The sequence below is a fragment of the Lipophrys pholis genome, assembly GCF_963383615.2.
Source record: "Lipophrys pholis genome assembly, chromosome: 13".
Taxonomy (NCBI): Eukaryota; Metazoa; Chordata; class Actinopteri; order Blenniiformes; family Blenniidae; genus Lipophrys; species Lipophrys pholis.
This window is the reverse complement of record NC_137632.1, coordinates 24,576,580-24,845,317: the sequence shown is the minus strand read 5'-3', so window position 1 is coordinate 24,845,317 and position 268,738 is coordinate 24,576,580. Positions and strand designations below refer to the sequence as shown.

Sequence of the window (268,738 nt, the reverse complement as noted above, 5' to 3'; positions counted from 1 at the left end):
TTTCTTTTAAATTCTCAGAACTTCCGTGGTGGTTTGGGCGGATTGGCCCCTGTTCTAGACGCTGTGGGCTGCAGGCCAAAGGGACCTTTCGAGGAACCTACTGTATAACCGGGCCCTGCCACCCCCCCCTCCAGAGCTCAACATCCATCCCCACCCGTGCTGTGAAACCGAGTCTTGCGGTTGTGAGGAGAGATGTGAGTCACGGTCATGACCGAACCTGAACTCTGTAATGACTTTAACACATCCGTGTCAAACTCTGGCTTGAATATTGGCCCGCAGTGTGATTTAGATTTGGTTCGCGAAGCAATACCGGTAATATACAGTGTATGTACGTACCACTAATATTTCAAATCCCAGATGCACGTTCATTGAAGGATATTATTATTAGTAGTAGTAAATTGGTTTGGTATTTTTAAATTTCTTATTTGCCCGTGGAAAAAGGTTACTATTGAAATTTAAATCAGAAGGCTTCAATATTTTAAAATCCATTTTTCCCCCTGTGTACCATATTAAGTTATATATTGTCAAACTGTGTTTGTCCCATATTCAATGTTTAAGGAAAACTTGTTTGGGTTCATCTGAAAAGCTTCATTGTTCGATCTGGAGGAAGGTTTTTTCAATAAATATCAATGTTGGCTCACGAATTTTGTCCAAGTTTATAAATTTTGGCCCACTGTGTAATTGAGTTTGAAACCCCTGCTTTAACATATCAGGATGCTCACAGCGTTGATCATTTTATCCTGTGCGTCTCCCTTTACAAGCCTGATGGATTATATAGGCCTTGAAGTTTGCTCAATTCAGCAAATATTTAAAAAAGCAGCTTCAGATTTAATTTGTCATAAGGCTACAAATAGAAACACGTTACTGCACAAATAATTAAATAGTTTTTATTACTAACTGGTTTATCAAACTATGAAGCACTGTTTAGTTTGAGCTCTTTATATCTAAATCTTAAGACTTGGTGAGTCTGCATTTAAAAAGCCCAGCCTATGTTTCTACACTCACCCCAAGACTTGCATCAGCGGCGACTTTGCATCTGAAATAGGTTCTTCTTACGCCCGTGATTTAGATTTTTAGGATGCAAACTTGTTCTCCAGAGCAAATAACATTTAGTGTGAATGTTGGATATTAACTGTCTTGAGAATTATTGTCTTAGACCCCATTTTCAATTCAAATGAGACAGACTGGTGGCGAAGTGGTTCGCACTCACCTTTCAGCGGGCTTTCTGTATGGAGGTTGCATAACCCATTAACTGCTGCTGATTAAATGGAAAATAATCCTCTCTGCTCTTAATATATTTTTGTAAATCTGATTCAGTCACTGGTGTGTGAATTGTCTTCAGGTTCCTTGGCGTCATGTCCAAAATGTTCCCGTGCCTACTGACTGACTTCTCTAAAGCTGATAAGAGAATATTTCTAACATCTTCCTGGCAATACTGGGAGTATGCAGTATAACAAAAAAATAAACCCACACAGCTTTGTTCATCACCTTAGCTCTGCTGCCCTCTGCTGGCCGTCATGAGCGAACACAGCTGAGAATTTGTATAAATCTTTATTTCATCAATCAAAATCACATCATCCCTTAAACATGTAAAAAGTGGCCAAATAGTTCACATTTAAGGCCACGACACTCATAAAACCTGGGGGGGGGGGGGAGACAGGCAGGCAGCACTGCGGTCAGAGGAGAGAAAATCCCAGAAACCGCAGGGATCGATCGTCCCTCTTAGCGGTCTGAAGTCCTGTGAGTGGCAGCTGAGGGCCGGAGAGTGTCACAAGTGCTTGAGAAAGGGGAAAAAAAAAAAATCTTCCACCGCACGGCTCCAAAGGAAGGAAAACAAACAAACCGTCCACTGTTTAATTTAAGAGGTCAACTCTTATCACAGTGAGCATGAGGGGCAGGTGTGAGAGAGACAACATAAATTAACAAACACAACTAACAAATGAGCTTTGTTCTTCCCTATGTACAAAGAATCACTCTGCAGGAGTTCCTCAGGAGCCATTACATTCAAAAAAGTAATAAGAAAAAAAAAAAAGGAGGGGGGGGGGGCAAAGAAACAAGTTTGCAGTTTGTTTTTTTAAATATATATATATGGACCCTAATATATATATATATATATATAAGTCCAGTTTGTCAGTAGGTTATCTTCGGTGGTTTGTTTGATCTTAAACACTTTACATGGATAGAAATAATTCGAAAGAAGCTCCAAGTGGCCTTGTTACAGGAGAATTTCACAAAGAAAAGACTTTATCAAAGACATTGGCATCCTTTCCGGTTTGTACACCGCAGATAAAACATCTGCAGTTGTGTTGACGAGATATTAAAAATGAGCCGAGCCGTCCTGAGAACAATCAGAAAAGAATAAATACACCCTGGCCAGAGACACGGAGCAGGCTCCTGTTGGTTGGACGTGTGTGTGTGTGTATATAGTAGAAATCAGTCCAGGCTGTGTGTGTGTTAGTATCCTTGTAGTCCGTTGTAAACCTTCTGTACGGAGTCCTGCTTCAGAAGACCCCGGATCCCTGCAGAGAGACAGAGAAACAGCTGCTGGTCACAATGGAGCATTTTCTTCACAGACATACAGAGTTCCTTATACACGATTACATTTGGTACCGGGGCACAAAGACAGAATAGTAAACTATATTTTGAACATTGACATGCATGGTGGACAGATAATCTGACCCTCGACACTTTTACATATTGCGTAAGTCAAGTACTGATGTCCTCAAATATTTATTTTTTATTGATTTCAAGATGTAGAATAGAACAACTGTCCTTATTGTTTGTTGGTTTGATTTTATATTGTAATTTCTGGACTATTGAGCGTGCCTGAATATAAGCCACACCCACCAAAAAAGGTCGGAGTTCCGTGATGCACCTGAACGCATCACCCATGTATTTCAGTATGACACTAGTTAACTGTAAAAAAAAAAAAAAAAGAAATCTATAAATTAGCCTCAACACTGTTTAAGCCGCAGGGTTCAAATGTGTGGAAAAAGTAGCGGCTTATAGTCCAGAAACTACGGTAGTTTTTAAAAAGATCTTCTGAACATATTAACTAGGCGAGTGTGACTTTTTGCATGCTTTTGCTTTTAAAAGTCTGTTGCTATAGAAACGACTCAAATAGAACCTCAATATTGGCCAAAATGCCAATTCACTGTTGCTCCTTGACGCTCACCGTCTTTCTGCTGGTCGTCCAGCTGCGTCTGAGGGAAGTCCACGTCGAAGGTGATGATGAGGGAGCCTCGGATGTTGATGTTGTCGAAGTTGGGCAGGCCTTCTCCTTTCTTCCACACCCGGGCGCCGGGCTTGGTGATCTTATCTCTCACTATATGGACCTGGGAGGCGGAGACAGATGCAGCAGGTCAGTGCAGTTGTTTGTCAAACTAGATTAACGCGTTATGTGTGAATATTGACTAAAGATAGATTTATTCTCTGTATATGCATTATCGTAAGATATAATTTTTATATATGCTGAAAGCCTTAAACTCCTTGTGAAAAATACCCTATAATCCATCATTTAAAATCTGAATGCATCATGTGCTGAAAATGAAAATTTTATGGAGTTTGTGCTAATTTCAGACTTTTTAATAACTTGAGTGCAGAGTACTTTTATAGGTCAATAAGTAATGCGTCTAGAGGAACCTTGTGTCCGTCCAGATGTACGATGTCCATCTCAAAGCCGATCAGCGCCTCCACCAGGGAGATGGTGACGTTTGTGTACAGGTCGTCTCCTCTCCTCTCAAACACCGGATGTCTACAAAAAGGAAAAGTCAGCATGGCGTCAGTGCGTGTCCACAGTCCTGCAGCCAGCGGCGATCAGCGTTTGTCTTACTTCAACACTTTGATGCGGAACCGGAGGTCTCCGGGTTCACCGTCGATGTGCGGTTCGCCTGGCGACAGAGGCGGAACGTTAACTTTCTTTTAAAAACACAGAACGATTAAGCTGAAAGTTAAGAAGGCTCACCTTCTCCAATGAAAGGATACTCCATCTCATCCCTCACTCCCTGTTCAATCTCCACCTCCAGGGTTTTCTCCTCATTCACCAGCCTGCGGCAGAGAAACAAGGTGGAGCTTTATTAGTGACGATCTAATAGGACGAAGACTTTTGAGTTGGACAATGGACATAATCGTTCACAGCCGAACAGAAGAGTTTCATGCCGGCGCCTTTCCCATTAAGACTTACTTGACATTGGGACACTCGTCACACACCATCTCCTGAGTCATCTGGAAGCGTCCGGGTCCGAGCTGCGTCGTCCTCATTTCCTGTCTGCAGTTACACTTCCTCTTCCCGGGAGCTTCTTTAGCTACAGGTTTGTTCCGTACAACCTGAAAGAAACAACAAGGAATCAGTTTGATGATCAAGAAGGCTGCGCTATTTAACTTTCTTTAACTAGAATCGTGCAAATTCAGACCCAGTCTGCACATTTTGTGGAATAAGAGCTCATCGAATCCGATTTGTCCGTCATCTACAACGTTTGAACTCGACTGGTTTCACTGGGATATCAGGTTGTTGGTTGACGAGCCGGTTCACACCTCCACAAAGTTCCCAGAGTACACCTCTTCTAACGTGACTTCCAGGTCCAGGATGATGTCATTTCCCCGGGGGATGTTCTTGTCCTGCTGCTGCCGGTTTCCCCCGAACATGAAACCAAAGTCACCAAAGAAGCTGCAGCGAGACAAAAAAAAAAAAAAAAAACGGGATGCGAGGGATCAGTGGAAGTCTTAAAAACACTTTGTCTCTTTCCATCCTTAAACATCTCAGTTATTTAGTCATAACTTGAACCGTTCACTCGGCTAAATATAGTCGTCACACACAAATATGCAAATGAGCAAAGCTCAGGCGTCACTTTACATAAATAACCTATATTCTGCTCCCGATTGCTCTTTTTTCTACTAATAATAATACAGAAGTAAAATAACTAAATATGAAGCAGCATTTCCCTCCAGGGTCATGCTGATAAGCATAAACCTCATATCGACTCAGAACGAGCAGAAATGATTCAGTTAGAGTTACAATACAAAATATAAAGGGTTTATTTTGAGACTTCACTAATAGGTACGATTTGAAAGTATGAATAAAGCATATTTTAGGCTGAGATTGTTCTATAAACAGGCTTGTTTTTAGGAGTTTAACAGTATCTTGTGATTATTGTAACGTAAGCAACATATCTTCAGGCCTTGAAAAAACATTGCAGCTTTTCCAAGAAAGCTACGACTGTGGGAATCTTGTCAATTGTGCATTTAACCCTTTATCTTCAGCTCTACACATTTCCTCCAATAGTAAATCATTAACAATAACAGATTGCAAGAGTAAGTAGTTGTGCTACATGTCAACAGTGTTGCTTATGTAGAATTGGTGATACTTTAAATATTCACAGGAAAAACAACAATAGAACAATCTCTTAGAAATGGTGCGATTTAAATCCAAATAATTTCATTACACATAAATGGCATTTAACAGCATGTATGCCAGTGATCCTAAAGTGGTGCAGAGGGAATTTAAAAACAATAACAGCATGGCGTTTCACAATGAGTGAAGTTCCTATTGCTAGTAATCAGTTTACATTTATGCTTGTTTAAACATTTGAACAGAATAAATAAATGAATATCTCTGGAAACGCAAGAATATAAGACCTAACCATCGTCTTGGCTCCAAATCAGACGATTTGTTGTCTTTGGAGTGAACTCAGAAAGCACACGCGGTGCAATTCCCAGGAACTGACCTGGAGAAGATGTCGTTGTGAGAGCCGTGGTGACCCTCTTTGAGCCCGTCTTCTCCGTACGCGTCGTACTGTTTCCTTTTCTCATCATCCGAGAGTACCTGCGATCACAGAACTACCGGTCAGGAAACACATCGGACAGCATTTAGTCAACCAGACTAGTCCTTTTTGAAATAAATCTGTTTCATGAATATACATGTACACAAATTATACACACACCTATCTAGACATACACACATATATCAAGTTCAACATGTCGGAATATGGGTAGGAAGAAGTTAAACTCATTGTAAACTCCTGGATTACCTTGATAAATGAAATTACTTAATAATACCATTAAATGCTTTCCCCAGAGGGAATTAACTTGCCACCATCTGATTCGAAATTTCTTTGCAAAACCCACATTTTATACCCAATCCTGCCAAATTAGTTATGTTAAGAACTCTAAATTGATTTGTGGTATACTTTAACAGTTTTAAAAGGTGCTTCTTTAATAGTTCATTTTTCACATTTCTTTCAGAAGTTCCATATTTTACAATTGCAAATTTGTTATCAATCTAGCAATACATTTTTTTTGTAAAGCCCATTTTGAAAATTGCTTTTAATACGAATAAATGGGCCAATATTACTATAATTATCATTATAATGTAAACTATTTATGACCGATCACTATAATTAAATTTGAATCGTCTGACGCCTCTCTATTAGGCCCCTCCCACTTCTCCACGTACTGCTAAGAGGCAGCCAATCAGACGCAGCCACACGGTGCAGTCGACCAATCACAAATGGCCGCAGCGTTTCCAATAACAACCGTCCGAACATACGTGTAAAAGACTAAGGCGCTTCCGTATTATTCGCTTTAAATGTCCAAAAAATAAACTCTATTCGCGTGTAAAACCGTATTTTGAGTCGTACTAAAAACTTTTGAGCAGCCTGCATTGAATGTCACGTGTTTCAGACGGAGACTCACCTCATAAGCGGCTCCTAAGTCCGCGAATTTGTCCTGAGCTTTGGGGTCGTCCGGGTTTCTGTCGGGGTGAAGCTGCATGGCCAACTTTCTGTAGGCCTTCTTAATGTCCCTGACTGAGGCGGACTTGGTTACCCCTAAGATTTTATAGAAATCTCGCCTGCGGGGAAGGAGGGGGGGGGGGGGAGAGATGAATGAGGCGGTAGCCTGCCAGCTAGCTACTGTGTAATGTCATATGGAAGCGCATTAGCTTCGTGCTAACTGAGCTAATCCAAAACATGCCCGCTCCAGTCCTAAAATCTGAGGAAAATAGTCTTAAATATCCCAACAGCCACATTTGAGCCGGTTAGCTCGGAGTATCAGGGTGCTCCACACATGGAGAGCTAGTGTTTCGGATAAAATGGTTTCCCTGTTAACTGTTACCAACTTCCTTTGGCGTCCCTTGTTGCCGTTAGTAACAGCAGGCGTTAAAACCCCGAAAGAAATTAAACAGCCAAGGATTTTGATAGCCGCAGACGTCAAAAATAAAAATCCGTAGCTATGTTATTTCTGGGTTTTAACACCTGTTGTTACTAACACCAACAAATAACACTAACGGAAAGTAGGTCACCAGTTAACAGGGAAACCAGCTCATCCGAAACACCGCTTCTGCACCAATCACAGTTCAACATGTGTACCAGCTGGAGATGCTGTTTCACCGCTGCTCGGCAGAGACACTCACCCGGCCAGCACCGCCGTGCTCACGTACAGGAGCAGGCAGCACACGTTACACAGGTTCAGTCCTTTAGCAGCCATGGATCCCGGTGGAAGTGTCGCGGAGAGAGAGAAAGAGTCGAGGAGCCGGCTTTTTGAAGCTCGGATCTCGCTGCCCGTCACCGGCCTTCTTCCTCCTCCTGTCAGAGAGAGCCCGCCCACCGGGAGGCCCCGCCCCTCCTGAAGATAAGGTCCGGCCCACATTTAAAGGGACAGCGTCCCGTTAAGGCCGCAACACGCTGTGCGGTTTTCTGCTGTTGCAGACGAAAGATAGCGATCATTGGAGAATCTTAGTAAAATCTTTGGTCTTAGCGTGCGACCAAAGACAGCCTGTGATAAATATCAGTGTCAGATATTTGGGGTGTGTAAAGCTCCTGCAGACTGTGCGATTATAACAATCTAATAATTTCACAGCCCGCCACACCACATGACATGAATCTATGTAAACTTTGGCCACGACATGAAGTTTGTTGTGTGCAGACTGTACAATGAAAATGTGAGCTGAATCACAGCCTACTACTCTGTGAGTGCGCAAGAATATGTGATTGTGTAAAAATACGCAGTCACGCAAGAAGCACACGTCCTAAACTTAAAAATTAACGCAGCTCTCGACATTGTTTTTCTTTTTGTGTGAGTGGATCTGCGGCAGCTGTTAGCTTGTCCATCTTCATGTTATTGTAGGAATCTTTTTTCTCCTGCAGCTTCTCAACACCTGTCCGCTAAGAGTTCAGCTTCAGATAAACAACTAAAGACAATGATTCATCTTTTAATCAGAGGTCCAACAAATCTCACATGTCTTGATAAAATGTAGAAAGTGAGACATGTCCGGTGTTTGTGTATGCTGCTCCTGCACAGAGATGTATTTATAGATCAATACACATGTATACAAGATGCAATATATTGGCCGAGGCTTTTGCTTTCTCGGTGACAGTTAGATATGCATAAGTCCAATGGAGACCAATTGTTTATTGTTTGTTTGTTTCAGGATCCCCAGAAGTGACAGCTAGTCTTCCTGGGGTCCAGAAAGTCATACATCCATTCATAAAGATATGTAAATGTTCCCCAATACAGAAACATTCACCACCAAAACCAGAGCAAAAACTGAAACAGAAGAATAATGAACAAAAATTCCGTCTTGCTTTGAACAAAATCACAATAAATGCAACATAATATCTGTATTGAAGAACTGTCATGTGTGGTAAAAAAAAAAAAAAAAAAAAAACGTGTGACATTTTTCATGTACGTTTTTCCTTTCAGTCATGGAAGCAAACAGAGTGAGCGTATGGCCACGCATGGATCTCTTCCTGCTGGCTGCTCTGCAGGTAAATTTGCTCCTCTTGGTTCTTTTGTATTGTCAAGGGAAATCAAACGCTGTTGGTGGTGGCTACTAATGGTGGCTACTACCTCTGGAAGATGGTGGCCTACGTGTGGACGCGGGACGGGTGCGTTGAGATGTCCAACCTCTTCATCAGTCCGGAGGAGTGTCTGTCTCGGTGCTCTACAAGGAGTGAGCTCGACCTGCAAAGGAGCAAGGAGACGGCATCGATTTACCAGAACATGATCTCGAAGTCTCTTCATTGATTTTCTATCGTTGGTTGTTTTGGTCCAAGCAGAGTTATTATTGTGTTTTTCCTCTCTCGGATTACTGACAAGCCGGCTTCCTCTCTCTTTCTTTCCAGCTTTCTGTGGACACACTGCAGTTCCTCCTCTTCCTCGACACCCAGCAGCCGAACCACCTCTCCCTGCCCTCGCTCACCCTCTTCATCAGACCGAGAGGCCAAGACCAGCATTTGGATCAAGGCCTGATTTTATTGTAGCACACAGAATAACAAAATCTGAATATTAATGTCTGTTTTTTGGATGTCTTCTCAAAATGCAACTTTTATGAAAACAATGCACGTGTGCACCGTGGCCATTGTAAACAGTTCTTCTGCACATGCTCAGTAGATGGACAATCAGAGCAATGTTTCCTCCGTGGTGTCACGACTCCCAGTCCATATTCTCCTGGGACTTGGTCGTTTTAATTTGACAGTCACCGTGATAATAATCCAACTGGGTCGTATGTTCACTAGAATGTCTCCCATTGTTAATGTTTAGAGCGGATTGTTCTCTGCTGCATGTGTGTGTGGTTTCATTTCAAAAAACAAGCAACAGCATCCACTAGTGGTGCAACATGAAAACTACATCATTCTCAGAGTTTCTGCTCTTTCCATGTTAACAGTCTTCAAAACAAAATCGCAAATACAATCCCTCTTCCGTATTTTGAGTATTTTGTTGATAGTTTTTAAACTATTACTGGTACTTTGATACTTTTTCACTATTGCCGTTATCATGCATACATATGATCGTCTCTCTCTCACATACACAATGATGGAGCTTTGAACTTACTTGGTAGTAGCAGCATGAGGATACTAGTTGGCGGCGACCGGCACTGAAAAGAATACAGATCTAATAATGAACAGTCGGAGGCCTTTTCATGCAGGATTACATTCAATAAAGTAAATTTTTTGGAATCTCTGCAAACTGACGTTATAAAAGGAGGAGTGAAGATGTTTTCATTGTGTGCTGTTGCTGTTTTTGCACACTTAACACTGCTGTCTGGATCCATCCAAAAAGCAGGGATAAGTCCTGAGTGGGCAGGTCCCGGCCAGGTGGGGGCACGCCGGCGGAGCTGGCATGTGTCACAGTGTGGGCACCGGACCCAGCCGGCACAGCGGTGGCAGGGTCAATGGACATTTGGCCACAGTCGGCCTTTATGCCGTAATCCTTCCCTCGCATTTCTGGAAAAAGTGAATAGCACTAGAATCACTGACTCAATTTTTGGATCTCATTTTCATGACAAAGCGATTGTTCCCCCGTTTGCCCCGGCCGTGGCTGTTTGTAAACGTGGGAGCGCCGGTATAAAAGGCAGCGGCTGCCAGGCCGGGGCAACATCCAGACCTCAGGGGGAAACCAGCAGCACCATCACCCAGCAGCACCGAGGCCGTGCCACGCTTCACATCCAACATGGGAAGGGTGAGTCCACACCGAGCCACCGAACACCCACCCCCCCTTTCCCTCCCCGTCTCCCGGCTCCCTGCCAGACCTCTGACCTTTCTCCCGGCCCTTCCAGATCATCTTCTACGAGGACAAGAACTTCCAGGGCCGCCGCTACGAGTGCGACAGCGACTGCTCGGATTTCCATGCCTACCTGAGCCACTGCAACTCCATCCGGGTGGAGAGCGGGGCCTGGGTGGTGTACGAGAGGCCCAACTACATGGGCTACCAGTACGTCCTGACCCGTGGGGAGTACCCAGAGTTCCAGCGCTGGATGGGTGTGAACGACCGCCTCAGCTCCTGCAAGATGATCCACTTTGTGAGTGTGACCGCGGCCGATTCACCAGCCGTCGGCTTGCATTAGAACCTGACGCCGCGGCATCGGACCGCACAGGAAGCAGACGAGGCCACGTTGTGGTGTTGATGCTGCGGGGTTTTCTCGATACCACATCCCCGTTTTCACTCTTTTTCTCTTTCATACATAATCTTATTCTTTCATTGGATTTCTTTATTGATGCTTTTTACCTATTCCTGGTACTTTACTGGTATTTTATTGACACTTCTTAACTATTACTGGTACTTTATTGATACTTTTTAGCCTTTACGGGTACTTTATTGATACTTTTCAACTATTACTGGTACTTTACTGATACTTTATTAACACTTCTTAAGTATTACTGGCACTTTATTGATACTTTTACAGTGAACTGTCCAAAGAAAACTTCTCCTACTGCTGTTGCATTCTGCATCTTTTCCCAAACTCACCCTGACATCTTGGCTTTCAGGCAAGTTTGTTATCGATGAAGTAGCGAGGTCTCATGGCAGCATCACCAAAGTCTCAGTGTTGTAGTGTGTCTGCTACTCTTCAGATTTGAAAACAAAAACAAAAAAAATCTATGTTTTGTTTGAAATTCTTACACTTTGCTGATTTGTCGGCCAGATTGGAGCCTCTTGTGGGCCAGTTTCGACCCACAGGCCTCATATTTGACACCCCTGATTTGAATAGTTAAAAAAAATTTAAATAAAAAAAGGGCACAAATCTAACATTTTGTTATTTTTCGCTGTTTAAGGGCATAATTTCTAGACTTAACATCATGGTGGGAACACACTGTGTTGGGCAGGTGGTCATAACCGTGATGCAGTGACTCCCTTCTCTTCATTTTAACATTTAAACTTGATTTGTGTCATTTAATCTTTATTTTTGATCATTGGACTTTTTCCTAGATCACCTGATTGCCCATTATAATCCATGAGTTGACGTCACAGAGTGTAAAAATTACATTTACTGTGATTTTTCTAGACAAATAACTGCTCTTTCTCACGTGTTTGTCTGGATGAGAGTGTTTCAGTGTGAGACAACACTGAGATCAAACCTGTGAGGGTGAATTTGTGAATACACGCATAGTAGGAGCTGAAAAATGTCCCACATGATTAACTTAAGTTTTTTGATACTTCATTGTATTTTGTACCAGGAGACGTCTTTAAAGATGGCACAATGCTGAAATGGAACATTTTCAAAATGACTTTCATTAAATCAAAATGTTTTCATAATGCTTTAGCTCTAATATGAGTTGAATTCCCGTTATAGATATTTCTCATTTACTGGTTTATTGTAGCTCTGAAAAATTACTGGTATTATCAGCGTTTTGTGACGTTTTATTGCTGTAAACTCTCACCTTTTGACCTTTGAACATTTCTATTTTGCGGCCTTTGTGCAGACGTACACACACCAAACCGTCGCATTAGAAATTGCTCTTTGTTTTCATGTCAATCTGGTCTCCGTCATGTTTTCATCTTTTCTTCCTGGGCTTGGGCCTGCAGACCAGCGGGACCCAGCACAAGATGCAGCTGTATGAGAAGGCCGACTTCGCGGGTCAGTCCCTGGAGGCGACCGAGGACTGCCCCTCGCTCCCGCAGAAGTTCGGCTGGAAGGAGGTCAACTCCTGCAAGGTGTTCGACGGCCGCTGGATCTTCTACGAGAACCCCAACTACCGCGGGCGCCAGTACTTCCTGGAGAAGGGCGAGTACCGCACACCGGGCGACTGGGGCGCCAACGGTCCCTTGGTGCAGTCCTTCAGGCGCTTCAATGAATGAGTTCAACTCCATCCAGACCAATCAAATCAACAACAAAGATGAGTTTCAGTACAAATTGACTATTTGGGGATTTTTGACCTGAGGTCTCAGAAATAAAACACATGCAGCAAACTAAGAAAACCTCTTTGGATCTTTCATGCTTGAGTTGTTTCATCTTTTCCATCTTTTTTTCTTGCATAATTTTACTCACCACATTCATTACCTTTGCCAAGGAAAGTTGGGCGAGAAGGTTACGCGTTCGTCTGCATGTATTCATTTATTGGCTTGTATGCATTTTACCAAGTTTTTGCAAAAACTGTTCACCCGAATTGCATGAAATTTTCATGGAGGATTTGTCATCATCCAGGGACCAACTGATAAGATTTTGTGAGGTTTACGGCTGCAATAGTGCAAGAAAGAAAAAATGTCCCATTCATCTCATCATACTAAGTTTCCTTTTAAATTTTCAAGTAAAAATAGCATTGATACATCTCCCAGAAATCCTTGAAGCTTTCTTTCTTTCTTGAGCGGTGGGAATGGTATAGACTAGCAGGAACCAGCAGATGGCGGTAGTGCAACTTCATGGATGCGAACTGTCATTGAACCCAAGTGATGAAGAAGAATGGGAAACTGTCATCAGGGATGAAAAAACTGCATGTCTAAATACAGACATTGTGATTTAATTCATCATGGATTTAAGGTAATTACAACCTATTTTTATTCCACCGTTTGATGGGACTTTTTCTAACGCATGTCACAAAAATATATACCAGTACTGCACTCCAAAGTACCGAAGGATGTTTTGCTGTGTGCTTGATCACTAATGAAGCATGCTGAAAATGCAAAATGTGCAACCTGTGCAGGGATTTTGTAATGAAACACACACACACACATTTCCATTAAAATGCAGCCATGCTAAGGCTTTTTCTGTACATTTATTTACAAAATATTGAGATAAAACAACAAAAAGGGTCGTCAGTCTGACGCTTTCCTGGTTGTAGTTCCTCCTGTTGCAGCAGTCTCACACATTTTTCCTCTTCCATGCAACGTGATTGCAAAAGAATTGTAATGCAGCCTTTTGATTGGTGCATGTGGAGCATGTATCCACTATTCAGGAATTTGCCACGTACAGGCTTTTGTTCAAAGTACTAATATCCAGAAGAACTTGGGGCGCAAAGCAGAATAGAGACTGTGATTGCACCATATGTCCATATTAAAAATGTGCTTTATTTCAGCTGAATATGGTAATTGCACTAAAGGTAAAGATGAAATCTCTTTAGATTTGAATGTGAACATAACAGTGTCATCGGTGTAAAAAACAATATCGTGTCTATAAAACCCCGGAGTGAAAACGTGCTCCTCTATTTCTGATCTAATGGAAGTGAACCAGTTTGTGTGGTTCTGGTTCAGATCAGGGCAGGTCCCAGATCCACGCAGACCGGCTGAGGGTTCAGGTGAGTCCCGAAGGAGAAGCAGTTTCCTCCCCCACCGATCAGGAGCAGCTCCGGCCCTTCGGAGTCCGTCGCCTCCGAGCAGAATGAGTGGAGCATCAGAGGCCACGGCACCGAGGTCTGAACACACACACACACACACACACACACACACACACACACACACACACACACACACACACACACACACACACACACACACACACACACACACACACACACACACACACACACACACACACACACACACACACACAGAGTATGGATCGTTTTATCGTGGCAACCAATATAATTTTCAATATTTGTTGCTATTATTCTTGATTATTTGCTAAAGAAGCTAGGCTATGTAGCCTCTGTTGACTCTCTAATAATGAGGTATTAAGTGTACACAAAGAGATTTACTGTATTTTCCAGACTGAAAGTCCCACTTAAAAAAAAAAGTTGCTTAGTCATGAAACTTGTATTATAAAGTGACTTATATATGGAAATATACTGGTAGATACCATCTGGAACCACTAGATGTCACTGGATGACGACAAAATGCTGCTACAAAACAAAGAAAAATAATCTCCATTTACATGGTAATGTTTCCATTTGTACCGTATTATACCGTATGCAACTTTTCTGTAATGAAAATGCAAAAACGTTGTTGTGCAAACGTCTGAAAAATATGGTAATGTCGACGTGATCCTTGACGCTAGCGTTGGCTTCAGATCTGGTCGGGAAGATGGTTTCCCTGTGGTGAGGTTACTCCCGGTCACTTTGCATAACAAAGCACAGAGCTAGACTTCACATTTAAATAACGACTCACTGTATCCAGGTTGAACTCCATGTTGCCCCCTGTGGCCAAGTCAATCACTGCAACGCCCGGCACGCCGTCTGCATGCAGCCAAACTCCGCCCACCACGATCAGCTTCTCACCTGTCACGTGTGCTCGGTGAGAGTACCTACAACGGAAAGCGCGTGATGAATGAATGAATGGTTTGTTCTTTGTTTGGGGCGGCTTGGTTTCACAGTGGCGGGGCTTCCAGCTGACCGGGGGACCGGAGGGGGCCGCACGTCCACTCTCTCCCAGCAGAAGCCCCTCTCGGTGGGCCTCAGCACCGTCGTGTCCCCCAGCGGGACTCCTCGTCTTCCCAGCCCTCCGAACATCACCGCCCCGCCGCGGTACGAACACGCCGAGTGGGAGTGACGAGCCTCCGGAGCAGCGCCCTCTACTGGCAGCTGGAAATACACACAAAGAGTCGTCATCGAGGAGCAGATCTGACCTGAGGGAGAAACAACCAATTTTTTATTTCCTAAATGAAATGCTTCATTAATATCATCAATATATTTTTATATTAAACCTAATTTATTTACCTTTTTGCAAATTGGGAGCTGAAATTTTTTTTTATATTTTCTTCATTTTTCACCCCCAAAAAAACTAAACAAAAAAACTAAACACTTGAGGCAAAAAACCATTCAATTTGACTCCTATTTGGTACGCACCATCCATCGCTCTCTACTCTCCCCTCACAAATTTAATTAAATACACTAAAATGAAATTTGATCAATATTTAAAAATGGAAAACAGCAAGTTTTTTTTCTTTTTTTTTTGATCCTTTGGCTGCATTTGTGTGACGACGCGGCTGAAAGTGATGCGTACAAACAACCCTAAGAGGAGGAATTTAAAGTGTTTATCCTATTAAACTTTCACCATTCAAAAAGCAGTGCTCTTTTTCAAGCCCCTTTTTCACATAAAGTATAAAGTAATTATTGCTCTCAATCCAAATTAAAAAAAAAAAATTTATCGTACAATTTCTGTTAACTAATCATGATAAATAACAGTTTTTCTATCATATTTAAAGGTGTCATTTTGATAATCCAGTGTTATTGCGCAGCGTATGGAAACTTATTAAGTTATATTATAATGTGTTTATTGCTGATATTGATGCATTTGTGGTATGTTGTGCAGCCCTATTTACATTAAATCTGATTTCTGATTGAAAGTGTGAAACGAACCTCGGTCCACTGCTGCTGATGCAGATTCAGGAAGGAGGAATCTCCCAGAGTGGCCTCGGACTGGTTCTTCCCTCCAAACACAAACAGAAAATCTCTTCCTGCAGGAAACGACAAATTAAAGGTGAGATGGAGCGATGAAATAAAAAATAGAAAGGAGAAAAAGACGAAAGAAAGAAAAAAATTTAAGCGCTTTCACAATAAAACCTACTGGAAATTTAAATGTACATCTTTATAATAAAAACACAATGAAAGATTCCCGAGAAGATGGACAGTATGTGACGTATAAACGGTTTTCATTTATTTTGTGCACTGCTAAGAAAAATGAAAGTCCTGAAACAGCCTTCTATGAAACGATGTGAAGAAAGAGAGAAAAAGCTGAAAGCCACACGGAGAACATGCAAACGCCAAAAAGAAATCCCCACATAGAAAGAGTGGAGAAATGGCCACTCACCTCGGTGTGTGATGACGGAGGCCGTGTGTCTCCACCTGGGTGACGGCGCATCACCTGTACAGACCATCCGCTCCACACACACCTTCACTGAGCTTTCAGGACCATCAGGGTCAAAGGTCAGCCTGCAGAGGTCTCCCACTGGGCTAAGCGGAGACGAGCGACCTCCAAACACCACGGCGCCTCCCCCAGGAAGACTCGTAGCAGTGTGGTAAAGTCGGACGCCTGTGAATTTCAAATCCTCTGATTCAGTTCCTCCTGGTTTCAGCCAATCGTTTTCTTTTTGCTTAGTTTTTCTTTCTAAATCACCTCCACTGACCCAGATCTGCGGGTGGCTCCACGCTCAGGGACTTCCAGCCTTCCAGACCCCTGAGGAGGACTCTGCTCGCGGACCCTCGGCCCCCTCTGCAGGAGCCCCCCGTGAGGAGGATCTGCCCCGGCGTCACTGAGACGGACGCCATCCCCAGACCCTCCAAACAAACGGGTACGGTCCGCGCGCCCAGGCCGGGGCGACTCGGAGACGGGTGGACAGACGGCACTGAAAACACGGGTCAACCTCAAACACTCAACACAAGAACAGGAACCGCTTTTAATACATTTTGTTCAAAAATTATAATATAAGTGAAACGTGACAGAATCATTAAGTACTGAAGTATAAATGCACCTAGTAATATCAAAAATCTTTCAAACTGGCTGATTTGTTGAGAATTCCTGTGATGAAACATGAAGAAAACTAGTGAAGCAGAATTTTCTTCATTTATATCAAAAATATGACATTTTCAATAAATATCTGATTTAATCATATCTGCTAACATCTGTGAGCAGCTTTAAAAGCAACTAAAAACTTTTTTGATTTACATTTTTTTTTTCCAACACCCACTGTTACTCTGTGTGCCTGCCTCTTTAAGAGGCATCTTTAAAAAAATAAATAAATTTCCGCCAGAGTTTTGGCAGGAGCGCGTACACAAACAGTACATCAAAACGTGTGAAAAATTCAGGAACGGTGTGCACTCAGACGTTTGTTGTCGACTCGGCAAACCGTTTCCACAAAAATCACAAGAAAATTGCCCCCCAAAAAACTGCATCTGAAATATTCTAGTTTTCTATTTTTACACTTTTACTATAGTTTGTGCATATTGTCTTCTGTTTATGCCACATAATCAAAGTTACAACTATGATATATATTGTTGCTGCTATAATGATCAGAATAAATCCAACCACATTTAATTCGATAGGAATGGAGCAGGAGAAACGTCAGCATCAGATCTACAGTATAAATAAGAATACGAGTACCTGGTGTGAGGGGCAGTAAGGCCTGTTCCATCAGAGACCCTCGACACGCAGTGAGGATGAAGTAGTGGGAACATTTCTGGTGCCACTCCTGGAAATAGACATGTGTTTTATATTTAATTTAATATGAGTAGAATCATCAGCAGTGTTCACCGGAGAAAAGTCGCCACTTGGTTTGCTGCAATTTGACACACAAAAAGAAAAGTGTGTATTCCACGCATTGTTTCCACAAAGTTTGTTGAATAATCGTTGTGGGATTTCCACCAGTTAAACTGAGGCAGCAATCTCTCCGTCGTGTACATACACCTTGAGGTGGAGATGCGTTGCCTCTGAAGCCTGCTACATCCACACAGTTTGTTCGGAAGTGCATCTGATTTTCCAAATCAGCCTCTACAGAGGAGCTGAGGAACCACATGTGGCTCCAGAGCGGCAGGTTGCAGACTCCCGGGTTATCCGAAAGACGGCTCACCTCGTATTCGTCGAAGGGCTCCAGGCTCTCCATCCTGCCTCGCTCCTCTTTAGAAACCAGGCCGAAGAGGAAGTCATTCATGTCCACACACTCACACCGCTCCCAGCCCTGAAGACGCAGTTCATTATTATAATTGATTTCACCTTTATTTACCCCGGGAAGGTCACTGAGACACATGTTCTCACACCACAGTACATGGAGTGACAGGCTGAGTAAAATCAGAGGTAGTATTGGAGAAGATTCCAGGTTGGCGGTGCAGAAGGAGAGAAAGATGTTTTCCCTGAATCTGGAGAAAACACAGGGAGTGACGACGTGTGTGTGTGTGTGTGTGTGTGTGCCGACCTTGTCCAGGAAGCGCCGTCTCTGTGCGGACGTGTCCGGATACTGCCGCAGCGCGTGAAGAGTCGAATTCAGCTTCTGGAAATGTTCCTGCATGACGCGGCCGAAGGGATCGTGCGGATGGATCTGCTCGTACACGACGAGGAGCGACTGGGGGAGGAGCTTAGCTGCCCAGCTGATGACGGCATCGGACCTGGAAGACGACGACCACTTTATCAGGCCCAGTATGTAGAATTGACTTTAAAACATACAATAATATCATAGAGAGAAAGCTGGACACACCTCACTACATTTTACACATTGTACCTTTAAAGGTACAATATATCGATGCATGTAATGCCACTTTTCTCCAGTAGGTGTCAGAGTTTCGTTTTTTTTATTTTTTATTTAATAAGTCATTGCTTGAATTTCTGTCGCATTTACTATTCAGTCTTAACGTTTTTCTTCAAGGACTGAAGACAAACCAGATTCTGATTTTAATAGACTGGACATGCTGGAGCGAGCTGGTTAGTGCTGGTTAGCCTGCGAGCTCTAGTACACAATGCATAACACATGAAGCACTAATGAGTTTTTCTGAAAATAACATCCAATACATATTATTTATGATATTGCCTAAAGAGAGAATGAAATGTACTATTAGAATAAATATCATCTTTTGATAATTTCATTATAAATATTAAACAAACTCTACGGTAAATTCTCATGACCAAAATGTTTCCAGATCCCAACATCTGCTTTCCGTGAACCAGTATTTTCTGCCAATATTTGTACTTATGATTTAAAATTATATTTATGGTGTTTAAGAAAACCGCGCTTTAGTGTAGTGTGATTTATTTGGCTCGTGTATTTGGCTTTCTGTACTGCGTCTCTTCAACTGAAGAATCTGAAATGGGCACGAGGTCCGTTTACCTCTCGTTTTTCACATCATGAAAAAATGTATTAAAATAGTTTGATTTGACAGCCTTTGTGACAATAAGTCACATAAAAATCAATGACATTGTGACTTAACCTATTTTATTATGCTTTAAATTGAAAATATGACACAGTGTACCTTTCAAGGTACATGAGATTTAGGTGATGCAGTATTTTCGCACTGGGTGGCAGTAGAGAGTCACTGTTTCTCTGAGTTTACGGTGTTATGTTGTTCAGGTCTTTCTTACTTTCTTACTTGTGACTTCCACCATTGGGAAGTTGGTCGCGCAATTCAGTGCACCATCTTGTGGTGCAACATGGTATTACAATACAGGTGAGAGGAGTTAGTGTGTTTGTTGGATTTCTCTGCTGCGTCATGCTTCTTCCGAGGCTGTTTCCAACTCTTCTGGACTCGAATATTAACACACCGGATGAATATTAGAGGGTGACTACGTTCCAGCTCACATTTCCTGTCGTACCATTGTGGTTCCATGTAAGTGAGCACCACTTCAGACAGGATCAGAGTCGGAGCGGCCCAGTCCAGCCCGGCTGCTCCCAGCGCCTCCTCCACCCGGGACTCCTCCCTGACGTCCACTCCCAACAGACGGTACTGACCGCTGCACACATACGCAGGTCCTGAGGATGCACGCACATGCATGCACCTATAATCTCCAGTTATCGGACAAATGCGTGAACGACAATCGCAGGAAGGTCAAACCTGTAGGAGAGGATGGTAAACCGGAGTCTAACATCGCGCTCAGTGTCACATTGGAGCTGATCAGAGCGGATTTGCGGCGCGTGACGTCCGGGAAATCCACCTCGAACACGACGGCTCCGTCTAAGGATCCGTCGGCATGCAGGCGGAAATACAAGGAGTCAAATCCTGCACCCAGAGACAAAATCTGAAACACAAGATATACGTGGAGGAAAACATAAAACACAAGTTTTTGGGAACTTTTGATTGAAGATATGGCCGTTAACTTGCCTGTCTTTTGGGGCATTCCGCTGTAACCTGAAGAAACGTCCTCACACAGTGATCCACAGCCTTCCAGCGCACATAGTAGCCCCTTAATCATATATTAGGACAAATATTATTGTTGGCATTTGAGACAAAACCCACGGCAAACATTGTGAAAATGAAATGAACATGATTACAGCCCTGCACCGTGTGTAGACACATCAACAGCCCACTGCATGCCCTCTGTATTGCATGTGTTTGCGTTAGAGGGTTGAAAACCTGCCGACCTGTTGATAAGCGGGGCTCTTCTGGCCACTTTGCACACAAAGTGTTGGAGGAAGGCGTCCTGGAAGTATCCCTGTGCCGCGGCGGACACTTTGCTCACCACGCTGCTGTCGTTGGTTCCCTGCACCTGAAGACAACAAAACAAATGTACTGTGACTCACTCAACACCTGCATTTATATCAGTTATAACTGTGGGGAAATGACAGAAGACAGATTGTGGGGCTCACAGTGAAAGTATATTCCAAACAGAACAACCACAACTTGACAGAAAACAAAGTTGCAAAAGCCAGCGTCACACAAAAACGCCACAAATTACAAAATAAACACAGAAACCTAATTTGTCAGCGTAAAGGCAGCATATGAGGACATGTGAGATGCAAACCTCTTGAAATGTGACACAAAATTATCATACAAACGACACAAGCTTATAAACAAAAATCATGCAAAACCATCAACATCAAATGTGAGATGCACTAATGTAGGTCCGCTGGATAAAGCGACGGCAACGGTGACAATGATCACTCATAAACTAAATAATAAACAACTTATAGGAGAAAACGAGAAAAACAAAGCTGAAAAATGTCACACACTAGAAAGTACGTAAAAAGTAGAGATGCAAAAAACAAACAAACGATAATAACAGTGTGACCCCACAAAACAACCACAACCATATTGATGTGGTCTTGGTAGATGACAGATGATTTAGCATGTTTGCGTTTCGAATCGTACATAATAAAGGCAGTTATACTACTAATCTAAAACAAATATTCATATTTTATACTGTAATGCCATCATCACTAAAATTAACTAGTGTCAGGTAAATTGTGGAGTTATTTTGAGGTGATTAAAGTCTTTGATTAAAATAATCAGAGCCAAAGAATTGATTTAAACCTGCAGTGTTTTCATGTGTGTTACAGTAATATTGGACATTTTATTTGTAACATCAGTGAATAAACTCTCACCGCGGTGTCTCTTCCTTTCTTCTGCTTCTTTGTGTTGGCAGTCGGCATTATGTCACATCACTCAGAGTGAAAACGCTCTCATAATCGTTTAAAAAACGTGAATAAAAGACAGAATTTTGATTTGGACACGCTGATCAAAACATTCAAACTTCCTGCATGTGGTGACAACATCCGGGTTCCTGATTCCACTGCTGCTCTCTCGCGCCCCCTGCATGTCAGACAATGCTGTTGTCTCTGTGGCTGTAGCGATGATATATGAAATCATATTGTAAATTATCTTATTATTAAAAGGAAAAATATACACGATGTTATTTTGTTGGGTATATTATTAAAGATCATTTATGGTTTATAAGATTAAAAACGACATAATATTTTTGTTTCGGTCACACTGCGACACTCAGTGCGCATGTGCCACTTTTCCCGGAAGTGTTCCCAACCAGCTGATTGTCAACAGCTCACCTGCGCCGCTCAAAACACGATAAATACGGTAAATATACTTCATTTTTACTGCTTGGCATCTACACGTTAGGTCGGGTAAGACTTCGTCGCGGCTGTGTTTTCACCCGTGCGTCGAAATATTCCGGCTTTGTTATAGTTTTTGTGTCGCACCGTCCCGTTAGCCCAGACCGTCTGAAATGATCTGCTAAGAAGCTCCACACTGCAGGGAGAGCTGTCTGCATGATTTAAGGGCAGAAAACGCTGTCCTGGTTTAATGGTTAAAATGTGCTGCAGTGGTGGAGGTTTAGAGGTGGTAGAGAGAGATAGAGCAACCCGAGCATCTCCGCCATCCTCCAGCTCCACCTCTGGATTGGCAGCTGAGAGAGAGGGGCCTGCATGCCTACATAACTCTGATTCAGCAAACAAAGCACTAATCCAGAGATGGTTAAGTTCAAACAACACAGGGACGCTTTAAAAACACTCCCATTCCTGCCCTGCATGCCAGAGCTGAACCACTGCTGGGGGAACACATTCACTGAGACCACACAGACATGTAAAAACTACAAAAATATGGGATGCAGTTATCTGAAATAGACCTTAGTCAGGCAAATGCAAACTTACCCAAATATGATGCAAAATGTTTAAAATGTGACATGTAACCATTACACAGAGACATAATCTTGTAGATAGAGATGCAAAATTATGAAAATATAGCTCGCAATCATGTCAGAAATCAAAAACAAACACGAAGGGAGTTGCACTCACCAAAATGTAAAACAAAAATACAAATCATAAGATGCTAAATATTCAATATGAGCCCCGCAGATACTTAAAATAGACAAAAAATATGAAAGGAGTTGCAAAGTAAGGCACCCAGATGCAGGTCAAAAACAATGAAAATAGACACAGTTAAGGAGATGCTACACAAGCGTCCACAATAGGCTGTCGAAGACCTCTAAAAAAACACACCACACAGGGTGACAAAGTTGCACACTAACACAGTTAACAATCAACAATTCCCCCAAAATGCAAATTGCTCCAAACGTAAGACATTAAAGAGGGATTAACAGGTACAACAATATGCAAAATGACCAAAATAGGCAATGCAATTACTTCAGAGAATTCCAGCAGACACAAAGAGACTCAGACACTCACAAAGAAAATGCAGAATGACCAAACTCAGGCCTGCCATTTACTGGAAAAGGACAAAACAGGTCAAGGAAAATGTGAAACAAACCAACCACAAAATCATACTTGGAAGAGTTCACAGAAATCCACACAATGACCTTAGTTCTAAAACAACCAAACAAGTTGGAACGTTGCATCTTATGCATTTACTGCAAACAGACTAGAAGGAGATGTCCATGTTCCAAAATGCTACACAAGACAGATTACCACATAGAACACGCACAAGGATCTATGCATTTTGTCACACTATCAATAAAGTTTTGCAAACTGACCAAAATAAGGAACACAATCACCTCAAAGAGAACTGAAACGGACGCAAAGAGACAGGCTCTTTCACCTGTAACACAAAGCAACAGCCAAAAGATGAAAATGTCCCAAAAATCAGGGATGCAATCATCTCAAAGACCTAAAAGTGCTACAGCACACACAAGTTATATGTGTGTAAGTATGAATATAAATATAACTGAAAACGACCGTCTTAAGATTTTTAATCACTGAAAACTCTGACATAAATGTAAAATGATGAAGTGGAACCCGAAATCTTGTAAAGGAGACACAGATGTAATAATATTAAGTGCAGTATTACCTCTAAGGCCCTTTAACCTGCCTTGAAAACAATCATAAAATGACTCGACAACAACAGAAATGAAGTAAAGAATAGGCCACAAACAGGACAAACTAGGGCGCAGAATGACCTCCTAACAACTGAGTTCGTAGATTAGATTATTAAAATATAACCCACATTATCACAGCAAAGGAAAAGTGACCAATATGAGACCACAAGCGGGTGAAAATTATGAAAATGACATTGGTTTGCGACACATTTTTAACCCATTTAAACAAGTGATGTGTGATATCAGGTGAACATGTGGGCTTTAACATTATGGTAGTTAACAATTTTCAAATCCTTTCTTCATTGATTATCCTGATTCCAATTACCACTAAACACCTAACAGTTGGCTCAGTGGAAACAAGGAGCGAGTAGAGGTGCCCCCACCCAGCTATCGTCTAAAGGAAATTTCAGTTTTGTCCCCTCTGGTGGTGCATCAGGTGAAGTCGTGGCCTAAGGTGTGAGAGGAATGGCCAGGAAAGGCGTCTGGTGTGGAAAATTTAGCTGCAGTAATTTAGTGACCCCTTTTAAAAAGGGAATAAATAGAGATCATCGTCTAATTAATGAGAAATAAGAGCACTTGTCAATTTCGTTTCTTTCTTTTTTTTTTTTTCTTCATTTAACCAGGAAAATAAAACCCATTGAGATCAAAATCTCTTTTACAAGGGTCACATTATTACATTTAAAACATATAAAACTGAATTGACATAATTAGCAGAATGCAATAGTTAAAGTGACACAGTGCACATTTCTATAGACAAAAGTTAAAGATTTTAAGGCAAATTAGAATAAAGTGGAATACAATTTGAAGGCGCATTCATTAAGTGTAAAAACTTTAAAAACCTGAACACTGATTTATCGATCCTCGCTCTTTGAAGAGTGATAAAGAACAGAAATGATTTAAGGACATCAGTCCGGACTCGTGCTGGAAACACACGCACACAAAGATGCGTTTGTAAAGAAATTGTTGGCGTTTATTTACACCAACACTATTGAATTGAAGTCTTTTTACTAAAACTCCTGTCACCGTTTCTCACAGATTGAACGCCGAGGTCGCCAGCGAGCCTCGACTACGCCGCGGTCCGTTTCAGGAGGCGCGTGGAGCCACTGATCCCCCTGAAGCCCCTCCTGTCTCCGCCCCACAGGGAGGAGGCCTGAGCCAGCCCCTCTGCCGTCTCCTGCGCCGGTCGGTATGAGCTCCAGAGGGAGCGGCGGCCGCTCCAACGGCACGCTACCGCAGACCAAGATCTGCCAGTTCAAGCTGGTGCTGCTGGGGGACATGGCGGTGGGCAAGTCCAGCCTGGTGCTGCGCTTCGTCAAGGGGCAGTTCGACGAGTTCCAGGAGACGACGATCGGAGGTCAGGGCCGGGAGCCAGCAACAGAATCGTGTTTTTTTTTTTTTTTTAAAGAGCACTTGGTGATGTTTGATGTCTCCTCCTCCTCCTCCTCCTAATCTCCTCCTCCTCCTCCTCCTCCTCCTCCTCCTCCAGCTGCCTTCCTGGCCCAGTCGGTGTGTTTGGACGACACCACAGTGAAGTTTGAGATCTGGGACACTGCTGGGCAGGAGCGCTACCACAGCCTGGCTCCCATGTACTACCGAGGCGCCCAGGCCGCCATCGTCGTCTTCGACATCACCAAGCCGGTACGCTGCGGCGGAGCGAGTTCCAATACTTCATCTGCACTCGGCCTCGTTTGAATTACTGAAAACTTGCACTTGGTTGCTGTTAATTTTTGTTTTTTTTAAGAAGTAGTGGAGTTATTTTCTTCCACTTGAAAAACTAACTTGTCCTTTCATAGATGTTCTCGCTCGGTGATTACAAACATCTTGGCCGTTCAGAAAATGTGATTTTATTATTCAGGATCATCCCATATTGTGATCGTCTGCACTGATTGTTCAAATTTTCTTTATTGACAATTGCACAGAACAAAACAGGCAAGATTGTTTAAGCAGCCATAATAAACAGCGGTTCTGTTGCAAAGCAATATTTCACGTCTGTCTCCCCCACCCTCCCACGCTGCGTTATTCCCACCCTCCACAAACTATCACATTACTTTTATTCATACCAACACTCGTCTCAGACAATTTGACAAATAGAAAGACCCAGATGTCATGATAAAAGGTAATAATAACAAAGTAGTATGGATAAGAAGTGAAGAGTTTTAACAACGTATGTTAAAAACGATTCCATGTCTTATGAAAGGTGTGATCATCAACACTGGTTGAACCTGCTGTTGCTTGCTGCTGATTTCTCTTCTGTGTCCCCGCAGGAGACCTTCGAGCGAGCCAAGGCCTGGGTGAAGGAGCTGCAGCGGCAGGCCAGCCCCAACATCGTCATCGCGCTGGCCGGGAACAAGGCCGACCTGTCGGAGAAGAGACTGGTGGAGTACGAGGTGCGTGCGCGGAAAGGGTGGGAGTGGAGGGAGGACGGACGGGACGAAACATAAACAGATCAGAGGTCGGAGGGGAAGTCACTGAGGTTAGGCTGAGATGGTGGAGATGACAAAGACGAGGGCGAGTTCAGATTGAGGCAGATTATTCCTGATGAATGAAAAGGTCCCCGCTCGGCTTTCACTCTCCACAGAATGTCTCCAAGTCGAGGACTGTTGTCTTCTATTCCGCAGCAACGAGCCGCAGTTAATCATTCATATGAAACTAGTAGTTTAACGAGCTCAATGCGTGTTTTACCAATCACCTCTAATGTAAACATTTTCTCATCCGCTACTTTTAAACCATCAAATCGTCACACCAGAAACGCTCAGCTGTCTGTTTACAGCCTGAGGCCTTTCAGCCAATCACGTGTCGGCATGTTTTAAATCTTTGGTTTGAAACACGACAAAGTGAAAGTACTTGTTTACGGTTTGTAGCGTTACATTGAAAGTGTGTGTGTGTGTGTGTGTGTGTGTGTGTGTGTGTGTGTGTGTGTGTGTGTGTGTGTGTGTGTGTGTGTGTGTGTGTGTGTGTGTGTGTGTGTGTGTGTGTGTGTGTGTGTGTGTGTGTGTGTGTGTGTGTGTGTGTGTGTGTGTGTGTGTGTGTGTGTGTGTGTGTGTGTGTGTGTGTTAAAGGAAGCCCAGACGTACGCCGAGGACACCGGTCTGCTCTTTATGGAGACGTCTGCTAAGACCGCCATGAACGTCAACGAGCTCTTTCTGGCCATTGGTGAGCGTCTCTCCTCACGTGTGACCAGGATGTGATTCACTGTTGGGAAATATTTGGGATTAATCTTTTTTTAATCACTTTGTGCAGTTTGGATTGACTTTAAGCTACTTTCCCTCAAACACTTTAAAACACATTATTGTGAGCAGCTGTAAAGAAGCATGGACTCCAGGAAAGATCATCCGAGGCCCTTTAAAGCTCGAAAGCCTCTCCTGGTCGTATCTTAAACTTTTTTCCTCGAACTAACTTGTTTCTAATCCTTAATTTCTCATGAAGACGATAAACTTTCATTGTGTTTATGGGGTCCGTTTACACGACAACGATGCTCGGAAACACTGAAAACTTTAAACAATAAAATTGCCCTCAAGATGGAACTTTTTTTAAATGCTCCATGGAAACGGGGAAAAATGCAACTTTTTGAAAACGCTGCTACTGGTCATGCGTACCACGGCCGTAGTAACTACCGTAATTACCGGACTATAAGCTGCTACTTTTTTCACACGCTGTTACATTGTGGACACCTGCGGCTTATAAACAAGTGCATTTATGTATTTAATGTATTTATTTTAATGTATCTATTTTTTTGTTAAATTATGTGCGTGTGGCTTTTATTCAAGTGCGCTCAATAGTCCAGAAAGTCCGGTACTTGTTGTGCACATGCTCAGTAGCTGGACAATCAGACGTTTCCTTCGTGGTGTCATGACTCCCAGTCTCTATTCTCCTGGGACTTGGTAGTTTTATTTTGACAGTCACCGTAATCCAACGATCCAACTTGGTCGTGTGTCCACTGGAATGTCTCCACCGCATGTGTGTGTGGTTTCATCACAAAAACACATTAAAATGCGCCCACTAGTGGCCCGACACGCTAACTACACTGTTTTTCAGCGTTTCTGCCGTTTCCGTTGCCGAATAAAACACAAAACAAAACCGACGTGTTTTGACATAAAACTTTGCTGTTGTGCCTGAAGGTTTGGTCCAGTGTTCACTTCTTTGTGAGGAAGATTAAAATAATATATATTTTTTTATTTTTTATTTTTTTTGCAGCAAAAAAGATGCCAAAAACGGACACCCAGAATCCGACGCACGCGGCGCGACATCGTGGAGTCAACCTGCAGGACCCGGACGCCCACTCCACCCGAGCCTGCTGTGGTGGCAACTAGACCTCCTCCATCCGCCCCTTCCTTCCTTCCCTCCACCCACCCACCGCCTGTATCCCTCCATCCACACCTCCACCTCCACCTGTCATCTCCGCCCAGCACCGTGCGGGGCTGAGGCTGCGGGTGAGGAGCCCCGGTATCGACTCACTCCACCTCCCACACACACACACACACACACACACACACACACACACACACACACACCATCCTCCAGAGGTCGAAGGGAAAAGGGACGAGGTGGAGGACAGAGACACGGAGTTTCACGCGGAAGCGATCGACGGAGGGAACTGAGGCGAGCCGGATGGAGGGATGTCGGTGAGCCCGCTGTAGTATTCGGCGCTAAATTGTGAAATCTCTCTGGGTTTTTCCGTTCCGCCTTGCGTAGTGTCCGTCGCAGCAGCCGCACAGAGCAGCACGTGTTGACAAGCAGCCGGAAAGGAAACGAAAAACCACACACTCAAAAAAAAAAAAGAAAAATGAATGGTGTTTGAGGAGGATCTTTTATTTTTTCATGGCTTCTGCTTGCTTTGTCTCCTCCTCATGGAACCCTGCTGTGATTGACGCCTCATGTTGCCCTGGAATGACTGTAACCCTCCTCTCTTTGCCCCCCCCCCCCCCCCCCCCCCCCCTCCACCCAGTCCGCTGGCTGTGATGCTCCCGAGCCTCCTGTGGTTAGGCGGCCTTGCTTATTTTTTTATTTACTAGTATTCCTAACGGACCCAGTCGGCTCAGACTAACTCGCCTGTTTCCTGTGCAGAGTGCTGACGGATAAAGGAGGCGACAGTAGAGCCCAGAGCATGTTCCTCAAACCGAGCAGCGCACAATAGGAGATGAAGGTTTTCACTCATAATATATATAATTTCACTCTTAAAGGCAACTGGAAGCACATCACCGAAAGACGAAACCTAACTCCGAGAAGTCGATTCGACAAAGTCGTGAAAACTCAGTCACATCTGTGCAATAATCCACAATGAAGTGGGAGAAATTTATTATTTAGAATTTATTTTTGACTTGACAATTTTAATGATCCTCATAAATACAAGGCGTCACAGAGCAGAGTCACACTTTAAATCCTGAGATCTGAGAGCTGTCGGCTTTCTCACCTTTTAATGCACGTTTTATATGATTCATGTTTCCATCATTCCCGAGAACGATGACATGAGGACCGACGTGCGTGAGCAGCTCACCAAACCCACGGTTCCACTTCTTTTTTCTTCTTTTTTGCTCCACGTCCACCAGAGTGTCCACCAGAGCGTCCTCTCAACGTGGCGCAGACGTCATCGCTCATGATTATTTGGGAATTCAGCAGACAGAACTTTCATGATTTCTCTCGCCGAATTGCCCACCTTTTCACATCTTCGCTGCAGCTCAACACTCGACCAGGTGAACTTCAAAACAGCCGGTTCGGTTAGAACCGACCAAACATCACAGAGAAAATTCTAGTTGCCTTTAAGACAGGAATTGGAAATGCAATAAAACTGCACTTAGGCATATAGATCGGAAAGGATGTTTTTACCTTTTTATCCCTTAAAAATGGACTTTTAGTTGGTGTAATATGGCGTATTTTGACAAGGATTTACAGAAAACCCTTTTGAAATGAAAAGGAGAGGAGATTCCCACAAAGTACAAACTTCTGTTTTAATCAGATTATTGTAAACGCGTTAATAATTTAAGATCTGTTTTGTTCCGTCCTGCCAGAATCTGGAGTCACAAAACGTATTCAGCCTATGAAATAAAGCAAATTTTGCTTATTAATTTAACTTAATTTTGCTACATATACCAATACTCTAGTTTATGTCGCAATCATGAGATAAAAAAAATGGATATTATTGGAAATGCTGATATTTTTATTATAGTTCGATGCGTTTTTCTTTTTCCACTTTATTTTCGCATTAAGATGCCATAGAATGTCAATGTTGTTTTGTTTTTGTTTTTTTTTTATTTTGTGCTTTTATAACAACTTGGACAAGTTCTCAAATACAGACGAGGAAAATTGAAATGAAAATTTTGACAATGAAATTTCCCCTAAATTATTCATTAATTTCATCTTATTTTTTATTTTATTTATTCTTCTGAAGCGTTTTTAAAGGGCATTTTAAAAAAAGACACTCGCAGTAAACTGGCTAAAAATGGTTAAAAAGCTACAGGAAATGAGAAAAACTTTAAAGGCTTTAGAAAAAAATAAAATGACGAGTTTGAAAACAGCTTAAATTAAAAAAAAAATGGTGAAACTGCTAAAATCAGGTAAAAACAGCCGAACATGTAATGAAATCTGTGCGTTTCAACTCTATATTTATGAAACTTTAAAAACCTTTTTCAAGGTTAAACATGTTTTGCGGCTCCAGGTTAATTTATTTTGGAGGAAAATTGACAAAAAAACATTTCTTTTGGTCACGAAGGCTCCAGACTCCTGGGTGAGGCAGAAGAAAGTTGTACGTTCTCGACCCGGCGGGAAAAACAAATCTCCCCGCATCTCTGCTTAATCGATGCAGCTCACTGGAAAAGAACACGTGGGTCATCTTTGCAAGAAGAGAAGGTTTATTATAAAGTTTTCTGCTGGGTAGAAAGTTTTCAGCAGCGTACAGGTAAACTAAGATTAAAACACTCCGATGTTTAAATGCACTAAAGTAACACTAATCCGAAGAAGAAAATAGACAGATGAGATAATTTACGTGTAAAAATGAGATCAAATGGAGTTTAGATGTTTAAGTACACACACTAACGTCCCGTATGAAAGGTAAACCACGCGCTGATTTGGCCGCGAGACGTCATCCTAGGGATTTCTCTTTAACTCTTTCTTACAGCATAGGAAGAAAAAAAAAAACGAGGCTTCGGAAGTGACACGCGACACCATCTTTTCTTTAACCGATGAGAAAGTGGCGGAAGATGAGATTATGCAGGCTTGTAATAATCTACCGCGAGACGAACGACGATTTTACCGATTCTTTTACCTTGATGTGACGCTCTTGAAGTGGAAAATGTGTACTTAGTGGGAGAATTTAAGGGAAAAACAGAAGTGCCTACTCCCAGCTTTCTTTCTGTGAACCATGTCGAGGTGTGTGTGTGTGTGCGTTTGTGTGTGTGTGTGTGTGTGTAGGGGGGGGCAGGAAAACCAGAAACACATTCAGCTTGAACCATAATCCTGTCATTAGGCTTCACCTGTAAAGAGATCTCGTCACACACTGTATGTTCTGTGTTGTCTTAATTTAATGGAAGTGTATGTTGATTTGAGCAAGAGCACACCGGGCGAGCCCCGAGCCGATCGTTTCCAGGACGATGTTGTAAAAAAAGAAAAATAACCTGGTTTGAAACGAACGTCTGGTGTCCTCAGGACTCGTTTTGTTCTGCTTTGTTTTTTCGGATTCACAGAGAAATACACTGAAGTAAGTCGGCTTCTGTTCCTTTTCCCTGGATGATACCGACTCCGTATGAACAACAAACTGCATTCTACTTCGTCAGTCCTCGGTGATCAGTCAGCAACATGTAAAGTGCTCAATAAAGCTGTGAACGGCACGCTGAACTTTTATTTCACCACCGGTAGAAAAGTTCAACAAAACCAGAAGAAGAAAAAAATCTGACCCAGGAATCTGCTTCTCATTATATATATATATATATATATATATATATAAATAGTCTGAGGTCCAGTTTTCTTTCCTTTTGTACTAAATTGAAAAGAAAATCTAAAATACTGTCAGAATTTCCTGGTAAAAAACCTCAGGGAGACAGAAAACACAGGAATTAAGAGCGATTTCAAAAAGTTGAAGACAAATTTTATTACATTATTCTTGCAACACGAGACAATGTCATCGTACAACCTGCGCATGATTGTCCAGGAGACGTCGGATTCAGCGCCTTCTTAAAGGCTGAATTGTTTTGAGAAAGCTCCACGTGCTTCCGGCACCGTAGACTCTGATGGTTCCAAAAAGTGGCACAGGGGTTCCAAAAGTGCCGCCACAGGACATCCTTGAAACTCAAGACTGCAAAATTACACGTAATTCTTTTTGAGACAAAAACCAGAATAAAACATAGAAAAAGCAGCTTTATTTTTCATGATTCTAAGACCGACATGCTTTCCTGAGGTGACGAAGTCCGATCGCACAAAAACACCAAGACCTTTTTAAAAGAAAAAAACAAAGAACGTTTAGCTGTACACTGCTGTCATGAATCCATTTATTTTTTTAAAAAATTCTGTAGTTTCATTATTTCTTTAATCATTGCTGGGATTGAAAAATTACACAAATACATTTGTTGAATATATTTTTTGCATTAATGTTTTGACGGAGTCGCACCCTGCATTTCAAAATAACTCGATCATCTTACAGATGAATAAATGAGTCATTTGGACCTTAAAATGATGGGAAATGTGGACCAGAGTCCTTCGCTGCCTCTTAGGAACCTAAAACATTGATGAGCAGGTGTTTCAATCTTTGGTGGCCTGTGCAGTGGTGGCCTGTGCGGTGGTCGGGGTCAGATACAGTCTGAGGTCTCCTCTTCCTCGGCTGCAGCGTAGATCACCTGGTTCCTGCGTTTGATTCTGGGCGTGGTGGTCTGGCTGCCAGAGTCTCCCGACGCACCGCTGCTCCGCTTCAGGATGCGAGCGGCCGCCTCGTCGTCTACCTCCGCCTCGTCTACCTCCGCCTCGTCTAGCTCCGCCTCGTCAAGCTCCGCCTCGTCCCGAGCGGAGGCGGCGGCGGGGGTGGAGTGAGAGGGGGGCGGCAGGTTCATGAGGGGCAGACGCGGGGAAGAGACGTCCGATTTGGGCTCGGGGAGAAGCATGCGGGGGGTCATGTGGATTTGTGAGGGTGCGTCTCCTTTCGCTCGTGCGTCCTCCTCTTCCTCCTCCCACTCGTCCTCGATGGTGATCTCATCGGGGTTGAAGGAGCTGGACTGTGCCGACGTGTCGGTGGGATACTCGCTCAGCTCGTCTCCGCTTCCACCCTCCTCTTCCTCCTTTTCCTCCTGCTCCGCCGCCCACCCGGCCCGGCCGTGCTCGCCGGCCTTGCCGTAGATGTCGGTGAGGCCCAGCTTGGCGCAGAGCTCGGTGGTCTGGGCGTTGGTGCTGCAGCTCGGGGCCGTGTGGGGGAGGGGCTTGTCGGGGTCGAAGGCCGACACCGTCTTCGTGAAGTTTTCCGGGATGGCCAGTTCGCCGCTCAGGTCCTCCACCACCTCCATCATGGCAGCCTCCGAAGCGCTGAAGTCCCACCTGAGGAGAGAGCGAGGCGAGCACACGCTGTTGTGGGATTACAGTTACTTCTTCAAAGAGTATTTAGATAGTTACTGTAACTGATGTGAAAATAACTCGTTTTACACCATACCTGGAGGGACAACCACAGACGCACGGAGAGAACATGTAAACTTCACACAGAAAAAGTCCCCCGTAACAGCATGTCCCTGTCCCTCCCATTGTTAATGTTCAGAGCGGCGTGTCCTCTGCTGCGCGTGTTTTTTCATTACAAAAACCATCAACAGCACCTACTAGTGGCCCAACATAAAACGATGCGTTTTCACTTCACACGGAGCCCAAGACGTTCCGTCTGTACCTCTCATGCAGGCCGTTGTTCTCGGGGGGGTTCCAGGGGTGGGGGGTGGTCCTCTGCAGACTGTTGGTGGCCTTCAGGATGGCCAACCACTCCGGGTCGTACTCCAGACCCTCGTATGAGTCGGATCTCTCCGGAATATCGACGATCTGGAACACAACACGGACAACTGTTAACGCGGTCCTCTCCACCCAGGCTGTTTTGTGCGAGTGTGTTTCTCACCTGCAGGAATTCCCGACGGGGCAGACATTTATCCAGAGACAGGAACTTGGTTGCACGTGGTGCTGCGTTTCCTTTAGGCTAAAGAAGAAAATGTCAGAGGTTTTTAAAGTGCAGTGAGAACGATGACATTTCAGATGAATATTGTGCTGCTTGCTGCCGACTAGTATCCCTCCATACTTCATCTACTGAGGGCGCTTTTCCACTAGTTCCTACTCATCCTTACTCCACTTGAATATACTCGCACATTGATGCTTATCTACTACGTGTTAGTCCCTACTATCAGGTACTTCCGCGGTACCTACTCGACTGAGGTTCCAAGCGAGCTGAGGCCAGTAGAATATTATTCATAAATATATACTATTTAATTTGTTATTTGAGCTGATATCCAATGCATGTTCACTCTGCATCATATTGGGGGTGAGTACTTGACGTGCATGACGGCGAAAAGCTCTGACTCCACCAATGCCACGGAGGAACTATATTTGAATGGAAAATGACAGAGGCTGAGTCGAGTTGGTACTTGTGGAAAACGGCCGTAAACAAGTTCACATAGGTCTGCCATTGTGTGTATGAATGTGTTGGAGAGAGAGAGAGGATGATGATGATGTCAGTAAAAACAGTAGTGATGATGCCCAGAAAAGAAAAGCAGCAGTACAAAACTCCAATCTACATCTGGGTTTGAAGCTCCACCCCTGCAGACGGCGTGCCGCTCTCACCGGATGCTGCATGACGGCGGCGAACTTGACGTGGAGGTGAGCGGAGAACCAGTAGCCTGGCTGCAGGTGAGCCAGCAGCTCCTCGGCCGCCGGGCTTCCCAGAGTGTTGGTCTCCACTTCGTGCCGCAGGAACTTCTTCTTCTGCAGCAGCTCCTCCGTGCTCCCGTAGTGGTAGATCCCCCGGGGCCAGTCGTGACTCATGAAGATGTCCACGGGCATCTGGAGCTGTGTGGACGCAGTCGGAATGAAATCGCGTGGCGAAAATCCAAAATCATCGGGAGGGGAAAAGATAAATCTGCATTTACCTGTTTGAGTTTGAAAACCTCGACATTTCTGATGTGGTAAACGCTTCGGAGTGTTTCGGGATTGTACGGAGGGAATTCGTGGTGACCTTCAAGAGAGCGAACACAAAGCAAGAGTGTGTTTCATCGAGTTACAGTTCTACCTTGGGAGCCCTACAAAAAGTACTGTTGTCAGAGTCCGTCAGGCGGAGCTAAAGGGCCACATATGGTCGACTCTAGACGGTGCATTCATATAGTGCATATAACAGTTGTCTTTGATATGTGGAAACAAAACAAAGCTCCACAAAAGACTCCCAGAGCCCAGGATGGGAACCTGAAGTGGAACAGATAAAGGAGGTAAGTAAAAAAAACTAAACTTACCCTTCCTGTAGTCGTGTGATTTGTAAATTCCAGATAATCCACCGATTCGAATCCCTTTGTAGCGGATGACTCCTGCGTAACCTGTGGACAGACGGAGAGATGTTCCTGATATGCAGATCTTTTAGTCAACACGTGCTTTATCCGCTCGTGCTTACCCAGATAATAAATGTTGGGGGCCACCCAGCCTCCATAAGGCAGCTCCTGCAGGTGATTGGAGGCCTCGTGGTTTCCTCCTATGAAAATGGTCAAAATGGGAGCCTTCTTCTCTCCGGAATAATATCTGAGAGCAAATCAAAACCGTCAAACCATCCCGTCTTCTAAAGTTCCCGAACAACGAAATACAGACTGAAACTGACTTGTAAAAGGTCTGCATCGTCCTGTACTTGGCTGGTACTGCCATGCACTTCATGTCGCCCTCGTTTCGCACGGCCTGAAAGTCTCCGCAGCAGAGCAGCAGGTCCACCTTCACCCCTTCCTTCTTCTCCAGGAACTCGATGGTCTCGTAGATCTTGTCCAGCTCGCCATGGCAGCAGCCTTCCACTGCGATCTTCATGCTGCGGAAACACACATATTGACAGAACCAACAGAGCACAAATGCTAAGATTACTCAGGGATCCATTTATCTTGTTACAAATACAATAATTTATATTTTTGTGACCATAATCAGGACATAAGGAAACAGTCAAGAGGGCATTCTCAAACAGGTCGGGAATATGTGGCTGCAGCCAGGGTTTTTCATGTGACGTGCACATTTTTAATCCAGGGTATATGACAGTAAGAGTAGTGTATAGTACAGTTTTGAACAGGCAAAGTCCAAAATATCCCTCCCACTTATGAACAGTTCCATAGCTTAAGTCTCATGATAAGCAGTAAAGACATTACAATAAGAGGGTTCTTTCAGGGTTTCACACAGGTTCAACACAAGTAGCGTAAAATAAGTTAAAACGACTTTATTTAGTTTCTATAAACAGACTTTATATGGTTTCTACCGCTAGCCACCGTTAGCTTGTATGCTAACACAGCTCACTTTAACGCTTAAAATGACACAGATGAGGTTTTTTCTCACACCAAAGAGTACTCACATAACTCCGTTTATAACAGCAGAGCGTGCTGCCCACTTAAGAATCCACAAAGTTACTAAATTGTTCTAAAAACCATAATTTAATCAGCAAGTTTGGGCTGAACAGAACAGTATGAATTTTCCCACCACGCGAGTTGTAGGACTGCGCATGCGCAATGGCATTTGTAACAGCGGTAGCAGATTCGAAGATTAAAAAATAGGATTGTAATCTTTCTCTTAATGCATTAATTGTTGTTAAACATGTTGCAAAACTTCTTTCAAACACTTTTGGAATTTAATTAATTAATTTTGCTGGAGTGATTGTGTCGAATCTGCTGGAAGGTGCTGACAGCCTACGTCACAGTTATAAACAACGTTTACTTGCCGGGCAGATCTACAGTGTGTTTTTAGTCTCTGCTGATCGCTGCTCAGCCCGGAAAGTAACACACCCCGTCTGTCTTCACACCCACCCCGGTGGGGGGCCGCGTGTTTCGGCTGCAGTTACTTCTTTAAACGCCGCTCACAGCTGCTCTGGGGGGCGGAGTGACCGGAGGGTGCTGCGCCGATCGGGGCGCTCGATCGGTGGAAGAGAGATGGAGTGCTTGTTGGAGGCCCCTCTCCGCATCAGCGTGCTCTCGGTAAGTGTCTCCCCGTATAATTTCCTGCAGCGGCGGCGGGCTGCATGTCACGGACTCCGGCGTGGAGTGACGAATTCAGATTGATCTACTGGTGTGAGCAGCCTGACTCTTGTTAGCCTGCTAAGCTAACACTTTAGCTCGTGTGGCGGTGTTTCAGATTGACTGGTTTCCCTGTTAACTGGTTACCGACTTCCTTTAGCGGCCGTCGTTTCTGAGAGGATCAGCAGGCTTTGTAATAAGACTCTCAAAAGGTATAACACTTCAAGACTTTATTGTAATTGGCGTTCGCCAGGGCGTCTACGGATTTCTGTTGGGGTTTTTAAAATGTTCTGTGACTCGCGGCAACAAGCGGCGGTAAAGGAAGTTGGTCACCAGTGAACAGGGAAACCAGTCCATTCGAAACAGCGGTCTGCCCGACGTAACAGGCGAGAGAATGATATGTTTCGTTTCAGCTCCCGAGCGGGCGGGGACAGTCCTAAAACACTGAAACGACATGTTCGATGCGTCCCCGCTCGTGCCGTCGGTGTGTTAAGATGATTAAATCAAACAAAGCCGCTGTCAGTGACACTCGGAATGAGTTAGCAGCTAAATGCTGTCATCACTTTTGTAAATACTAAACACGTTTAAATGATTAATTCTACTTGGTGGGAATGAATGATCTTATTCGTTGATTCCTACAATCTGGTTTCATTCAGTTCTTGCAATAGCGGCTTGCTAAATGTAATGGCAAACTTAACATTAATGATATAGCTGCAATAGCGTTAGCGAAGCAGCTAAAGCTGGTAAAGCTACCTTAGTTACTTCTCTACATTTCTCCCTCTATTTATTTTAACAGAGGCAACTCATCTCTTAAACCTACTGAAAGTCTAATGCTTTTTAAGGATTTAGAGTTTTATTTGTAGCAGATGAACAGTGAACATTTAGTCAAGTCTAGTTTGTGACAGTGAAACGCCCACAGGTAAGAAACACACAGATTCGATTTTATTCTGTCGTTTCCCAGTTCCCAATCTAACTAGGACAGACACACAGAAGGAAAGTACAAACTCTTCTGAGAGTGTGTCCTAGTTAAGACAGGCAGAAGCACAGTTACAAAGAAGTTCATTGATTTCTCAAAAGCAAACAATTAAAAATTGATTGGAAACAAGTACATTCCTTGTAGGCAAATTCATTTCTATAGCATCATTCAGACTCAAAGCAATTCAGTGCTTTACAAAGAAATACACTAAGGCAAGGCTAGCAAGAAAGGCATAAATAAGGATTATTAAGGTAATACAATAAGTAAGTAAAGTTTAATGGAAAGCCTGATTTAATGTTTTAAGGCCTGAATTAAAAGAAGTGTTTGTCAGTAGGAAGTTTGTTCCATAGGTGATGAGCGTAGAAAGCTGCTTTACTGTTTCTCTTCCGAGTAATCCTCTTCCTGAGGACCTCAGAGGTCTGGATGTTTCACATTCTACCAGTAAGTAACTGTATTTAAGCCCGAGACCACGCGAAGCTTCATTATATAGAAAAGAAGTCAGATTTTGAAGTCGATCCTTTGACCGATGTGTGCCTAGTCGTCCAAATCGTTCAATGAAATCAGCTCCACCATAAATAATACTGAAACATAAAGCAGGAGTAAGATCCTTGAAAGATGTGTGAGGAAAATTAAGCAAGAACAATATCCTTGAAATATAAAAAAAACTTTACAAGTTCAAGAATATCAATGAATGAGCCCACATGTGGTAAAAGCTGGCGGCTCAGCCCGAGCAGCAGCAGCAGCACAAACCTTGTGGTCAGTGATGGAGAAAAGGTGGTAAAATCACTGGTTCATCAGACTTGAACGTGAAAGTGATCGGAACAAGTCCTCCATCTATCTCCCATACCGCTTAATCCTGTGCAGGATCGCGGAGTACTGGAGTTGATCCCAGATAACCATGGTGGAGAGCAGGATGCACCCAGGACAGATCACCAGTCCACCACAGGACAAATAGTCCCCGGCCTATTTGAACCTTCTGGCTGTGAGACGAGAGCGCTAACCACTGCTCCACCGTGCGGCGTAACGACTCCTATCTTACTCTTACTCCTTGCAATTTGCAAGCAAATTTAGAAGCTCAGTTTTAATTCCAGCTCTCTTTCAAGTTGCTGTGTCTGATTCTTAAAAAGAGAGAAGAATCAAATACAGTTAAAAGATATTTGTAGTTTCTTACTTACCTTTTTTTTTTTTTTTTTTTTTTTAAATGACTGAATAGTGTTGCTGCTGAGATGGATAATCCTTTATTTGTCCCACAGTGGGGGAATTTGCATCATCACAGCAGCCAGTGGACAGCAAATTAATAGAGGAGCCAAAGAAAAGAATATGAACAACTAGAAAATTCCAAAGTAAAGTTTTTGTGTAGTATTTGGAAATATGTTGCTCTGACTTTTGTTAATGATTCAGCGAACTCTTTCCAAACTTTCTGCACTCTTTGATGTGCCTTTTCGTGTCCATGCATCCAGCGGTGCAGGACTAGTTACTCGCAGAAAAGGCGGCAAAAAACAAATATTAGTAACCAAATGAACCGACCACCTCGGATAGTAGTCTTTGTGCCTTTTCCACTTAGGCAGGCACGAGAATAAATACATATTTAAAACAATGAAATAACAGTAAAAATGTATAATATCCTTGATCTATTTCATGAATACTGTATCGGTCTAAGTAGAGGACAGATTGGCTCGCTCACTGTGTGAATCAACAACAACAACACATGAGTCTAGAGCTTTCAGCACTCATTGCTTTGCTAAAGTTCTGCTGTGATCGGCCACTGAGAGTTGCAGGACGCTGCATTGCCATCAGAAGCCGGCAGCGTCAGTCAGACGTTCGCCCTTTCCGGAGTCGTGCAGAAACTTCTGGTTTGAGCCGCACAGACGTATAAACAATGTGCGGCGGCGTCATACGCACCTCCTGACAAGGGAGGCTGCTGCATGTGTGAGTCGAGCAGCATCAGAGAGAAATCTGTGATTTCAATCAGCATTTAGAGGATTTTAATTTTTTATTTTTTCCTTTTTCCTGAAATGTGCACCAACAATCCACCTTGATAAAACAATATAAATTCTCCAATTTTGCATGCAGAAAGACTGGAAATTCCATTTCTAGAAGTCATTAAAAATGTATGCCATTGAATTGTTTCAGCAATGTTGTTGTTGTTGTTGTTTGTCCTCACGCAGGAAGTCACCGCCACCAGCCGCCATTATGTCGACAGACTGTTCGACCCCGACCCACAGAAAGTGCTGCAGGGAGTCATGTAAGTCCCCCGCTGCTTCGTATGCGTCGTCTTACTGAGAGGAGGCGTCGCTCAGACGCTCACGGCGGATGGTTGGTGTCCCGTCAAGGGATTTATTGTGTCTCCAATAGTTTACTCGCCTGCTGATTGAAGTTTGTGTGACTTTATTCAGTCAGTGAGCTTCACCTTTTAATACTTCACCTGTAGCCCCATTGACACGATCTGCAAAATTGCAATTGCAAGACAAAGTCCAACCCACAAAACTGCATCAAAGCGTCATTCAGACATTTCTGAGCACCTTGGGTTTATTATGTCAGTGGAAGAAGACCCCCCACTCCTCCGTCCAGTCAGCTTTACATCGCTTAGGACGGTCTCTCACATGTTGTTGATTAAAATATACAGTGTGGTATAATGCTTAGTGATGACCTGACCTCTATGCTTACAGGCCGTTTCAAAACAAACCTGGCATATCTCACTTTCTCTGTCCGTCCGCCCGCCCGCCCGACCTGGACTCTATTTAATCGTTATTTTTAACTTGTAGCTCTGGTTACGCTCGCACCTGACTGACTGCTACGGCTCTACTTTTCCACTGCCTTCACTCAGCGGGTATTCGATGTCGTCTGCAGCCTCGCAGGGAGAAACGGGGCCGAGCTTTAAGGGCCGAACATTAGACCAACGTGTGATAATGCAACCATGTGGTTCGTGATCAATCCTGAGCTGGTGATGTTTTAATGTCTTTGTTTCTTGAGATTTCGTCTTACAAATATCATTACTCTCGCTCTTTCAGTGAATTATCTTATTTTAAAGAACTTAACTGTGAGAATAAATCCGAATTATTGTACTTTTTTGTTCATATAAATATTTGATGTGTTGTGCAGCCCGACTGTGGGAACAGGAGTGTAGCACATATAAATGATCAGAGTTTGTGTTGCACAACAAAATGTTATCCCATCGACAGGATTTAAACTTTCAGAATTTTAATCTGGAAGGACGCAGGCTGGCGCCTCCGTCTCATCAGATCATTTAGCAAAGTGGTTCTTTCCTCGGTACCCCCCTCAGATTACCGCCGAGGCAAACGCATGTTTATGAACTTTCTGAAAACGACTTCCAAGGTTAACTTCTTGAAAATGCTCCAACTCTGACATCCTGTTCATGGCCAGAAACGCAACTTTTTGAAAACGCCGCTACTCCTAGAAAATGTTTATTCGGTTATTTTGTTGACGTGTGCGAATGTAGTTTTGATAGTTTGTGGTTTCTCTGCTCCTCCTCTCGACCCCGAGGCTGGATTTAATCTGGTTAAATGGATGGTCTAGTGGTGCACGTAGGAGATGTGACAAAGGACGCTGAGGAAGGACATGCAGGAGATAAAATTTGAAACGGCGAGGATTAGAGGTTGCCGCAGTTCATCCTTCTTATTCTCACGGGGAAAATCCAGAAAGAGGAACAAATCACTGAAGCCAAAGCAAATGATGCAAAGCTGAAGAGATTAGCGCGAGGTAGGCCGAGCGCTGAGCTGCAGATTCTGCAGAGAGCCTCAGGACGTGGCGGTCCGGCTCCGCGGTTTGAGAAACACTGACCCAGCTCAGACGACCCTCCTGAACCTCTGAGCTCCGTGACGACCGTGAGCAGGGTGACGCCCGTGTGCAACTCCAACCTGCCGTGAAAGACGCTGGCTGTGAACTCTCAACCTGGCATCACGGTGGTGGATTTGACACCGCCGCCTCACGCCGCTCTCTCCTCCCTGTGCGACTCCGCAGTGACATGAAGAACGCCGTCATCGGCAACAACAAGCAGAAGGCCAACCTGATCGTCCTCGGCGCCGTGCCCAGGTATGTCTCGTCGCTCGCGCCGCTTCCAGAATCGTCTGACGTCAGAACGGAGTCGGCAACCCGACGCTCGTTTTTCACCGAATCACTTTCGACCTCTGCTGCGTCTTGATCGCACATACACGACACAGAATGGAGGAAGAGTCAGGAAATCCTTTTCTTTTTACAAACATTTAGTGATTAAAGAAGTTTCACATCATTATTCATAATATTTTGACTTTATTATTGTATGTTTGTTTTTTTTTTACCTTTATTTGCACAAACTCAGACTTGTGCAGCATTATGACCGTGCAGGAGAAGAAAGGATCATATTTGAATTTACTTCCCGTCAATAGACAGAAATGAAAATTTTAAAAAAAAAGGACAAACTTCATTCATGGTCTTGAAGCTTATTGTGCTGTAATTTATTTTGGAATTTGACTTTAAACTGGATTTTTACTCTTAACTCAGTCTTGATCTTTTCAACGTTTTTACAGAGATTTTGTCAAAATTATTGATGGAAGGAAAGAAAATTCTGTCAAAATTTCAATTCTGCTCTTGATATTCTAGTTTGGCTGTATTCTTTTTTTTTTTGGGGGGGTGTAAAGAAAAAAAAAAAGCCTCTCGATGTGTTAATTAACCCGTCGTCTAAGACGACAGGAAGAGAGAGTTTTAGTAATCACTAGTAGAATTTCTGTCAATAATATATTTAGGAAAACAGATGAATGTTTCGCTGCGGCCGCTGGTGAGCAGCAGCAGTGAACCGGCTCTAATCCGACCCGTGTCTCCTCCAGGTTGCTCTACCTGCTCCAGCAGAGCTCGTCCAGCCTGGAGCTGAGGACGGAGTGCGCCGTGGTGCTGGGCAGCCTCGCCATGGGCACGGAGAACAACATCAAGTCTCTGGTGGACTGCCACATCATCCCTGCTCTGCTGCAAGGTGCGTGGCCTCGTGAAGGCAAACGCAGCCGGGGACGGCGTATTTGGCCACACACACACACACACACACACACTCACACTCACACTCAGCTTTGTGTTGGCAGGTCTTTTGTCTCCGGACCTGATCTTCATTGAAGCCTGTCTCCGCTGCCTCAGGACGGTCTTCATCAGCCCCGTCACCCCGGTGCAGCTGCTCTACACTGTACGCTCAAATGTATATTGTTGCTCCTAAAGTTTCGTATGTTTTTCTCAAAATTTGTTAAATTTTTTAAAGAATGTTTATCATCTTATTTCCCTCAACAACATTTCTAGTAATATTTTATTTTAATCAGTTAATATAGTTTTTCCTTTTTAAATTCATCGTAAATTTATTTGTGTCCTAAATTTCAATTTTATTAAAAATTATTATTTTTTTTTTTTTTTGGGGGGGAGATATTTTCCACCTTTGTCTATTCATTTGCGGTCTTAAAGATAATTTTATTCATTTATCTCTCTCTGTGAAAATGATATATATATTTTTTTTTCTGAAAAGAAGTGGTCCCAGTAGAGAGTCCTGTGGCACACCTTTTCTTTTGGATCACAAGATCTGATTTATTTCTGTGCTACTATTCTACTCTAAATCCTCAGTGAAGCGCTTTGAATTGCATTAATTCAAAAGTTGGATTCAAAGTGCTGCTCTGGATCCGTCTCTACACGTTCAGTAATGTCTGCGTGTCTGTTTTCGTTTCAGGACCCCACTGTGATCCCCCATCTAATGTCGCTCCTGAGCAGCTCGCAGAGAACGCAGGAGTACACCACACAGATCTTCTCCCACTGTTGTAAGGTATTTGTTGGTACACACAGATGCGCCGCAGTCCTTCGCACACTCGGCCTTGGGTCCACCGTTAACGTGACGCCCTGTCGCCTCTGCAGACACCGGAGCACCAGACGGTTCTTTTCAACCACGGCGCCATCCAGAACATCGCCCCGCTGCTCATTTCACCCTCTTATAAGGTGAGACGCATCGGCACGCTTGTCAGCCGGTTCGCCAGCTGATCGTTCTGACGTGGTTTCGTCTGCAGGTCCGGATGCAGGCGTTAAAGTGTTTCTCCGTCCTGGCCTACGAGAACACTCAGGTCTCCACGACACTGGTGAATGGTGAGGAAGTCTGTCCCTCCTCTCGCCTCCTCCCCTTTTTATCTGCCCGACCTCACCTTCCTCTCTTCCTCCTCAGTGCTGGTGGACGGTGAGCTGCTCTCTCAGGTATTTGTGAAAATGATGCAAAGGGATCAACCCATTGAAATGCAGCTAACGGCAGCCAAATGGTGAGTGTGAAAACTAGTGGGATTACACATTGCTGTGCTTGGACCAGGGAATATGTTTTACTCAGACTCTACAGCATTTCAGTGATGTCATCATTTAAAAAAAAAAAAAAAATCCATGAAGTGCATCATGTTTCTGTGGACTACATGACAGGAAGTTGAGAGATGCTATTACCTGATATTAGTCTGTCAGTAGGATGCTTGAAATAAATCCCAAAGGAACATGAGAAAACGGGGGGGGGGGGGGGGGGGGGGGGGGGGCAGTGAGCTGTCCCTACAGAATCCCACCGCCTCAGAAACTCTGGAATTATGAGATTGATTTCCAAAATATCGTTTAATATTCAGATTAGGATCACGGCGCGGGCTGGAATCAATCGCAGCGTTTACATGGTCACTTATTTTTTATTTTTTTACATGAACACTGAATAAAAGAACGAGACTATTGAGCCAGTTCATATGTGACACTATTAATTGCAGTGGATTAATCCCATAATGCTTTGCACTGTGACTGTGGCATGCACACAGAATCCCACAACCGACTTTAACCTGAAGCGCGACAGGATCCAAACTGGAATGAACCAGAGTTGTTATGCTTGTGGTGCTTCTTTTTTCATTAATTTTGAAACTGATATTAAAGATTCCTTCTCTCGGTCAAGTCTTCTTCAAAACACAAACGTGTGTGTGTGTGTGTGTGTGTGTGCGCGTGACGTTAGGTGAACAGACGTCACACACGCGTACAAATTTCCGACGGTAGGAAATAACTCGATGAAGCGTTCACACAGACCATGATCGGATCAAAACTACAGACGACGCCACCTCCTCCGATCTGATCAGAATTTCAATGGGATTGTGCAAATATGATCAGATTGAAGTGTTTATATGGTGCAAATTTACTCTGGTTAATTTTGGTCCATGTAAGCGGGACAATGTGATCACTGAATTGTAAAGTGAGCATGTGAAGGAAAAAGCTGAAGGAAACTCACTGATTTGGACTTTTTCTTTGATTTTCTTTCTGCCCCCGTCTCAGTTTAACTTACATGTGTCGAGCGGGCGCCATCAAGACGGACGACGGCTCCATAGTACTAAAGGTCAGGCTCCGTCGGCACGCCGCCGCCCATGTGTTCGCGGTGTCGGCCTCATCTTTAGTTTCTTTTTTGTTTTGTTCCCCCCCCCCCCCCCCCCCCCTTGCAGACTCTGCCGTGCCTCGTGCGGATGTGCAGTAAAGAGCACCTGCTGGAGGAGAGGGTGGAGGGCGCCGAGACGCTGGCCTACCTGATGGAGCCCGACGTGGAGCTGCAGAGGATCGCCAGCACCACCGACCACCTGGTGGCCATGCTGGCCGACTACTTCAAGTACCCCAGCTCTGTTTCTGCCATCACGGACATCAAGAGGGTGGGTCGGGGGGGCCTGAGTGCTCAGAGGGGTGTATATAGAAATATTCTTAAATTCAGTCGTCATCCTCCTTTTTGATTTCCTCAAAACCCTTCCAGATTCCCTCATAGCGCCCCCCTCTTCCATTTCAGACCCGTTTAAAACAGTTTCACCTGAAAACACAAAACCTTCGATGCGTTTCGGGGGTCAGTTTATTTTTGACGCTCCGACTCCGTGGGGACAGAGGACAACCAAACGTTTCTGAAACGTTGTGATGGCGCATGCTCGCCACGGCCGGAGTAAATGGTTGTTGTGCACATGCTCAGTAGCTGGACAATCGGAATAATGTTTCCTCCGTGGCGTCATGTCTCCCACTCCATATTCTCCTGGGACTTGGTAGTTTTATTTTGACAGTCACCGTAGTAACAATCCAACTTGGTCGTCTGTCCACCAGAATGTCCGTGTAGGAACATTTAACGTTTAGAGCCGAATGTTCGCTGCTACATGTGTGTGGTTTTATTATTAAAAAAAACAAAAAACAACAGCACCCACTAGTGGCTCAACGTGCTTACGACATCGTTATCAGCGTTTCTGCCTTTTCAGTGTAAATGGACATCGTTTTAGAAACGCGAAACTGTTCCGAAACTAAATACACAACGTTTCAAGTTTTTACAAACGGGGCCTGACAGTGAAGCCAAACCAGGAGGTTCATCACCATCAAATTGTTTTGTAGGTTCTCCTTTAATAGTTTTCCCCAAATCTGCTTTCTGAGGACAATTTTTTTTCTGATCTAATACACCTGGTTCTGCCTGTAAATAAGGTTCCTGCCTTAACCAACCTGATGGGAACTTGAGAGGGAGAAGCAGAATTAATTCGCCTGTGGCGATCGCCAAAAAGATGTTTTGAAATGTTCCACAGTGTATTTTATTTTTATTTTTGAAGATCTCATTCGTTTTGTGCTTTTCTCCACCTTCTCCTCCTCTGCAGCTCGATCACGACCTGAAACACGCACACGAGCTTCGGCAAGCTGCTTTCAAACTTTACGCCTCGCTGGGCTCCAACGACGAAGACATCCGCAAGAAGGTCTGCCGCTCCTCTCGTCCTTTTCCTCTTTGATCCGCCGCACGTTTTTCATAGGCCGGCCCACCCACACCTTCTCTCCCCGTTCCTCCAGATCACGGAGACGGAGAACATGATGGACAGGATCGTCAGCGGCCTGTCGGAGTCCAGCATTAAGGTCCGCTTGGCGGCCGTCAGGTACGAAGCCAAATAGGATCTTTGTCCCAGTTTACCTCGACACCCTGATGAAGACAGGAAATCAAACTAGAACATTTCAGATGAAATGTACATTTTCTGTTTTTCACCAAATCCTCATCCACTTTGACTGGCCAGGTTTTCACAGTTTATTGTGGAAGAGGTTTACAGACTCACTAACAAATGTCATAACAGACTATTGCCAAATGACTTTTTGTTGCCCATTCTCCCGTTTTCACCCAAAATGCCATCTGTGTTGACTGGCAAATGTGGTTTTTGCAGTTTTTTTTGCGATTTTTGCCTTTTGTGTTTGTGAAAATCTGACGGAAGAGAATTATTAAAAGGGTAAAAATCTTGAGTGAGCGGGACGGATAAAATAAAGGCATAATAACCTTGAAAATTTAACTTGAACTAAAAGCAGTTTTACACCACTGATCCAAACCAGTCGCATCAGTGGTTGGACAGTTCTGCTTCACACTGGCGTCGAACAGCTCGTGCTTCATTTCGTGAGGCGTTCAGGGACAGTTGGGAACAACAGTGTCAATCTGGGGCATTGTTTTTGAAGAGACATTTATAAATGTTCACTACAAGTGTTTTTGAAAAGCAGCCAAGTTAGAGAAGGAAAACAACATTAGCAGCTTAATTTAGAGGAGAAAAACAAAAAAAACCTAAATAATGTTTAATAAAAAAAAAAAGATCATTATAAAGGCCTTTCAGATGGAACATCTTTTTGAATCTGAAAAGTGCGTTGATGGAGATGATGGAGTTGATGGAGCCCGAGATCCTCTTCTAAAAGTGTCAGTGTTCCTTTTCAGGAAAAGCTGGACGTTTCATGAAAACCAGCTGATTATTGGTCAACAAAGGAGTCAAATTCATTTGTTTCCACACATTTTGATCTTGATGGACCCAAATCAGTAAAAAAAACCAACAGCTGTTGCACACATTTCCTGTTGTTTTAGTCTGATAAGAGACAAATTCAACTTTTATTTCAATATGCTATTTTTAATTATGCCCGAGTCACTTTAACTTAAACAGTGTTTGAGCTGCTTCATGTTTATAGGTCAGAAGTCTAGTAATATTTTTGGTGGTGTGTGTGTGTGTGTGTGTGTGTGTGTGTGTGTGTGTGTGTGTGTGTGTGTGTGTGTGTGTGTGTGTGTGTGTGTGTGTGTGTGTGTGTGTGTGTGTGTGTGTGTGTGTGTGTGTGTGTGTGTGTGTGTGTGTGTGTGTGTGTGTGTGTGTGTGTGTGTGTGTGTGTGTGTGTGTGTGTGTGTGTGTGTGTGTGTGTGTGTGTGTGTGTGTGTGTGTGTGTGTGTGTGTGTGTGTGTGTCCGTCCTCCAGGTGTCTTCACAGTCTCTCGCGGTCGGTGCAGCAGCTCAGAACGAGCTTCCACGATCACGCGGTGTGGAAGCCCCTCATGAAGGTCAGAGGTCGTTTCCCCGGCTGCAAACAGGCAGCGTGCGTCTTCAGAACCGTCTGCTGACGCTTCAGATCAGTCTTGTGCAACGTGCAGGAAGACCCAAGTGTTTTTTTTTTATTTTTTCTCTGTGGTTTTCTTGCCATGTGCAGCTGCTGCAGAACGCTCCAGACGAAGTCCTGGTCATGGCCTCCTCCACACTATGCAATCTGCTGCTGGAGTTCTCGCCCAGCAAGGAGGTACGAGCACGATCGCAGCGTGAGCCTCACTTCCCACTCTCTCGGCTTCGTTTTCAGCTCCGTCGGCGGCTTCGAGCGTCTCGCCACCTGTTCAGTGAAGCGCTTAGCAGTTGCAGAGACGGATGTTTCTGAAGTAAAACCAGGATTCTGCTCCCATGTGGCGGCTGAACGTGTTGTGTTGTTGTGCAGCCCATCCTGGAGTCGGGGGTGATTGAACTACTATGCAGTCTGACCCAGAGCGACAGTCCTGCACTGAGGGTCAACGGGATCTGGGCCCTGATGGTGAGCAAGAGCAGTTTGTTTTCTTCTTCTTTTTTTTTTTATTATTTTATTTTGGTAGCATAATCAATAAAACACGGGTTGCAAAAGACAAAAAAAAATAAAGAATACAAAGTAGATACTGCAAAGGAGGAGGTAGAAGTTCACTGAACTTATGGACACTTATAGACCACATTTAAACAGTCTGAAGCACAGAGTGCAGGATTGTTCATTCGGTGGCGGGGCGGCGTTTACACAACGATTTCATCATCGCTGTCGTCGTGTCGAGGGTCTGTTTACGCAACAATGGCGCTCGGAGCCACTGGAAGCACGACGTTTCGAGAACGCTCCATACGAATGTCTGCGTACTCCCGTTGTTAATAGTGTATTGTTGTCTGCCGCAAAGACACTGCCCACTAGTGGCAGAACATGTAAACTACATAATTTTTTTCTAAACGTCGGGAAGAGCATAGGAGCTCGTAGTGTTGCCTGGTCAGAAGCGTGGGTGTTTAATTCAATCGAAGCAAAGAATCCCAGCAAGTTCAGATCCGCCTGATTTGAGCGCGTCGACTCATCTGAAGCAACATTTCATCAGTTTTAACTTCGGAATAATTTTTTTATTTCTTGGTAAAGAACTGTGACGTGCCCTGTGTTTGAATGGTGCTCTATAAATACATTTGCCTTGCCTTGCCTAGTGGCATCAGCCAATTAGGCAGATTTAGCCATTTTAGGGTTTTTAGCCGTATTTTTTAGCAATCTTGGCTGTTTTGCCTTCGTTGTAGCTTTTTTTTCACTTTTCTAGCCGTTTATCTTTTTCTGTTTTTCCTTGTGGTTTTAAGCTGTTTTAGCTATTTGAGCAGTTTTGACTTTTCATTTCAAATGTAACTTTAGCTGTTCTAGCCTTTAAAAAAAATCTAAAATTTTCAGGAGATAAAAGTCCTTTTTGAAACCGAGTCTGTCTGTATACATAAGAACTTGGAAAAAGATAAAAAAAAAAAGCCAAATGTCTCTACAGACCACTGGATTGAAGTGTGTGTGTGTGTGTTCAGAACATGGCGTTCCAGGCGGATCAGAAGGTGAAGGTGGAGATCGTTCGGTGTTTGGGAACAGAACAGTTGTTCCGCCTGCTGTCAGACCCCGACACCAACGTACTGATGAAGACGCTCGGATTGCTGCGCAACCTGCTGTCAACACGCCCCGTGAGTCTCTCACACACACACACACACACACACACACACACTGCAGCCACGCATCCTTACGCTAAAATCTTTCACGTGTTTAAACTCTCTCCCTCTCATTCTATTGCTACGTGTTAATTTCCTGTGAATAAATCAGCCGCAGGTATAAAGTTGAGACACTGCGTTTTACTCGCTGCGTCCCGGTGTTGGAATAGAAAGACGTTATTGATCCCAACCTTGAAATCAAATCGGTCTCATTCTGTGAGCGCCACTTCCTCTGACGCTGCGCCGCTTCCTTCAGCACATCGACCAGATCATGAGTTCTCACGGGAAGCAGATCATGCAGGCGGTGACGCTCATCCTGGAGGCGGAGCACAGCGTCGAGGTCAAAGAGCAGGTGGGGAAACTTTGCGACGGCGCCACGGAGCAGTTCTGTAGAAGGAAGATTCAAATCGCTTCTTCTCTTCCTCCAGACTCTGTGCATCCTGGCCAACATCGCCGACGGCAACACGGCCAAGGAGCTGATCATGACCAACGACGACATGCTCCAGAAGGTCAAGTACTACATGGTAACCTGCCCAAAACACAAATGGAGCCAAACGACCTTCACTCGCTGCTCGTATTTTGCTATTTTTCCCTCTAATTGCTCGCCGGTTCTCCTCCGTCAGGGACATTCGAATGTGAAGCTGCAGCTCGCCGCCACCTTCTGCATCTCCAACCTGATCTGGAACGAGGAAGACGGTAAGAGACGCCAGCACACCAGAGGATTTTACAAATATTTGATTTTATTTATACACGCCTCTTGAGTAAAATGCAGTACATTGCCCCCCCCCCCAAAAAAAAGCCAATAAATAAGTTGATTTTGTGCTTTAATTTTGCCTCTAACATGTATTAAAAGCTAAGAAATCTTAGTTTCCCTACAAACTCATGTTGAAAAAAGCTTCAGGATGCATTGATGTGTTCTCTGCTCCTCAAACAATGCCACTACTTCGTTTGATGAATTGAAATACGTTTATTTGAGGTATTTTTGAACTTGCAAACTGGCTCTGTTGTTTAGTGCTTTAATGAATCCTCACTCTCGTTAAAAAAACTCTTCATTACTGTCTAAAGCAATACGTGAACGTATGAGATTAATGGCGGTATCTCTGATAGTTAAACTACATAAACTACAAATAGACAGGAGATGTGACGTGGCTATAAATACTGAATCCTCCACCCGCTTCACCCCGGAGGACCTGAATTTGTCTCCATTGTCTCCTCGGTCTCCAGGTTCTCAGGAGCGTCAGGACAAGCTGAGGGAGTTGGGCTTCGTGGACGTTCTGCACAAACTGACGCAGGCGTCGGACCCCAACCTCAGCGACAGGTGGGACTCGACTCCGAGGCTCCGGCCGCGCCACAGCGTGTCGAGTGAAAGCAGCCGTTTTTTTTTACGTTTCAGAAAAGTTTAGCGTTTTCACTGCAACATTTTGAAAACGATGTCGGGGAAAATGGCTGAAACCATGTCGTTTTCATGTCGGGCCACTAGCGGGCGCTGTTGTTTGTTTTTGTAGTGAGAGCGCACACGCATGCAGCAGGGAACAATAAACATTAACAATGGGAGAACACGGACGTGTGTGTGTTTTCAAAAAGTTGCATTTCCCCTGTTTTTGTGGCGACGGCGCGTTTCCGAAAAGTTGCGTTTCCAGAGTCAAAAAGTTTCCTTTTCCCCCCCGTTTCCACGGTAATGGAGCATTTCCAAAAAGTTGCATTTCACCGGATTCGTAGGAGTGTTTTCAAAAAGTTGCCTTATCCTCGGTTTCCACGGTAACGGAGTGTTTTCAGTCGCTCCGATCACCTTTGTGTAAAAACTTTTTGCGTTTTTACTTGAAAATGTTGTTTTTGAGTTTTCCGTCTCGTGAGCGTCGGCTGTGTCTCTTGTGTCTCAGGGCGAAGACGGCCATGCAGCAGTACCTGGCGTGACGACAGCTGGCGGCCATTTTGGACTGACGATCGTCGCCTCCTGGTTTGGTTTGATCTTGAAGCTCGTTTTGTTGCACAGAGGCACCTTTTTGTTTAGGTTTTTTATTTTTTTTTTTTGCGTGACTGTTTCTCCGCTCACCTCCCGGAGCCGTCGCACGCGATGCCTCAGACTCTGGCGAAACGGTTCGGAGGCGTCCGGAGGGGTCGGAGGCGTCCGGAGGGTCGGTGGCGCCGCGCCCTCTGGTCTGATCGAACCTCCTGGATGAAGTGAATTCTCACATTCTGGGTTTTGGATTTTGTTGGAGTGAAGCAGTTTTGGTGCTTTTACTTTTTCTTCTTCTTTTTTTTTTTTTTTTTTTGGACTCCTAAAGCGGAGACGAGTCTGTTGGACAGCAAAGCTTGCCAGGTTTATTTTTTTAAAATAATATTATTAATAATAATGTTTCCCGAAAGGCATCGAAAGCAAAAGGACACATTTGGAAAAGAAACCCCACAAACTGCCTATTTTGAAGAATTTGGGTGTTTTGGTTTGTTGTTTTTTTTTTTTTTTGTGGATACTTACCTCGTAAATATATAAATATATAAATATCTATATATGAATATAAACAAATATATATTTTTGGATGTTTATTTCGCCCTCCTCTCTCACCACGTTTGTTTTTTCATTCCGTCACTGAACTCCCCGCGCAGCAGACGGATTCAGATTCAGATTAAATCGGCTCTCGAACCGGTTTGGGATTAGGTTTGTGGTTTTGAAACGGGATCGAGGAGGAGAAAGGAGCTGCAGCCGGTCCCGTCTCTCCTTATGATCCCAATGGGAACCGTCGTAACTTTGGTCGCTCGCTCGCGTCGTCCCGCCGCCGCCGCCGCCACCGCCGTCTTTCACGAAGGATCAACGAGACGTGAGGAAGAGTGGAGGACGAGGAGCCGAGCTTCATCCCACTGTTGAATATCTAGTATGTTGCTCCCTGACATTTCAAACCTTCATGGAGGTTCTGAGAACAAATGTGACCGTTGAAATATATTCAGACCTGAAGAAGGATTTCCTCTTTGTCGCGTCTTCTTTTCCAGTCCGATTTAGTTTCTGATTTGAACCGAGACTTGAGCTGCAGCCCTGCGACCCTGCAGCCCTGCAGCTCTGCAGCTCAGCAGACGCTCTCAAAATGGGTTTTGATTGAAGTCTCCTTCCACATATTCCAGCTTCTTGACGGTTTTAGATTAAAAGGTTTAAAAACAAATGGTTTTTGTCATTGATTTTCTGGAATCGCTGGTTTGGGACTTAAAAACATATTTAGACTTTTGAAATGATTAACTGTTCTAGGATGAGTCAGAGAAATCGGCCAACAAGAGGCTCCAAACCAAGAAAGCCTCGGGTTTGTTTTTGTAAAACAAAACACCCAGAATCCAACAGCAAGTTTTCTGGACTTTTCACTATTTTACACCAGAAGGTTTTATTACAATTACTTTTATGTTGGAATTCTAGTCATTTTCTATAGTGATTGTTTGTTTTATGCTGAAAATATCAACATTTCCATCTGGTATACTCTTCACCACAACAAAGACAACTTTAAACTACTGGTTCTGGTCTCATTGTGACTGCTCAGGCTCCAGTTTAAAATAATCTGGTTTAAGATGTGGAATGTTTCTGGGCGGATTACTTTTGAGTTTTTCACGACTATTTTCAGATCTAATTAATTTTCGACTCGGTTTCCGTTCTGTATTCCAGCTGTAAAGCCAGTTTAGGGGTTGTTACAGAGCCGTTTTGGATTTTAATCCAAAGTGGTTTCAGAGTATAGTTAATTTGGTTTGGATTAGAGTTTTTTGGACTGGCTGGATTACAGACTCATTGTGCTTCTTGACTTGAAAACGTAACTGTTTTCGAGGCAGTGGATCACATGAGTAGATCTTGACATGATGGACGTTTTTGGATTAAATTTTAAGTGGATTCTAAAGGGAGAAAAGCAGGTTTTAACTGGAGTTTGACAAATTTGGATGATTTTAACCATTTCAATTTAATGTAAAATACTTCATTAGTGATTTTCTTTCTTTATTTTTTTAAACTAGTTGAGAAACTGGATTCGACCTGTTGGAAACCAGTTTTGGCGCTTTGTAGTTCAAACTAGTTTATATTATAAACTATTTAATCCCGAGCTCAGCAACCTTTATGACCAAAAGAGAATTAGATTATTTAGTTTTTTCTGACTTTCCACCAACTCAAATTTCAGTGACGCCACAAAACACACAGGTTAAAAGGTTTCATGTTTAGTTTTGATATGTGGAAAAGAAAACCAAAACCTTTCATGAAGTTTCAATTAACAATTTAGGATGGGAAACAATTCATGACATTTTTGGACCTGATTTTAGACGTTTGAACTTTTTAACCATTTTGGCTTTTTTTTTTTTTTTTTGAAGTTTTGCATGATTTCCCCTCGTATACATGTTTTCTTTTTACTAATTCTATTTTTTTTTTTTTTTTTATCTTTTTTTTTTTTAAGCCCTTTTAAAATTGACTTCGGTGTAAATAAGTAAAAAATTTTATTTACGTTTAAAATGGTGAAAGCTTCAGGGATCCACTAAAAGAGTCACCAAGTTTTTAGATCTTTTTTACAAACAGCCTCTAAACCAGTTTTGAATGGATTTAACTGAACTACATTGCCTCTACTCACATAAAATCGCTTCTACACCCGCATAAGAAAAACACAGGAGTCTTAATATCTTTTTTTTTTTTTTACAAAACAACACTTTTTTATTCTTGTACAGTATGTAATCCTGGTTTAGGTTTTTATGTAACAGCAGTTTTTTTTTTTTTTTCTTTTTAATAAAATACATCTGAAAGAGGCCGGGCTGTTTTCTCCTCCCAGCAGCCCTCCAGTCTGAACAGCTCAGAAAGCAGGCACCAATTACATGCAAAAGAATGAAAAAAAAAAAAAAGAGAAAGCAGTGACATGCATTTGATTTAAAACCCCCGTTTGTTTCTGACTGAGTGAAGATAAAGAGTCCTGCTGCTCCTCTTATAGAAAATAGACTAGAAATCTGACTCTATAATACAAGTGACTTTTACCAAAGAAGTCCTGAGACCTCCATCCTGATGGGGCCTGGGCGTCGTCTCGTAGTGGAGTGCGTGCGTGCGTGCGTGCGTGCATGCGTGCGTGTGTGTGTGCGTGTGTCTGTGCGCGCTACATAGGAATATTGAAGGTTAAACTCACTTCCTGTCATCGCTTGAAATAATCTCATCAGATTTCCCAGGAAGGTGCAAGTGTTGGCTGAAGGTGGCGCTGATGGCTTTCCGTGCTGGTGAACCAGCAGGTGGGGGTGAGGGTTAAGGGTGGGGGGTGGGTTAAAGGAGGGGATCTGTACATGGAGAAGGCACGAATGGCTGGATGGCTAAAGCTCGGGGCGATGGAGGAGTCTGACGTACAATCTGATTGGCTGGTGGTCAACAAACATGATGCTGGGGAGGTGGTGGTGGTGGTGGTGGTGGTGGTGGTGGTGGTGGGTGGGGGGTGAAGTTCGTTGTATTTCTCCTCTGATCTCTTTGGCATACGACCGAACGTCTCACAAATTCAAGGTTTCAGCCGGCAAAACGTCCTCAAGGGTTCCAATAACGGACTGAATGAAAATAAATAACACGTAGAATAAATAAACTCTAGTCCAACCTCATCATCATCATCATCATCATCATCGGCTAAATTTAGTCGTGAAGCAGTTTGTAAAGTGCTACATAAATAGTTGTGACTATATTGATCCCAACAGCCACTAACTAATGTATCTTGTGGAAAAGAAGAAGGTTAATGTTTAACAGTGTGTAAACGGGCCGGAGAGGCTCATCCCTCTACAGCAGCAAGGAATTATGGGAATTATGTTGGCTTCAGTGGCGGCTGGTGGAAGCAAAACGAATTTACTTAAAAAAATAAAAAATAAATGAATAAACTGTAATACTGTCGAAATTTGTTTGTGCCAACTAACTAACAATGAAAAGTGTTCGCTTCATTTTCTACAGATAATCTTCAATAAAAGAGGATTTCTACATTTCTCTCTCTAGTTGTGTGTGTGTGTGTGTGTGTGGGTGTGTGTGTGTGTGGTTTCTATCAAAACATTCTAAAACGCTATGAAAGATGAATTCATGTGTTGTTTGACAAATATACTTGATATACTTTATATTTTCCCTAAAACTCAGACCAACTGTCATTTCAAATAAACCAGCCCCTGAGACACATTCATATTTTAAAAGAAGGTGATAATGAAGCATCTGTATTTGTATGTTAATAAAAGAGTCTTAGTAAGTTTTCTCTATTCACGAGCTGTTTAAAAGGACTATAATGTTTCACCACCAGGGGGCGCTCTCAATCTAAGAAAAGGCAAGATTGTTGTAATGTGGTTCATAAACGCACTATAAATCACATTGTTTTGCTCCTACTTGGTCATAAAATGGGAATCTGTAAACTAACTAACACACTCGAGGCTGATTTATCAACTAATGAAATTAAAACAGAAGCCCCTGTAAAGAGATTAACTTTACTCCAGACTGGGATTAACACCATGTTATCAAATCAGCCCATTTGTGGCTGAAACCCTGAAAGTCGACATCAGATTGAGAAAAATTCAAACTGAAAGAACTTTCTGGTGAGCATGAGGGACGTGTGTGTGTGTGTGTGTGTGTGTGTGTGTGTGTGTGTGTGTGTGTGTGTGTGTGTGTGTGTGTGTGTGTGTGTGTGTGTGTGTGTGTGTGTGTGTGTGTGTGTGTGTGTGTGTGTGTGTGTGTGTGTGTGTGTGTGTGTGTTTTAACTCTAAAGGGATTCGCTTCAAACGTCACACAAATATTCCGCTTGTTGAACCTGTGACTGTGATTTAAACTTCCCGCTGTGGAAGAAATGAAGAAGATACCAGATCTGCTCATTGAGACAGAAAGATTTCTAGATCTTTTCTGGATCACAAAATCAGTTTTCTCGTGTTCAAACAGACCAGATGGATGAAAATATTCCCTGAATTGAATCGATTTCTCCATCGGCTTCAGTCGGAGGACGGATTGACTCGTTTATACGTCATTTAAACTTTTAATGAATTATAACCAATCTGGAATGCTTCATGTTAATCTGATGGTTTTTCTGATTCGGGCTTTACTTTCCATGGTTTTGTACATAAAGAACCAAATTATTACATTATGTCACATTTTGTTATAACGTGTTGCAATATGCAGCGTGTTTTTACAAAATATGACAGATTATTCCATTAGGAGGCGCTACAGGCCTCCTTCCATTGGCCCTCATACTATTTTTGGCAGATTGATGGAAAACTGACTGAGAATATTGGACTCATCTGGATCCAGTAAAATTCAGTTGTTTTTTTTAACGTTTCTTTCTGTTATTTCTAATCCGAGAGAGATTTTGCAGTTATTTGTACGATGCTGAAGCCGACCCGGAAAAACTGTCGCAAAGTTTTTTTTCTGATTTTATATGGAATCAAAAGATAAACCGAGTGAAGAAGAAAAAAAACTCCTGATGAGTGCGAACAATCTGAGTTCTGGCTGCGATTATATAAAGACTCCACGCTGAGATATGTGTGAGCTTTTACCTGGAGGAGGAGGGAGGAGGAGGAGGGGGAGGAGGAAGAGGAGGGAGGGAGGGGAGGGAGGAGGAGGAGGAGGGAGGGAGGAGGAGGAGGAGGAGGAGGAGGGGAGGGGAGGGAGGAGGAGGAGGAGGAAGAGGAGGGAGGGAGGGGAGGGGAGGGAGGAGGAGGAGGAGGAGGAGGAGGAGGAGGAAGAGGAGGGAGGAGGGAGGAGGAGGAGGAGGAGGAGGAGGAGGAGGAGGAGGGAGGGGAGGGAGGGGACGGAGGAGGAGGAGGAGGAGGAGGAGGAAGAGGAAGAGGAAGAGGAGGGAGGAGCTGACATCCATATTTGGAGTTAAAGCAGTGAGTCTGTGTTGCTGCATAAAGCTGCTCGAGGCTCCAGCTGCTAGAAAGTTCTGACCTGTGTGACCCGGTACCGGCTGCAGGTCGGACCGGTAACGGGACCGGTACCGGTTGGACCGGTGCTACGGGATCGTTGGTGCTGTAAGACATGTTGTGCAGCTGGAGCGCTGCGGTCGGTCTGGACGGAATCCATCGCTCTGATTGGCCCTCGGCCTGGCAGGCGTGTCTGGACCCGCCGGGTTCCACCCCGCTGCCTCATAGTGCCGCCGGCTCCTCTTCGTCGATGAAGCTGATGTGTTCCACGGACGGCCCCCGCCGCTCCTCCATCTCCAGCGCCGTCCCGGATCCCCCCCCGCCCCCCCCGTCCTCCTCGCTACGCCGCGAGCTGCACCAGAACGGCGTCCAGGCGTCCCGCCTCCTCGAGTCCAGAGCCGAGGGCAGGGACAGGGTGGGGGCGCGGGTGGAGGCTGTGGGGGGAGCGGTGGGGGCGGGGGGGGACAGCCGCATCCGGTGGTCTCCGGGGGAGGAGGTGAGCGAAGGTGGGGCCGAGCAGTGGAGCAGTGGAGCAGACAGGTGGAGACCCTGGCAGGGGGAGAGGGGGGAGGAGGAGAGGGAAGGGGACGGCGTGCGAGAGGGTGGAGGGGGCTGCTCCTGCGGGAGGATACCATTACTGGGGGGGTGGGGGAGGCTTTGGGGGGCTTGAGACCCTCCTGGAAGTCCCTCCACCATGGAGAGGTGGCTGGAAGGGGCGGGCTCTGCCTCCACGCCGCCTGGCGCCTCCGCCGGCGACCCAGCCCGCGGCTCTGCTGCTGCTGACGGAGACGGGCGAGGCCTCTGCGGTGAGTGGGGGGTGGGGACGAGGTGGGGGGTGGGGAGAAGGCAGCGGGGCAGGTCGACGCCCTCCAGGTCGCCGCCGTCCAGCAGGGAGCGAGTGTCCGTCCTCTGGAGGGGCCACGGCGAGACGGAGGGCGGCGGCACCGCCGGGCGCGCGGCGCCGCTCGGCGGCGGCTGTGTGAGGTTTGGCACGACGGGCATCAGGACGGGCGGCGGCGTCTGGAGGAGCGGCCTCAGCAGCCGGGTCATCTCCTGCAGCTCCCGGCTGAGCTGAGACACTTGTCTGGAGAGACTGTTCATCTGTCAGAATCAAAGTTTGTCATTAATTTATTATTTAGTATTTCTGCATTAACTACTTTCTACCCGGGTGTGAGTTAGGCCCCGCCCACACGAGCAAAAACCCTCTCTTTAAACTTGGCGGGTTGCAGCGGATCCAAACACGGGCGGCGTGTAAACGCACCCCCCAAAAGTTAAGGAAGCTTTGCGGATGTACTCGTATTCGCTGTGGTGTAAAGGAGGCCTCAGTGATCCTCCGCCCAGCCGGTGTGTAAACTAACAGGCCAACAAATAGTCGGTGCTCACCTCCTCCGTCAGTTTGGACACACTCTGCTTGATCTCGGTGTGCTCGCGGATCCCTGCAGGGGAAACACACACATACCTTAAGCACTGCGCTGTGTGTGTGTGTGTGTGTGTGTGTGCGCGCGGTGTTACCTGGGTACGGAGAGGGCGGGGCTGCAGGTGACACACTGGGGCTGAACTCAAACTTCTGGGAGGACGTGGAGTTGCTCTCCGTCTCGATGCCGTCGACAAATCTGGACAGAAGAATAAAATATGAAGCGAGAAATGAAAGGAAGAGGAAGATTCCTGCGTTTAAAGGGTCATATTATGCATAATTCACTTTCTAAAGGTTTTCCAACTGGAATAATCGTCCCCATTCCTGGAAAGACGCCACAGAAGTTTGTTTCAGTTTTTAAAACGTGTGTTGCTCCAACCGGCCAATCAGAGATCAAACCCTATATAGTGTCATCGGGGGTTTAGCCAATCACAATGAAGGTAGGCCCTCCCTTTGACTCCTCCCACAATTAGGCAGCTCTGCTCTGGCACATGGCACCACGAGAGGAAGTACTTCCTCCTCTTCCCAACATGGGCATCTGTGGGCGGAGCCAGTCCAACTCACACGGACACAGCAGATTCTGAATGCAGCTCCTATGATCCGATATTCAAATGGAGGAAAATCAAGGAGAAGCTGGATTTGGGGGAATAAACTCTGAATACAACGTTTATTATAAGCTGGATAATATGACCCTTTAAATGTGTTCAGTTCTGCACAATCTGGTAAATCCACTGTTGGAAATAGCAAAGATTAAAGATCAGCTGTCTTCGTAGTAAAAGTGAGTTTTCCTCTGTATTTTTCAGTCTCATCAGATACTTCTGTTGGAATATGAGCTCCTCTGTATTTCTATTCAAGTTCCAAAATGTATTTCTGAATCATCACGTGTGAATTCATTCTTAAATTCTAATCCAGGATGTTTCTCCAGTCAAACGTGCTTCAGCTGCGCTGCTTTAAATCACCAGGCGCTCAGAAACCCGCAGCTCCACTAGATATCTGGTCCAAACGGCTGCAGAGAGAAACAAACCCTCGCTGCTCTCATTAGTCCCTGTCTCATGCAAACGTGAAGAAAGAACCCGTATCAGCAGCTTTTCTTCACACACGGCTGCACAGTCGATGGACTGGAATAAATCTCTGCGCACACACACACACACACACACACACACACACACACACACACACACACACACACACACACACACACACACACACACACACACACACACACACACACACACACACACACACACACACACACACACACAATCCTGCAGCACGTCTGGAAACATGCAGCCGGTGTGATCCGCCGGCGCTCTGTCCCGGTTGCCATGGCAGCCAGATACCGATGCTGCGGCGTTTTGCCACCGACCCCCCGGTTCCAGTGTCGGTTCCAGACGTCCCGCTGCTCCGGCACGCCGGAGACGGACAGATGTGCGTCCCCGGACGTCCGTCTGGATGGAATTTGCAGGAAGCAGCGAGACGTGACGAGACGCAGGACAAGAAAACGCAACTTCTAACTTACACACACACACACACACACACACACACACACACACACACACACACACACACACACACACACACACACACACACACACACACACACACACACACACACACACACCATAATAATGGTGTGTCACTGTAGCTTTAATAATGACGCCATGCTTCCAATGATATCATAGTTTTGAGTCAGAAACTAGATAATTAGAAATAAGAATCTTTTCTCCTGTTAATAAACAAACAAACGGTGACCTTCAATTAGTTACTCGAGTAACTAGACTCTGAAACTGAGAAAGTAACTGTGTCAGACTCCCTGAAATCATAATTACATAATTGATTTTCATAATTACATTTGTTTTGTTTCAATCTTTTTTTCATTGGAAAAACTTTAAATTTGAAAAAAAACAACAAAAGTCAATGTTAACTCCAGTGAATTATATAAAAGAAGTCAGTGTATTAAACACTTTGAAATATAATCTTTGTTTGATAAAATCAGCTGGAGAGTGATCATTTGTTTTCTCCACTTCTACCGTCTGGAAATAATCCATACTTTGGCAAAACAACAATATTTCTAATATTATAAGTAATGTTTATTACAAGTTGTTTTTTTTGGTGATAAATTTAAATAAATACAGAAATTGTGCATTTAAAAGAAAATCCTTATTTCAATACTATTTAATCAAGGTTTTTCATTTTTACCTTTTACCAGGCAAGTGCACATATATTTTATTTCAGGAGCCACATTCAGCCCAATTTCATCCTGTGTGGGCCGGACAGGTAAAATAGTGTCATAATAACTTTTAAATGTAAACTTTATAGTGTTTCGTTGTTGTGGTGCAGATTACACGTGACGAAAATGTCTATATTTTCACAAAACCCAAAGAATTACTACAAAAAAAGGACAATAATCTCAACATAAAGATAATTTTAATGAAACCTTCTCGTCTCCTGCAGCTGTTGCATTATGGGTGTTATTTACAAACACCCTGACAGCTTTACCCAGTTCCTCCACATCCGTCGACTCGGGTAATTCATCTGGTAGTTCTTATTCCAAACATGAAGCATTTCCAACGTGGAGAAACTGAACCTGAGCTGTCACTTCAAAACTTTGTATAATCAATGTTCAATCTGAAACTCCTGTGAGAAACAATCATATAAATAAAGGTGAAGGTGGCAGAACTAGTCAAGTCAGCAGTTTTCTCTCTCCGAGAACCCGACACACAGATTTATGTTTCTTATCCTGCAGAAGTAGAGAATTACTCCCTCCGAACACTTTAATGATGACATTTATTTGTTTTCATTTTGCTGACTTATAGGCTGTAAATATTACAACTGAGATGCACAAAATGCTTCAGTTTGCAGGTAATATTGAACTTCATTCCTATTTTCAGAAGCAAATTCCCATTTATGATGAAATATTCCATTATTTCAAATAATTTTTATCTTAAAATGCACCGATATAATAGATCAAATTAATTTATTTGATTAATTAGATATATTATATTTTATATTATATGAATTTTTACAAGCGAGATTTTACTATGAAAGTTAAAACTCACAATTAGGGTGAGTTTGTAAAAACCCCATAATGCTACAGGAAAACTAGGATAATTTTTCTGGATATTTCACTTCAAGGTTTGATTTAAATTGGCTTGTTTCAGTTTTTAAAAAGTGTGTTGCTCCAACCAGCCAATCAGAAATAGTGTCATCGGGGGTTTAGCCAATCACAATCAAGGTAGGCCCCTCCCCTTTGACTCCTCCCACAATTAGGCAGCTCTGCTCTGGCACATGGCACCACGAGAGGAAGTACTTCCTCCTCTTCCCAAGATGGGCATGTGTGGGCGGAGCCAGTCCAGCTCACACAGACACAGCAGATTCTGATAGAAGCTGTTTAAAGGAAGGTGCACTTGTGGGATGAGCAGCACGTGAGGCCGTACTAACCTGGGGCTGAGCTCCGGCGGCGCGCTGCTGAAGCTGACCACCGGGATCTGCAGCATGGACGGCCGCAGGTGCTCGGATGGGGCGCGGAAGGGCCTGGGGGGCAGCAGGGGGGAGCGGAGCGGCGAGTTGAGGCCCCGGCTGAGGTGCAGCGGCGAGCGGGGGGCGCACGACACCGAGCGCTGCTCCTCGCCGCCGCCGCCGCCGCCGCCGCCGCCGCCACCGTCCTCGTCATCCTCCCTGATGGACGGCAGCTTCTTCACCAGGCCACCGTTACTCTCCCAGTCAGCCTGGAACACACACACACACACACACACACACACACACACACACACACACACACACACACACACACACACACACACACACACACACACACACACACACACACACACACACACACACTGAGCAGCAGGTAGTCGCAACAGTGCAGTTACACATGTTCACCAGTGGGGGGCAGACAAAGACAAGTTTCCATTGATCCTTTCTATTCAAAGAAAATTCACTCTGTTTCTTTATTATTCAGATTTACAGAATTGATTCGCACCTTTTCACAAACCTGCTAATAAAATCCAGGTAACTGCATCAGTTTGTGTTTGACTGGACTTCTTATAACATCACTGCATGAATCCACCTCATATCGACTGTTTTCTACCTCAGTGGATGTTTGAAGCCTCTCAGTGTGGAGGTGTGTGTGTGTGTGTGTGTGTGTGTGTGTGTGTGTGTGTGTGTGTGTGTGTGTGTGTGTGTGTGTGTGGATGCTATTGTGTTTCAAAAAGCTTGTAGATATGTTTGGTTGTGTTATTGAACAAGTGAAGAAAGCTTGATGACCTCGATGAAAAAACTCCTGTTGAAGGAGGGAAAAGCTACTTGATGGGAGCAGGTGAGTGATTTCATCGGACGGAACTGCGAGACAAAAATGAAGGAAACTATTGGAACTGATTGAAGAGTCAATATTTATTTTAAGGTTTTTGTTTCTGCTTCTGCAAGGCGGCAAGAAAGAAAGAAAGAAACACACACACACACACACACACACACACACACACACACACACACACACACACACACACACACACACACACACACACACACACACACACACACACACACACACACTCCCTTGGCAGACCCCCCCCCCCCCCCCCCCCCCCCTTTCCCCATCAGCAATGTCCCTGCTGCTTATGAACTGAATAATTCAGGCGGTTCCTCGTTGCTGAAACTTCTTGAAGAGACAAGCTGAACTAAACAGAAACTCCAGAATTTATCTGGAAAAAAAAGCAGGAATTAAACCTGAATGTTTAAATTTCTACTAAAAATGACACAAGTCATAGGAGAAGTTAACGCTCAAAGCTCTTCTAAAGTTAAAAATAAATGAACGTTTCCAACATGAACTTCTTGTGATAATATTTTATAGTTTTATTCTTTTTCTACTTATGTACTCTTTAAGCAGTCAGTCTTTTTTCAATAATAAAGAGATATAATCATCATTACTAACTTCAGCCAGGTGTTTTTGCAGCTTACTGAAAAGCACTGATTAGTTAAAGTTACTTTCTTAAAACTGCTGACTAGATACTGACGATAAAAAAGTATCTTATGACGTGAGCATTGTGAATACTCAGGTAAACACCACAACATCACTGACTTCAATACTTCATTTTTTTTAACTTTATGGTCTTATTTTTAAACAAGTGCTTTAACCTTTTCACTTCTACTTTGCGACACAAACTTCAAATAAATGTAGATATTTCCATCTTGACCCGCTACAACATTGTGAACATGGAAAAGTACAAATGAGAGAGTATGAGGAGCTCAGAGAGAGTTAATGTCACATATTCAGCAGGTTTGTTGACTTTGGCAAAAGAGAAAATGGAAAACTTTTATTTCTGTTTCCGTAACAACGGCGCTCGGAGCCATCGGAGACGCAACTTTTCGAAAACGCTCCAACTCAGTCCCCATGGAAGTATTGCTACTGCGCATGCGCACCACAGCCGTAGTAAAGGGTTCTTCTGCACATGCTCAGTAGCAGGTCGATAAGAACTAGAGCTACACTCGGTAGAGCGCAGACCATCGCCAACGCCACATTTGTTTGTGGAACCGAGTTCGCGTTGGTAGCATGATAGCCGCTAGCTCATATCGATGCTAACTAAGGAGGTGAAGTCGCTATATCACTGGGTGAAACGCTGAGCAGGGAGCGTCTCCATGGCAACAGACGCTGATCTCCTTTGTTCTCCTCCATGAGGCGCCCCGCTCATCCGCTTTGTATGGGAAATGTTTTTGCAGTTTTTTGGGATTTATTCGGAAACAGTTTGCCGCTAACGTCCCAAAATCTAAATGATTCGTCCTCGGCTGATGATGAATCATCCACACATTCAGGGTGGTCGTTTTTTGCGAAAAGTTGGTAAAATACATAAATACATACATACAAACCAATAGATAAATAAATACACGCAGACGAAAACATAACCTTCTCGGCCAACTTTCATTGGTGAAGGTAACAATCAACAGCACCCACTAGTGGCCTGACAGGAAAACTACATTTTTAGTGTTTCTGTGTAAACAGACATCATTTTCAAAACGTTGCTGTGTAAATGAAAACGGGAATAGGAGGTGTTTCTACTTGAAACGTTGTCGTGTAAACGGGTTCTTATAAGCCGTAGCTGCTTGTTACAAAGCAGAAAGTCTCCTGTGAAAGTAACTGTGCTGCATGTGGTGCTATAGAAAGAAAACTGAACTGAATTTCCTGCGGATGAAAGCTGTGAGGGCCGCTTTTTTCCGGAGGTCACGGGTTCAATTCCAGGTTTGCACCTGTGGCTCACTGAGCAAGGCCAAGCAGATAAGCTGGATCAAAGAAAAAACGTTTTTTTTGCGTACAAAGAAAAACAAAAAACTTGAAATGGACAAACACACTGGGTGTTATAATACGAAGTGAAGTATCTGTACATTGAAGCACAATAATACAATAACAACCTCGATCCTGAGCCGACAAACAGCGACTGGTGCAGCGAGCAATGAATATATTTCCGATCTCATCATGCAGACGAGCCAACGCCCCTCAGCTTTTCCCCTCTCCCACTCTGAGCATCTCTCTTCCACTTAATCAAGTCTGCCTCCATCCTCCATCGCTGCCTGCTCACCCCCCCCCCCCCCCCCCACGTGCCGCCGTAATCTATTTTTAGCTCTCCTGTTCTAATCTTAGCACTCGGCTCCGGAGGGAGAAACCGAAGGAGTGCTCTGCGATGCGTGGGCGCGATAATAAGCGTGCAACGGCCGCGTGTCGGTCGGCGTGTGCTCGTCTGAGCGCGTGAGCGTGCTGCAGATCGCATCATGTATGTGCGGCGGAGTCAGACATCTGACTGCGGGCAATGCATGTGAGCGGAAGTTTCTGAGGATGAGCTTCTTGTCATGGGTGTTCGAGTGACTTGTGGTTTTTAGTGATTCTCACTTCGTTGCTTCCATCTTTAACCGGTGCAAAGGTGGAAAACTTGCTGTAAAATTACTTCTTTTTTTTTTAATCCCCCCAACAGCTCCTTGCACTCCGTCCACTGGTCGCTCATACATTTATTTATTCATTTTTTTTTTCCAACCTGAAGCTCCAGGGTCATGACGGCTTCTCTGACTGAGCAGGGAGAGACTCTGGAAACAGAACCATCACCTGGATTCTCCCTTAGTAAACCTTTCCCACAGCTCCTCCGTCATAATCTTCCACGCTGCATCATCGCTTGTGTTATTTGTCTTCTGCTGGATACCTGCAGACATACATGTGCATGTGCTCTCTCCTGCACTCCTGGTACCAGAAGGCTGTTTTTTTTTTTTGCATCGACGACCAGGCCAGACAGCTGTAACCCTGGACCTGTGATACAGGCTGCAGATTGAGCATCCTCCCTCCCACTTACACACACACACACACACACACACTGCTACAGATATGTGCTCGCTCATACATGCACAGATTTGCACACTCTGCAGTAAGTGTGCCGTGCCCTGGAGAAATAAACTGGCACTGCAGTGGAAGAGCAGAGCGGAAAACGAGAGAGAGAGAGAGGCAGAGTGCCCTCACCTCTTTTTCATCCTCCTCCTCCTCCTCCTCCTGCTGCCGTTTCTCCTCGGTTGGCTGGGCTATTTATATCGAGCAGGATCCAATCTTAGCAGCAGCCGCCGGGGGACAGCCAGTGAGGGAGAGCCCGTGCTTTCCCCCTGCTCTATTTTTAGCTACAGGACAGCTTTAAACAGCATCGTGGAGCTATTCCCGTCCCCATACCTCCCTCCCTCGTGCTGCTGCCGCTGCACCAAACCAGAGGCACGTTCAGCCTGATCAGCCTGATCGTGTTTGATGGCAGCAGCTGAAACAAAACAACTCGGTTTGTCACGGCTCCGAACCACAAAATACCATTTATGAACAGACTCGTGGTGCAATGAGGGCTGACGTGTGGATATTTAACACTGCAGGTGATCACATTTCAGTTGTAAATATCACTTCTTTCTACCTGAAAATAAAAATAATAAAAAAGAAAACAACAAAAAAAGAATGTTTGAAAGTGAAAACATTCTGAGCCTGAAATGTTCTCATGAGATATTCAGCTTTTCTCGCTTTGGATCTTTAATAATCTCAAATGTAATTTCAATGTTCCTTCAACGTCTTTCCAGGAGATTTGAATGTCTGAATGGTGCTTTAAAATAACCTTATATTATCTAAAGGATCTATAAAGCAACAACGAGATTTAACAGTCAGTTTCATTACACACACACTGAAATACTCTCAAGAATCCAACCTGGGATAAAGTACAGTCTCTAAAGTGATGGACTGACGACCTGTCCAGTGAGTAACCCGCGTTTTAAAAATATCAGCTGAGATCGGGATTCCAGTTGACGAGACGCGTAAAATAACGGTCAAACACACTATTCAGCAGGTGTGGAAAACACGTTTTACTTCAGGAGCCACGAATAAGCCCAAGTACATCCTGAGTGGGCAACTCGCGGAGTTGCATTGTGGGTACTCACATCAGCCCCGTGGCCCTCCCGCAGGTTGTACGTGAGGTCGTGTTGGATCTCGCTGATGAACTTCTGGGCGTACTCGGGGTAGAGCCGCAGGACCTCGCGGAGGCCCTTCAGGCTGATGTACTGCAGGTCGCAGTAGGTGAGCGCCTTGACGTTGGCGTTGGTCTTGATCACCTGCTCCTTCGTCAGGGAGTCAGAGCCAATCAGATCTCCTTTACCTGCAGACGTGGAAGTGACAGCGAGCGCTGGGGTTAGCCTCGGAGGAGCAACACAGAGAACCTGAGCAGCACATCATCACAGACACAGGATTGAAGGAGAGGACCTGTCAAGTCATTTCAAAGTACCACTGAGATGAGTGAGAAAGAATCCTTTAACCTCGTGGTGCCATGTGCCAGAGCAGAGCTGCCTGATTGTGGGAGGAGTCAAAGGGAGGGCCTACCTCGATTGGGATTGGCTAAACCCCCGATGACACTATATAGGGTTTGATTTTTGATTGGCTGGTTGGAGCAACACACTTTTTAAAAACTGAAACAAGCCAGGGAGAGAGAGGACAGACTTTCTTTACTTCTGTTGGAAAACGATTAGAACGTGAATTTTGCATAATATGAGTCTTTTAAAATCTAAATTTAAAGGTTGTTATGGCACCACTTTACCGGTCCGGTCCACTCAAGATGAAAGTGGACTGAATGTGGTCAATGAACTGAAAAATGTTTGACACCACTGGTTGTATTGGTAAAATAGGCTAATAAAAGGCTCCTTACTTGAAGTAACCATGGCAATCATTCAAAGTCAAAATAATAAAAAAAATAAAATAAAAAAAAAACTTCAAATGTGTTCTGTGTCTTCAATCAACAGAAATAAAGCTAAATGCTTCTCGCCGTCATGTCGGCTGAAAATCCAGTCATACAGGAACACAACGTCAGGCTGATTAATGGAAGCAGAAAAGGCCAAGACAACTCGTTGACATCTCCAACATTTTAAACATTTTAAATAGTGAAAGACGACGAAGTGGCAGTCAAAATGTAATTAGAGAGAACGGCTGAAAGGTTGGCGCCGACATGCGAGTTGGAGCGCTGACAGGATCCCGAACTGTGGCGGTAATGTGAGGCGAAGGCGTCAGATTTAGAAAAAAACAAAAAAACAAAACAAGCTGAAGGCACTCGACGGGCAAATGGCATGAGAACAGTTTAATTGCTCCGAAGACGGAGTGAGTTTGTTTTCATGTAAATTAAATATAACCGCTCGTAAATTTTATCTTAAAGCAACAGCTGAGCGAGCTCACAGGACGAGTGATGGATGCAACAATCACACAAATTAGTCAATCAAGCGTAATGACGGCGTGAATAATGAAGTAAAGGAGGAAATTACCAGATCTTAATAAGTGTCTTAACTGATTTAATTGTCACTTTGTATTTTACCCGAGAGAGAGTTGACATAATGGAAACCGTATGTCTTATTAGATTTGATTCAGTTGAGCTGGTTCCCAAACTACACGTAATAACGTCAGGAAAAATTGAGTTGTAATGATTCACAATTCTGTGCTGATGGTACCAGTGGTACCAATGGTTATATTTACTTGGTTGTTCAGTGATTCCCAACCTGAGGTCGTGGACGGACGCACGGACGGCCAGCAATCACAAGGAGGCCATTTCAGAGGGTGTTTACTCCGTTTCCATGGAAACGCGAGAAAACGCACCTTCACTGAAATGCTGTTCCTGACCTGCGTTCATTTCAGATATTCAGCAGGTTTGTCAACATTGAAGATTAGTGCTTTGTTTACACACTTTCAAGAGAAAAACGTTGGGGGTCTGTTTCCATGACAACAGTGCTTGGAGCCACTTAAAACGCATGTTCTTGAAAATGGCTCCCACATTGGAACTTTTGGAAATTGCTGGTGACAATGACAATAAAGTTTCTATTCTATTCTAAAACGATGCGTTTTAACTTGAAACGTCACGTGTACTGGGCCTCATCTTTTTTAAGTTCCTACTTTTAAATCCTAATGAAACCAAGCAAATTCATTCAGAAGAAGATAAAAAGCAACACCGCTATGATCAACTTGTACAAAACTCAGATTTTATGTCTGATCCATCACAACTAAGATGTTTTAGTTCTTAAGTGTATTGACGGTGACACTGACGTCCACGGAATGAGCGAAGCTGCGTCGCTTCATGTGAAAAGACGATCCCAAAAATCCTCAGATTGATCGCTCGCCGTCTTTACAACTTGACTAACCTGTTTAAATCCCACCAAGGTTTCTCTTCCGACTAAACTGTAACTGGATGTTTATGAATCCAAATCCGATGTCAGAGACTGGTCTGCCCCCTACTGGTCATTGTAAACAAGCGCTCAGAACGCAACATCGATTAAAAATGCAGAAACTTTTTGTTTAAAGATACAGGAACGAGCACTTTGTTGGAGAGTAATTAAAAAGACGTCTTAGCGAGGGAGAAGTGTTTCGTCTGTAAACACAATGGAGAGAAGTCGCCTGTCGGCGTTTGGCGGTATAAATAACCCACTGCGAGGAACTTATTATGCACAAGACTGATTGTTCGCCGGATCAGTTCAGTGTGTAGAAGCACACAGCGTGTCTTTTCACACAGATTGTTAATGGTGCACACGGCAGTGTGATGTCAGAACAGGAAAATGTATCTGAGGCTAAAAGGAGAAACATTCATTTGTGAGATGTTTGACAGACACCCCCCCCCCCCCCCCCCCCCGCAGTGCTCAGGAGAAAAATGCTCGACAGACAGGACAGAGTGGAAAATAACGGAAAGAAGGGCTGCAGGAGAAAAACCAAGACCGAGGGAGGAGGGGAACGTCTGAGATGTGAGAGTGTGGAGGTGGAGGAGGAGGGTGACATGGGGTGGTACAGCGTGCGGGGGTGGCGGCTGCAGGGAGAGGACGATAACGGCGATGGGGGAGGTTGCAGTTATCGGACAGCACTGTCCACCTGTCTGGCCCGGTGGATCGACTCAGATCCTGGATGCATCTTGCTGATTTGAACCCTCAGGCAGAAATATGCTGCCGTTTGCAGATAATTAACTGAGAATACGATCGTTAGATAAACACTCGCAGATACAGGAGTGTTTAAAGGAGGGTTTTTGTTTGCATTTGACTGTTTGCTCGTTTTCACCATGTCGTGAATGTACGGCGGGCTGAGCCACCACCAGCACAACATCAAGGCTCCATTTGCACAACAACGTTTCAAGTGAAAACTCAAGGTTTTGAATACTATGTCTGTCTAAATGGAAATGGCAGAAATGCAGAAAACGATGTAGTTCTGCTCTTGGGGCACTAGTGGGTGCTGTTGTTACCTTCGCCAACGAAAGTAGGGGCAAGTTATGATGTATGTATGTATGTATGTATGTATGTATGTATGAATATGTTTTATCTACTTTTCGTGAAAGCTATTAACCCAAATTGCATGAAATCTTCAGGGATGGTTTGTCAACATCCAAGGACCAACCCATTAGATTTTGAGATGTCCCACTCAAGGTGGATAGGAGAGTCACCTCATGGAGAAGATCAAAGGAGAGCAGCGTCCGTTGCCATGGAAACGCTCTGGAGCTTGCAACTAATATCTCGGTTCGGGAATCATCCAGACACACTGGTGTGAGCACATACACTTGGGTAGTGATTTATCCGTGTGTCCAAATCTTGCCTCCAGATTTTGCCACGATATAATTCATTTTCTTCATTAACCAGCTTTAGATCAAACTATGCCGACTCAGTGCGCCTGGCCTTGCAGTGATGTGTAATGAAATCAAAGGTCAGTGTTAGTACTCCTGTCACTTCCTGCTAATTTGATTTTTAGCTAATAATTACAGTACCCCCATGCTTCCCTTGATTCGGTGTGATGATCAAACTGAAGGTCACTTTAAAGAAATGTGTGTTAGAATAGAGTCTCCACACCAGCCTGGTGCTTAATGGAACATGAATGAAATTAGTCTGGGTGTTGATTGGCTCAGCACGTGTCTGTAAAACCAACAAGGCTGCAAATGAAGTCATGCTGTAGAAAACATCACGGGTGGAATTGATGGATATGATTCATATTTTCTCTCTAACTGGTGAAACATTTGGTTTGATGAAGTCGAGTAATGGTGAAAAATGACACAGAGTCGTCTATTAATCTCATGTATGTTCCTGGACTGTGGGAGGAAACCTGGAGGAAACCCATGTGCACACAGGGAGATCATGCAAACTCCACAAAGACGTTAACTAGGTCATTTACAATCTGGAAAACAAGGAACACAAGGTCCCGTTTACACGTTTTCAAGTGAAGACGGAAAACTTTCGTCGCGTTTTGGGTGTCGGTGACTGCTCCCAAGGTGGAACTTTCTGAAAACACTCCGTGTGTGTGTTTTCATTACAAAAACAACCAACTGCACCAAATCGTGGCCCGACATGCTAACTTGATTGTTTTCAGTGTTTCGGCCATTTCCCAGGAAATTGAAATTTTTTTCAAAAACCTTGCCGCGTCAACGCAGAAGTTTTCTGCAACGAAAACACAAAAGCAATGAGTTTGCATGTGAAGTATTGTCATGCGAACAGGCTATCAGACGGACCGACGGCTTCCCTGACTAACAAGGAATATAAATGACATATTGAAGAAAATCTCATTTTGTTCTGTAAAACTGTTTTTTTTTTTTTTTTATGTTTATTGACTAGTTGGGGTTGGGTGTGTTTATGTGCAGTGTGAGTTATGTACTTTACTAGTAATGACAAAGACTCCAATTTTAGATTTCTGGAGGTAATAACTTTTTAAACCATTTTCAGGTTCTATAAATACGCAAAACAACAACTGTGTTATTCAATTCAATGTCATGATTTTTACATTATTAAGTACATGTTAGTGTGATGTTGAATCAACAAGTTTGAAAAAGAATAAATGACAATACTACAGTAGTTATTTCTTTCATGATATAAAAAGTGCCACTAACTCGTGGAGGAAGTGCGAAGCCTCGGTTTAGTTTGTTTTGTTTAGCTTTCTGGGCCCTGCAGGACCCGACCGCCTCCCCTCTTCAGCATTAATAATCAAGGTGTTTTAATAATGTAAATCTATCTATTATTAATACCTGCACAGCACTGCATTCTGCCCGTTGGTGTGTGTGTGTGTGTGTGTGTGTGTGTGTGTGTGTGTGTGTGTGTGTGTGTGTGTGTGTGTGTGTGTGTGTGTGTGTGTGTGTGTGTGTGTGTGTGTGTGTGTGTGTGTGTGTGTGTGTGTGTGTTGTGAATAAGATCAAATATGAGCCAGGGGCTTGGCATTTGAAGATAAATCCACTTCATTTCACACACATCGACACACACTGTGGCACCATTAATTCACTGTCTTGACCTTTTGATAAACTGACTGCAGTGTCATGCACATTTGTCCCGGCTGCATGTAGAAACGCAGAGTAGAGACCCTCCCTCTCCTCCCCGGCTCGTCTCCTTGGAGCGGCTCGGCCCGTTTTGGCGGATTAGTGTTTCCGAAGCTCTCGAAGCACAACCAGAGGAAATTAGATTTCATCCTGTGAGACGACCGAAACAATTACTTACTGTCACAGGTGCGACAATTTATCCCACCACAACATTTTTTATTTATTTATTTTTTCCTTCGGTACAATCTTGTTCTCTGACGTCCGGCTCAATGAGCTGATTCAGAATGATTTAAGTAGCTGTGAGCGGGTTTTCTAATATAACTAATTACGAGAAGCGAGAGCTTCATCTGTCAAGTGAGTTGAGGACCAGAGAGGTCCATCTGCAGGTGAGCAGATCACGACTCTGCAGACCGCCGCCGGGGGCGGTGGTGGTTAGTTTCACAACTGGTGAACACACACACACACACACACACACACACACACACACACACACACACACACACACACACACACACACACACACACACACACACACACACACACACACACACACACACACACACCTGGTTTAATGCCTTCCTGGGATCACGCTGGTAAATTCATTTCGCATATGACGCTTTGAAGCTGTCTCGAAGCGCCTCACACTGCTCGTCAAATTCCCTCGTTCAGACTTACACACACACACTTTTCTTTTCCAACACAAGAAGGAGCCAGGGATCCAACCGCTGATCTGCTGCACCAGCTGATCCACTGCTGCTTCGACTCACATTGATTTTGTGCAAATTCTCCCTTGGAATATTCCGGAGACGGCGTCAGGTTCACAAAAGGTGAGACCCAATAGAAGAGAGCGACTGCCACACGCCTACGTTCACATCTAGAGTCACCAGTGAGCCTCTAACATAGTGGTGTCAAACAACAGACTCTGAGATACTGGTGACCTTTTTTTGGACGTTTCACTGTATTTTGCACAGTGAAACTTTCCCATCCGTGAATTACGTTGGATCACATCGGCCCCGTCCCTACGATGTGCTTCTTCAACCTGCGGCGATCGGCGCGGAGCGTGTTGTGTGACGCCTGAGGTGTGAAGCTTTCCCGCTTCCATTATTCATTCCATCCGCAGCACAAACAAGAAAGCGGCGTGTACAAAGGTCCCGATTCCCTCATTCATCCATACGTGAGGTTCCATATCAAGACCTCCCGCGTCCCCGCGCACAATGGGAGGGATCTCTGCGTGCAGCGCGCAGGATCTGCTGTGTCAGGCGTGGCGATAACTCCTGAAGGCAGCGGAGCGCACACACCGGCTCTTTATCAGCTCACTTTCAGCCTCGTCTTCCCTGTAGCTGGAGTGATTTATGCACGCCACACACACACACACACACACACACACACACACACACACACACACACACACACACACACACTGCTCCTGTGTCCTCTCCTCCGTCTCCTCCATCAGCCTCATTTCCATAAAAATCCAGATCAAATTGCTCTGCAGGACTGATTGAATGAAACCCACCAGTGGAGTCACGTTAAGGTGAAATGGTGAGACCTGATCTCTCCGCAACTCTTTAAGTGCCAGGCTGAAATCCATACGAGTGTTTGTCATCAAGTGCTTCCCAGATGAACCGCTCTCGCCTCCATTAACCACGCCGCACGCCGTCCCGCCGACCTCCGTCGCCTCGCGCTCGCAGAGCTGAAGAGGCGCAGCGGGATTCTCGTCAAATTCTGTGTCACAAATTTGTGTGTGATTCACTTCAAACAGAACCACCGTCACTGCGTTTTACTCTAATCATTTAACCGGTGCGTCATTTTGTAATTAGTCGTCGAATCAAACTGTGCTCTCTGTAAAAAAAGCTTTTTACTCCCATTGTTTTCCTTTTTTTTGGATAATTTGGGTAAACAACAGGCCAGATTATATGGTTGCAGATCCAGCAGAGGATACATTTGTGATGGCAGACTTTATTTCTATCTCTTGACCCCAGCTGACCGCGTTACAGCCTGGACAAGTCAACAGGACAAACACGAAGCCCTGACCTGAGGCAGCGTTTACACGACGCAGATTTTCAAGTGAAAACGCAAAACTTTTGTTGCATTTCAGGCGTCTGTTTAGACGACGACGGTACTTGGAGCCACCGAGAACTCAACTTTTTGACAACGCTCCGACTCAGTCGCCGTGGCAACAAGGAACAGTGCACCGCGGTTCGTGACGTTCTGACTCACCCAGTATGGCCAGCACAGTGTTGTCTTTGAGGACCTCCATGGAGCCCGAGCAGACGAAGTAGATGGCCTGCAGGGCGTCCCCCTGCCGGATGAGGAACTCCCCCGGAGCGCAGAACGACGTCTTGATGATGAGGGAGAGCGAGCGCAGGCAGCCCCTGCTGGCCGACTCGAACAGCGGCAGCTGGAGCAGCTCCTTGTTCAGGTGCATGGCGATGTCGGCGCGCAGCTCGTCCGGGAAGTCCTTCAGGAGCTGCGAGAGGCCGCAGAGACACAGTCAACCAGGTTCACTGCAGACATGTTGACCTCCTAAACACTGGTAGACTGACACCGCGACTAACTAATGCTAAACTTTGATGGTGATGCTCTTTGGCCACGCAGGTCCTTAAACCACATTTGCTCCAGAGAATTGTAATGAAAGCACAATATTGCATTTAGTCCATGACCCGCTGGAGGGAGACGGATTTTATTGCCTGCGATCGTTGTCAGCTGTGTCTTGTTTCAGTTTGTGTGTCTTCAGGTTCCTTCCCCAGGTGTGTGGGGGTTTTTTCTGCCTCTTTTTTCAAAGATTTCTTGTTGAGTTGAATCTGATCTGCATTTGGGTCGTTGGTTCACACGCCCTTGCCAAACACTGATACTCCCAATTAGAGCCAATTCTGCAGGTTCATCCCAGCCTCTACTCAACTGTTTAGAGGATCTAAAATATTGGCAGGAAATTCATTTTCTGTGAATTTTCATTTTCAATGAATCAAAAACCGAGATTATTGTTTTTAGCCAGCCAGACCCACTAGTTGACTGTACCAGTGCTCTTGGCCCTCTGCAAACTTAGAATCTATCCTTTATCATTGGTCTTTAAAGCATTAAATGGGTTGGCACCTTCTTACTTATCCGATCTTAAACAAGTTCATACTCCTGTTTTATCATTGAGGTCAGCAACTCATGATGTTCCTTGATGTTTCTTTTCTGTGGCTGCAACCAGTCTGTGGAGTCTTTTGCCTCTCCACATTAGAACCACTCGGTCTCTTGAGTCCTTCAAGTGTCGACTCAAGACACAGGTGTCCTCGCTGGCTTTTAACACAAATTGAGCACTGTAAGATTGTGGCATTGTTTTTACCCTGTTATTTACTCACTGGTTGTTTTAGTATTATTTTTTAACTGTGAAGCACTTTGGTCAACCTTGGCTGTTAAATGTGCTATATAAATAAAGTTAGATTGGATTGGATTGGAGGGATACGTCCTCTCCTGGGACTTGGTACTTTTATTTTGACAGTCACCGTAATACTAATCCAATTTGGTCGTCTGTCCACTAGAATGTCCCTTGTAGGAACATTGTTAATGTTTAGTGTGTGTGTGTGTGGTTTCATTACAAAAAAAAGCAACAGCATCCACTAGTGGCCTGGCATACTAATTACACTGTTTTCAAAACATTGCCATGTAAACGTGAAAATTTTCTTAAACGAAAATCCCCAAAACGATGCCTATTCACTTGAAACATTTTCCTCTAAATGAGGCCTTAGAAAAAAAGAGTCATGGTTAATCAGAGCCTTTCTGTATTTAGGGTTTAATAGAGCGTCCATGTGTTTTCTTTGTACACTCACGTATCCTTCCACAACCAAAAGACAAAAGATGCTTATTAGTATTACTGGCGACTCTAAATTCATCATTGATGTGATTCTGTGTCTATAATAATAATAATGTTAACAATAATAATAATAATAATAATAATAATAATAATAATAATAATAATAATAATAATAATAATAATAATAATAATTGAAAAATGTATAATATTAGGATATATTTCCTTTTTAATGCTTTACTCATGATTTCTTTTGTTTTTCTTATTACGTTTAATTCATTCTATTTATATTTAAGGCACAGTTTTATTTAACTTGTGGATGTGAAATGATGATGCTGTATTGCTCTGCCTTGCCTTCTCATAAAAACATTTTGGATAAAAAAAAAAAAAGAGGAACCGTCCAGCTTCTACCCTCTATTTTGTCCAGCATCAGCTTGTCCCTATGGCGTTATTACCCTGATTCGGATCTTGGATCCATGTGTGTGCAAAGTGAGCGAGTGTCCACACCTCGCTGACGTCGATCCCGTTGTTGACCGACCACATGGTCTGGAAGCACTCCAGCATGCGCTGCTCCAGGGCCTTGGGCAGCCGGTGCACCCGGATGAAGTCCTTCAGGTCTTTGGTGCGTGTGTGGTAAAGCGAGCGGCGCGAGTACATCCTCTGGATGATGGCCGTCACGTTACCGAACACCACAGCGTGCATCAGCGCTGGAGAGAGAGAGAGAGAGAGAGAGAGAGAGAGAGAGAGAGAGAGAGAGGAAATAGAGAAAGAGAGAAAGAGAGAAATTACTGAAATACATGTAATTACAGCTGCCTTATCGGCTGAATATTGAGGGACCCACAATGCTTCTGTACAGTTGGAGGCTTCACAAGACGTCTTTATAATCCTTGGAGAAGTTAAGAAGCGTAAAGCTTAAAATGATTTAGCTGCTGTACAAAAATCTCTGAACAGCACTGCCTCAAGTGGATTACTGCTTTCACAATACGGTAGGAATGTATAATCTCCAGAAAATAAACCCAATGTTGAATAAATGTCTTATTTGTGAATTTAAAAAAACAAACACTGCTAAGAACAACAGCATCATTCCAATTGCGTTTCCCATCCAGTTCCTCTAATTCCTACATCTACCAGTGAGATTGGTAAGTATTGTTGAGTTCATGTGGAGGGGAACTTGGAAATTTACCAACTGTCAAAGAGCCAGTTACGAAAATGATGTCGTTTTCGCGGAGCTCGAGCATTTTCGAAAAAGTTGCTTTGGTTGCACCATTGTTGTGTAAACGGTACGAAACGCTACGAAAGTTTAGCGCTTTCACTTGAAAACATTGTGAAAACGAGGGCTTAGACTTTCCTCTTCCATAACTTTAAATCACTGAATATCTCCTGAGGCTGTGCTCATGAAATCCGTCCTTTTCCACTTCCAATGAAACAAGTTTGGTTTATTATAGAGTGCATAAAAACAAAAAACAAAACACAATTTCTCATGAAGATGCATACACTTCATCATGTTTAATGGCGTCACCATCATTGCTTTAGAGGTATCCCTTTCCGAGTGAGAGGTTTCATTATATTCTTACCACTTAGAAATGGGAATGTTCCCACTTCCTGTTTGCTTATGAACTCACTACATCATCTATTGAATGTCACACTCTTTCGTAGAGGCTGCACAGTCATTTCTCTCCTTTAAACAAGGTAACTGACCAAGGAGAAAAGCTGCTGAGAGCACAGGACACAGACACCAGGACTATTTTAGGATTTCTGCTCATTCAGGTCCAGAGAAACAATTCATGTTTAGGGGCAGTCGTCTTGTAAGGCTCGCTCCCGGACAGCAGCTACTTTGAGAGAGAGAGCGAGAGCTGAAAAGGTATGCTTGGTTACTTTTATGTACCAAGACAATCTTTACTTTTTTACTTCTCCAGAACCGCAATTAAAACCATTTTAAAATCTCCCATTAAAAATCCAAAGTGTTTCTCATAACGGTTTGGACTTCTCTGCTCTGTTTTCAGAATTCCGCCCCAAGCTCTCCCATGCCTAATGAAGATATGCATTTTTAATGATGGGGCAAAGTATGCACTTTCATTAATAAAAAAAAGAATATAAATTGTTAATTATTATTTTTTTTGTTATCAAAAGTTCAAAGCACAGAAATGTTATGGCACAAATAAAGTTTTCCAGGAATCCATTGTGGATTATTATCATCTGTTTGATGAAGTGTTTCTGTGTTCAGTCAGGATCTAAGGACCAAACAGAGTAACTATAACATTACAACATTAGAATTTAGTCAGTAAATTGAGCCAATTCTGTTGTTGTTGTTGCTATAACCTGAACACTGTTTGTTACGCGGATCCAAACCACCATAGCAGCATCAGCAACACCTCCTGGAACATGTCAGAGAGGTGTGGAAAGATTTTAAAGCAGAAAGGAAATGCAGTGGAACGGTCATTTGCAATCTTTCCAGCATCAGAGCTTCGCTCAATACAACCAATTTGCGATAAAAATCTAAAAAAAGCAAACAGGCAACGGAGTCCTGAGGAGTCACTACGAATGCTGTCACACTAGTGTCTTGCAGATCAAATGCTCATATTTGAGCCGTGGAGGCAATGCAGATGACTGTATGAATGGGAAAGATCGGAATGGGATCAGGAGCCAAAATATGTGATTGGGACATCCCTAGTGTTGACCAACCATGCAGGTGTCACGTATACAGTGAAAGTTGGATTAGCTCATATTTACCAGATCACAGTTCAGGCACGAAAATCAGCCTCAAGGCTTCAAAATCTACTTCAGATGAAAAGCCCGGAGCGGAAAAGCAGAAAGCTGCCACCTCTTAGTCTTGTTTTGCAAAGGTTCCGTCCCTTTAGAGCAGGGGTGGGCATTCCTGGTCCTCGAGGGCCGCAGTCCTAGGTGTTTTCCATGTTTCCCTGCTCAAACACACCTGAGTTGTCACGATGAGGCTCTGCACAAAGCTTGATAATGAGCCATTCATTGCTGTCAGCTGTCTTGATGGGAGGACACATAGAAACCGTGTAGGACTGCGGCCCTTGAGGACCAGGAATGCCCACCCCTGCTTTAGAGGGAGATTTTCCTTACACGTGCTCATGTGCATCTGTTGGATTTCTCTCTGTTAAAAAGCACCTAGAAATGACTGTATTGTAGTTGGTGCAATATGAATAAAGTGGAATTGAATTGAATTGTTGTAGTCAAGACCAGCTAACCTGAGACGGAGTCAAGACCGGAGCGTCCCAACACCAAGGCTTTTAAATCAGCACCTTCTCATGCAAAGAACTCACAAAATACAGAAATATTGCCAATAAGAATGCATGATTATCAAGAATAAAAGCATAGGGGAGCACTTCAGGACAGTCTGCTTTCTGCTACTTCACAGGTTGATGACGTGCTTCTTTCTTCTGCGCTCACACTCGGTTAAATTCTTCTCAGCAGTTCTCTTAATAACACCAGAGATTTAATTCAAAGTGGCCTTGGAAAGATAAGTATGTTTGGATCATGGAGGCTTCTCCTCTCAGCAGCTGAGATTTGGGTGTTATTTAAGGAGCGCTTTTGAATGGGCGTCAGCGGAGGCTGCAGCACCATTGACCAGCCGCAGAATGGTCCCATCATCGAGACGTGGAGCCGGCCTCCCGACGGGGGCAGCGGTCGAGCTTTTAGAAGGACAAAGCAGGAAATAAATCTGTCCATCAGGTTATATTGTGAGTATAATGCAGAAAATGTGGGTGTATTTATTTTTGGCTCTGGGTGCTGTGGTGGCTCCATGCAGGTTTAAAAATCTGTGATCAAACCTAAAAGCACTACTTGGTATTCACTGTGAGAGGATTCGCTCCTTTTTCATGCACATTTGACTCCTGACATGAAGGAAATCTTTACTAAGGATGTGTCTTCAAGGAATGAATAGAAGAATTATTCCACTGTAGCTTTTTTAATGAGCAAATTGCATAAAAGCTTTTAGTTCCAAGAAACGCTGTGTATTCGTTATGTATCACTGTATTATTGGACAATGCATTTTAAAGATTTTCTTAATTTTACTTTAACAGTGTAATAACCAGCCAACAAAATATTACTTTTATTACACTATTGGAAAATTATTGCACTATTGGCTTTATTACATTTAAAATAACCAAAAGTTTTATATTATGGGCTGCAGGACGATTTAAAGTTCTTGATATCTTAATTTATAGTTCTTTATAATGATCAAGCATGACCGTCGACCAAAAGCAAAGAGAATAAAAACATTTAAATGCGATGAAAACTGCAAATTTTGGATCTCCATTTAGAAACTGTCCTTTAGTTTCACTCAATGCACTTCACAGAACGATGCTGCTGCCTGGATTTGTTCCCAAAACAAGGTCAGAATGTGGAGAATGCAATCGTCAGTGTTTTGGTGAAAGTTTCAGCGTTTTTAAAATGCGGCGGCCAAGGTTTCACAGCTACGTGAGGTGAGATTTGTAAAGGGAAGAGATCGATGTTTTGAAGCAGCAGCTGGATTAACAACTCAGAGTCATCATAATGGTTTTATAGCAGAAGGCTATAAAACTCCACGGGTAAAAGGCTTTCTAAAAAAGTCAAAAGACACAGATTTAAAGAGTAACAAGCCTGCCTTCACCTGTAGTCACACAAACAAGGTACAGAAGATGGAGGGATGGATGTTTACAGGCTCCCAGTGATAACGCCATATCAACCATATGAAATGCAGGGTCTTTGGTGATTTTGACAGTAAATAACTGTTCCAACACTTAAGATATCCCTCATTTTATAACACAAGCAGGCAGCTGATGAACTTGCTTTTAAGCCTAAATGATCAGCAACCGTTTTAGCTCTTATAAAATGCACTTTTGTGAGTTCTTGTTTACTATTAGAAACATATCAAGCATTTCGGGCTGCCACTCATTTAATCTTCTTATTTCAAAAGTCATGGAGCTCAATACAAACAGTTTGTGGACAATCATCTTCCTCATTGGCTTCAGCCGCGACAGCGGAATGTGTGTATTCTTGTTTTTCGACTCCCGAGGTTCTCGGGTGTGTGTGTGTCACGGCGGATCTTTGGGGAGAAAGTCTGAGGCTTGGAGCTTGAAGATGAGCACGACGACGGATTAAGAAGTGGCTGCACATCTGTTTTCATCTGTCATCTCCTGTCAGGAGATCTCCAGGGTCAGTTTACTACATGCTCACACAAGCCTGTCTTTTCTTTGATTTCTTTCAGTTACGTGAGATTCCCCAGTATAGAAACTCCATAAACTAAAGACAATATTGAATTTGGACTTGTTTGGAGTTTATTTCTACTTAAATATGATGAGCTTGTGTGGCCACAAGCCGGCATGCAGCCTGTAGTCTAATGAGCCAAACGGGTCCAGGTGAAATGTAATGGTGCAGAAAACATGGCGCAGATGGTTTCTACTGTTGCCGCACAGCAGAAAACACTGGAGCGTGAAGCTTTCATCCACAACCCAAAGACGTAATTGTTATGTTACTGTGATTTTAAATAGCTGGTAGAAGTGAGTGTGCGTGGACTGATGAGCGGTCCAGGGCGAAACCCATGTTAGCGGGATTAGCTCTGTCTTTGCGCAGGATAATTATAAAACTTGATCATTAAATGGCGAAGTGGGAGGATTAAATAAGTTTGACTTCTTGCTCGCAATTTTCAGACATGTTGAACCCGATATATGTGTTATGTATTTATATATATCAGAATTTCTATTAAGTATAGAAGATGCAATCAAGAGAAAATGAGTATTTCGTTGAACTAGTTTTAGGTTAAAGATTAAAATTATACTGTAACACATCAAATATGTTCTCGTAAGTGTCTATAAAACAACGCAGCTCATTTTTAATGTTTCCTGCTTAATGAGCTGTGACTTGTTTGTATACTCATGGCCAAATGCAGCATCAGCTGTTAATGTTTGCAGTTGTTTTTATTACATCCTGAATACAAAAAGGAAATGCAGAGCCAACTATGTAATGGAGCTTTACCCAAGAGGTGTGAGCGTAATGACATGGTGAATTGGTTATTTTGCACTCAAGTGTGTGTGTGTGTGTGTGTGTGTGTGTGTGTGTGTGTGTGTGTGTGTGTGTGTGTGTGTGTGTGTGTGTGTTTGATTTATCACACACACAGCTGCCTGTTGATGAGTCGCGAACGACAGATAATGATCTGATTGAGTACTTGAGCCTGAGAGGAGAGTCAGAGAGTGATCGCCGACAGGCTTCACAAAGTGGAGGACACTTCTCTTACCCCCGATGAGCATGGTGCAGATGGAGAAGATCTTCTCCGAGTCGGTGTTGGCCGACACGTTTCCGAACCCGACGCTGGTCAGGCTGCTCAGAGCGAAGTAGAGCGAGGTCACGTAGCTGCTGCGCATCGACGGGCCGCCGCCCAGCACGCCCAGAGTCACGTCGCTGCCGCCGCTCGTTCCCGAGGCATTCCCGGAAGTCTGGCTGCCGTTCCACGACCCCTGGTTCCCGATGTCCGACGCCGAAACGTTCCACTGCGTGCCGTTGGACAAAAGGCCCACGGAGGGGACCAGCGTCGAGAAGGAGGACAGGAAGTATGGCGTGCCCAGACGCTTGGCCAGCTCGTGGAGCCAACCTGTGGGAAGGAGAGACAGAGAGAGACAGTGTGGATGAATTGTCTGTTTTCTGCCTTCATGTGGGGTCAAACAGCAAATCATTACAGGAAGCACTGGAGATGGAGGGGAGTTTTTATGCCAGATGCCAAAACTGTGAGTTTATTCACACTTATATAACTATTTTCTTTCAGAGAAGTTCGTTACTTTGGTCAGACTAAAATAGGAAACATAACCTCATTAAGGACAGTTTTACTTTATCTCGATGAAAGACCTGAAGCTAAAACCCTTAAACAATACGGCTGAAATACTTTATGGATTTTATCCTAATGACTAATATACCTTACAACACTGTTCAATACTGGAATTTTACTTTCTTATTTGATTTCTTGCAAAAAACAAAAAACTCATTAGGGTTTTTTTTTCCCTTCAACGTTCATGTCCAGTTTAACAAGCTTTTTGCAGATCCCTGATCAGACTGGTTTTTTTTACATGAAGTTTGCTGTACTTCATACATACAGAGAAAACCCGCCCGAGACAGAAAGACATGATTCCTCCACACACAGCTGGTGTGTTCAGACTTCATCCTTCACTGCACAGACTCACTGCATCGGCAGCTGGACAAAACAAAGCAGAGAGAGTTTCTCCCTCCACACGTCCGAAGCTATCTCATTAATTTCAAAAAGGCTGCGTTGTGGCTCCACAGTCCTGTGTGAGAAATAACCTCCATTCTTATTTGTCTACGTCAGTGTCTTCTCCCCGTGTGTGTGTGTGTGTGTGTGTTTCCTCCCGGAGTCAAACAACATGTATTTGAGGTTAATTTGTGAGTGTGTGTGCTTGTATGTTTGCCTTGTGATGGACTGGCGACCTGTCCAGGGTGTATCCTCGCCCATAGTTAGCTGGGATTGGCTCCAGCACCCTGCAACCCCGCGCATGATACAACCTGATGGATGGAACTATTTCCACTTCAGACCTCCACCTGCCTCGCATCGCGGAGCGTCACCACTGAGACAGTCGCTCCATTAATACCGTCACTTTTTAGTCAATCTGATTGACGGTTTTTGGGCCGATCATCCACACGATGTGCCGTTTTAGGAGCCTGAAAACGGGGTTGTTTTGAGAACGGCTTCCAGAGTGGAGGCTTTTTAAAACGCCGCCTCGGCTTTGAGGTGTGGATGGACAAGACGCACTGTAGCTGAAAATGATGATGTCACCGCCCCACCTCTCGACCCGACGACCCCATGGCCCTCTCTGCGACGTCACTTAACAACAACAATGGCAGGTCGTGCTGCAGAAGCTACTGATGCTATTTGGTTTAATAAAACAAGACGTTGGATTTGTCGATTTCTCAATTTTGTCACGATCCATGCATTTCTGTGCCAGCATTATATTGCCACCTATAGGTCTGGCATATATACTACAACATTTTTAGTAGTTTTCATCGGGTAACGTGGACGCAGATGTTTCCTGTGTGGACAGGAAACTTAAGAACGCTCGTTCGCTTTAAGAACCTGTTTACATGAACTGACACATGAAAACACATCGTTTTGTTTCAGAAAAGTTTCATGTTTACATGAAAACACTGACTGTTCCGGTTTTCTGCTTCTAACGGCAACTTTGAAGTCAGATTGTGGATTTTTTGCCTGAAATATCTCTCCGACTAACAGGTGATAAATCAGTGTGATGTCATGGCTCATCGCTTGAATCTACAAGATGCATTACCAGAACTGAGAGCAGGCATATCAGGTGAGGTTTTTTTCTTATAAACAAACTCTGACTCCACCCGCTACATAAGCGAAACACACTTGTGATGCAAATCATTAATAAAAATACCATCAGTTTTCGAATAAAATGGAAAAAAAATAAAGAAAAATTGATAAAGAAGCAGAAAATCTGAAGTTATAAATTATTGAGAAAAACGGGTGTGCGAGTGCGCGGAAATGCAACTGAACCACTGGCGGCAGAATGTGGAAGATGGCACAACAAGGGATATGAATAATACAATGTGGATGCACTCCTTCATTGATCTCTGGCAGCACACACCTTGGGCTTGGTGTGTGTGTGTGTGTGTGTGTGTGTGTGTGTGTGTGTGTGTGTGTGTGTGTGTGTGTGTGTGTGTGTGTGTGTGTGTGTGTGTGTGTGTGTGTGTGTGTGTGTGTGTGTGTGTGTGTGTGTTTATGTAACCGAGACCGAGACCGGTCTGCCGGCATAAATCAGCAGGAGTGACGATGGAGCTGCGAGCAGAGCCCCGGTAAAGCCGCAAAACCAACAACATCAGAGGATTTAACACCTGAGTAGTTTCCTAATTACTTTGTCATTAGCACAACTTAACCTCCATCAGCATGAGAAGCTCCACTGCATGCACATCTCCAACCTGTGGATCAAACACTCCTTTTCCTGTCTTGTGAGGGAATGTGGAGGGAATTCCTGATGTTGCAGGTCGACAATGCGACAAAGTCTCACTAGACACACACGGATGATTCCGTTCTTTCTATAACACCGAATGCTTCTTTTGCTTCCTCTTGAAACGCTGTCGTGTAAACAGGGCTGTACAGCGTGACATCGCCTCACTGTGGTTCCCTGTATGTTCAGCTGAGTACAGTGCTCATCCTCCTTCCCTGTAAAGTTTTTGAGTTAATCTTGGGGGATCAGATAAGAGCTCCGCTCTCTCGAACATGTTCTGGAGTCTGTTGCAGAGAAATCCTCAGCTGGGAGGCACTCACTGATGCATCGCACTTTGGTTAGGTTCAGGAGCAAAATCCACCCCAGATGGTTGTTTATGAGGCAGTGGAGCGCCGAGAACCTTCCTTACATCATCTAGGAATCTGAGGTGAGCAAAGCGATGGGAGAATCTCTTCACTGTTTAGGTTGGTGCTGGATCGTGGACTGACTGGGTAAAAACACTAGCAGAGTGGAGAGTTCAATTCCGACTCATTGAACAATCAGCAGGCCGTGTTTCCCGACTCCTAACAGCTACAGGCAGTTCAGTATTTCCTCCATTTCTATTGGCATTTTGTGACTGGACTCAAGTTTATCAAAAACAAAGTGTTTTGGGACTTTCAGTGAGGTTTGTGTGATATTGATTCAAGTAAAAGAACTTATATGGTGCAGCTTTATCACATTTGTAGTTTAAAGTCGAGCGTTAGTCAGAATACTCCATCCAGACACAAATGGCATCGGAGAGCAAGGTGTTTGCTCATCATTGGGAGTTCAATGGATGCTTTAGCAGGATGCTTTAGCAGGATGCTTTAAGGATACTTTAGTAGGTGTAAAAATCAAGACGGGTCAATTACTGCTACTTTATTCTCACTTGAAGGAGACAGCCTTGAGATACCTCATCTCTTCACTTCAAGGAAAGAGTTGACAGTTTTTTTTATTGGCTGTTTGAAAGCTCAATATTACAGTCTCCATCCATCCATCCATCCATCCATCCATCCATCCATCCATCCATCCATCCATCCATCCATCCATCCATCCATCCATCCATCCATCCATCCATCCATCCATCCATCCATCACTGTACAAACACAGAGAGATGGATTTTGTGGAAAGAATCCTCCACACTCCTGCAAACAAAAAGAACCCTGATCTTGAATTCGGGCCCCGTTGACATGACAATGCTTTTGAGTGAAAACGGAAAGCCTTCGTTGCGCTTTCTAAAACGAAAACCCCCAAAACACGCCCACACATGCCCATCTCGGGAAGAGGAGGAAGTACTTCCTCTCGTGGTGCCATGTGCCAGAGCAGAGCTGCCAAAGGGAGGGCCTACCTTGATTGGGATTGGCTAAACCCGATGACACTATATCGGGTTTGAATTCTGATTGGCTCGTTGGAGCAACACACTTCTTGAAAACTGAAACAAGCCAGGGAGAAAGAGGACAGACTTCCTGACTTCTGCGGCGTCATTCCAGGTATGGGAACGATTATTACTTTTGGAAAACCATTAGAAAGTGAATTTTGCATAGTATGACCATTTTAAATGATTTATTACACATTTTGTTTTAATTTACTCTTTGCTTGATTCTAATCAGCCACTAAAAGAGAGGATAAGAATAAACCAGCATGTCCACGTGCCAGTTGATCTCGTGTTCTGTACGTTTGCTCATTTTCACTACGTTGACTAATTCAGGTCAGGAGTTATTATCCAGGTATGAAACGACCTTGGAACAAATGAAAATCTTTAATTCTTAGTTTAATGCCAAAGCAGTAGCTCCCTCTTGTCTCGTGCCAACGCCATTTAAATACTCAAACATCCCCGTTCAGTTGTACGATTCACTGCTTGACCCGCCAACCATAAATAAATTAGATGAACTTGAATTCGTAACGTGAGCATCATGATTCTTTACAGCACTTCCATATATTAAAGCCCCTTGAATCATGCATCGTCTGTGTATGCATGTTTTCTTAATGCCTTTGCTAGTGATCTGTGAATCTCTGACGTTGTTTACACCGAGTCATAGCTGGATCAGAACAATCTGACCTCGGGCCTGCAAATTCATAATCAACATAAAAATGAAATCCGATCTGTGAAGCATCCTAACTAAAGAAGATGATGCAGTATTTATTGTGCTCGGAAGATATTTCTCTCCTCTGCTGCGGCTTAACGTCACACTGGCTGGACGACGACGACGACCCTGATTTACATTGAGCAGATACATATACTGGATGGAGCCTACTAGATTCTTTCTTTCTGTCTGACGGTGAACCCAAGTGAAGAAGAAGAAGAAGAAGAAGAAGAAGAAGAAGAAGAAGAAGGTTATTAGGGACAGAACAGCTGCTGGTAAGAGAGAGAGAGGGAAACAGTCATCAGGGATGGGAAACAATGTAGAGAGATAGAATCAGCAGATTTCGTTAATGCAACTTTATGGATGCAAACTGCCGTTAAACCCAAAAGAATAATAATAAGAAGAGCCTGCAGGATTTGTCCTGTTGATATCTGTTGTTGTGAACACAAAATAATTTTCTGATCCCAAAAGAAGAGTAGATGAGTGGCTTTTCTTGTGAAATTCTGTCTTAAAGTCTTTTTGTTCTCAATGACCCTCTGAAAGAATCTAATTGAAAAGTTTCAAGCCCTTTCAAGACAGGAAGACCCCCGCTTTGATCAAAACCTTCACCAACATAAAAAAGTGGGGATGCGTGAATACCGATGCCGGTATCGGGTCCGATACTACACGGATGACATCGTCCATCAGCAACGTCATCAGCAGGTAGACGAGAGATGACGAGTGATGTTCGCGTTGTCGAGATTCTTTAATATTAATGAGAATGACACATTATGTTCTGCCGAAGAATCAAGAGGAGGTGAAAGCTCCAGTATTTCATACAACTTAATCTCCAGAGACAATTGGACCAGAAGACCAATGTTGCTCAGTAGCTTAACTGCTCAGTGGATTGGGAGGATTTTACGCTGAGCTGTGGTACATGCTACAAGCTACATACTAAAGAAATTCACACACCAGTGATGCTGTAGTAAATATACTGGAGACTTATACGCCCTATACACCTCATGGCTTAAGCACTCATATTGGTGCTCGGTTTTGGTAAGTAGCTAAGGTTCGTACCCGTCTTTTAAGAAAGTGGTATCGGTGCATCGCAATGCAAAATCAGAAAACCTTCACCGGGTACCATGGTTACTTTCCTCAACGGGATTTGCAAAACACTCACTGAAATCTCATGAAAACATGAATATAAAAGCGTTGACTGCTTGATCAGCCCCTCCTTCTCAAATAGAATTCAACGCCGCATCCTGAGCAGCAGTCAAATTGCAGATCCTAGAACCCTCCGGAGGCTCAAAGGCCCTGGATCCATGCTTCAAATGCATCCTTTAAAAACCCCGTCTTTGCCAATTCTATGCAGTGTCCATATCAATACATTTCCCTCCGTCTGGTCCAGAAAGCTGTGCTCCAGTACGTTGCAGCCCCAGCTGTGCGGAGGGGCCATGGGGACGGCGGCGAGTCCACTGCCCCTTGAATTATTGATATCCCTGCAAACAAGAACTGCACATGCAACCAGTACGAGCCAGCTGAGTGACAGAGAGAGTAACCCGACGTACTGTATCTGCATGCTGATATCAGACCTCCATTGTGACTCGCAGCGGGTGTCACCTGGAGGACAGACTGCAGACTGGATCTTCCCTTCGGTCCGTCTGAATAGTCAACTGAGGGGCTGCTGACAAGAATCGACCCCAAGTGTTAGTGTCCGTCTGCCATTGTGTAGACAATGACAGGCAGTCTGGTCCAACACAGAGGGAGGATTATATATTCTGCTGTGAGGGCGAAAGCCTCGAAAACAGCATCATTTTATTCATTTTTTTGGCTCGGGCAGTGATTCCCAACGCGTGGCCCGCAGTCCGCTTTTGGGCCCTGAAGTTGCAGAAAGAAGTAACTTACAGCAAATTCATAAAAATAGCTTTCAAAAAGTTCCCAAAACACAATGAAAGTTTTGCAATATCACTTTAAATTGTGTAAAATGGCCACGGCCCAAGGGTACCAATAAAGTATGATTAGTTTGAATTTAGCGCCGCAGTCACTATTTTTTCTATGCTTCATCAATATAATGATTTATAGCTTTTAAATGTCGTTGCGCTGGCATGGAGACATAATTGTGTTGCATCAACCTGTCGCCATGTTTGTCCTGAATCTATAAAGGTGCAGGGATTCACTTTGCAGAGAAAAACGAGAGCTCAGTCAGTAAAAATGTGACACAAGCAAAACGGCAACACTTGTTTTTGCTACTGGTTTTCTGCTAAATGGATCAGAGCGCGCGTTGAGCTGACTTCTGTTGATTGCCACGAAAGTGCTCACAGTAAATTGAAAATGGACCTTTTCGACCAACAATGGACCGGTGTGAAAGGATTGTGGTTTGATCTGTGACTAGGGTCACGGATCAGCAGCTCAACTCCATAATACACCGGACTGCAACACTTGATTATATATTTATATATGTACGTACAGATAAGAGAACCATAGTTCAAATGATACTGTCAAATATACAGATACAGGTTTGTGAATAGATATATAGAGTTCTATCAACCACTGTACATATTTACATATCATGTGAATAAGTATGAGAATAAACTAAATATACAGATACACACATATTATATAGATAAATATGAATATATATAGACTATACAATAGAAGTATACACATTATATAGTGGGTGTGCCTGTGTAGAAGTAAAGTCCTTTCAAAGGACACATTAAATAAATGAGTTTCAAAAAGGTTTACTCTGTATACCCTACATTACAGTTTTGGTTTTGCAATAAATCTCCATCGATCCATCTTCAGTAGGAAACCTTAGGAAGGTGTCAATGTTCTTATGTTTATTTGGTTAGTAATGCAGAAGTATAAAGTGTATTTTACTGCATAATAGTCTCGATGTGCTTTACGTGATCCGTCACATTCACTCACACACTCACATGGCGTGTTGCTCACACACACACCACAGTCTCTGGCCCAAGGGCAAATGTTCACATTGACTTTTAAAATGAGTCACACATGCAATGCTTGGATTAGAATGAGGCAGAAAAAAAAAATTGATCTGTGCCCCAGGTGACAGTAAAAATGAATAAAACCTGCTCCTTTGCCCTTGAAAAGTGCCCGTGTGTCTTTACATGTTAATCAGCCAGTAAGCCAGGATCTCATCCCAGACTCCTGACTGCTATTACCTCAACAAAGCTGGGGTTTGATCATCAGAATCTCTCATGCGGGAAAATCAAAGCACACGGGAGGCATTCAAAAGTGCATTTTCCCCTTTATTGTGTTTGTACAACTGGCTCTGCTCAGGTTACTTCTGCATTATACTGGACGTGTCTTTCAAGCACGATGAGGTCGCTGAATGTGTTTTTTTAGGTTATCATATTTCTGTGTCATCGCAGCTGAAGTGGATCCGCAGCCTGATAACATCTCATCCCATTTGCATTCGGGAAACCCTGCAATTATTTCCTGAGGACGGAGTCGGCAGTGTAATTTGGAAGAGCGTGATTATCTTTTCTAACTGCAATGTGATGCTCCACTTAAACACACTGAGAAACTGCACTGCACTGTCGCCGCTAGAAACACTGAAAATGGGCATTAAAGCTGCTTCTGGGGCACATTTCCCAATGCTCACACTCCGAAGATTAAATTTAGATCTGATGAGAACAAAATTTACTGTAAAGGGAAACCGTTGGGTTTCTTTTTTTTTTTTTTTTCACAAGATAAGCATATTGAATCTCACCGTTAAAACTAAAAGGATTAAGAAAAAAAAAACTGTGAAACACAGTTGATGTATTTAGAAACAAATATCACCTGCTGGTTGACAAAGGCTTGCGGTATTTGTGATTTCTTAATGTTTAAAGGTACAGTACGCAATATTTATAGCAAGAGTTTAGAGCAAGAGTTTAGAGCAGGGGTGTCAAACATGACATGACATGACAAAACCAGCCAGCAAGAGGCTCCAGTCCACACTTAAAATAAAACATATCTAACAATTTTTTTGGGGGAGTAGTGACACAACACTGAGACTCTGGAATTTGTAATAACACCCACAATGCAACAGAGAAGTTTTTTGGGGGGGACATTTCATTGTATTTTGCACCAGGAATGATCATTAAAGTTGCTTTAGGTTGAGAATATATGGTCTTAGTCTGTGAAAATATACACATTATCATCACGTATACTCTCTAGCACAACAAAGAAAAACTTTAAAGTTGAAATCTAAAGGTTATTCTGGCACTATTTTACCGGTCCGGCCCACTCGAGATGAAACGACTGTATGTGGCCCCTGAACTGAAATGTGTTTGACACTCCTGGTTTAGAGTGGGCTACAGGGATATTTGTAGAAGGTATTGGTATTCATACCACATTTATTAAAGGTTTGCAAGAAGAAAAAAAACCCTGTGATAGTCTGTGCACACACGTTTTAAAACAGACCTACTGACAGAGGATCGTGTTTGACAGACGCACAAGATAGAGCTAATTGAATGGCTTGAATGAACTAAAGAAACGGCTCAAATTCAATTATCCAAATATAGTCTTAACATGAAAGAAGAAAGAAGGAGAAATGGTTCATCATTCAGCTCCAACCTTTTCATGTTCACTTGAATCTTGAGAGTACAAAGTCTCCCACTCCAGTTCGAAGTAATCAGCTGTATTGTGCTTGAATAACTCTCTGCGTGGATGAAAATAAAGTGCGCACTCACCGATATCCCAGGAGCCGGGGCTTTCGATCTCCCTGCGGCCGATGAAGTACCAGACGCAGGCCATCCAGTGGGCCAGCAGGGCAAACATGGACATGAGCAGGGTCAGGACCACGGCGCTGTACTGCGAGTAACGCTCCAGCTTCTGCAGCAGCCGCAGTAACCGTAGCAACCGGACCGTCTTCAGCAGGTGGACTCCGAAGTACTGCACAGGTACATGTGAATACAGTAGAAGTAGATTACTTACATGCACGTTTATGTAGACACATACATACATGTACACAAACATGCACTTGATCGTCTGTAAGGACAAAAGCATTGCTGCCACTTTTGTGCTGCAGTCTGTGTTGTGCAGTTTACTGAAAAACAGTAATTGATTACAGTGACTAGTTATATATATCAAATTATTTACTGAAAACAAAAGGTAAAAAGTTACTTGCTTTCTTCCTACGTACAGGACAGTTTCAAGTGAAAACGCATCATTTTGCATTTTAGTTTCAGAGTGAATCCCGATTTAGTGTTTTTTTTTTTTTTACTGTTTCAGCGTGCCGCTTGTGTTTTAAAAGCAATTCTTGTGCCGAAAGGCAATCTTTAGAACAAAAATTTAAACCGCTGAATGTTAAAAATGAAAAAAAGGGCAAAAATGATGGGGAATTTTTCCTAATCTAAAATTTTTTTTTCTAAACTATTTGATCTTTTTGTACCAAAGTGCAAAAGTCAGTTTGAATGTAAAAACGAATGTTTGTATTGGAAATGTTGGTATTTCTCAAATAAAAACGTTGGGAACCAGTGCCCCATGTCAACAATGGACGTTGCGATCTTGGTCACATTACCATCAAAGGTCGTGTCTGTAGCCTAGACGCTGCACGATTATTCATATTTCATATGCTGCTGTAGTTAAAGTTTACGTTCCCTCTGCTCTCTCCTGACCTCGTTATGTGACGTTATCCACACCTTTACTACCAAACTCCAGACGAAGTCAAATCATTATAAAACACCATGTCTCTGTTGACAAAACACTCCCTGAGTTCACCAAGCATCCTGAAAGCTGCATGGTAATGTGCAGGCCGCACTCGGCTCATTATTCTTCATCCATCGAGGGCGATCACATGACAATCTGCTGCACGGAATGAGTGGGGAGACGGACTGAGGGCTGTTGTGTTGCTCTGAGGTGGAAACAAACCTCTCCAGTAGCTCCAGCCCGAAACCCGCCCCTCTTAAATACCCCTCGGGTCATCACAGGAAGTCAATCCTGCCCTTGGAAATCACACTTTAGAACACATGTTCAATTAGGCCTTCACAGGAAGAAATTTAATAATTTAATTGATCTAATGTTTTTAATCAAATCTTAATCACAACTTGTGATTATTTTGATTATTATCCAATACTGTTAATTCAAATTAGGTCCTTACAATGAAGCTAAAAATCCATTTTGCACATATTTGTAGTAATTCACCTCCTGCATCGACGTCATGTGGGTCCCCAGATTAATGAAAAGTGGGGTTTGTGCGACAGCGTCACATTGGCTCCGCGCCATGTCTTTAGCTGACGAGCGCCGCTTCGGTTGAAATGTTCATCTAATATATTCACATGGGAACTCGTGACATTATGCATGCATTTCCCCTCCTTCTCCAAATTAGGTTAAAAAAAAAAACCCCGAAACAATTAAAGCTGCAAGCAGCCGTGGTCGAGACCGCCCAACCTGGCCCAACGGGGTCGGACCAATCATGGTCTTGTTCCCAGCAGGTGGCGCTATGCCTAACCATCTTATGGCTGTGATTAGATGTGGACTCTAATGCAACGTGTAAACTTTGAGCCCGAGTGAACAATGTTGAAGGTATTCACAGTATACTTCCTGTTTGATGGCGAATGTGGCGTCTGCACAAAGGCAAATCTTAAACTTCCTGTTGGATTTAAGTCACTGGTGTCAGTGTGGGACTTTTAAGTCTCGATGAGACGAACGAGTGACTTTTGGTTTGATCTCTCTACAACATTCCTAAGGGCCGCCGTGGTCATTGGTCATTTTAGTGATTGTTGTGGCACTAGAGAGCACAATTTGGCACATTGGGGGTAATTTTTTTTTTACATTTTATTATAGTCTGCCACAGTCCTGATGAGCGGGACAAATTTAGTGATTACAGATGCAATAGATTCCTGGCTCCTGGGAAGCCCTGCAAAGGGGGACTGACTTGTTGCGCGCTCTATCAACCTGACACACGTCGGTCGGCTGTCTACGCTGTCGACACAGGAAGGAGACTCACCACGCTGACGTTGAAAGCGTACAGCAGGTCGAAGGGCAGGGCGGCGATGAGGTCCACGAAGAGCCAAGTGGTGACGTAGTGGACGCAGATGGAGCGGGCGTCGTACACAACCTGGCCCGACGTGCTCACGAAGGTGGTCCGGAAGTTCAGCAAGATGTCTGCAGAGCACAGGGAGCAGAGGAGTCACCGGCCTTTCCCGCACGAGTGCCACTTTCACAGATACACTTCAGCAGAGACTTTGATCATTGCGAGGGCTGCGGAGGAAGCATGTCCTTCTGTCGGAGGGTCAAACTCTGAGCACACAATTTGATTGAAATGTATATTTCTATGGCAACAAATACAACACAGTTAGAGAGAAAAATCAACAATTCCCCAAGAGCAAGTAGAGGAGAAGGTGGGAAGGAAAAACTCCCCAACCTGGAGTCCACAGCCTTCTTGGGGATTCTCGATCGAGTTCGTCAATAGATCATTTGCAGAGACGCGTCAATGAATGGAAGCGCGCTGAAACTTTTGCGTCCGGTATCGTGTGCCGAGGAAACATGTTGATAATTGGCCCGTCGGTCAAAAGAAACAGGATGCGGACTGACAGGAGTCAGACGTTAAGCTGCAGGTGGTTTGTGTAATTTCATTGCAAAACTTTGTTGATGGACACGATTCACTCTTTTTCCATGAAGGCAAATTGTCTGTCGAGGAGCGCCCGGGCGAGTTTGCTGCAGTTTGGTGAACAAGACGGAGGTCGGAGGAGCTCTTTGTTTGCTCGGAAATGAGAATTAATCGTGCGCCAAGAATGGCTCATATCCTTTTATTGCTACATGCATCATTAAAGCATTGAACAAAACATTTAGGATGATTCACAAGCAGCTCAGATGAAGTCTTGATGGCTGACTTCCGATCAGTGGGAGTTGATGAAATAATGACGTTTCTCCACTCCAGACTTGTTGTTTGGAGCTTAAATTTTCACTTTCATCCTTTAAAGATGAAGGTTCTGATGTAAAGATCTGCGACAAACGGCACTAAACAAGACACTTATCATGTAAAATCACAGTGAGGCAACACATCAGGTTGAACTGTGTTGGAAGAACACAGAATTTTTCATTTCAACATTCTACAAACTCATTTCCAATAACAAATATCAAAATTAGTTTTATTCATACGGTAATGAGACAGCATATAGCATCCTCTTTAGCTCCCTTGTATTGGCTGCCTGATTTTTAAAATTTACGGATGTGCACCTTTATACATACAAGGTGATTTCTGTTTTAAATGATGGGCTTCTTTACCAGTCAATATCGGTCATGCAGTGTCTCTTTGCAGTTCTAAAAATCAGCTAAAAACCTGTTTAACATCAATGATCTTTTTCTTGTGTTATTTTAGGAGTTACTCCATTCATTGTGGTTAGTGTCATAATTTCTCTCAGTTTACAGATTTCATCTTCTCGGCCGGACTCGGACTTTCTGGCGGGCCGGTTCTGGCCTGCAGGCCGCATGTTTGACACCCCTGCTTTAAATGGTAGAAAAATAAAAATCCTAAAATCATGCATATCTTAAAAGACATGAAGGAGGGTTGTTGAGGCTGAGTTTCCCCCGTGTGTGTGTGTTTTGTGTTGGAGTATTAATTAATCACCGTGACGACAGGAGGAGGTCTGCGTTCCTGTTAAATTCATGTTTCTGCAGTTCTGTCAGTGGGACCATTATTATTCACTCATTATTCTAGATCAAGCCTCGTGGAGACAAACAGACTTGGAACTGGTCAAGAACAAAAACATCCTTCAAAGTCTCAATGACCAGGATTTATGTTATTATGTCAAAAGATGGGTCTAAAAACTCTGAAACAACGCACAAATCATCTACGAATGGGCACGCCATTTCCCAAGAGATCTGATTGGTCAGGAGGCGGAGCTTTGACCTCTTATCCAGGACGTAAACTGCTCCGGAGCAGGTTAGACATTCAGAGCAAGTTAACGCGGTGAAACCCAGAGTTAATCCTTGAAGTTATCTCGATAAGAGAAAGTCCAGCGTCGTCGTTGGACATTGGACTGTTGGAAAAACTCAAGGTGATACCTTCATGACGGTGTTTGGACTAGAAAAGGGAAAAATACAGATCAATCACATGTTTATCATCGTATATGAACCCATCAGAACACGCTTGGAGGTTCCTCTTTTTTAAAATTATCACCTAGTTATTGTCCAGGAGAGTCTGAAAAGTTTCCTATTGACAAATCTTGTAGTTTGGACTGACTGACTCAGATCAACATGGGTCACTTTCTCAGTTACGCTGCTGTAGGTTTAGACTGCTGGGAGCCTTTAACGCACTGAGCCTCTCTAACTTTCTCTCTCTCTCTCTCTCTCTCTCTCTCTCTCTCTCTCTCTCTCTCTCTCTCTCTCTCTCTCTCGGAGTCTTTACTCTCTCTACACCTTCCTGCAGGATCTCTGACAGCAGAACAGGAAGTTTGTGAGCTCCTGCCTCCGTCACGTCTGCAGAGAGCGGATTAACTCGCTGTCTGATGTCGACTTGTTTCTTTGTTGTTCTGCCTCTCTGCTCCATGCATTCGGAGGGATGTGTCATCAAGCCTCACCTAAGATGAAGAGGATCTCCACCAGGATGTCGCTGACGCTGGGCGGGCTCCGCAGGGCGCTGGTGGTGCCCTCGTCCCGCCCCCCCACCACGGTGAAGCACACGTTGTAGGGCACCGTGACGGCCACGTAGAAGGTGGCCAGCAGGATCAACCAGTCCCAGCCGGCCTTGAAGGTCCCGTAGTGGAGCAGGATGAAGCGGGACTTCTGGATGGCGGCGACTTTGTACTCGGGGATCGGAGGCTTCTCGCCGAACATGTTCTGAAAGGGACGAGAGTGAAAAACGGATGTCAATGTCACTTCATGGCAGCAGGTTTTTTATTCACGCACTGCAGCCTGGGCTATCTATGGGCCTGTTATCGCAGAAATAATACATGTTCATGGTAAAGTTGTGTGTTTGGCGTGCACACAGACTTGTTTCTTCAGATTTGTACGTCTGTGAGATTGGTTTGATACGTACATATCGAGGCGTTCTGCACATGACAACGTGTTTGAGTGAAAACGTTTTGGACATTGTTAACGGAGCTCGGAGACGATGAAAACGCAACCTTTTGAAACCAGCTCCCAAGGTGGAACATTTTGAAAATGCTCCATGTATGTGGAGGGGGGAAACTTTTTGAAAACACTTGTGACTTCAGGTAGAAATGGAAAACCTTCGTAGCATTTTGGGCGTCCGATTATACGATTACAGCGCACCGAGACACCAGAAACGTAACTTATTTTAAAATGCGACGGCTCTGTCTCAGTGGAAATGGGAAAACGCTACTTTTCTGAAACGCTGTTACTTACATGGTCAACAATTCAATCCTAAGGGAAGCAGTCTTGTAACACTACATGGCACTCTTGTCGAGGTAAGTCAATGTAAATGTAAACATATGCAGCTAATAGGACTCGGCTTGACAAAGACGAACCTGTAAGTCTACACTGAGGGCACGTGGCCCCTATACTTCTAATCTTGTCTCTATTCCAGCAGAAGAGCACAATTCACTTGTAAAAATGTGGACGTGAAGACGGGGGACATTTACGAGTCGTTGTAGGGATGCACACTCTAAACACATTCGCATGCAAACCTGCACAGATAGAAATATCATCACACAAATCAAGATACACACATGCAAGCAGCTCCTCGTGCATGTGCGAGTCATTTCACCACGACAAGAGCGCCGTACTCCTCCAGCTCCACAGAAAAGGCATTGAAGTGCACATTCGAGCCCTCTTACTGTACCGCATGTCAGGCTGAATCAGTGTGTCTGAAATCTCAGTAACATGATTACAATTCCCCCTCTTGATGTTAAAAACCCAGCCAGAAGAGAAACTGCGTCGCTCATTCTAAAGTGTGTTTTTCCCCCACTAAAGTTTAAACTAAAAGAGTTGGAAGGAAGAGATCAGAAAATGAGGTCACACACTTTTGGGAACAGTTTGTCTCTGCACTTTGTGGATACTTAAGAAAAATGGCAGCACCCGTTTCAGATAGATGATTAAGGATTCACAAATTTCACAAATATACTTTTTAATTTTTTTTCTCTCCAGTTGTTTTGACTTCAAAAAGCTTGAAAAATTTCTGATGGTAAGACTTTCACCTTCATAAAATTCACTTCTTTCAAAATGCTTACCTAACAAATATGTTAATGAAAAGGTCATGAAATTCATTGCACTTGGTTTTTTTTATTTTTTATTTTTTATATTAAAATAATGATCCCTAAAAATAGAAATCCGCTCACTTAGTGGACTGCAAACTGCAAAGGTCTGCATGTTTCTTTTTATTCTGCCGTCAGCTGAACGAACGAGGAGCCTTTTTACCCCAAAGTCAACTTTTCGTGTCCTTGGTACCATCTGTTCGCCCCCGGCGGCTGCGGCAGACCTGCAGCGGGGGTCACTGCACAAACACCGCCGAGCCAGATGACTCCAACTGCAGTTTATACGGTTATCATATTTAACACCATCAATTTCTTCGTCACACAGCCTGTAAAAATTACCCCAAAACATTTTTATTCAATCAAAGTTAGAATATTCGGTTCTTACAAAAAAAAAAAAAAAAAGTTTTATTTCTAATTTGAAGTCAAATTGGTTTAAATAAACAAACTTTAAAAAGGGTTTTCACTCCTGGAAACGGGGCCTCAAAGATTTATAACACTGGTTTCTACTCACCCTAAAGAAAATTAGATTTTTATATTTGTATCATTAGTGCATTAAAACTTTGTAAACCTCTTATAATCTTACCTTCATTGAAGCATTTCATGCTGACATTTGAATTTATTGGATGTTTTGATGATTGCATTGATCAGCTATGACATTAATATCATGTCAGACCTGACCCATTGATACTTTTTTGCTTATGCAATGTTTTTGTTGTTGTTGTTGTTGTTTTAAAATCTTGCACTATTTTCTTTCAGATGCTGTTTTATAGCGGGCATTCTCTGCGGACAACAGAGAGAGAATTTCATCGTAGAGTTTGGGACCCGGCCTCCATTCCCACATTCAAATCTGCACCTATTCAGATTAACCTATCCTGTTTGACCCCCCCCAACCCACCCACCCAATGTGATCCAGTCATTGTCAAATCCTTACATTTTGAGGATCGATAGAGAGAGAGAGAGAGAGAGAGAGAGAGCGAGAGAGCGAGAGAGAGAGAGGTGGTGACTGAACAAGTTGTGAAAACACTGCAGACACCCACGCAGGCTAAACAAGCAGATAAAAGGGTGAGAGACTCACGTTGTTGAGCTTCAGCTTGCTCTTGTCTTGTTTCTGCAGGTGTCCCGACAGGTGATAGAGCACGGCTCTGCTGCGGCGCCGGTTTGCGTTGAAGCCTGATGGGCGAGTTACCTGGTGCACCTCCAGACCCGTCTCCTCGTCTGTGGACCAGATGAAAAAAATCAATAAATAAATCGACACTGAGCCACAATCACGCTCGAAAAACCCAGAGGGTGAGACTGAAAACCTGGTGCTCTGCAGGTCTCGTGGAACAGAGACTCGCGTCGACCCCTGCAACGGCGAACTTTAAAGCAACACGCCCCGAACACCGTCCAACTTTGAGCGTGAAGTCGACGTCCAAGTGTCGGTTAAGCTTATGTGCCGATATCAGGTATGAAATTGATGTGTTGTCTAACTTACAGGCCCTTTATTGACTTGAGGTGTTCTTAAGGTAGAATCCGCTGGTATGGATTGAAATGTAGAGGTGTACGATAGGACAAAATCAATATTAATGATTCACACTCTCACTGTTACATATCGAGTGCTGGTTTCCTGACAGGAAAATAAATAAAAGATGGAAAAGGTCAGAAATGGATCATATACAAGCAAAGGGATTAGTTTTCTGTCAAGACATCATCCAGGCAGGAAATGCATTGTTTACTCTAGTTCCCCTTTTCATTTCCTCCTTCAATTGTTCCCCTCGTCCACAATATGATGCGATGCTTACAAAGTGCCCACCCGTGTAACCAAATCACTCTGATTTTCAGCGACTAAATTTGATTTGTTTCTAATATCAAGGAGCGATTTCATGCAGTGCAGAAGCAGCGGACAAAGAAAGTGTTTCTGCCTCGGTGGCCTCAGCGTGGTGCAGCTGTCCTGTCTGGATATACATCTGTTCCGACACATTTAGGCAAGAAAAAAACAAAACAAAACAGGAATATATTAGTTAAATTTTTGATAACTGCTCCCGATAAGTCATGGAAATAAATATCAAAATATGAGAATATCTCCAAATGTCAACCGCTCTCATAAGTACAATTTTAAAACTACACTTGAAACTTTTTACCTTCGCCAAGGAGGTTATAAAATCAACTGCGTTTATTTGTCTGCTTGTCTGTCTGTTAACAAGATATCTCAAAAACTAATGAGTTGATCTTCATGAAAATTGGCCCACAGGTGCATTTTGATCGAAGGAAGAACCTATTAAATGTAGGTGGTGATCCGGATCAAAAATATTTACACAAATTTTAATCTCACTATATATTGTTACATGCTTAGTCTGTCACTTTAAATGACGAGTGCATTGTGGGAAATGGAGTTGTAGCATGTTTGTGTTGTTTCTTGTTGTCCCCGTTGTGCTCCGGTGCTATACTGCAAGGTTGAACTATTTAGAAAAAAAGAAGAAGCTCCAATTCCACCTCTGTGGGAACAGAGGAAAATACAACTTTTTAAAAGTGCTCTGACTCAGTCCAGTTGGAAAAGGAGAAAATGCGCCATTTTGAAAATGATCCAATTCCGTCTCCGTGGAAACGCACCGTCTCTGAATTGCTGATACTGCGCATGTGCACCACAGCCGTAGTAAAGACTTCTTCTGCACATGAATTGATGGTAAATTGTGCCCTAACTTTCTCCATTGCTGTTGTTATATATAGTATTGCCTCTAGAGGGAGCCATTGCTCTTAGACTCCCGCTCTGTATGGTGGGATTGTAAAGAGCTAATAATAACCATCAAATTGGACAGGTGACATTTGAATCAGCCGACTAGCTGCAGCATCAGTTCTCTTAAAAAAAGAAAAAGAAAAAGAAAAACTTAACTGAAAACTAATGAGCACCATTTCCAAAATGTCACGCTGCTTCCTTGGAGGAGACACTGAAATAAAACGCCACCGTGACTAACAGAGCCGAAGGAGCTGAGGTCCCGGGATCATCGACTCACATTCAGCTTCCACATGTCGGATAGAAATGGCATTTAGCTGCCAGGAGGTTGATTCTTCATCCTACTGAGCCGAGATCAGGAACACTGAGGCTTTAAAAACAGTGATATGCAATATGTTCTCCTGGTGGGAGTTAGTGAAGGAAACAAGCTGGTCTTACATGTTCGATGATTAATGAGGAGAGTTAATACAGTGAGTAGGTGCCTGAACCCGCTGTGACTGATTATGAAGGTTTTTTTTTTCTTTCATTACAGACGGTTGTTGACTGAGGTCAGAAAAGCCCTCGGAGTCACTCCATCTTGCATTTATTTCCTTCCGATAATTGTGTTTCCAGCTTTTCGCCGCTCTCCTCCACTTCCATCGCGCCAACTAATTCAGTGTTTTGAAAAGCCACGTCACACTGAGCTAAGTGGCAAAAGTGAAGCGTTCAAGCCAGTCGGCAGTCTCCCACCGAGAAGGTAAATGTGAGCGATTGTGTCAAACGTCTCAAAGTTTCTCTTTTAGTTTTTCTGTCCTCTGTCTTTCACGTCACGGCCAGAAACGCTCCATTGAAAAGGATCCAGCATGTTATGTATGCATGTCTTTCCTCTTGAGGTGTCCAAATATAGTCGCTTGAATTCGAAATGCAATAAGTTAGGTGTTGGGTGTGGGGCAATAAGACAGTCAGGCAAATGAGCGAACTCCCAGGCGAGAGGAGAAATTGGGTAAGTGATTACAAGCAGGTGTTAGAGACAAACAATCTCAACGAAATCTTGACAGTCTTCATTGTTCTGCTTCTCTTTTTTTGGTGTCAAATCCTGAAATTATAGCACACGAGTCTGAAAAGGGCTTCAGCTGTGAAGGAATTACTGCTCTCGTCTCAATGTCGGGTGAAAACGCATCGTTTTTACATTTTTGAATCAGAAGAGTTCCACGTGTAGCAACATTTCGAGGGCAGTGAGGCTGAAAATGATGTAGTTGTCATGCCGGGCCACTAGTGGGGGTGCTGGTGTTTGTTTTTTGTAATGCGACCAAACATTAACAATGACGAGGACATTTGTATGGACCGACGACTAAGTGGGATTGAGATCGAGCTCAAGTGTTTATAGAAAGTTGCGTTTCACCCATTTACACATCATATAAACGGAAACCCAGAATACAAGAAAAGTTTCGAGTTTTGACTCGAAAATGTTGCCATGGAAACGGGGCCGAAGAGTGTTCCTGGTATCGCCACGTTTTTTCCATCTCTCCTCTGAAACATCCGAATCTGAATTACTGCTGTGAAACATGGAGCTCATAAACTGGGGCGTGGAATCCAGTTCGACTTCTGGAAATCTCTGAATCAGACATGACAGAAGATGTAAGTTTATATTGCGAGAATAAAAAAAACTGCCACAGGGATTGTTTGTTCACTTCCATTGTGATCTTAAAAGGTGTGTGTGTGTGTGTGTGTGTGTGTGTGTGTGTGTGTGTGTGTGTGTGTGTGTGTGTGTGTGTGTGTTTGTGTGATGCCGGCATCATGTTGTGTAATTTCTGTTGGTTGGTGAAAAGCTGAAAGTGGTAGCTTCACTCCGAATCCAAGAAATATCCAAGCCCCTCGTAATGTCAGATCACCTTTAAAGGATACTGCTCGTCTTTTTATCTGGGACAGAGCGCTCTCATCTTAAGAGATTCTGATTTAATTTTGTGAAGGAACCTTTCCAAATTTAGAAAACCATAATCTCTCCCTTCTGCGTTTTGATAAGAAGCGTGAAAGCAAACTTGACACCTCTTCATTGGTAAACAGCTCATTGGGTGCGCTTTATTGTAAAACAGTGATAAAACAACTGCAGTAAACACAAAGAGGAGAAGTGGGATATTGAAAGTTGCACAAATGAAGAGAGAAACATGCACACGACAGTGTGTTTGTGACAAAACTGAGTTTACAGAAGCACAATCTGAATTTATGATCTATGATCCAACAGATCAGTGGTTCTCAAAATGGGACATTTGGAAGATTATATCTTAATTGAGTTCATGTTTATAAGCTGCAATGCTTTTTTAATGTTTGGAAAATTTGCAAACAGTGGCACAAAAACCACCAAGTCTTTCCTTAAAGCAATGCAATCTTCAGTGTGGACAGTTGTTTTTGATCCTGACAAACTTTCCTTTCTGTGGACATTTTCTTACAAAATGTGTTTATTTAATAAGGATAAAACACATCATTATTATTAACCTAAAGAAGGATGTTTCTTAATCTTAATAAGTTAGTAATTTCTTTTTCTTTAATTAACATTTCTATCAATCAACATTCATTTATAAAGGCTTTTACAACACTCAAGGTGACCAAAGTGCTTTCCAGTAAATTCAGACCATAAAAGAACAGGAGTAAAAACATACACTATATCAAGTATATCTAATGAAATAAAATAAAATAAAATAAAATAAAATAAAATAAAATAAAATAAAATAAAATAAAATAAAATAAAATAAAATAAAATAAAATAAAATAAAATAAAATAAAATTAAATTAAATTAAATTAAATTAAATTAAATATCACCATAGTACTGAGTATTAAAAGCCAGTCTGAATAAATAGGTTTTCAGCCTGGATTTAAGGAGGCCAAAGTCGGTAATGTTGTGTGTGTCGGGGGACAGTGTGTTCCAGAGTCTGGGAACAAATTTAAGAATTCTTCACCTATCTTTAAGAAATGTTTTTATTTCCAACAATAATGTAACATTGCACAGCTACAGGATTCAGTAAGTCAGTTTAATACAGGGGTGTCAAACACATTTTAGTTAAGGAGCCACAAAAAGCTCCATTTCATTTTGAGTCAGCCAGACCTTAAAGTTTTTCTTTGTTGTGTTGAAGAGTGTACGTGATGGAAATGATGATATTTTCTCAAAACCAAACAATCACTATGGAAAATGACTAAAGTGTCAACATGAAGCCAATTTTGATGAAATTTCTGGTGCGGAATACAGTGAAACGTCCACAAAATCTTCTCCTATAGCTGTTGCATTAGGGGTGCTTTTACAAACTCCCCCTGACGGCGTGGCTTTGAGGCGAGTTTGAGAACAACGAGGGAGCCAGCTTTCATGGCACAATCCCCGATATCGCAGCTATTGTCTCAGTGTTGTGTTGTGTCTCCACTCTTGAGAAAGTTTTCAGAAAATCTATGTTTTCTTTGAAATGTTTTTCTATTTGCTTGGTGGTTTTGGTTGGATATGAGCCTCTGGCGGGCCGGCTTTATGTTTGACACCCCAGATTTAGATAAATTGATCAAATCAAGCGTGTCTTCTGCCTTCAGCCTTTTGTTCTTCACAATATGGCTTCACTTATATGCTGAAACTCCTCCTCTGAGCTCATTTTGGTACCGTTACATATGTAACACATCTCCAATCCTCCAACTGTTTTCCACTTCTGCTGTTAGATTTCTCCATGACAGCTTTTGTTGGCTGCCTCCAACAATCTTTATTCATGTCCTGTTTCTCCTCTATCGCCTTCCTTCCTCGTGTCGGATGGTGAATGTGTGTCTGCAGTTCTTGGTTGGAAATCCTTGTAGTACTTTGTTGGGTTTGTACGTCATGTCTGGTGTATCTAAGCACTGATTTTCCACAACACACTGCCCTGATCTCTGTCATTGGACTATTTCACACTTTTGTCAATTTGGAATCTGAGAAAAACATTAAAAGAAAAAAAAAAATCTGTTCCAGCATAGTTGTAGCAGCAGTCGGAAATTTAAATTAGAGCTACGATATTGGTAATTGCTACCACTGTGACACCAAGATGACGCAGTGACTTGAACAAACTCAACCTAATATCAGTGATTGAAAATCTCTGCGACTTCAAACAGAAAAAAAAAAAAAAGAATTCTTGCTCTTTTCAACAAAATTGTAAGATAAAAAAACCCAGAGGTATGAGGTGCTATCAGGAGCACAGATGAGGTAAATCTGTTGGGCTCAAACGGGGTCGGGCCTCTTTGGACCAAACCCGGAGTCGAACCGCCACGTCGCCCCGACGGCCCAGCACGGAGGATGCAACACCACGCCGGCGCTAAAGGTGACATTTATAGATGTCACCGTGAGAGCTGGAGAGAAGAGAAAAATACTGGCAGACAAAGTGAGTCCTCATCTCCGGAGTATTTCCAGCACGGCAATCCAAAGCACAAAGAGAGATTCAAAGGAGAGAAAAAAGTCAAACCTATGATCTGATCAAGTGTGAGACTCTGTGGGAGAGGCAGAGAAACACTTCTCATTCAGGAAAGAAGCCGATACGGGAAGGGTACCAAACAGCTTATCGTTATTGTTAATACTAATATTATATTTGAAGCTTAGTGAAGTAGGATTCATCCTCACACACTAAAACTTCTATATTAGTCATTTAATTAACACTGAAGAAATGTGTTAAAAACAAATTGATGTTTTCTTTAAAATCTTTACAATTTTCTTGGTGGTTTGGTCAGATTGGAGCGTCTTGCAGGCCGGTTTTGGCCCACAGGCTTTACGTCTGACACCTCCTGGTTGAAACTGAAGCCTGAGTCAAGATAATTTAAACTAGATGTAGAACATATTAAAACTATTTCTAATACCTTCAAGTGACAGAGTGGTGTGAAAGATTTCAGCTAAGTGGTGAAGTTAATAGATCTTGTCAAGATAAAATTCTTCTTACGATTATTTTAAGAATCCATTCATTGAGTTAAGGTGTCAAGGTGTAAGGGGATTTATTCAAATTGATTTAAGTTTTTAAAGGTCCCATATAATAAATTTTTTTGACAATTTCACATCGGTGTCAGAGGCCCAACAACATCGTCTTCAAAGTGTATTTCCCCAAATCCAGCCTTGGTCCTGAATTCCAGGCAGTCTAAAAGTCCCTCTCGTGAGCTCAACTGAGAACAGGCTGTTTCTGTGCCTGTACCTTTAAATGCAAATGAACTGTGTTTTGCAGGAGCATTTGCGAGGAAAAAAAAAAAAAGGTGCCTGATAATAATTTAGGGGGCAGAGCTCATCTATCTGTTGGAGGGTCTAAGTGAGTATCCACTGCCAGAGGGAGGGGTTATTTCCTCACATGACGTCACAAAGGGAAAATCTAAAAACTGCCTGAGCATACATACAATGAGCACACATTCGCTAAAGGGTGGAGCGAGCAAGTGAGAGAGATGACAGACTTTCTTCACTTCCTCATACGCAGACTATGGGGACACATATTACATATATAGAAAGAGGATTTTGCATAATATAGAACCTTTAATAGTGTTTTCAGTGTGTCTTGTCTTCATATTGTGTGCATTGAGATGACATATCAGCTGCGTTGTTAGAAATAAACACAATTATGAACTCGCGATAACAAGAAGACGCAGCAACAAACCTCGGTCACAGTCACGCAACCTTTCAGTAAACGGGTCTTTAGTGAAACAGCAACAGAGCCTCTCTCCTCTGGAGAAAACAGCTTTTTCTAACGGACTCTGCCACTTGCTGCTGAAGGATACGGTATGACAGGAACCGGCTGCTTTACGACGTGTTAATTCAAATAGTCCTTACCCATGTCAGGGCCCTGCTCCGGATCCTGGTTCTTCTTCTTGTCTGTGATGTCTTTGTGGGACACGAGGAACAGGACCACCTCTCCCTTCTCATTCTTGATGGGTACGATGTCCAGGAGACACCAGAACTGAGTACCTGCAGAACACATACAGACACTCTCGATTAGGCCTGGGACGATAATCAATGAATCAGGTGTTCGAAAGATAAAGCACAAAATAGAGCACACAAGCAAAAACACTCCCAGACACATCTGGATCACCTCATAAACCCCGACAGTAAACTCACATTTGGCCCAGCAGAGTTAGTCCGATGTCAGCTTCACAAATTGAGCGATTAATTGTGATTAATTAGTCACATTTTAATTTCATTTGTTGCATTTTTTTTATTGTTCCCATCCTTAATGTTAATATAACAAACAATGTTTGTTACTTAAATACTTATAACACTGACTATGTGAATGTGATCTAACTTAATCTAACAAACTGAACTTATTGAGTTATTTGAACATGTTTCTCTCGTCTGTCAATAAGCTCCCTGCTCATATAAAGACCACAGACTGTGATTTCTACAGTTTTTTTGGTCTGCCACTGCTCTTATGTTGAATGCCTCGCCATGTCTGAACTTAAGCCATTAATATAAGAGCAAGATGACAAAAGGCTACCTAATTATCAGACGGATGGATCCAGGAATATCACACAATGCTGCACGGGAGACCTTCGCTGGAGAAGCTGGATACACTAATTGCAGCATTAGTTGCTCTATGCACCCGGCCGTCTGCAGATGTGGTATACCGACCGAAGTGACATGCGAGGCAGCAATCACAAAATCATACTCAGTACTTTGGTTCTAATCCCCATGATTTACTGCGGATGTATATAATTTAAGGTACGGCCTCCAGAAATGCTTCAAATCAGATGCTCGGAGAGGAAAATGCGGTGAAAGCAACAACATCACTGACAACAGCAAACATTCATGTTGCGTTCACTCAATTTGCTCTCTTACATCCTGTTTACACGAAGATATAACGTGGTTTTTTTTTGTTTTTTTTAAAGTTGCGATTCCACTGTTTTCACAGGGTTTAAAAATCTAAAAAATAATCCCTCTTGGGAGCCATTTTCAAAAAGTTGCATCTTCAGTGATTCCCGGTCGCCGTTGTCGTGTAAACAGACATCAAAAACGCAATGAAGATTTTGGATTTTTGCTTGAAAACAGGTCTTTAGATGCCTCCAAAGACGCCGATGCTTACTGGTGTCATGCGCAGCTATCAGTGCTGTTTTCTCGCTGCTTTCCCCAGTTCTCTCCATACACCCCCATGAGTAGTTTTCCATGTGCTGCGAATGCTGAGTTCCCTTTAAAGTGCCACACATATATGGCTCTGCCGAGAACTGGATGATTCCTCTGATTGCCTCACCGGGAGCTCTGATCGATCTTCTGTCCGACCTGCATTATTTAAGCCTCCTGTCTTTGTGACGTTATCCCTCAGAGGAGCCTTGCAGGTGTTAAGAACTTCAATCAAGTGTGAACGTCGTTAAATCTTTAACCGATATGACGAATGTGTTTCACCTCCATCTATAAAACAAAGATATCTATTCAATTTTATTGAAGACAGACATCTTGAAATTTTAAAAGCGATTTTCCAAAAGGAGCTGCAGTTTTTGCATCGGGGATAAATAATCGATTCGATGGGGACATTTGTCTCAACATCATCCACGCAGACGCCACTTTGTCCAACAAAATAGTTGATTTCCACTGCAGATACTGGTTCGTTCAAATGGTTTGAGTCTCTTGCTGATGACCAGGAAAAAAGATGAATACTGCATGAGCGAAAGAAAGTGACCCGCTTGTTTTGTGTTGCATTAATGCAAGAAATCGGGTTAAAAACAGATGTTTGGATTTTTCTCTTATTCACCTGGACTCCATGACCCATGGCACAGCCGGCCGGCTTCGGAACGCCGTATATGGTTTCCTGCAGCCGCCGCACATGTAAATAATGCATTTGAACAAGCAGCGGAGAAGCCTCAATAAAAACATGAGGCGCTCTGAGCTGGGGTTTTGTCCCCGTGTGACTGGAACATGACAGCAAACGACCGCAGTGGAAAGATCACGTTCTGTCTGCCGTTTCACCTTCGCCACGTAATTCTAACTAAGGCTGATGGAAATTAGATGAATCTGCGGGAATAATTCCACAGTGGCGATTATTTAAAATCTGTTAAAATAAAGTGGAAAACTATTTAAATTCTCATAGAATAAAAAAAGGGATGCACCGATACCACTTTTGAAAGGACTAGTTTTAATGTCCCCCTAATATAAATACCAGGATCCAAGTTCATACTGCTGCTGAAGTGCAATTTTATCCGCAGGTTATATATTGTAGACTTGTACACTGTACTGTGCAAGAACTTTCCTCTTTAACTAATATCACTTCAAATATTGAATTATTTTTTTTTAAATCAAGACCAATTTGTGTCTTAACTTTGAAAATGTACTTAGTGGCTTTAATTACTAGTTAAAGGTGGAGAAAATATCTGAAAAATCTTTAGTATGGAGGTCTAAATGTGCGAAAATTAAATAAATAAATAATGAATTAATTGTGTCATTAATTAATTAAAATTTTGATTAAATATATAAATATGTAATTTATTCAAATACCAATTAGTTTCATGCAAAAGAAAAAAAAACTATTAGATGGATGAAATAAATAATTAAATAGTGAAATAATTATACACGGGTTTTTTTTGTTTACATACGATGAATTGGTATTTTAATGAATTATTGACACGTTTATATATTTAACTCAGATTTTAATTAATTAATGACACATTTAATAAATCATTTGATGGTGTACTTATTTATTTAATTTTGGAGCATTTAGTCCTCCATCTTTTAGAGGTGTCAGAAGCAGGAAAATTTGTTTTTGGAGTCTCGACTAAAATAATCTTCAAGAGATATTTAAGTGGAGCATATTGACACGAGACGCTTCAAAAAACGTTCCACATTTGACATAAAATTTCTGCAGCCACTATCTGGAATCTAATCTACACAGAACATGGAGCTGCGTTTGCTTTTCCATCAAATGTAGGAATAATAAATGCTCCCGATTGCATCAGAAATTTGACGCCATATTACAAGGACATAAAAAAGGAACTTCACTGTGAGATATGTTTGGTAGAAGTATTTGGTCCAGATCCATCAGAATGAGCAAATAGATCTGAGTTCAGGAACGTTGTTTTCCTGAATCATCGGTGTCAAACACATTTTTAATTCAGGGGGCTGCGTTCAGCATGGGCTTACATGTGGGAAATACGGTGTTTGAAACTGCTTGAGGATGGCAGAAGTTTGTGTCGGGAGTGAAGTTTGGCATCGGGTCTGGAACGCGCTGCTCCGCTCATTTCGCGCCGTAACATTTACAAACATTCCCGGGCAGGTGATGCGGGACCCACCGGGCCCTGTGTCATTTACGCCCCGAACATAGTGTGAAGTTCTGGTAAAAGTCCAGTGTGAGTCACCTCACTGCTCTGACTGTTCCTGTGGGGAGCGCATGCCTCTACTGGGCCGAGTTGGGCCTGGGTGCGCTTTGCTGTATCTTACTTCCCCGTCCCGTCCTGACACGAACAGCACAGTGGAACCGTGGCTTTTGAAACAGTACTTCACCTGTCTCAGATCAGACGGAGCAGTCCATTATCTGTAGGCGTGTACTGTTTATATATTAATTTAAACATAATTTTGTTGCATGGTAAAATTAAATGTGTATTGCATATATATAGTTGACATTTTGCCATCATTTTATTCTTAGTTATGTCTATTTATTTCTTAATGTTTGATGATTGTTTATCTAGTGCGCTTCAAATACCCCTTACGGTCTTGGTTCAGCCCACCCTGTGGCTCGGCTTATTTGAAGGGGTCATACTGATCAGCTTTTCAACACTTTCACATGGTCTCATTGGTCCAGAATCATTGTGTTCAAAGTTTATTGCCTCAAATCCAGCTTTTCCTGGATTTTTATCCATTTGAATATTGGATTATATGAACTTCATTCAGAATCGAAAATGTACAAAATATTTCTGAAACTAAAACGATGCATTTTCACTTGAACTGTTGTTTTGTAAACGGGACCTGCTGGCTAACTCCTGCAGGCCACAAGCATAATTCTCTGAGTTTTTATTCAGACTATTTGATTATCATGACAACATTCTCATCATGTAATTTCATTTTTATTTTTTGTTATACTATCTTTAAAGCTGCGCTGTAAATGTGGTAAATTTGTCGTATCATTTTGAGCCGTTTCCCTGTTTTTTTACTGGCGTTTGATTAAAAGGCTTTTCTGCACGGCAAATAGTAAATCATCTTGACATGAATTTTTTATGATTATGTACTGAGGGAATAAAAGGCAATTTTGAAATTGTGCCCCAGGCTGTGGAAAGTGAACTGTGCTGATCTCGCCTGCAGAACTGCTAACGTGTTTGTATGAGCTCGTGGAGAGCTGATAAAAGCTACTGAATGGTGATTTTGGTGCCTTTGTTAGAAACAGGCTTTTATACCCTTCTGTTGCTCTTTGTTAAGGGCTTGTATCTCAGAGAAGCACGTGTCCCCCCCCCCCCCCCCCCCCCCCAACCGCTTCTCCTCCATCTTCACATCCCCTTATTTTTCATTCCACTGAGCTTCTGCCGTCTCATTCTGTTTTTCATCATCAATACCAGCCTTGATTCATTTATAATTAATATAGTGAATAAATGAGAGGCTGTTTTTTTTTTTTGTTTTATTTCCCTCAGGAGTTTTCATTTTCTTTTGTTGCTGTTACCCTCACTCTCTCTTTCTCTAATGCTCTCTCGCATGCCAAATCAATACAAGTCACTGGATCACATTCAGAATTTCGATCCAATGTTTCATCTACCTTCTTTTCTGGTTCTCAGGTCAGGGTCAGCCGACGATGGCCGAAAGGCAGGATGGAGTCTGCACATGTAGCTACTACTTCTGAGACAAAGTTCACACGACAACCTCTCAAGTGAAAACGCATGTTGTTTTTTCACTTTGAAAAAAATCTTGGTTTACACAGCAGTGTTTTGAAAACAATGTCCATTTATAGGAAGTTGTAGTTAGAATGCCAGGCCACAAGTTGGTGTTGTTGTTTGTTTTTGTAATGAAACTACACAACGTAAGTTGGGCGACCAACGCAGTTAGCTGAGAAGGTTATGTTTCCGCCTGTGTGTATTTATTTATTTATTGGCTTGTATGTATGTAAAACTACCCACCCCAATTGCATGAAATTTTACCTGACCTACCTAATTAGCATTGATATGAGCTAATGGCTATCATGCTAACGATGCTTGGTGAAAATATGCGTTTTACCGAGGGTCCGCTCTAGTTTATTTTTGGTCTTAAGGGTGTAAATGTTATGTGGTTAACCAGTTTGCGGCCTCACCTTCCTTCTTGTAGAAGACCAGCTCCGTCTTGAACTCCCGCCTGTCGTCCAGGGCTCCTTGGATCTGAGCGGTCGAACGGTCGCTGGTTTCCGGGCCGTACAGGAAGTGACACGCGCAGCTCTTCTGCATGAGCTCGGCCCGGGCGTAACCGGTGAGCTCGCAGAAACCGTCGGAGCAGTAGACGATGGGGTAGAGCGACTGCACCTGGGCGTTTCCCAGGACAAAGTTACTGTCTGTGGAAGGAAGGAGAAAGAGCGACTGATGAGAGGCCGTGACGGACCAACGGGAAAAACAATCAGTTCGAGTCAGAAACTTTAACTCCTTGTTCAAATTTTTAATTTCCCCCATTCTAATGTGTGTATGTATTCATCCATCCAAATTGTTCCTCGCTTTATTCAAATGTGAGTTGTGCCGCAGGCTGCAGCCAGTCCCAGTCGGTGCTGGACGAAGTCAAAGAACAACCTGGACAAGTTGGCACTTCATCACATTCACACCTGCAGGCGATTTAGAGTCAACAGGTAACCTTAAAGGAGTCATATTATCCAGCTTTTCAACACTTTCACATGGTCTCATTGGTTCCCCTAACATGCGTCTGGGGCTGCATTATGAGTGTTTCCTGTATTAACAATGTGCTGAGCTTTAATTGAGAACTTTAGTGTCGTGTAAATACTCCAAAGACCTTTAAAGTCCTGCCAAGACTAAACCTGGGAGGATATCGGCATTAACTTCAGACACATTTCCAGCTTTGCTGGTAAAATATTTGTACACTTTTATTTCAGTATCTGATATCAAGCATTAAAACAAACAAAGATCCTCAAAACCAACTAAAACAGGCACTCGGTAAAGCGCATACCTTCGCCAACACCACATCTGTCACCATGGAAACCAATAAATCACAAGGTTTTTTTGATCCGCCACAACACTCCTTCCATAATTTAACCAGCTAACCAGCATAATGATGTCACTGCATCAAGTGGCATGTCAGAGAATAGGGAATTGAAAATTTATTAAAACTATGATGAAAATATGTCTTTGACCTTTACGTGTCCTACACCTTCACTTGTGACCCAATAGCTCCCAAAATGTATTGGAGCCATCAGTGGATAATGAAAAATCATCCCGAGAAAGTTCTGGCAATTCGGGTAAACAGTTGGTAAAATACAAACGGTAACGAAAGTAACAGCCGATATTCAGGGTGATTCATGTGAACGCAGCCTCGTGCTGAGAGAGAAGGAGGAGGGAAACGCAGCTGCCGGCTTCCGGAGTGAGGAAGCTGCCCGGGAGCAGGAAGGAGGATCGATCAGGAGGAGTAAACACGGGCAGGATTCGTCACAAAACCCGATAAGCTCCCATTAATTGATGCAGCTGACGGCGCACACGCCCACTCTCCTGTAAGGACCTGGAGTACAGGCGGGAACACGCCCCACACACACCCCTGCTGCTTACTGGCTTCACACACACACGACACACACACCCACATCGTGTGTGTGTGTGTGTGTGTGTGTGTGTGTGTGTGTGTGTGTGTGTGTGTGTGTGTTTGTAATTACCAAGTGGAAGATTTTTGCCACAGCACATCGGGGCAAGACCCTCGAGTCCCCCGACTTTAATGTTTCATGACCCTAATGGTGATGTGTGACCGTCTGCTCTGCTTCAAGCTCTTATGGAGGAATCAAAAGTTGAACTCAGAAAATGAGGGTTTTTTTTTTTTTCAGCTTTTTTTGTCCATTCTGACCTAAATTTTCCCCTTCAAGAAATGTATGTGAACGTCTGTGTTACTTCTCGGGAGGATTGTGTGTGTTAATCGTGAAGACACGGACGCCTCGAAAGTTCTATTGTCTGTGCAACGATCTCCAGAGACTCTGATGCAGACATCTTCTAATCAGTAATGCAGAGGCCCGACCCGATGTGGAAACCAAGCATTGTTTTTAATTTACAGGATAACGCGTCACCCAATTCACAATTATATTTTGCTTAACAAAACTGCAAATAAAAACCAAAAGACTCTGAAATACAATATAAACACCACAAAATAAAGTGAATGAATAGCAAACTTTAAATACATCAGTCGCATAAAATGATTGAAATAACCACACAATAGGCACACAGTAACTCCATTCTTAAGCATATAAGTATTTACACAAACTAAATAAAATAGCTATTTACAAAAGGACTTATTTGCTGTAATATTACCTGGGCATTGCTTTATATATTAAACAATTTGAGCTTTTATATTTTCCATCAACTAGTTTTAATGTAAATATATTAAAGGTAAATCCCCCCCCCCGATGTTATGGCGCCCCCTGGAGGCCGTGGCGCCTGTAGCATTTGCCTATAAGGCCCAATGGGCCGGGCGGCTCTGCTGTATTGTGACGGATTACATTCTACAGGGAGTATAAAAGTAAATAAACTCATTAACTTTCCAATTATTTTATTACAAAATTGCTTCTGGGGTGAAAACTGGGTATTGAATAAGAGGATACATGTTCGCCCTGCAATCCATCTCGTTAGCTAATTATTTAACCCCCCGGAGGCCGGGACTGCAGACAGACGCCCACAGAAACACTAAACAAGGTGACGACCACCTTCCTCAGGGTGTCGGGCGGAGTTTGTGCGTCCTCGCTCCCTGGATCCGCCGGGACTCGATCCTGATGTCATTCAGCTCTCTGGGCTCGGACGCGTGCACAGTAAACAACAACGTGAAACTCACGGGCTGTTTACCCAACGGAGTGAACGTGCACATATTATGTAATCCACCGCCTGTAGTCTGGGGGATTAGTTGGTGCAGAATTGTGCATCAGAAACTAACGAAAAGATCTTGAATGTAAAGGGTTAAGTTCTGACTGGTCCATGAGGAAAATGTAGAATGGTAGTGATAATAGACATTAAAAAAAAAGAAGCCATTTTTTACATTGTCCAATCACAACTTCAACAACCACCAAATGATTTATCGAAACCCAAATTATTTGGCACTTGCCCCGATTTAAAATCGTATTTTTAGATAATTTCACTTGTTTCAAAAGTTGTTTACTTATTTTTAGTACTTGACTTTACAGCATAACGGTGAATCTGAATATGAGCGCAGACCTTTGTTCGACGCTAACTCGGCAGGTCAGGTGGCTACATCACAGTGTGGAACACTGAGTGGGGAGCGTCTCCGTGGCAACAGATGCTGATCTCCTTGGAACTCCTGATTTTTTTTGATTTGTAAGCAGTTAGCCGCTAAAGCCTTCATCTAACCTTCGTTTCAAAGGTTACGGCACCACATTCATTTTTAGTGGAAAGTGAGAAAAAAAACCAAAACCCCAGCTCGTTCTGCGGAGATGATCTGTATAAATGTATTCACTTTTATGTGAATTACCTGCAGAAGCCAGAACTAACATGGGAGTCTTCCTACAGGTGTGTTCGTCCGGCAGTGGCTCGGTTTCACCTGCTGAGTTTATTCATTGCAGTTTCTTCTCTGTTGCATTTTGCCTCCAGCTTGCATCTAAATCCAGAGCCTCTTTTAATGAGCGGCTGGCTGTTATGTCACTCTCCGGGAGGTCAGACGGGGCCGTCAGCGACTTGAGTTACAAATGAAAAAGTGCTGCGGTCCGACCTCGTGTCCGAGAATAGTTACAGCGTCTGTCTTGTATTGCTGCTGCCGCTGCTGCTGCTGCCACTGCTGCCGCTGCTGCTGTTGCTGCTGCTGCTGCTGCAGAGACTGGAATTATAATCTCACTGCACAAGAACCATTGTGAATCTCATCTTCGGCTTGACATCTTCATTACAAGAGACTGAATCAAACCAAACGGTTTGTAATTGAACCATACAAGACTGAATAGAAAAAAAGCCTCTTTTCAAAGATTCTAATCCTGATTTCATTTCAGATACCTGTCGATATAAATAGGCCAAAATAAAACAAACTAAATGAGCTTCACATCGTCCTCACCAGGAAAGAAAACTCAAGCAACAACGATGAGGATTTAATTCACTCATGAAGAATGAAGCCCGGAAACGCACACAAAGTTAATTTGCTGAAGTATTGTCTCACTTCCTTAGCAACAAGCAGAGTACCCCCCCCCCCCCCCCACCACCTCACATCAAGCTCACGTTAACGCCCAAGCTCTTACTTGTGGTTCGTGTGCTTGAAGGAGTGATTGTATGAGCCAATTGTCCAGAAGATGAGTCTGCACATCCTCAGTTTGGAGAAGCTGCTGCTAAGGGAAGACGAGCACACGGCTGCGACGCGGCAACTTCACATCAAGTGAAAATGGAGTATATGGAGGCCTTTCATTCAATATATTAAAGATCTGCATCGAACAGAGCAACGCGACGGAGCAACCCCAAACGCTCGAATTCAAATGTTTTTATTTTCTGCCTAAATTTCAGGTATTAATTTAGTAATGTTTAAAAGTCATATATAAATATTTTTTGAAACATCTAACTTTAATTTGAGTAGATTACGTTTAGATAAGGTGGGAGAAGTTGTTTTTTTGTGTGCAGCAACTCATTTTCAATATGATTGTGTAACAAATTATATCTGTACTTTTGTTTTTGTATAAATGAAAATGTTGCGGCAAACTCACGTGAAAACGGGAAACTTTCATCGTGCTTGGGGATTCGTTCACGAGACAACGGAGCTCTGAGACGCTGAGACACTTTTTGAGGACCTCCCAAGGTGGAACTTTTTGAAAACGTTGAAAACGTGAAATTCAACCACCTCTGATGCACACCGTAGTAAATAGTTCTTCTGCACACTCTTAATTTTTTTTGTTTAATTAATTTTTGCCTAGATTTTAGTTTTTAACTTAATCATACTTAAAAATCTATTTTTTTTTTTTGGGGGGGGGCATCTAATTTTAATTTGGGCAGATAATGTTTTGAAAAGGAGATTATGTTTTGAAAATTTTTTTTTTTTTTAGTTTTTTCTTCATCTCCAGCAACTAATTTTCAATATGATTGTGTAATAAAATATATATTTGAGAAGCTGTCCAAACAAAGGACTTGTAGTATTTTAAAACTCATTCCTTTTATCTTAAAAGCTGAAATCTGAAGAATATAAAGTGTGAATATTTGAATTTTGATTCAGACTTCGATGTAAACTTAAAGGAACTTTTAACAACAAGACATTTTGTTCAGGCAGAATCATGGTTGAATTCCAATACAATTCATAGAACTCATGAATTAATGAAGTCCTTACTACAGCCTCTGAAGTTAAAGCCACAGTGGAGTGAGAGGAAACACTATATATTTTATCAATATATATTTTACGAATGTGAATTGAATGTGTGAGTGTGAGGGGATCAAAAGTTAAGCCCGTGGCAGGAGTTTATCCATACGGCCGTTCCCTTCTTGTTATAGCACATCTGCCCTGAAAGGTCCGCTCGGGCTGCTGTGAAGTGCTTTGACAGGCAGGTCGTCCTGCACATCAAAGACCACATCCCGATCCGTCTGGACCCCCTCCAGACAGTATTCCCCTGCCAACCTTCACTTCCCTCCGTCCGGCCCTCACACACGCTGAAAATAATACATGTGGCGGTGTGTGTGTGTGTGTGTATGTGTGTGTGTGTCACCACTCCTGAGCTGGAGCGCATCAATCTGTAAAGTGATATTATGAACCCTCGCAGGTAGCTGGTGACCCTCAGTGTTCATGCGTGATCACCCCGGGCCATGCATTCATCATAGGGCTGCACTTTAGTTGACCTTGGCCTTCCAATAAAATACCGTCCCATCAACGATATGAACAAAGCACTCATGGTGAATTTGCTGACATCAACACCAACACAGGAAAACTATCATTCATCCTGTAAAGAGGTCCGGCAGAAAGGCTCAACAACAGCAAATGTGTGACATTATCAAGTGAAAATGGAAAATTCCGTTATGTTTTTCAGGGTCGGTTTACACGACAACATTGCTCGGAGCCACTGAAAACGTAACTTTTTAAAATCGCTCCAACTCCGTCTCCGTAGAAATGGGGTGGAAACGTAACTTTTTTACTGATGTGCACCATGGCTGTGGTGACTAGTCGTTCTGCACATGCTCAGTAGACGGACAATAAGAACAATTTTCGGAAACAAAAAACGGACAAATTATGTATTTCCACTTCCAAGCAGGGCCTCAGTCAGAAAATTCTAAAGATGGATGGATGGATGGATGGATGGATGGATGGATGGATGGATGGATGGATGGATGACAAACCTAAAGCTCCACATTCCCATTTGCTGACTAATTGTGAGACTTATTCTCTGATCCCGATTTCCACCCAAAACCCCTGGTGTACAGCATCACCGACTCCACAGGCTTGAGCAAACACACACACACACACACACACACACACACACACACACACACACACACACACACACACACACACACACACACACACACACACACACACACACACACACACACACACACACACACACACACACACACACACACACACACACACACACAACTAGTTCCAGTAGCCCAAGTGGAGTAGAAATAGAAAATCCTCCAAATGGACATTCAGGTGAATAACTGAGCCTTGTCTGGTTTGAACCTGCAGTCCGTTTTCTCACTTTGGACCATGTTTTGGTAAATACATGTAACCAGCAACACCCATTACAATTTGGCTCATATGCAGGTTGCTCATTTTCTTATGATCGTACCTTCATAATCCATCAGGGTAATCCATCCTAGTCAGTCCAGTAAACACTCTTTTATAGTCATGATTGCACAGTGGCCTGTATATTTACTGTCTGTCCTTGGCGTCATGTGTTCGGTCATTACTGTATCTGTCTCACTCGGTCAACATCCACACTTCCAGCTCGGCTCTGCGCTGTCAGCATCAGGTCCGTTACACAGTCGCTCTCAGGACCTTTGAAACGGGTGGGACAGAAATGAAATGAGTATTCCTCACAACATCGGCGTTCCCCAGGTGTCACCTAATCCTTCTCCAAGATAACATCACCTCCAGCGATCTGCGCTGGGCGCTCTGATGGATCCTGGGGCGTAGGAACTGTCTGTCAGGGTGAACGATTGTGAAGACAATCCGTCAGCTGGAGTTCTTCTTCTGCTGTCAGGGGATTTTCAAATGAGCACAGAAGAAGGAAGCAAGAAGTTTTTATATTTTCATTTCAGACAAGTTTCTGGGTTATACGGAAAATTATGTCTGTTTCCATAGAAACGGCAGAAATACTGAAATCGATGTAGTTCAGTATATAGCATCTTCCTCCAATAACATCCAGATTATAGAGCATCTTCCTCCACTAACATCCAGATTATAGAGCATCCTCCCCAATCAACATCCAGATTATAGAGCATCTTCCTACACTAACATCCAGATTATAGAGCATCTTCCTCCACTAACATCCAAATTACAGAGCATCTTCCTCCAATAGCATCCAGATTACAGAGTATCGTCCTCAACTAACATTCAGATTATAGAGCATCTTCCTCCAATATCATCCAGATTATAGAGCATCTTTATCCCACTGACTGAAATAATTTAATCTGAATTTAACGAGAGAATCCCACATAGTGCTGGCAGGTCAGCTAATCTGTCACAGCAACACTACAATAATCTGCACATTAAGGAATTTCTTCTTCTCATTTTAGAGCATCCGGCTCAGAGAGAAAGGTACCTCCTCGTCTTGATGGGAAAAATTAATGAGACGATGAAAGAAATGGAAGTCGGTGATAAGAAAATCCAGCTGCGTAAATCTTTCGTAACACACTGACTTTGGCAGAAGAAGTTCCAGGAGCTCCTTGAAGGACTGTTATTTCTCATGTCTGCGAACCACCGACACAAAACATAACGACTTTCTCACTGCGCCCAATCACTTCATGGTGGAAATCAAAGAAATAACGTTATCGGGTCCTTTATGACTGGCAGGTATCAAAGTCCTCTGAGACTAATTTGGCAGACTGACTTTAGATAAGGAAAATGTTGTGCCAACAGAAAGCACTGAAGGTGCTGGGAGGCCCGTTTAATCGTGTGTGAAGCACTTTGAGCTGCACTAACCTCCATGAAATGTGTCACATGGAAGATTGACTGATTTACTGATTTACTGCTGCTGCTGCTGCTGCTGCCAACAAGTGGAGGCACTTTGCAGCGTTTTTAAGATGAATACACTTAATTTCTTTATGCTCCCCGTCTCTGTTTAAGTCTGTCTCAGATGCACTCGCTATTGTTTTGAGAATGCATGCTGCTGTGCATCAAGCAGTCTGGTCTTTAAGGGAAATAAGTTACACAAATTTGATGTTTTGCGAAGGTAATTACTGCACCCGGGGGGGTGTTCGGTCTATGATTGACACTGGGTGTTAAAGTAGAAGCAGAGATGGACCGTTGAGGGATCCATCTTGAAAATACGCCTGAGGGCACGGCGGCCGCGCGGCTTTGATGAATAATCTAACACACTGGCCTGGCAACAACTCCAGATGATTACAGGATTGGACCGTGCGTGTCAGTTTACGTGAACGAGACGGAGAGATGTGAGGGCGCCGCTCCCGCTGCTCCTATCGATCACCGAGCTGCTCTGTTATTGGATTACCGGGGCAGGCCGACCAACTTGTGATTGGATCGTTCCCCCACCTCCTCCAACTCGTGATCGGATTAGGGAACATCTGCACGAGCTGGAGTGATTGAGAAAATGCACACGCAAACAGGCTAATGCGGTTAGCAAAGCTTATGGACGGGGTGTGACTTGTGATAAAAGCAGAAGGAGGGGACGTGACGGTGTCCTCAGATTTGATTTGATCTTAATTATGCCTCGTTTGTTGTGTTTCTTAATCTACGTCTGATTGCCGACTCATACTCCCCAGGAACAAGATGAAAGTTCCGTTGCCATGGAAACGGGCCACCAAAACACAGACAAAATTTTACGTTTTCACTTGAAAACATCGTCGCATAAACGGAGTCTCGAGCCAGCGGCTTGAATGCTCTTCTTCCCGAAGCATCACATGCCTCATTATGCTCTCCGACCAACCGTCCATCTTTGATGTCACTTTGCCCAATCTTTAGAGGCGGTGGTCGCTCCAACAATTAACCTAAAATGTGAAAGAAAACTGGAGTACCTGGTCAAAACACTTCAACCCGGAGCCTTCCCTCTACGACACGAAGCGCCAACCGCTGCACCACCATGGCCTTGTGTGCCTTTCTCAGAATAAATGTGCAATGCTGTGTGGTTTGCACTATCGCATATCCTGAACACACTCCTTTAAACCATCACTTATTTCCTGTCCTGCTGTGAGAAACTAAACTCCCGCAAACAAAACAGACTTGATAATGAAAGTAAAGAACATGGCAACCAGTGATTTCAGCTTCAAATCTCAACCCTTTACAGGGATAAAAAAAAAAAAATACACTAAAATGTGCTAAAAGTGTGATTTAAAAGATGAAGAATTGGAATAATAATCTCAGCAAGATCCCTTTACAACTTTTAAAGGGCCATGCGCATTGCAAGGCCTGTGGTTATTGTTTGCAACATCTGAAAAAGAAAACGAAAAAGACCTCTGTGTAGCTTCTGAAATATAAATTCATACCTATCAAAGGGTGCGTGCATGTGGGTTGAATAGCTAAATTACAAACTGCCCGGCTTTTTGAAGTGTGAAGACAACACAACAGGAGATTGATACCTCGTTGAGACAGAGGATGGAAACACAGCAGGGAAAAAAATACGAAAACAACGTACCGATGAGAACAAAGAAACCTCAGCAACAATCACATCAGATCGAAATAGAAAAAAACCCTTCAGTTTATGTTGGTCGTGTATTTTTGCAAGGTTGTTTTCTTCATGAAAAAGCCTCCTTTTTTTATTTTGAATGTTGCAAGGCACATACGCAGATGATGTACTTATCTTTGTGCTGCTCCTTTCAGCACATCACACTGAATGCAGCCTCTTTTACTGTCACACCAACCATCTCCACGTCCTCCACCTGAACATCCACCAATCTCTGAGGTAGTTACTTTCTTTCTTTGTCTACGGACTTCACTATCTGTCATCACAACATGTCCAAACCATCTCAACCTCTCTAGATCTAGATGCTCAGCCCTAGCTGTCCTTTCTGATTTGTTCTTTTTTTAATTTGGTCCAATCGTCTCTCTCTCAATGAAAATCACTGCAGCTCAGCTCAGCCTCCTAATTTAAAGCTTGTTTACATGACTACTTTTTATTAAACGGTTAATGGATTTCACGTATATAGCACTTTTCTACTGTTAATCACATTCGCCATGCTCGTGAACGAAAGAAAACGCAACTTTTTGAAAACGCTCCTACTGCACATGGCAACTGCAAATAGCTGTTGTGCACATGCTCAGTAGATTGTCTCGACTGCCCGTCCATATCCTCCTGGGACTTAGTAGTTTGCTGTGTTTGCCCGCTTCGTTTACTGGACTAACAAAGGAAGAAATGTTATTTTTAAAGAATATGAGGACGTCTAGGGATGCGTCTAACCTTTTAGAGGTGCACATTAAATCAGCTGCACAGCTGTTACTCATTCAGGCTCCATTACCTCCCGACGGTGTGTTTTGATTGGAGAGGTTGTAACTCTGTTCAAATACATCTCGGTTTGAAATAGATTCGATGATGCTGAATCCCACCAGGAGCACCTTTCTGCAGGTGAACTCCGACTCGTCTTTGCGCAACCAAAACAAATGCAGGTCATTTCAGGGATCGGTGATGGCTCGTCTATAGCTGGATGGGAGTATTGTGTGCGGACCTGTAACAGACCCACAGTTCAGTTTAAATGGACCAGCGCCGAGCGCTCGCCGAGCGCTGCAGCACATTAAACAGGCGGTCCGGTGAAGACCCCGTCAGGAGCAGCAGCAGAGAGGTCCAGCTCTCGTGGAAGCTGGAAACTACATCTCGCTAACAACAGTGGAAAAAAATACTATGTTAGAGTGCGATCTGCCTGAGGGAAACTGCCACTAATATACACATCCGGTATAATAAAATTAATTAAACCGGTCTCTTTCTCACAGTGCTGTTTACACAACCATGTTTGAACTGACAATGTTTTCATTTCAGAAAAATTTTGCGTTTCCACGGCCACATTTTCTTAAATGATGTCGCTTTCATGTTGGGCCACTAGTGGGTGCTGTGGGTACTTCAATCTCGACATAAATCCAATTTTAATGAAACCTTCTGGTGCAAAATACAGTGAAATGTCTAATTTAATAAAAGATTTTTTTTCAAAAAATCTGTGTTTTCTTTGAATTTTCTACAATATGCTCGGGGATTTGGCCAGATTGGACCCTCTTGTGGGCCGGTTTTGGCACACGGACCTCATGTTTGACACCCATGCTCTGGAAACTGTGGTCTCCTCTCACAGCCGAAAATCTCTCGTACACACAGGGAGAAAATGCAAACTCCATCCAGAAAGGCCCCAAACTGTGAATATTGGACAGGGCTAACCACCTGTGGCTCCTGCACATGATTTCTACACAAAATCAGGATATTTCTTTTGGTACTGGTTGGGTTTTCGTGCCGGATATCCATCTGGATTTCTATTCATATGCTCTGGTGAATTAAGTTCCCTTCAAAAGCACTTTGATGGTACCCTGGGTGGCTTTGAAAGATGAAAATAGTGGGGGTTGTCGTGTGTGTGTGTGCGTGCGTGTGTGTGTGTGTGTGTGTTTGTGTGTGTCCTCTGATGCCCTTTAAGGAAAGGAAGTGACACCTTCATTTACCAGCATGGCTGATTGAGGGACTGGACTGACGAGCGTCTTTCTCTGCAGGCAGATTAAGCAAAATGAGGCACAGAAGCGGGGTGACAGGTAACGGCAGCTGCGATTCGAGCAGCGGCAGAGAGAATATCGGCCCTCTTCAGGGGATCAATACCAAGATTTAAACACACATGACTCGTTTTTTTTGTGTGTGTGGGAGTGAAAGGGAAAGAGTGCACGCTGAGACAACACACCTGACAGCAATCATTGGATACAGAAACGGTAAAAAGAAGGAATAATTTTTTTTTTAAAAAGCACACAAAAGCACAGCTGATGGCAGAAGAGCCAAGAAACAATCCAGAAAAAGTAATGTCTGGAGGGAAATAAGAACTGTCCACCTGAAAAGACTGATTAGGTTTCATTCTGTCAGATTTGCAGGTTAGACCCTCTGCAGTGCCACAGTGGAGCTTCATCCACCCCGACGAGGTTTCAGGTGACCAGGAACACCAGTTTGGGACAGGACAACCTGCAGGTGGCATGGAGGGTACTTCACCTTTATGTGGCAGCAGATTTACATTCTTCTTACAGACATCTTACTTACTACATGCTATTATTTATCCCCCAATGGAGCAATTTTAACACACAAACAGGAAACAAGCCCTTGATCGTCACCCCACATGGAGCTTTGACCTTAAAGTCTGTCTCACTCCAGATCACCAGAGTGAGTAAAGATGAATGGATGCATTTCTTTCAAACAAAACCTTTTGGAAAACCCATAGAGAACATGCCAAGTCTGCTCAGACGAATCACTGTTAATCACATTCATCCATTCTCACTGTCACACACCATGCGAGGCACTCAGTCCCTCCTTTGGGAAGCAGTTAGGCCTTCAGTGTCTTGCTCAAGGACACTTGGACAGGCCTGTGGCTCCACCATCCGAGCCACGGCCACCACTGACTAGTGCCAAGAATCAGAGATAAAGTTGCTTGTCAGGTGATTCCATGATGCAAAGTGGAGTTAACAGCTTGGCCGGAAAATTTATGATGTGAAAAGTTGTTTTTGAAATTTCAGTCGAACCTGGATCTGAACTGAACTAGTTGACAGAGTCTGAGAGACAGTTTACTTCAAACAGGGGCGTCAAACATAAGACTCCAATCCGACCAAATCACTAAGAGAATCGTGAAAATGTCAAAGAAAACAAATATTAACAAAAAAAAAAAGAATTCTTTAGAGTAGCGAAGCAACGACATGAAAGATAGCAAATTAGCATTAGCCTCAAAGCCATGCTGTCAGGGGGTGTTTGTAAAAACACCCATAATACAACCGTTTTAGGAGTTATTTTGGGGGAGGGGGACATTTGACTGTGTTTTACATCATTAAAATTAACTCGATGTTGAGATCGTAGTCATTTCCGGTAGTCATGATTTGGTTTTGTAAAAAAATACCGTATAGTTCCTAATAGACACGCAGTGCACATTTGCAAGCCTCCGGGTGCGCGTCTATTTGGAACGTGTGAGTGAAAGTTAAAACATGGGCCCTTTGTGACATGCTTATTAGCTTGTCACTATAAATGTCAAGTGCACTGTGGAAAGAGGAGGCGTAGCAGGTTTTGGCCTTGGGGAGTGTAGGTTTTTTTTCTGGCGTGTGTTACAAAGAAGAATAAGCGGCCACAATTCTGCAACCGTCTCCCTCCGTCCAACTCAGCATCAGAATCGGCCCGACAGCTTTTTGTTACCAGCAAACATGAGCCACAAGTTAGTGAGTGAAACTCTCTAATAAACCAGGTATAGGTGGGGTACTTTTCTATTAGGCGGTGCTCTTCTCTTGGGGACTATACGGTATAGACATTTTCATCACGTATATACTCTGTGCCACAACAAAGACAAAATTCAAAGTTTAGATTTAAAGTTTATTATGGCACTATTTTACTGGTCTGGCCCACTCAAAATGAAATGGCGCCTGAACTAAAATGCGTTTGACACCCCCTGGTTTAAAGTGTTAACATTAACATTAAGTGTTCATTAACCCAGCAAACCCATCTGCAGTACCAGGAGAAAAGCCATGTAGGTCAAGGGAGAACATGCATACCCCAGACAAAAAAAAAAAAGAATCAAATCTGTTCGTTCGAGCAGAAAAAAGCCACTTGTGTTGTGTGAGATTAAAAATGAAAATTAAACATTTGACAAACCCCAGCATGGCTGTGTGAATGCAGCCGATTTACAATGACACAGAGGAGCTGGTGAATATTTACACCAATACACAAAGTCATTATTTCGGCATCATCACAGCGCAAGCCGCAGGTAACGATCGACCCACTCGCTGGCCTCTGGCTCCCGTTGTTCCTCCGGTTTCCTTTCGTCTGACTGATAGATGATCTAATTGCTTGAAATCATCTGTCTTACGCACGCGTCTTCCTCTGTGGCGCTCGACACTGTCCGCAGTCATTAATGTGGACGCCGCACTTCCATTTCCACCGGAGTATTTCTGACATGTTGGTATTAGCATCCTCTTAAAGTCTTCAAACACTTGACATGTTGAGGAAGTCAATTTGCGTTTGTGCACAGATGCTTGGGAAAAAGATCGGCACTGCAAGACTCAACAGTTTAAGTAAAACTGCTTCGTAAGTAAAAAATGACAGGAGGAAGATTTTATTTACAGTGCAATGCTCATTTTTCCCTCTGACAGACCCTGGGCGTTTCTCCATGGCTGTGAGTCTACACCTTTTTTTCTTCTTCTTTTTTTAAAAATTAAAAGTAATTATTTAAATCATTCTGTAATTTGTGGGAAATGAAAATGTCTGATGATGAAATGTGAGCAATAAAACTGCAAACCAGTCCATCATCTGCTCCACTGCAGGTTCACCCAGCCATGTGATAGGGGGTACCGCAAATCAAGCCCTCCGCCATCTGTGTGTGTGTGAGTGTGTGTGCGTGCTTGATGATGATGATCGCCCCACCAGGACGGATGCGCTGGTTGACACCCTGTTGACCTGGAGCTGAACTCCTCCTGAGCCACATGGTTCAGTCCGCTGGTTAAACGGAGGCGTCCCTCTAATTCTCTGTACAATTTAAATGTGCCTCGATGGTTTGGGAGGCCTTGAACTACTGGGAAGATTGTCAAAACTCCTCTGCCGTTATTGGTCAAGTGGTGATGATTTATTTACTCTTCTTCTTCTTTTTAAAAAAAAACCCAAACATCTAAAGTGAAAACGCATCGTTTTCATTTCAGAAAGGTTTCACGGAAACCGTAGAAGCGATTAAAACAATCTATTTAACATGTTTGGCCACTAGTGGGAGCTGTTTGTGTTTGAGAGAACAATACACAATAAACATTATCAATGGGAGTACACAAGACGTTCGTATGGGCAGACGACGTAAAAAGACACAACGCACTGCAGACCGGTATGGCGCTTTTCCACTCGTACATGCTCGGCCATACTCGGCTCGCCTCGCCTCTGCTTGACTCAACCCCTGTCGTTTTCCATGACAATATAGTACCACCGTGGCGTGGGTGGAGTCATCAAAGCTTTTCCCCATCGTGCACAGGCAATCACCCCTGATATGATGCAGAGCGAAAATGCATTGGATGTCAGCTCAAATAACACATTAAATATTATATATTTTTTTACACATATATTGATAATAAATATTACAAAATGTGGATTGTTACCATCGTGTAAAGATGTGCCTCACTGTCCCGTGTTTTGGCTTAACTGGTGCCGCTGTTGACTGGTGACTTCTGCCACCAGCCGTTAGCAGCAGCTGATGTTAAAATAAGGCAAACAAACAGTACAATACTTTAATGGAAATGCGGTTAATCGACGTTCGCCAGGACAACTACGGATTTTGGTTGGGTTTTTTAACATCTGCTGTGACATGGGATGCTTGAGGAAGCAGGTCACCAGTTAACATGGAAACCGGTTAATCTGAAACACCGGTGGTATCAGTGACTCAGAGACCTCCTGAAACTCGTATCGGGTCGCTCCATCGAGCTCCTGAATCCTCTGGTCGCTACCAGACAAAGACATGTCTGCACATTGTCACTCCTCCATGGGGTTGATTTCTGTTCGTCTATTTCTGTTGGTGAGCGCTCTGGTTTTGATCAGGTTTTAGAAATAACGGGATGAACGGGATGCTCTCCTCACTCATCTGTGGCACACGCCGGCCAGTCAGTGGCCTGCCGTCTGCCGACATCACATTGTCTACTGGCCTCAGCTCGCTGGGAACCTAGGCCGAGGAGGAACCAGGAAAGTACCTGGTACCTGGTACTAATACGCAATCGAAAAGCGTCAACATAGGTTAGCATCGACACAGAGGCTGTCCTGAGGTGGTTCACAGTGACACATAGTCATCACATATTGAGTATGAATTAGATCCGGAGTCTGCAAAAAATGTCAAAAGAATGTCACAAAGCTGAAAAAACAAGGTTGAAAACTCTTAAATTAAACAGTTCAAAATGAAATGAAATGTTTACCGTCCCAAATTGTAATTGAAGCTTCATAAAGTTAACATAGGGTACTATTCATGTTTATGTATCAAAAGTTTCGGAGCTGTGTCAGCCTCATTTGAAGGTTAAATGTGCTTTGTGGTTCCAGTTAAATTTTATTTTGGTGACAAAAATGGCTTTTTGGTCATCAAAGTTGCAGACCCCTGAATAAGGCTTCATAGCATTCATAGCAAGTATCAGTACTCAGTATCATCAAATAACTAACGGTTAGTCCTTTACTTTACTAATACTCTAAAAGGGTATCTGTGCATCCCTAAAACAACAACTTGAAACTTCAAAAGGACATTTATAGTAGAACTTCTAAATGACGATGCTGCATTTCCTCTTCATGCTCTACAGGCTTTCCTGTGAATTCCGGTCGTACAAACAGGCAAACATGCAGTTGACTGAGGACGTGTGGAAGGACAAAAACAAAAAAAGAAACCATTACTGTCCACCTACAGCGGCAGTGTGACAGAAGCAGAAATAGTAAAGTAGGGTTCTGTCAGAGCGCCGGCCCCCCCGGGTACCGTGCAGTGTGTGCCGACGTGATGCAGAGACTTTCCCATTTCTTTCCAGGAACACCGTCGGTCTGTAAAACTGGTGGGAAGGTCCAGTCAGTCTCCTAATGAGCCGATGTGAAACTACACTTTGAAAGAGTTTCTCCTCTTTCAGCTACACGGCAGTTTGGAGAATAATGTCTTCACACCAACCAGGCTAAACTCCAGGGACTACTAACCAAAACCATTAGCGTCTGTTTCACATTGAAGTCTGTGCACATTCCTGTTATAGGTTATCTTTCATTGTACATCTCCATCATGTTCTGCAAGCTACTACAATATTACTATATATTTTGGTTTAATTTTGGAGGCCAGTACTGAAAACAGCAGCTATTCCTCACACCTTCATGGAATGCATTAGTAGCTACCTACACAAAAAAGCCGATAGGAAGCCATTCCTCTAACGTATATCGCACATTTGTGCCCTTGCTTGAGGAATTTCTAGCAGTGTGCGGTTGTCGCCGTGCATAAAGAAGAAGACCTGGAAGGACCTTCAGCAGGCGGTGAGGGTGGCAGAGCCTCATAAATGTGAACAAAACATCTGATCCGAATCATTAATGGCGACTGAGGCCCCGTTTGCACAACGTTTAGAGTGAAAACGCTTCATTTTAGTATTTCTGTTTGATAAATGTTTCATGTTTGGACAGCAACGTATTGAAAACGGTGTCTGTACTCTATAAACATTAACAGTGGGAGGACACGGACATTCGTATGGGCCAACGACCAAGTTGGATTGTTATGAATCTAATTTATTGGCTTTCAAAGTGTATTGTCGTAATGTATTTGTAGTTTTTATGTATTATCAGTTTTGAGGGGATTTACTTTTTTCATTGTTTTGATTTGACTTGGTTTTATTCAACTTTGTTTGAATATATTACGTAGTTACCGGTAAAATAGTGCCATGACAACCTTTTCATTTAAAGTTTTTCTATGTTGTGGCGCAGAGTGTGTGATGAAAACGTCTACATTTGCTCAAAAACAAACAATTACTACTGACAATTATGACAAAAGACACCATAAAGCAAACTTTAATTAAATCGTTCTGTCAAAGAAAGTACAGTGAAATAACCCCTCCCCCAAAAATGTTGCATCATGGGAGTTTTTACATGTTCACCCTGACAGCATGGCTTTGAGACGAGCTCGGTAGCAACAAGGTAGCTTATCTTTCTTTCTCAAGAAATTTGTCCAAATAAATCTGTGTTTTCTTTGAATTTGCTCTGTGGTTTTGGAGCCTTGGAGCCTCTTGTGGGCCAGTTTTGGCCCACGGGCTTCATCTTTGACCCCCCTGATTTAATGGATGACCTGTAAAAGGTTGAAATAGCACAAGTTTGCATGTTTACACGAAAATGGATGGGTTGAGGCCCAGAGCGGTAATTTCTATGTGGCGTTTGCATCTTTTTCCTGTGTGTGTGTGTGTGTTTATGGATTTTTGTACCATGTTGGCAAATTCTACCATGTGCTAGTTAGAGAGTTTTATTGGAAATCCTTTATATAACAAGTTGCAGCTGACTATAGGCTACCTTATCATTAATTTACATCACATCATATGTGTATAATTAATGTGTATAATATTAGTTTTAACCTTCAGTCGTTCTTTTATCAGGTTGGTTTTTTTTCTTCTCTACAGTCAGTTGCTATGTGAGCAGTTATGTCAGTAAGGATGTCAGGCTCCAGCCGGGCCGCCACAGCAAACCATCTGATGTAGCTCAGAGTTTAATAAACAGTGTGTGTGTGTGTGTGTGTGTGTGTGTGCGTGCGTGCGTGCGTGCGTGCGTGCGTGCGTGTGTGTGTGTGCTAGTCAGAAGACACTATGTTCTTCTCATCGAGGCCCCACCCTCTCGGCTGTCTCCATGGAAACGCAACACAATTGGTACCTGTCGCCTGGCAACATTGCCCGGTATCTTTGGGACACAGAGCTGCTGACAAAAAAAAACACACATGCACACGCACAAACACGCACAGAGTCACCGAGGTGGCTCGTTCTACTTTTCTTTGTCCAGCTGTTTAAACTGCACGTCTATGCATGCATTTCCAATCTAAATGTGTGTTTAGTAACTCTATGACGAGGCGGCTTCGTTCCTTATCAGCAGTATAGAACATGAACACACGTTGCAAATGTTTACCCGCTGCACGGGGAGATAACGCACAAGACCCGTCTTGCTAAAACACAGCGAGACGAGACTCGTGTTTATTTCCGTACAATCCCTAAAAATACGACTAAATGTGTGGCGAACCCTGAAATCCATCCATAAATATAACACGTCTGCATCAATTATATACCATAAAGTCCACGGGTCTACATCACGTTCTGGTTCTGATATGCCTGTTGGTATAATCTTTTCAGAAGTGTCTCTAAAACACGCATGGAGTCTATTTTTGACACAACCTGCACAAGGCGGATTGAACAGGTGACTTAAACGACCTGCGCTCACAATCGAACAGCGATTTTCAAAGTACGAGCCAAGTGTGACTTCTCTGCATTGAATCCATCCACGTCATTTAAGTTAACATTAATCACACATGCTGGGAATGGTGAGCTGCAGGGGTCAAAGTTCATGCCCAGGGGCATGCAGTGGTGAGATCTGGATCTGAGAATGTCTGGATAAATATATATGAATGCAAACTTCAGATTTAGTCTTATATACTGTATGTCAGATAACATTCTTACTGCTATATTTAGATATATAATACTATCTATCCTTAATACAAAAAGATAATTATAAAGAAGGGGTAGGATTTGATAAGTTTAGTTCTTTCTACCCTTTTTCAGGCATGCTATTACTATATAGTGCCTTGCTTTTACTGAGAAAAATCCGACAACTCCACATAAAAGGCATAAGCGGAAAAGAAAAACTCCCTTTTAGCAAGAAGAAACCTGCAGAACCAGGCTCAGAGGTGGAGGTTTTCTGCTGTTCCATTTGGGGTTAGAGGATAGAAAGAGAAAACAAGGAGGGAGACAGATTGTGAGGAGAGATTCAAACCCTCGTTCAGGTGGGGTGGGGGGGGGGGGGGGGGGGGGGGGGGGGCAGATATTTTCTCTTGCTTCCAGAATTTTCTGCATCCTGCCAGCTGGAACTAATTCTATCCAACATCGTAAAGCCCAAACCAAGACCCTGTTGTCATGCTTTCATATGTTTCTTTGTGTTTATTGCAGACTCCACAAGCTTTTCTTCAGGTCCCAATGTGGCTTAGGGCAGAAAATATGAAGTGAATACGACTGACAATATTATGCAGTTAGCATTTATAGGCTCAAACATTCAGCTTCCACTCTGTAGGAGCAGAGTAACTCGTAAAGGTACTTGTTGGTAGTCCAAACACACCGACACACATTTGAAGAAACTGCACACGAGTGTAGAGCGAACAAACATCGACCCGAACAGAAACCCCATTTGGTCCTATGGTCCGTCACAATTAGGTTTTATTAGCTCTGGGTTTGTATTTTTTTTTTAATAGTCTGCACTCATGTGTTCGAACAGATTATCCAATTTATCATCAGACTGACGTCTGAACAGTTCCAAGTTAAACAGCCACTGGCACGGGCACGAGGAAATGTTCCAGTTAGTATCTGCCAGCTACACCAGAGCGCCCAAGATAGGACTGCAGAGATCACCTAAACAACAAACAACATTTGAATACCAGTTAACGTGTTACTCAAACTACAATCATTTTCCAGTTCTTTCATTTTATTTTTCTAAGAGGACAAAAAAAAAAAGTTAACATGCCAGACACCACAGAGGAAACTTTGTTCTGATTGGCTCTCCTGAGCATGTGCAGAACTACTAGTTACTATGGCCGTGGTGCGCATGTGAAGTAGCAGCATTTCAGAAAAGTTGCCTTGTCCTGTTTCCATAGAGTCTGAGTGTTTTCCAAATGTTGCGTTTCCCCCCTTTTCCACAGGGAGGGGGTGGAAGGGTTTTTGAAAGGTTCAACTGTGGTTGCCATTTTCCAAAAGTTGCCATTTCCCCGTATCCACGAAGAGAGTGTTTTCACAAAGTTGTGTTTTCAGTGCCTCTGAGCACCGTTGTCGTGGAAACGGATACCCAAAACGCAACAAAAGTTTTGCGTTTTCACTTGAAAACGTTGCCGTGGAAACAGAGGCCTTACTTTGCAATAGTCTGGAAAATGCAGAAGCTGATGGTTAAAGCTCAAAACTTTTAAAACTTCCAAATGATGTTAGCTTAGTAAAACTGAACCTTGACAGAAAAATGTTTGTTTTTTTAAAAAATGACTTAGAGAAACAGTTTTTACAGTTCTGTACTTTGACTAGTTACTTTTCTGAGAATGCAGTTGTATTAAACTGTTAAATTCTTCTCTCTTTTATTTCTGGAATTACTTTTCAGTCCCATGTAGCTGTAAACATGATTAATAACACTGAGGCCTAACAGCACATGGCGCTCTGGTTACTTCATGGACGTATTATAGAAACACACAAAGGACACAAGGTTATCCAAACCTCACGACTGCATGGAGAGAAGATTGCATGAACGAGGGATGATGTGGAGCCACTTTGTGGGGCCTGCTGACGGCTGTGGACGGAGCGACATGTTGGTGATTACATGTCTGAGCTCTCCAAACCATTTTCAATTTTCTTCTTCCTTTGAGAAACTGATTAGCAGCAACATCACAACCACCGGTAAACTCCGAGGTGTCAGATGTGATGAGGCTTCACTCACAAGACTCTTTTTCAAAAGCTTCTGAACATTACAGCCGTCATCTTGCTGTCCATCCATCTATCGCCTCTATTCTGATGACAGCCTGAGGGGCCGGAGTTCATCACAGCGGGACAAAAGGAAGACGACCACCAAGCAAATGCAGTGACACAAGCGATGATCCACAAACACACTAAATCTGATTTACTTATCTTTTTAACGCGCAAATTTATTAACAACCATATAGGAGACACAATAACAGAGAGGTGTTGATCACAGCAACAAACGAGAACGGGCACTCGGTGGAGCGCAAGCTTTGTCATTGTCCAAGGTAAAAAAGTGGTGGAAAAACAATATTTAATGCTTTTGTGCCAACGAATCTTTGATATTTGAGAGTTCGAACAGTAATGTTTATCCCGACGGAGGGCCCGTTTCCACGGCAACGATTTCAAGCGAAAACGCACAAGCTTTCGTTATGTTTTAGGTGTCCATTTCCACAACATCGGTGCTCGGACTCACTGAAAACCGAACTGTTTGAAAACTATTCCCAAGGTGGAACTTTTCAAAAACAGTCCGGCTCTGTTGCCATGGAAATGGACGAAAATGAGACTTTCTTGGGCTCCATGAATATTGTGGAATAGCTGCTACTGCGCATGCACACCACGGCCTTAGTCACTAGTAGTTGTGCACATGCTCAGAAGCTGGACAATCAGAACAATGTATCCTCCGTGGTGTCATGACTCCCAGTCCATATTCTTCTGGGACTTGCTACTTTTATTTTGACAGTCACCGTAGTAACAATCCAACTTGTCTGCCACTAGAATGTCCGTGTTCTACTGTAACGTTTATAGTGTGTTGTTCTCTGCTGCACGCGTGTGTGGTTTCATTACAAAAACAAACAACAGCACCCACCTGTGGCCGGGCATGCTAACTACATTGTTTTCAGTGTTTCTGCATTTGCAAACTCGCGTTGCATTTAAAGCGTTGCAGTGTAAATGTGAAACTTTTCTGAAACAAAACCGTAAAAAACATACATTTTCACAGGCTTTGAAGTTACATTTGTAACAAAAATAAACAAAAAAAACTTTGACCGCAGCCTTGAGAGTTTAATTCTGGATGACGTTTGCTTTTGAATAAACTGTTTTGTGTCCTTGTACTGGAATGATAAGAAACATACGTTATAATGGAAATCAACATTTATACAAGCAACATACCAAACTGCAGCAGGTCCACTCAGCTTTTTCAGAGGAGCAGAAGACGAAGCTTGTAATGCAAATTTTTAAAACACAGACACATTGTCAGCCAGCGAATCCTCGGACATGTCCATTACTGACCAGATTAGTTATGCATGTCTTTCACTTGACCGCAATTCAAGGTTGGAAATTCAGCCGATTTAAAAAAAAACAAACAATGCTGCATTTTAGTGATGTAACTACTTCTAGAAGCCAGTTACAGTGTGTGTGTGTGTGTGTGTGTGTGTGTGTGCATGCACACAGATCAAACATTGATTTTGTCACAAAGTTTGTTGGCAGTTTAAATGTTGAATTATCCACCAAATTGCTAATATATGCGTGAGCTCCTGTGAAATCAGTTTTTACAACATAATGACCCTTCATATTTCTCTCCGCTGTCCGCTCGCCATCCACGGCGAGAGCGAGTCCTGTGGCGAAGCTGGAACGTCACCATGTCGGCGTCGACTCGCTGACGATACTAACGACACACAAACAGTTTCTGAGCTCAGTCTGGCACCGAAGCACAACAGAACTTCCAGTTAGAGAAATTCACCTCGGGGGACCCGCGGCGGCTTGAAGAAATGTGCCAGGTTGGATTATAGCGCCGACGCGATCAAACACGCACTCACAGAAACACACATGCTAATCAGCAAGTCTCACTGAACAGCTTTAATAATGAATTTTGGAATGGAGCTAATAATTAAACTCTGTGTCCTCCAAACCCCAGAAACACATGCTGCTTCGCCGTGTGAACATGGGAGTGCACGGGCCTGTGTGTGTGTGTGTGTGAGTGTGTGTGTGTGTGTGTGTGTGTGTGTGTGCGTGTGCTCAAGCAAACACATGTTGACTCAATCACACTGCAATAAGACTACGAGGAAAACTCGGTGTTGCGGCAAGCACTTGATTTTCCACGATCCTCTCCGCTAACCCCCATTCACAGCATCATTGGCTCATTAAGATGTAGTCAAGCTCGAAAAGGAAAGTGATCATTAACAGCCCCCGACACCAACCCCAACTACCACATCCTGCTGTTGCCATAGTTACCCGGCAATAAAGGATGAGTGGTGGTGAAGGTCAACTGTCCGCCGCCTCTAACTGTTTCCAATCACATGCATTCGGGACTTTTTTTCCCCCCCCCCACAAGAGGCCACTTATACACTGTCACACACGCATGCTATTATTGCCCTTTGATATGCACAATCATGTACACACTATAATCCATCAATCTGCTCATCTCCCGCACATTCCTTATTAAAGTAATGGCTGCTGGGAGCTGGAAACGCCACCAGCTGACTGAGTAGACGCCGGGCAGGTCAGCAGTCCATCACAGGTTTAACACAAAGGGGGCAGATGTTCAGTCGAGCACGCACTCGAAGTTACCGGCAGGTCAGGTTCGTTTACATGACCCGAGAACCGAGTTCTGTGCTGTCACGCAAACACATGAAGCTGCCCGAGAATAACTGTCTTGAACCAAAATAGTAACCAGCATCAGACTGAATTGCACCAAAGATACAGGAAAGAATAACAAGAACAGAATCTGACCAAGATTAGATCATGATAGAAGAGCTTAGACCAAAATAAGACCAACTTAGACCCAAATCGGACCAACTTAGACCAGAAAAAACAACTTAAACCAGACTCGGACCAACTCTGACCAAAATAAAACCAACTTCGACCAGAATTAGACTGGAATCAGACCAGCAAAACCATCGATAACACAACGCAACACAAACAGCTTCTTGTGTTTTCAAATCTGAAACCAAATAAAATGAACCTTTTCATTCCGTTTTGGTGTTTGACCTTTGATAAAAAAAAAAAAAAAAAGGCTAATGATAAATTCTCTTTGTTTCTTGTCTTCGCAGCTGTTGTTGTTCAAACTGTTGGACTGGGCATGGCGTGAGGCCCTGCAGGGGCAATGTGATGAACCAACAGGCTCTCCGTCCCTCACCTCCGCACAAACAAGCCTGAAAGCCGAGGAACAAAACTCTGCAAGAGTTTGCTTTTAAATTCACAGGAAACAAAGTGAGAAGAAGATCAATCATCAAAGATTTATTTCTGCTGAACTATCGATGGTATCCTCGGCTCGTACTGACAGTCGTATCAACGATACGGCTGCGTGCAGCGCTCATCGCCCATATCAGCCTGTTCCCCTCCAGCCACATACAGTCGCTGAAGCAATAAGCGTCGCGGCACCGTGGGCTACTTTCGTGGAGACGGAGCTGGGGCAGATTCATTGGGCACGACGTGGTGTTTTCCCGCTGTAATTCTCTGATGAAACGCACAATTAGGGAAGCCGCTAGTGGGGCACCGCCGACCAGGGGCAATAAAACAAAGAGAGGGGATAAATAAATAAACTTAGACAGATGGAGAGGTTTTCAAGTGCCAGTGTGTGCTTGTAAGCTTCTGAAGGAGAAGCTGAAGTAAAATGAGATCAGCTGCAGCAACAAAAAGACATTGGAGATGAGATTTTGAAGGACTTCGAGGATTTCTCTGCCGCTGGACTCCAACTTCCTTGAAAAAAACAGATATTTGTCGTCTCGATTGACCATTTGATTGGAAAGCCAATCCCTCTTTCATACCACTTCTTTAAATAGGGGGTTAACTTTGGGCCTGGTTTACGTGAGGTTTGTATGGATTAAGAAGGGTGAAGATGTGACATTGCGCACACAGACCACAGTCAGACCAGCTAAGACCAGAATCACAGGATTCTAGAAGAAATAAAGACTAACTTTAAGCAGCATAGACCTGCAAATACCTGCAAAGACTGGCACAGACCCCAATCAAACTAGCAAGTGCCAGCATGGAACAGAATGGAGCAGAAAGAAAAAGCCAATACACCAGTGTTGACTAGAACAAACCCAGCAAAACCAACTTCCTTGGAAAAAACAGATATTTGTCCTCTAGAGATGTTATATAAAAGCTGAAATACACTTGTACCAATCCATCTTCCACACCACTTTTATTAAAGGTCTCCTATTAATCTCTTTTTCAGCAATTTCACATCAGGGTCAGAGGACCAACAACATGGTACTCAAAGCGTATTTTCCAAAATCCAGCCTTGGTCCTGATTTTCAACTCAGTCTAAAAGACCCTCTAGTGAGAACAGGCTGTTTCTGTATCTATACCTTTAAATGCTAATGAGCTGTGTCCGTCCATGCTTACTCTGCGCCCGTCCCTTGGAAAGGATGCGGCTTTCGCTCATGGTACCAAAATACTAATGTGTATGGTGGCTTTATCTCTATGGCTCGTAGAAATGCTTGCCCTTCAACCATACTAGTGTTTTCGAGGAGAAAAATAAAGGGGGCCCGATCGTAATGTTAACGGGCAGAGCTCATCTACCTTAGGGAGGATCAAAGTGAGTATCCACTACCAGACGGAAGGGTTATTTCCCCACATGAGGTCATGAAGGGAACGTCTCTGATTGGCCTGTTTGAGCACACATTCGCTATTAAGTGGAGCAAGCAAGTGAGGAAGATGACAGACTTTCTTTGCTTCTGGTTTATTACCTTCAGAAATCCATTATAAAGCCGATTTTGCAAAGTATGAGACCTTTAAAACCGGGCTGAGTGCGGGCCTGGTTTACTAGGGTAGTGTAAATGAAGAACGGTGTGCACAGTGGATCATGTCTGACAGCTGGAGAAATAACAATCATTATTGTTTTAACATAGTGGCCTTCGTGAATTTGGAATAATGCGTTTTCACATTTTTTTAATAGATGCAGTTTATACTCCAGAAATTACGGTAATCAAGTGCATAAAGAGGCACCTGAACAAGCAGATAAATCAAGTGACTAAGTAAATAAGCCAATGGATGAGTCAATGACTAAATATCTTTAAAGACAAAGTTGCACCATCAGTATGACTGATTGTATGTAACCCGCCTCTTCGACCCGTCTGTTGGGATTAGCTGCTTCACTTTCCAAACCTCATGTGGATTAAATCCAGTTGAAAGATGGATTACCTGTTCACCTCCTGACAGGTACCACTGTAATGAGATAATATTACCCACTTCAGCTATCAGGGGCTTCATAACACTTAATGTAATTACCTCACTGATAGAACAGAGACGTCTGGCCTCATTAATCGTCTAGGAACTCTGACTTGATGTTTTTCATCGGTTCTGGTTCTGCTCATGTGCTTCAGTCTCTCCACTCAGGCAAGTCCTGGACCTCACTCTTCAAAATGAAAATTAAAGACATGCATTTGAATGCATGCTCGCAAACATGACAGCAAAAGTTTCCTCATATGAAAGAAGCACTGTCAGAGCTGGTAATCTGATTCCTTTGCTCTGGCAATCTTCTGAACAGAAGGGCCGTATTAAATACATCCTTTACTTTGTATCTCAACATCTCACCAGCAGATCGATGAGCCTTTGTTGGGAAAGTGACCAGAAACCTTGTGCCAAATATTTTGGTTTTCATTGACAAAAAAAAAGAGAACATTTTCTGTTTTCACTTAAAAATGTCACGTAAACGGGGTCTAAGATACCAATAGATATGAATGCTTCTGTGATTTTCTGTCGAAGGACGACCTCCATAGTTTTGAAAAATACCAAAAACCTGTATCTGTGGCACTGTAACAGTACTATGTTGTCATACAGTGACATCTAGTGGCCAAAGGTGGTATTATTACTCCTTGATATAAGATGCATGATCAGCCAAAGAACTTTATAAAAAGTGTGACTTATAGTCTGGAAAGTACGGTACCTTCCATTAACATCCATCCTGTTCATCTATCCATCAGCTTATCAACTCGCCTTTTTACTTATTTATTTACTCTTTATTTATTCATCTACTCATTGATTATTTCTTCACTTATTTACAAACTCATTAATTTATATTTATAGCTATTAAATCATTTACTGATTCACAGATGTACTTATTGCCTTTCCAATACACTTTATTACCGTATTACTTATTGATGTGGCCACGTACTTATCGACTTCCTTATTTATTTTCTTTTTCTACTTGTTTACCTTCCTTTCAACCCACTCAGAGACTTACATATTCACCCAAACAGTCTTTTTACTTAGTCTGATCAGCTTATATGATCGGCCTGATGACACATTAATACAAATAGACAAGCGAACATTTATAGATGCACACACTGACATAGTCCAACATGCAGTTTGTTCTACATTGATGAAAAACATTCAAACTTGAACGATTCAGCGTCAAGGTTGTGAGGAGCAGAAATAATGGTGCCCGCATTTCTCTGTGGGTCAGAACCTTTCCAGACTGGCAGCTCTGGTGGAGTGTTCAAAGACTTCAGATTGAAAGATGGAAAAAAGACAGCAAGGACTTTGAGATCTGCCGCTAACATATTGGTGCCAGATAACTCCACACACCTTCAGAGGTCCAGTAGAGCACATCCTTTGATGGAGGCTGGTGGAGGCTTTTTTTTTTTTTTTTGGCAGCAAAAGGTGAAGCGACACTATATTTGGGAGGTGTTGAAGCGTGGCCTGTGTCATGAGTTTTTCTCAGACGGATGGATGAACACGTCCAATCATCCAATGTTTCACCCGTGTTTTTTGTTCTTCCTGGTGGTGTGACGTACCGACTGATGGAGAACCTTAAAGCCTTACGCTGTGGCGGTGGACGTTCAAAGAAAGGTCACGTTACAGCAGAGGAGGATGGGGGAAAGAAAAAAAACACCATCCTCTGACCTTTGCATGGGCGTCCAGGGATGATAGCGAGGGGAGGGAAAGGTGGAAGAGCAGCGTCACGCGTCAGAAACCTGGTTTATTCTGTCATGTGGATTACTTTTATCATTTGTGTTTGTCACAACAAACGATACAAAAAAATAAATCAATAAATGGGAGAGAAGAAATTAAATGGATTAATCATAATAGAGGTGAAGTCGTTTAGAGCATCACGTTTCAAGTGAAAACGCATCATTATTGCCTTTTCATTTCAGAAAAAAAGTTTGGCATTTACACTGCAAAATTTTGAAAATAGTTTCCACGGCAACGGCAGAAACGCAGGAAACTATGTAGTTTTCATGTTGGACCACTAGTGGGTGCCGTTGGTTCTTTTTCTAATGAAACCACACACATATGCAGCAGAGAACAAAATGCTATAAACATGAACAATGTTCACACACGGACATTCTAGTGGACAGACGACCAAGTTGGACTGTCAATTAGAGCGTCACTCGGTAGAACGCAGACCTTCACCAACTCCACATTTGTTTGCGGAACAGAGTCAGCATCGCTAGCATGATAGCCGTTAGCTCATATCGATGCCAACTAGGTAGGTCAGGCAGCAACATCTCTGTGTGAAACACTTAGCGGGGAGCGTCTCCGTGGCAACAGACGCTGATCTCCTCCATAAGGTGCCTCTCTCATCTGCTTTGTATGGGAATTGTTTTGTATATTTTGTTTTCATTGTTTGCCTATCTGACATTGCGCCTATGTCATATTTACTTGTCAACTCTATTTTACTGCTATTTTATATTATTTCTTTCGGCCATGGAGCATTTTCCCCTGTCTCCACAGAGCCGGAGCCTAAGTGTTTTCAGAAAGTTGCCTTTTCTCCCGTTTCCATGGAGACTCTATGGAGATGGGGTCGGGGCGTTTTCAAAAAGTTCCACCTCAGATTTTGGTTGTCATAAAGTTGCGTTTTCAGTGGCTCCGAGCACCGCTGTCATGTGAACGGACGCCCAAAACGCTACGAACATTTAGACTTTTCTGATCAGAACAAGGTTTCTCTTTGTCCATTGTAAGAGAGCCAATTGGTGATTAGGATGAGACAAGAGCATGAAAGCTTTTTAAAAGACATCTTTTGAGATTTTCTGTCTACTCAGAGGTTATTTCACACATTTATTACATAAACATGTACAATGGTTTTTTTTATTGACTGTAAAAAGTAGCCTTCAAATAAAAGAGTTGGAAGAAGTTTTAATAAATCAATGCACCACAGACACGAAACCTTTTTATCCTGCTCATTTTTCATCCTTTACCAAACACAGAGCTACCAGATGTTTGGTCAGAGGTTCAGTGGCGTTGGTCAGTTGCCCGGACCGAGCTGTAATGTCATTGGCGCTCAATAAATGAAATGCAATTGAATTGAGCCGGTGTTCATGGCAGCGAATGTGGCCTCAGGCAGCCTCGCGTAAGGTCTGCTCAGCTCGTCGCTTTCCAACTCTCCACCCGCAGATTATTTTCATCTCAGAACGTCTGGTTGATCGTGCCGATGCCAGCTGCTCTCAGTGTGCTGCCACAGGAAACCACTGAGCGGAACAAAACACGGGTCGCCATCGCCGAGTGATGAATGTCTGCAGCGCCATGACGTCGACTCCGACTGAGACGGGTCGGCCGAGGAAGGGCCTCTTGATGGTGGAGCTGAAGGCCGAAGGTGGACGACATGTCAGGTTCAGCCACGAGTCGTCCCGGAAAATCACAAAGACACCAACTCCAAATCCGTGCGACCACACGGGAACCAAAAGGCAGCGACACGATTTATTATTCATAAAGTTGTCGACTATTATGTGAATAACTCCATCACTTTTTAAAAATGTTTCTCCCAGAGCAACAGTCTGTAACGTCACGTAAAATTCTCCTCTGTTCTTCTAATCTCTTTGTGAATGACACCTTTTAAAATGAGCATTTTAAATTAACAACTTCCTGCCGGAATCTATTGAATTGTATTTCTATTATTTTCAATTATAGTTAGTATAAACAGCGTTTTATCACGAATAACATTATTGTTGTTGTTCTGTGGTGGTTGTTGGTGTTGATGGGCTTGTCAGTGTTGTTGTTGCAGTGGTTGTTGGTGTTGTTGCTGCTGCGGTAGTTGTCGGTGTTGTGGTGGTTATTGTTGCCGGTTGTGCTTGTTGGTGTTGTTTTTGTTGTCACTGAATTGAATTGAATTTTAAAAGTTTATTTTGGACATGTGGGCACAAATGAAATTATTCCAAACAAAAACACACAAAAAAACAATAAAAACACACAAAACAGAGCAAAGCAAAGCAAAACCAAATAAATAAGCAAAAAAATAAATAATGCCCCAACATATCCGAGAGGTCATTGTGATTGTTGTTGTTGTGACTGTTGTGGTTAGTTAGTAAGGAAGTACGTAAATTTTATTTCTATAGTGCTTTTCACAGACATGGAGTCCCAAAGTGCTTCACAGTAAAAGCAGATAAGAAAAGTAGTAGTTGTAGTAGTTGATGTTGGTGGTTTTGTTTCTGCTTTTGTTTATCGTCATTGTTTTTGTTCTGGTAGTTGTTGGTGTTCTTGGTGCAGAAAAAGGCAAGGTGAAGACCTGACTGTGTTTCACCCTGCAAATATTTACATTTACAAAACTCAACAGAAATCCGTTTCGAGCACAATCACATTCACAAACAAGGTATTTCACAAATTTCACTTAAATGCATGTTTTTGGGACGGAAATGTGTTTATGAAACACAGAAATTACAAACTGAGAGCCCGATTTACTAAGATCAGTGTGAAGTTCGCATAAATACTTTGGTCTTGTCAGGAAAAAGAATAACATCATCAGCAAACAGGTGTATTCAAATGAGGGTTTTGTTTGCGGAGAGATCAGATGGAACGATAAGCTCCCAGGAAACGTGATACCATGCAGATGGTCATGCTGATTTGAAAAGCTATCAAACATATCGGAGTGTGATAGCAAATAAAGCTGAATTTTCCAAAAACAAACAAAAAAAGCCCTTCAAATCCAAAATATGCAATATGAGGGTGACGACTGGGCACGAAGGCAAGAGCAGAGATTCAGAAAAGATTGATCTAAAAAAAACTTTGTGATAAAGTCTGCAAATCAAAGTGGTGGGGAGCCAGTTTGGGAAACGTCTCTCACTTGATTTAAAGTTGCATTTTTGGTAAAGTAGAGAATATATGTCAAATATGTTAAAAACAGATGATGTAAACCAGAGCTGTCAAACATGAGTAAGAGGCTGTAATCTGGACAAAATAACTTGAAAAATGTAAAGATTTCAAAATAAACATTGACTTTTAATTATTATCATTACTTTTTTCTTACATTTCTTAAAGGTCTCGCATTGTAAAACATTTCAACACTCTCACATGGTCTCATTGGTCCAAAAACATTGTATTCAAAGTTTTTAAATCCAGCTTCTCCTTGATTTTCCTACATTTGATTATTGGATCATAGGAGCTACCTTCAGAATCTGCTGTGTCTGTGTGAGCTGGACTAGCTCCGCCCACACAAGCCCATCTTGGGAAGAGGAGGAAGTACTTCTTCTTGCGGTGCCATGTGCCAGAGCAGAGCTGCCTAATTAATTGTGGGAGGAGTCAAAGGGAGGGCCTACCTTGATTGGGATTGGCTAAACCCCGGATGACACTATATAGGGTTTGATTCCTGATTGGCTCCTTGGAGCAACACACTTTTTAAAAACTGAAACAAGCCAGGGAGAGAGAGGACAGACTTACTTTACTTCTGGGGCGTCAGTCCAGGTATGGGGACGATCATTACTGTTGGAAAACTATTAAAAAGTGAATTTTGCATTATATGGTCAGGGTGAATTTTGTAAAATCAGCCACAATACAACAGCTATAGGAGAAGTTGTTTGTTTTCAACATTTCACTGTATTTTACACCAGAAAGTTGTATTGAAATTAGATCACCATCAACCCCTTACAATTTGTGTGATCAAGAACCAATTTTTGATGTTCCAGTTGCAGGAAGGCCAACACATTTCATAGATTGTTTGATTTCATCGCACTTTTGTGATCAGTTTCCATAAGTCTTTGCGTTCAATATCAAGTTTTGTATTTTCTTAAGCAAAAGCCTTTATTAGATCAAACCCTAAGAATCAAAACTTCAAATCAATGCTTAGAAAAAAAAAAAGAAGAAGTCAGATCTCACTTCAGTTTCAGTGACATCTGTTACCATCATCTGCTTTGGCTCTTTCACTGTGAAGATACAAAAAAAAAATTAATTCACCAGCCGGTTTGAAGAATGTTTGGAGGAGAAAGTACAGATGTTACAGATGTAATTTTCCACCTCTGCCTTTTTGCAGCCTGACTGTCTTTACTATTGAAAAAGAAAAAACGCCCACTCAGCAGAGAAACGGCCCCCGGTCCCCTCCAATCAACGTATAAATGTGTGTGAATGCCACTGGATGGAGCTCACAGTAAATATGTGAAGAGAGGCAGAAAATTAAATCCATTTTATTGTCTGGGTGTCTGCGTATGTGTCAGTGTTCGTGAGAAAAAAAAAAAAAAGAAGGAGAAGAAGGAGAAGGAGAGGGAACATTTCCAACAATAAATGGTAAACAGGCTGCATTTATGTTGCTTCTTTTTTTTTCAAAATGAGTAGAACAAAGCACTTCACAAAGCTTCTCATTCACCCACGCTCACCCACACACACACACACACACACACACACACACACACACACACACACACACACACACACACACACACACACACACACACACACACACACACACACACACACACACACACACACACACACACACACACACACACACACACACACAGCCGAGCTGCCATGTAAGACATCAGCTTGCTATTTAGGAACAATTTAGGAATCCAATGTTTTTGCTGAAGCACACTTTGACATGTGGAAGCGAGAAGTCTGGTGTTAAGCTGTATGACTAATGTATCAGCTGTTTTCTTTCTTTTGCGCCCCGGCCGGTAGAACAAATAGCTTTTACCTTGAGAGTGACGTCCACTGTGTGGCCCTGCTGCCTACTAACAGGTGAGACAAAGAGACGCCTGATGAGATGCAGCCGAGGACACGAGAACGGAGGGTGAAAAAAAGGGGGGAGTTAAAGGAGAGGGGCCAAGTCGTCCTCTTGTCCCGCAGCTGTCCCTATGAATTCCATAATTGAAAATCAGACAGGTAAATCGATTCCCTGACCTGCCAGATGATTTCTCGGGGAAGTTGATCCGACTCATTTCAATACCTCGTGAAACCCCATCATCACTGTATCAATTTGCATCTTTAATTTAATAGTAACCCCATCCATCTACACGTCTTCTGTTCTATCCAGCGTGGGGTTGCGGAGGGCCGGAGTCGATCCGAGGTCACTCTGAGGCTCCGCTTTAAAAACGATGCCCTTTTATGTAGAAACGCTAAAAACGATGTTATTAACACGTCACTAGTTTGTTTTTGTAATGAAACCACAAACACACACACACACACACACACACACACACACACACACACACACACACACACACACACACACACACACACACACACACACACACACACACACACACACACACACACACACACACACACACACACACACACACACACACACACACAGAACAATAATTCAAACTAAATTCACTGAATTCACATGGAAAATGGAATAGTTTAAGAATTGACATTAGAGACACTTATGGGACAACGTGTTTCTAATATGGGAGTTTATTGGAATATTTAATAGACTATATAAACAACTTTATATGCTATATTTTTTAAATAAAATTTTTGGGAGTGGGTGGAGATTACTATGGACAGTGCTATAAATAAGTAACTCAGCTTCACTTCCACTTCTGTATTTTTCTCTAACGTCTTATTTTTTTTTTTTTAGATCATTTCTCACTCACTTTGCTAATAAGAAATAACCCTCACCCCTCCGGTTCACCTTCAAGTGGGATTCATTGTTCACCACGGCGCGGTGGGATCACGTCTGACTGATTCATGACAACTTCTGCATCTTAAGTCGAGTTCTATTATTTGTTTCACTTGGCAGAAATGTCAGAAATGTGTTTGGTATGTAAGCTGCTGCCTCTGAAGTGGATTTTCATTCCAGAAAAAAAAAAGGAAACCACTCCAGGTGCCGATGGCACTGCAAAGTAAACAGCAGCGTTTGGAATAAGGTGTGGCGACAATCAGCTTCAATGTGATTGAATCAATGTTGGCTTCCAGCTCGAAGAGCCGCCTGCATGTTGGTGGTTCATCTCAGCCGTTGTGTTGCGGCAAAAATCCAGATTATAGAGCATCTTCCTCCAGTAAACTTCAGCTATCATCCAGATTAAAGAACGCATCCAGTAATCACAATATTCAATAAAATATCGACCCTATTTTCGCAAGAAATAACTGTAATTTACACACCGATCACTTCAAACCTTCTCGGCTCGAGGTTGTTGGTTTTGTACAATTTTCTTGGGTTTGTATGGAAGTCAATGAAATTTCTGTTTGGGCATCAAGTTGTGTCATGATCATCACTACCTGCTCTGAATACCATTCACATATATATATATATATATATATATATATATATATATATATATATATAAATGTGAATGAGCACAGGAGGCAACGTGTAGCTGCTAATAAGCTGATACATGAATGAGCCGTGACGCTGAGGCATCAGTAACCCCGTCTGAATGGAGCACGTCACTGCTGACACATTTAAAAATAGAGACTGTACAGACAATAAAACAATCAATCTGAGATAAATGAATGAACACAAATAGATACAGAGCGAGGAACGGCAACGGTGAGGAAAACCATAATGAGCGGGGAAAATAACAATGCACACTACATGAAATAAAATATTGATTCAGGAGAGAAACACGGCCACATGGGAGACGTGAGACTACGTGAACGGCATGCGGTGTGCACACTGCAGCTGTGCACTACAGCTGAAACACTGACTGGGAAGTGGTGTGAGCGTGAACATTAGAAAGAAGAAAAAAACTTTAGATCATAACCAGCGTCTGTTAAGTCTGTTTTTAAAAGGGCTTCCAATTTCTGACACATGTCAATATGTCTCATAGTTATATTATACAGGATATTATTATTTGCACGATTAAATGTGAAAAGTCACTTTTTTTTATTTTAAAACGATGCCCGTCCCATAAAACAATGGGAGTATACAGACATTCATTGAGGGACAGACGATTCAGTTTAGTTCAGTTTTACTTCATGAAAATGACAAAAGGTGAAAAGTAAAAAGTGAAATTGCGAATTCTGTTGGGGAATCATCCACGTATCGTCTCCTAATGTGAAGAAAAGCAGCTGTTACTGAGAAGAAGGTTAAAGACGACGGAGGTAATGAGCTCCTGACGGCAGATGGGGAGAGACAACTCAGGATTTTCGGGGTTTTACGACACAGTGAATGGACTAGAGCACAATAAGAGTAACATGGGTAATTCACTAAGGTGGGAGGATGCAGGGGAGACGTGTACAATAGGAAGGAAGAAGCTGGGGAAGATCAAGGAGGGAAGACGAAACACCAAAAGGATCCGTATGAAGGGAAAGAACAGAGAGAGACGGCGTCGAGTTCCATTTCCAGAAAACCTCTGAAAAGAAGTTGAGAAAAGTGAACCTGCCAGGAACCATTTCAAAGTGGACATTTTAAAAACGTGATCTCACATAAGCACTGAAACAGAGAGAGCCTCCGTCGCGCCTTCCTTTCCCCGTCTCTCACCCTCCCCGGCTCGGTCTCTGTCTGCGCCGGCGTTAATTTGCCTCTGCATTGTGTAACTCAGCATCCACCTCTGGGGAAATGATGCTCCGAACAGGTGGCAGTACTTCAATATCACAGGCACGCACGGCACATGATGCCGGCGATTGGACGTACGCGAGAAACATATGGCGCAGAATGAGCTCAAATCTGCCAGGAACGAGCATTAACTGTTATTGAATATACACACAGACGACTTTATTTGGTTATTTACTGGGTTCAGCTATGAAATCAAGCTTCTTTAAACCACTAAGACCCCATCCACATGACAACATTTTAAGAAAATATGCATCATTTTTGTTTGAGAAAAGTTTCGCATTTACGTGGCAATGAAAATGATGTAGTAAGCAATCCAGGCCACTAGTTGGTGCCATTTGTCTTTGTAATGAAACCACACGCGTGTGCAGAGAACAATATGCTACGAACATTAACAATGAGAGCACACGGACCAAGTTGGATTGTTATTACGGTGACTGTCAAAATAAGACTACCAAGTCCCAGGAGAATATGAACTGGGAGTCATGACACTGGAAGAAATATTCTTCTGATTGTCCATCTACTGAGCATGTGCAGAACAACTGATCACTACCGTTGTTGTGCGCATGACCAGTAGCAGTGCAAAACATTTTCACTTGAGAACGTGGCGAAATTGGCCCTAAATTCTACTTTCAGCGTCCAACATGCATCTTCTCAGAAGGATTATTTTAAAACCTCCAAGCAAGCAGTAAACCAGTAGACCACAAACCTTCATCTGGTAATGGAAAACCTCCCGATCTGTCTGTTCACCCACATCCAGGTGATGAAGCACCCTCCAGATCAGTATGGAAATCACCCTACTCATCATTCATAGGAGATTCATCATAGTGTTGTCTTTTGGAGGCCAGGCCTGGTTGAAATACAACCATTACCCCAAAGCGTGTCCATGAGTTGTGCTTCCCCGCACTCGGGCTTCAGATAACCCCAGTGGACAGCCTCCAAGTGACTTATTAATGCATCTCTTTCCTCGTGTGGTTATTTCCCAACTTTGCCAGTAATTGCTGAGGCGAGATGGCTCAATAACAGCTCGCCGTGCTATCGCAAAAGCTCACATAATACCCACGTGGGAAAAGGCCGCCGAGCATTTAGTCTTTGTCACTAATCCCTCCGTTTGGTTTCCTAAACTTGCCAGTAAACACAATATTTTGCATCACGAGTGTTGACGTCATCCACTTTAATTAAAATTAGAATTAAAAAAACTGCACCAATTGGCCATGATACTGTGTGAGTTCCTCCCGTTCTGATAACAAACATGAAGATGTGCAATATCAGCAGCAGATCAATTCATGTCTATAAATCAGACTGGTTTCTTCAGCACATCAACTGAGATCTGGGCAAAAGGAAAAGGACAAATGAATGCCTCCACCTGGTTGTTGTGTTCCTCAAACATTCCTGAATCAGTTTTGTTTTGGATCACGGTGCATAATCCTGATAAAAGAGGCCATCGGGGAAATCCTGATTCCATTAAAGAGAGTCCTGGACATCAGACGGGTCAAACATGTGGCCAGCGGCCAAAACCAGAGTCCAGTCTGGCCCAAAGCCACGAACTTGTGATGCAATTTTTCAATAAAGTAACTGCTAATAAAGACATAGATAGATGAATAAAGACTTGACTGTTGATTTAAAGAAAAAAGTTAAATAGCTTATCAAACGGGACAATGAGTGAGCTGCATTGGAAACTATAGCTCATGAATAGATAAAGACTCTCGTCATGATAGACAGAAATACAGAGAGCGCTGCCACATCTTATTAACATGGGCTGTTCTGGAGTGGACCAAAGGAGTTAGAAAGTCAAGTCAACAGCAAAATTCTCAACACAGTTCTACTTGTGTGCATTTAAAAATGAACTATACTGGAGAAAGTTGAACCCGACAGCTTTTCAGCCAAATTTCTTCTTTCTTGTCGTCATCTCAACATCTCGAAGAAACACGCAAGAACAAACCAGAACTGACTTTAAGCCAATCACTGAGCAGTGTACCCCGGCGCCCTCTACTGACCAGCCGCCACTGAACAGAAGCTTCAAATCTCATGGCCATGGACCTTGTTGAGGTGAGTCAATAATCAATTTGAAGTGAGTAAAATGTGTTTAACTGAAACTTAAACTTAAACGACTGTGACTGCCGGACAACAAAACCTGTGCTTATTCTAGTTAGCATGAGATCTGGATTCCTCTGTGTATAAACCCACTCCTGCCTGTGTTACAGTTGTCCACTTCTTGACCCTCCATCCAGGGGGAAGTTATTCTAATAGCTTTCCTCAGTGTGCTGCAGCACGTCGTGAATCACTTTGATTATCTTTCTTTGAGAGTCTCGTCCCTTTGAGCTTCTGTACCTGCAGAGCAAACTAAGAAGAAAAAAACAACAAAAAAACAACAAGTACTTGGTGAAATTGACTGTGACGCAAAGACCACAGTTCAGTCATCCCACTCTCGTCACTGCATGAGACTCTTTCGAGTTGAATTTCACAAACCGCCAGGTGAAACTGAGGGACGATGCTGTGAATTCAACGTCTCAAACTACCGTGATTGCAGGAAGTAAACTCGTTGGGTCTGATTCATGAGAGATCTACTCGCTTCCGAACTTGTTGATGCTGATCCACAAACAGACGTAATGAGGACTCCGTCTAATAGACTGACAAAATAACACAGAGTCTTCATGAATATGTATGATCAAGTGTGTGCCGGGAAAAGTTTATGGCTTTGCAACAAACAATGTGGTTTACAGTGTCTGGAAATGTCTGTGTTGTTTATGTCTTTGACCTTGGAAAAAAGATGCGTAAACCAGCTCAATATTCAGCAGAAATTCTGCCGGTACTGTGTGGAGAGACGTTCCCCCGAGAGCTATTCCTGCCTTCCGCTGTCAAACTTTTCGATAATTGTCCGATCCCTCCAAAACGTCATAAGTGTATCCGCTAGAGGTTAAATAACTGGAAGTGCTTGAGAAAAAGACCTTCATCCTCTTGCTTTAAATGTCAAGCAGCACTTAGAGCCCAGATGCAGTCCGTAACATGCATTTTTGAATCATTTTTCTCTTCCCGGTTCCCTCTGTAATCATAAAAGCGCCGAGATGTTTGCTGATTAAAGCTAATGCTCACCTTTATTCTGGTTTCTCTCAATAGAAACAGAAAAGTGAACTGGAACCAGTGGATCTTACGTTGAGACGACGTCAATACGGAGGCTGGATTAAGTCAGATTGAGCAGAACGACTGTGACGATTGGGAGGGAAAAGAGGCTTCGCTTTGAATGAAGTTTGGTGTCACTTGTAGTGATCGGCGCTCGCAGTTCTTTATTAACGTCAAAGGTCGTCTCTCCAGCAGTCGATCTGATAGCGAGACGGCAGCAGCCTGCAACACGCCTGACAATGGAGCGTGAACGCAATCTGCGGCTGACCATCGGCTTCTCATACAGGCAGGAACGATAAGCTGACACACACCGAGCTGCAGTGGGAATCGCGTCATGAAATCATCAAATCTGCTCGCCGCACTCCGGCTGTAAATGACTGCCCGTCTCACTCATTCTGGATCACATTACAGCGCGAAGGCTGAATGTTTCCCTGGCGATGAGACGAGTGAGGGAGAGAAGGAGTGAATGGAGGCAGACGGATGCTTCCATCCGGATGGACAAAAGACTATATAGTTTCTTTCACTGAGGTGTCTGTCTTTGGCTCCCCAGTGACCCGAACAGCACTGAAGTTGAATAGAAAAGCAAAGACTACAGAAAAGTCTCCATTCGATTCCAACCGAAGAACAACAGACAATGTTAATTCGAACAAATTTCCCGGCTAATTGTTTGACGGATGGAGGGATAAACATTAAACCCCACAAGCCTCGTTACAACCACTATACGAGGACGGACATGATTGTAATACAGTCGTCTCTATTGACACACAAACTTTATGAGAGCAGCAAATCCAGCCAGACCACGATGTTCAAAAATTCCTTCAACCTCCAGAATCTTGAAAAAGAACAAAGACTTTTCCCTCGTCAGCCTCGATAAAGCAGCAGTTTGAAGTTTATTCTCGGTCCCTCAAAGACCTTAATGAAGAAACGGTGGCGAGAATAAACAGGCTTTCTCCAGTGTGGACTAACAGAGAATTATTTATAAGGCAACTACTCACAAACTAGAAACACTAAAGTTTCTAAGCATGTTTGGAAAAAAAACCCCAAAACTATGAATATGATCTTTTTTATTCGATTTTTTTTTTTTAGTCACCTCAATTGATGACACGAGCCCCAAGAGTACTCCCTGATGGACGACCCGATCATGAGCAGTAACTTAACTCACTGTGGCGTTGTCAAAAACGATCGGAGCGATTTCTATGAGGATTGTAAAAAACAAAACAAAAAAAAAAAAAAAAACAGAAGGCACTCGAGTGATTGAATCCTCACAAAATGTTGCCGGTTTTTCATCATATTGCAGTTTGTCCACCGCAATTCCTTCAGCGCTGAGATTTACTGACGGTTCAATCCTGCCATGAGAGCAGAGGCTCATTTTAAAAGCTTTCTTTTCCAGTTGCTGCACCATTTATTCATATTGCAGAACAATACTTCAGTTCAAAGACTTACAAATGACCACAAAGCCACCCATTGAAGCAGAAAATTGGGAGCGTTCGGAAATAGAGTGAATTTCTTCCAAGTGCTGAATGTAAGTGGACGATTCCATTTGGCTGCTGGTCAGTTTGTCCACAGTCGAGAGACTCAACATCGATGGCGATGGGCGATTTAAATGGCGCCCCAAGCCTTGGACATGAAATGACGCCGATTGGTTGAATTCTATGCACCCTGGCGCCCTCTATTGACCAGCCACCGGTCATACAGGTAGTCATACAGGTAGGTATGACTGACTGACCCGCCTCTCTTTTTTTGTTTATATCTGGACAAAGTATTCCGTTACAGGTCAGGTATAAGAAAAAGGCTCATTACGTATCTCTATGTATCGTCTGTGAAACTTTTTATTAACGTATTTGAAGATGATAAATGTATCAATAAAAACAAAATTGGAAATATGGATTTCTAAATGCAGTCAAGCAAAATGTCAACTACATTTCTTTTTTTTTCCTGTCTCAGCAAAAAATATATTCCGGTCAAAAGATAACGAGAGGCACCAAGGCCAGTGGGTAAACATGCTGACACAAGGAGAACATGGGCACTCCACAAAGGAAGGTCTCAGAGCCAAATCCAGACTTGAACCATGGATTGCTTTGCTTTTAGGCGAGAGTGGCAACCACTCCACCACAGAGCAGGACAATCCATTAGAAGTAAATGTGGCGAGGTCGTCGCTCTCCTCCAGTTGCCCTTTTCATCGCCCACTTTCTCCATCACTAATACCGTTCATCCATCTTTGTAATAAACCAGCATCGCGCTCCCAGCCTCCGCTCACCAACTCCCCGCCGCACGTCTGCGGCGTCAGCAAAAAATGAAAACCTGCTACGCTTCAATGGGTCCGAGCGGCACAAGCAAGAAGTATCTGCTTCACAATCCCCGCCAACCTCCGTTACTTACAGCACCTTGTGATCATCACTTGTTTCTAAATGTGGCTTCAGTTGTGACGTCTCCCTGTGAATTCGTTCCTCTCGTCTCTCTCTCCGAATGCTTTGATTCACAGTCGTCTTCTTCCTCCTCTCATTGAGAGTTTCTCCTTCACCAGCTCGGCCTCTGTCCTGCAGGCGGGGAGATACAAAGCCCAGTCGAGGAGCCGTATCTGATGTGGGCGCTTTAAATACCGACAGGCGCCGTAATCTACTGCAATCCCCAAAGAAAATTGGACAAATTGGAAAATCCTCCTTTGCTCCTTCCTTCCATCCCTCTTAACTTCTGTCTCATCCATTTTCCTGCTCCCACCCTTTGCCCTCTCTTCCCTCGGAACAAAACCTTCTCACCTGACGTGCTTCTCACTCCTTTTGTCTCATCGCTGTGAATGTTTTCCGCTTTTCCCTTCCTCCTCTCTGGTGTTTTAAAGCCCCTTCCTGATCATTTCCTGGAAAGGATTAGCAGGTACTAACTGCTTCAATTATAGGTCCGTCAGCTGCATTCAGCTTCATGCATGTTTTAATCTCCCCATCATGAATATTCATGGTTGCATTTAGCACATTTGTCCACTGAGACCGAGACCTACTTGAGCAATTAGGCCGAATGCGTCGTAATCTGAAACTGCGATTGAAATGTAGATTTGCTGTGGCGAGGAGGCGGGCGTGGGAAAGAAAGCATTCAAACACAGAAGCAAACTTTTCTCATTTTGCTCTCATGTGAGAACTCATTATTTTCAAAGCAAGTCAACAACAATACATCATAGGCAAGAAATGATTATTCGGGCTTCAGCCTGTGGATGCGGGACAATCACAGCATCTTAAGGTATTTCACAAATGACTGGAATCCAGAAGATACGCGTTCCCACAGAGAACTCATAGAAGGAAATTCTCCTTATCTGATTAATGGACTTAAACGTCCCCAACTGAGACACAACAGCCTTTTATCTTCTTCTTCTTTTTTTTTTTTTTTTTTTAACCCCAACAGCTGAAATAAAGGCTATTCTGTCTGATGTTCTGCTTTGTCAAAAATGGTAAGACTCCATGGAAATGGGTGAAAATGCAACTTTTTGAAAATCATGCTCAGTCTGTCGCCGTGAAGACGGTGGAAAAGCTGCTACCGGTCGTGTGCTCCCAGGGCGTAGTGACTTCTGCACATGCTCAGTAGAGACAATCAGAACAACAGTTCCTCCAGAGTGTCATGGCTCACGGTCCATGTTCTCCTGGGACTTGGTAGTTTTATTTTGACAGTCACCGTAATGACAATCCATCTTTGTCGTCTGTCCCCGAGAATGTGCGTGTTCTACCATTGTTGACGTTTATAGTTTATTGTTCTGCATGTGTGTCTAGTTTCATCGGAAAAACAAACTGCATCAAGCACTGGCTCAACATGCACTTTAATATTTGCACTTTATGATAGGTTTTTAAGAAGGATTATTTTATCATCTTTGTTTTACCTTATTGTTTTTATTGTTTGTATATGTTTGTAACCGTGTATGGAAATTAGTATTGTGCTAAATCCGACATGTTTACAGCAACCTCATGAAGAGATGGCCTGCTCTTTAAGACGCACTGTCCCGTCCAAATAAACTAACTTTCCTACCATGGCCGTGTAAATGCGAAACTTTTTGCAGAAACGATGCATCGTCTATTGGAACGTTGTCGTGTAAACGGGGCCCCAGTGGTTTAAAGAAGCTTGATTTCATAGGTAAACCCAGTAAATAATCCAATTAATTCATCTATGCGTCTATTCATAGATAATAAGAGTTGTTCCAAGCAGGATTACAAAAACAAACAAATACACAAAACACACACATACAACAATAAACACATACATACAAACCAATAAATAAATGAATAAATAAATACAGATAGACTAAAACATAACCTTCCGCCCAAACTTTGATTGGTGACGGTTTTGATAGAACGATCGCCTCAGTGTTTGTCGACAGTTCTCAACATCTAAAGTTAATTCACGGTCACAAACTAACAGAACGTCTCTAGATTGTGGAATCAAACTACACGTTTGGAGAACTTACAACCCTAAAAGAGAAACGCCTCCAACCACAAATCGACACTAGCAATGCAGCCCTACATCTCAAGCAGGGCTCAAATTGTCACATGTGGCACTTCTTTCAGCTCGATATGCCCCGGAGTAGTTTATCAGTCAATAATATCGATGTGCTCGGGGTGTGAAAACAGTCTAACGAAAACATACAATATCTGCAACAGCAGCATTCCGAGAGGAACATCACACCTTCACTCAATTCAATCAAAATGGTACGACAGAGTTCATTGATTGTGATGTATTTAATAAATATATTTAAGTTTAGAAGGCTCCTGTTGTTTGATGACCAGCACGGATGACTTTATAAACCTACAGACATCCAGTATGTTGTTCTGGGTAAACACCACATGGAGAAGAGCTTTAATTGCTCCGTATAGCAATCGACTTCAAGGAAGACAATTGTCAGGTTTTTAATCGTGACGCTTCCTTACTGGAGCTGTACGACAATATACAAGATCATTTAAAAAACTATGGCTGTCCCATGTCACTGTATCATAACAAGCCAGTTTCAAGAATACAGACAGTTTTGTGCTCAAATGTAGGGAGAAAAAAATCTAGTTAAATACAATAATAAAGTATGTGTACTTTGTCCCGTCTCAAAGGTCTCGTGTTCAGGATTTGTAATGGTCCACAAAACCAGAACTCCCAGACCGTTAATGATACAAGTCAAAACCTGCGAGAAATTCAAAAAAATAGAGTTTTGCATGATGGTCCATGATGGCTGCAGAGACTTGCGGAGTAAAACCCTCCAATCCCAGACGAGATTCACCAGAAAACATCTGTAACGTGAGCTTCTCCGTCGAAACGAAGAAGAACTCGCTCATTGCACATTTTCAGACGATCAGCGGCAGAAAGTCTCCACCTCTGAGCCTGGCTCTGCTGAAAAAAAAGTGTGTTTGAGAGGAAGAAATTAAACCAGGGAAAGAGGTAGTTTTGCTTTAATTACCTCGCCGGGTTGAATGAAGGCAGAGTGTGCTGCGACTCTTTCATACCTTTGATTGGAGGGAAAACATGCATGCACCTCATTCCCACAGAAAAGCAAAATTTATCTCCGCAGCCGGCGGGTCAATTCTGAGTCAGATACTTCGGACGGAACCTTTGAATGCTGCCACAGATCTTTCACTCCACTTGATTACTGCAGGCAAAGTTGAAATCCATAAAAGCTTGAAAGCAAAGGTTAGCAGTGTTAAATAGTGTGAAAGGACTGCGGGGGAGGCTCGCTCTCAATGGGAACTTGTCTTCAGTGATTCAGAGGAAACAGTCCAGGACGATACGAGACATGATTCTAAAGACTCCGGATTCACAACCAGGATTCATTGTTCATCATTTGCCCAAAGATGCCGAAATAATCACATTAAATCACATAATTCTGTCTATATAAGGTTGCTTGCTGCTTATGGGCATCTGATTTTACACCGGATTTCCTTGTTTAATAATAATATATTTCATAAATAGCATAAGAGGACCCCAGGGATGGGTGCCCATCATGCCCCTCGTACTCTGAAATAAGAAGTCACTGTGGAGCTACAGGCTGCAGTATCTCTTCAAAGTCCTAATAATGCTGCCGATAACTGCACTGTGTTTACAGGCTAAAGCCTCTTCTGAAGTAGTTCATTAAACTGCCTGCAATGCATTTTGTAGAAGCAGTCTTACAGTGTTTCCAGACAGCTAAGCTTAATGTGAAATAGTGCCATAATAACCTTCAAAATAAAAGTTTTTCTTTGTTGTGTCGCACAGTATATGAGATAAAAATGTCTATATTTTCACAACTATGACAGAAAATAACAAAAATCTCAACATAGTCAATTTTATTGATGCAAAATGCAGTGAAACACCCAAAACGCTGTTCCATTCTGCTTGTTTTCACAAACTCACCCTGACAGCATGGCTTTGAGGCTGGTGCTGGTTTGCCAGCTTTCATGGCAGCATCTCCGACATCTCAGCTCGGGTCTCTGTTGTATTGCTACTCATGACAAATTTGTTCAAAAACAAAACCAAAAAAAAAAAAAGAAGTTTGCTTGATGGTTAGGTGGCCAGATTGGAGCCTCTTACGGTTGGGTTTTGGCCCACAGGTCTTATGTTTGACATCCCTGATGTTGAATATGTCAGAATTTTATTTAAGTTTTTTTTTTTAAGAGTATGACGGGTAAAATGGTTTTTTGATGCCAACCTAACACACTTTTTTGTGCCACTTCCTGTTGACCAAATTTGTATGTTATAACATTTATTTGTAATTTTTTTTAATATCTTGTTGAAAAGAAAGCAATTAAAGAGATAAAAATACTCTTACCCTGCTCTGATCTATTTTTGATGCAATTCTGACATCTCAGTATAAAAATAGGTTTGTGGAATGGCTTTATCTGCAGTAGATGTGTGAAAGAAAAACAAAGAGTGATCACAGAGGTGCCTTGTTAGGACAGCAACTGTCGAGTCTCACCGATCAATGAGAATTAATGCAAGCATCACTGGACACGACCACACATACAGTTTTCTCTGAGTGACTATGCAACACTGTGTGCATGCCATTTACTGCTGGCCTGTCCACGCCGCAGTCCTGCAGAAAGTACCAGTAGATCAATAGTCATTTATTTTTTATTTTTCTTCTTTCTAGCATGACCTGCAGATCACACAAAGCCCTCGAGGGAATCGAGCTGAGTGTTGTGTGGACAGGCCCCCTTTTGTAACCCTGACAGCATATCAGCGGAAAGAAAAAAAAAACAAACCCCTGTGATTCCTCCGCTGTGGGCTGCGGGAGGTCAGTGAAGGAGGAGAAGCTTTAATGGGAAAGATGCAAGGACCCATTACCCTTCTGCCGGCTCTACCGGCTCTGCACAAACACACCGACGTTTGGCTTTCATTTGTTTTCAGTAAAAAAAAAGAGTTTCTGCAGTTGGAAAAAAACAAAAAAACAAAAACAAAGATTGAGAAGTAAAATATGATTTGGGACAATTTTCTGTTAATATGGTTGTTTGCCTCAATAGGAAGTGTAGTGAAGGATTGTTCTACTGATCCATCCATCCATCCATCCATCCATCCATCCATCCATCCATCCATCCATCCATCCATCCATCCATCCATCCATCCATCGGTTGAGGACAGGGTAGATCTCAGGTCAAAAGTCAATCGCAGGGCAAAAACAGACAAAAATACTGACTTCTATACTTTACAGTCACCAATTACCCTCAAATTATTTTAACCTTTGAAAGAGACCGTAGTGCCAGGGTGAAATTCATGCATGCAAAGGAAGAGCATGCAAACTTTTGCCCACTGGCCAGTTCAAACTGGTTTCACCGCGTCACTGCACGGCTGCTCAGTATCTTTCAATGCAAAAGCAAATTTGGAAGGACGACTTGTAATTACTTTCTTGGCAATTAAACACCCGAGGCCCCATTTACACGACAAGTGAAAATGGAAAACTTCCGTAGCGTTTTGATGGCCTGTTTTCATGGGAACGGTGCTTGTAGCTCCTGAAAAAACGGCTCTGTAGGTGGAACAAAAACGCTTGATTGTCTGATTGACGGGTGACTCCACCAAGGTTTACTCCACCCAGTGAGCTGCGACAATAAAGATGGATGAATGGATAGGGTTTTTAAATTATTTTTTTTTAAATAAACAATGGTTGGGAATTGAAATTGACTCTTCGATCATATCATTCCGCTGGAGGCTGATGGGATTGGCACAGTGCACACTTACACGTACTGTCCGTCTAATCTGTGAAAATACTGAAGGAGACTTGAAAATGCACAGTTCATCCTTTAAACACTGAAGGATTGCTGCGCACTCATGACAACTTGTGGCTCTTTGTTCCGGCTCTCACTCCAGAGCGCCGCGTTAAACGTGGTGTCAGCCTCAAATTCAGCCGCCACAGAAAAAAAGGCCACGGGCACGACGAGTGCTCGCTCTAACCAGGCGGAAACACCAGCGGGAGCGAGACACAATGACGGAGGGATGACAGGTGGAACAAGGCGAGGAGTGATAAGAATAAAGGGAAAATTCAAACGCGAAGAAGCCGTCTGACTTCGGAGCAGCGACCGCAAGTTCAACTGAGAGGGAGAACATTTGCTTAATCAGCTGACCTTTTTCCTTCCTGAACAAGAATAACGGAAGCGTGCCTTTGGTTTTGGATGGTTTCATGAATTACTGGAGAATGATTTAATATGGTAAGTGACAAATGACGCTAGAAGAAAATGGAGAGTGAAAACGCGTCGTTTTTGCATTTCCGTTTGACAAAACCTTTGCGTTTTCAGGGCAATGTTTTGAAAATGATGTCAGTTTCCATGGAAACGGCAGAAAACGACATAGTTTAGCATGCCAAGCCACACGTTTGGCGCTGTTGATACTTTAAAAAAAAAAAAAAAGAATTGTGTTTCCGGTGGCACCAAAACGCGACGAAAGCTGAAATGAATAAAATCTTTGATTTCTGTAAATATTCCTGAATCATCTTAAAAGTTGCGAAAAATCATGAAAATGAGAACAAGATGATTAAGACACATTTTTTCGTTAAACACAAAATTACTGGAATGACTCAAAGGCAACATGTAATGACACGAAATGTACAAAACATGAAGCAAGATATATCAAACAGACAGACTTTGTCTTAGAAAGTTATGTTACTTTTTCCTTTTCATTTATAATAGTTTCCTGGTTTGTCCGGAAAAATTACGAATTTAATATATTCTTCTTATGTTCTTTTTTTAATTAATATCATTATCACCATTATTTGAAATTTTATTCAGTTTACTGAATAAAAAATAGTCACCCATCGCAAAGAAAATGTTACAAAGCACAAAGAAACTCTTAAATACTTTAACTATGACTCATTATGAATAAAACATGCAAAACTACAAAGATGAGACACAAAAAGCCTGGACACTGAACGTCCTCTGGGCTGGAGCGAATGTCATGGAGAAACCCCGAACTGTGAACTGGGACACATCTTGGGTCTTATAGATAAGAGTTCTGAAGTGAAAAATAATTGATTTGTGAATGAATGAATCGTTGAAAACTGCACAACATTCAGGATTGTTTGTCTCTCGTATGAAATCGGCCGATCAAAACTTGCTGGTTCTACATGCAGCTCAGTGCTGAATGTCATATATACGATACATTTGATTTTTTGAAAAAAACAAAAACAAAACATATGCACGGGAATCAAGACTTTATTTGTTTTCCCTGAATTGAGAATCTGATCTCAAACGGCTCTTTTCCCCTTCACAACTTTGTCTCTTCGCCGTCTTTGCCGAGCGTCTCAGCGATCCAGCCGTGAAACCGGCTCCACTTCCGTCGAGACGCTTCAAAGCAAATTCCTCCTCTCCTCCGCCGTCCTCTGTCAAAACCCAATCCCTCAAGAAGCGCAGCAGATCAAACGTGCCCACATTAAAGCCGGCGGTTTGGACTTCAGGGGAGTCTGCTGTGGGGGTCTGGAAGTAATGGAGCTTCTCCAGTCTTAATTATCACGGTTCATACAATGATGGAGTCAGAAAGCTATTAAAGAAGAATGTCAATTAATTCTGAACACAAATGATGCATCACAAGTGAGAGCAAACAGATCTTTGGTGATTAAAGCTGCGGACACGCAGCGGTTTGATTTATTCCTGAGGTGTTTGTTTGGAGTGTGCATGTTCTCTCCCTGTGCGAGCGTTCTTTTTCTCCAGAGATACAGTCCAGACACACGCCTGTGGTGGTCGGAGGGGTTTGATGTTTAGTAAATTGGCAGATTCTCAAGATGGACGTTTTGATGGCTCATCTTTATCTACTAACGTGTTGAAGTGATCGACCCCTGAGAGGAATCATTTTAATAATAAATGAGTGATGCCATAGTTGACACCTATTTGTTAGAAATAATCTGCTGTTAGGACCACAGTTACTAACTAATCCAAACCCAATTAACTAAATTATTTTACTGTGATTGGAATTTGGGAATATTCTATAACACCAATAGTGAAACACCACAAATTCCATGTTCAAAATGAATACTAACCCATGAACCAACTAACCACCGAACAAACCAACCAACCAACCAACCAACCAACCCTTGCCTTCCCTTGTCTACTACGGTTTGCTCCATTGACTACATTGAAGTGAAGAATATCTAAAACCAACTGCATTTTATTTACACTTGAGCCCAATTCCTGAGACGACGACAGTTCAAATAAAGACAACTTGAGAAAGTGACCGTGTACATTTTCTATGAAATGTTAAAATGGAGATTTCTGACATTTGGACTGTTGACTGCTGAACAGACAACAGGAGTGTTATTGACCAGATCACATCATCCCTCTATTCCCAGTAGTCTCCATACTAGTCTATGGAAGCTCTGGGAAGATATGCACGCGCGCACACACACACACACACACACACACACACACACACACACACACACACACACACACACACACACACACACACACACACACACACACACACACACACACACACACACACACACACACACACACACACACACACACACACACACACACACACACACACACACACACACACACACACACACACACACACGCGTGTATGCCTGTTTGATGATGCTTTCCTCTCACACCATGCAACACTGTCCACCCACTTCAATCTGTAACACATTATAACAGACGCAGGGAGCTGGATAAGAAGAGCTCAGAGCATCAAGCTGAGAGGCTCCATATGTCTCGTCACGTTCAAAAATGTTCCTTCCAGCCCCAAAACAACCCATCCGGATCAAAACACTGCACACAGCTTAATAATCCCAACACACACCACTTCCAAAAGGTCGCACAGAGACTCGGTCTCCGTTCACACTGCAGGTCTTGATGCTCAATTCGGATTTTCTTGCTGGGATCTGATTTTAAAATTTTTCTTTGCCTGATCATTCACGTTACATTTTAAACCGACCTCTATCAGACTGCCGTGTGAACTTGATCGGACCCGACGGTTTCGGGCCCCAGAATACAGAAGACGCTGTTGACAGAAGTTAATATGGACGCCACGCCGGTCAGCACCAGGGTTGCCAGATGTGACTCACTGTTTCCAAGCCCAAACAACCTAAAACCTAAACACCTCAATAAAAACCAGCCCAAATCTCAGCCTGTGTAGGAATCATGTTAAAAACCTCAAAATATTATTCTGTATGTGTAAAGAACACATCATAAACACACAAATGCACAAAATAAACAAAGTTAAAAGGTAAGAGAATTTGACTCCATGTCATATCTGGCAACACAGGTCAGCGTGTAGATCCATTTCCAAGTGGTTGTTCAACACGAGCCGACAAACTCTAGACATCCCGACGGGGGAAAGAAGAAGCAGAACGAAGAAAAAAAGAGAGCACAGATTATAACATTTTGGCGGAGCCTTCTTCCTCCGGTGCTTATCCGTGACGTCGATGACGAAGCAGTTGCATGTAGAAAAATATCTGAATTGGTACCAGATATGATGGAGGTCTGGGTCTGGTTTCACAAAACAGGTCGGATACGGGTCATTGTCAGCAAAAAATCTGAACTGGCTCACATTTCCCTGCAGTGTGAACGAGGCCTTACTCTGCATTGTGCATTCAACTGGCCCACATCAGTCCCACCTCTCTTTTGAATTCTGTTGTGCATGATTTGTTCCTCGTTTAACTAAATGAAATGACTCCAATTGTGGAACCCCAATTATATAGTTTGCCCTTTCATAAAGCTGGAATATTATGCAAATAATAGTTCAACTGACTTGGTTGAGTTGTTTTGGGTTTTTCTTTACTTGACTTTTAAAAAAAGTTGATATAATCGTTGCAGTTTAAAAGTGCTGGTTGGTTTGGATGATTTGTGGTTATGCAAAGTTATCGCAGCTAAAACACTCAGCGTACAAATCCCTCCAAAACTGCTGCAAATCAAGCCATTATTTTCGGGGTGGTGTAGGCAGTACGTAGGTGTGGAGTGTACAAGGCTCAACAGATTCATGTTCTAATATAAAGTATAGAGTACCCACAGTTTGGACGGGACACTCTTCAGTGGGATTTGTTTAATTGATTCACGAGGAAAAGTAAAGTCTGATCTCAATGAGATAAATGAAAGGTACTTAATTTAAACAACAACCTTCTGTTTAACAGTGTTTTTGAGGTTAAACAAGACTTGTATTATGTGACTTTTTAACGATCCGATTTACTAATGTTCCATTTGTACGACAAATTCAAGTGACAACGCATAGTTTTTCTGGTTTACGTTTCACAAAGGTTTCTTGTTTCCACGGCAATGTTTCGAAAACTATGTCCGTTTCAATGGATACGGCAGAAACACTGACAATGATGTAGTTTTCATTTTGGGCCACTAGTGGGTGCTGTTGATTGTTTTTGTAATGAAACCACACACACATGCAGCAGAGAAAAATCGTCTCTACCCATTTCATCTTCTTTTTTTTTAACAGTTGCAAACCTTCAGTAGCAGCTTAGGTTATTGATTATGTGAGTAAACAAAAACTCTTACATGACTGTCAAAACAGGGCTTGGATCCACTGCATGAGCTTTCCTTCCCGGGTAAAGTCACATGAGGAATAAATCTGAGAGTCATTACTATCTGTGGTTACAGACAAACACACGTGACAGAACATTGATCCCTGTGGTAATTTGTTCCCATGGATGCAGCGTTGTGCCAGCCCTTCCTGCTGTGCCGACTGTCATGCGCTGGTCTCTGTGGTGCAGCTGATTGTGGAGGTGGACGGAGAGTCGGTGGAGGAGAAAATCGGGACGGAACTCACTGGACTCAAGCACAATGTGGAAAGTTTATTAGGATGGATTAGCGACACGGAGAACTCCAGCGCCTAACTCTGAGGAGCTAACCTTCAGTGAATGAATCCATGACAAAATCCAGATGAATAATAGATGTCGATGGTGATGAGACCTAATTATATCTGTAGAGTTGAGATGGACTCGAACAATGAGGGAAAAAAATCTGACACACATTTTTTGCGAAATATTCAAAAAAGCAAAATACTAAACAACAAAAATAAACTCCACAAGCATGACTGCACTTAACACTTTCTACTCCAGCCTCCAACCTAAAGGCCATTTAGATCACGGGATTCCACTTGAATAGCGTCTTTTCACCACGATCAACGTGCTTCACATCATTCACACACGCTCACACTCAAGGTGACGGCGGCTTTACAAGCGGCGAGCAAAGCATTGTGGACAGGTTCACTGTTAAAAGTCGGCAGGGAATTGAGCTGTAACAACACTGAAAACGATGTAGTTAGCATGCAAGGCCACCAGTAGGTGCTGTTGGCTGTTTTAGTACTGAAACCACTCACACAAGCAGCAGAGAACAATCTGCTCAACCAAGTTGGATTGTTACTACGGTGACTTTCAAAGTAAAGCTACCAAGTCCCAGGAGGATATGGACTGGGAGTCATGACACGAAGGAGGAAACATTGTTCTGATTGTCCATCTACTGAGCATGTGCAGAACTACTAGTTACTAGGGTCTTGGTACGATGAAACACACATGAATTTCAACAATCCTCATTTGGGCCACAGTGGTATAGTAACTTTTCAATGCTGTCATTCAGGGTTTCTATGATTGTTTATTTTTTTGTATGAATAAGATCTGCACAAATTATTTATTATTTTTCCGCAGTACTTCCAGGGAAGTACAGTGTTTCTTACTTTGCAGGTCTGTGGTCGGAATAAATCAAGTCTGTCTGCATGCTGTGCTTTGTTCGCCTGTTTTTCTGGTTTTTTTTTCTTCTTTCTATATACCTCCGGTGACTCTGTAATGATCCTTCCTGCGAACATGCCACTGGAGCTGAACAAGAACACGGCAAAACAGAAGTAGGTCCGGGTAAAAATCACCTTTGGCCGTCTCTCTCACACACACACACACACACACACACACACACACACACACACACACACACACACACAGAAACACAAAGTGTTTGTGCCGAGTCCGTTCTTTTTGACATCTCGGTGTAACACGCTGTAACATCCCTGCCGCTCCAACCGCAAACAAAGCACACAGACGGGTGGGGGTGGGGGTGGGGGGGGGGGGGGGGGGTTAGAAGACTTGGGAGGACTGATAACGAAGAGCAGGTGGACTATGGAGTGATGAAAAGAACAGAGCGGAAAAAAAAGGAAATGTATAGCACCAGACGTCACATTCCAATTATAGGCCTCAGAAATGTACAAGCGCACGCACGCACGCACGCACGCACGCACGCACGCACGCACGCACGCACGCACGCACAAATCCTCATCCTTCTTCACTGGATCAGCTTCAAAGCTCCTCCACCCCCAACTATGTCACAGTGCACGAGGCACACATGCACACGCCTCCTGTTGCTCCGAGGGATGCAGATCATCTTCCGGCCTGTCGTCTTCATCCTTACATCATCCTCTCTTCTGTTGAACAATTATCCCATTTATGCTGTTATTTTTTATTTATTTTTTTTTCCTTGGTGAGACGGGATTAACAGCGGCAAACTAACTGACTCATCAATACAGCTGCGTAAGCTGGAAGCTCTTGGGTGGCGTGTATTTTTGATCTCTACTTTGACATCAGTGCAGGTAACTTCAGACCCGTCAGTCAAAAGGAAGTGACGTGCAGGGAGTTCTAAAACCGTCGGGGGGGGTGAGGTTGTGCCTCTCGGTTATTCCTGAAACGTGAAAGAACCTGATGAGGTACACACTTTACCAGAGGCACGCTGATCCTCAGTATATCAGACGTCCAATGGGCCACATGCACCTCTCATGTCGTCTCTGACAAAACCGGCATCAGCCAAATGAAAAATCATGAATCTGTAGAAAACGAGTGGTGCTGTCCTGTGTGATCGCCTTTCTGTGTGTGGTCCATAACAGATTGCTGATCAGTCCAGAGTCTACTCAGCTGCGATTGGCTCCGGCGCTCCTGAATTCTAAAGGTCAGTTTTTCTTACATCACATTTAAAGTGCTCTTTCAGTTTGTGGGCATTTTGGGAATATTAATTCTTTAAGATAACGAACGTTCAAATTCCCTTAACAGCTAAGAAAAGGAGGCTCAATGCCTCTTTTAAAACCTCCTTTAGCCTAGGAAACCCTGATGCATCCTTTTCGAGATCATGCTGCCCCACAATTCCTTGCGGCGACATTTAAAGGGACCCGCTCATCCAAGCGTTCAGGGAACTTACGATGGCTGAAAAGGAACGCAGATTATGTAAGTTCCCAATACAACAATAAGCCTTGAACAACTTCAAAGAATCCTAAACCTACATATATTCGAACTATAAATGTTATGCGGATGTTGTAAAATGAACACAATAAACTTTTTGTGCAGCCTATTCTAGTTATTTATTCACCTGGCAGCAGTTTCACTTTAGTTCCTGGTAGCCTGGCAGCCTCTTTTCCTTTGATTTACATTCAAAACTTGTTATATCTGAGATTATATCAGCGGTTAGAGGCACAGGGGAAAGTGTGAGAAATGCTCTTTTTGTAGTGCATCGCAAACACACTTCCACCGCAATATTAAATTAGAGCAGAAGAAGTAGACTTCTTCTCTCCGACACCAGCAGCTGATCCAGCAAGTGGAGAGCAGAGCAGAGCATGCAAATCGCTCTCAAAATTTAATGGAAATATCCTTGGATAGGGACAAAACCATCCCTGAACATTTCTTGCTATTCGGGTGAATAGTTTTTGCGAAAAGTTAGTAAAAAACACAATTAGATAAATAAATACATGCAGACAAAAACACAACCTTTGCCCCAACTTTCATTGGGGAATGTAATAAATACAAGTTAAAACAGTACATGAAAATAAGTTAACTTGACTTGACATGCCCTGGAAAAAATGACTTGAGACTTGGATGCGTGACTTGGTCCCATGTCCGGTACTTACAGTAGTATTTAAAGTTGGATAAAACAGTAAACAAGATGGAAAGAGCCGAGAGAATTAGATGGATGCAATACCAAGACACCAACAAATATAAGACAAGTCCCAGATAATACGGGTTCGACCAGTGGCTCACCTTGAATAGATTGTCACTAAGCTGCAGAAGTCCCTTTACATCCATCATGTCAGAATATGAAATACCAGAACAGCATCACACAGTAGAACTCACATCGTTTTCTACAAGTGTCAGCTATGAAGCTTCCAGTCAGTCTGTTTATGCAGGATAGATAATTGGAAAAAATATAAATCTTGGCTAAATATTTTCCTCAAAACCTAATCGCTCATTCCTCTCTTTGTAACTAATCCGCAAAATGTGATTAGAAATCAGAAAAGAACCATTTCGTATTACTGAACAACAGGGAGAAACACATTCACAACTGACTGATTCCAACAGATTATAAGAGCCTTTTGTTTGATTTTCTTATGAATTCTTGCATAATTTAGTTTCCCTGAGGAGCAGTTTCTCACAGTTCTGATCCTTGAGGGTCTGTACTCTGCATGTGTTAGACGCGGTTACCACGACAACGTTTCAAGTGAAAATGCATTGTTTTCACATTTTGAGAAAACTTTCACGTTTACACAACGTTTTGAAAATTATGTCCGATGAGTCTGTATTTAACATTTAATGTCAATCCGAGGATGTTAATCAATGCCTAATTCCAAATAATCCTACTAATCAGACTTTGGGAACCCAACAATCTAATCCACACATTTAAAACAGACCTTTGTTTTGTGGTTTACGATGGGATCGACAAATACAGAAGCAAGTTGCTTTGTTTCCACCGGGCTCTCCCATTCTGCACAAACAATTCTGCCACGGCAGACGAATGCCAAACGTTCCTGCCGATATAAATCTCATTAAAGCAAGTCAAGTAGAACAGCTGACACAAACAGTGCCGGTTGGCTTTTGTTCCCCTTTCTCGGCCCAATTGTTCCTGCGCTCTCTCTTTCTCTCGTGTGCCGACCAAATGAATTTAGACCCATCAGACCTTTAACATCCTGGTCAGTCGTTTGAACAAGAACATTTTTAATTGTGATCAACTTCCAGTGTCGTGCAACTTGCTGAAAATTAATACTTTACCTACTAAAGGAGGCCCGTTAGCCCAGAATGTCCATTTGTTTGGTTAATTGGTGTAAAATAAACCTCTTTTTAATTCTTACACCCAATAAAATGCTAGTAAATTGGTTCCAGCAATCTATGCTTACCTTCGGTACCTTCGCCTTCCAACGTAAGTTGGCCGAGAAAGTTGTGTTTTCATCTGCATGTATTTATTTATTTATTTATTTATTTATGGGTTTGTATGTATGTATTTTACCAAGTTTTCGCAAAAACTACTCACCCAAATTGCATGAAACGTTCACGTGATGATTCATCATCATCCAAGGACCAATCGATTAGATTTTAGGACGCTAACGGCTAACCGTGAGCTCAAAGGAGATCAGTGTCTGTTGCCATGGAGACGCTCCCTGCTCAGTGGTTCACGCAGTGATGTAGCTACCTGACCTACCTAGGTAGCATTGATATGAGCCAATGGCAATCATGCTTAGCGATCCTAACTCAGTTCCGCAAACAAATGTGGCGTTGGCGAAGGTCTGCGCTCTACCAAGTGTAGCTCTAGTTTTACAATATTTTTTTGTTACGCCTCTTTACTACTTTAAAATTTGGACAGATCATCTCCCAAATTGTTTTTCTCTTAAAAATTCCATTTTACTCACGCTTGACAAATATTTGATAACTTCCTCCACCATATCATTCTACTTGTTCTCTGACGCACCTCCATTAAAATGGTGACGACAGTGCGGTGCGTTGCACTGATTAATAACTCCGCTGATGCACTTTACGGTCCATCAGTCAGTCGGACGGATCCTGATCAATGACACCGCCCTTGCTCATTAAATATGTAGAATTGGCAGTGTTGTTTACCGCCGCTCCAACGCCATCAGACAAAATACCGGAAGACCCCAGCTTCATCCTGTGGCTGTAAGCGGTAAATGCAGTGGTGGAGTCGAGGCGCTTCGCAGCAAAAAGGTCCGAGTCTGAATTCAGGTTTGGGCCTTTCTGTGTAGAGTTAAGTGAAATAGTAACGAGACAGCAGCTCTGCAGCATAAGTTATGAGGAACAACTTCAATGCAATAAATTAATAAAAGAAAATCTTTTTTTTTTTTTTGGTACAAGAAAAAGGACAAAACTGTCAATCCTGACACTGTTTATTCATGGAAATTGTATCTATTGCAGCCACTACTAATTTTTGTATTTATCATGAAAGACACATTGTGAAGGCCATCATCTTGGACTTCTTTCTCACTTCTCCTTGCTGAGAGCTTCATCGCTCAGCCTCCTCCTCTGCCCTTAATCTCTTTTACCACTTTAAGCCAAGAAGCTTGAAGGCTCAGTGTTCCAGCCACATTACGATTATTACACTGCTCATTGACACCCGGGCTTTAATCAGGATGACCTGGACTCTCCAGGAGGAATTAACTTCTAATTTGCTCCAAAAGCTATAAATGAAACCACGTCCAGCGGCTGGATAAACAAGTCGTCCCTGAACAGCGGCTCTCGCCACTGTTGCGGGTCGTGATTAGTGCTCCCGACTCACAGCAAAGAGGTCTTCGGAGAATTCATGGTGAGCAGAAGCAATGTCACACTTTGATTTCTGTGGGCCCGGCGGTCATGGGAAGAGGGAAGGAGAAACAAAAGGATGAGGTGGAGTATAAAACTAGTATATAGAACTGAATGTGACGTATTTAAGAATTATAGCGGTTAAACAAAAAATAAACATTCCATGCAAAACCATAAATGGAGCAATGATTTCAAGGCCGAGGTGAAGACGTCCCTCACGTATCACAGCGAAGCTGGCTTGCTTCCTTTAAGGTCAATTTTAAGGTTTAGCTTCAGGCTACTCTATTTAAAAAGTCCTTAAAACCTCTTAAATATGAGAGGTTATAACGTATCTTATACTCTTAATCACTTGAGATTAAGATTCTAAATTGCTTGCTTTATTTTATTTATTTTATTTCTTTGTAAAGCACTCCGAATTGCCTTGTGTCTGAATAATGCTCTATAAATAAACCTGCCTTGCCTAAATAAAGCTTACAGTTAAGAGCTGGTTCAGGACGCCCTTGACCATTTTCTAGAGACGCTGCTGTAGGTTTAGACTGCTGGAGGACCAACACTGAGCTTCTTTCCTTTCTCACTCATCATGTTTCACTATTACACAACAGGAAAAGCAGAGCGTCTCCACCTCCGAGTGGTTCTGCAGGTTCCTTCCTGTTTAAATTGAGTTTTTCTTTTCCACCTACTCCTCTACTTGCTCAGGTGAAATTGTTTTTTTTTTTCCTCAGTAAAAGTGCTTTAAAATGACGGTTGTATTTGGTGCAATATGTATAAAGTTGCGCAATTGCGTAATTCCGTCGAGTGATTACTTAATAAGCGATTGCAGAACAATTACACGTCCAAAACATACATATGAACGGAGCCTCAGCTTTGTGGCATTTATGTGTTTGGAAGGAGAGGCCAACCGAAATGGTCATGTTGCAACAGAAGCTTGACGCAAGTCTTGTTTGCATCCATTAGCGTTTTACGCTAGCATATACTGTTATGTCATTTTCCTACAAAACACACTCTGTAAACGAAAGAAACAAGCTGCAAGTTGCAGCAGCAGCTACGATTGCCATTAAATATCTGACATGGTCTGATATTGACCGCAGGCTCACGACCACCACCTCGGCCGTCTGGTGAACCTTGCACACGGCACGACATATGGCTACCGATTAGAGCCACGACCACGATCCAATCTTTCATCTCCGACGGCCAAATTCGCATCAGTGTATTTGAACCTTCAAGTATAAGATGTCTTACTGTATTGTACCTTAAAATCCATTTTCCTTCACTTGCTGTAACGTTTTGACACGTTTCATCACTTCCTCCAGCAGCAGCACAACTTCACTGGATTCCTTCAAAGCACCTACATTAAAATGGTGACGACAGTCCGGTGTGTTGCACTGATTAATTGCTCCACTGATGCGCTTTACGATCCATCAGTCAGTCGGACGGATGCTGATCGATGACGCCGGCTCGCTCATTAAATATGCAGCATCGGCTGTGTTATTTGGCACCACGGCTCTCACTCAGAAGTCATCAGTGACAAAAGATCGAAAGATCTCCGCTTCATCCCGTGGCGAAAAGCAGTAAATACAGTGGTGGACCAGTGTGGTTGGTGTTTCCTCCCAACAACAAGATCTTGGTTTGAATTCAGGGTTGAGCTTTTCCATGTAGAGAGTCCTTCTGGTACTGTAACCTTCCTCCCACATATTAGAGACCCGTTTATTCTCTACCCCGACCATTGCTGCTAAACTGTCAGGATTCAATTATTTTAAAGTTGTTGGTAAAAAAACACAATCCGAGGGTTTCCTTGAACAAAACAAGGCAGTTTAGCTTGTTTTCCCTCATCAAGCGATCGTTCCAAAGCACAGGTGAAAACTGTTAAAGTGGTACAAATGATAGAAGTCCTGTTTACACGACAAAGCAATGTTTTCAGAAAAGTTTGGCATTTACAAGGCAATGTTTGGAAAGTGGTTGTTGTAAGTAGTTCTTCTGCACATACATGAGAGATAAATGTTTGTAACCCCTCCATGGAAAATTCATTCATCCCTCCCATTGTTGTTCGAACTATAGCATTGTTTAGTTTCACGACAACTTAAAGCTGTAGCACGTTCACTCTGCATGCACAGAGTCGGTCAAGTCTTGTTTTCCCTCCGTTCTGATAAACGATCCAATCCAGGAACCGAAGACGCGATACGATCTGCCGTAAAGCCCCGCAGAGTGACGGCGTCTGCACCTGATGACTCTGATGTGTATCTCCTCTGATAAACACCTTCAACAGCTCCGAAACGACCACGTTTCCTCTGGAAATGTCACGGTTACATCACCGCGATAACGAGGTCAGGAGCGAGGGCCGTTCCTTGTGGGAACCTGCAGATGACGCCAAGCACCTGCAGTCTTGAACAGATGACTGGCGACGGCCGTCTGAAGTGTTTTAACAAGCCCCACTTTGTCTCCATCAGCGAGTGGAGTGGTGCGGCCTCCATCCGGGAGAATGGAAAGTATAAATGAGCAGCTCACGTTTGGGTTCGATTTCAAACAGATTTTTGCACCGATGACGGTCAAAACCGGTGTGAAATGGGGCGTGTGTGTTGGGTTTCCTTAGGTTTTCTCACTATTTACCCGGCCATTGTACACCAATTCTTTCCCACCAAACTCAGCTGCTGAGGTGTCATATGAGTTTGTGGTTTTTTTTACCCGCTGCAGTCAGCATCAGCATCATGAGTTTTGTCGTCGTGCCATAGCAGGTAATGATTTATTCATTGCAGAAGAGTGAGAAGAGAGCAGCTCGCGATGCTCTTTCTATATCGCTGCATCATTGAGTATATATTAGCATTATGTTATATTCTAATAATAATACATTTTATTTGTCAACGCCTTTCACAACACCCAAGGTCACTCAACATGTTAGAATATAGTAAAAAAAATTTTAAAAATAAATAAATAAAAAGAAAAATTTGCAGCAGACCAACATTGTTTAAAATGGATAAGCTATAAGATTTAGAAGAGTCCAGGGATTGAATGTTTTTCGTGTTAGGTCACTCCTGTTCCTTCCCCCAGAGTAAGCAGGCGGCTTTTAGTCCTTCACTCTTCCCGAGCCGAGGGTGTTGGACTCCAGTGGGAAGAGAAAGCTCAATTTGACACCTTCTTGGAGGCGTCAGCCTTGAGTGCTCCAGTGGAAGCGTCTCTGTGGAGCGAGTGCGATGCGATTCGTCCGGAGCCGATGCGTCACTGTCAACAGGACGCTAATGATCCAGCGTGCAGGTGGGCTTACAGCAAACAACTGCTGCAGCAGTTTCATATCAAAGAAAACCAAAACCATAACAGATCAATGATCATATTGTGCAATTGAAGATTTTTGGCTCATAGAAACAACTTTTGAGAAAGTCGTAGTGATCAGCTCCAAAATGGGCCAGCGATCCTTTACTGTGACGTTATTACATTTCTTTGTTTCTTCTGTTCTTTTTGAGATTGACTCTGTCTCGACTTTCAGGCTCCTTGTTGTCCCCTCCTCGTGTCTGATTGCTGTTCCCTCCTGTGCTTCACCTGTGTCTGAGTGCGTGATTGTCTTCACCTGGTGGCTGTGGTAATCTATTAGTATCTATTATTCTTTGTTTCTGGGGGACAATATTTTCTGACGGAACCAAAGCGGAACCAAACAATGGACGGCAGAGCATATATATAATACTAGGACAATTTAAACTTGGTGACCAACATTGCTGATTTCTGAAAACACATGACGGCATTAATCACAATCATCATGCAGCGGCGTTTGACGAACGTCTTCTTAAAACTACCTTCAGTACCCCACACAGTTACTGGATACTTCTCAATATTGGTGTGGTTTTACTCTATTAGACACCGAAAATCAGTTGGAGTTGGAGATAATTGATAATAAAGTCATACCTGTGGGAAAAAGAAAAGCAACTAAAGAGTTGCAGAAAAACTTATATAACAAAATATATTTAAATAAAAGTCATGGAGGGCCAGTGGAGGAAATACCTCCCACCACGAAGACAGCAGCTTCTCTGCCGTAAAAATAAAACAGAAGCAATTGTAAACAACACATACAGATACAGTAAATTACATTATGCACTGTGCATTAATGTATTCGCAGTAAGCCCTCGAGTATGGAGCACAATCTGGAAAATATTCCATATTTATGAAGCCAAATGAGCTAAATCAATACCGTGTGTGATATTACATATGAACGCAATCCTCAGCGTGCCCTGTTAGTAGATGAGCTTTTATATGCCTTAATATCAAACAGATCTCAGCTGAATGTGGGCGATGGATTATGCTATGTGGAGAGGACATTAGTCCATCACAGGACGAATCGGGACCATCGCAAAATGAGGCAAGCGCACAGGTCGAGCATGCAAACTCCGCACAGAAAGGCTCCAGAAATCCAGCCAAAGCGTTCTCACTGTGAGACTGAACCACTACACCTCTGCACGGCTTTCCAGTGAGCCTCATCTGAAAGTCGTCCTGTCCCTCTCTTTAACCACATCGAGTTAAAAAAAAAAAAGAAACAGTCAGTAAATTCTCTTAATAATACATGACTGAGTCACACTGTGATGGATGGAGGCCACTGAGACTGTCCCCTGTTCCGTAGCCGTGTGTTTACCACGAGTCTGAGAAGGGATTAAAATACCAATTAATTACATATCGGTACATTGACGAGACGTCTTTTGCAGTATTGACCATGAAAAAAGCTTGTTCATTTGTCTCGCCATCGATTTGGAAACTTCCAATAACCAACTGCTATTTTCAGCAAAGGAAGAAGGGAGGCAGACCTTCTGTGGGTTTACCGACCGATGAAGCTGATTGTGTGTGTGTGTGTGTGTGTGTGTGTGTGTGTGTGTGTGTGTGTGTGTGTGTGTGTGTGTGTGTGTGTGTGTGTGTGTGTGTGTGTGTGTGTGTTTACAGACTGCATATCGTATTCTGACGGTCAGAGAGCGTGTGTATAAAGTCAACCACATAAATACATTCTGGTAAAAGAAAAAATTATTTCAGGGTCACAAAGCAGCGCTACACATTTTTGACTTCCTTGTTGTTTAAGTGTATGAAAGCATGTTTACAGTTAGGTCCCATTGTTTACACGAAAAAGTGGAAAAAAGCATTTTTGTTTCTCAAGTTTCATGTTCACACGGCAATGTTTTGAAAACGATGCACGCTGACACCGAAAAGGATGTAGTTAGTATGTTGGGCCACCAGCGGGTGCTGTTTGTTTGTTTGTTTGTGCAATGAAAATAGATGAGCTTCCTTACATCTGTGCATGGAATATTACATTTAAGTACACATGAATACTGCACAGAGAACTTGTACTTGTGAAAGATACCCAATACAACTCGGTGATGACTACGCAACATCACGCGTCAGCAGCGCCGCCTGCAGGTACGCAAGAGAAACTCGAGCGAAGTTCACGATTTGGAGATTCTCTAATACTATTAAGACCGTAAAATACCCCTCCTTTAAAAATAAAGTGGCATCGGTGCATCGCTAATTACACTCTGAGCTGTTTTCATACATGCAAAAACATTGCGCAGGTCACGCCTGCAGACACTCGCTCGCACAAGCGCTGCTCTTCTACTGGTTGTTTTTTGCCACTCAAGCTGCAGATCAGATGGAGAGTCTGTGTCTGAAATGACTAAGTGTCGCGAGTTAAGACGTGGCACCTCGCACTAACCCAGTCACACTCCTGTTGATCACAACGTACAGACCATCCGGGGTCACTCACTTCTTACTATAGACGACACGACGGAACGGCTTGGAATACAAACAAGGATCTGTTCATGAGTTAAAAAAACCAAATGAAGAGTTTATATACTGTTTTGTGTGTCACACTCTCATTTCTAGTCAAATTTACCCAAAGGATCATTTCTGTCTCAACTCTTCATGTGTTCACTCAATGACGGGCTTAGAAACTGGAATTATCCCTACGAGGGTGTTGAATATAGGCCAGAAAACAACAAATTCAGACATAATTCTCCGTTTATGTCTTAATTGTTTCTTTAAATTGAAACAATTTCTCACTGCAAGTCCAGAATAAAGTCCTGTTGCTTAACAGGTTTCACTGATCTTCAATATAATGTATTAATTGCAAAAATGTACCATAAAAATGACTTTTTAGACCAGAAATTACAGTTGCATTGTGCATTTGTTTTCATGATGGATTAGAAGTCCCCCCCCCCTTTTTCTTTTCCATAAAAGTATTCACCTATGTTACTTAAGTAGCAACACAAACATCTCGGAAAACGTCTTCTGAGACACGTATAAGACGACGCACGGTGCCGCTTCGCCGGGGGCAAAATGAGGAAACACAGAGGACATAAACAAAGAGACAGAGAAAGTCAGAGGCTGCTCACGAACGCTGGAGACGGCAGGCTGAGAAACACCAAGGAAAAACAACAACAACAACAACAACAGGCGGGTAACACTGTGAAACAGCAAGCTGTTGTGTTGTTCTGGATCAAAACTGAAGAGTGAACCGAAGCGCCTCACACAGCTGAACTCCACTTAATGTCTGTTATTAGGGGGGGGGGGGGGGGGGGGGGGGGTTGGCTTTCACGTGTTTCACTGATGAATAATAATACATTTTATTTGTAAAGCACTAAAAATTCTCAAAGTGCTACATGCGAGGGTAAAAACATACTGATGAAAATGAAAGATAAAATCTGATTAAAGTAGGCATCAAAACCAATAAAAAGGAGAAGAATAGTTGTTTGAAGTGCCGTTTTAACCACAATTTAAGCTATTAAGCCTGATAACAAAATAGTCATTCTTTTCTCCATGCAGCAGACCATGAAGGGAAATGCTTGTTGTTGTGCAGCAGGTTAAAACCGTCCACAGCCAGCCGCTCAATAATGCAAATTGAGCCGGTAAATACCTGATTATAGAACGATAAGGAAGAACAAATATTTTCTTAATGTTTTTGAAAAACCATCAGGAAACATATTGAAAACTATTTACTCTCTTCAAACAAGCCCTTTATCACTAAGTATTAGCAAAAAAAACTAAACAAAACAAAGAACAGAGGGTCGGCGTTTCCAGAGGATTCACAGTAATCTGCAATGTTAATTCTGGAACACAAGCCATCCTGATACTCAGCTGCACAGCTTGAAAAGAGTGAAAATCAATCCACCTCCAGGACAGATGGTTCAGTAACTTCTCTCCTTGAAGCCGATTTCCAGATTGCCTCTCAAAGAATGGTTATGCGCTTTAATTTTTTTTCCTTTCTTGGACTTGCAATAACATCACAGTGTGTATTGAGCATTTTAATTTTAATTTTATTTTAACTTTAAAAAATAATAATCTCCCGGCTAGCTCAGTTGGTAGAGCATGAGACTCACAATCTCAGGGGTAGTGGGTTTGTGTCCCACCTTCCTGTGGGCTCACCACCTGCAGGAAGGTTCTTAATCGGTGCATTGTGATCTGGGTGACGGTGCTCAGACTGTCACCCCCGCGACCCGGAAACGGATAAGCGTAAGAAAATGAATGAATATGGTTGTTTCATAACTACAGTCTGAAAATGCTTTAAAAGACCCGGAAGACCTTTGGACAATATGTATTTTAGCTTTTTGTTCTAATCTTGCGACATACTTGACGTTCTTTTATTTTCCTGAACATATTTGATGCTGGAGTACTACAGGGTCACATTTTAGGCCCACTTTCCTTTTTAGTTTTGGGCACAAAGTCCGTGTCAATTGATATGCAGATGACACTTTACTGTATTTGTATTACCTTTGAGGTAATAAAACCATCCAAGGACCAATCGAATAGATTTTGGGATGCTAACGGCTAACCGTTCCCGAATAAATTCTCAAAAACTGCGAAAAAATGCCCCATACAAAGCGGATGAGAGAGGCACCTCATGGAGGACCTCAAAGCAGAGCAGCGTCTGTTGCCATGGAGACGCTCTATGCTCAGTGATGTAGCTACCTGACCTACCTCGATAGCCTCAATATGAGCAAACGGCTATCATGCGAGCGATGGTAACTCGGTTACGCAAATATATGTGATCTGCATCTGAGTTTAAGCTAAATTAAACATTTAACTTAGTTTAACTTTAACTAAGTTTCCACTAAACCAAAGACCAACAAAATTTTTTGCAAATGTTGTCTATAAAACCAAGAAACTCAAATTATCCCGTTATCGCTTGAAAAACCAGAGATTTATGTTCTAAAGCTGCAAAAGTTATACATCTTTGTCTCATGATAGTGGGATTTCTTTTGCTTAGCTTCTGGCTACAGATTGAATCTCACAATCCTTTAGAGGCTGCCGGCTGGGTTTCAGCCGCTCTGCCCCTGCTAACCTGTGCGCAGCAATCTGATTCTTATATCTACATTAAAGACCAGAGGGAACCAGGTCAGAAACTTTCAAAAACTCGGATTACTAAAGTTTGGATGTGAGCTCAGTCTGTTTCTTTATTTTTTAAACCAATTACGTGAGCAACAAATTCTGGATGGTGAAACTTTGGACAAAAAAAAAGGTAATTACAGATTTATTTAGGTATTCTATTACGGGTTCATACAAAAGATGTTTTATGTTATCAGATCAATCAAATTGTCTAGTCTTGTATTTATACCTTCACTAATGAAAGTTGTGCGACCAACAAAGCTTATGTTTTCGTCTGCGTGTAAATATTTCTCGGTTTGTATATATATATATATATATGTATATGTTTGTATTTTACAACATTTTTGCAAAAACTACTCACCTGAATTGCATGAAATTTTTAGGGATGATTTGTCATAATCCAAGGACCAAAGGATTAGATTTTGGGATGTTAACGGCAAATTGTTTTCGAAAAAAAACCCCAAGACTGCCAAAAAGTGTCCCACACAAAGTGGATGAATGAGGCACCTCATGGAGCAGATCAAAGGAGATCAGAGTCTGTTTCCATGGAGACGCTCCCCGCTCAGTGTTTCACACAGGGATGTGACCTGACCTACCGAGTTAGCATCGATATGAGCTAACGGCTATAATGCGAGCGATGCTAACTGGGTTCCGCAGACAAATGTGGCGTTGGCGAAGGTCAGCGCTCTACCGAGTGTAGCTCTAGTTTTTAGAAATTGCGATGTAGAAAAAGTTTAAATTTGTTGTGTGAATACATTCGAACTGGGAGATTCCTACATGGAATTTAGGAAGGCTTATTGAATTCAGGCCCGGTTAACACGGCAGTGTTTTTAAGTGAAAAGTTTTTTTCCGTGGAAACGGGAAAACATTCCGAGCCCCGTCTCCATAGAAACGAATGGAAAATGCTACTTTGGTGAAGCGCTGCTGCTCGTCCACGGTTGTAGTAAATACTTGGGAAAATTAGGTTATCAGTCTTAGAACTTTACACAAACATAATGTTTATGTTAATAACTGTACGACACAAACTCAGTAAATTCTCCAAAACACATCGCAATTTCACGCCACCACAATTAATTCAAAGAATATTATGTCAGAAATAGGAACCAGGACAATTCTGAGGTGCAAAACAGATGAAAGATTATAATAATGTGCATGTTAATGAGCCATATGGACCCAGAAACGTATTGAATCATCCTCACTGATTAATGCTGCGCAATCAAAGGACCGACGGCCAGATAGAATAACGAGACAGAAACAGACAGATGGAGAGACAGGTGGACAAACAGACATGGTTTGGACGGACGGAGCGCCGGATGAATGGATGAACAGATGGACAGACAGGAAGAAGGCAGCCGAGACTTTAATACTGCTTAAAAATGGCAGAGAGAGAAAGAGAGAGAGAGAGAGAGAGAGAGAGAGAGAGAGAGAGAGAGAGACATTGACAACCATATTAGTATTGTACTTTAAACAATCTTAAAAACTTGTTTCTGAATATTCTCTATTTGCTGAAAAAAGTCAGCTTAACCTTTTATGAAATACCACATGAATATTAAGAGTTAGATAATAGTGTTAAATTAGGAAAACTAGTGTTAGTGTTAAATTAGTGGTGTGAAGAATATTTCCAGACCTCCCGATCATTCGATCAATAGAGGAACAACCCTTATATATTTTAATTTACTTTAAAAATCAGTTTCAAACTGATCAAAATCAACAATTAAAAATTTTCAGGGCTTAAACAAAAACAAAGAATGATGAAATATAACGGCTCTAAAGGTGTCTCTGAGTGTAAACTGCTGGTGAAACGTGGTGGCGCAGCAGTGCTCAATTCCTCAGTTTGGTACAAACAAATCAGATTTGATTCTCAAATCAGACGCTTCGAGACCGAGCTCCTACTCTGGAGTACCTCCATCACAAGGGATTACTCTGAATTTGTGTACCTTCACTGACCTATTCAAATTGGGCTGCGGTGTGGCTTCTTCAGGCTTAATCACCCTGAATTCGATATTTTTGTTGACTTGCAAATGAAGAATTTAGACTGAGAGGTTCCTCAAACTGCCTTCACTCCTTAACAGGGAGGCGACAATATCGCTAAAACGCCCACATTTCTTCCAAAACTAGACAACTGAAGATGCACACAGTTTATAAATGGTTCAGAGGATCGATGCTGTTTTCTAGAACCAGGACAGATGCTGACCCAAATCAGTGCTGTCAGTTTCATTTTGACTGACTGGTAGAATAGAGCCATAATAACCTTTAATTTTAAACTTTAAAGTTTTTAAACTTTAATTAATAAAAACAACATGTTCGAAAAGAGGTAGGAAAAATCGCAACCTTTTTTAATCCTCCCCCCTTTCGATCTTTTCTCATCGCATATCACTTCTTTTCATTTCATTTGATAATTTATTTGAATGGGACAGTGCATTTTGATGAACAGACAACCAGCGCTCGAAATATGCCAGATTTAGCTCAGAGCTAATCACAGAAACGATAAAAAAAAAGTAAAAATTGTTTTCTTTATGCTTAATTCACGTCAATGTCGTTCCATCTTACACCCAAATAACAGAAATAACAAAAACGGTGACGATTTATACAGACAGACTTTTCCCCTCCACCTGCAACACCGTAGCCCACAGCACCTTGCTCTCGTGGCAAAACCCTGTACCTGGCCACAATCACTTCTTTATATTTTCTTTTAAGCGTTATTATATTTGATAATTGTTTATTCCATAATTTTACACTACGGATGGTGATACAGGAGCTTTTCTTGGTGGTTTTTAACTGTAAACCCTGAAATTGTGACTATTTTCACCAATTTTCTAAATGTTGCCCGGCAGCAAGTTGTTCTTCGCTTTAAACAGTATTTGGATAGTTTTTAAATCTACGTTTTCTTTGAGATTTTTACCATTTGTTTGGTGGTTCGGCCGGCTGTTTTGGTCCGATGCGTATTGATCTCTGCTATATGTGTTTGCGGTTAAAATACCAAAACAACGGCGCCTACTAGTGGTTTGGCATGCAAACTACATGGTTGTCAAGTGTTTCTGCCACTTCTGTGTTAAAGGACATCATTTTCAAAACCTTGCCGTGTCAACGCGAATCTTCTCGAAAGCCAAAATGCAAAAATCGATGCTTTTTCACAGGAAACACACAAACACCCAGTCCCAACCTGGCAAAAAGAAATAACCTCACCATTTAAAAAAAACCTGTGGGAGACAGTTTTGTTTAAGTACCGCCACAGGACTCGTAAAATTCACTAAAAGTAGCGAGAAGACCAGGCTGCTTCATTAGCTCCACTGCAATGCAGCAGTGATGCATTATGGGTATGAGTTCATCCACAGACCATGTTTTTCTTTTGTACATGTCAAACACTTTGCTGCACCACTTCAAATACATTCGATCAATAAAGTTTTTATGTTCCGCTGCTGTGAAAGCATGGCAATACACAATTACACTGTCATAATACCAAGTACTCAGGGGAAAAAAATATTTGAAATAAGCGTCACTGCGCCTGAAGTGTCAGAAAAATATACCGCCGATGTGCCATGTGACGTCTGAGTGGTTACTCCAAATGACCGAAGGTCTGAACGTGTCAGCACAAAGAAAAATGAACAAAATGTTCAAACACAACACTTTATGTTTGAGAGTTGCTGTTTGCTGAATTTGTTAATGTCTTATAATGACGTCAAGAGTTATGTCATAAATATTAGTGGTCGCGTCATAACAAACCTACTAAAAGGTTCCATTAACATTTCAAATCAATATGAATATGCTAATAATGAATGATATAATAGACCTTAACAGCTTTTCATTATAGCTTATGTTATCATTTCATGTCTTCATTCTTTTTAACAGTATGCCACTTCAAAAAAAAAAGATTGTTTAATAATATAAACATGAGTTTTAGACCTTCACTCATTTTGAATGGAGGCTGATTTCATAGCTGCCACACTATTGAACACTACAGTGAATTTCGCTCTGGGATTAATAATGCATTTCTCATTCTATTATATTCTATTCAATTCAATTCTATTCTATTCTATTCTATTCAATTCTATTCTATTCTATTCAACCAGAAAGTGATTAGATGTGGTGATCCACTTGATACAAGTTTATTAAATTATATTTACTACTCACATGCTCAAAAAAATACAATTTATTGTGTAATTTTGAAATAGTCTTTTTGGGATTTTTTTTAATTTTTTTTTGCTATTAATGCTGAATTTACCTTCCTTGTCTCCAATGACAGCGTGATCCTCATGTGTACCTCCATTCAAAGTAGAGAGAGAAACTCTACTTTAAAGTCGACTCACCTTTGAGGCTTTTCCATTACGTGTTAGTACCTGGTACTAGGAACAACCGAGCTGAGGCGAGTAGTTAATGTGACGTCAGACTGCTGATTGGCCGGCGCGTCATGACACAGATGAGTCAGAGGGCGGCTCGTTCACCCCGCCATTTTTTAAACCCGATTACAAAAAGAACACTAACAAACAGACGCACAGAAATCAACACCGTGGAGCAACGGAGAGCTGCAGGCGTTTCTTTGTCTGGTGGCAACCAGAGGACTGAGGACCTCGACGGAGCGACGCGTTGCGAGTATCAGGAGGTCAGGAGCCACAGTGTTTCAGAATAACCGGTTTCCCTGTTAACTGGTCACTGGCCTCCCCTTTTCACAGAAGATGTTAGAAAACCAGACCAAACTCTGTAGCTAACCACATTTCCATTCAAGTTTAAAGTACCGTTTGTTTGTCTTATTTTAACATCAGCTGCCGATAAGCTGGTGGCAGAAGTCACCAGTTAATAGGGGCACCAGTTAAAGCAAAACACCGGAGAGCGACGCACAGTTTGACAAGAACACATTTTGTAATATTGATCGTTTGAGCTGATGTCCAACGCAGAGTTGTAACTCCACTCTTCCAAATGCTTGTTTGATCCACATCAGGAGAGACAGATTCTATTGGTTGTGATTAACTGTGCACGACGGGGAAAAAGCTCTGATGACTCCGCCCACGCCGTGGTGATACTTTATTCCGATGGAAAACAAGTGAAACTGAGCCGAGTCGAGTCGGGCCAAGTAGGTACGAGTGAAAAAGTGACAAAAGCGATTCATTTGCGGGACATTTTGCTAAATAAAAGGATGACAGGTCGACTTGGTTGCTGCAGATTTATGTTGAACTGCTTTGAATTCAACACATGGATGTAGTAAGAGTGAGCCTTCCCGGTTTGCCGAGTTTACGTCGAGGAAAGAAGCCTGAGGTGAGGCGAGCTCGGTAGCAGGCTTCATTTCCCTGCTGAAAGCAGCTATTAGCGGAGGGTACACGCTGATCAAAGGAGGACGGACTCGGTAAGTGACAATACGCAGGTGAGCTGCAGTGTTGCTCTGAATCCTCAGGAGGAACAAAGTGTGCCGGGGAAGCGTCACTGAACCATAACAAGACCACCAGCAGGAGCCTGGAGTTCCAGTACAAGGTGGCGTCGGTGCGGCGGACGAGTTTTATGGCTTTACCAGACAGGCGAGGCACATTGTGTCTGATCTCCTGCAGTTTACCAAGCTGGGGCAAAGGTTCAGAGAAGTTGACATCTGGATGGATGGGTGGGTGGGTGGATGGATGGATGGATGGGTGGGTGGGTGGATGGATGGATGGATGGATGGATGGATGGATGGAAACAGGGAGTCTGGGCCTTCAACCAAGATCTCTGTAACTTGGATCTTAAAATATACTTTTTTGGATCGTTTTAGACATTATACTGTTAATACTGTGATACAGTTTACACACTGAAGTCGTTTTTTATGTTGTTGAACGTTGTTTCACCTCCACCTCAAACAAACCTGCTGCTCCTGGGGTGTTTTATCCATCTCAATCTATTTTCTGCTGAGGTGGCCGAGCCCATAAAGCCCCACCGGATCAGCACTTTGTGAGAGACTCAAACCAACGACAATGATGAATTGAAGCGAGTTGAATCGCCTCTAAGGCCTCGTTTACACAACAACATAGTTTTATATTTGACAGTCACCGTGATAACAATCCAACTGGGTCGTCCACTAGAATATCTGTGTCGGAACGTCGTTAATGTTTAGTGCCCATTGTTCTCTGCTGCATGTGAGTGTGGTTTTCATTGCAAAAACAAACAGCAGCACCAATTAGTAGCCAAGCATGAAAACGACATCGTTTTTGGCGTTTCTGCAGTTTCCGTGGAGACAGACATCATTTTCAGGGTATTGTTGTGTAAGCGCAAAACTTTTCTGAAATAAAAACGTTTAAAAAAAAAAGCATTTTGACCTGAAATGTATAAACGGGTCTTCAGAATCTGCTACCAAAACATCCCCGACCCCTCAAGACGAGGACTCTATGAGACCTGTGGAGGTGCGCTGTGTATCTGACACCAAGATGTTTGCAGCAGTTCCTTTAAAAGGCCCCTGCATATCCCCATAAAAGCAAGAAAAAAATTTAATTAAATTCTTGTTCACAAGGACATTTTCATACTCCGATAAGACGCCGTCGAACTTGTAGGCCACGCCCCCCTCCCAGCAGCCAAACGTCTGTGAAGCGGCATTTTCACTTTCAAACCGCACAGCTTATTACTTGCTTCAAATGTTTTCAGAAGAAAATTTGGTTGAACTGTTTCAGTGATAAAAGGGAAGTCTGTGTCCAGGATGTGACGTTGGTCCCGAGTGATGCGTTCAGGGGCATCACGTAAACAGGTACTGAAAACACTTCACTGCACATTACTCTAGGTATGATTGTTGTGTCTGACGAATAAAGGACTTGACTTCACTCTTTCCACCACTGACTGAAACACAAACACATTCCAGCGTTCACTACCAAAAAATTGTCAATAAAAAGTTCTCGCAGGCAATCAAAGACGTAGAGAAGGTGCTGAAAATCTATTTCTTCATGTTCTGTGTTCGATATGAACGGCCTGATGAGGGATACGTGGAGGTAGAGCTCTCTGTGGAGGAGAGGAGATTGAAAGATTGGCTGCAGATTACATTTAGGCGACTGTGCTCTGAATGGGCGATGAGCCGCGGGACTAAAACAAGGGGGAAGGATTTGACAGACGGAGCAGCGACACGTCCGTAATACTACAGCCAATAAAATGAACAGCATTTCCCGCACGGCGGGGAGACGCAATCCTCCGACGTGCAAACAAAGGAGGGAAAGAACAGCACAACAGAGGCTCGTATCGCTGCTTCACTCGAAGGTTAAAGCTCTCATCTACTTTTCATTTGCACTAAAGCTCCTGGATCTGATTGGTTTTTCCTTTCTGGAGTTTACGCAGTTCTCATAAATCCACCCAGGCTTTTCTCCTGAGACAGAAACAAATATAAGAGCAAGTCTAAGGTCAATGGGTTTGCATGCTGCTCAAACAAATAGTAGTAAAATGAATATGTTATCAGATACACACATCATACATTTGATTATTTTATTTTGGTTTGAACTTACTGGAATCAGGGAAAAAAAATGTGAACAACGTCAAATTAGAAAGCAGAGTCACACCTTTTCTGATGAATCATTTCCTATAACCTTCCATACCTGTAGTCATTTAGGCCCCGTTTACACGACAACGAATTCGAGTGTATCCACAAAACTTTCTTCACTTTTGGGGGGTCCGTTTACACGACACCAGTGTGCAGATGCACTGTGTCCACAAAGTTTTTAATCCGGCTCCCAAGGTGGAAAGATTCTTTCATGGCCGCTATTCCCTCCTGCAGAAACTGCTGGAGGCCACAGAGTTACTGCGCGTGCGCATCGCTCCCCCTCCCTCCAGCTCACCCAGTTGTAAACAAACATGGTGGCCCCGTAGTGGTACGACTCGCGGTCTGTATTCTAGTTTTATCGTCCATATCAGTAGTTTTATAGTTGAGACTCACCCCTGATAGCATCCGATGCGTCATCAGTCCATGCGGATGTCGGGTGCTCTCCATTTTCTTCACGTTTATAGTGTCTTGTTCTCTGCACACACATCTGTGTAGTTTCATTACAAAATCAAGCAACAGCGCCCTCCAGTGGCCTGGCATACTAACTCCATCGTTGTCGCTGTGTCCGCTGCTGCAGTTTGTAAACGCACTCCTTTTTTTTTTAACGGATTAGGTGTTGTCACGTGAAACGTTGTGTAAACGGGGCCTGAGACAGAAGTTATCGGATTAAGGACTGTTGCTCACAACACCTGGCAGAAGGAAAGATCACCAGTGCATTAGAAGGACAATATTTACAAAACCAAAGTAAACCGAGATGGATGTTGGGATAAAACTGGAGTTCATAAAGAAAACCACTGGACACACAGGGAGAACATGCAAACAGGAACAAAAGAGGAAAACTGTACAGGTAAAGAGAGAAAGATGTACAAAATCTACAGATTGAGCTCGATGTTGCTCATTAGTTTAAATGCTCAGCTGAAGGTCGGTACTTGTACTCCTCCCTTAAAGAAGTGGTGTGGGTGCATTCCGATGTTAGATTTATTTTGTGTATTCTTCTCATTTTATTTAATGGGAAGTACTTAATGCATGAGATGAACTTAATGCACGTATGTTTGGTTCCCACACTCGATTTGCAGGACTTGGAGAGAGAAGTCAAATATCAGATTGATTAATTTAGTGCTGAGAGAATTGATTGATTGATTGATTGATTGATTGATCAGAATAAATTTGACAGGATTGCAGCTGTGTTAATAAATTGTATTTGTGTTTTAGGGTGTGAATAACAATCTAAATACATTTTTACAGGCCCAAATTCTTTTGAGATTGTATCACATAGTAATTTCATTTTTAATGTCTTCGTTATTATTTCATGTATAAAAGCAGAGTGGACGTTGGACAAAAATAAAGGGCAACAACCTGAGCTCCACATAACGTTTAACAAGCTGGAAATGATGCGTCACAGCTCCTTCACATCATTTCCCTCCATCTGCAGCCGCTTCATCCTTCTCCCTGCATACCGGTTCGCCGTGCAGTTCCATACATGAGGATGTAAATTATCAATGCTTCCATTAGCCATTAATTCCACCTTTTATTTTCATTTTCAGCAAAGATCAGTGACACTGAAAAAGCACGGAGTGGCTGTTTTCTCCACACAGACGGGACCTTCTCCTCCACACACCATTAGTTGTGTTTGGCATTTCATTAAATATCAGCCTGTAATTGAATTGTCAGAAGCTTCACGACGCCCGTGGCACTTCAACAAACCCAATCAGGGCAGACCCCGCACCGAAGTTTTGCTTATCCATTTGACAAAGTGCCATAATTGCGTCATTAATGACTCAGGCGGGCTATATTAAGCAAGGTGGTAATAATGCAAATGGCGAGTGGCCAAGAATGAAACAGGCAAACGCACATACAAGGTGTGCGTGGACAGAGCCGGATTCACGCACGCAGCCAATTAGTTTGACGGGGGAGAGCGGCGAAGTTGAGCGTCAGTCACTGTTGCTTCTCCCTGCAGCTGACAGCTCAGTATAAGAAGGAAATGAGAGGGAGTAAAATAGATATACCTCCCGAGGTGAAGACACAGAACCGCGCACGTGGGGAATACATACATTTACATATTCTGCAGGGATAAAGTCACATGTAGCCACGCCGCAAACAAAAACACTTGAATGAAGCGCGGTCCGATCTTTAGCGGAGGTCTTATTTGAGATGCCGACATGCCCAAAACCGAGGGAATAATAGAATCTGGGGGGTGTTTGACCGGAGCAGAAAACGTGGATCCCTATAAAGACACTTTGGAGCTCTGGGGAAACACATCGAGCCGAGTGATGTTTATTTAAAACATATTTCCTTATAATGTAACTTCAAAAAGAACTGAAGGTAGATAACAACTAATCGTGAAACTGTAACTGTTAAGACAACAGGTGAAAGTAACGACGGAAACTCTGTTTCCTCAACGTTTCAAATGAAAACGCATTGTTAATGACTCAGAACATGTTTCACACTGAAATGGCAGGAATGCTGAAAACAATGTAGTTTTCATGTTGGGCCACTAGGTGGTGGTGTTGGTTGTTTCTGTAATGAAACCACACGCAGCAGAGAACAATACCCAAGAAACATTAACAATGGGAGAACACAGACATTCACATGGAGAGACGACCAATTTGGATTGTTTTGAATTGAATTAAAAAGTTTATTTCGGATACGTGGGAACACATGAAATTATTCAAAAACACACAAAACAAATAAACATAACATAGTAAAGCAAAGCAACAAAATAGGTAGATAAATAAATAATACCCAGTCATTCAACACCAGAGTGGTTATTTATGTTCATATTTAGAAAAAATATATATCCAAATTAACAAAAAAAGAATAAATAAATATTATATTAATTTATATAGATAAATAATAAATCATTATTACACCAGTGTCACAGCCTGTCCTCCTCCCTTTACTTATTGAAAACCCCAGAGTCGGCGCATTTTCAAAAAGTTGCGTTTTCCCCGGTTTCCACATTTTTGACTCTTTCCATCTTTGGAAGCCGTTTTTGAAAAAGCATTTTCAGGGGCTCCGAGCGCAGCTGTCGTCTTCTCTCAGACCAATACATTTTTTTAAAGAGCTGGCTGAGATCGTCTACGTTGGCGCTCGGCGGCCCGGTGAAGTCGACCTCGGTCCACTAACAGGTGCGCGGGCACTCGCCGCGAGCAGCTGCCACTCCCAGAGCTCTGCCACGGACAACTCCATCGTTTATTGAAGCGCTGCTTAGTCACCGGCCTTTTGATGCTGGAAAAGAGGGAGACGGGGCCCGCCGCCTCTCCAGAGTCAATATTTGCTACAATTACACAAAAGCAGGAAGCGATAGCAAACTGGAGAGTAGCGGAGGGGCTAATGATGCAATATAATAGTCATCGGCAATCCGAAGACAAACAAGCGGACGAGGACATTCACTGACTGACAGTCGAGCCTTATCATTCGCACGCAGTATCGCCGAAACACGGAGGCACAACTGGATTAAAAAAGGTGCTCGGAGGCTGAGATGCCACCTCCGGAGCCGCCGACGCTGAGGAGGTAGAGAGTGACGGTCCCCCGGCGCTCGCTGCCAGCTCCTTTTTGGGTCACTTGGCTCTGACACGGTGTTTGTCGACTGTCGACTGACTGACTGACTGAAGAGACTCCAGCTGCCGTGCTTCACTTTTAACTTCCCCCCTGGCTCTATGCCAAACCGCTGCCTTCATCCTGCTCTCTTGAAGCCTTTTCAACTCACAACCACTTTGTCTTTAAGCCCAACCACACGGACTTCACTGAGGGGAAACATATAAATATATCACTATTGAACCGATATCATCACGGTGGTCTGCATCAGTCAAACACATGCAGTACTCTGGCTATCGTCTTGGTCGTGACCGATTAAAGATTCGGTCTCATCTTGGTCTTGGGAAAATCTTGTCTTGAGCTTGACTTGGTCTTAATGTATTTTCTTGACTATTGAGCGCACCTGAATATAAGCCGCACCCACCAAATTTAAAAAGAAAACAAAAAACAAAAACACTGTACATATATAGGCGGCACTTGTCTATAAGCCACAGGTGTCCACGCTGCAACGGCATGAATTTCACAGTGGGATTGCAGGTTTTTTATTAAGAAAAAACATGTTTTAAACAGCTTCTGTGGTGGGGAGGTAGACGGGAGAGAGAGAAAGAGAGAGAGAGAGAGAGAGAGAGAGAGAGAGAGAGAGAGAGAGAGAGAGAGAGAGAGAGAGAGAGAGAGAGAGAGAAGGCAAGTGAATTATAGAAAAGGAGGAAGATTTTCCTCTGAGGAGGACGATTGGCTGGCTGTGGAGCGCAGCAATGTCGGAGTTACGTGAGTCACCTGAACGCATCACCCATGTATCGACAACATGAAGCTCATTAACCCATAAAAAGTATATTCTATTTTAACAACCGTATCAATCCCTTTGGAGCAATTTTGACCAAATGACCTGTCGATTGCAGCCAAGATTTGAACCATGACCTTCTCACTGTGAGGCGAGAGCGCTAACCACTGTCCCACTAGTTAAAAAGACTGTCATGGAACCGATCGCCACAAGCGGGCGCTACAACGCCATCAGACAGAAGTGTACAGTTTAAAAACAACATGGTGGGGAGTCTGAGAAATGTTCCTGAACAAAACTCTGACAGTACTTTCCCTTGGAGCTCAGTTTGACCTCCAGCGCTCCCGTCGTCAATAAAAAGGAGATTTAGTGTGATAGTGACTATTAAGGCGCAAGCTTTGGTCGAAACAGTGAGCTGAGACAATGCAACAAGTTCTCAAAAACTGTAACTACTTTTTAATAACAATTTTCTAAATTAATTGGTAACCAGTGAATTAATACCAAAGAATAATTCATCATGATATTTTAATAGAAAATGCTCCAGTACCTTCTTTCTTTTTCAGCTGGACACAGCATGGTTTTGTATATTTAAGCCACCAATGGTTCATCAGTTCCAGCTCTTGGCTATCTCTTTAGCCTCCTAATAAGCTGTTACCATTTCACTGAAAGCCTGTTTACCGGAGGAAGACCGCCTTGTTAATCCAGAATAACTCGGTCCTCGCTAAGTAACAGGAAATTGATTAGCCCGTATACAGAGCAGCTCTGGTGTATTAGCGTATGAAAAACAATTAAAGCTTTCAGTTCCCCTAAACTCAATTAGGGCAGTTCGATGGAATAAAGGACCTTTGAAAAAACAGCAACAGTAATTGACCTTAACAAGATCAAGTGTCTACAGTAGCAAACGTCTGACAATGGGCATAGCAACGGCAGCATCTTGAGCTACATACTAATGTCATTGTCAAACTAACCTGGTGTCATTTCAGTAGATCGACGTAGATTCTATTAGGGTTCTCCTTTTTAGTCACTTTGGATAAAGCCTCTGAGCTCCCTAATCTCTAATCCTGCGGTGGTCAATATTTGAGGCAGCATCTGTGCAGTCATCAGTTCATCTGGAGTTACCTCGGTTAGTTGGTAGTTGCAGATTGGTGACTTTGAGTCTGTTTTCGGAAGTTCTCAGGTTCGAATCCCACTGCTGATGTCTTACCACTGTGGGCTCTCGAGCAAAGCTTTTGGACCTCTGCTCCCCAAACACTCGATACGAGCCATTTCTTCATACAAGGTCCATGACCAGTTGAATAACTCGAGTTAACAAGTAAATTACAAGTACAGACTTTGCAGTGTAAAATGTGGCCTAGAATATGTATCGTCTTCAAACGTTTGCAAGTTCTAATACCACTGCCGATCAATGTCGGTCCCTAAACAAGACCCCCGAAGAGTTACAGCTAAGTATGAATAGTATTGGTTAAATCCAACAGGATCAATAAAGTACCCATTACTTTGTTATTGCGTCATTGGAAAGATGTTACCACAATTTCCGGACTATTGAGCACACCTGAGCCGCACCCACCAAATTTAAAAAGAAAAAAAAAAAAAGTTGGGAGTTACGTGATGCATGTGACTCATGTATTGGCGGCACGAAGCTCGTGAACCCGGAAAAAAACCTGAATTAGCCGCGTTGTTGTTTAAGCCGCAGGGTTCAAAGTGTGTGAATAAAGTAGCAGCTTATAGTATGGAAATTACGGTACTTATGTCTGACCCCTTTCAGGAGGACGGATGCTTTGTTTACCTGACAACATTGTGTTTACCTGACAACATTGTGTTTACATGACAACATTGTGTTTACATGACGACGGTGCTCATCGTCACTGAAAACAACTTTTTGACAACCCTCCGTCTCCATGGAAACCGGGAAAACGTAACTCTTATGAAATGCTGCAAATGTACATGTGCATCCCTTCCATAGTAAATAGTTCTGCAGATGCGAAGTGAATTAAAAATATCAATGTTTAGTTGGAACTTTTCACCATCTTCTTGGAGGCTTGGCCCGATTGGAGCCTCTTGCGTACTAGTTTTGGCCCACGGGCCTCATGTTTGACACCCATGTATTAAAGGATCGACTAGTCTTGGTGGTTCACCGTGTTGAATCTCGACTTTGAGCCTCGTTGGAGGTCAGGTTCAAATCCAGAAATGGCTTCCAGAGTAAAAAGTAGCAAACTGATACCAGTTGCAGTGACGACCGCTAAGTAAGCGAGCGGGTAAATAAAAGAATATTTCCAAAGCCCGTCTTCTGTGACTTTGACTTTCCCCTTGCCCCTGCTCATGCATACATTTGCATCCTCAACAGATTAACATCCTATGGCTCTACATGAGTCCATATGTGCTGCTGCTGTACGCGTGGCTGCAGGGCTTCTTCAATTTCAGACTAAGAGGCGTGAGGATGCCCTTGGGACCGTCACGCTCCATCTGCTGACTTCTGTACATCCCATTGCGCAGCGTGTCGCCGCGACGACCGCCGCCACACATACCCTGGAAGACATCCCTCTCATGTACGACTAAAGTGTCTCCTCGTGTCCGCGCAGACCGTCCAGGCGCCTCGCGCCACGTACCTGTGTCGTTGGCCGTGTCTCCTTTAAGCTGCTTGTTCCACCTCATCAGGTCAAAATATGAAACCGCCCTCTGATCCGTGCTGATCCGAGGTGCAGTGACTCATACATCAAACGGTGCTGGCATCTTCTTCAAAGCAGCTCTCATGTCTTCCCGGTGCGAGTATTCCTAGTTAGACACAGTATTTCGCCACATTTAAATGTAAAGGGCTGGAAATGACATAATTACAGTATGGATGGGCGGCTTGGTTCTGGCTCAGCTGCCACTCCCGCGCGCTGTTAGTGGAGTAGATCGAGGGATTTCTTGCTGATGCTCAGAGGCACACTTTTCAGTTTGCCATATGGTGTAGTTGTTTGCATAGCTGGAGGTGGGAATTAAACATGGCTGTTGATTTTTTATATCTTTTTCAGCAGTTAGGAACAAGGGGAGGAGGCCGCACAGTGAGATCCTGGTCATTGCTCTGGATTCAAAGTGAGAAAATCCCTGGATCAAGCAGTTTTCCATTTTCACTTGAAACGAAACGTAAAACTGCAAACTTTCGTTGTACATTGGGCGTCCAGTTACACATCAATGGTGTTTGGAGACACATTTAGAAAATAATTGGTAGTTTTATTTTGACAATCACTGTAAAAACAATCCAATTTCGTCGTCTGTCCATAGAAGTGTCCGTGTGCTCTCATTGTTAATGCTTACAGCGTATTATTCTCTGCTGCATGTGTGTGTGGTTTCAGTGCAAAAAAAAAGAAACAACTGCACCCACTAGTGGCCACACATGAAAACAACATATTTTTTCAGAGCTTCTGTCATTTGCAATTAAACAGACACCATTTTCAAAACTTTGCCATGTAGATGGAAAACATTTCCAAGTTGAAAACTCCAAAAATTACGTGTTTCAATTGAAATGTTGTCTTTTAAATGGGGCCTAAGTCTGGAAAACCAAGGCGATGAGGAGAAGTCTCTATGTGAAGCCAACTTTAATGATTTTTAAATACTCATTTTATTAATTATCCTCTACATGAGCAGCCAGGCATGGTGGACAACTGATTTTTTTTGAATAATTTAGGAGTATTACTACACAAAGAAGGCAAATAACACATTTATGAAAAAAAACAAACAAAGTTTCTGAATTCATGGCAGCTTCTAGAAGACAAACGTCTTTTTAGCTCCAGTTTTTACATTACTTACTGAAAACTGATTTAAAGCAGTGTCTTCTTTGCTGTGTAGGGGTAAAACATGACGCAACCACGTCTCAAGTTTAGAAAAAAGTCTTGTGATGACGGATCGATGGATCTGGTCAGTTGGTGCAACAATTAGCAAATTCCTCACTCGACTTGCCAAAGAGACAAAACACACATTTGTTGATTTCAATGTTCTTTAAATGGGCTCGCACCCAAACCAGTGTCCACCACTGAGCAGAAATCCTTTGAAAACATTTCCTGGGAAGACATTACAGGGCCAGTTCTTTCCGTGTCCGTCCTTGGGCTGCAATTCATCTGTTACCTATTTGAAGGTGTTACTCCGGAGCAGACGATCGTACACCCCCCCCCCCCCACACACACACCACCCTAGTCGCTTCACCTCTATCACTTTCATTTACTGCCATTACAGTCCAGAAGTCCGCTCATCTCCTCCTGCACTCTCAAGTCTTTTGCTTCGCTCATTTCTTACGCACATGGTGACATCCTCATCGGCCACCTGGCTCGGCGTCTATTTCTAGCTCTGTATGCTTCTGTCGCTCTCTTCCCCTCTCTGCCTCCTTTTAGAGGCCAATCTATCCATTAGTTTGTCCGTCCTCTGTTTGTTCTCCACGCAAAAAAAAAAAACAACCCAAAAAACAAAATTGTTCCAATTATGGTTTGGACGAGTAGGAAACTAAAAGCTTACAGGGCACACGCAGGTTGGGTGACCTGTGTGAAGCTGAACAAACAAAGCTGAACGATTCAGTGATGGAAACATTCTAGTTGACATTCTGACATGCGTTTTTCTTCGACTCGTTTCGGGTGCGTTGGAGGTGGCCCGACGCCGACTCTGACGCCGACGCCACAGGCACGAACGTTAACTTTGAGTGTTTCATGATGTCAAGATTTTGACGTTTCATGAAACCTTTAACCCTCCGACTTGGTTCGTTCCACGGTGCGTATCTTTATCTTTCTTCCTCTTTGTGCCTGGACAAGTCTTTCCAAAAAGAGAGAAAGAAAGAGAGAGAGAGAAGAAAGAAATAAAGGAATAAAAAAGAAAGAGAAGAAGAGAAAACAGAAAGAGGAAGAGAGAAAAAAGAGAAAGAAAGAAAGACTTGAAAGAAGGAAAGAAACTGAGAGAAAATAAAAAACAAACAAACAAACAGAGTCCAAAATAATCCATGTAGAAAGATGTTGACCCCTCGGTTCTTTGTATCTCACATTTGTCTTATAAAAACCTGCGTTCTGCTGCGATACGATCCGACTGCCGCCACAATAAAGCGTCTCCGTTAGCAGGTGGGAGGCAAAAGCATCGGCATTGATCTTCCAACAGACGGCGATTGTAAATAATACATGACTGTTTGGGTTTCTATTGATCACAACACTCCCACAACCCTCAGAAGTACAGCCTTCTCGCAGCCGAGAACCATGTGTGTGTGTGTGTGTGTGTGTGTGTGTGTGTGTGTGTGTGTGTGTGTGTGTGTGGACTCATATTTATCCATATTACAGGGACCGAAGCCTGTTTCCACACTCACATGACGGACAACAGTCACCAGTGTTTGGATTTAAATACGGTGAAGCAGGAACTCGGCTGATGATGGGAAATAAGTAGTTAGAGGTGATTTTGATGTCAGATTGGAAGATTTGGAAAAGTTTTTCATTTGAAATACTTTACCAATGACCCCGCAACAAACAAAAGACTTGTGATCTTACCGGCTGCCCCTCTGCTCTCCACGGTGTCTTTAGGTTGCGCACGGTAACTTTTATACATTTTATTTTAAAGTGGCATTTCGGTAAACCTTTTTCTGTGGCGGCATCTCAACCGAGCAGTGGGGGAGTGTTTACTTTGCAGACTTAAAGGCACAGCTGTGCACCCGGAAGATCCCACAGGTGTTCCTCATCAGCCAATCAGAGCAGCTCATATATCTCCAGATCAGTTTGACTTGGGCTCCGTTCATACTGCAGGTCTTGATGCTCAATTCTAATTTTTTTGCTGGTATCGGATTTTTCTTCTTTTGCTCTTTACATTCTAAACAAGACCTCTATCAGACTGACGCGTGAACTTGTTGGGACCCAACGGCTTCGGGCCCCAGAGCTCAGAAGACGCTGTTGACAGAAGTAAATATGGACGCCACGCCAGTCAGCGTCAGGGTTGCCATATTTGACTCACTCTTTCCAAGCCAAAACAACGTAAAACCCAAACACCTCAATAAAAACCAGCCCAAATCTCAGCCTGTGTAGAAATCATGTTAAAACCATAAAACTATTATATGTGTAGTAAAGAACACGCCATCAACACAAAAAATGCATGAAAAAAACAAAGTTGAAATGTAAGAGAGTTTTGCTCCCCAATTGGGGGATACCCGCCATATCTGGCAACACAAGTCAGCGTGCAGATCCATTTTGTACTGGTTGTTAAACACGAGCCGACAAAATCCAGACAACAGGAGGAGGAAAAGAAGAAGGATGAGGAATGACGTCACACGTCGATGACGAAGCAGTTGCATGAAGAACAATATCTGAATTGGTACCAGATACGATGGAGGCCTGGGTCTGGTGTGGAAAATTTAGAATTGGAGCTTTGACACGACCACAGAACAGGCCGGATATGAGTCGCTGTGAGAAAAAAATCTGAATTGGGTCTCATTTCCCTGCAGTGTGAACGAGGTCTTGATAATGTCTTCATCACTTCAGGCCACGTTTAACCCAGACTTGGGTGTTTACAAAAACGGATAGTTCCCCCTCTACGTTTTCGAAAATGACATCGTTCACACCAGACAGCTTTTCCAAGAAAATTCACTCTTAACACGTTGAGATATCACCGCTGTCATTCGTTTTCATTGTCATGTAAACGTGGCCCCTACAATCATTACTCTCTGCGCTCAAACCTGCACGTCCCGTCCATTTTTCAACTCGACGCCTATTTTTTCATTTGGACGTTATCTGCCAATGCTACACACCTCTTCAGCGTCCGTCACCCCGCGGATATCTCTGGCAACTTCCTGCTCCTCTCTCCCAGCGGCGATAACACGAGGCAGATTATGACTCGGAGCGCTGAGCTCAGTTACAAACAGTCACACTGCCGGCAGGGAAATAACATCAGCTGTAGTAATGCACCTGTCAGCTGATTCATCTTGTTTTTAAGAGGCGATGCAAAGAGTACTGACCTTTAGTTACTTGCCGATACGTGTACTTATCAAGTGCCATTGTGCCGAATATGAATTAGGCGATATGCGATGGCGATGCACAGCATCTGTGTCGAAGCTACGTCAGCCAAGAAGGTTCCAGGAAACGACTCCGCCTCCAGTGCACATTGCGTACTACAACTGTGTAGCGTGTACACGCAGCGCTATGCGTACTGTACATGCATACATGCCTCATGCTAATGCGTTTTCTTTGCAAATGCATTCCCCAGCTGTAATGAAATCACAAATTTCGAACTTCATTTGTAAATTTCATTAAGGCCAATACGAGGGATGGGAATTGATAAAATTTTTGCGATTCCGAGTCCATTTTCGATTGTGCTCAAGGATTCGGTTCTTTATCGATTCTCATCGGATCAAAAACACAACTTTCCTTCATTAGCGTTATAATTGTGGTTTAATTTATCCAGCTGATACGTATCTGCTTTTCTCAAATCGCCAATGTGTCTCCACACAGAGCTGTACATGCTTTCTTTTTTCAAACATTCGGCGTGAAGATGTAACGACTCCTCCAACGCCACGAAATGGGAACCAAGCCTCACCCCTATGAGGCCGAACACTTCATCTGCTCCTGGCTGACGAGGAGCCAGGAGGGAGCTTTGAACACAGGGGTGCCACAGGGGACGGACACACACACACACACACACACACACACACACACACACACACACACACACACACACACACACACACACACACACACACACACACACACACACACACACACACACACACACACACGAGAGAGAAGACGTGGTCTCGCCACTAGTCTGTGCCGTCACACAAACACACGCACCGGCAGACACACAAACACGGGCCGGGTGAAGCGGTGGCAGTCGTCCTCCCTGGAGCCTAAAGACACAGACAAACACACACGCACATTTTCTCACTTACACGTCGATGCTCAGGCACAATGCGAGGTGAATAAAAAAAGAAGCGGGTGGCAGGGAGTTAAGTAGGAAGGGAGGGATGTTAGATAATCCGTCATGTCGCTCTGCCATTACAGAGTCGCACCTCGCTTCTCTGCGAAAGGGACGATTGAGCTCCGTGGCACCATGAGAATTATGAGGGATGACAGAAGACTTAGTCAAATAAATCTTTAACATGAGCAACGCTGTGCTACACAAGTGGCTTAAAGTGGCTGAAAATGGAAAACTTTGTCTTCTGGGTGTCCATTTACACGGCAGCGGTCCTCAGAGACACTGAAAATGCAACTTTTTGAAAACGCTGCACATGCTCAGTAGGTGGCCAATCAGAACAATCAGTGCCGTGACTCCCAGCCCATATTCTCGAGGAACTTAGTAGTTTTATTTTGACAGTCACCGTAATAACAATCCAACTTGGTCCACTAGAATGTCTCCCATTGTTAATGTTTAGAGCGTATTGTTCTCTGCCTCGTGTGTGTGGTTTCATTACAAAAACAACCAACAGCACCCACTAGTGGCCAAAATGCTTCATCGTTTTCAGTGTTTCTGCAGTTTCTGTGTAAAAGAAAAACGTTTTCTGAAACGAAAACGATGCCTTTTTATTTAACCTGCAAACAGGGTCAAAGTCTTGTATTCACAGGCTTTTCTACACAGAACGTGCACACAGTCCGCATTTTAAACACACATTCAACAACACAAACTTTAAATTTACTCTTTTAAATATACTTCCAATAAAAGGTATGGGAACACGAAAACAAAACCATCACCACTCATTTCCACAAATGTCCAACCCGCAGTTGCCCAAATCGATCACACCAAAGTTGATATGTTTACATACAAAACAGAATTTGTCTCCATCAAACTGTCTTTATGTTTCCGAACTGACGTCATCTTGGGAAACCTGCCACAAGGGTTTCTGGGATATCAAAGATGGCGTCACGGCAGCTCAAGCCAAAATAATCTTCGACCAATTCAGCCCCCCAAAAAATCCAGACTTTCTCAAAAAAAAGAGTGTTCAATCCGCGAGAATAGTCTGAAATGTTGTGAAACGGATCGTAGATCGTTTTTCCAGTGCGAATCGAAATTAGGGGGAGATCGAGTGTACAAATGAAATCTTGAGACACGATGCCTCGGGAGTTTTCAGGAGTTCCCGTGACGCTAAGATGCCAACAAACCGGGGATGATCCGTGAAATTTAAATGCTGGAAATACGTGTTTGTATGACTGTAATGAGGAATTTCCTTCAGAAGGGTGTTGACAACGTATTAGAGATGGACATCAACAACTAAAACTGGATCCTACATGTTTCAGTTTTTCCCGTGTTTATTCTGGTTGAGTAACTTTAAGATGAAGTTACATAAACCTTTTCCAGTTCTGTCTCCTTTTTATGTAATACCGGCTCTTCTGTGTGCCACAGACATCCACATGCAACCACAACATCAAAATAGTTGGGAAAATGTGTAAAACTTAAAAAGTATGCCATTGTCTAGAAGAGTTCAAATACATTTGTTATGACAGGAGAAAATGGGCTTTCATCAACTCTTGTGTCGTTACTGATCATTGCTCAAGTGTATATTGCTCTTATCACCCTCAAGATGGATAAATGAGAATAATTTCTTTGATGTGTGGGGTTAAACTACCCCCTAAAGCCAAACGCTACAAAAATTGCTTTTAAAATATTGAAAATGTCACAAAACGAAAAACAAAAATTGTCCATTTTTGCACAAAAACTACTGCTAAGCTACCAGATCATGGTCATATTTTTAAAATTCATGTCACCTCTCCCAGTATTACACAACCAATTTCAACAAGATTGTGGTGAAATTAAAAGGAAAGTCATGGGAAGCTTTTCAACTTCATATGACCTGGAAAGGAAAACCCACTTTATTTAACTGCCATTTTCGAAAACCTCCTCCTGATTGGAAAAAGATCGAAGCGACAGTGCATTTAAATTTCCTTCTGGCTGACAGAGCAGATGAAGAGCGAGCTGCAGGAGGACCAGGAGGACCAGGAGGTCCACGTGACCCGAAGAGCTCCGGCCCCCTAACCTGATTAGGACCGAGCAAAGAGCCACTCAATTAATAGGACCAATTGAGTGGCGTAGTCGCACACAGCTGCTGCCTTTTCTGGAGAAAACAACGGCAAAGCAACCCTGACGGAAGAAGCGCTTCCTCGAAAAACAGCCTTTTGAAGCTTGATTGATGTCACTCAACGTGGCAGCATGTGAGAAATCACCGTCTTTATGACGCTTATCAACCCTAAGCATAACTCAGTCGTAGTAAAATCTATGATTATCAAACAGTATAAACATAAAATAATAGTGTTTCTTTGCATCAGGGGTCTCGAACTCAAATGATCATCTCATCGGAGAGCCACTTTAGTGTTGAAACAGCAACAAAGAAATAAAGAATTATTTCTCAGACTGTGCCCTTTTATTTAAATCATGGAGTGATGAAACAAAACTCAATATAGTGGGTGCCGATATCTTCACTTTTGAACACCTGTTTGAGGGCTTTCAATGAAATAGACAAACTAACGCGTTGTTCTTGATTTAAATTGCAAAGATTTTTGGGATCGCATTTAATAAAAAGTTGCCCTATTGCCAAACTTAAATTGTGTCCCTCAAGTTGTGGACCAGAATCACATAGGCCTGTAGTTTGAGACCCCTGGTTTAGACAAACAAGACTGTGAGTCTCTGCTCGGCAGATATTTGGGAGCAGCCACGCTGCCTGGTTGCTGTCGTCATGCGAACTCTCTCATCTCGAAGGTCGAAAGTCCCCAACTGGGAACTTTCCCAACTCCCAGCTGTCTGAAGGTGCCACGAGCATGATATTTTTGGTCAGTGTATCACTCTCCACGCCTTCCCCTTCATGCAATTCAGCAAACTATAGTACTAAATGACTTCATAGAGTCTTTACTTAAAAGCAAATACTTAAAGAAAATCAGCTAGAAGTAGAAGCAACGATAACTGTGTTATCTGGACGTCCTTCAACCTTCAGTCAGTTTGTTCCGCAGCTTTTAGCCCACGATTCGTTGTTTTCTTCATCACGGTCTCTCTGATTTTCTAGTTGTTGTGCACAATCTCAATAGATGGACGAGCAGAACAATGTTTTCCTCCGTGGCGTCACGACTCCCAGTCCGTATTCTCCTGGAACTTGGTAGTTTTATTTTGAGTCACTGTAAAAACCATCCAACGTGGGCGTCTGTCTACTAGAATGTCTGTTTGATGTGTGTGTGGTTTTCATTACAAAAACAACCAATAGCACCCACTAGTGGCCCAACAGGAAAACTACATCATTTTCAGAAACAACTTTTCTGAAATAAAAGTGCAAAACAGTATACTTTTTCTTGAAACGCTGAGCAAACTGAGGCGAAGTTGTATTCATGCATTACTTAGTCGAGTTGTTAGAATATGAAAATTTAGGGAACAAGAGCAGTCAGATTTCTGACCTCCGCCAAGGGAAGACATGGACACGGGGAAATGATACATATTCACATCGAGATCAACTCCCTTTATTCCTTCATTTAGTTTGGTGAACCCATGATTTAATTTCATAGATTGAAAGAACACAAGACAAGACAATACTGTTACCTTCTGTCCCGTTATTATCCGAACGGTAGTTGAGAAGCCCGGCTTATTATGGAGTTTCACTCACTTGTGGCTCATGTCTGCTGGTAACTAAAGATGTCTACCGGTCTAATTCTAATGTGGAGTTAGATAGAGGGAGAAGACAAGACGCTGGTGCTTCAGAATTGTGGTCATTTCACACACACACACACACACACACACACACACACACACACACACACACACACACACACACACACACACACACACACACACACACACACACACACACACACACACCTGCAGTATAGCACCGGAGTGCAACGGGACAACAAGAAACTGCACTTCCCAAAACCAAAACATGACTCCAACCTCCCACAATGCACTTGTGATTTAAAGTGACAGGCTTAGCATGTGACATTATATAGCGAAATGAAAATTTAGAACAATTATTTTTTAACTAAATCACCGCCTACATTCAATGGGTTCTTCCTTTGTTCAAAATGCACCTGTGTACCAATTCTCATGAACATCAGCTCATTAGGTTTTGAGATATCTCGTTAACAGACAGACAGACATATAAACGCAGGTGATTTATAACCTCCTTGGTGGAGATAATTATAACAAAATAAAGGATGGACATTGAAATGTTTAACTAGTTGTATGTGCAGCAGAAGTGGTTGCAGGGCTCCGGCACTGACTCTAATTTTTCCACGGTAACATCGTATAAGAACTGCAGAGGAGTTTCAGCTCCCTGGTTTGGTACTTTTCCTGCTGCACACTGTGAGGATGATGATTTAGCATCATACTGGTGGTCAACCGGGGTTGGAAGTACACACCTCCTGCCTTTTTAAAAAAATAGAATACATTTGCCCAGGTGTTGCATTCGAGACTTAATGAGTGCAGAGAGCAGAGCATTGACGTGTTCGACGTGACTCAGGCATGTGCAGCTTGGCGTCAGGGCCCGATACGACTGGCCTTTTTGTTTTTCTTCTTTTTTTTCTCCAATGAACCCTCTTTACCTGTAAACCAGAAGCATCGAGACACTTCGAGCTGTCGCTCTGCTCGGTGGAGACGTCAAACAGGGTGGCGCCGCAGCACAAAGCGAATAAAAGGGCTCTGACGAGTGAATACGAAGAGCTTTCAAGTATTGTTGTGGAAGAGATAATTGTGTTTGCTTCTTCACATGGTCATAATTGCAAACTGATTCACATCATAATTTAAAATATGTTTACACACGCACACGCACAAACGCGCACACAAACAAACAGAACAGTCTCTCTCCTGTTTTTTCTGGCGTAAAAAGTTTTAAATTGAGAGATTGACAGTCCCTATTTAGCTAAACTCCTGTTTACTGGAGGAGGAATCTATCAAAAGCAATTCCACACTGTTAATTTGAAAGCAACATGAAAGATGTCCCATCGACATTAGCCTGGATCCACAGTAATAGCAGAGTGACTTCACACTCACACACACACACACACACACACACACACACACACACACACACACACACACACACACACACACACACACACACACACACACACACACACACACACACACACACACACACACACACACACACACACACACACACACACACACACACACACACGTTTTAACGATGCACACACCATTTAAAAACACATCGCTGTCTCTCTGTCACATTCTGAGCCAAGACGTATTTATATTTAGACAAGCAAAAAATCCCTCTACTCTCCTCCTCCTCTTCCTCCTCCTCATGCTCTCCCATCCCTGCCCCCACAACCTCTCATTTCCACCCTCATCTTCCTCCTCCTCCTCTTCCTCCTCCACCGCCGAGAAGAAAAGGCCGCGATGAATTCTTGACATCCGTCGGTGTTAATTACAATGAGCACACATGCACCGCTGCAAACGTGCAATTATCAGCACCTCGGAGAGCGAAAGGCCTGTTGTTTGAGGGAGAAATTGCTACTGTTGGCTCGGACCACTTCTTCTTTTGGTGGTGATGATGATGATGATGATGATGATGATGATGATGATGATGATGATGATGATGATGATGATGATGATGGGCTAATCTAAAGGGCATAAATGTGATCATTTCTATTCTGGTGATCGGTGGGTCTCCACAGGAGCAGCCTTTCTGTATGTGTACGCATATCTGATGAATAATGCAGGCTGTGTACTGTCTGAGAGCCGGGGAACTTGTGAGTAGACATAAGGAATGAGTGTGAATACAGAGGGCAAGAGAGCACGAGGAGGTTTCTCCCCCCCCCCCCCCCCCCCCCCCCCCCCCCAACACAGACAAGTCACTTTGCCTTTCAAAGTGAGAGCATTTAAATGTCCTGCCGAGCCCCGCCGCTGCCTGGGTTTCGTCAGTGTTGTTGTGAGAGGGATGCAAAGGCGAGGAGAGGATTTGGAGAAAGCCTGAGCGAAGATCGGGATCTGCCTCTGAGCGACTCGCTTCCTCCCCGCTCGCATAATCTTCTCCATCACGCTGTCACACATAACTGGTTTAGAGGAGGGGAAAGACACTGGCTCGCCTCTCACACTCGCATAAACTCTCCGTCGCCCTGAATAATCAACGCAGAAGGAGACATGAAACGGCCCCAAACCGCGATATAAAGCATCTCTCACCAGCCGCCCACCTTCTCAGCATGGAGCCCAAACACACACGGGCTGCTCATCGCATCTGTTCACAAGACACCCTCGCCAAAGCCCAAGCCAAAACAGAAAAAAAGAAGCTTGAGCTGTACATCCTGACACCCCCCCCCCCCCCCCCCCAAACATCGTTTCAGTGTGAGGATGGAGGGGATGAGAATACGGCTGAATTTGTTCGGTGTAAAAAAGCGTTAAAAGAGTCTCACACTGGGAAAACACACTTTTCCTCTCAGACAACAGACAATCCAAACTGGAATGCAACAGGAGCCGTAAAACCACCACATTAAACTGAGCTGGAGCTGGGAAGCACATGCAAATGTCAACAGTTGGATTTAGTGTGTGCAGGTGCTTGTGTGATGCGTTGGCAAAAAAAAAAAAAAAAAAACTTCAATGTGACCTGGAAGTGGAATTGCGGGTAAACTTTTGAAGTCGTATCTGTCAGAACGGATCCTGCACCATCTCCAACCAACAACTTCTCACCGGTTTCAACCAAGAGAGCATGAAGACCAGGAGCAGAGACACCAGACAACGCCAGAAGGGAAATTCAAACCCCTGAAACACACTCGGGTAACCATTCAGAACCATTCAGAACCTGGCCCTGAACACACCAGAGTGGAGATCGTCAGTTGCTGCCTGATGCCATTCATGAGAATGAGAGAGTTTTAAAGTTGCATCTTTCTGAGACAGACAGCCTCGAACACAACCTCAGATGTGCCTCCATCCCAGGTTCGTCAACACGGTGCGTGCGTTTGGAAAGGGGGAAAACAGCTCTGGTGTGCGTAAAAGCGCTCGCGTTACTCACGGGTGCCATCGAAGCGGGTGGCTATGGTATCCAGGAAGGTGTTCTGCGGGGCCAGCAGCCCTCTCATAACCGGCATCCTGCTCCGGGTGGACTGGGTCCTCCTGCCTCGGCGCCCCGGGGCAGCGCTGGACTCCTGCTCGGAGCTGAAATTAGGCAGGAAGCGAGAGGTGCCCGGTGCGCATCCCAGCCCCTGGAGGAGCGCACCGATCCGAGAGACGCGCGGTGGCTCCACCTTGGCACCGCGGGGGTTGTGACCATAATCAACTCAGCGGAGAGCGAATGTGAACCGGGGGGGAAGCTCGTGTGCACCTCCGTCGGGGCTTTTCCCTTCTTTTTTTTTGTCTTTTTTTTGGTCAATTTTTATCCAGCAAAACCTTTAAGGCTTGTACGTGCGTCGTGTGTGTGCGGCGGAGAGAGAGATGTGGATGAACCGCAAGTTTTGCTGCTGATGGCGCGTGGAGGGAATCTTATAGAGTCAAGCTCCTCCTCAAGCTCTCTCTCTCTCTCTCTCTCTCTCTCTCTCTCTCTCTCTCTCTCTCTCTCTCTCTCTCTCTCTCTCTCTCTCTCTCTCTCTCTCGCTCGCTCGCTCTCCACACACCCTCTCCTCCGTTGCGTGGTTATCTGTGAGTCACGTGACTCCTTCCAGCAGGTCTCCTGCAGAAGCTTTAGTCCTGTTTCAAAGTGGAGACAACAAAGAGAAGAGATCCTGGAGCCTTTCACTCACCTCACCAAAATAACACAGGACACCAGGGAAGAGTGCAACAGGTCTTCATTTACTCTTTACATGACATGAAATCGATCATGCACTTACAGTAATTAGTATATGATTTACATTTTTTTGCACGAGGATTATTCGATTGGTCATTTATGATCGATATCGTTCCTGCGTCTCAGCTATTCTCCGGACTCCTCTACAATAGATGCGTCAGTTAAGAAAGTAGTGGGAAATAAACGGTCATATCTTATCTAAAGTCACATGTTGCCATCTTCTGGCTTTTAATAGAATACACCTTCTTTTTCAGGCTTTGGGCACAAAAATCATTCAAGAAAAAAAAAGAAACACTTTAAAAATTATTTTTTTTAATTCAGATGAGACCCGGATGTATGCAAGCAATTTACTGAAATAATACTTTTTAATTAATTGTAATTTTCTTCAGTTATATATGTTATGAATAGATAGATAGATCGATCGATAGATAGATAGATAGATAGATAGATAGATAGATAGATAGATAGATAGATAGATAGATAGATGTTAAAAACTATAGAAGACTAAATGTACCAAAAATAAAATAAATATATTATAAATATATAGAATACATTTTTTACATAAAATTAATTGCTATTTTACTGAGTGACACATTTATATATTTAATTCCAATTGTAAGTAACTAATAGCACATTTTATTAATTATTGAATGGTGTACTAGTATTTTTTCATTTAATTTATACAAAATCAAAGCATGTCGAGATGAAAAACAAAAAACAAACCTCTCCATCTAAAGTTTTTCCCTCCTGTACAGCATGAAGTCTGTGTGGGCGTGGCCGATCAGCTGATTAGATTACTACTTTTTTTTATTGAATCAACAGGAGAACCAATCAGCAAGTTAAATATCCATCCCCCCGCCCTATCACCTATCCCTTTTGTCTTGCGGGTCTCTCACTGATTGGCTATAAGGTTCACTGCTCTCCTCTGATTGGTTAAGAGCACTGTCAGTCATTCGCGGAGGAGGACGCCGGCTACAGTAACAGTCTGATCGGCTGTCAGGACACTGTCACTCCGCTTCCTCATCCCGTCGATATACCCAGCCCAGGACGTTAAAACCAGATAAAGGTACGTTTTTATCTAACGTCGGTAATGTTTCTCACCGCAGAATGAACTAACAGCCACGTCGTCGGAAATGAAGACGTTATCTTCGCATCGCATCTCCGTGTTGCGCCTGTACAGATGTTAGCTAGCCTGCGATAGAAAAAACCGGCGTTTTCAGCCTAAATTTAAACCAAAAAAATCTATTTATTCATGTCAGCGCAAATGACTTTCAAACTAAACTCACCCCTTTGTGTTTTTCTTGAAAATTCTGAAATGTAGTGCCACGTTAGCATATTCTTGGTGCGCATTTTGGGGCCGCAAAGTGTGACCAGCAGAGCTGTTCCTGTTTACGCATCGGTATTATCACAGTAATGCAGATGTTTTCAATCAAAAACGTCTGAAAACGTGTGACCTGTCTGCACGCTTCAGATCTCTCAGCTCTTTCTTCAGGCTGCTCGTCCGCCCAGTCTCCTCCCCATCATGCCATAACCAGTCCAACCGGAGAGTTTATGTAACTTCACAGACCTCCTGTTAAAAACTCACTGGATAAACTGAGATCTACAATTATTAATCCAGAAAAGACACAAACCATATGTATACACATGCAAGCTCACTCTTTTAATGAAAAGGTCTCCGCCTGTAAAGTGCAAAATTATCATCAAATATTTAGGATTATTTTTAAATTCAATGTGCACCTGAAGTAGTTTTAGTAATTAACCACGTGTTGCAAGGTTTGTTTGGTATTTGTCTTAATCTGACAGATTTAAGAGGATTACTGTGGAGTTAATCGGGTGGATAAATGCTGAGTCACTGGTCCTCCTCTGTATAAATGAAAGAGTGTGTTCATTCATTGAGAACAATCTTGTTTCCTGTCATCACATAGTGAGGACTAATAAAGTATAACTACGTCATTTATCTATCCAAGTGGAATTTAATAGTATCTTTTAACAGCACTATTTTGCAATGTTTGACACTCCTGGTTTAGTGGAATTCTATTTTTTTGTCATCACATCAGGCTTTTTATTTATTTTGTAAAACTCATACTCAACACTGAACTTTAACACAAGTATGTATACTTCTCCTTACATGTGGAAAACAAGCTTTCACTTTAATTTTTGGATCATTTAAAGGTTTTGCTGCATCATGTTGGGACCATGGACAAACATATCTAACAAGTTAAACTATGGACTTCAGTTTTTGTTCAGTTACTGAAGTGAAAAACTTAAATGAGTGTTTCTACTGTAATGGATGTTAATGCATATTTCCTTACATGGCCAAATAAGTGGGCTTGTTTCTTTATTTGTTTCAATTGAGTATTTAAACTGGATACAGTACTTGTACTTAAACACAATATTTCTTCCTTCATTTTCAGTAAACATGAAGCATCAATCTTGTTTTACAGTTCATTTTTTCTTCAAGTTAAATTTGAGGACTTAAAGGCCAAACTAGTGGTTTTGTACTTGTGTCACAAAATTGAATAACTTGTTGTACTTGTATCTACCTAAATAAAGAGTATTTGGAGTTTTAATGTAGAAAGTACATAAAAAGTTCAGGTATTTTCCCTGGAAAGATGTGCTTTTCTCAGTCACTGCTCTCTCGCTTTCCTGACAATTTCCCCCCCTTTTATTAATTCTTCATCTCCTGGTGATTCCTTTCAGATGTCTCCGAAAATCAAGGCCGGCTCCGTGGTGGAGATGCAGGGAGACGAGATGACGAGAGTCATCTGGGAGCTCATCAAGGAGAAGCTCATCATCCCGTACCTGGAGCTCGACCTGCACAGGTGAGGCCCCGTGCGATTAAACATGCAGGAGGGAAGCACAAGCTGTTCACTGAGACGGAGCCCGAACAGCTTCAGAAAGTTGCGTCTTCAGTGGCTCCGAGTCGCGTGAACGGCCACTCAAAACTCGGTGAAAGTCCAGCATTTTCACTTGAAACCGTCGCCGTATAAACGTCATCTGAATAATTTGAAGCAGGGACAATGACTGTGAAAAGCCGGCGCCAAGGGACATCTTGGTTTAACTGAAGTTGTAGAAACCGTTTCTACACACCTGGTTTTTCTGGTTTCCTCAATGTGCTTGTAAAAAAAAAAAAAAAGAGGAATGTGTGCCACTATCTGCTCATTGCTGAGTAAGACATTGCTCAAGGTTTACCAAGTTGTGTTTTTTGTACCCCGACTGAAGAGCTTTCCTCCAGATAACCGTGTTATAATTGTAAATACACGTGAGCTGCCTCGGTTTAAAGAAACTTTATGGTTGTGGAATTGTCACAACATGTGCACAATATCAGTACGTCTGCTTTTTCTTCCAAGATAGATTTAATGTTATATATCTGGTTAAGTATTTCAATATTACTGTGTGTGTCTCAGCATATTGAGAAGCTCAGGTTGGAGGCGTGTGACACGCTACGGAATACTGACTGGAATAATGACTAGTACATGAACACAGAGCTGTATTTCTCTGCTTTCTGTTGGTTTTTGGAACACTTTTGTGAAATAAACTCTGAGTTAAAGTTATAGAAAATCCATATGACCAATCCTATCAGCATTGACATGATGGGAATAAAAAAGGACAGTTCACTGTATTTTGCGCGAGACGTTTTCATTGAAGTTGGCTTTATGCTGCGAATGTAGTCATTTTCAGCTCTAATTGTTTGTTTTTTGTGAAAATATAGACATTTCCATCAAGAAAGAGAAACTTAACTTTGAAGGTTATTATGACACTATTTTACTGGTCCGGCCCGCTCAAGATGAAGTTGGGCTTCATGTGGCCTCTGGAATCCAACGCTTGACTCTCCGGAGTCCCGATATCAAGGATTGTAATAAAGAAAGAGAGAGACGAGAAGACGACAAACAATCAAGATCATCTGATTGAGCGCTAATCCTGGTGCAGAGAAAGGAGAAAGCACAGAATATAGAAAAGAGATGCACCAAGTTGTTGATATTGTATATATTTTAATCTTTTATCTGTTGATTCTATATTTGTTTTGGAAGAGGTTTCCTCTGCCCATTAAAGAATGAGTTCACCGAGCGATCTGAACACAGCTGTTTGCACGACGATGTGACTTCAGAAGTGACCAGTCATAACTCATTTCAGGACGTTCTTCATCCGACCTTTGTCTTATCTCCTCCGGGGACTTTGTGCTGAACTGTTTGCACATATTAACACAGAAAGACAAACACTCCAGGCTTGAACTTTTGTTTTGATTTTTTGGTGTAGAAACCATGTAAAGTTATTCACTTATTGCGCAAACAAGCCTCTGATGTTGTGTAATAATCACCGGAAATATGTCAAATCAACCACGAGCACGATTTCAAGCTCTTCTTTTGGACACAGTATTTTATTACAGCATCATTATCTGCATTCATTTTATGCACGTTCCCTGATTTCTGCCAACAGCCTTGTAACCCAGAGCCTTTTGTTTGCCCTCGGCCCGCTTGCGAACCCTCGTCCCTCGTCAGGCGTCTCATTGTTGTGGCTCGGTATAAGCTTTCAGGGCGGCGAGAAAGTGGGTGAAAGGTTGTCGGTGCTCTTGAAACAAAGCCAACGGGGGCAAGAGGAAACACACAGGCTATTACTCGTAGAGGAATCTCACCGCTCGTTTTGAGGTGGGCTTCTCAGATCGGCCAGATTGTCTCTTCGTGTCCAAATGAACCACTGAAGGTTTTGTCCACAGTGTCAAGCTGGGTTGCGCAACATATTGCGAATTATATATACGTGTCGAGAAATATATTAATTAATTCATTGTTTAACTCTGGGGAGAAGCATTGCAACACTTTTGTTGTTTTGCGCAGCAGCAGTGTTTAATAAAAGTTGTGTTTTGCCCCGTTCACACAGACTCGGAGCGTTTTCAAAAAGTTCCAGTCTCACGGAAGCTATACAACATGCGTGGTGACATCATTCACCAGAGCAGCCAGCAGGAAACATGGCGCCCAAGAGGCACAAAAGCGCCAAAGTTTGGTTCCATTTCAGGAGGAAGGACGACAACAGGGCAACTTGCAGTCCTGTGGATATGTCATTAAAGGGAGAAACTACGACCATTGTGCAGAAACATGTTCTCACACGGCAGCAAGAACGTCGCTTTTTCGATCCTCTCCAGAGCGACTCTCAACCCGGCGGCGGCGTTGACGCGTCCTCTGCTGTTAATACTGCAGGTTCCATTTCCAGACGAGACTCGATAAAGAACCGAATCGTTAAGCAGAATTGAAAATAGAATCGTAAAAATCTTAGCAATTCCCATCCCGACTCTGAGTGGAAAAGGAGCACCGAAAACACTGCAAAAGTTTTCCTCTTGAAAACGTTGAGCAACTTCCTTGTACCAGGTCATAAAGTTATGGCCAATCGGTGCGAGGTTTCTCCCTTCGTAGCAACGCGGGTGTTTCTCCAGTTCAACTGGCCCAGAGCCAGCTGTCAGTCGCTGCACAGTGGAGTCCTTGTCTGCTCGGTGCTGCTGGGCGCTCGCTCGCTCATTTCTTCACGGTTTCCCACCAACAGAGCGTCACCCGGAGGTTAATGGCTCCCGCTGATGAGAGCGGTTTGGGGTCTTGTGAGGGATGTAAATCGCTTAAGGATGAACGCGAATGAAACGGCAAAAGAAATCTGGGTTATTCCTCCAGCCCACTTTGTCTCTCACCACCACACGTTAATGTCACATTACAGCCTCGGTAAACTGTGCAAATCGTCTCTGCTTTACTTGAAGCAAAGTGCTCTGTGTTGATGGCGTCACATGCCTCTGCTGCTGGGATTAGAAAGCATCACTCGCCATAGTGTTTTCATTCTTACAGAGGAGGAGTACGTTAAATGGTAAATAACAGTCTTAAAGCGGGTTTTCAGCCGTCTCAAACGTTGTCAGTAGGGGCGGGCGATATGGACACAATCTTGATTTTTGGGGGGAATAAAATCACGATTTTAATCAAAATTCTTTTTTTTTTTTTATATATATATATTGATTTGAGTGTTTTTGCAAGTTTCTGAACAGTGCAACCAAACCATTTCCTGATGTAAACTATTGCCGCAACAGAGAAAATAAGACAATTTAAGCCTTTCTGAACAGATTTGAATTTATATAATGTTTTCTGAAGCTAAAATGATGCGCTTTCACTTGAAACATTATCGTGTAAATGAGACCTGAAAGAAGCAATGGAAACTGTGAACAAGTGTTTGTTTGTTTTTTAACCTTATTGGGTTTTTCCCAACAGACCACGTTCAATATAAAAGGGATTTTACAAAAGAAAGGTACATAAGTAACACATAGTAATTTAAACATCAATGGTTGCAAATTTTTTCATCCTGCTCTCACTACACTTGTGGAACAGCCTGGTCGACCATCCGTATTCACGTTTTCCATCTCGGTGCTCGAGCGGCGGGAAACGGTCCAGAAGAGGGCGCTGGATGTGAAATCTACCGCATGTTTTACCTCCTCTCCGTCCCCTCCAGCTACGACCTCGGGATGGAGAACAGGGACGCCACAGACGACCGGGTGACGGTGGAGGCGGCGGAGGCGGTCCAGCGGTACAACGTGGGCATCAAGTGCGCCACCATCACGCCGGACGAGAAGCGCGTGGAGGAGTTCAAGCTGAAGCAGATGTGGCGCTCGCCCAACGGGACCATCCGGAACATCCTGGGAGGGACGGTGTTCAGAGAGGCCATCATCTGTAAGAACATCCCGCGCCTGGTGCCCGGCTGGATCAAGCCCATCATCATCGGCAGGCACGCCCACGGAGACCAGGTACGGTTCTCTTTCAAACCTTAAGCCCCGTTTCCACAGTGCCCCTGGGTACCGGTGCCGGTCAGGTGGGGGTTGACTATCCGTAACCAGACCCGTATCAGTGGCGCGTTTCCATTACACGGGGAACAGTTTGAAATGTAGGCGGGGTTATGAACGGTTGCGTAATCATGCAGGATGTGACGCCATAACGGGAGGACATTTTCAAAAAAGTTTCCTGATTGCTGCAGAAGAGCTGATTGGAAATGGCTGCTTGCTGGGAGAACAGCGGTTGTCACGGACCAATGAGCAGACGGTAGTGTTGAAGCTCCTCCCCCTCATATCCGGCACATTGTGCCCGGTACCCCAAGTGGAGGGGTAGCGAGAAATGGTTACCAATGGTACCGGTTGGGAAAGGTTCTGAGTCAGTGGAAACGCACAACAACCGGTTCCGACCTGACCCGTACCGGCACCAAGGGGCACTGTGGAAACGGGGCTTTAAAGTCCCTTTTTCAGTGTCCTTTCAAACTACAGTAGTTTAGGACGCTTTGAGTGACGTCAGCTGGTCGTATTAAGATCCCGATGTTGGGAGTTCGACCCCCACGTTTGAAATGAGATCAGGTTATGCAAATAAATGTAAAAGATTATTTAAAAAAATAATAACAATGATGCACTCTTGTGAAATAAAATGAATAAAATAAATGTGTCTCGTTCTTATGCATGGAACAGTAGTAATAAGCTCATGGACTGTTGTCGATGCTCTGCCGGTCAACACGTTTGACCCGTCAAATAAAGCTTTAGCGCGTTAAACTGTATCGATAACATCGTATTTCGCTTCATCACTTCAACGTCACATCCTAACTGCTGCACAAGAAGTCAGATTTTAGAGGCATAGAAGTACAAGATCCAGGGAAAAGTTATTCAAAGTTATTTCTTGTTTCCGAAAAGCCGCCGGTGGAAATCTGCACGGGATCAAAATGTAAAAAACCAACATGGTTAAGCCCGAGTAAATTGAGTCCGATAAGAGAAAAGTTAAATTGGCAGGAATCCCAAAGAACAGAGAGTCCGACATCACGTATCTACATCAGGGGTGTCAAACACATTTTACTTCGGGGGCCACATGCAGCCCAATTCCATCCTGAGTGGACCGGACCGGTAAAATCAGGCCACAATAACCTTTAGATTTAAACTTTAAAGGTTTTTCTTTGTTGTGGTGTGGGCTACACAAGATCAAAATGTCTTTTTTTTTCTTTTTTTTTTAGATTTGTATAATTTTCTTTGTAGTTTTGGCCGACGGGCCTTTTGTCTGACACCCCTGACCTCCGTGTTTGTTCATTCATCTGAAGTTATTACCACATAACGACTCGTGCAGCCTGAGCATAAAAGCTGTGGCATTACAATGAAGCGTCACGTTAGTGAAGCTCTGCTTCCTCTCATGTTACGATCTGTCGTCGAGTTTATCGGCTCTTCTGTCATAACGGACGCCGTCCGTCAGGTTGTCGGGAACCTCTCGGTCAATAATTCCGTTTCGTCCGCCGTCCTTTGGACCGCGGCGTCCATCTTGGACGGCTGCACAAAAGCTGGTGGCGCTGTGCCAAAGTCAACTGTCAGGAATCCAGGTGAAGAGTCACATGGTTGCGTAAAACCCTCACGGGAGGCTCGGCTCCAACCCGCCGAGGTGTTTACGGCCGCGTTGTGTCGCTCGACCTTCGATCGGACCCCGTTTTACAGCAGGAGGTTCATTTCATGTAAAGAGCTGTGATTTTTTCATTTTTTTTTTTTTAACGATGCTTTTAGCGATAACCACTTTCCCTCCTCGCCGTTCTCTCCTGCAGTACAAAGCCACAGACTTCGTGGTGCCCGGGCCCGGCACGGTGGAGATGACCTACACGCCCACAACCGGAGAGCCCCTTAAATTCGTCATCCACAAGTTTGAGGGTAAGAGCCCCGCGACGTACCAACGCGCCTCAAAAAGTGTCTAATGATTCCAGTCAGGAGCTTAAAAGAACAAAACCAAACATCATCCTGAATGACTTCTGGCCCAAAAATCAATTAATCAGACTTAAGTTTTGAAGCGTTTTTCATTCAACATCGAAAGAGGACAAAAATAAACAAAAAAAAAACACGCACACAAAGACTTAAAATATTAACTCTATATGATTTAAAAACACTGGCGTGTTACATAAAGAGGGGATGTAAAACTGGCTGATCAACTGTGTGAGCATGAGGATCAACGCTAAGGACCAACATGACTTGTAAAATGTCATTAAAAGTAATTAAATGGTGTTAGAAAAGAGTAAAAACTGCAGGGAAATACTTGAAATTAACTAAATATTAAACAAAATTTCATCAGATGCTAAAACGGTGAAGATCAGCCACGTAAAATATCATATAACAGACTTTATAAATAATTGAATCAATAAATATTAAATTAATCCTGAAGTGACAACCTCACGAGTAGGAAGTTAATAACATAATTTCGAAGTTTTAAACAAAATAAACTCAAATTGGCATGAAAAATGAATTAATTTAGTTATTTTGGATTATTATTATTTGGATTTCAATCCTTAAAGGTCATTAAACCTTAAACATCATGAATTTTCTGCTTCCTCAGATAGAAAACAATAGTTTTATTGTCATTATATGTCTCGTATAATGAAATTTAAAGTGCTGCTCGCTTTGTGCATCAATCAGATGAAACGGGATCGCTTGTGATGGAGATATTAAAACGCGAATGTCCCGGTCAAGTGTTATTTAATGGTCTGATGGCTCGTAATGTGGCTTTATGTCGAGATTTTCCTGGACTTTTAACATTTCTGATTGTTTTTCCAGCAAACGTCCCACACCTTCCTGCATAAATTCCAACTTTAAGCAGCTTTTCTTGATAATTACTTTTCACAGATCATGAGATAAATGAATATTGACTCAATATAAAGTCTTTAAATGCTGAAATAAGTGTGTGTGTGTGTGTGTGTGTGTGTGTGTGTGTCCGGTGTGTGTTTGTTTGCATGTTTCTGTCCAGGCACGGGCGGCGTGGCTCTGGGAATGTACAACACTGACAAGTCCATCCGGGACTTCGCCCACAGCTCCTTCCAGATGGCGCTCACCAAGGCCTGGCCGCTCTACCTCAGCACCAAAAACACCATCCTGAAGAAGTACGACGGCCGCTTCAAGGACATCTTCCAGGAGATCTACGAGAGGTGAGGACGCCGTGTCGTGGAGGAGGACTCACTCATTCATGTGTGTGTGTGTTTTTTTTTTAATTCATTCATTTCAGGCATGTTTTTGGCTTTCTCACATGTGTGCAATCATATATACATTCCATCTACTCACACGTTTTTGCGAAACGTCGGTAAACTACATGCATACAAACCATTAAATAAATACACGCAGACGAAAACCTAATATGTACAATATATACACACACGAACATCTATTAAGAATAAATGTTTCTACGTTTCAGAGAATACCGCACTCAGTTCGAGGCCAAAGGGATCTGGTACGAGCACCGTCTGATCGACGACATGGTGGCTCAGGCCATGAAGTCTGAAGGAGGCTTCATCTGGGCCTGCAAGAACTACGACGGAGACGTGCAGTCCGACTCCGTGGCTCAGGGTGGGTTTCAACATCTAGTAACATTTCAACTGGACACGCCCCGACACCACTTTTTTTTTTTTTTAAATATGTATTTGTAAGCCACGAAACACAAAAACTTCCTTTTTTTTTTTTTTTTTTTTTTTCGCCCTTGTCCTGTTCGGCAGCTTGGGCCAACAATATGATGTGATTGAGAGCCTTCGGAGTCAGAACAGTTTTTGGTCTTGCAACAGGGAGAGACCTGGAGTCTCCTCCTGTTGCCTTCTCCGTCAGAAGTTGGCATGGCTGCCGTACACAACCGGGGGGGAACGCTCAAATAGAGAGAGAAGAGAAGAGAGAGAAGAAAGTCGAGGGGGGAGGGGTGAGGGGGGGAGGGGGGAGGGGGGAAGGGGATAACATACAATGTCCTTGTTGTGCTACATATATTATTTGCAATAAATAAATAAAAACTTCCTTTAGCGCATTGTGCTGCAGTGGTCATCCCTTTGAGGCCCTTTTCCCCAGACAACGGTGCACGGAGCCACTGAAACGCAACTTTGTAAAAACGCTCACGTCGCCGTGGAAACGGGCAAAAATGCAACTTTTCTGAAACCCTGCTACGGCGCATGCGCACCACGGCGGTATTGACGTGTTGTTCTGCACATGCTCAGTAGAGAGGACAATAAGAACGACGTTTCCTCCAGAGTGTCCAGGACATGAAAACATCGTTTTTAAGCGCTTCTGCCGTTTCCACGGAAACGGACACCATTTTCAAAACGAAGATTTTTTTCTTAAATTAGATTCAGATGTCGGTTTAATTTACCATCTACTTAAGCCCTTAAGGACAAAAATGTCAATTTTTATAAAAGAAATCAACAAAAAAAACTATTTTAAATCTCCACAGATTACTTTTTTTTTTTTTTTTTTTCTCCTCATAAATCATTAAAAGCTTTCAGCCGTGTACAAACTGGATATGTCAAAGTTTATTTATCAGGATATTTATCGGTTTTTTTAAAATTTTAATCTTTAAAAATTTTTAAAAAGAAAAAAATACAACTTTTTTTTAGTTCTGTGCAGAATTAAACTTGTCTGATTGATTTGTTTAAAGAATTTTGGGGTGGTGGGGGTTGTGAACATTTTGCTTAATGAATTCACTTTTTAATCGCTTCGTAAAAAATTGTAATTTAAATCTCAAAGTTTGGATAAAGTCTTGCTGAAGATCAAAAGAACATGTCATCCTCATCATTTCTTTAGTGTGCATAAGGCTCCGTTCACTCCGCAGGCCTTAGATTTTGTGCGGTTGTGTATTTCAGGTTACGGCTCTCTGGGCATGATGACCAGCGTGCTGATCTGTCCTGACGGACGCACGGTGGAGTCGGAGGCGGCTCACGGCACGGTGACGCGTCACTACAGACAACACCAGCAGGGGAAAGAGACGTCCACCAACCCCATCGGTTAGGGTCCCACCGCACGCTTATAGAGACGCCCCGCGATGCGAACCCCCCCGATTCATTCTGTGACCGCGTGTGTCTCCCGTCAGCCTCCATCTTCGCCTGGACGCGGGGGCTCCTCCACCGGGCCAAGCTGGACGGCAACACGGAGCTGCGGGTGTTCGCCGAGGCGCTGGAGGCCGTCTGCATCGAGACCATCGAGGCCGGCTTCATGACCAAGGATCTGGCCATCTGCATCAAGGGCATGCCGAAGTGAGTGGAAACATACAGCGAGACATCTCCATCTCGTTTTTCATTTCATCACAAAGAAAAACTTTAATTTAAAGGGTATCGTGGCACCATTTGAGCGGTCCGGACCGCTCAAGATGAAAGTAGACTGTCGGAAGTAAAAGGAGTTTCAGTCCCCTGATATAGAAGACAGTAAAAGAAGGAGGGAGGGAGAAGAGAAGAGAAGAGAAGAGAGGGCCGTCAGCATTGATGGGAAAATCTTCTGAATTCGTTCTTTACTCGATCGTCTCTCTTCTGTTTTGCAGAGTCACTCGAGCCGACTACTTGAATACCTTCGAGTTTCTGGACAAGTTGGCTGAGAATCTAAAGGCCAAGAGGGCGAGCCAGCCCAAACTGTGATGACCTGACGCAGCAGCCACACACACACACACTCACACAAACACAACCACACACACACACCTGGCGCTACGATCCGGACCAGAACTTGTTGGACGACTCGTGCAGAAGGAACCGTCCAAAAACCGTCTCACTGAAGACAGAAACCGGCTCCGGGTCCGAATCCCGAGGCTCGATTCCCCCCGAGCAGGTCCGAGGAGCGGCGAAACCTTCACTGCCTTAATCTGTCCCGTGTCGAGTCGTACCAGTTTTTAGCAGCTCACGAAGCCCGTCAGTCGACAAAACACTAAGAAAAAGTACACGACTACTCTTAAAACCTCTCAATACGGAGTGGGGAGTACTTCTTTGTTTGTTTGACTCGCCAGGGAACAGAAAACATCTCTTGTAGTTTTGTACTCTGATCTCAGATGTATTTATTCATAGTCTCTGTGTGTGTTTGCAGTAACATCGCGCGTTCGATCGCACCCCGCCATAAACTAAACCCGCCTTCACACCGTCCCGACTGTTGGTTTGTGATCTGGATTCTCTTCATTCCTTCCTGATGTGATCGCTCAGAATAAATGACTTTTTGAGTGAGTGAGACTGAAGTTTGTTGTTTTTAACCAGAATCTTGACGACGCGATCTGGAGGAAGGTAATGCTTTCAGATTATATTCTAAAGAACAGTGCTCTCTCTCTCTCGTTTCATAATTTAGTCGTTACTTTTACCCTCCCCCCCCCCCCCCCCCTTTTTATTTGTGATTAATCAGAAAAGATTTGAGAATTATTTGCACTTCCTCATTTAAAAAAAGGAAAAGTCATTTCTGAATTTGCAGAGCCTGAATGCATGGAAACATTTCATCAGTCTTTTTGCACTGCGCAATGCATTGTGGGATACATTGCGTAATCCTACTGCACAGCACAGGATCAGACACACACTTCAAACTTATAAAATAAACTCGTTTCAACTGTTTTTTTCGTCACTTTATTATTTCGAAGACATTTCGTTCATGTATGCGCGGCCTATACTGTGTATTTATGAATGACGGTAAAGATATATTTATCAATCTTAAAGGCAAACCTGCCGCACACGATTGTTGTAGATGGAATTAAGCTCTTTGTACCTCGAGCCATCAATGGAAAACACCCAACGAGTAGTAAGTCGAAATAATCTTTAAAAATAAAGATAAATCATTCAAAGCAGTATTTTTGCTTTATTGCTTCCTGCATGCAAACCTGAAACTGCCTTGTTAATGCTAAACACTGACGCTGCCATGTCATGTGACTTTTTTTTTCATTGAATGTCTGCACAGATTTAAAAGCTTTATTACGCCTTAATCAACAAAAATTACTTTGAAATCCATGGAATAAAATAATGACACAAATGATGCCTCTACAGTACAGAAATTTCTATATACACTAACAGCATAAGACACAGATACATAAAAATATTTGAGATTCACACTATAGTCAATATGATAAAACAGTTGCTTTAATTTAGGAGCTGGGTGCTCTAATAAATGTGTTCTCTGGATTAATAATTCATTTTACACTCATTCTTAGATTAACTTTATTAATAAATCTATTCTAGCAACCACCACTTGGGAGCCGAATGAGTCGATTCTTGTTAGGGAACCAGATCAGACGAACCAAACTAATGATTCTAATGAATTATAATACAGAAGCCGTGAGTTGTCAATGGCTGCTGTGTCAAATGTGCCTTTTGTTGGTTTGTGATTCTTCTTACACATATTTTGACATAATTTATTAATAAATTCATGAATCAAATAAAAAAACAAAAATTCCAGGAACTACTTAAGAGTCGAAAGAATCGACTCTTTTTAGGGAACCGAACCAAAAGAACCGATTCTCCTGAAAGATCTGAAGTTCCCAATCATGAGAACTCCTGATTCATGTGTGAATGGGACAAACGTAACTAAAACCTTCCTCTGTATGGCCAGCAGGGGGCGAGCTCACGTTAATAACCGTCACTCAGCGGTGACTCCAGTGCATTTCCTCCAGGACTTTTAGAAACTGAACATCCAAATTCATCCAGACTGTTTCCGGGGAGTCACACCTGTGTCCTTATTCTAACGTCATGAGGCGTCATTCCGACCAGAAGAACACAGAATGGCGAGAAAACCCTTCAAGGGAGGAAGAAAACCCCCCAGCGGAGGAAGAAAACCCCCCAGGGGAGGAAGAAAACCCCCCAGGGGTGAATTCGAATGACCCACCAGCTCGATATCCGGTCAGAAATGAACCTGAAAGGAGGCAAAGCGAGGTAGCCTCGAACACCGGGCCGCAACAGTGAGTGACACTTTTTATTTATTGATTGATTTACAGAGGATTTGAAAACAGGTGAAATTCCACAAAACTGACATCAACAACCTCCTTAATATCAAATCCTGACTGATGTTTTTTTTTTTTAATGTATTTTGATTTAAAAACATTGCGTTAATATTAAGGTTGTTGATATTTAAGTTTCACTTTCGTTTCACTGAATTGAAAACGGAAACGCTACCTTCGCGGTCCCTCGTTAATCTAATTATTATTATTATTAATTCTGAGCTTAAGTGTGTCTAATGAAGCGCTTAAATACTTTAATGTGGATTTCAAAGTGTTGGTTAAGTTAAATGTCTGCAGGGAAACTGTATTATGACGATGTAGTGGTTTGGAAATTACGATTGCCGCTTGATAAGGTCAATGTCCCATGTCCGTGAACGCAGCACCAAATATTGCTTATTCCCAGAACTACTTCAGACTATTTACCAAATAAACAACATTTCCACTGTCCACAAACATGCACCTTCCTCACAGGTCAGATGTGATTCAAACCACGGATTTTGTCACTGTGAGTCACGGTGACACTTCATGAATACATCCTCAATTTTTGAATCGCATTTTCTTTCAAATGTTGTTTTAGATGAAAATTTCAGAACATTTTATTTGGTGGAGAATCTTGAAAACGTCTCTTTCTGTCCTACAGGTTGCAGACCTCTGTACTGCATCCTTTTACCTTTTGGTTTGTTTAAGACTTTGAGCTGAGCTTCATGTTATTAACTTGTTTTCATATTGGACCACCAGTAAATGCAACCCTGCTTATTTTATTTATTAATCCTGGTGAATGTCAGTTTTTTTTGCTGTGACTATTTCGCCCCGGATGGTGCATACGTGCTCCCTAAAGGTGCATTTCTGACAACCTGACACAGGTTGGAAGATTATTTTCACACTGCAAAAGCAGCAAACGTGTCTCAGGATGAGAATTCAGGGTCTTGTGACTACAGATATTTGTACTATTTTATTTAAAAACCACACTAACACACTCATTTGTCTCTCAGCTCAGGCTGCTTCACCGTGATCCCACCAAACCAAACTCGACGGAATGAACTGCAAACAGGTACCCGTCTGACCTTTCCGATTTCAATCTACTCAGTTGTTTAAAATTTGTCTCATGAATCTTTTTCCCGTCTTGTTCAGTGGCTCAACAAGAATTGGCTGCCTTAGACAGATACAGGGAGGAGAACCGAGTCCAGTCTGTCCACACGACGCCGCAGAGGCTCGGTAAAAGACATCAGCTTACACGTTGTTATTATGATCGTTAATAACCTAAAACGCTGCGATCTGTTGATTCATCCAGGTGGTGGAGGATCAGAAGCTGAAGCCAGAGAGAAGCAGGGCAGAGAGTTGCGTGGCTCCAAACTGCAGAAGCGGGTACAATGACTTCAAATCAATTTAAATCCGGTTAAATTACTCCTCCTTTAATTCAAGATTCCAAAGCACACGCAACATGAAAATGCTTCATGTTTTAGTTTAAAACTCTCGTGCCTTATGAGTCGTTGACGGTTAAAACAAATATTTTTCAGATGATGAAGGACAAGATGGACAAAATTAAAAGACAAGAGGAGGAGGAGAAACTGCAGAGGATGAAAGACGAACAGAGGCAGAAGGTGAGACTGATAAACGTGTCAGCGTTGAATTAATACAACAAAAGTGCAGCGATGCATCAATACCCCCTTTTTAAAGGATGAGTACTAACATTTAGCTACTTGTCAATATCGAGTATTCATACAAGTACTTTTTAATTGCCATAAAGCCTAATGTATACTCCTACACCAAACACCCCGGGATGGACGAATAGCTACATAAAAATATTTGAGAATTACTCAACAGCTTTTACGCTAAAACGGGAATATTGAGTTTGGAGATGGCGGCTCTGATAAACGTGTTTTCTACGTTAGTAATTCATTTAAAAAAAATTAACGCAGTTCTGTTTACATCCTGGTTTTTTTTTTAACTCCCCTTGTGTGTGTGTGTGTGTGTGTGTGTGTGTGTGTGTGTGTGTGTGTGTGTGTGTGTGTGTGTGTGTGTGTGCGAACTTTACTCTTGGTTTTGTTATTTAAGTGGATATAAGAAAGTGTTCAACCAAACAGTGTTCAACCAAAGCTGAAAGAAAGTTATACTAATAGTTTCCAGAAATGTTTCAGTTTCAGTTTTCAATTGGAAAAAAATGTGATTAATCGCAATTAATTACAGAAAATTGTGTGATTAATAAGGGGGTGGGGTTCTTTGAGGAAAAAGTCACAGCACTAAAACATATCCACTCCACTGAGAGTAGTAATATCACATGTGACCTGCAGATGTCAGTAGAGGCCAGCGTCCTCCAGCAGTGTTTCTGCATCCAGCCATGAGAACCAGCTGATTGATGTCCCGGAGGGTTCCCGCCTCCTCACTCTGCTCTCAGACATGTTCCCCTCATCGTCTGACCCCGGCCTCGGTCCAGTAGTTGTCGCTGCACTGCTGCTGCAGCTTCGGTGCTGAACGGCTGATTTATTTACGCTGGTGCTCCACAGGCATTTCCATGTTGCACCGTGACCTCGGCCATAGGAATGTTCTGGTAGTCCAGCAAATAAACACACGCATGGGAAACAACCTCCCCTTAGACTATAGACGTGATGTGACATGACAGCAGCTAAAACCTGCCCCTGGGTCATGGATCTATCCTCGTACACTTGGATAGAGGAGAGCATGCGGGGGCGGGTACAGACCGAGTGGAGAATTCAAACCACTCAGACGGTCATCATCATAAATTAGAGCTTGTTGTCCTGCCGGAAGTCACTCAATATTCTTTTTCTCTCTAAATGTAATTATAGAAACGGTTCGGTTCTGTTCAGTAATAAAACGGCTTTACAGACAAGAAGCTCGTCTTCCTTTCCAACGTCCTGCAGGACACTACAATAGTAACGCACAGCGAGTTGGATAAGAAACTGTAATCTGATTACTGGTTTGGAAATAATAATGCGTTAGTAACCACTTCAGTAACGAGTATTCGATTACGCGTAACGGGCGTCGGCTCAGAGAGGAGAGGAAGTTGGCCAGTGGGTCAGGTGCAGACAGGTAACGGCCTGCTGTGCCTGATGTGTTGCAGGCGGAGCGCCTGGAGCAGAAGGAGCAGCAGGAGCAGCGGAGGAGGAGGCAGCAGTTCCAGCAGGATCACCTCAGGTCAGCTCGGGATCGGGTTCATTCGGGTCTCCTCGCTGTCGCCCTGCGGTACCATCTGGTTTTGTGTTTCCTCTTCCGATCCGATCGGATGACACAACTTCTTCACAAAGGAAGCGTCTCATGTCTGACGCACGCAGACGCTCTTCTTTTTTTTTTTTAAGGAACCTCAATTTGTTATTTATTTATTTTTTCTGCTGGCATAAAAAATGGAAAGTAGATCAGCTGTAAATTTGATAGGAAGCAGGATGATGGACTGATCGCTGTAATTAATTCATCAGCATTCTGACAGGCTGAGACTCGTCATGTTTGGTTGTCGTCCAACTAAGTTCAGCTGTGAAAGTGTGAACGCTGCATCGAAGAAACGAAAGACTCAAAAGTCTCGGGACGGAGCGCAAATGTAGGAAAACAAACGCAGAGTAGTTCCACACAAGTGAGTAAAAGGCAACAGGTACCGGGGGAGAATCACAGCTCGAGAAGAAAACTGGAAATGATGTTGGTTTCCATGGTAACGACAGAATTGCTTTGAACTATGTAATTTTCATGTTGGGCCACTAGTTGACACTTTTGTTGTGTAAAAGTTGCCCAAGACGACAATTTATATGCAGGAATGAGTTTTCCAAGCAACAAGTTACTTTTTTTTTACAAAAAGTAGATTGAAATCTTCAGTAACTTCTTCATTCAATCAGAGGCACCACCCCAAACATCGTTTTCAACATTTTCCCCACGTCTGTGGAAGCGGACGTCGTTTTCAAAACGTTCCTGTGAGAACGTGAAACTTCACAAACCTCTGAAACGAAAATGCGTTTGTGTTTTCACTTGAAACGGCGTGCAAACAGGGTCTGGATCGGCTGAAGCCGAGCCGCTTTCATTTGATTAATTAATTAATTTAGATATAAATAAGTTATTAGCCTCCGAGATATCCAAAGATTTTTAACTCTTGAAGAAGTTAGAGCAGTTTACAGGACGACGATAAAATGACTGAAATGTGTGTGATTGTGGTTTGCGGCGCGGCGCGGCTGCCTTGGAGGGGGAAACTGCTCGCCAAAGTCGCATCCCTGGATTCCCGTCACAGTAAACAAACAAAAAACAAACAAACTGGGAGACAGCAGAGCAACGTGCGAACCTGAAGAAGCATTGGAGATATTTAGGAAGGGAGCGCAGATCGGATGCTGGATGAGCAGAGCCGTGTCAGACTGGGACAAACAAACTTGGTCAACCTCTGTGGGACTTGTCAAGCATCCCGGGCCTGTGGACTCCTCCGTGTGTGTGTGTGTGTGTGTGTGTGTGTGTGTGTGTGTGTGTGTGTGTGTGTGTGTGTGTGTGTGTGTGTGTGTGTGTGTGTGTGTGTGTGTGTGTGTGTGTGTGTGTGTGTGTGTGTGTGTGTGTGTGTGTGTGTGTGTGTGTGTGTGTGTGTGTGTGTGTGTGTGTGTGTGTGTGTGTCAGACGTGCCACTGCAAAGACAGAGGAAGTAATGTGTTTATTTATTGCAGGACCAATCGGAGGTTATTCCAGCAGATGGAGAGCCCGGCTCCAGATTGGCCGGCGTCCTGCGGTGCCACACACGCGTCATCCAGGGTGAGCCAGAAGCGACCGCGGGATGTGTGTACGTTCTGTTTGTATACATCGCTCCGACTGTGTGCGTTCACGCTCCTAAGCCCCGGGGTTCACATCTGTGGCGTCGGGAGACCCGAGTCTTTGTGGTAATTCGCACCCGTAGATCAGCGTCTGTAAGCTGTTTTCAGAGTAAATACGCCGGGGCGCGGGTATGAAGCCGTATGCCCTGTGGGCTGGGTGGGAGCGAGGACCCCCACCCCCACCCCCAGATTTCCCCACAATTATCTCCTGGTCAGAGCCGGGGCGTGCAGCAGTACCGTGAGCACAACGGAGAGAAAACACACTCGTCAGTCCCGCTCCTCTCTCGCTCTCGGGCCTTTGTTTCTCTTTGTCTGCGTCCCTCGCTCTGCCCCTCTTCCTCTCAGTGTTGGTTTTCCTGGGAGGGAGGCAGCGGCGGCGGCGAGAGGCCGGCAGAGTTCAAGGGACTTCCCAGAGTTCACGCAGAGACGCAACATGACATGACTGCAGCCGGGAGAATAAACTAGTCGAATTAAAAGGAGGGGAGGGAAGAAAAAAATCTGCTAATCAGCAACAGATCACTTGGTCTGTCAGTAGAGGGCGCCGCTGATCACAGAGAAAAACCAGAACAAGAGACTGCAGCGGCTGCAAAGTGCTTCTATCACCACCAGAGATTGGCTTCACTGTGATAATACGTCCAATAAGACGTCAGAGGAAGTCTGGAGCCTTTCTGAAGGGAAACCTAAAGATGAAAACGGTTGAAAATTACGACTTTTTTCGAGTGAAAATTGAAAACTTTTGTCGCGTTTTGGGAATCAGTTTCCATGTAGTAAGTTAGAAGTCAAAATGTTGATTTACGAAGAAAAAAAACGATGACAAACTGTAAATATGATGGGAGACTGAAGTAATAAAGAAATATTTCAATAAACTTTGAATTATAGAAGTATACTTCAGTGTAACAGTGATTGTTGGAGCCAAATATGGGAAAGTGGGTTTGTTAACGTGACAAATCATCCCTGAAGATTTTATGCAATTCGGGTGAGTATTGTTTGCGAAAAGTTGGTAAAATACATACGAACCAATAAATAAATACACGCAGATGAAAACATAACCTCATCATCTAACTTAGATGGAGAAGGAAATTAAAACCTTCTGGTGCAAAATTCAGTGAAACGTCCAAGAAACTTCTCCTCTCGCTGTTGCATTATGGGTGTTTTTACAAACTGCCCCCCGGGCTGCATGGTTCTGGGGCTAGTTTGAAAGCAACGAGGACGCTCGTTTTCGTTGGTATGCGTTGATATCTCAGCTCGAAACTCAGAATCCATTGTTTTCTTTGAAGTCTTTTACAATTTGCTTGGTTTGGCCAGATTGGCGTCGGTTGCGAGCCTCGTCGGTGTCAGTCTTCAGTCTGAGTCGCTCCTGGTTGTTCTCAGCTGAGGAAACGCGTTCATTGGAGGGCGTTGACAGGTTCTGTCTGGGAGGCGAGCGAGGCGATGTTAGCGCCGAGCGGCGGAAACCGGCTCGAAGACACTCGGGTACGAGCTACCGTGTTACACACACACACACACACACACAGCTCACCCGGTGGGCACAGGAACTGTTTGCTTTCTCTTACTGTTGTACTTTGCTTTCTTTTCCTCTCCCACTTCTTCTCACATGGACGCAAATCTTTCAGCGGTGAGAAAAAAAAGGGAGGGAGACGGAGGGTCAAACTACGGGGCAGGAAGACGAAGGAAGCAGCTAGAGTAATACTCTGAGGTGCCACGTGATGAAACATTTGTGCCTTTTAGAGTTTCCTCTCTACATTTAGTACACGACTTGGTCGACTAGAATAAATGTAAAAATCACAATGAAAAAAGAAAATAAAACCCTTGAGAAGTCATAGGATCACATTGTAGTTCTCAAAGAAACTGCCTCGTTTATGAGCGGTTCCTGATCTGGACCGATGCCAAGTAAAGCTTGTACTGATACCATTACCGATAACGTTATCGATACTTTATACTCGATCCTGATGCATGAGGGGAATTCTAAGCTTATGTGTTAAACGTTTTTTATTTAAGGCAGACAGTATTCCTCCTGCTGCTTCTTCTACTTTAGACTTGCATGTTCACGGTGCAGCATGACGAGCCAATCAGAGCAGAGCGAGTCAGAACGAGGGAAGTATTGCCAACTGATAAATGACACTGAAATTATGTGATGATGAGGAAATAACTATGAACGAATACTCACTATATGCAGTATATAGTTGTCTTACATGCCACCGTAATTAAATACAGAGACCGGTTGTCTGTGTTGAATCTCTTTACCTTTCCTCTCCTGTTTCCTCGTCTCATCTTTCCTTTCTGCACACTTCTCTTTTCCATTCCTGCGTTTCCTCTTTTCTCACGTCTCCTTCCCTCAGCACTTTCTTCCTCCTCAGTTTTTCTCCAGTTTTTCAAGCCTTTTTTTTTTTTCCTTCATTTCACCAATTCCTCTCCTCTCTTGGTGTTTTTATCTCATTTCTTTTCTGCCAACTTTCAATTTCTTCCATTTCTTATCTGCATTCTTCCTCTCCTTCCTCATCATTTCATCTTCTTGTCTGTCATTACTTGAACACGCCCCTTTTTCTTCTCTCTCTTTTTTCAGTTTGTCACTTTTCTCTTGTTTTCATCTCCTCCCGTCTTTGCATACTTTACCTTTCCTTTACTGTCTTTGTCCATCTTCTCGTCTCATTTATTCTCATCACCTCTCCTCATCTCACCATTTCTCATCATCCATTCTTGTCTTTATACTTTTGCTTTATTCTTCTCTTCTCACCCTTCCCTTCTCATCGTAGTGCATCTCCCCTGATTTAATCTCGTCACCTTCCATCTCACGCCTGCGTAATTTTGCTTTCCTCCTCTTCTCAATTCTGCTTTATCTTCCTCTCATCTTTTCCCACATCTTGTTCTCCACTTCCTCTACCTCATTTGTCTTCGTCTGGTCTTTAGTTTCCTCGACTCTCCTGATATTCCGTCTTCATTCCTCATTCCCCTGCTTTGGTTTCCCTCACATCTGTCTAATCTTCCCTCCAGTGTCACCCCCCTCCTCCTCCTCCTCCTCCTCCTCCTCCTCTCCCAGGCTGCGGCTCTGTCAGATAGACGTCACAGATTAGGAGATGAAAGCTCTCCACCGCAGATCAGCAGAAGTGGGAGCTCTTGATGTGGTTGCGAGCGCCGCCCTGGGATCTGTTGTTCTTTCAGCCGGACCCCCCCCTCCCCGTATCCTCTATTTGTAGGCGTGTGGATGGACTTCTGCAGTGTGTGCGTACGTGCGTGCGATCGCACAGGTGGGCTGCGATCCCTCTTCCCCTCGCTGACCCCCTTTAGATCTGCTGGGAAGAACAACTGAATACCAATGAGGGGAATGTGTTAGTACAGTAAAGAGGTTATTTTCTTTCCCTGTAAAAACATCTCATGTCAAATGTTTCAGGCTAAAATGCTAAAGACTGGGGGTGGGGGGGGGTTATGAAATAATAATTATATCTGTGGTTATTCCACAAAAACAGAAACAAACTTTTCAAACCATGTCGGATTGTTTGGTTTTCTGTGTTTTACATGAATGTTAAATATCAGTTTGATTTGCATGGTGGAAAATTATACTAGAGACGCCGTTTACATGGCATCGTTTCAAATGGAAACACATTAGTTTTGCATTTTCATTTCAGAAAAGTTTTGCATTATTATTGTCCTTGTACTGAGCATGTGCAGAAGAACTACCGTATAGTTCCCAATAGAAGAGCACCCGATAATGGAAAAGCCCCCCTACGCCTCGCGTAGCCCTGGTCGCTCGGTGTCCGCGCCTCGGCGTGTCGCTGGATATGCGCAAGTGCGCATACGTGGTTTGCAAGACTACTTCGGTGTCAACAAAGGTACTTGTAATTACAGTATTTTACAGAATGTTTTAAGCTGCGCTCACATGTTCCCAATAGACGTGCATCCCGATGTTTGAACTATACGGTATTTACTCCAGGCGTGGTGGGCATGTGCGGTAGCAGCGTTTCAAAAATGTTGTGTGTCCCCCCCCTCTGTTTCCATGGAGACGGAGTCAGGGTGTTTTCAAAAAGTTGCGTTTTCCTTGTTTCCACAGAGATGGAGCATTTTCAAAAAGTTCCACCTTAGGAGCTGTTTTCAAAAGGTGTTGTTTTTTTTGTGGTTCTGCGCACCGTTGCTGTGTAAACGAACCCCCAAAACGCTGCAAAAGTTTTACGTTTCCACTTGAAAACTTTGAGAAAATACATCAGAGACCAGTTTATGCAGAGTAAACTTCAATAAGTGCATGAATTGAACAGCAGACTCAACTTGATGTGGCTTTTACTTCCTCTTAGCACACGAGATGATGTAAAACTATAATGAAGCCTTCATTTATTCGGTGTTGTCTTCATCCAGAGTGACGATGTGGAAGGAAATCGCAAAGTGAAGGAGACCAAGAGCCAGAAAGAAGTGGAGCTGGATCACCGGAGGTACTTTTCCTGTTTATTCCTCTTCTCTCATTCCAGTTTGATTTTTGTAGCTTTATCTAAATGTTTTTGTCAGAGCAAAAGAAAAAAAAGAAAAAGCTTTTAAAAGGTGCGAGATAGTTTATTTCCCCACATTTGACACATAATTCAGGGAGGATCAAGTGAAGAACAAACAAAGCTTCGGCTCCAGAGGGAGCAGAGCTGGAGATGCTGAAGCTAAACAGAAAGTGGACCACAAGTCAGATTAATTGTTTTGTTTGTCGCGTTGGAATAAAACCAGTGGAGATTGGCTGCGTCTGTAAGTGTTGAGTGGCTGCGAGCAATTTCCCGACCTCCCGGTACTTTAGTGGGAACAGGTTTTAACAAAAGCTGTCAAACACGGTCGTCACGAGCCTGCAGGCTTGTGAAGGTATGAAGAGTGAATCCTTTTGTCTTTATTCCCCCACTTTCATTCCGACAGAGTGAACTCGGCTTTTCTGGACAAACTGGAGGGAGGAGGCAGAGGGAAAAGCCTCCAGGAGGTGGAGCACGCCGGTCCAGAAGCAGCTTTGAACGATTCCTTCGCTCACCTGCGTCTTCAGTCAGAACAGAACTGCTCTGAATCCACAGGGGGAGCCGGTGAGCCGCACGTTTGAACCGCCCCCGGTTAACCAACCCTCACATCAAAGATGTTCCTAACTCATCCTTACTCAGTGGACAGTGACTGTGTGTTTAGTCTGCGACGGATCAAAGGCTTTACGTGCTTCGGGAAGTTACCGTGGTGACGATCAAACCTTGATGATACTTGTGGGAGATAGAAGAATGTCTGCATGCGCCTCCACGTGGGAGGAAGACTTTAATTAGCCTACGGCGAGCAGAAGCGCCGAAGGCGTCACACCGCGAGGAAGATCTTCCACACAAACCCAACAAGTGACCGTTTTCACGCTGGTCAGAGTCTGCGCATCGATAGATGTCTCGGTAAAGGCCGCCCTCCGCCCTCTGGTGATGTCATCACATCGATGACATCACCGGGGGGGGGCAAATAAAAGTCAAGTCGCAGAAGCTCCCTCGTCTTGACTTCTTACCCGTTTAATGCAGTTTTTGCAGAATTCTCAACCCAATTGACTCGTTCTTCGGTAGCAGACGTGTTTCCATGACAACGATGGCTCGTGCATCCCTTTCCTTAAGCAGATCGTCCAATGCGATCGCCGATATTCGTTTGTTGAGAGGCTGTACTCTCATTGTTAAAAGTGTATTGTTCTCAGCGCGTGTGTGGTTTCATGACAAAAACAACCAACAGCACCAACCCGTGGCCCAACGTGCTAACTACATCGTTTTCAGAACTCAACTCCCCGCCCCCCTTTCTTAACTCAGCCAATCACATGCCAAGTAAAACAAAACAATAGGAACCAACAGAACATCATTTCACCTCAACAACCATGAGGAAGGAGTGGTGTGGTGGATCAAATGATTTACTAATCCATTGGTTTCCATGGGGACAAATGTGGCGTTGGTGAAGGTACCCGAGTGCCTGTTCTAGTTGTCACTGTTATTATATATTATGGTTCCTATATGATTTACATTTATAGTAACAATAACTTTGTGCTGTTTTCCATTAAAAAAAAAAAAAAAAAAGCAACTTTCTAAAAACCTCTAACCTTATCATGATTTATTCTTAAAGATTGAAGAGAAGGGATCACCTTGTGGACAATTGTTTTGTACATTATTCCTCTTCTTTATATTTTCCAGATCCCGAGCCTGATGATGACTGGAGCCTGGCGAGACTCATGAGCAGGTTCCCATACTACACCGAAGACTTCCTCAGGGACATCCTGGCGCAGTGCGGCGGGGATTACGAACAGGCCTTCACACTGCTCAATAGCTGAATTATGCAGATAATTTATAGGGGCATTATTGTTGCGCAACTATTTGACTATGGACAGACGGATTCAAACACAGACAGACAACTCTCCGTACGCATTGACAGAGTTTTGCTACAATACTGCGCCCATACGTCTTGTGTCTTCAGGCTTTTCTCTCTTGATGAAAATATTCTTTAACCATTTATTACATCAACCTTCCTAAGCTCTCTTTATTCTTTGTTTCCCGTGTGTGTGTGTGTGTGTGTGTGTGTGTGTGTGTGTGTGTGTGTGTGTGTGTGTGTGTGTGTGTGTGTGTGTGTGTGTGTGTGTGTGTGTGTGTGTGTGTGTGTGTGTGTGTGTGTGTGTGTGTGTGTGTGTGTGTGTGTGACAACATGAAAAACGACTGTTTTCAAAACGTATTCATGAAAAAGTGAAACTTTTCTGAAACGAATCCACAAAAACGGTGCGTTTTCACTTGAAACGTCACCTTAGAGGAATTATAGGGGGGAAAAAAGGTTTGTTAGAATACGGGTGAAATAAGCTCCACACTCAGAAGATGGATTGATGTTCGACACGACACTGACCAACAGCTGCATTAAATAAATACCGACCAAAGAGATTGAGCCTCCTGTGAGACTTTGTTTTATTTATTTTTTTAAATTTTTGCACTAAATCCCTGAGCGTTCCGGTGTCTTGTATTTGTCTGCATCCGCCGGTGAGTCATGTCGGGTTTTTGCCCCGACGCAAGAGCTCAGCCGATGTTCATTCTCACCAGCCTGGTTGAAGGTCATCGCCATGACTCACCATCTTCAGATCACATTCAGGCCTCCTAATTAAATCATTGTGTTGCGCATGGAATAACGGCCTAACCGAGTGCACCCTGCTCCCTTTGTTTGTTTTATAATCAAACTGTGCGTGTGATGCATCTGAAGACAGCCAGAAGATGTACGACCCCGGTTTGGACTTTCTCTCGAAGAGGAATTTTCACGAGGGGCACCGCAAAATAACATTAAATAAATTACTTTCACTCAGCCTTCGTCAAAGCTGGTGTGTCACAGCTTTTGTCCGGCGTTTCCTCCTCATGGGTGTGTGGAGGGTGCAGAGCTGCAGGGCTGGACGGCGGCGATGCTTATCACCTCAGCCAGAACAATGGGAGCTCCTCTCCACATGTGGGGCTGAAAATCCCCTTCCAGCTCCGGCATGAAGTCATGATGGGTGTTTTACGGCTGATCTCATCCGATAAATGTCGTTCCTGTTTAAATAAGAAGAAAAAAAAAAAAAGCTGATAGCAGAACACTCCTGGAGCTCCAATCCCCAATAGGAAAAAGATCTTGGTGAGTGTTTCTGCAAACGTCAACACGGAGCAAAGAAAACATCTTCAAGGAAAAGCTTTGTTTAAACCAGAAGTGTCAAACTTATTTTAGTTGAGGGGCCACATAGTTCATCTTGAGTGGGTAGGACCAGTAAAATAGAGCCATAATTAGCCTTAAATGATACTTAAAAATTTTTCTTTGTTGCAGAATTTTCATTATGAAAATGTCTATTTTAACCAAAAACAATCAATTACTACGGATAATGATCTCAACATTAACCCAATTTTAATGAGACATTCTGGTGTTAAAATACAGTGAAGTATATAAAGAACAAAAATAGACTTCCCTAACTGTTGCATTATGGGTATTTTTACAAACTCATCATGACAGCCTGGCTTTGAGACTAAAGCTCGTTCGCTATCTTTCGTGGCAGCACCGATATCTCAGCTCGGGTCTCAGTGTCGTGTTAAAAGTTATTGTACCAGGAATTTTTTTTTAACTATACTTCCCATACAAGGTTTCACTTCTGCACAGAGAATAAACTAACAAATCAAAACAAGAATTTGTAGCAATCAAACTTTGTTTATGCCTTGCCAACTGACGTCATCTTGGGAAACCTGCCGCAAGGGTTTCTGGGAAATCAAAGATTGCAGATCGTTTTCCCACGTGCGAATCGAGATCGAGCGTACAAAAAGGATCTTGCCTCAGGAATCTTGCCGTGGCCACTAAGACGTCAACAAACCAGGGATGTTCCACAAAATTTTAAACGCTGGAAATATGTGTAAGAGTGTAATGACGGGTATCCTTCAGAAAGGTATTTACATATTAGTGATGAGAATCAACAACTAAAACTGGATCCTTAATGTTTAGATTTTTTTCCCCTTGTGGATTCTGGTAGAGGAACTTTAAGAAAAATCTGTTTTCTTTGAATTTGTATTTTTGCAATTTTCTTGGTGGTTTTGCCAGACTGGCTTTGGCCCACAAGTCTTATGTTTGACACCCCTGGCTTAAATCCTGGTTTCATTTTAATTAGATTATTCTGGAGACAATAAGGCCCCCTTTGCGTTTTTACTTGAAACGTTGCCGTGCATTGTTTTTGCGTTTTCAAAAAGTTGTGTTTTCAGTGGCTCTGAGCTACAACGTCACCCTAAATGCAACAAAACCTTGAAAACTCGGCTTCATTCAGCTGAACTGTGGTTGATCCAACTTTCCCACCTGCAAATGTGTTATAATTGTGCGTCATCCATATTTTCCCCCTGTAAATGTTACTGAATTACAAAGTCCTTCAGAGGGAAACTTGTATTACCTCCCTGTGGTTTCACGTCTCCTCCAAACACCAAAATTGGATTTGACGTTAACGTCTGTTCAGACTCTTGTAATGCACGGCCTGTACCAAGGACTGTTCAAGAATGTAATAAAAGCTACTAAGTGCTGCTTTTACTTGGACACAAAGTCACAGCGAGCGTCAAACTCCCGACCTCTCGGAGCATTTTTAAGGACATGCCGATATTTAATACGATCAATAACGTGGGAGCTAACACAAAGCAGGGACGGGAGGGTTTGAGATCGTCGGACGCAGAGATGAGTGAAAAGATCCAGAGGCGGCTCGGTGCTGTGTGTGGTCTTCTGTTTCTCTCTGTGAGGCCGGAAAACTCGGACCCTGCTACACTTGTGGGGTCTGTCTTGTTGGAAAAAGCCATTTCATAATCAGGTAAAAAACACATTTGTTTAAACTAGAGTTAGGTTTAGGGTTAGTAGTTATGACTGCGGTATTGGTTTGAGGGTGAAGTTCTACAGGAAATGATTGTACAATGTTTCGTTGTCAACAAGTACACAAAGTGCGGTTGTGCATGAAAGAGAAAGTGATCAGTGAGAAAAGTACAGCAAAAAGGACCGATAATAAGATTAAGATTAAGGGAATGATAAATATAAATAAAATAAAGAATGAGATAGTGTCATTGCATTGTGGTATAGTGGTTAACTCACACAGTGTCTGATTCACTAAGATCCTGCATAAAGCAAGCAAAACTGCACACTCATGTATATAGTATTAAATGTGTTTTTCAGGTGATTTTCTGTGAATAATGAGGACAAAGAAATCTTCTGCTATAGTTGTTGCATTATGGGTGTTTTTAAAATCTCCCCCTGACAGCATGGCTTTGAGGCTAGTGCTAGTTTGATAGTTGTCATGGCAGCATCACCGGTATGTCAGTTCAGGTCTCAGTGTTGTGTCAATACTCTTACAGGGGTCATATTATGCCAAATTCACTTTCTAATGGTTTTCCAAATGTAATACTCATCCAAATGGAATGACGCCCCAGAAGTGAAGACAGTCCGTCCTCTCTCTCCCTGTCTTGTTTCAGTTTTTAAAAAGTGTGTTGCTCTAACGAGCCAATCAGAAATCAAACCCTATATAGTGTCATCGGGGGTTTAGCCAATCCCAATCAAGGTAGGCTCCTCCCTTTGACTCCTCCCACAATTAGGCAGCTCTGCTCTGGCACATGGCACCACGAGAGGAAGTACTTCCTCCTCTTCCCAAGATGGGCATGTGTGGGCGGAGCCAGTCCATGAGCCAATATTCAAATAGAGGAAAATCAAGGAAAAGAAATCAACTTTGAATACAATGTTTTTGGATCAACGAGACTGATGTGAAAGAGTTGAAAAGCTGACTATTTAAAGAAATTTGTTTTACATGTTTAAACGTTTACTATTTTTGGGGTGTTTTGGCCTGATTGACGCCTCTTCCAGGCCGGTTTTGACCCACAGGCCTTATGTTTGACACCCCTGTCATACAGGCTGAAACTGAAAAATAATCAATAAAGATTGTAAAAACAAATCTCCATTCTACTAGAATCCTTTATAACCACAGTTTCCACTTTCTTCACTTCCCTGATGCTCCATCATCACAAACAGGGCCTTGTCCCAACTTTTTTGAGATGCATCATTGCCAAAAAGATCCAACTGAGGCAATTATTCCATGAAATTGAAAACATCTGGTATTAGGTATTAATATGAATATGAATTCAAGAATTTGCACACATACCTTTTCTTTGTTTTGTTTTTTCAAACATCGTTCACATTGTCCCAACTTTTTTTGAGACCTGGGCATCTAAACAAACCTGTATGATGTTTATGGTGCAAACCCTAAAAGATTGATAACTTCAATATCTGTTCCTTCAGTTTTTGTAAACCACATTCCCAGTGTGATGGAGCGGTGTTATATCAGGCTGCAGTGGCGTTACGACACTTCAAGCAGAGTTTAGATCAAAAACTGGACCAGGCTCAAATGGAGGTTTTGGCCGGGTGTGGAATGATGAGGTAAGGTCATAATATCTCACGTCCAAACATGAGTGCATATTTTGTAAACTCCAGTGTATCACTATCGAGTAAACAGGGGGAAAAAAAAAACCCTGGAATGAAGCAGCGGGTGCGAGGTGGTTGAAAGTCAATACAAACTCGGTGTGCGTCTGCGAGCTGATGAGTCGCTGGCGCTCGGAGGTATCGGGTGAAGTCTCCCCGGGCCGGCGGCGTCTCTTACAGGACGCTTCGGTCAGGTCGAATGGAAAATAAAAGAAGTTTACCCAGTTACCTGGATGAAAACATGAAGTCCTCACAGGCTTCATGGACGTAAAGTAATAAAAAATAAAAAATAAAAAACCCTCTGTGATCCCGCCTCTCTGCAAGGATAACTTGGCTGTGTGTGTGTGTGTGTGTGTGTGTGTGTGTGTGTGTGTGTGTGTGTGTGTGTGTGTGTGTGTGTGTGTGTGTGTGTGTGTGTGTGTTTGACAGGAGTAGCAGCGTTATGCAAGTTATGATATCATATGTAGTATTTCTGAGGGGAACATTGCTCATCCTCAGTGTCTGCTTTGATGAATTCATGTCTGAATGAGGATGCCCCCTCTCACTAAAAACATGAGTCATTTGTTGGTCCAGCTGGAAGCGTCTCTGGTCTAAACACAGAAGGTAGCGTGACTCCCCCACCAGGGAGGGAGCCGGGGTGAATGAATAAGAGTCCAAACTACATGACTTCAGCTCCAAGCGCACATCAGGTCGATTAACACTTATGACAGAGATGCCGGGAAGTACCAAATGGACCCGGAGAGGTAATGAGGGAGAAAATTTCACTCAGATTTTCTTCTTACGCCCAGTTGATATCAAGCAAATGTTCTCGACTTTGTTTGGCCTTCGTGCTCCGTGACTGAGAGCCGTGGCGAGCTGGGATCGGTCAACCTGTTTCAGGTGAAAACATGCAAATAAGAAGACTCAGGGGTGGAGATTCAGGGGAGGCTCATTGATTCACCATCGAGCTTGTGTCTCCAAATGCATTCTGGGTAAAGTCAAAGCCAAGAGCAGTACCGATGGATGACAGTCTAACTTCATCCATAAATAATTCAAATATCTGCATCGTCTCATATGAAAGAAATGAAGATACATTAATAATGTAAAATTGTTTATCACCTTAAGAGCAGTATGTTTAGCAGAGCAGCAGGATCTGGTTTTCCAAAGGGGCCATAGATCTGAGGTTGGGAACTATTTTCCCGAATCATTGACTCATCTTCAGTGTCGTTTGTTGCTTGTTTCTGTCGCCCCCCTGAGGTGGGAGGACGAACTGATTCCAGAGGTTAGATGGTTCATCGACTGGAACTCCGGAAAAATTCGACTGTTGTCGTGCAGCAAATGATTGTGCACATCTTAAACTGGGACTATTCCCTCGTGCGCAGTGATGATTTCCTTCAATCAGTCAAAGGTGGTTTCCTTAACGACAAACTTTCAGTCCAACCTCAACCACAGCCGTCCGTCGCAGCTGAAAACATAAAAAAAATAAAAGGGGGGGGGGGGGGGGGGGGGGTGAGTCATTTTGGCTCTGACAAATGACCTACTTTGGCCTGTAGGTATGAGTGCATGTTTGTGATCCGTGCATGTGGAACAACCGTTTCTCATCCTGATGAGCAGGGAGGGGTTGTAGTGTATGTGTGTGCTGGGGGGGGGGGGGGGGGGGGGGGGGTTATGGGGTTATTCTCCAGCAGGACGGTGTAAAACAGTGGGCAGGTGCAGGAGGTAAAAAAAAAAACCCTGACTTTCCCAGAGCTTCAAAGCCGGGAGGTTTTCGCCTGCGTAACACCCAAGCTGCACAAAACAAACACATGTTCGACCACATCGACACACAAGGAGGTAAACACAAAGAAACACCCACAGGACTCCCACCGGGGCGAAGGGGGGAATTTGTGGGGGGAGGGGAGGGGGGGAGGATTGGTAGACATCCCTTTTCCTGCCCCGGTTCGCCAGCGTTGGTATACTGTTGTTCTTGAACAGAGATGAGTCAGCAGACCCGCTGCACAGGAACAACTCGCTCTCATGCTAATGCTCTTCCGCTTCCGTCCGCTCGCCGCTCGCCGTGAGTGATAAGCGGACTCCCGTGAGATCAAATGGAATCTTTCTGCATAAACGTAAAAAGGCTTGAGCTTTGTTGCTCACATAGGTCACCGTTGAGCTTCACAGCTGTGAAAACCATCACAGCTGAGTCTCCCTACGAGCTCGCGTAAATATTGTTGTCCGTTTAAGGAATTATGTTGAGGTCTGGAGTAGTAGATTCTTCCTGCAGCAACACTTCAGGTTTCCTCTCGTTGTCCCCCCCCCGCCCCGGGGGCCGTCGTGAAGTGCCCCAGACCACCCAGTGAATATTTGCGAGGATGAGCGTTGGCTCATGGCGACATGGATGCAGAGGCCTTCACACACCAGAGACAAAGAGTTGGGGGATTCCCAGAGGGTGGTTCAAAGTCTGAATGAGGTCACTTGGTACTGTGGCGCTTACACACACACACACACACACACACACACACACACACACACACACACACACACACACACACACACACACACACACACACACACACACACACACACACCCCGAAACTTCTGGGTGAAAAACACAGTGAGTTACGTCCACTCCAGAAACACCCCGGCAGTCACACACAGCCACGCAGCTCTGGAGGATATTAAATATCGGCTTGAAAGGCATAAAGCGTCCCGATATGTTGGAAATCACCTCCATTTGTTTTTATAGCTCCGCAGTTTGGTTATTTGATTTCACGTCCAGTTACAGGATGAGCTCATGCGTGACCAGTCGCTGCCAGATAAATGTAAATGTAAAGCAGCGCTGCAAGATGGTGTAGTGGTATACGCACCGTCACCGCACGGCAAGGGGACCCGGGTTCAAGTTTCGGGGCAGTTTGCACATTCATCCTGTTCCTGTGTGTGTCTGCATTAGCTCTGTGATGTCCAGGGTGAAATGATCCTTAACCCACTGGAACCTCACTATGACTTTAACATCAATAAAGTGGGTATCGAGTACAGATGGATGAATGGAAGTGGTGAATTTGTTTGATTCCGTTTCAACCCAAGCTCGCTGTGGAAAAGTGGATGCAATATAAAAAAAATAAATAAAAAAAAGCAGAATTTTTTTGGAACAAAGTTCTTTTTTTCTTCTCACTTCTGCCACAACAGAACCAAAACAAACTAGTACCAAAGAAGTTAAGTGGCTGATAGTAAACACAAAAAGGGGAACTGAAGTAGGAGAAAAAAAGTTACACAATCATCAACTGGAACGTCACTCGGTGGAGCGCAGACCTTCGCCAACGCCACATTTGTTCGCGGAACCAAGTTGATATGGCGAGCATGATAGCCGTTATCTCATATCGGTGCTAACTAGGTAGCTCAGGCAGCCACATCACTGTGTGAAACACTGAGCAGGGAGCGTCTCCATGTCAACAGACGCTGATCTCCTGTGATCTCCTCCATGAGCAGCAGCTCTTCTGCTTCGTATAGGAAATTTCTTTGTGGTTTTTTAGGATTTATTTGGAAACGGTTAGCTGTTAACGCTGCAAAATCTGATAAATTGGTGCTTGGATGAGGATAAATAATGCCTAAACATTTCACGTGGTTTTCATGTGAAAACGCGTAATTTTTGCTTCAGAAAAGTTTTCCGTTTACACGACAATGTTTTGAAAACAAAGACCGTTTACACAGAAACAGTAGAAACACTGAATATGATGTAGATGAACCACGAGTTGTCGTAATGAAACCACACACGCATACCAGGAGAGAACAATAAACATTAACAATGGGAGTGGACAGACATTCTAGTGGACAATCGACCAAGTTGGATTGTTATTACGTTGACTGTCAAAATAAAACTACCAAGTCCCAGGAGAATATGGACTGGGCGTCATGACACCAAATGTTCTTATTGTCCATCGACTGCACACAACAACGAGTTACTAGTCATTTCCCCCTATCTAAATGGCTACAGATGCTGAGCATTTTCAAACAGTTCCACCTTGGGAGAAATGTATAAAAAAAAGCTGCATTTCCAATGACTCCGAGCACCATTGTCGTGTGAACGGACACCCAGAACTCTACAAAAGGTTTTGCATTTTCACTTGAAAGCCCAACAATCAGTCTGATGTTGAGCAGCTGTCTTCCAGGTCAGTGGCCAGTCGTTGTCTGGCTCTCCAGCAAGGTTTCCTCTTCAGCCAATCGTGTGCGCCCACAGCAACCTGACACAATCTCCAGACAGTTGACATCAGTTAAGCACAAGACGAGGGAGGCCTGCTGAGGGCGGAGACTGACGGCCACGGAACACAAGTCATTATTGATTGTTGTGATTCGAGATCCAATTGATTATCATCATCTGGCAGAATCTGTATGGCAAGCCCAGCAGTGCACAAATTAATACGCAATTTCCAGAGATGTTTTATGTTAATAAAGTTAATTGAACATTAGAATGTACTTCTATAATACATTTTTTTGTCTTTTTTTTAATGAAGGCTTTTGATTTCAAGCGACACTAGTGTGTTGAACCAATCCACACTGTGCCAAAATAAAAGTATTTTAAAATTTAGAAAAAAAATGACGGGTGTAAAGTCAAACCTTGAAAGTTTCTAAGCATCTCAATTTCAAGTGAGCTATTGGATTCAGTAAACGGCTGAGTCGTGTTTTGCAGCGTAATCACAGGAATATCTCACAAATCGACTGTCAGCGGTTTGCTCCAGTGAAAAGACGGGCGTGGGAAACGAGCCAAAGAAATCTTGATGAGTCACTATTAGGAACGCCGCTCTCGATTAGAGGAGACTCACTTTCCAGTGTGACTCCATCTGGCAGGGTTGCCTTCCTGCAGCGGTCGTGCAGCTCCACACATGCCCATCCAAACCGGCTATTATAGAATTTCTGCATCTCATTTTTGAACATATCACATCGTTAAACTTCTATCCAGCAGCGGAATTAACTGAATCAGAAAAACAACGTGGCGTTTAAAATAACATCAGCAGCGACGGCTCTTTCCAGAAAAACAATGTCCTGGCTTTCCCTGGGTTACTCCACAGACCTCACTGCTCAGCTTGGACTGGGACCATCGCTTCGGGAGAGAGCGTTTCCAATGAAAACTGCCTCGCAGTGAGGTCTGTGGACCATTCGGAGGCATTCCTTCTAGGAATAGACGTCCCTCTGAAGTCCCTCACTTGTAATTTTTCAACACTTTGAGGACCACTGGCAGGATTCCAGTCACCTCCATTGTGTATGGGGGGGGGGTCACAGAAAGCTCTCAGGAGGACATTTCAAAAATGTCAGCATATAAAAACCAAAAGTATCTGCATTGTTTGCTGAAGCAGTTCCTGCATTTTCATGCAACCCTGTAAATCAGAAGTGTCACACTTATTTTGGTTGAAGGGGCCACGTTCAGCCCGATCTGGTTTCAATTCTGCGGGAGTGGAAAAATCAGAGCGACATTTCCTAAAAATACAGTTTTCCAAGGTTTGACTTTATTTTGGTGCAAAAAAAAAAAAAAAGAAAAGAAAAAAGAAATGCAAGCGCTTCCTTTTAATGTCCACATGTAATGCACTGTTTACACAATTTGCAAAACTGTGAGCAAAACGATCTGTGTACCACTGGCGTTCTGGATGTGAACATTATTTATTTACCTAATATCCAACTCAACTTTATGTCAAAAACAAATAACTACAATAATGAAATGAAGTGCTGTAGTTGGTTTTAGTTGTGACACAGTGGACAAATAATGAAAAATTGTAATTCAAGCCTTCGTCTTAGTTTTTTCTACACTGAGTCATTTTATGGGCTGGACTTTATTTTACCTATTTTATTACCAAATAATCACAAAATATTGACTTGAGTGAGCTCATTTAAATCTTTTCTAAAAATCCACTTCTATAAACTCACTTTTAATTCAATTCCATTGATTCATTTTTACTTAAGATTATGCCCCATTCATCTTATGTGTGTTCTCTCTTCTTAGCGAGCTCGGCCTGTGCTGTTTTATCACCTATAATTGTCATCTGTAATTTCCATCTCTAATTCTCGTTTAATGATTGCTTGTCTCCTCTGTCTCGCCTGACTTTGAATCATATCATCTATTTATGTCACCGGAATTAATGAGTACTCATATCGGTACTCTGCATTTGGCAAATAGCAAACAGTTATCGTCATACTTGTACTCATCCTTTAAAAAAGTGGCATCAACGCATCCCTATGTGGAACCATCAGCTGGAAGCGGGGTGACTTTTTTGTGAAGTAGCCCATCTTTGGTGGTTCAATTCCCCATTTCACCCCGTCCATGTGCCCTTGATCGAGGCAACAAAACCCCAAAGTGCTCCCAATGATGTGCAAGCGCCTCGTTAGCTGCCATTCCCATCAGTTTATGAGTAGGTGCATTAAAAGGCGATCATGAAGTGGTAAAAATGTGCGACATGAATAAACTTTACATACGGGGTGTAGTGGTAGGACGTCTGTTCCAACTGCCATTAAAAACTCTTCCTACAGAGAGGAATGGAAGAAATGTGTCAGGACACCAGAGAAGCATCTGGCTGACCCAAGAGAAACCGGCAAGTCCTTGAGCTTAGTTATGTAATCAGTAAAAAAGGGTTTAAACAGGGACTGGAGGGTGGTGCAGTGGTTTGCTGTTCAGTTTTTTCGCTCGAGGCGGGGTTGATGACATGATTAACACTTTCAGTGATCGGTGGGGGAGTACAGCTGGTGATGAGGCTGTTCTTCGTTGAGTAGTAAAGTTTCTCTATGCCCTGTTGGAGAAAATCTCCACCTATGAGTCTGGTCCTGCAGGTTTCTTCCTGTTAAAAAGGAGCTTTCCCTTTCCTCTGCTTGCTCATAACTGTGTTGTATTGGGAGCTATATGAATAAAATTGAAATGAATTGCATTAACAGCAGGTGATCTATGAATCTCTCTCCTCTCCGATCAAACCCAGTCAGTCTAAAGTCTTCACTGCAGCGGCAGGCGTGGCTGTTGACCACCACTTCTCAATCAGCATGGCTCCACACTCAAATATTCCTCTTCTGCGTCTCAACAAATGTCGGAATCTGAATGAAACCCTGCTGATTTCTGCACGTATCGCCAGTTCATTTCCCCACGTGAACTGGCGACTCTAACTTGCCCATTGGCACAGATGAGTGTTTGCTCTGTGATAGATGGGTGACCTGTTCAGCGCCCCGCCCTCGCCCTCCCTAGAAACCCTGGATTGGATGAAGAATAGAAGATGGATGGGTGTTTAAATATGAGCTCTCAGACATACATACACAGGAATGTGAGCATGCAGTGTGTATGCAGGGAGCCCTCCATCTCTCCCTGCTTCACACACACACACACACACACACACACACACACACACACACACACACACACACACACACACACACACACACACACACACACACACACACACACACACACACACACACACACACACATTATGCACTCACAAACAAAATCAAACCACGACTGAGTCACTCTGCTCCCTGAGGGAAAACTGGCTCCACAGAGGGTGGCGAAGGCGCGCTCTGCCTGTCGGCCGATAGCGCTAACAGCAGCACGCCTTGTGCGTGCCCATACGCGCCGCTCACGTGGTTTTTAATGCACAGTGCCGTACATTTCTTTGGGAAGTGTGTGAACCTTTTCCGAAATGGTACAGCGCCTCGCCGGGGGCTGCAGCCAACTGTCATCCATCACGAGTCGCCGTCACGGGGGCGTCTGACCGGGGCGTGAAGTCGTTCTGCAGCGGGACACCGAGCCAAGCGTCCAGCCGGAGTCATAAAAAACTATCTTCAGCCACATGAAGGTGGAGGAATCCTTCAGTGGATGGCGTGAACCCCCGACAGAGCTCCGATCTCGGCGGCCGCGTTTTGTGAAGAGACAGAAAACATTGAGGCGGCCTAAATCCACAGATCCACAGAACAATGGAGACAATTTGTCAGAGATGTTTGGAACAAGCTTTAAAAAGCCTCCTCGCTTTACCTTCACTAACTCAAATGTTTGCACACGAGTGTATATATATGGTTCAACATGCACTTCAGGTTTTTAAAATAACATTTTCGTTGTATATTTTTCTTTAAAAATGGAAAAATCAACACTGTCCATGTTTTGTTTAAGTTTCGAAGTCGATTGTCTCGTTCTATGTTAACATTTAATCCTTCAATCTCTCTCAGACTGTGCTGCCTGTTTTTCTAAGTGTGTGTTCAGGCCCTCCCTTCACACATTGCCAAGGAAAATCAGGGCAACTTGTACTACAGGTCTGTATACATTTTCACAAAAAACCAAGAAATATCTACCCAGAATGACTACAATTTCAACATAAAGCCAACTTTAATGAAACCTTCTGGACCTTCAAAGTACAATCATTTTCAGAAATTGGGGGCCTCTCATTATATAAAAAGGCAAGATTGTAATGTGGTTCATAAATGCACTGTATTGAAATTAAGTTAACATCGGCTGAAATTGAAGAATTAGCCCCACCTAAGAAATTTACCACCAGCCGCCACTGGTGAAATGCCCAACAAACTTCTCCTTTAGCTGTTGCATTATGGGTATTTCTACAAGCTCACTCTGACAGCGTGGCTTTGAGGCTAATGCTAGTTTGCCATTTTTCATGGCAGCATCATCGATATCTCTGCTCGAAATATATTTTAAAAAATTCCAGGTTTTCTTTAAAATCTTTACCGTTTTCTTGGTGGTTTGGCCCAATTGGAGCCTCTTGCAGGCCGGTTTGACACCCCTGGATTAATAAATCGACTACTTTTGAAAACGTTTGCTTGCTTGATTATGACTGCGTTTGTTTTTATTGCTTGTGAAAGGTGATATGCCGCTTTCATTGGCTCAACGGTGACCACAAGCAAACAAACACTGACGTGAAGATGTTTCCAGATAGTTCTCATGTAAAAATATGAACAAAGGAGAAGAAAAATGCCATTTTTATCTCATTTAAATGTGAAAGGGTCTCACTCATGGTGTCATTCTTCGTGAATCGCCTGCAAACTAAACGCACGGATCAATTTTGAATCCCAAATAAAGCCTGACACGAGACATAAAATGACCCATAAACCTGAACGAAGAGAGCCAGGGAGGTGACGTTTGGAGCTGCAGGAGATACGAGGGATGCTGAAACAACGGTATGCAGGGTCTGTGCCTCACGGGGCTCCGTCGTTTCCTGTGTGGTCTCCGCCGTGTGCAGATCGTCTTACACCAACCTCATTTCATACAGCATCGATTACACAGACAAACACGAGGCCAGAGCTCACATATTATCCCATAATGAAGATTTATGGCCTAACTCCCGACTCGGTGACATCTTAAGGATACATGGCAGTAAGTTAATACACACTTGTCTATTTTTTTACTGAATCTTTCTGCCTTTTAGATGCAGCCAAATCCAGGATCGTTTTTTTTTTATTTACATTTGTTTTGAACTAACAAATAGGAAATAAAATGCTAAAAATGAGAACATTTCTGTTGCTTTTGATTACATTCAACATCAAATGGAACCTCCAAGAGAATGAAAATCAAGTTCATGGGGAGTTTAATAGCTTAAGATTAACATTTTTCATCACTATGATTTAATGTGTTTCTTTTCCTTTCTTTTTAAAGCACTGTGAAGTGCCTTGTGGTGCTCTGTAGATAAACGTGCCTTGCCTACTGATATGGAAAGAAAAGTAACTATATCATTCTTGCACAGCTTAAATAGTTTCAAGCGAAAACACAAAACGTTTGTGCAAATGCGACTTTTTGAAAAAAGACATTGTTTTCAGTGTTTCTCGTTTTCAAAATGTTGCTGTGGAAATGCTGAACATTTTTGAAACGAAAACACAAAAACAATGCGTTTCCAATTTCAGTTGGGATGTCTTCATACTGCGCACAGCCGTTTTAGCTGTGTCATAAAAAAACAGAGGGAGACATTACTTATATTCCCAGCATGCAATTTCTCGGCAACGTTTATCTTATTAAAACAAATGTTTTAAATCTGAATCCACTTTCACCACGTGAAGTTCTGAAACGTGTGTGATTCTGATGCGAGACTTGCTAATGTTCTTTTTCTCATTTTTTGAATAATCATTTAGCTTGTCAAACATCGAATTCCTGCGCTTTCTGATATACGTCCTTGTACTTGGTTTTTGTATGTGTCTGTAACAACCTCATGTAGGTTGTTTTATGTGTTTCAACAAGTCGGTTTTGTGAATAAGAACATGTGTTTCAATGAGATCACATGTTAAAAGGGCAAACAAAATTAAAAACTGTGACGACGAGGGTGATGATGATGGGTTGCAGACTATAGAAGCACCACATGTTGGTTTATGGCTCCTAATAATTGTTAATACTAACACATAACATGAGAAAATCTGGGGTTTAATTAAATAATACGACTTGGCGTGACACAGAGAGCATGAGCGCATCACATTTGATATAATTGCATGAGTTCAGTGAGATGGCGGAATCAATCAACCAAACTTTATTATATATAGCACTTTTTGTACAATAGAATGCAGCACAAAGTGCTTTAGAGGGTAAAAACAAGACTTAAACAGAGTGACACCCATAAAGCTATCAACCCACGTCCTTACCTTACATGTGCACACATTAAAAACTGAGTGTTCAGTCAACACACGAGCAGCTGAGTTCTGGAGAATTTTTGTTTTGTTTTGGAAAGAGCAGAAAAAAGGGCGTTACAGCAGAATAAAACAAGTCAGATAATGACGCCCAGGTTCATTATTATTTCTGACAAATGCTTCTCTCCCTTAGGCTTCGGACTGATAACTGAAACTTCAGTAGCTGCAGGAAGTTTTATGCCATCCATGAATTAATAATTTAAGGAAAATTAAAAAGGTCAATAATTTGGCTTCATGGTTTCCGGAAACAGCTGTGTGTCGTCAGCATAGCGGTGATGACGTCCTCAACTGGAAGCATATATTAGTTTAAAAGAATCGGGCCTGAAATTGAGCCTTGGGGCACACCGTATTTGATATCATGAATCCATGAGGATCACAAAGGAAACTGCTCTTTAATTTGCATGTCGGTGCTTTTTGAAAGAATCTAAATGATGAAACAACGACGATGAGAAGAAGCAGAAACCAACCATCAACATCAACTCTCGGAAAAGGAAGCTAATATAGATGCTAATGATGATCAACCCTATTCTGTTCCATGTCGCTGTCAGGAGGACTGAAGCCCCGTTTACACGACGCTTCAAGTGAAAATGCTTAATTTTTATGTTGTTGTTTCAGAAGGGATTCACGTTTACACAGCAACTTTTTGAAAACGATGTCCGTTTCCACGGAAACCACAGAAATGCTGAAAACAACGTAGTGAGCATGCCAGGCCACAAGTTGGCGCTGTCAGTTGTTTTTGTAATGAAACCACACACTCATGCCGCAGAGAACAATCTGCTCTAAACATTTACAATGGGAGAACAGAGTTTCTTTAAAAAAATGTTCCACCTTGCATTTTGAGTGAATCTGGCCGTTTTCAGGTTTCACTTGAAAACAGTGTCGTCTAAACGGGGTCTCAGTTTAGGATCATTGATTGGCTCTTCGACCAGATAACAGCAGCTTTTAATAATGCTCGGACTAACAAGAGAGACCGAAGGAGAAAGAAGGAGAAGGAGAGAGAGAGACAGCAGCTCTGCATCGCCAGCTATTTTTCATGAGCCTAATTGATTTTAACAGCAGTTTTCATTTCATAACAGTGACAGCTACATTAATAGTTACATTCCTGGCACTGATGAAAGGCTAACACGCCCTGTGACGGAGGAGCTGGTCTGTACAGTGTTTTTCTTTCGGATGATCACGCTGTGACCTCAGACTGATCTGTACATCAATTTAAATCTGATTAACATGACTCACCGTGTTTATAGTGGCAGCCTCGGGTCGAATCACCAGTATTTTACACAAGCCTTGTCTCCTTAGTGGACGCAGGTATTGGGGTGAGGCGGAGGTGAAAGGCTACGCACACAGGTTCAACACACACACACACACACACACACACACACACACACACACACACACACACACACACACACACACACACACACACACACACACACACACACACACACACACACACACACACACACAAACAAACGCATGGGGTCAAACCCTGCCGCTGATACTTGAGAAACACGTGTTGGAGCGTTTTACCCTCCATGCATGAAAGCCAAAATAACCTCTTTCCAGCTTAGCAACTGTCGACAGCAAAACCAAAGGCAATGTCATCATCAGACTGGTTGTAAGTTTCCTCCACCCACAGGATGGTTTGCCCGGTGCCCTGTTTCTATTTTATTGCTTATACTGAAGCACAAACAAACACACACACACACACACATACGCGCGCGGTGGGATGAAAATGACTGAAACCACTAATCATTTCAGGGCCACTGTGTTGATTCCCACCGGTCTCCTGAAGGAGGGAAACACGGTTGGGGAATAAAGGAAACATGAAAATACAGGAGAGAGTTGTTTGTTCTGTTCAAATAGGGTTTTAGCTTCACATCCTCGGCCCCAGACCCCCCCGACCCAAACACAGGATCGGTGGTCTCTCGGTACGAAGCCCCATCAGCTCGCTGTGTTAATGTGTCCTGCGTTCGGGGACCGAGTGGGCAAGACAAACACCGAGCGGCAGCTGGAGACGACACAAGCTTGCAATGTGACTGGACGCAGGACCTACAGTGCAGCGCGACTGGTTAGCGCAGCGTACAGTATGTGGTCCAGTGGGAGTCGACTGGGAGTGTAATTAGAGGCCCGTTTCAAGTCCTTACAGTAACAAGGCTGCAACGGTGACAGATTGATGGCGTGTAATGGGAGGTTGGGACAACACTGGAGGTCCTCCTCATGAATGGATGAGCATTTGTGTAGCGACCGTCCTGCAGCGGGTAGCGCACACGAGCTCTCGCCGAGTCTGGGAAAGAAGTTCGGGAAAATCCCACGAGGCTGCAAATGTGCACATGAAGCACGCAGCTGGCTGTTGCTCTGACACACTGCATATTTTTAGAGATAACAGGAGAGGCCGCGTTTGAGTTTTTGCAACGCTGCTGGTCAAAATGACATGAAGTCTGATGTAACGTGTCTGGAAACGTTTTCAGTTGTTTCTATTGTTAAAAAAATAAAAAGAATTATGAAAAACCTCAACATTACAAAATGTATGCCAAGTCTGAACTGATGTCAGCAACATGTTGCAGAAGTACTAATACGAGTAATTAGTTACTACTTTTACTGTAGGTTATATTTATAATGTGTGTTGTAAACTGAAATGTCCGAGCTGGTATCCTTAAGTCATTTCAGTTCTTTGTTACGATTCAGAGAGTGAGGATCGATAAACCAGTGATCCTGTTTTTTAAATCTTTTACTGTTAATGAATACGTCTTGAAATTTTTGTATTGCACTTTATTGTAATTTGTCTTAAAATCTGCATTTTAAATTTTGGTCTTTGGAAATCTGCACCATCTCACTTTAACTATTATATTCTGTTAGATCAGTTTTATATGTTTTAAATCGAATGATGTGATGTGTGCTGCGGTCAGGTCACCCTTGTAAAAGAGATCTTGATCTCAATGGGTTTTATTTTTCCTGGTTAAATAAAGGTTATGATGATGATGATGATGATGATGATGATGATGATGATGATGATGATTGTAATGTTGTGTTCCTGCTCGTTGCATTATTTGCATAATGTATTGCATAAGATTTTTAAGTATTCTGTATGTTTTTTATGAAACCAGGTGATACACTTTAATGGTTAACGTTCATGTTACATATTTTCCCTGTTGGCTATATTTGTTGTATGATAATGTTGTGTTCCTGCCCGGGGGACTGCAGAGGGAAACCAGCCACGGCGAAATCTGGTACAAAGCATCTTTTCTTCAAGATTAATGTTATTTTTGTATATCCTTGCTGAAATATGAACAAATAAAGAAAAAAAAGTGATCAAGACGTGAGCAACAATGACTGAAAAAAGTTGTGTAATATTAGTAAAACTGTAAAATAGTAAAAAAACCACTTGACTAATAACAATAACTGGCAACAGATCGGTAAAATAATCCAGTCTGAAAAAAACACAGAGAGGCAGAGTTTCTTAGTAAATATAAGAAAAGACTCAACAACTATATTTAAAAAACAAATGTGAGGCATATACATGACCCCCCCCCCCCCCCCAAAGATGGCTGTATTGTGAAGTGCCCCGCCCACCATGGAGATCAGTTGTTCGACTGATCGTTCAGAACCTCATCAAACTGACAGAATTAAAGAAAGTAAAAAAAATAATAAATAAAATACCACTTCCCCGCCTTCATCCTTCAAAGTGAAGTGCAGTAACACCCCCCACCCCCCCCACCACCCCACCACCACCACCCCACCACCCCGCCACCCCACCCACAAACCCCTTTGCTTTCTTTGGATCTCTGTTCCGTCTCGTACACAATTGATCCTGTGTTCATTTTGCATTCCCGACCACAACTTATAAAAATGTCTTGCTGCTTCTTGAAAGCAATAACGATTCCATTTTGATTTATTCTGTTGTGACAGTCCCTCAGACTCTGGAGCGTCTCGTGTTCTTCGCTCTCTTCCTGGAAGGAGGCAGAGTGATGGAGGTGTGGTTGGCAGATGAGAGGCACCTGAGCCGATCTCATCGTTGAGCTGATAGAAAAGGCCGCCCGTCGGGTTTTGTCCTTTCTCCGGCCGCCTCTCTTCACTTTTCCCACATCGCTCATGCACATATCACTGGGGAGGGAATATTGCCAACGCAGCTTACAGAACCAACCGATCATCGATCTGCTACCCTCAGAGAACCATTGATTCATGACTATCAGCAAACCCATCAATTGAGTTCTACTCTTAAAGAATTGATCAAACATTGAATTATCAGAGAATCCATAAATCATCAGTCAACAACTCTCAGAGAAATCGTCGATCATTGGCAGTCCATCAGAGAATCAATCATTCATTTCTCTACGGCTCTCGGAGAACCCATCAATGTAGCTCTAGCATTGGTCGATGGTCTAGAATTCAGTGGTTTAGTTCTGTCGGGGAACTCACCGATCATTCCTTTAGGACTTTAAGAGAACCAATCAATCATCGGTCTACTCAGAGAAACACATGGATCATTATTCTACTACCTGTCAGCCAGTGGTTTAGAATTCAATCAGTGGTTTACACTGTAGCTCTAGAACTAATCATTGGTCTAGAACCAGCCAATAAATGGTTTCAAACTCCATCGGTGATTTAGTTCTGTCAAGAATTGATCAATCATGGATCTACGACTCTAAGAGAACCAATCAATCATCAGTCTATATCCTCACAGAACACATTGATCATTGTCCATTATATATATATAATATAACCTATTGATCATATCTAGAACTACGTGATTGTTACTCTAGAACCCATCAGTCGTTGGTGCAGAACTTGATCAGTGGTTCGGTTGTGTCAGAGAACTCATTGATGATTGAGCCACTATCTGATAACACATCAATCACCGGTCTAGAACTCTCGGAGAACTCATCAATCATTGAAGAATCACTAGTCTAAAACTCATCAATCAGTGTTCTAGTGCTTTTCGAGATCCCTCTATGTGGTCTAACGTAAAACGTAACCACGGCTCTAATCCGTCAGTGTGACAGGTCGTCATACAACCAATCACTAAGTGATGGAAAATATTCTGAAAATGTAATGCAAGCTGAAATTACATAATTCAACTTGAATATTTCAACCAAATGTGAGAGAAGACTTTAATTAAAGGGGAGGCGGATGACAAATAGTCCTCCCTTCATCATCTTTGTTGAAATGAAAGACATTTCTCAGTGTGTAACCACGGTATGGCACGGCAGAAACATTCCATATCAGGCTACACATTATAAAGGATTAATGGAATCACAAAAAGCTCTGTGGGAAAACATTTTGCCCAGTCTCTGTGGTAGCATAGAAATGAATCAGAAACACAAGAAAAAAAACACCAAAAAACACACAAATACTGTTGTACAGAAGCCTGATAACATTTCCAAACATCCAAATTGCTCACGCTGAAATCCAAGATGATTTGCGAGATGGAGGCGGTCCAGCGAAGAGGTTCGATTCACGGAGGAGGAGAGACGCGGAGCAGCATAAACAGCTTACAGTACAACGAACCCAAAAATACGGGTCAGCGCCTCTCGCTGAAAACATTCCCTGAAACAAACTCGGTGACTTAATATAGCCGTTCCCCTCGGACCCGGCCCTGACCCGAGCCTGACCACGTCTTGACCAAACCTGCGGTCGCTCGCTGTCTCACTAGGATCCTCACTGATGACTCTGAACTCTCAGCAGCGCTTTGGCTCGCTGGACCCACTTCATCAAGTCAGGAGACTGCAGAACAAAGCACACACACACACACACACACACACACACACACACACACACACACACACACACACACACACACACACACACACACACACACACACACACACACACACACACACACACACACACACGCATGAGCACGTGCATGGACGGGGACAAACACACACACACACACATTTGCAGGCTATAATGCTTTCTCAGCACACTGTAGCCGGCTGCATTTACGCAACGGCCAATTCAAAGCAATTATGGTCTTCCTACCAAAACAGGTCTCCAAAGACTCCGTCTGTCCGGCTGCTCGACACAAAGAGCTTCATTTCACTCGACCCATCTCGTACAATAAATCATGGCACTTACAGCGTAATTGTAATGTATATTTTCCTGCGGTCGCTCCGCGCCAGACTACATTGGCTGCATTATGCAAATACTCTCAGTTAAAAATGTAGATGAGTTTTGAAATTGTGTGCACTGGCTGCGCGCCACACTGTCTCTTTGTTGTGTTTACGCTGCGGTTGTTGTCTTTCTAAATCAGATATTTTAGGGGAACCGACTGTTGTTTCTGTGTGTGAAACGAAAACAGGAGTTTGTGAGTGTGTGGAGGCAAATGGAGTCATTTTCTTTGAAATCACTTCCTGTGAAGAGAGATCCTTACAGGTGCCAGAGTGAGATTTGGAGTTTGAAATAACCACAAGTGAGTGTGGAATGAAGGGAAAATATACTTTTTTTGGACTAAGAGCCGCGAAGATGAGTGGCTCATATATCTTGATCACTAATTTGCTAAAGTAAATAAAGTAAACTAAAGTAAATACTATCTAACTGAAAAGGATGAGGCAATATGAGACAACAATGACAGACATTTTTGTTGTCTTGTTGCACCAAGGACAGCTAGAATAGTCTGTCCTTGATTTATTCTTTAGGTAATATACTCCTGCGGCTGAAAGCGATAAGACTAAAATCCGATATAAATCCTATAATGTGAGGTGACTTCTTCTCTTTTTCCTCTTTAGCCTTTCCAAAATAAACTCAGTGTACCATCTAGTGGTACAAAATGGTATTACAGGATAGCTGGTAAACAGCTGTACGTTTCTATGAGATGAAGTAGAAAATAAGAGATTTTAATAGAATACAAATACGTAAGTTAATTGTAATCCTTGAACTGATAATCCCCGATGGTGCAATGGGGAATAAAACCAGAAGTAAACTGATTGGAGTAACAGACTGAAAAACATTAATATCTGACAATATTTACCAGAATGCATAAACCTCTCCGAAATGAAATGTCATTGTCTAAACTGAGACTAAAAGTCTCAAAATCTTGCATCAGAACTTCACTGTGTTCCCTTATAAAACTACAGGCCAGTCATATTATATCTACTAGATATTGCATTTTAAGAAAATACACAGAAATCTGTCCTTTCAAACACAATTTCCAAACTGGTTTCTGTATCTAAGCAGCCGCGGGTGATTCTCAAATGTCGATTTGGAGGCGAATCTTTCCACAATGAGAGCGAACGTGATGTTTTATTTGCTGCGGCGAAAGAACTGTAATGTTTTTAAAATGTGCCTGTTTCACTTCTCCTCTGGCAGGTCACGCTCTGTGTAAACACTGGGCTGCAGCCCGACTCAGGGAAAGCCCTTCGCAGGTCCCTGCGAGCATTGCTCACGCTGAGTTTGTCACGAGCCTTTCCAGAGCAGGCATCACGCTTCTGCGGTGAAAGTGAGGATTTATTTGAAAATGACCATTTTAGTATGCAAGTCCTCTGTTTTCTATGTCTCATTGTGTTTTTGTTTTAAATGTCTGCAGTCATATCTGTTCCATTTTTATTGGGAGTGCATGCACTTACTCAGTAGATGTCAGCATCTGTAACCGTCTGTGGTGTGTTTTATGAGGTTTACAACGTGCACTGACAAAAATACTAAACAGTCGCTTTGCCAAGCATCTGATTTCTAGCTGGATTGTTGTGTTGAGATGCCTTGTTAGGTTAATTTGCGAGTGTATCGCAAAAACATATTTTCTTTATTTTACCAGGAAGTCCCACTGAGATAAAGACTGACCTCACAAGGAAACATTACAATTACTAAACAAAGTCAAATCCACCACATATGAAGGCACAAATTCAATTAGTTGCTGTGGAAGTTGAGCACAGCACAGTACTCGCTGAGCTCACGATTCATCAATTTCTAGTTTGTCTGCATTAAATAAACAACAACAAAAAGATTGTCTAAAGAAAGGATGTCAAACATGAGCCTGCAAAAGGCTCCAATTCGGGCCAAACCACCAAGCAAGTGGCCAGAAAATTCAACAACATTGATCTTAAAACAGATTTCTTAAGAGTGGTGGACATAACGCAACACCGAGACCCGAGCTGAGATATCGGTGATGCTGCTGTGAAAGCTAGAAAACTAGCATTAGCCTCAAAGGAATGCGGTCAGGGTGTAAAAACTCCCATGATGCAACAGCTGTAGATGTTTCTGGAGACATTTCATTGTATTTTACACCAGAAGAAAATGGCTTGATTGTAGTAATTTTCCTATTCTGTTTCGCAACAACATAGACATTTTGATCTCGTATACTCTGCGTTCAGCACGAAGAAAAAAAAACCTAAAGTTTCATTTTAAAGGTTATTTTGGCTCTATTTCACCGGTCCAGTCCACTAAAGAGGAATTTGTGCGGAAAATGACCTCTGAACTAAAACGTGTTTTGACACGCCTGCTTTAAGGCCTTTTTTGTTGTGGAAAACTATAAATTCCAACGCATGGTAGAGATTTTATTGTTCGCATCGTTTTAGCACATTCAAGCTCAGACTTTTCTGTGCAGTCTTTATGCACAATAATTTTCACAAGACAAATACAGAAACAACTGGTTTACAAAAAAAACCCAAAAAAACCTTCTTCTTCTTCCAAACGCTATAACCTCTGTTTCCCTCCAACTGCCAAAACAACACACAGACGCACTAATGACTATATAGTGACCATACAACCCTCCTACAGCCTCCCGCTTCCACTTATTTACGGCGCGTACTGTGCGCTGCTAAAAAGCTGCTAATCGGATTTTCATTGCTTTCTGCACAGTAATAAATATGTAAACTGAGCTGATAACAGCAAGCAGATGTAGGGACCTCCACTGGAATTTAAATTAATTTAATTACATCTATATGATGCCTATAATTTTGCGAAAATACGAGTCAGCTTAAGCCAAAACTGTAACCTGTGAATATCGAGTGCAGGCGATCAGCTTTACCTTCACTTGTTTTTGTGTTAACTTATACGGTTCTCTCCTGCAAAGCATTAGAAGCTATTCCCTCATCCAACATTCACTCACACTTTTTAAAGTGCCATCTTTGCCCTGAGAACTTGCTCGACCTCATTGAAATCCCATATTATTTATCGAGTTCATTCCTCCAATCCCCCCCCCAAAAAATAATAAAAATTAAGAGTTTGCAAAAGCCAAACACCCACTTTAATTGATCCTACTCACATTTTACTGCTTGTTATGTGATTGCTTGTGAGCACCAAACGATTCGCAGTAACGGCTATAATTGGAAAACATAATATTACAGTTCATGAACACGCTGTAATGACCATGTCGCTGTAAAATACAGTAGTGAGACTATAAATTAAAAACACTTCAGCGAGCACTTCTTCCATAACTTAATGACATCCAGCAGACTTAGAGTGGATTTAAAAGGATCATTACAGCAACCACATAATTAAGTAAATAAACATTCAGATTCTGATCTTATTTTTGTGTAATTTCAGTGTGGTGATTCAGGGATGTTGAGGCGGTGCACCTCGGAAAAGGTGGAGAATGCAAAAGTCTTAATTGCCCCATTTTCTTTTCCTTCTCACGTCTGAACACGACCAGAGACATAAATCTGCAACAGAGACAAAAAACGTGACACTTTCACAGCAGATTAATGTTCTCAGAAGTGAGATCTGCACCACAACCACACTGCCAAACCCCAGTAACACACACACACACACACACACACACACACACACACACACACACACACACACACACACACACACACACACACACACACACACACACACACGTTTAGAGACGCAGACAAATGACGTCTGCATGAGCGAGTGTTTCCTGGCCTTTTCGCTCTGCTGCTCTCACCAGGAGCCGGTCGCTCCAAGATCCACCAAATCTGTCTGAGGTCGGAGACGTTAACACCTACCGTCACACACACACACACACACACACACACACACACACACACACACACACACACACACACACACACACACACACACACACACACACACACACACACACACACACACACACACACACACACACACACACACACACACACAATCAGACATGAGTAGGGTGGATGGATTGAACTGATGCTCTGTGTAATTGTCGCAATTATGGAGACGACAAATCAAATCACGGGGTGCCCGGCGTGTAATGGAATGCCCCGGCGCTGCGGCGACCGGCCCGCCGCCCCGGCTGACATGCAACAACTGTGACAAGCACTTGCGCAAAGGCTCGTCAGTTGAGAAATAGAGTTTGACTCAGGGAGGTGATTTGCAATTGGAAGGTTTTCGGGGTCATTATCCAGTTGCTCTGCAGGAAAATGAAACATAAGGCTTGGAGCAAAAAGAGCAAAGTAAAAAAAAAGAAAGAAAGAAGAAGACAGATTTCGAAATCGATTCTGTTTCAAAAGTGTTCAACATTTTACTGAATATCACTTGTTTCTTCACGGTGAGTTTTTATGGGGGACTTCTACTCCCACAGAAGTACTGACGATTACAGGAAAAGGGAGCAGAATCGATGATTAAACAAAGAAAATTGAGTAATTTTGACACAACAAATAAACAGGAAACTGTGAAGGAGTGCCAGTCGTCATCTGCATACAGAATGACCCAGATTATAGCAGATCACAGACATATACATTTCCCCTCTGCGCAGTGGAACCTGCCTTCATCAACAGTCAGCTGGGATCGACTCAGACCCTCCAAGAACCTGAAGTGGAAGAAATAACTAAAGATAACTTTTCGACATTTACATTTTTTTGATTACGTGACTATAAAACTTAATTTGCTCCCTTTTTAGTCATGATTTCAGCAGATAGACAGATAGATAGATAGATAGATAGATAGATAGATAGATAGATAGATAGATAGATAGATAGATAGATAGATAGATAGATAGATAGATAGATAAACTGCACCCTGGATACTTTCGATCGACTCTCCCGGTGTGACCGCTTCTCCTTCTTGCCTCTTCCTAATGGTTTCCTGCCTCTCCAGCAGTTGGAAACTCCTCGGAGCCTTCGCGGTGGTGAAAGCTCCATGAGAGAGCAGCTCGGTGGATTTCTAATGTTTTGCGGTCGTGCTGCATTCTGGCCTGCTGAGGCAACCGATTAGCTTTCTTTGAATGAATTCTCCCTCTGCCTGATTATGGCTTTCACACAATGATGGCAGCGAGCACTGAAACCACATCTGATGTTTTTCTATTGTTTTCTGCAAATAATCCTCATATACTTTCTACATGCATTAAAGAGATTTTTCTTTCTTCTTTTTTTTTTTTTTCTGAGCCAACTGCCTCAAACATCGTTTGCAGGGCAGACTGAGAACTCGAGTGCAAAAACCAAGAGCCGGTTGAAAAGAAAAAAAAAGCCAACGTTAATGTGGAACTTGGCCACATTTTAGAGTCTGAGGCGTTCGGGGAGGATTTCCGCGACATTTTTTAGGTCAGTGAAATTCAGAGAAAGTTGAAAATGTTCCTGAAAATGCACTGCAGCTCTTCGCTTGTTTTCTGCCAATCTGACACAGGAAGCCGGAGAGGAAATGCTATAGGACACTACTTGGTTGTCTGTGGGCGGTTTCAGCCTCATGACTTTTTTGCACTGAAGGGTTGCGTGTTGCAGGGTTTCACTTTCAGACGGTGTTTTCAGTTGTCGCAGACAGATTCTGAAAAGGTGCAAATCACACAGAGAACAACAGTCTGAGCTGCTTTTACCTGGAAATGTCAAAATATGTCCTGCAAGTTTCAGCCCTCTTCCTGCGTCAACGCCTCTGAGTCTCGTGATGATGTTATCGCCAAACACCTAACAGAGCTCAGTAATGAGTTGGGGACCTCGACTTTAAGGCTTTAAGGGAGATTATCTGACCCTGGCATTGTCAGAGTCAGGGGTGTTTTAACACATTTTAGTTCAGGGGTCACATACAGCCCAATTTCATCTTGAGTGGGCCAGACCGATAAAACATGGAAATATAGTGTTTCTTTGTGGCGGACATGATGAAAATGTCGACATTTTTGCAAATACCAAACAATTACTGAAGAAAAGGAGAACAATCTCAACATAAAGCTGTTTTAATGAAACCTTCTGGTGCAAATTACAGAAAAGTGTTAAAAAAAAAAAAAATTCTTCTCTCGCTGCTGTATGATGGGTGTTTTTACAAAGTCATCATGACAGCTTGGCTTTGAGGCGAGTGCTCGTTTGGTAGCGTTCATGGTAGCGTCACTGATATCCCAGCTCGAGTCTCGGTGTTGTGTCGCGTCGCTACTCTTAAGAAATCTGTTAAAAGATTCTATGTTTTCTTGAAAAGTTTTCCAGTTTGCTTGCTGGTTTGGCCGACGAGCCTGTTGGCATGCTTTCGTTTTTTTAACACAACAAAATGTTCACTTGCTGCCTCATGTGTCCTGCACACGAACACTATCAGGTGCCAAGATGAAGAACTTCACTTTGCTTGTGGTCATAATGATATGGCCGATATAGGACGGTCTTCATAAGGACTGTGGCTCCATTGAGGAAGGGCCCGTTAGGTCGTTTTCTAGTTTCATAACAGACCGTTGCCGTTCAACATCATCACATGTAACTGGATCATCACTGTTTCAGAACGAGGCTTTAAGAGAAGCACAAGCAGCTTGAGTTATTGTGTTGTGGAGCAGCTTTTGTTTTGGGTAACCAATGACGTGAAGTCACCTCGGAGAGCGGTGACGTCCGCCGCTACATTCCAGCTGAAGTGGCGATCTCTTACGAGCGCCGCGGAGAGTCCTCGGGGCGGTTTGTTTGATTGAACGCAGCCTCTCACTTGACTTTGTGGGTGAATAACCAAAGGAGTGATGCGGGGCCTCGCTCTGTGGGAAATGTCAACCTCTCAAACGCTCTTCAATAAACATCCAGACGATCTGGATGGACGTCTGGTCAGCGTCAACGGGCCGAGACCTGGAGCCTTCGCGCTGCCAGTGACACACACACACACACACACACACACCACACACACACACACACACACACACACACACACACATCTGAACTTTTTCCCCCTCTGGCAGTATTAATCCACGCGTTGTTTAACCAAATCGAGATGGAGATAAATCTGTCAGGCGGCCTGCCTGAGGTCAGTGAAGCGAGGTGGAGGAGTGTTAATGTCACCGGGGAGAGCGAGCGGAGGATTCCCTGAAAGTTGCAGTTAGGAGAAATAACAGTCGAGCGGCTCTCCGTGTGTGTGTGTGTGTGTGTGTGTGTGTGTGTGTGTGTGTGTGTGTGTGTGTGTGTGTGTGTGTGTGTGTGTGTGTGTGTGTGTGTGTGTGTGTGTGTGTGTTGGCCGGAGGGAGTACAGTGACTCTGAAACCAAAGAGAGCCCTGCCCACTCCCACAGTGGAAAGAATGATGTGTTATTCTGTAAATGACACTATTGACCAAACAGATGCCTGAGGTGAGACACTGGGCATGTGTGTGTGTGTGTGTGTGTGTGTGTGTGTGTGTGTGTGTGTGTGTGTGTGTGTGTGTGTGTGTGTGTGTGTGTGTGTGTGTGTGTGTGTGTGTGTGTGTGTGTGTGTTGCTAAAATAAACGACTGCTTGCGTGCAGTCAGTCGGTTATCAGAATATTATTTAGAATAGTTGAGCGATGTGTGTTTCTGTGCTCCTGCAGACGTGCTGGACACCAGCAGCGCGGCCTCCTGTGGAGTGTTTGGTGTGTGACGCCTCCACCGTGTGTTGTGGCTCCAGTGTGTGCGTGTGTGTGTGTGTGTGTGTGTGTGTGTGTGTGTGTGTGTGTGTGTGTGTGTGTGTGTGTGTGTGTGTGTGTGTGTGTGTGTGAGCAGTGAGGGGGCCGGCCCCCTTGTTCCACTCTCAGCGTGCTTTCTAATCATTCTGACCGCAGAGGAAGTTGTTTATGGTGTGTAGGTGTGCGTCCATGTGAGCTGCTGGTGGGTCCAATTCGTGAGATTGCAGGTGCGGATAAATGCTTTTTTTTTTTTTTGCTTTTTTTTTTTTTTGCTTTATGAGCATGTAAGTGAGTGAGTAAGTATGGTGTGTGAGAGCGGCCGAGCGAGTGTTTTGCGTGAGAGTCGACCTCCCTTCATGTGGTCTCTGAATCTTGCCGCAGTTAGCATAATTGTGTTTACAGTAAAGCTACTGCCTACTTCTGACTGGCCGTGGAACAAACACTTACTGGATCAGAATCAAACCCAAAGCCAACTGCTGGAGTGTGGGATTTAAGTACAGTGTGTTTTCAGGTAACAAGGCAACACAAAGGGCCGCTTCAGCATTCATCCTCTTTATGTTGTCACGTTGAAATCTGAGATATTTGTATCAAAACAGCTGCATAATAAGACATGTGAACAATACGGTTGCCGCTGCCAAGTGAGTGCCTAAATATTCATTTTCGTTTGAATTACCTTCATAGTGGCCAAGTGGACCAGCATGATATCACAAGTACAACATGAAATCTTTCAATGTGAATTAAATTGCTGGTCCCAACAAAATCTAAACTCTATGTGAAGAAAACAAAACATTAACCGTTTCACGCCAAACTCTGTCTCCTTGTAGCGAGCAGAATCGATGCTCCTGGCCACCACGGTCGTGGTGAATAACTCTTCTGCACGTGCTCAGTAGATGGACAATAGGAACAATTTTTCTTTCTTCCAATGTCATGACTCCCAGTCCATATTCTCCTGGGACTTGGTACTTTTATTTTGACAGTCACAGTAATGACAATCCAACTTGGTCGTGTGTCCACTAGAATGGCCGAGCTTGACTGGCCGTGGGAAAAGACAGGTGCACCCCGGACAGGTTACCAATCCATTGCAGGACACACAGTGAGAGACGAACGGTCACACACTCACAATGTATCGTCAACAATTAACCAGCATATCTTTAGACTGTGGTAGGAAGCCAAAGTACCCGGGGAAAACCCACAAAACTCCAGAGTAAGCTCCCTACACTCTGAGCTCAGCTGGCGAACAAAGTCTCTTCTTTTAAGATCAAGCTTATAAAGCACTATTTTATAAAGATTATAGCTTGGATAATCCATTTTCTTTGTTATACTGCTATAGGTTTACATGGGTGACAGATCACGGGTGCCAAACACATTTTGGTTCAGAGACCAAATTCAGGTCATCTTGACTGTAAAATAGTGCCATAATAACCTTTGAATTTAAACTTTAAAGGTTTTTTTGGGGGTGAAACTAAACAATTAATATGTAAAATTACTCCATTCTCAACATAAAGCCAATCTTAATGAAACCTTCTGGTGCAAAATGCAGAGGAATATCCACAAACTTCTATAGTGGTTGATTTATGAATGTTTTTACGAACTCATGGCTGTGAGCATTGAGGTTGCTTGCATTGACGCGATACCACATCTCACGGTTGTGTTGTGCTTGCTGCTCTTTAAAACTTGCTAATAAAATCTATGTTTTCTTTGAGATGTTGACCATTTGCTTGGTGGTTTGGCCGGATTGGAGCCTCTTGTGGGCCGATTTCAGCCTATTCTGTCTGCCACAGCCTATATCCAATATAGTCACTATTGTGACTATATTGAGGATCCACAGCTGTGGAGCTAAACATTCCTGATACTTTGTGCCCCATCAGCCTGCAACAAGTTGATTATTTGACTGCCTGTTGCTCATTTGTTTGTAGATTTTTTCACATGGCGCTTGACATTGATTGTATATCGGGGGTGGTATCGGTGATTTTATATCACTGATACCACTACCAAAACAAGAAGTGTGTAATATCTGTATTTTGAACATTTTTAATAAAAGAAAAGAAAAGTATAACAATATTGATAAATGATTATGTTGGTACCAATAAAAATATGACAATAGAGAAGAAAGAAAAATGTTAAATACTCAGCACAACAACATTATTATATTAATAATAATAATAACAATAACAACAACAACAACAACAATGATTATAATAATAATAATAATAATAATAATAATAATAATAATGTTAATAATAATAATAATAATAATAATAATAATAATAATAATAATAATAATAATAATGTGTTCTCAGCAGTTTGAAAAGGATGTATAGCTTGTAATCCTTTGTCTGGGTAAGTAAGCAAACAAAAATAAAAGACTGACAAAAACAAAATATATCCTCACGATAGACCACACCCACACTTTTAAAAGCTTTTATGAAACCTGCTACCTCCTCCATGCACCAACATAACAATATTACCTTCCAGTTACTCATATACCTCAAGGCACTTTTCACACTTGCGGTGCCGCTTCCTGCTTTGGACGTCGGCTGGGAAAAATCTGGAACGTAGTCTAGTTTAGTTTCTTCTCACATTTTACAGTCTGGCCAAAATATGTCAACAACAGGCACACTGAACAGTGAACAGCTGACATGATGTATGTTGTGTAAGGCAACTTCCAGAACTTCCCATAACGATGCCTGTGACCAGCGCAGTGACTACGATTGCTGAAGTAACATCTGGCCACCTGGGTCTTATCGGAGTATAGAACAAAACCATTCTTTAAAGGAAGGCATGCATGTCGATGAAACTCTAGTGGCTTTAATTACTTAACAAGAATAAATCAAACACTTCCGATCCTTACTGCCGTTCGGTTGCTGACTCGTAGCTCCACCGTATAAGACACAAAACAAGATGTGTGCTGCCGAGTTTGTGTTGGAAATCTGTCATAGCACCTTGAAAAATGTCAAGGATGAGTAACTGAGCTGTGCTGCCTGAAGGAGGGATTAAACAGACAGAGGTGAGATCCAGTGAGAAATCTTCTGCCACATTTAAGTCTCAGACAAAACTCCAAGTGAAAAGCCCAGAATCTTCAAGAACTCTGGATTCAGACTTTTTTTTTTTTTTTGTAAATAATTTTCTGGGTGAAATAATGTCAGAGACAGCAGCATGTGGACGGGGCAGCTGTCTCCATACATGTGTAAACGTGTGTTTGAGGTCTCAACTGGAGACTTCACAAAATGTAAAGACTGTTGTCCAGAGTGTGTTTATACAGCATCACACATAAAGGAGATTCCTCAACTTCACCTTACGGTTCATGATGTTGGCAAAACTTTGTAGATTCTTGTAATTGGACCTGTTATATAAATGAAAGAAAGAAAAAAAAGCCGCCTGGTGCATTACTGTTGTCAGTGTGGTTAAAACTCTTCTCCACGATGCTCCCAGACTTCGAAACCACCGTGGTAATCCGTTGTCGGAAAGGTGCTCATCACTGTAGGTTTCTTGAGAGTTCCTGGAGATATTAAATCCATCAACAAGTTATTTTGTCATTTTCGCGGTGACCACATCACTACAGCACAAACCAATCGTGACCGCGCTGCTCAGCAGCCACAGACACAGGTATCGTCATGCGGCTCAGCCTGCGGGCGGACGGCGACAGGATTCCTCACCGTGAATTTGGAGTGATAATCATGGATGACCGGGTTAGCATTTCTCATTGGGGTTAAGGTATTCCCATTGCATCCTTGCTGGTTTATGGGATCCCACAGTTTCAACTGCGCATTTTTGGTAGTCAGTCTGTGATAATCCTTAAGCCTGTGTTTATTTAATATATATATATATATATATATATATATATATACATATATAAAACCAACCTGTTGACTGGGAAGTGTTCCTCTGCTCCTGACGCCAGTCTATAAACATCCTGGGTGTTTTCAATCCAGCCAACTGAACCTTCACATCCCATACTCTTTGGTGAAGGTCTCTCCAGTTTGTACTCCACTTGAGATTCCTCCAAACGTAAATGTGAAAGACATGATATAGAGCACGCTTGGACTAGTTCTGTTCTTACGCAGAGTCCTTTGTCAACAATCTGTCTCAGTGTTTCAAGCACAGTAAATCCAGATCTCTCAGCTCAGGTTTCAGGTGCATCCTTTAAGTCTATAATTCCCCGGATGAGAAAGACTCTCGGACACTTATTAATGTGTCTATGAGGCCAAAGTATTGTGCAAACAATTCAGACAAACCTCAAAGAAGTGCGTGCAGACATGCAACACAAAACAAGAAAACATCTGACTGGTTCCATATTTACTCAGCATCAGAGTGCAATGATCTCAGCCATATAGCCGATGTCGTTAAGTACTATCTTGGGGTCTGAAGATGAAGGAGGAGTCGTGGGAGTGATGCTATTTGCTCACCTTCATTTGGTTCGGGTGGCATTCAAGCAGCACCGTTGAGACCGGATCAAAACCGCATGGAAAATGTCGTGCAATTACAACAGCCGCTGGTTTGGGGGCGCTGTCACCCGAAACAAACCCTGACCAGCGATCGCTTGATAGATCCGATTCAGAGTTCGGGGGGGTCTTTCAAAGTTGCCCAAACGAAATGATTTATACCAGAAACTCCCTGAAGAGACTCTGGTCTGGATCAAACAGGGAAATTTGAACGCGTCCTTTGACATCTTCATTGTGTCATTCAATTTACATCGTCTTGACTCTGAAGGCCACAAAGCTGAGCACAGCTCTCTGGGAAAGAGAAAAATCAGTTTGGGTGTGATTTTCCCTCCATGTGTTTTTTGAGAACTGGGGGGCAACGCTCAGGGGCCCACAGCTGAGGGAATCGAACCAGCAAACATCAGACCCTCCGAGTCCATTTCTTCAACCTCAAGGGCACCGTTGCTCACAAACACCTCTATATTTGACAGCGTATCTTTTTGCACAGAACTGTATGTTTTTCTAAATAATCCATTTGGTTTATTTCCTCTATAATTTCCAAATATCGGTCCTGAGTGATGCCAATCCATCCAGCACAAAGAGCAGGGGCAACCGAAGCAGCGAGGGTTGAACTCCAGCAAGATCTCACACATCCGCCGACGTCGGAAAACCCTCGACATTCAGTGAGATTGATCGGTGCCTAAAAACCACGTTCCCTGCTGCGATTTAATTTTTCCTGTAAGCTGCCTTCTTTTTTTTTTTTTGTAGATTTTGTAACTTGAAGAGCGCTCCGAGGACAGATTTGGAGGAAAACAGATACCTGTTAGTTAGATTATGGTTCTAAACAGCGCACAAGCAGTCAACACGCGGTGGAGACACATCAAAAGCCAGGCTACAAGAAATCTATGATTATAATGTGTTTTCCCACGTCCTCGTTTCTCCTTGAACGTTGCATGAGTCGCAGCGCTGTCAGTGAGTTCATCACCCGGGCCAAGTAATTCCAAACAGCTGTGTGTGTGTGTGTGTGTGGAAGTGCCTCCGCATGCTAGTTATCCTGTGTGTGTTTCTGTGCGATCGTCTCCAGACTGACGTTGACCCGCCACGCCACACAGACAGACGGTTGTTGATTCCTGGATTCCTCTCTCCTTCTCTGCTACCGCTGCCGTGGTTCACAGCAGACGACCTGACGGGTGGCTGCAGGGGATAAAGATGACATGTTTGTTTCCAATCAGCCAGAGGATCAGCGAGGAATGAATAGGTTCCTCTTTCTGAGGCGATGCATCTCTGGCAACATGCTGTACATGTGTTGCCGGCGGCGGCGGCGGCGGTGGCGGCGGCTCATAATTGCGGTCTTGCTGCTGGTTAATCCAGCAATAAGTAGGGTATTTGAGTTTGATCCCATCCCAGGGTCACGCTGGATTCTGGTAAAAAGGATGTTTGGCAGAGGTGCACGATCTCCTGTCAATAAACCAGTGGGTGGAAGTTTTTACTAGCGCTCTCTCTGCGCGTCCTGTTGTGTAACAATGCGTGTGCGTGTGTGTGTGTGCGTGTGTGTGTGTGTGTGTGTGTGTGTGTGTGTGTGTGTGTGTGTGTGTGTGTGTGTGTGTGTTTCAAACATCCTCGTCTTTTGTGTAACCCTAATTCCGATGGCAATGATGTGCAAATCACAAAAGGACTGTGCTTACCGGGAACAAACTACGAGGAATTAAATGTTATTGTACCAAGAAATGCTGTATTTTCACGCACTTTATTAGAAACACCTTGTTGGTACCAGATTTGACTCTTTATTGCCTACCGTATCGTCTTAGTTGACCTTTGGCTAAGCCTCGCCCCCAAAAGCAAACAAACACATCGCATTCAACTACCAACTGCCCAGACTGGTACAAACATTGTCAGCTCCGTACAGAGGCATGAGAGCTGCCAACACTTTTGTTGTTGTTTTCTGGGCTACTAAGTCATTTTTAAAAAACGATGTGCCAACAACATGACGCTCCAGCACCTGGGTTTATTTGATCCCATTTCCAAAACGTGCAGGAAACCCACATATACACAGGGAGAACATGCAAGATCCACACAGGAAGGCCCCGGCCAGGATTTAAACCAAGATCTTCTCTCTGTGAGGCGGGAATGTTAACCACTGCTCATCCGAGCAAAAGTACCGAAAACTGATGTCATTTAAACCACCGTCCTTTCAGATTCTCATCGATTTATACTTCATGTTATTGTGTCTAAATACGTTGGATTGCTGCAATGGGATTGGCTGATCAATGTAAATGTGTTGAGTAGTTTAATAGGTGAACCTAATAAAGTGGCAAGTGAGAGTCATATATACATATTCATCACTGTCTTGTATTTGCTCTTCGGTTTACATACAAAGACCAGATGAAACGTTTTGTAAAATCTAAACACTCATCACAGTTCAAGCCTGGACTGACAGTCTTTCTGTGTGGAGTTTGCCTCTTCTTCCATACCTATATTATAATAATTTAGCTTATTTATATACCTAAACTGCTCAAATGTATTCTATTTGCAGATGATACCACTTTATTTTATTCTGGGGAAAATTAACAGGTGATGGAT

The 268,738-nt window shown here is 43.0% G+C and overlaps 9 protein-coding genes across 14 annotated transcripts; 5 read left to right on the top strand and 4 right to left on the bottom strand.

The window, feature by feature from the left end:
* Positions 1-1,535: 1,535 nt before the first annotated feature.
* Positions 1,536-7,589, bottom strand: dnajb11 (DnaJ heat shock protein family (Hsp40) member B11). Its single transcript, XM_080478791.1, has 10 exons — positions 7,409-7,589; positions 6,691-6,847; positions 5,724-5,821; positions 4,534-4,666; positions 4,184-4,326; positions 3,965-4,047; positions 3,833-3,890; positions 3,643-3,754; positions 3,176-3,335; positions 1,536-2,519 (listed from the first exon to the last, which is right to left on the bottom strand). Exons 1-10 carry the CDS (start codon positions 7,480-7,482, stop codon positions 2,455-2,457), a joined length of 1,083 nt encoding a protein of 360 aa, XP_080334917.1. The 5' UTR covers positions 7,483-7,589; the 3' UTR covers positions 1,536-2,454.
* A 1,530-nt stretch (positions 7,590-9,119) lies between these two features.
* crygs2 (crystallin, gamma S2) lies at positions 9,120-12,683 on the top strand. Its single transcript, XM_080478784.1, has 3 exons — positions 9,120-10,455; positions 10,553-10,795; positions 12,298-12,683. Exons 1-3 carry the CDS (start codon positions 10,447-10,449, stop codon positions 12,568-12,570), a joined length of 525 nt encoding a protein of 174 aa, XP_080334910.1. The 5' UTR covers positions 9,120-10,446; the 3' UTR covers positions 12,571-12,683.
* A 762-nt stretch (positions 12,684-13,445) lies between these two features.
* Positions 13,446-21,845, bottom strand: lcmt2 (leucine carboxyl methyltransferase 2). 2 transcript variants are annotated; one of them, XM_080479082.1, is made up of 14 exons: positions 21,665-21,845; positions 20,705-20,829; positions 20,445-20,526; positions 20,178-20,342; positions 19,939-20,095; positions 18,551-18,740; positions 18,209-18,316; positions 17,743-17,830; positions 16,769-16,987; positions 16,453-16,674; positions 16,002-16,099; positions 15,037-15,224; positions 14,812-14,947; positions 13,446-14,120 (listed from the first exon to the last, which is right to left on the bottom strand). In XM_080479082.1, exons 3-14 carry the CDS (start codon positions 20,458-20,460, stop codon positions 13,956-13,958), a joined length of 1,752 nt encoding a protein of 583 aa, XP_080335208.1. In that variant the 5' UTR covers positions 20,461-20,526; positions 20,705-20,829; positions 21,665-21,845; the 3' UTR covers positions 13,446-13,955. The 2 variants fall into 2 exon arrangements, with proteins under 2 accessions (XP_080335208.1, XP_080335207.1); XM_080479081.1 differs by having other exon boundaries at positions 20,178-20,361; positions 21,665-21,830.
* A 232-nt stretch (positions 21,846-22,077) lies between these two features.
* rab5b (RAB5B, member RAS oncogene family) lies at positions 22,078-28,670 on the top strand. The gene is made up of 6 exons (XM_080478648.1): positions 22,078-22,151; positions 24,940-25,258; positions 25,391-25,542; positions 26,169-26,291; positions 26,964-27,057; positions 28,099-28,670. The coding sequence occupies exons 2-6, from the start codon at positions 25,093-25,095 to the stop codon at positions 28,212-28,214; spliced, it is 651 nt and encodes a 216-aa protein (XP_080334774.1). The 5' UTR covers positions 22,078-22,151; positions 24,940-25,092; the 3' UTR covers positions 28,215-28,670.
* A 3,292-nt stretch (positions 28,671-31,962) lies between these two features.
* dbr1 (debranching RNA lariats 1) lies at positions 31,963-37,259 on the bottom strand. Of its 2 annotated transcripts, none has more exons than XM_080478260.1 (9): positions 36,794-37,259; positions 35,705-35,902; positions 35,504-35,628; positions 35,349-35,429; positions 34,992-35,077; positions 34,687-34,911; positions 33,971-34,048; positions 33,752-33,897; positions 31,963-33,414 (listed from the first exon to the last, which is right to left on the bottom strand). In XM_080478260.1, exons 2-9 carry the CDS (start codon positions 35,899-35,901, stop codon positions 32,679-32,681), a joined length of 1,674 nt encoding a protein of 557 aa, XP_080334386.1. In that variant the 5' UTR covers position 35,902; positions 36,794-37,259; the 3' UTR covers positions 31,963-32,678. The 2 variants fall into 2 exon arrangements, with proteins under 2 accessions (XP_080334386.1, XP_080334385.1); XM_080478259.1 differs by lacking the exon at positions 36,794-37,259 and adding an exon at positions 36,431-36,579.
* armc8 (armadillo repeat containing 8) lies at positions 36,913-52,086 on the top strand. 3 transcript variants are annotated; one of them, XM_080478257.1, is made up of 22 exons: positions 36,913-37,046; positions 40,230-40,306; positions 42,043-42,114; positions 42,885-43,027; positions 43,131-43,228; positions 43,757-43,849; positions 43,939-44,019; positions 44,088-44,163; positions 44,240-44,330; positions 45,355-45,415; positions 45,519-45,719; positions 46,686-46,781; positions 46,873-46,955; positions 48,291-48,372; positions 48,519-48,605; positions 48,795-48,887; positions 49,913-50,062; positions 50,343-50,438; positions 50,515-50,610; positions 50,710-50,782; positions 51,311-51,404; positions 51,967-52,086. In XM_080478257.1, exons 1-22 carry the CDS (start codon positions 37,002-37,004, stop codon positions 51,998-52,000), a joined length of 2,022 nt encoding a protein of 673 aa, XP_080334383.1. In that variant the 5' UTR covers positions 36,913-37,001; the 3' UTR covers positions 52,001-52,086. The 3 variants fall into 3 exon arrangements, with proteins under 3 accessions (XP_080334383.1, XP_080334384.1, XP_080334382.1); XM_080478258.1 differs by having other exon boundaries at positions 43,131-43,240; positions 50,355-50,438; XM_080478256.1 differs by having other exon boundaries at positions 43,131-43,240.
* A 6,076-nt stretch (positions 52,087-58,162) lies between these two features.
* Positions 58,163-206,324, bottom strand: kcnh3 (potassium voltage-gated channel, subfamily H (eag-related), member 3; the record flags this gene model as incomplete). Its single annotated transcript, XM_080478226.1, has 15 exons — positions 58,163-59,041; positions 59,324-59,376; positions 59,453-59,553; positions 62,796-63,082; positions 67,791-68,005; positions 75,371-75,620; positions 77,454-77,653; positions 83,185-83,538; positions 92,700-92,901; positions 94,958-95,115; positions 97,533-97,791; positions 100,243-100,382; positions 107,655-107,789; positions 113,074-113,307; positions 206,249-206,324. The coding sequence occupies 15 exons, from the start codon at positions 206,322-206,324 to the stop codon at positions 58,163-58,165; spliced, it is 3,543 nt and encodes a 1,180-aa protein (XP_080334352.1).
* A 1,647-nt stretch (positions 206,325-207,971) lies between these two features.
* Positions 207,972-220,357, top strand: idh1 (isocitrate dehydrogenase (NADP(+)) 1). Of its 2 annotated transcripts, XR_013935929.1 has the most exons (10): positions 207,973-208,082; positions 209,717-209,838; positions 213,491-213,782; positions 215,594-215,696; positions 216,781-216,958; positions 217,222-217,373; positions 218,645-218,785; positions 218,872-219,034; positions 219,316-219,596; positions 219,849-219,987. XR_013935929.1 is itself a non-coding variant. In XM_080478947.1 (9 exons), the coding sequence occupies exons 2-9, from the start codon at positions 209,717-209,719 to the stop codon at positions 219,407-219,409; spliced, it is 1,245 nt and encodes a 414-aa protein (XP_080335073.1). In that variant the 5' UTR covers positions 207,972-208,082; the 3' UTR covers positions 219,410-220,357. The 2 variants fall into 2 exon arrangements, 1 of the variants encoding a protein (XP_080335073.1); XM_080478947.1 differs by having other exon boundaries at positions 207,972-208,082; positions 219,316-220,357.
* Positions 220,358-221,359: 1,002 nt separating this feature from the next.
* On the top strand, positions 221,360-233,402 carry epsti1 (epithelial stromal interaction 1). The gene is made up of 10 exons (XM_080477949.1): positions 221,360-221,691; positions 222,723-222,781; positions 222,862-222,945; positions 223,022-223,095; positions 223,248-223,331; positions 224,810-224,883; positions 226,374-226,458; positions 230,862-230,935; positions 231,393-231,550; positions 232,661-233,402. The coding sequence occupies exons 1-10, from the start codon at positions 221,483-221,485 to the stop codon at positions 232,795-232,797; spliced, it is 1,038 nt and encodes a 345-aa protein (XP_080334075.1). The 5' UTR covers positions 221,360-221,482; the 3' UTR covers positions 232,798-233,402.
* Positions 233,403-268,738: the final 35,336 nt, after the last annotated feature.

Bases quoted from the DNA above. Each gene is read 5' to 3' on its own strand.
- dnajb11 (XM_080478791.1), bottom strand. From the start codon at position 7,482: ATGGCTGCTAAAGGACTGAACCTGTGTAACGTGTGCTGCCTGCTCCTG. The intron at 4,327-4,533 runs GTGTGAACCGGC...TGTTTCTTTCAG, and splicing joins ACTCTGGGAACTTTGTGGAG to GTTGTACGGAACAAACCTGT. The intron at 3,336-3,642 runs GTTCCTCTAGAC...TCCGCCTCCCAG, and splicing joins TACATCTGGACGGACACAAG to GTCCATATAGTGAGAGATAA.
- crygs2 (XM_080478784.1), top strand. The intron at 10,796-12,297 runs GTGAGTGTGACC...TTGGGCCTGCAG, and splicing joins CCTGCAAGATGATCCACTTT to ACCAGCGGGACCCAGCACAA.
- lcmt2 (XM_080479081.1), bottom strand. From the start codon at position 21,712: ATGCCGACTGCCAACACAAAGAAGCAGAAGAAAGGAAGAGACACCGCG. The intron at 17,831-18,208 runs GTGAGCCGTCTT...GTCTATTTCCAG, and splicing joins AGCCCTTCGACGAATACGAG to GAGTGGCACCAGAAATGTTC. The intron at 14,948-15,036 runs GTCAGCTGGAAG...TTTCCGTTGTAG, and splicing joins CGGCCCCCTCCGGTCCCCCG to GTACTCTCACCGAGCACACG.
- rab5b (XM_080478648.1), top strand. From the start codon at position 25,093: ATGAGCTCCAGAGGGAGCGGCGGCCGCTCCAACGGCACGCTACCGCAG. The intron at 25,543-26,168 runs GTACGCTGCGGC...GTGTCCCCGCAG, and splicing joins TCTTCGACATCACCAAGCCG to GAGACCTTCGAGCGAGCCAA. The intron at 26,292-26,963 runs GTGCGTGCGCGG...TGTGTGTTAAAG, and splicing joins AGAGACTGGTGGAGTACGAG to GAAGCCCAGACGTACGCCGA.
- dbr1 (XM_080478260.1), bottom strand. From the start codon at position 35,901: ATGAAGATCGCAGTGGAAGGCTGCTGCCATGGCGAGCTGGACAAGATC. The intron at 34,912-34,991 runs GTAAATGCAGAT...GCGTCCACACAG, and splicing joins AGGTTTTCAAACTCAAACAG to CTCCAGATGCCCGTGGACAT. The intron at 33,898-33,970 runs GTGAGAAACACA...GTTGTGTTCCAG, and splicing joins CCCGTCGGGAATTCCTGCAG to ATCGTCGATATTCCGGAGAG.
- armc8 (XM_080478256.1), top strand. From the start codon at position 37,002: ATGGAGTGCTTGTTGGAGGCCCCTCTCCGCATCAGCGTGCTCTCG. The intron at 37,047-40,229 runs GTAAGTGTCTCC...GTCCTCACGCAG, and splicing joins TCCGCATCAGCGTGCTCTCG to GAAGTCACCGCCACCAGCCG. The intron at 48,373-48,518 runs GTCAGAGGTCGT...TGCCATGTGCAG, and splicing joins TGTGGAAGCCCCTCATGAAG to CTGCTGCAGAACGCTCCAGA.
- idh1 (XM_080478947.1), top strand. From the start codon at position 209,717: ATGTCTCCGAAAATCAAGGCCGGCTCCGTGGTGGAGATGCAGGGAGAC. The intron at 215,697-216,780 runs GTAAGAGCCCCG...GTTTCTGTCCAG, and splicing joins CGTCATCCACAAGTTTGAGG to GCACGGGCGGCGTGGCTCTG. The intron at 217,374-218,644 runs GTGGGTTTCAAC...TGTGTATTTCAG, and splicing joins GTCCGACTCCGTGGCTCAGG to GTTACGGCTCTCTGGGCATG.
- epsti1 (XM_080477949.1), top strand. From the start codon at position 221,483: ATGAGGCGTCATTCCGACCAGAAGAACACAGAATGGCGAGAAAACCCT. The intron at 223,332-224,809 runs GTGAGACTGATA...GATGTGTTGCAG, and splicing joins AAGACGAACAGAGGCAGAAG to GCGGAGCGCCTGGAGCAGAA. The intron at 224,884-226,373 runs GTCAGCTCGGGA...TATTTATTGCAG, and splicing joins TTCCAGCAGGATCACCTCAG to GACCAATCGGAGGTTATTCC.